Here is a 288,358-nt window from a genome sequence, read left to right as displayed (position 1 = left end):
TTCGGTCTGCCCCCTATTCGTCATCATTCAGTAAACTTTGGCCCTGTACCTCACAGTCAGCAGACACATTCCAGCCAATCAGCAGCAGACCCTCCCTCCCAGACCCTCCCACCTCCATGACGAATAGGGGGCGGACCGAACATCGCATATGTTCACCCGCCGCGGCGACCGCGAACAAGCTATGTTCGCTGGCGAACAGTTCCCGGCGAACTGTTCGGGACATCTCTAGTTTTACATTAAGAACAATAAGGATGTGGAATTCCTGTCTGAAGAGGTTAGTTTTATCAGAGTCTGTACATATGTTTAAAAAGCAACAGGATAAATACTTGCAAAAACATAGTATTCAGGGATATAATATTTAATTTGTGGAATAATAGCTTCTTGATATAGGGAGTGATCTGGCAGCCAAGCTGTGGTTAAAAAAAAAAAAAAAAATTCAGAGTTTGTTGCAGAATTGGAAATGTTTTTTTTTTTTTACTCTTCAATCAACATCAAAAACCAGATGTGAAAAAAGTTTGAATATGATGTCTCTTTTTAGCTATGTAACTATGGTTATGCCCCGGATCTTCTGTCATTTGCCTCAGTCCTTATTCGGGTAGAATGTTTTCAAATTAAAGTAAGTAAAACTCACTTTAAATACTTCAGAATTTACAAGCAAACATCCTTCTCTGAGATAATTGATAAGATTAATTATATAAAAAATATAAAATATTAGGTGTATAGTAAATGTGGAAATTGCATTGTTTTCTATGCATTGCATGTAAAATATGTATATTATAAGAAATATATGTCAGTTATATATCAGTATATGTCAGGGTCATTACTGACACATCTTTACTTTTTAATTTTAAACTAAATAGTGATTTATTCTATTGGTTTGCAAACATGTCACTGATATCCCCGTCATTATAAATGTATAAAAACATTTCTGAGCGCTCTGAAATCCCCAAAAGAGGGAAAATCCTTTATATTATTTATTTTTATTCTATATACTCCTAAAAAAATGTGATACTTCTAACAATTACCAATTTTACAACAGGACAGGAGGCTATATATTTTCATTAAACCTTCTTTACTTAACTGCAGCTGCAAACACAGTTTACACTAAAGAAAAAACAACCAATCAGAAAGGTCAGCCAGGTATATAAGGGCCTGACAACAAAAGCACCTCCTCTTTTGTTGCTGCTCCTGCTTCATCAGGTTAGAGTATTGACTCTGTCTCACATTGTTTTATGACTCATGTTTATTGATTTTATTGTGTTTTACTTGTATTTGAATTTAAATACAACATCTGAGGAAAGAGATTTAGGGGTAATTATTTCTGAGGACTTAAAGGTAGGCAGACAATGTAATAATAGAGCAGCAGGGAATGCTAACAGTATGCTTGGCTGTATAGGGAGATGTATTAGCAGTGGAAAGAGGGAAGCATGCCATTGTACAGAACACTGGTGAGACTTCACTTGGAGTATTGTACGCAGTACTGGAGACCATATCTCCAGAAGGATATTGATACTTTAGAGAGAGTTCAAATGAGGGCTACTAAACTGGTTCATGGATTGCAGGATAAAACTTACAAGGAAATGTTAAAGGAACTTAACATGTATAGCTTAGAACCAACACAGTAAAGGATGAGACTATATTTAAAAGAAGGAAAAACTACTACAACAAGAGGACATAGTCTTAAATTAGAGGGAAAATTAAATTAGAGGGAAAAAGGTTTAAAAATGATATCAGGAAGTATTACTGAGAGGGTAGTGGATGCATGGAATAGCCTTCCAGCTGAAGTGGTAGAGGTTAACACAGTAAAGGAGTTTAAGCATGCGTGGGATAGGCATAAGGCTATCCTAACTATAAGATAAGGCCAGGGACTAATGAAAGTATTTAGAATATTGGGCAGACTAGATGGGCCAAATGGTTCTTATCTGCCATCACATTCTATGTTTTATGTTTCTATTGCCTTATTTGTGCCCCGCTCCTGTCTGCCCTCTATTTTCCTCTCTTTTAAAACCTAGTTTTTTTTGGCCTTTATTCATGTCAAATATGGGCTTGCTTGAGATCTCTCCACTTACTCCTTGTACAGATACCTTGTAGTAAGTGCCAGATTAATCTTTGCTAACATTACATTCTACTCCCCACTGCATTTTGTACTGTGTTGATCACTAGAAACACATTAAAATGCCAAATAACCATACTACACAATCCTGTACTTTTGGTGATGATATAAGGGAACATACTGGCAGACTGTATGCCTCAAGGCTGTTTCTATAGTCCTGGATGATTTAAGAGGGCCATCCACCAGATTACTTGTGGGGTGCCCCCCCTTGTGTGCCCACACCACTATTGTTGGTTGATTAGAGGTGAGCACCTTACTAAGTGCCCACAGGAGGATATTGGCACCACAGGCTGGAAGTTACCTGACTGTCAAACTGCTTGTTACTCACAGAACATTGCTCTGCTGTATAACTGGGTGAGCACCCACTGAACTTTGCTCTGATTGGTTGTTTTTTCTTTATTATAAGACCTGTTTTCTGCTGGAGTTTAATAAAGAGAGTTTAATGCAAAATATAAAGCCTCCTGTCATTATAAATATTAAGATTATAGGTACACTATGTTAGCATAATCTACAATTGATGGCTACTGGATCACACTGCAGCTAGATAAACTATATCATATCACCAGATTTCCCATTTAACTGTGTTAGTTTGCTTATCTAGACTCTTGTAAGATTTTCTCTTAATGTCTTTAATGTAAAAATCCAGCTAATATTCTAAAAGGCCAGAACCAAATCAGCTTTGTTTGGAAACCTGTGTTTTTGCCACCTGTAATCGTCAGCTTGTTTCTAACTATGTGAAAATGGAGAGCTTATTTTTGAATACTCCTGAGACCAGGGAAGATAAATTGCCTCAGATTGTTTTTACAGCAGAGAGCGGCTGGTGATAAATGAATCTAAATTATTTTTTCATTATAACTGAAAAGACCTCCTAATGTTTCCACAAAGCTTCTTCATGAAGCTCCATAGGTCTAGAAAATCCTTTTAGATATTATATTACCAAACAGGTAAAACTAAGGGGGGAAAAACATATATATGTGGGATTTAGTGGCTGTATTTCTGCAGATCATTGGATTGAAATTGATCTAGAAATAAATCTGGTGTGGAAAACACAGCATCAGGTTTATGAGAGAAGAGTTCAGGTTAAGTGATTTGCTTCTGCTAATAAATCCAGTGCAATTTCTAATGTAGGATTTTCCACTTCAAGGCAACTGGTTAAAGTCTGTTTTCTCAAGCACAGAAGTTATTTAATAGAGCAAAGTAAGTGTGTGTGTGTGTGTGTACGTGTGTACGTGTGTGCGTGTGTGTGTGTGTGTGTGTATGTGTGTGTGTGCGTGTCCAATTTCAGGTGCACGGTGCACTTGCCTTTTAAGCCTTTCTTGCTACACAGCTAGGAAATATACTCACAGCAGGGCATTAAAACGTGTTCCTTTTTGTTTTAGGTTTGCAACAACGCATAATATTAGCTCATTTACTGTGTTATTTAATTTATTCAGTCAGTTATGATCAACATGTAGTGAAGCAAACAGGATAAAATGATGTAGGCCTGTACCTCTTTCTTCCAATATGCACAAGGGACTAGCTATGTTGAGGCATCTAACATGCTAAAAAAGTAGTACCTGGAGTGAATTAAGCTTTCCAGAGGTTCTCAGGGTCTATGGCTTTTGAACATTGGGCAGCTGCTCAGAATGTGACTATAATACTTATCTTGAGGATGGATAGTTAGAGTGACCTTCGGGTCTATAATGTATCACTTTTCTTAGAATCGTTTCCGTTTTCTTTGAATTTTGCTGATGACCAGTGGCGACAACCTTTATTCCATGTATATCCTTTTTTCCTAAGAGCTCTTGGCTCCAAGGTGTGCATCCTAACACCTATAGCCATACATCATATCATTACCCAGTATTCTGCTAGTAATCTAGTTTTAGTCTTGAGGTCAGCCAGATACTACATGACATATCTGTGTTAGTAAAACTACACCTTATGAGAGAGCTACTTGAGCTAGTTCTAGGACTACCCAGTGTAAAACATACTACTGCAACTATCTACAAATTCTTAAAAGGACACTATAAGCATCAAGACAACTTGAGCTTAAGGGACATTACAGTCACCAAAACAACTTCAGATTAATTAAGACATGTTGGTGTGTAGATCATGCCTCTACAATCTCACTGCTCAGTTCTCTGCCATTTAGTAGTTAAATCACTTTGTTTATGCAGCCCTTGTAACAGCTCCATGCATGTGACTTGCACAGCCACCCTAAACACGTTCTGTAAAGAGAGATCTAATGTTACACAGTTACATAGTTACATAGGCTGAAAAGAAACATGTGTCCATCAAGTTCAGCCTTCCTCACATTTGTTTTTTGCTGTTGATCCAAAAAAAGGAAAAAAAACCCAGTTTGAAGCACTTCCAATTTTGGAACAAACTAGAAAAAAAAATTCCCTCTTGACCCCAGAATGGCAGTCAGATGTATCCTTGGATCAAGAAGCAACTACCCTACAGTTGAAAAATTATAGAATTGAATATTCTTTTTTTGCAAGTATGCATCTAGTTGCTGTTTAAAACATCTGTACAGACTCTGATAAACCCATTATGCAAAATGCATTATATATTGCTATGAAAGTTTACAATAAATGTAAATCTTAAAATATTAGTCAAAGCAGTTGGAGTAGTGAATGTGAAGAAGATTGGTGAGTTGTTTGGGAAGTGTGGAAGGATGTTGTTACACTTCTTAAAATAAGTGAGTTTTTGAGTTTTCAGTACTATGTTTGAAGTCATAAAGGCTGGGTGGGGGGTCTAAAGTGCAAATAAAGAAGTTCTATGGGTACGGTGCAGCAGTAATATTACTAAAGTTCCATTGAGGAACCAGAGACACGTGCTAGGAGAGGCTTCAAGTGGGGATAACCCATAATGATTCAGTTGTACTACAAAATAGATAGATAGGCCAATAAAGGGCATATGAGCCCAGCAGTGGAAGTCTCTCCAATAAATGAAAAAATAGAAGAAAAAAAAAATCTTTATTCGAATATACGATAAATGAGAAATTACAATAGGAGACAATATAATGCATATGGTGCAGCAGTAGAGACATTCTGAAGGTAAGAAGTGGAGGTACAAGTATGAGCAGATGGCAGTTGTCAGTGTTTTGCATAGTAGATGGTATAAATGTGACATGCTTATTTAAAAGTGAGCAAGGTTGAAAGGGTGATGAAGTGATTTGTAAGAACAATGATTTTAAATTGATCCCTAAATCGTATTGGAGGCCAGTGCAAAGAATGACAGGGGAGTGAAAATCAGGTTTGAAAATCACTGAATATCAATATCATTGAAAATCAAACAAAAGCAATGAAAATAGCTCAACGCAATTAAGTGGTTTCCCCAACTTCAACTGAAAATGCAACTTACAATTACTTCTCCCCTGAGTATCATTTGAAAGTTCAAAGTTGAAGGAACAGTGTACTCACTATCTGAACAGGCCAGAAAAAGTGGGCCATTCTTTTGACTTTGCAATATTTCTAACATGCAGTCAACTGTGACACTCAACAGACACCTAGTCAGTTTATGTATTTCAAGTGTTCCAGCTCATGCACACCTAGTGCAACTAATGAAGCCCTTGATTAGTTGCATCAGCTGTGCTTGAGACAAAACTTATTTTATTCTATTTAGGAGTTGAATGATTTTGATACTGGATTAGTCATTATAAGTTGCATTTTCAGTTGAATTTGAAGGAACCACTTGAAGTATTATTTGTGCTGAGCTTTTTTAATTGCTTTTGTTTTATTTGTTCATTGCAAACAGCTGAAATTGTGACAATAAAGCTGATTTTCAATGCATTTAAATCATAATGATTACAACTGTATTTGAGGTGTGAGTGGAAAAAATGAGCATTGCTCCAGCATTTATTATGGACTGCAATGAGATAAGCTAAACATGTGTACAAAACTGAACAAGGAATAGAGCAGCGCTAAACAAACTAAGAACACTAGGATGGGAGGCAGCACACCTGATAATAGGGGAATCCCTCCAACCCCCAAGAAAATTAGAACAAGTCAAACAACAATATACAGGTAACGCCAAGAAAAATACTCCAAACACAAAAGTATATAATAATAATAATAATAATAATAATAATAATAATAATAATAATAACAATAAAATCAATAAGAGCAAAAAAAATCCCCACCAGATATAAAAAGAGTCCACAGCAAAAACTAAAAGAATAAAAAATACCAAATGGTATGGCACAGTCTCAGAGGTGGCAATAGATCTTCTATGTGACTTTCTTGGTAGCTTCACTTATTAGCAGAATATGAAAAGGAAGCAAAAATAGAGGCAAACCAATAGTGCAATATGTAAAATGGGTGTCTACATTTGAGTGCAGTGTATATTGACACCACAGGTTAACATATTATTGTCAGATAGATGAAAAGGAATGGTGGACATTTTAGGAATGGTGAAGAGGTTAGTGAAGATGAAATGTTAATATTCAAGTGTCCGATGCATTGTGCACAATATTTTGCTCTCACTATCTATCTACAGTTATGCTCAAAAGTTTGCATACCCTTGGAGAATGGGTAATATACAGTATGTACCATTTTTAAAGAAAACATGAGTGAGCAGGCAAAACACATTTCTTCTCTTTCTTATGGGATTCATATTCAACTGTAGGTTATAAGACAATGGCACAATCATAAAACAAAACATGGCAACAAAGAAAAAAGTGAAATGCCCCCTTTTCAAAAGTATGCATACCCTTAATTCTTAATACAGTGTATTGCCCCTTTCAGCATCAATGACAGCATGCAGTCTTTTGTAATAGTTGTCTATGCAGTTGTATAGCTGCCCATTTTTCCTGGCAAAATGCCTCCAGGTCATACAATGTCTTTGGTTGTCTTGCATGAACCGCATGTTTGGCTCGATGATATTAAGGTCAGGAGACTGTGATGGCCACTCCAGAACCTTCACCTTTGCCTGCTGTACCCACTGGAGGGTCGACTTGGCCTTGTGCTTATGGTCATTGTCATGCTGGAAAGCATCCCATGCGCAACCTTCGTGCAGAAGAATGCAAATTGTCTGACAGTATTTTCTGATAACATGCTGCATTCAACTTGTCATCAATTTTCACAAGATTCCCCGTGCCATTAGCGCTCACACAACTCCAAAACATCAGTGAGCCACCACCATGCATCACAGCTAGGACCTTTGGACCCCTCTCCAAACATAGCGCTTATGGTTGTGACTATGAAGCTCTATTTTGGTCTTGTCACTCCAAATTACAGTGTGCAAAAAACTGTGAGGGATGTCAAGGTGTTGCTGGGCATATTGTAACTGGGCTTTTTTTGTGGCATTGACACAAAAAAGACTTCTCTCTGGCAACTCGACCATGCAGCTCATATTTGTTCAAGTATCATCATATTGTGCTCCTTGAAACAACCATTCTGTCTTTTTCCAGAGCAGTCTGTATTTCTCCTGTGGTTACCTGTGGGTTTTTCTTTGTATCCGGAACAATTCTTCTGGCAGTTGTGGTTGAAATCTTTCTTGGTCTACCTGACCTTGGCTTGGTATCAAGAGAACTCTTAATTTTCAACTTCTTAAGTGATTGAACAGTACTGATTGCCATTTTCAAGGCTTTGGCTATCTTTTTATATACATTTCCATATTTATAAAGTTCCATTACTTTGTAACACAGGTCTTTTGACTGTTATTTTCTGCTCCCCATGGCTCAGTATTTAGCTTGCTTAGTGCATCCACGTGAGAGCTAACAAACTCATTGACTATTTATACACAGACACTAATTGCAATTTAAAAAGCCACAGGTGTAGGAAATTAACCTTTAATTGCCATTTTAGCCTGTGTGTATCACTTTGTGTGTCTGTAACAAGGCCAAACATTCAAGGGTATGTAAACTTTTGATTCGGGCCAAACTATGTGATAATAAATGGCTTCATATGATCACTTCCTTCAATATTTTTTTTTTGCATAATTAGTCATATTTTTAAAATTAATGCCAAAAGTTCTCAATTTCTGCCTCGGTATGCAAACTTTTGAGCAATACTGTATCTATTGACAGACTTCCTCGAGTCCAACTCTCTGCTAGACCCGCTTTAGTCTGGTTTCCGTGCTAAGCACTCTGTGGAAACGGCACTGACTAAAGTATCCAATGATCTACTCGCTGCAAAATCTCGTGGTCACTGCTCTATCCTAATTCTCCCTGACCTGTCTGCGGCTTTTGACACTGTTGATCATGAACAGCTTCTTCTCTTCCTCCGCAATATCGGTCTACAAGATATTGCTCTCTGCTGGTGCTCCTCCTACCACTCCCAGTGCTCTTTCGGTGTTTCTTTCTCTGGCTCTGCTTCTTCTCCCCAACTCCTCTCTGTTGGTGTCCGCCAAGGTTCAGTCCTTGGTCCCCTACTGTTCTCCATCTATACTGCCTCCCTTTGTAAACTCATTAGCTCCTTTGGCTTCCAATATAATTTCTGTGCAGATGACACGCAAATCTACCTGTCCTCTCCTGATCTCTCCTCGTCCCTCTTGACTAGTGTCTCTGACTGCCTCTTTGCTATTTCTAACTGGATGGCTGCCCACTTCCTTAAACTAAACTTGACCTAAACTGAAATTCTGGTCTTTCCTCCCTCAAGTGTTGTTACTCCTGTGTCTGTCTCCCTCCAAGTCAACGGTGCTACCATCAGCTCCACCACGCAGGCTTGCTGCCTAGGTGTTCTCTTTGACTCTGGCATCTCCTTCAAGCCTTATGTTCAATCTATCGCCAAATCCTGTCATTTCCATCTTAAAATCATTGCGCGCATCCGCTCCTACTTTACGCCAGATGTGACTAAGGTGCTGGTCCATTCCACTGTCCTTTCTCGCCTTGACTACTGTAATCCGCTCCTCAGTGGTCTTACATGCTCACAACTTGCGCCGTTACAGTCCATTATGAATGCGGCAGGGAGGCTCATCTTCCTGTCCGCCCGCACCTCCCATGCCTCACCCTTCTGTCAGTCCCTACATTGGCTTTCTATAAAATATAGAGCTCAATTTAAAATTCTGGTTCTTGCTTTCAAATTGCTACGTAATGCTGCTCCCTCCTATCTATCCTCCCTTATACACAAGTATGTCCCGTCTAGGCCCTTACGATCTGCTGAAGACTTACGTCTATCTTCTGTCCGTACTCCCACCTCTGATGCTCGCCTTCAAGATTTCTCGAGGGCTGCACCGTTCCTGTGGAACTCACTTCCCTCCTCCGTTAGATGCTCAACCAGTCTCTACTCCTTCAAAAAATCATTAAAAACCTACTTCTCCATTAAAGTGTATCAATTAAACTGTTAATAGCTCCTGACTGATTCCTCTTCTGCAACTGTCACTAGTCTTAAACTATCCTTACCTTTTTGTGTCATTTTACCCACTCCCTCTAGCATGTAAGCTCATTGAGCAGGGCCATTGAGCAGGTTCTGTTCGTCCACCCATTGTAAAGCGCTACGGAATTTGATGGCGCTATATAAATAACATAATAATAATAATATCTATCTGTCTGTCTGTCTGTCTATCTATCTATATATATATATATATATATATATATATATATATAGCTGTGCACTCTGACATGAGGTTTTTGTTTTAAGAAAATGTCTTATTAACAAAATACACATTTATTAACAAAAATAACTTTGCCTTGAAATGTGCTGTGTCCTATAAAGCAACTAGAGGAGGCATAGTTAATGGAATTTGAAGAATGTGTAGATTACCTGTTAGTATTGCATTTCCATCATTTATATGTCACTCTGATGCTTTTTAGGGAATACATCCAGCTAATGATGACCAGCATTGATTGCTTAAACTTATAATGAGGACAGAAATAGAAAATCTAAAGAGTTCTCAAGTCATAATGAGAAATATAAGAATGCATGGGATATTGAAGCCTTTATTTAACATCAATAGTCTGTCTTACGTTCTGAGCTTTGTCCGACAGACCTACAATTATTGTGGAACTATTCTGTAAGGTGAATCTTATGGTAAACCATTCCCACACTTTCCATACAGCATTTAAGTAATGTAAGCAATGCAAATGAGTGACTGAAACCAATATATGTAAAAGATAGAAAAACCACAAACCACAAACCTAGAAAGAAGCAAACATTTATATGTACACTAGAAAATTAAATGTGTTTTATAAGGAACTCAAGCAAAAGCTATTTGCATAGAGCAAAAGTATTTGCATAGAGGACCAAGGGGCCAGACAGAGGCGTAACTAGAAACCATGGGGCCCCAGTGCGAAAATTGCCCTGGGGCCCCCCATACATCTACCTCCCACCCCATATGTCCCTGCCCCCAACACGACCCCCCCACACATGCAGATAAACAGATATACACATGCAGATACACACATAGATACACACAGACGCATACATACAGACACACACATACATACAGAAACCCATACATGCAGACATACATACAGACACACATAGATACACACACAGAGACATGTAGAGACACACACACATACAGACACACAGACATACAGACACACACACACATGCATTAACAGGCACACACATAATTTATATACACACACATACAGACATATACACACTTACACTCACAGACACACACACATTCAGACACACTCACAGAGACACACAAATTATTCATATTTTTTAAACAAAAATTGTCCACCCAGCCTCCCTACCTGGAGAGCTGGCGTGGATCTGTCCCTGGGGTCCAGTGGGGCTTCAGTGCGACGGGCAGCTTTGTTCCCAGCAAAGGCGGTGAGGGAGCTGTGTTCTCCTTACTCTGCTCCCTCGCACCGCACGGGCTGTCTACAGATGCCGGGAGCCGGAACATGATGCCATATTCCGGCTCCCGGCATTAGCAAACGGCATGCAAGGGAGTAGAGCAGGGAGAACACAGTTTCCTTGCTGTCTCTGGTGGAACACAGCCACCCTCCGGGGGGGTCCATTATGTGCAGGCCACCTTTTGGGCCCCTTCATGAGAGAGGGAAAACGGGGGGCGGCATCCTGATCTGACAGGAAGTGCTCTTAGTGAACACTTCCTGACAGATCGCTCGGCCATGTTACACACAGGCAGGAAGGGAGCAGCACAGCTTTCCACTCCTGCCAGACACCCGCGGACCTGGGTCAGTGTGGCTGTGCACCGGCCCAGAAGGTATCCAGGAGGCCCACAGTCGCAGGGGTTGTGGCTGCGACCAGGCCCCCTTGAGTGAGTGGCCCGGTCGCTGCTGCGACTCCTGCGACCGTGGTAGGTATGCCACTGGGTCCAGAGGCTGTGTACACAGGCCATTTTTAATTTTTAGCTGGAGAATGAAAGAGTTGTGCTGTAAGCTGTGGTACAACTTCCATTAATACAGTTATGTGTGTGATAGTATTAAAGCATCGTACAAAGAGAGAGAAAGCAAAGAGGAGACAACTCTGCAACATAGAAAATGATTACAAGTTCCCCAACTTGAGGACCAGTAAAATGGAGACCCTGACACAAGGGCACTGGAAATGGGAGTCAAAAAGTATATGCATGCCTGTCCTACAAGCTTTTTATGTCATCTCTCCCAAATGACAGTGTATAAAATGTCTTATGATTCATTCCAAAAGTGGTTTGGTAAGAGTATCTGTCCTAATATATATATATTTGCTAAATTTATTCAGTGAGCCAAACTAATTGGTATGGCATAAACTAACTGGGTCATGTGTTTAAATGACATCTATAAATACGGCTCTCTCACTCATCTAGCATGAGAGAATGTCATCCCCATTGTATTGGGAGGCTTTTTACATGCTGGAGCATAAACATAGTTTAATTGATATATTCCATTATGCCAGGAGAGTAGAGACACAGATTAATAGAGTCTCACATACAACAAATGCAGAGCCATATATTGGGGAGATCAGTTGTAAGCCATGCCAAAAACATATGCAACATTCCTTAAAAAGATGCCAAGGGGAAAAGAGATACACTCAGAGATGCCACAATTATGGCTACTATGCCATGCTAATAGTTATGTGCCTTGACGGTATACTGTAGCCTCATAACCATTTAATCTCCTTGAATGATTATAATGCCTGGGGTCCCTAGCACTGTCACTCCATTCAGTGTTAAATCATTTTGAGCGGTTTAACACTAAATAGGGGTCCTTGGTCAGTCTTGCCCCTTCGAGAGGTGTGGCGAAAGCAGTAGAAATTACACACTCCATTCTATCCATATTAATTCATACCAGCAACGGGTTGACCAGCTATGGCTAATACTGCCCCCAGGAAGTCACCTCCCTGCAACCAATAGGTATGAAAGCAGGGGGATGATTAACAATATGTAAATTGCAATTTGTGTATGTGTAGGTATGTATGCATTTGTGTGTGTGTGTGTGTGTGTGTGTGCCAGTGTTTGTATGGTAGATATGTGTCTGTATCTGAGTGTCTGCCAGTGTGTGTATGTATAGGTATGTATCTAAGGGTTTGCCAGTGTGCATATCTGTGTGTGTCAGTGTGTTACTGTGTGTATGTGTAGGAATGTATGTGTATCAGCACCTGTGCCTGTGTGTGTTTAGGTATATATGTGTGTCAGTTTGTATCTGTGTATGTGTAGGTATATGTCTGTTTATGTGCTAGTGTGTGTATGTGCCTGTGCAGATATCAGTGTATCTGTGTGTGTGCCAGTGTATGTGTCTGTAAAGGTATATATTTGTATCTGTGCGTGTCACGATACCTTACCTGACTTCCTCGGACCCACGCAGCACAGCGCCCTCCTTCACTGAGCGGCACGGCACTTCTGACGCCGGCCGCTCGATCAGCTCGAAATTTCTAGGTTCGGCGCATGCGCGCCACTGCCATCGGCTTGAAGCCGACAAGGTCCTGACGCGGCCACGCCCCCGGACCTTTTGGGGGCGTGGTTTTAAGGCTACACACACCACACTATAAAAGGGCTGCCCTGACAGCAGTAAGACGCCCTAGTGTGGTTCTTGCTGGTTCCCCTAGTGCTAGTTTCTGTGATATTTGTATTCTACCCTGGTATTTGACTTTTGGCTTCCCTATTCGACTACTCTACTCTCTGGTTCCCTGTACTTTGGCTTGCTTATCGTTATCCCGTCTTCTGTTATCCCTTGACCTCTGGCTATCCCATTTGACTACTCTAACGTGAGTCCGGCCATTCTAAGGTCCAGTATACTTCTATAGTTAGGTTACACTCTGCGAGAAGGGGTCACTGTCGTGACAGTGCGTATGTGTCTGTGTAAGTACATGTTTGTATCTGTACCAGTGTGTGAACATGTGTGTATCTGTTAGTTTGTGTGTTTCTGTGTCACTGTGTGTGGCTGTATAGATGTATATATGCATACATCCCAGCATTCAAACATCAAAACTACATAGAAATGCACTCCTACTATCAAGTGCCAACATTACATGCAAAACCACTCCTGTATTAAAACACCAACATTATATACAAACACCAAAACTACAAACAAATACACCCCTGCATTCAAACTCCAACACTACATACAAACACACCCCTGGATTCAAACGCACTACACATGTACATTATTGTTTTTACATAGCAACAGTACATATTAACACACAACTGCATTCAGATGCATACACACATTCAAACACACAAAAACTGCCCACAAGTAAAACTGTGAATCTATATTTTTGCCACCCTTGTGATGGGGGATTTCCTGCACAGGGGCCCTCTCTGTATTAGTTCCACCACTGCCTGGTCGGCTGAGCGCCGGTGACATCACACGCCAGAGCCCAGCATTGTACTACAGTCCCTACATCCCACTAATGCCCCTATCCTCCCACGACAGCCCCCTTTTCCTCCACTGAAGCCTCTATACCTCTTCTACATCCCCTATCCCCCCACCAAAGCCCCCTAACCTATTAACTACAGCTCCAAAACCCAACTACACCCCGTAACCCCCAACACTACAGTCCTTTGTCCCCTATACAAGAGCCCTCTATCGCCATCTACAGCCCCTATAACTCCACTAAAGCCCATTATCAGAACCCCTCTTGAGATTTGGCTCTGGATCCACCCCCAAGTTATACTTTAACCCCTTAAGGACACATGACATGTGTGACATGTCATGATTCCCTTTTATTCCAGAAGTTTGGTCCTTAAGGGGTTAAGTATGTTTCAAAGATTAAAAAATAGTTGTTTTGTATTTGTATGCCATTCTTTGCTATATATGGAATGATAATTACACAAGCATGATTCACAAAGAGATGAATGTATTTAAATCCACGTAATTTCATTTTGTTTATCTCCTTTTCTGACTCATCACATGATATATTTATTAATATATTTCTGGTGAAGATTACACACAAAATATAAATATGAAGAAGAAAAAAACAACTACAGATTTCTGTTTATCTTCCTAAGCTGACAGCTCAGGCAAACATGTCTATATAGAAACTGCTCATTTTATTACATTTACAAATTCCCACTGTCATTAATTTGGAGGCTAGAAGGATGTGGGATAAGCCATTTGATACTGAATGTGTTGGCACTGTGTGGCAGATTGGGTATAAACATCCACACAACAGATCAAGCTGGCAGCAAACTGACTAAAAGAGAAAACAATAATTCATTAACTGAACAAGTGAAAGTCATTCTTAGAAAGGCTGATTGGAAACCAAGACTGCCCAAATCAGTCACCTGGAGCCACGAACTCACCTGAGATATCACGTCATGAATTAATATGCTACATTCTTTTTGCTACTGACATATACATTGTCAAATTCTTCAGCACCCCAAAGCATACTATTTTAAAAGTATTGAGATTATTTAAAAAAAACAAATACCCAATTTCTGTTGAAAACATTTTGAAATAATGTACAAACAGAACATCCAAAATGTGATGATGGCAATGCCAAAAATAATGACAGAAAAACTAAAATAAATCTAAGTTTGCTTTTTTTTTTGTTTACAACTGGATCTGAAAAACAAAATAAATAAATCATGTACATTTTAAAAAGTGTAATTTTTCATTATGTTACATGTGTCGAAATATTTAATGTAACGAAACTGTTAGTAAAACATGGTTTAACATATTAAATGTAATTATGCTTCTTCTGCCTTCACCCACCTGGATACTTAAAGATTTCTAGTATTGATATTTTGACATATTTTGCAGTGAGAAATTCTGTGTAAACATTACTGACCTGCCCATAGGCCAGTTATTACACCTTCACTTGAGCTGTTTTCTATCCTATGCTGTATTCCTTAAAATGACCATATACTCTTGAACCATTCTCACGTAGCCTTCTCAATTCATTCACAGTGAATATTGACAAGGTGGAAATTAAGTTTATTTTAACACGGAAACCCAAGTCTCAAAAGGACAAGCTGTTTTTATTATTTGAGTCTTTGAATATTTGCTGAGCACCCAATCGGTCGCAGCACCTGACCGAGCCCCAGATGTGACCTGCTGGTATGTCGAGTTAGCCCTGTGTATGAGCTTCCCATTGGCCCCTCAACACCTGTGAACCCCCACCAGTGGTATGGGCTCAATGCCGCCTTAGCGTTGCATTTGTTGTGAGGGATGGGGGGAGGGGCAATTGCTCCATTGCCCCTTCCCCTTGGACCTGCTACTGGGATCACTCCACTATTGGTAAAAACTATCCTTGATATCTATGAGAAATCTGTGTGTTCATTATTAAATAATAGAGCAGCCAATCATACAACCATGGAGGTTTATTTTCTATTTCTGTTAGCTAACCAGATCAGACTTGTCAATTTTTTTTATAAATAGATTTGTCATTTTTTAAAGTGCTTTTGACTGTTTTCAAAAATAAAGAAAAATAAAGTGCTTGCAGTGACTTGTGCAATAATAAGTGCAAATATATACTTCACATTATGCATGATTAAACAATATGCGTTCCATGTATATTAAAATAACTTTTATAAAGGATACTGGCGCTACTATTGGTGTGTTTTTTTAATTCTCAAAACAATTAATATATTGAGGGTACTGGAACTTTGATCTTAAAGCAAAGGGAACCACCCTGTTACTACAGTGTACACACTCTATATTACCACACCTATACACTACCATAATTACTTCGAAAATCTAAGTCGTATTACTTCTCAGTTAAATAGCTAAAATCAATTCCAAATTGCAGAACTAAATATATTCATCAAGGTGTTAATTATGTTTTTCACAAGAAAGAATAGTATTCATTAAGGCCTTTTGGGGATAACGTGCTAAGTTCATGAATCCAGAACGCCTCTCTGTTTAACAACATCTTGCCCCGGTAACCACCTCTTGACAGTGGTGATATGTGGTCGATGCCAATGAACTTCAGTGATGATAACGGGTGGCCAAATTGTAAGATGTGTTTTGCCGCTGGTTTATCCGATGTTCTGTCCCTGTAAGTAGGTCTGATGCTGGATCTATGACCTCTTATTCGTTCACAAAGGGCTGTTTCAGTTTTTCCTATATATGAAAGGCCACAAGGGCAAGTCAGATTGTAGACTACATGCGTTGTCCTTCATGTGATAGTGAACTTTATCGGATATTTTTTGTTGGTATGTGGGTGGTTAAATACCCGAGCAGGTAGCAAGGTAGCATGTGGCCACAGGTTACACAACCCAAACAACGTACTAAACCTCGATTTTGAATTTCAGTATCCACTGTGTAGCTTTTTAGGGGATCCGTATGTACCAAATAATCTTTGAGATTTTTATTCCTTTTATAGCAAAAGAGAGGTGTTTCTTTGAAAACTTTTGGGAGCATGTCGTCACTCGCAATCATTCTCCAATTGCGTCGGATTGTAGCCACAATCTGTGGAGTAGTTTGATTGAATTCCATCGGAAATACCAATCCATGTGGACTGTCTTCTTTCTCATGAAAGCAAGCATCTCATGCTTCTTTAATTGCTTTCTTTGAAATATGGTCCTTGTAGCCTCTCTCCGCAAAATTTTTCATCATCCTGCATCTGGAGTTTCATAGTATCCTTGTTGGAATTATTCCTAATCACACGAATATACTGTGCCCTAGGGAGGGAATTCTTCAAAGCCCTAGGATGTGCACTTTGATAGTGCAACAATGTGTTACGGTCTGTGGGCTTGGAGTAAAGGCTATACTCAATTTTGGAGTCACCAACCGAAATCAGGAGGTCAAGATAGTGAACATGTTCAGAGTGGATATTTGCCGTAAATCTGATGGGTGTAGGGAGTTGGTTCAACCATGATACCATTTTCTCTGCTTCTTCTTCGGTGACTTTCCATAAGATCAGCAGGTCATCAATAAACCAAAACTATCTCTGAATATTGTGCCCATATTTGTATAAAATGTATTGTTCTTCATATATATATATATATATATATATATATTATATATGTATTGGCATACATAGGTGCCATCGAGGTGCCTGCTACTTGGAGATACCACTTATTCTCAAATCTAAAGAAGTTGTTTAGAAGGGTCAAAGATAACAGTTCCAAGACGAACTCAACTGGGGGGCCATCATATTTCTAAGAGTGATAAGACATATTGCATTGCTTTAAACCCATCATCATGTGGGATGACAGTATAGAGGCTGGAGACATCCATGGTGATGAGGATCAGATTCTGGTCACTGATGTCAAGCCGATTCAAGGCTAATATTAATGATTGTGTATCTTTAATGCACGTATGCAGATGTTCAACTGGAGCTTGAAATAGAAAATCTAGCCACTTGGCTGTCAGTTCTAGGACTCCATCCATAGCAGACACTATGGGTCATCCTGGAGGGTTCAAAGAGTCCTTGTGGATCTTGGGTATTGTGTAAATTACCGGCGTGTGTGGATGTTCTTTAATGAAATATTGATATAACCACATGTCAATATATCCCTGGTTCAATCCCATTGTCAAAACCTCATCAATCTTGTGTTGTATCTCTCGAGTTGGGTCTTGTTGCAGCTGACGGTATGTTTGTCTATCGGCTAATGGCTTCTTCAATTCATCAAAATAGTATCTATGGTCTAAGATGACGATGCCTCCTCCTTTGTCGGCTGAACGATTCACAATGGATCAATCCTCTGATAATTCTTTTATGATATGTCTTTGGGATTTAGAGATATTTGGTCGTCCATCGGTGCTCTGTGTCATTATTCTTTTGACCTCACTTTGGGTTGTGGAAAGGAACGGCTTAATGGATGGTTTGGTTGTTTGAGGAACAAAGGTGGATTTAGGAGCAAATTTTACTCTCGATACGTCAGGAATTCCTTTTTTGATTGCCAAGGTGTTATCAAAAAATTATTTCAATCTCATACTTCTTCCGAATTTGAATATTTCGACGTCCCCTTTGAACTGATTCGGTCTAGTTGTGGGTATGAAGGATAGCCCCTTACTCAACAGGTATGTTTCTTCTTTATTTAAAGCCTGTGAGACAAATTAAATATAGGTATTCCCTGAATAGTGGTGGTTTGCCCCGAATATGCTGCTTTCCTCTTGCGTCCTCTTCCTGTGCTCTGCCTTTGATGCCTTTGACACGGGTCCATGTGTTATTGTGCCTCCCTCCGTTGTTCCTATAATAGCTTCTAATTCCTTCGGTATATCATTCTCCGAAGCTGATTCCCCAGATGTTATATCGATGGTTGTAACTTTTGGCCAAACAATGCTCCTGCGTGGGCGTCTGTAACTTTGCTTATTCTCTCCAGATAGCCATTTGTATACCATGTGCTCAATATAGTCTTGGTGGACCCTCTCATACTTTTGTTTCTTAAATCGTATAAGTTAATTTTTGTATCTTAATACAAAATTTTTGATGAATTTTCACACCTTCAGATGTTGCTAGTAATACAGCTTGTTCCATTTCAAGGGCGGTGATTTTTTTATTGGTCTCCATCAGTTCTGATTTAACATCTTTAATAATGATAAGCATGAGGTCCAATGATGCTTTGTTCAATACTCCTGTCCAATTTCTGCAGACAGTAGCCTTTGATCGGCCAATCGTGGGGACATTCTGAAGTATTCTGAAGCCCCTGAGGATATATTTTTTCTAGTCTGAGTGCAAGGACTGCTTGTAATTTAATATTATATATATGTATATATTGTAACAAACCACCTCTTTGACAGGTAGGATTTTGTCACAGATCTTTTAACCACAGCCTTCTAGGGTAATGAAAGTCACGTCCAGCTCTGTTTTTAGATTTATTTGGTGAATTATATATACAGGTGTTTCAAAAGTGAAAAACAAACAAAACAAAATTCCTTGCTCTTGCTTGAGCACTTACTATACACAGCAAATCCCTATCTGAAATTGGGTGGCTTTCCCACTTGCCAATTTACAAAAAGTATAACTACAAGACACCATTCCTCTGGCTTTTCCTCCTCACTCTACAGCATGCTGATCCCTTCTTTTTAAAAGCCTGCTAGCTAATTGATCAGATACAGGTGAGGTGCAATTAGACATAAGTGATACTACTAAGCAAAATAAAAGTTCGGGTTTGACTGTTACATAGCAGCTGGTGCTATTGGAGCACTGGCCCACCCTGCTCTCCAAGTGCTCCACCCCAGGGGCCCATACCGTGGTTTGCAGAGTACCAGTAATGCATCTTGCAAACCTAACATCTCTCCCTGGGACATTTAACTCTCAAACCTCAGGCTGCTGTTCAGTAAATCAGGCCTAATATATATGCCATCAACTACCAAACCACATTTCCTCTCACATATATATACATCGTGCTTCCCCGAAAATAAGACATCCCCCGAAAACAAGCCCACATAGATTTGTGGTATTGTATTAGCAAGTAAGCTAATCTATGTTCAGGAAAGTTTCCCCGAACATAGATTTGCAGGATTCCATGCCCTAGTTAACTGGTCTATGTTGGGGGGAAGTCCCCCATAGTTCATTTTCCGGTGGGGGGGGGGGGGGGAATTAATAGAGCCTGAGACCTGGTTTTATTTTGGAGGAAAGACAGTATATATATATATATATATATATATATATATATATATATATATATATATATATATATATATATATATATATATATATATATATATATATTTTTAATACTAACTATATTTTTATATTAATATGTAATACACAAGATCCAGTGCACTCACTCATCCACTAAACAGCAACTTCAAAGCTCACAGATTTTATTATTTTTTTTATTTTTTTCTAAAAACATTTAATCTAGGAAAAATATGGGGGTTTAGTTACAGTATATGAGTATACATTGCATAAGCCTGCCACAATATCAATGTACCCCATCTTTGGCAGGTCCTACTCTATCAGCCTAATGTCTGCTCTTATGAGTTAAACCCACTTGGGGAAAAAAAATCCATCTGGGGCTCTCTGCAGTACAAGGCTAAATAGGGCTCTGGGATGAGGCACCTGTGACAGGTAGGCGTGCAAATCCAAGGAGTTGGCTAGACTCCCAAATATATATATATATATATACACAAGGGGGCTGCACTCACCTGAACATGCATACATGGGGTGCTTCTGGGGCCAATTCAAACAAGATCCAGCACACTCACTCATCCTCTAAACAGCAACTTCAATGCTCACAGATTGTATTATTATTATTTTTTTTTTTTAACACCTAATCTAGGCATAAATAATGTGTATTTAGATAGAGTATATGATCATACAATGCATAAGTCTGCCACAACATCAATGTACCCCATCTTTTAGATTTTTTTCATATAACATTTTATTTTAAATACTATTATTTAATATGAAATTAACCCCTTAAGGACCAAACTTCTGGAATAAAAGGTAATCATGACATGTCACGCATGTCATGTGTCCTTAAGGGGTTAAAGCCCTGTTTCTTTTGAACAAAATAATATATAATAAGTGTGGGTGCACTTAAAGGGACACTATAGTCACCTGAACAATTTTAGCTTAATGAAGCAGTTTTGGTGTATAGAACATGCCCCTGCAGCCTCACTGATCAATCCTCTGCCATTTAGGAGTTATGAACCCTAGTCACACCTCCCTGCATGTGACTTGCACAGCCTTCCATAAACACTTCCTGTAAAGAGAGCCCTATTTAGGCTTTCTTTATTGCAAGTTCTGCTTAATTACAATTTTCTTATCCCCTGCTATGTTAATAGCTTGCTAGACCCTGCAAGAGCCTCCTGTATGTGATTAAAGTTCAATTTATAGATTGAGATACAATTGTTTAAGGTAAATTGCATCTGTTTGAAAGTGAAACCAGTTTTTTTTTCATGCAGGCTCTGTCAATCATAACCAGGGGAGGTGTGGCTAGGGCTGCATAAACAGAAGCAAAGTGATTTAACTCCTTAATGACACTGAATTGAGCAGTGAAATTGCAGGGAAATGATCTATACACTAAAACTGCTTTATTTAGCTAAAGTAATTTAGGTGACTATAGTGTTCCTTTAATATGCAAGAGGTGAATTATGGATGAACAGAAATATAGTCAAAATCCAGGTTTTGTTTTGATTTTGTTTTGATCAGAGCATGTACTATTTGCTCTGTTCTTAAGGGGTTAAAAGAAACAAAAGTGGTTTAACTCCTAATTGTCACAGAATTAAGCACTGAGTCTTCTGGGCAATAATATATACACAATAACTGCTTCATTAAGCTAAAGTTGTTTTGGTGACTATAGTGTCCCTTTAACAGGCTTCTCAATGATTGGTTATTTCCCCGTGATAAGACTGAAAGTCTCTTCCAGGGAAAAGGGGAGTGCTTGCAAAGGCTGCAGTTCATAAGTTCACAAATTACTACCCTCCCTTACACATACATATTTGGGGGAAGCCTCGTCAATTCTTGTACTTAGGCCCTATAGTTTCTAGTCACACCACCGGTATGTGAGACAGTCTTTTTGCACACAGTCTATTCTATCATTAGTATAGATAATGTGTATTTCTTGTAGCTGTAGTTCTTCAAATCTATTCTGTTACATATGACAAGAGACAGGTTTTTTTTTTTTTTAGACATTATAATCTTCCTACATATTGGACTGTCATAAAATGCTCTGATGCTGAGATTGTTTTCATGCAATTTAAATTATTCTTATAGATTAGTTGTGATGTGGAAGGTGTTCTAATAGAATTTCTTAGCAATGCAGTAGCACAATAGCCAACAAAAGAAATCTAATGCGATAACATTTCAGTTGTATATCTGAATGGCAGATTTATATTACTAGAATTACAATTCATTGACACATTGATATCTCAGATCTAAGGTTAATATTTGAATATATCGTACATATGATATATGTAGATAAATCATATATATATATATGATTATTATATTTATCATACTTTTTTAAGAATTACAGCACATCACAATCCAAGTTAACTAGTATAGTGAGGGCTAACGATAAGCTTATACATCTAATATTGAAGCATTGACAACTGTGAAACTGCCCTTTAACTTCTTTAAAACATAGTTCTCAATAAATAAATAATTTGCTCTCTATGTCTCCCTCTCCATCATGATAAAAATACCTATATTAATGTGATCTTTGTTCCCCTTCACTTCAGATTTAGGCAGTTTGCCAGTATGAAATGCAGAATCTTAAATTATTCTCACCATCCTCTAATGTTTTCATAAAGAATTCCCTTTAGAAAAATGTATTTTTTAATTGTTTGAGCAATGACATTTCAAAGCAGTGGATGAATAAAGATCGTCTCTAGGGCTATGGGAAATCTGTAAAGGACAGAGGGATTTAAGGAGATAAACAGCAAATATTCTTGGTGTAATATTATCTCACGGTTGCTTGTGTTAAGGAAGATAGTTTGAGTTCTGTATTTTGCAAAGGCCAAAGAACTCCATGATTTGCAAATATAAAGGTAGAATTGTATTGTATTTTTCAAGTTTTAACCATTCCATGTGCTTTGATGCATTACAGGAATATTTACATACTTCGCAAAACATAAAACTCTAACTTCCTAGGCTAAGAAAAGACTAAAGCTAAGTAGACGGTTCCACCTTCTACTGAAGAACAATTGACACCATTTTAGAAGCTGGATGCATACTTTTTGTGTGCTTGTCTGAGCATCCAACTCCATGACAGACAGGCAGACAGACAGGCACTAGCTCACTCTTCTTGCAACTTTATACTTGCAATATTTGCTGTCACTGTTATGATGTGTGCTCATAACATTGCACTGCCATGGTTTTGATAAACTGCAAAGCAGACATTGAGATTAAATTTGTTACAAACTGTAATTTGTCTACATTTTGGGCAATCAGGTGATCATCTGAATTCCACATTTCCAAACAGCCATATAGTCAAATCATGAAAAGACTGGTGCAAAGGACGAGCATGTTTGATTCGTGTATCGGAATGCCACCCATGGTGCCTAAAGAAAAAAAAGAGATTGGAAAAAAGATTATTGAAGGATAGAGGAAGCCACTAAATGTTGATTTTGTTTACGGATCAAATGAGAAGAGATCAAAAAACAATCTATATTTATATATTATATATTTAACACATATATAAAAAGATAAAGATAGATTTATTATAGCTGCTCTACATTTTCCTTCTATTACTAAGTCAGGAAAACTGTCTCTTGTCATATGTCACAGAATAGATTTGAGGAACTACAGCTACAAGAACTACACATTATCTATACTAATGATAGAATAGACTGTGTGCAAAAAGACTGTCTTATATACCGGTAGCTAGAAACTATAGGGCCTAGGTACATATTCATAATATCATGTATATATTTTCCAGTACAATAACTGGCCCATTTTTGTACCTTTTTGTTTCGTCTGATTCATTTTCACAAAAACATTTTTGGTGGACAAACCTCTGACGAGCCGGACTCATGGGAACCATTTAACAAGCTTACTTTTTGGTATACAGATTAAAAACTATATAGAAAACTATATACATTACAAAATAGCTGATCAGAAAAAATAAAAAAATCTCCAACGCAGCTTTAGGCACAGCTTGTCAATTTTTGCTTACATTTTGCAATTCAAATATCAATGTGTTACAATTCAGAGTTAAGTGAATATTATTCCTAAATATTGTGAAAGAACTGGATCAAGCAAAAGGAACAGATATAAAAAGGTTTGTCAAAGTGGAAGACCTAATGTAACAACCCCCACATACTATCTCTAATGATAGTCGAGGTGCAGAAAATATTTGTGCTTTTTTACTTTTAATGTTACATCTGGCAGCTGCTTCTCAAAGCAGTCACCTGTAATAAAAAGAAAGACCTGCAGTTTAGTGCTCTCTTAGGCTATATACAATATCTAGAGTTTGGAATATTTGATAGAAGTGCTTGCAACAAAGTTATGTTCACCAGTACCCCCTCCTGGTAGTCCTCCCTTAGTGGACTACCAGGAGGGGGTATACTGGTGAACATAACTTTGTTGCAAACACTTTTATCAAATATTCACTATAGTCTATTCTATGTATAATTGGGTACTATGGCGAAATCACATTGAATACTTAGCTGTGCAACATGTGCATTTTTTGACAATGCTTTCACTGAGATTACAGAGGACATCAGCAGAACACGGTTCTTGGATAGAAAGGAGGAAACATAACATAGAGAGGCAAGGATAGGTCATGAGCAATCTTCATCGCTCTATTAGTGTAGGGTCATTGAGTTTCCTTTGGGTGCAGGCCCCAGGTGTTAAAGATACCTAGCCCATGCCCAGGTAGGCGACAAAAGGCATGTTGCACCCATGTGTCACTGACCTTTAGCTCTCTCCTGTTGGAATATCCCATGATACATAGGCACTGAGTGAAAATAAAATACAACCTAAAATGTTCTCCAAACATTAAAAAAAAATTTAAGTTTAGCATTTTAGCAACTTATTTTCTCCCCATCTTAGCCCTATATGTGCTGCCTCTGCTCCCTTGCCAGTTCTATTGGTAAATGTTAATTATGTTTACCCCTGCCAAGTATAATGAAGTATTTACTGCATACAGCTAATTAGACACATTGCTGCACACCTCTCTGTACATGTGGGATTGCAAGAACACATTCTGATGTCACCTGTTGAATCATTTTTATTATATCTACTAAAATAAACTCCAGTCATTTTCTAAAGTATACTTAGATACATAGGGGCACTGAAAACAAATCTGTTTTTCTAAAGTTCTATAAAACAATTTATTCAAACTTTGCAGTCATAATGCTAGAAGAATTAAAGAATCATTTCTGATAGCAATATATTTGAAATAGAGGGTCTTTAATAAGATTTTGCACTTTAAAAATAAACTTGATATATGTATCTTGTCCTTTTTATTTTTATGTGCACTTATTATTATTATTATTATTATTATTATTATTATTATTATTAATAATAATATTATTGTCTTTTTATAGCTCTGGAAAACTGATTGTACTGAACTTTAATTGTGTCTTTGTAATTTAATACAGGTCAGTTTTGGTTGTAGATGGGACCATTGATAGGATTGTCATTTACTGCTGCTGGTCCTGAAACATGCTTTTGACAACTGAGTTTCAAATAAGCAGACTAAAATCAGTGTTGCATTGGGAATTTTCAATGGTTTTCAAAGTATTTTTTTCCACTTATGATACATGTGCTGATGAATAAGATTGTTAGAAAAGGATAATTAAAGAGGCATTTCAGAGTCATGTGAGTGGCTGCTCAAGGCCAATGCTTTGCAATAGCTTCAACGCAGCAACAAAGTAAACATTATCAGGGTTATATACTAAATAATTAAAAGTGAATTCAAAGTAAATTTACATTTTAAGGCCAAGTAGGAGAATGGAAATCATAACTGATAGAGAACGTTTTTCCAGTTTGACTATTTTCACCTTAAATTTTAGAGTCACTTTGAAATTTCACTTTAGCAAATAACCTTGTATGTTTATTTTTCCCCCCATTTATTTATTTTGAAAAAGAGTTTTGTCGCTATAGTGGTGCTTAACTAGTTTTGTACTAGAACAAGAATTGATTTCTAATTGATATCTAAGGCATATTGGCCCCCTTCTCTTTTCATATCTTTACTCTTTTAAGTTTGGATTCTCTGCTTAATTGTAGAAATTTCTTAACTAAAAAATATGTTTTAAAAAGTGTTTACATAGTTACAGAGACTGAAAGGAGACATCCTCTCTAGTTTTATTCCAATGGCCAATTGAATATAAGCTCACCTGCCACGTCAAGGCAAGCCCCAAAAAGTGAGTCCTACACTAGCCATTAGATTTTCTCAAAATACATAGGACAAACTTCATATACAAACACAAACACAAACTTTGTTTTTACTATATATTTTAAGCTGTTGAATACTAAGCTACTGCTGCTGTAAGCGTGGTGCTTTATCTTTGTGTTTGTATATAATGCTTGTATCGCACAGCTATGTTACATTGCTGCCAGCCACCCTATGTTTGTTTTATTAAGCATTTATACTTATGTAGGGGCAGCACCCCTTCCTGTCTCAAGAGAGAAATTTGCCTTTTAGCTGATACCGGCAAGGTGATTTGTATGTGTTAAAGCCCTATTCAGGGTTAATAAATATGTAGGGGTTTATAAAACACCCCATTCATGTCTCATTAGAGATGTTTACACTTTGTCTGATACCAGCAAAGTTTACTGTATGTGTAGAAGCCCTATAAAGGGTTAAATGTGAAAGGATTTATAAAATACCACTTCCTGTCTCATTGGGGATTCTTGGTTGATATTTGGGGCTTGCTATTTTGTTTAAATGTACATAGGGATTTAGGCCAGAGCGCAGGTAACGTTCTCTTTTATTTTACTATGTATTTTGAGCTGTTGGATACTAAGCTACTGCTGCTGTAAGTGTGGTGCTTTATCTTTGTGTTTGTATATGAAAAGAGACATGCATCCATCAAGTTCAGTCTTTCTCATATCTGTCTCATATAAAGAAGGCATAAAAAAAAAAAAAAAAACAGTTTGAAGCACTTCCAATTTTGCAACAAGTTTGGAAACAATTCATTCCTGACCCCAGAATGGTAGTCAGATTAATCATTGAGTCAAGAAGCTATTTCCCCACTAATTCAAAATTATACCCCTTTTTACTGTGTTTTTGCAAGTATTCATCCAGTTGCTGCTTAAACATCTGTACAGACTCTCTTCTATAAAATGCTACAGGTAATAATTGTTTTATAATAGAGGGGCACTATATAGTTGCACTACTCAATCCTGTAAGGGCAAGGGAATGGCCATGGATATGGTACTCGGGGAGCAAAATAAATATTAGGATTTGGAATTCATTCCTGGTAATAGTGGAAGATTAAAAAAAAAAAAAGTTACGAGCTAATGAGATTTTTTTTAATAGAATGGAAGTAAAAAAAAAGACTTGCATTACAGACTTTTTTTCATGGGAATAAATTAAATTTGGAGATTAAGGTTAAATCATACAAGGACTGTTAATATTACTGACTATAATACTTTTCTTAGAATATTAAAGTCTTCCGGGAATCATGGATTAATCATTAGAATAGGTTTATTTATAAAGGGGAATGTACTGTGTATCCAAGTACTGTATAACCTCTCCTTCGCTGAGCCCTTAAATGCATATGTAAGCATCCGTATTTGCATACAAAAGACATAAAGATGCAACAGACAGGATGACATAATCAAGGGTCACACAACTCTTACATGACCTGGGTTTACACCCATTTAACAATAATTTAAAATCACACAGTCATACTGTCTCATTTACTTTATTGAAATGATTAATAGGAGCCTGCCTAAGGACATGTATTTATTCATAAAGATATAATTCTCTTTATATCGAGTGTTAAAAAAAAAAAAAGGGAATAACGATGGGGAAGGTTTATTAGTGCCACGCTCCTCTCCGGGGTGGCCTGGTTGTTCGGTAGTTTGTTCGTTTGTCAAATGGCACAACTTCAGATGGTTCAAAGTAAATTCTTACCGAACAACCAGACTAATGACACAACAGATAGAGGGTTAACTACTTTAACAATTAGGGGCAGGGACAGCCAACAATAAAATACGGAGTAATAACACACAGTCCGCTACATCGAGCATTAATTAATTTAATGTGAGAGCCTACTTGCTTCCACTGGAAAGCTTTTCCAGACACCCACAATCATTTCTCTGAAAAGGCAGTCTTTACATTAAAAAGCTTGCAGGGACTGACTATACTCACCAGAACAACTACATTAAGTTGTAGTTGTTCTGGTGACTGACTAGTGTCCCTTTAATAAAATATCTATATTATCCAGAGTGGTTGAGCACTATTTTTTCTGCTACAGATATGTTTTTTTTTTTTTTAAGTGAGAACCTTACCCTATGTGCCAGTCAAGTGAGTGCCTATGTGTTCAATCTATTTTTTACTGCAATACACTGTGAAGCAGATATGCCTGGTTTTATCCAGGCAACCTTACATACAGGCATAATGTTTGCATTCTGCTGGCAGTATTACCAGTTAAGGGGCACTGATACCTCTAAAAATGTGTTCTGCTGTCAGTAATTCTGCAATGGACAAATTAATAAAGAAAAATGATAGTTTTGTAAATAATATATTTTTGTAGCTATGCATCCCAAATTATGCATAGTGCGTAATTTTCTTCTAACAAAACCTCAGTAGTATAGAGGGTAGATATAAGGTGAATAAAATCCTCAGAAAGGAAAATGCTGCAGCCCGATTAAAAATGTAGTGTTTTTGCTGGCACATCCATATTAGTCTGTTGAAGCCATGCCAGGATCCAGGGGCCATCCCCATCAGTCTCTTTAATAATGAGATATTCCCTTCTCAGTAACTGACTGAGATAACATTGTTCTGTTCTCAAATACCCAGATGTTCTGCAAATAGGATCAATTTCATTCCAAGTTCCCACTAAGAATCTTTTGAAAGCAGTAACAGCGCACATTCTTGTCAAATGTAAGAAAAAGAAATAGAAGCCTTATCGTATACAAGGAAAAGATTTAGAGAAAAAAAAGAGAAAATCTTCACATTGCAGATGTTGACAGACTTAATTATGGAAAGCATTGTTGCAAAGTGAATCGATTTCTTTAAAAAAAAAAAAAAATTCTAAACTCATATTGTCCTTCTGTTTCATACATTTCAAGGTATTCCTCTTGCTGTACAATGTAGTCTAAACTGGAACTTCTGCTGGAGAACACCACTGAAGCCCTGTGGAAGTGAGAAAGGTACACTTAGCTGCCGTCATGTCACATATTAGCATGGGTAGGCAACATTTGACATTTCAGATATTGTGAATTACATTTTATTTTTCATTATAACTGTTTGATTATACATGTGACATATTGTAAACCTATAACAATATACAGAGTGGGGGGTGCAGATAAAGAAAAAAGTGCACCCCCCCCGACTCTGTATATTGTTATATCACTATTGTGTAGTGTCTTTGAGTGATTTGTTGACACTGGGGGTAGTTGCTATTCTTACTACCCAGCGCCAATCCACCTACAATTTTTCTCCTTTTAGGAGACTAATTTCCTTTTTTTTTATATTGTAAACCTAACTGATGAACGTGGACTTCAAACTATCTCCCTTGCGACTACATTGCTATGAAACTCATATTGAGAATGAATACAGCATAATTGCTGACCCATACCAAACCTCCCACACCATTGCCCAATAATCACAGAGTTTTGAATATATTGGATAAAAGCAATAGCCACAGCGTTATTGAAACTTAACACACAAGCAATATCTCATAACTTGTCTGTTGTTGGGGGTATTTACCAAACAGACAGATCCATCCTTACTTTCAGAATCCCGAGCAGCATGCCTTCCGCCAGCAGCCCTTGGCAGGCTGCGACTCCCTCAACCGCCTCAGCACTTCGGTGTTACATTGACAGCACTGGCCAGAATCATCGCAAGCTGTGACAAAGGAAAACACACAAAGACCACAACAAACAGTATACATTCTGGGTGGGAAAAGAGTTAGGATCTCCCCGACTGATAAGTCCCCACCCCAGTAACCCCTTTTTAACTGTTCTCCAAACTTCAATAATGGATCTCCTTATTCCTTGTCCCTAGGTTGGGAAACAGTCATATTTCCCTTTCCTGGAAACAAAGCTATAAAACACAGTACAAAGAGTACTATGCAATGATTGTAAAGCAATGAATAAATAACAAGACCATACCACTAATAAATAGTGGGGGTTGGGGGGGGGCACCTACATATTTACATTGTGGTTGGTTTCAGACCTATTTCAAAGAATGTTCATGGAGCCTCTGATCCTTTCCCTGGCACAAGCATACATGTATTAATTGGGGGTATATTTCTTAAATCGTTTTTTTTTTTTTTTTTAATTAATTTCCAGTGAGGTGTGGTCCTTTAATAGGTTTAACCCCTTAAGGACCAAACTTCTGGAATAAAAGGGAATCGTGACATGTCACACATGTCATGTGTTCTTAAGGGGTTAAAGATGGGTCATGAAACCTCTGCAAATAACTCATGATTTACTTTACCACTTCCTGTTATCATTCATATTCAGAGGCATAATTGCAGCAATGCAGAGCAGATTTAACCAGAAAGTGTGTTATGTGCCCACTGCAATCAATACTAAGTCTAGTAGTAAAGTAAAAAAAAAAATGATAATATTGTATATAATTTTACATTTTTATTTCATTTTTACTTTTAAATAAAATCAAGCAGTCTAGATATAAACAAACATATACTACTTTGTATGGAATTAATCATGTTTATTATTTAGGTAAAGGTGTAACCTTGATAAAGGTGTAAACATTATCATCTTCTGCAAACTGATGATTTAAATAAAGCTATTTATTTGTATCTCTTACTTTCAAAATAAAAATATACAAACATCATAAAATAATTAAAAAAATTAAAATAAACTATAGATTTCGTAAAGTGAAAGAAATTTGTATTAGCAATAGTTGTAGCGTTGTTTCTTTAACTTGATATGGCAAAGGTAAGCAAGTAAACTGGATAGAAATGTAAGTAGGTAAACAAACAAAAAAAACACATTATCTAAAGGGGAGTCTTGTGAGATACTAAGTAAAAAATAGAAACAATATTCCTTCAGCAATGTCAACTAGGTCCAAGTACGCCTGAAAGTAACACAAAGTCCTTACAAAGATTCCAGTTGGATATTAGCAAAGCTATCAAAAGGCCGGAACTTAATTTCTTAACATACCCCTTAATGCAAGAAAATGAATTAATCAGCCTCCCTGTGTCACTGTGGTTGCACTATCTTCAAAGTGAAAAACACTCTAACCATTATTTTAAAGTATCACTCCCAGAGCCCTACCCCATAACAACTTCACCTCAAAAAAGTTGTTATGGAGGTACAAGTGTCTGGGCACCATCATACCTACAGAGTTTAAAGGGTTTTTCAAGTTTCAATTCTGAAGCTGGTTCCCCAGCACCTCACACTTCTCCCCCCTCATTTTCTTCCTCCGTTCCCTCAATATTCAATAAACTTTGTAAGGTGCCAGTGATTGGAAGAAAGTGTTAGCTGACACCCTCGACCTATCACTGTCTGCCCTTTGAAAAAATACTACTAAATTGTTATGTGGTGGGTGCGTTCCTGTAAACTATATTGTACATTATTATCGTTCTACAACTAAATTGCTCTCATTTCATTTTTGCAAAACATACACCTGTAAGTTGAACCAAGAGAAATTGATTTATTTGTATCCAATCTCCATTTGTCTAAATAATATTATATTTTGGCCTAATAGCTCTCTTTTCTGTGACAACATTCTATCTACGTGAGACACATTTTAACATTGTGAATACATTAAATAGAGAATATATGCTAACACGGCATTATCTGTACAAACTGCAGGTTCACCAGCATCAGATAGGTTAATATATTGACTGTTTTATAGAACAAAATAAGAGGAAAGTCAATGGCTCTTATAATAGATACCATTATCATGTAAGAGTTCGTGTAAGCTCACATTAAGAGCTGGGTTTAACTATCAACAGAGATAATGCTTTTATATTTCAAGCTGTTTGGTGCAGATGGATTTTAAACAGCAATTTGATAATCCATAATCAAATCTGTCCTTTCTATGTTTATGTCCCAGACACAGCTTTTGAACATTAAGATCCAAAACCAGCACAATTACTCTCTCTAATGGTTACAAAACTCTTGTGTAGCAAAAAAACTAAAAATAAAGTAACTCTGCTCCTACCTGGAAAAGCAACACAAATATAGACTGTATAGGTTAGAACAGTTTAAGAACAGTTTGACAACTTACCTGGGATCTGCCAGGATAGGGGCTGTAGTATGGGTTAGGGGCAGTAGTGTGTCTGAGGGGTGCAATATGTGTGTGTCTGAGGGGTGCAATATGTGTGTATGAGTGGTGGAGTGTGTGTGTGTGAGGGGTGCAGTGTACGTGTGTGTGAGGGGTGTGTGTGTGGGGTGCAGTGAGTGTACGGGGGTGCATTGTGTTTGTGAAGGATATAGTGTGTGTGTAAAGGATTCAGTATGTGTGTGAGGTGTGCAGTGTGTGTGTGAGGGGAGCAGTGTGTGTGTATGTGAGGCAGTTTGTGCGTGAGGGGTTCAGTGTGTGTGTGTGGGGGGCAGGTCAGATGAGGTGTACAGCGTGTGGGGGGGCAGGTTGTGTGAGGGGTACGGAGTGTGAAAGGGGTACTGTTTGTGTGTATGGAGGGGCAGTGTTTGAGTATGGGGCAGTGTGTGTGTGTGTGTGTGTGTGTGTGTGTATGTGGTGCAATTGAGGGTCTTTGGGGGTAGGAGGGCAGACACATATATACTTTTTTATTTTAATGAATAAAAGTTTTTAATTTAATTTTAATAAAAAAAAAAAATATTACTTACTTTTGCATTGGAGGGGGGGCAGTACTAAGCCCCAGTGGCCCGGTGTGCTGTGGCACACAGTATGGAAATGGCTGGGATAGATTATAGCTAGCTGTTTTGAATGTTTTTGTTTTTTTGTTAACAACAATTATTTTTATGCAAAAGGACCACTCTTTTTGAGCCTTCTACCAATCTCCAGTATTCCACATTATGGTTTAAAAACATGACTTAGGTTTCTGGGAGTTTTAGTTTATTAGACAGTTGAAATTTGACCCAGAAACCATTGTTTTGCCTAACAGGCACTCATTTGTAGGAAAGCTTAATATTGCAATGGAAATTTTAGTGATTGTTGCCATTCACAAATATATGAATCTAATTTTGCTCTTGGAAAAGCCTGAAAAAAGATAATGCATGATTTTTAAAACAATTGCCTATCTAGTACAAGAAAATTTTAAAATGCTAAAAGAAATTACTTTTTTGGCAAATGAACAAAATTTAACATTCTAAAAAACAGGCCATGTTATGCCCTTCCTGAAGGAATGAGCAGGAAGAATACATTAAATCCGCCCAAGCTTCCCATATTGCAGCAATTAACTTACATGACATGTACAGAGGGATATCCAACTAAGGCCTCGATTTAATATTTTTAGATAAGCATTTCAAATGTTTTTTTCAAAATATTAAAATATCAACTAACATATCATATACAAAAACCATATATAAAAAACATGAACATGTTACTAACGTAAACTTTTTTAATATTTTAAATCAATTTAAGAGTTTAGCTGAAAACATAACAAAAAATAAAAATCTTATCCAGCAATATTATATTAAAGCCTTAAAGCTGCACTGTCACTGTAAGTGGACTTTGCGTGTCACTGTACGTAGGGGTTCAGTGGCTGGGAGTGCAGGTATACTTTAGATTGTACTCATCTCTCACTATCAGCCCACTTAACCGTCATAAAGGCACATTATAAGCATTGAAAACAGGCACCTCCTACATAACAGGTGCCTACTCTGCCTATTGGGAAACATATCCCTGTGAGTAACATTGAGGTTATGGTGGTACATATATAACATATCATTCTTTTGGTTTGGAACCATGGCATAAGAGATGCAGTTTGCTTTGGTTCTACCAGTTGGCGTGATACTGTGTTCTATAGCAAACATGCTTGTAGTGTATCCAAAATCATATCTGTAATAATAATTAGCCAGTTTTTTTGTTTGTTTTTAAATTCATATGTTGATTATATATTGATATATTTCATAAGAATAAGCAAGAGGGGATACAGAAAGAAGAAGGGAGGTTAGGGGGTGTATACCTTTCGTACAAAATAGTCAGATCCATAACAGTTATAATTAACACCGTTTTTACAACACAGAACTACGCATAAGTGTCACTGTATCCCATTCCCTCTCATGTGTATTGGTATTGGGTTTTGGTGTCCCGACCACTCTATTGCATAGTCGTGCGTCATCTACCAGTGTTCTGCCTCTAGCGACGTCACTCGTGCCCGTGTAGATTAGTTATAGGATATGTCTGGTGGAATTAGTGTTCTCTTCTCTGTATGCTCATGCATCTGTATACCAGAATGTAGACATCAGCACCCCAATAGGATGTGCTGGGTTGCCACCGTGGAGGGAGTAAAGGGTAAGAAAAACTGGGGGAAAACTGGGGGTAGAACTGCATAATATGTATGTATTAAAGTTTAGTCCTAATGAACCGCATTCCTAGAGTGGGTGATCTTTTTTTTTCCAATGTATATTTTTTATTTGTCGAAATAAACACATGAAGTTCATACAAAAAGGAGACATCAACATCAGATGCAAGAATTACAGAGCATAATACAGAAATGTGAGACAAGGATTCGTAAACCAAATTTCTTCTCTTAGGCCATAACATATCAAAATAAGACATATTGGTACATCAAGAGAGTATGGAGACCATGAACTTCTAGCCCTATGCAACATTAACAAAGCGCATTAACAACCAAAGTAATATGCGTAGAACCTGCTGTGGTTTCGACCATAGTCACAATACTGGACATAACACGCAGTGGCAATTGACACTTGTTTGTACTAGAACAGCAAGAGCAGATATACAGTTGGTAACATAACAGCCTCAAGGTGAGGTGATATTGCGCCTGCTGTGTTTTGCCATACCAATTTACTGAGGAGATGTTTTGCAATCGTGATCTCATAATTTGGTACATAAATAACAACCTTTATAATGCTCTTATGAATAGGATGAACTTCGAAGGTAAAGTTACCAACTTAATTTTATAGACAGGAAGGGAGGTGGAGGGGGGGGGGGGGGGAATTTGCAAAGTTATATGTTACCAGAGTTAACAATAAGGTAATTAATGGATGTTAACTGCAATCGCATCCCAGTTGTGCCATAGTTTACAGAACGTTGGGTTGTTACCTCTGTGAGCCCACTCTTTTTCAAAGATATAGGTGTTGTGGACCCTATTTACGACCTCCTGAATATTGGGGCATGCTGGAGTTTTCCAGTGGGCAGCTATGCTTAATTTGGCAGCCACAAGGATATTGAGTGCCGCTGCTCTTGATGGGAAGCTGTGTAATATGGGAGACAGGTGGAGGAGAAAGGTAGCTGGAGAGAGCGGAAGAGTGTGGGTATTAAGTGCTGTGATTAATTTTTGGATTTGTAACCAGTAGGTGCCTAGGGCTTTACAGTCCCAAAATATATGCAACAAAGTACCGTTTGGGTCGGCACATCTCCAGCAACAACCTGTTGAGCCAACATATATCATCCTTAGTCTAGATGGGGTCATGTACCACCTCATTAGCACTTTGAAGTACGCTTCCCAATGTGTAACACATTTTGACGATTTTTTGGTGTATGCTATTGCGTCAACCCAGGTAGTCAGAGGAAAAGTTTCACCTAGGTCTCTTTCCCAGCGGAGCATATAAGGCAGTTTTACTTCGCCTCCATCATTATTCACCGCCAGTGATGCATAGCAGAGGGAGAGGGGTTTTAGGGTAGGTGACTTTATGTGGGCATTGAAGCAAATACGCCCTAGTTTACACATTTTTAAAGAGCTAACATATTGAACAGACCTAGATTGTAATATGTGTTTGACCCTCAAGTACATAAAGAGATCCCCTGAAGGTAAAGCAAAAGACTTTTGTAGAGTAGGGAAGGGGTTTAAGCCCTTGATTGAGTATAGTGAATGCACATGGGTTATGCCTTTAGAGACCCAATGCTGCATAGGTAAGTCAGGAGATATGACCGTAAGAGCCTGTATGGGAGCAATGAACAACAATTCCGGGCTTGGACATATCAGGGGGCTCCAGGCCTTCCATGATTTAAGTAAAAATTTAGATGCCGATAGCATACCTTGCGAGCTATGGAATGTGTTTGACCAAAGATTATGTGACATTTGTTGCAGGTCGCCACATTTTTCTTCTAAGTGAAGCCAAACTGGGCTGGTTTTGAGTGTTATAATATTGACACCTTGTGCTAGTACCGTTGCTATATAATAGTTTTTAATATTGGGTATATTCAGACCACCTCTTTCCATAGGGAGCCACAACGATCTAAAAGAGATTCTTGGAGGTTTTTTTTTTCCAAACATGAGCGTTTAGAAGTTTCTGAAACCGTTTTAATAGAGCATTTGGGAGAGCTATGGGCAACGTCCGAAACATGTATAATATGATGGGTATTACCATCATTTTAAGTGATGTGATCCTGCCTAGCCAGGATACATTGGCCTTATCCCACGTATCAACTTGCTTTGAAAGTTTTGAGAGGGCCACTAAATGATTTTCCAAAATTGTTTGTTTCTGGGTGTTTGCTATTTTGACTCCTAGATAGGATATCGAGGTTTTACGCCATTCAAAGGGAAATTGTGCCTTAAGATCATCGACTGTTTTGGACTCTAGATTGAACGGGAGGATTTGTGTTTTAGTGATGTTATTTTTATAATACGAAATTTTACCATATGTTTTCAGAGTGTTTACAACGTAAGGGACTGATTTGGACGGGTCCGTGAGGAATAGCATGATATCATCCGCAAAAAGTGCGATCTTTTTCTCCCCAGCTGGCGTGGGAAGACCTGGAATGAAGATGTCTTTTTTGATAAGTCTAACCAATGGTTCCAGACACAGAATAAAAATATGGGGCGATAGTGGACAGCCTTGTCTGGTACCATTTTTTATTGAGAAACTCCGTGAGGTAAATCCTGAATTGAAGACCTTAGCGGAGGGCGAGGAGTAAAGGGCCTTTATGCTTGTAATGAAACTGCTTGAGAATTTGAACGCTGAAAGTGTACGTACCATATAAGACCAATTTAGGCGGTCAAAAGCCTTTTCAGCGTCCAGGGCCATAAAGACCCCATTTATTCTATTTTTGAATGCCCATTCTAACAGATCCATGCAATATCTTGTGTTGTCCCCCACTTGTTTACCCGGTACGAAACCTGCTTGTTCTATGGAAACTAAGTCGGGCAGGAGGGGTTTCAATCTGTTGGCTATTAGTTTTGCGTATAACTTGACATCTGCGTTAGAAGGGAAATGGGGCGCAGGTTACTACAAATCGTTGGCGGTTTGTTTGGTTTGGGTAGTGTGATGATGAATGCTTCCAGCATTTCTCGTGGAAATACTCCCGATTTTTGAATGGAGTTGAATGTTTGCGTGAGATGGGGAATCAGTTGTGGTGCCATTTTAATGTAATAATAATTTGAGAGCCCATCAGGGCCCGGGGCCTTGTGTTTTGGAAGGGAACGTATTGTAGTTGCTACTTCCTCTTCTGTGAATGGTGCACTCAGTAGGTCATTTTGCTGTTGTGTAACTTGTGGAAGTTCTACCTGTGTTAAGTAACTTTCAATTTCATCTAGATTGGGCGTATGAGTGTCTGTATTTGTCTGTAAATTATAGAGATCCTCATAGTAATAGGATAATTCATCCACTATTTTGTTAGGGTTATAAATTTTTGAGTTTGTTTTAGAAGTGATGTAGGGAATTTTCGTTTGGAGGTATTTAGTCTTCAATTTGTTCGCTAACAATTTGCCTGCTTTGTTTCCCATATGGTAATAATGTTGTTGCAGTTTACGTGCATTGTTATTATATTCTTGCGCGTGCAATTTGCGGAGATCCTCTTGGGTCTTGGTAATTTGTTTAGATAGGGATTTAGAGGGAGCGGACTTATTGCTATTTTCCAAAGATGCCAGTTTCTGAGTTAAAGCAGTAAGCGTTGTTCGGAAATGTTTTTTCTGTTGGGATCCTAATTTTATAAATTCCCCTCTAATGACCGCTTTATGGGCAAGCCATACTGTTTCGATAGAAGTGTCCCCAGTGGAGTTGACTGAGAAGTAGTTTTCCAGGTCAGTGGCAATAGAGTTTCGATTTTTTGGGCACTCTAGTATGGACTCGTTAAGTCTCCATTTGCCCCGGCCTTTAGCGGGGTAAGGGACTCCAATAACGGTTTCTATAGGGGCATGGTCAGACCATGAACGTTGACCTATCGTTTGAGATTTTAGATGCGGTAATGTGGATTTATCTATCAAACAAAGGTCTATGCGAGTGTATGTAGCGTGGACGTGTGAGAGATATGTGTAATCTCTAGCTGCGGGATATAGGTTCCTCCAAGAATCATATAGGTCAGCTGAGTGAAGCAGGCGCGAGACCAGTTTACTTGTGTGAATGGATGTTTTGTTAGGGGGCTTGTTTTGAATACGTTGTGAGTCTAGCTGTGGATCTAGTGTGCAGTTAAAGTCACCACAGATTATTAAGTGGCCTTGTTTAAGGCGGGATATTTTATGAAGGGCTTTTTTTATAAATGAGTACTGAGCTACGTTCGGTGCATAGAGGGAGACAAGAGTTAGTTGAATACCATTTAACTCGCCGACTAGAACCAACAACCTGCCCGCTGGATCAATATATTGGTTTTGTAAAGTAAATGCCCAGTCTGAGTGGAAAAGGATAGCTACTCCTTTGGTTTTGTTGGGTGCTTGCGCATGGTAGCTGACAGGGTAAACCTTCGAGTAAAGTTTAGGTGAATTCGCATTTTGAAAATGAGTTTCCTGCAAACACACTACAGCTGCTTTTGAGGCGTGCATATCTTTTAGTACCTGCCGCCTTTTAGCGGGGTTATTCAGACCCTTAACATTGATGGACAGAATTTTCATATCATTTTGAGACATAATGATGTATTAGATGTAACTCTAATAATAAGGTTCTTACTAATGTGGGAGAGGTCAATGCTCCTAGCGCATGCATTTTGTTATTTTTCCAAATTAATTTTCCTGTAAGGTCTGGTAAGTGCCTAGAAAACTTTGCTGGCGATTTATGGGTAGGTGGGGAAGGGGGGATAAAAAACTGGGAATAAAACGAACTAAAGTATGTACAGCACTCTCCGTTAAGGAGGAGATAATTGACGGCCATATAGAGAACACCTGGGAGTGAACTCAAGAGGTGACCTGAAAAGGTGGGGAAACGTGGAGCTCCTACCATCCTGATAGGGTGTAACTCAGTTGTTTAGAGAAGCGTGAAAACTTGTGGACCAATAATAAAAATAAAGGATATTACCATAGGCATGGAAAACTTTGCATACAATCAGCAGTTAATAGTGAATCATAAAATAACGGCATAACTATACAGTGGTAAAGAGCTGTTACTACCAATGTTGCGCCACGACACCTCCTAAGAAGTGTAATAGCGCTTTGTACTGCGCCGGTACGTTCTCTTTCGATACCGTTAGGACCCATAAGGTGTAAGGGGGATTTTACGTAGTCACTGGGACTATTATAACTGGGTGCTTTACTAGAGAAAACAATGTAAAATTGAAACGTGTTAGGCGTCTCCCGGATCGGCCTAGAGGCTGAAACACCCCACTCAAGAGAAGAGTCGTTGAGCATAAAGAATAAAGTGAATTACAGCTATTGCTCTGGAAACGATAAATCCTATGACATTATTAAGTTGGTAGATTTAACCAGTTTGCAAATGGACATTTATACCGGCGATGCATTCAATTACATTTTGTAGCAGTCAAGTAAGCGTATAAAATCGCCGTATTAGTGATGACAGTTGCAATGGTATCTATACGTGATATTACCAACATTATAGTGGCGTACCACAAAGGGATGTATAGGGGGCTTACATTAGGGACAGAAATAACGTATGAATGTGCGGCAGACATGCATTGACGTGCCTCAAATTTTTAGAGCGGTTAGGTAGTTAGGTAGTTACCGATCTCGCTAGCGGGTCCGGTATAGGAAGGCTAACGGTGTACATAAATAACGTACTTAACACATATTGTTGACATATATTACAACATCATACCCATCCTTGCCCATCAAAATACCCATCGAAAGGCAAAAGGTAGTTCATTTCTGTGTTGAATTTGCTCCCGCCATGTGCCAGTCCGCACGAATTTTCTTCGGAGAAACTCCTCTATGTGCCATGCTCTCACCTTCCGTGTTGCGCCATAGTCCCCATTCTGAGAGGGCCTTCATACCTTCACTTGGATCAGTAAAAATCCGGGTAGAACCCTGTCTCCATACGATCAATTTCGTCGGGTATCCCCACTTATAGTTCACATTGTTGTTGCGTAGCGTCTTGGTGATGGTGACAAACTCTCTCCGTTTTGCCATGGTGGCAGCTGATAAATCCGCAAATAAGGCAATGTTTGAATGTGGGTCCGGGAGGGTCGACAATTTCCGTGCTGCTGATAACAAAGCTTCTTTGTGAGCATAATAGTGGAATTTGACTATTACGTCTCTGGGTGCCTCTGTTGACAGCCGTGATGGACGTGGAAGTCTGTGCATGCGGTCATAGGCCCATGCAGAGTCTGGCAAAGCAGGAACTAAGGCCTTGCATAGAGAAAGCACGACTTGAGGGAGAGCATCTTGGGAGACATCATCCGGGATCCCCCGAAATCTGATATTTTGCCTCCTTGATCTGTCCTCCAGGTCAGCCATTTTCAGCTTTAGGGATTCATTTTCTTCTGAGAGAGATTGAAGTTTGTCCACAACTTCATTGTGTGCGTTGCAGAGATCTCCCGTTTTGTTTTCGAGATGGCTCGTCCGGTCTCCCAGGCTCGCAATTTCCCTGCGTAGATCGCTATCTATACGGTGAAAATCTGCCGTAATCGTCGTTCTTAGCTCCTGGAGCATCTTATGCAGGCTTTTTTCAGTGATTGGAGCGTTAGAGTATTTTGAGGAGGTCGAATCTTGATCTGAGGTGCCGTCCGACATAGCCTCAGCATCATCGGCGCCATCTTGACTCATCGGGTGGCGGTCTCTTTTTTTTGTTTTAGCCATTTCTTGAATCTTAGGTTGTTTGTAGGGTGACATCCTGCTATGCTGTATGTGCCCTTACAAGTTTAGCCAGAAATTAACGTGAGTTACCGCTTTAGAAAGCTTGTTTGTAGCTGATCAGGGTGGGATTTTGCCGGAGCTCTTAGTCCATGCGACTGCTCGCGCCGGAAGTCAGACACGCCCCCTAGAGTGGGTGATCTTAATGGGACAGGTTGAGTCTGACCAAGCCCCCTGTCAGTCTTCGCTCGTCAACTGCTCAAAATATATCCCTTGTCTCTCAAGTTATTACTAGATTAGCCATTCAGTAATACTGCCGGGGGAAGAGATGTGTAATATTGGAAGTATCTTCCGTTTACCCTGGCTTGTGAACTCTAAACATCTGTCGCACCACATCTCAGAGGCATTGATACTTTTCTCCCTTGCATCTCTGTTCTTACTGTGCGCCTTGGTAGAGTGCCGGCCAACAAGACCAGGCTATTTGTAGGGATAGTGCTACCTGGTGTGTATTGGCTGACATTTTTTCGTACTGGAAGTATTGATTGATTTTAACAAACAACTCATTTTTTGAGGGGTGATATGTTGTTTTCCAATTAGGTTTCTAGTTGCCAAAATGACTATTGCCACCACCTTTCTATGTGTCTTGGACCAGGAGGGGGAAATAACAAAAGCAGTGTTAGGTAAGGAGTGAATTCAGTGTCAGGAATCTGAAGAGAGTGAAGTACTTCTCGGGTATCTTTTCATAATTGTTGTATCAGTGGGCAGTCAGCCAAATATGACTCATGTTACCCTCCAGTTGAGTGCACCTCCAGCAAGTCGATGGTACGTTTGGGTATATTTTATGTAATGGACTGGGGGGTGAGGAATAGCCAGTTTATTTTACTCAAAACGAGCTATCTACATTGCCCAACCCTTTCCTACAGCATTGTAAAAACATATGTAAAATTCAAAGCAGAACTGATACAGCCTTCCTGCTTCTAATGTCAATAAAATTGCCATTGGTAAGTTGGTAAATTTTGGCATCTATACACCAGGGTATACTTGATACCCGTAAAAAATCTCGTAGTGTTATTTCTAGTAAAATACACAGATAATATATATATATATTTTTATTATCGCTGAACCTTTCTATCACTTCTTGAAATTTCTATTGAACCAAAGCATACAATCTTAAATGCATGTAGACTTCTTGTATTATAAACATGTAATCATTTGACTTATCTATTAAAAACATTAATTAAGCAGTTAGTTATGAGCTAAGAACAGAGATTTAAGCTGAAATATCTGTGGTGAAGAAATGTGTCCACATCTGGATTATATATTGTTTCAAATTTTCCCCCAAATTATACAAATCAACTATAACTCTTTAGTAAACAAACTTACTAGTACAGTACACAATTGTTGCAATGTACACCCTTTGAAAGAAAAACGTAAGATTTGAATTAACATGGTTTTATTAATATAATACTCCACGTTAGCATATTCTTTGTTATTTTGTTATTTATGTAACTGTTTTACCTATATTAGTAGAGAGAGAGAGAGAGTGATACCGGAGAAACTGACGGAAGCCAAGCACAGAGAAGTGGACACAGGTTTCTTCAGGAAGGAAGAGATCTTTATTCGATTCCCCGACCGGGGCTCAGATGGACTAGCATCACCACAATAAACAGTCTGAGCCCAGAACTGACTGTGTAAATGCATAATATAGACATATAGCTCCTCCTATAGTTAACTCTACCCACATATACTCTTTACCCAATCAGCTGAACAAAGCCTAACTTCCCTTACCTGTTAGACCACATGGCTCACCCAGAACAATGGAGAAGGGGAAGTGTTTTCAGTTCCTGCATTCCTGCACTTGCTCAGTACACTGTTGATTGTATCTTAGCTACGTGTAACTGACTAACTGATACACCAACATACACATATGCCACGTGGAAATCTCGGCCTACTAAATTTAATTTCTACCGAGCTTCCACCACAAGAGAGCGAGAGAGCGAGAGAGAAAGAGAATAGAGGTTAAAATAGTGTAGTGCAAAATGAATTCACACATCAGAGCCCTGTTTCGCATTCTCCACACTGACCAATAATTACCTACCAAGTTAAATGGGATGGAATGGATCTTTGATAGACAAGGCAGGTAACATTTACTCCATACACACACAAACATATATATATATATATATATATATATATATATATATATATAATTGCAGTATTGCAAGGATACCTTTCTTTATTGGACTAACATAATATTTCAAAGACAAGCTTTCGAGAGTTTTCCTCTCTTCTTCAGGTCTCAAGCAATACTGATCAATCTGATAGAGTCTAATACTTAAAACAACTGATGTTAGAGAAGGGGAGAGAGGGGGGGGCGGTGAGTGGGGTGTCATAAATAGCAAAATATGTGCCTGAAAGGTGCAGGTTGGTTGAGAATAGCCAGAAAAAGTAATTAAACAGAGGAGAGTCAATAAGCTAGCTGAAGAGAAAAAAAAAACACAAAAAAAAAAAATATTAAAACAGCAGAGCACGGCATGCAAGTAAATAGCTGCATAGATGTATGTATTTAAATTGATCCAATAAAGGTAAAGCGAGAGTTAGTCCAATAAAAAAAGGTATCATTGCATACTGGTATTTTGGCATCTTGTCTACTGGACTAATACGGCTAATCCAATCTACACTATATATATAATTGCTAACACACTTCAGCAAAGCCAAATAACAGCATAATGTAACTTTTAGAGACAGCAATGTCATTCATTACAAATTCTAAGGCCCATGGCTTAACGAGAGTGCTTACTATTATATTGATGTAATTAAATAAGGACGGGGACCTGGTAATTTTCTTCTTTCTTCTTTCAGAACTGTGCACTGTATTGGTTAATTTATTAAAGTGATTGCTCAAAATCCAGGCTGTCTGATGTTATGGAAGATAACAGCTTTCTCGACTTTCATGTCACTTCAAAGCCTTAATTTCACTCATTTCAGGGCAATCCACTGTCACCTTACACATCTGATCATAAGGGATGCAGCCTTTCCAATGGGTGGTCTTTACTACTTACTAAGACCTGGATAATATTCAGTGCAGTTTGAAGCACAACTATAAATGCGAAGTGGATAAAAACTTGTATGATTTCATTTATATGGTTATTCTAATATAAAGGGCAACTATGGATTGTAAATGCACAGCATATTAGAATCACAGACAATTTTAATTGTACATGATTGGCTGTGAATCATAGAATAATACACTGTTGAAATAAGTGTCAACAACGGGAATGCTGTATCAAAGTTGTCTAAAATGGTGTAAATATGTAAAAGGGGAAGGGCCACCAATGCGAGCTACCTAGTGGTTCTGCTTGTCCATGGTGATTGCCCAACTTTAAGTACTTTAGAACACTGTTTAGAACAGAACAGTTTGATAAATCCTCCCCGCCCCACCCAGCCCCACCCCACTTAGACACCAGAACACCAGAAGTAATGGAAAGATACAAGGAGTGTCTGCATCAAGCTTATGACATCCACGTGAGGGATGGACCAGGACAGAATGTAAAGGGGGTACTTCAAGCACCATGACCAGTTATGTGTTTTGAAGTGGTGATGGTGCCATGATCCTGTGACACTGCACTGAAATATTTAATGATGCTGCTAGAGCAAGATAGAAAGAGATGAGGTTCATCCATTGTAGAATATGCATTGTGATGGTCAACCCAGGAAAACATTACAGGGAAGGACTTATTTGAAATATTTTTTTTTCCCAATAATATGAATGCATATTGTTTGTCACTACAGGATGAAACAGAACCTGGAAACTAAATCATGAAATGCAACCAACATGTATGTTTATCTATATGTAGACTCAATTTTTGAAAAATATTATATATACATATATATATTAAAAAAAAAAAATAGTCTCGCACTCCACTTACTGGTGTCTCTGCCCGGTGCTTATTGGCATAGTATAACAAATTGCATAGAGATAGCACTCCCAGGACTCCAAAGGTGTAAAAATAACATTTTACTTTTACTTTCCAATTTTAAAAGATCAATGTTTCAGTTTGTCACCCAATCGCCTGATGAAAGTAATATATAATATGTATATTTTGCATTTCATAGTGTAGTATAGAAATGTTATACTACCAATTAACAATGTTAGGACATTCCATGCTGTCCTCCAAAGAGTGTGCTTAGGATGGCACGGCATGTCCTAATGTTTTGGTCTGAACAGGAATAAATCCCTGCTCACATCATGAAGATCCAGCTATCAATAGATACCTGGGCTCCCCTCTATCAGATGGGGTCATATTTAGTGGTCCCGGAGTGACAGATGAGCTTTATGCAGTGTTCACAGTTAGAGTTAGTGTAAGCATGGGGTATGAGGTAGGGTTAGTATAGAGTTAGGGGGTTGATAGAGGGTCAATAAAATGTATTATACTTACTTAGGTATATTTTTCATTTAATAATCAGGACTGATACGTGAATCTGTTTTGAGATCTTTTTACATAGTTACATAGTTACATAGTTACATAGCTGAAAAGAGACTTGCGTTCATCAAGTTCAGCCTTCCTCACATTTGTTTTTTTGCTGTTGATCCAAAAGAAGGCAAAAAAACCCAGTTTGAAGCACAATTTTGCAACAAGCTAGGTAAAAAATCCTTCTTGACCCCAGAATGGCAGTCAGATTTATCCTTGGATCAAGCAGTTATTACCCTACATTGAAAGATTATATCCTTGAATATTCTGTTTGTGCAAGTATGCATCTAGTAGCTGTTTGAACATCTGTATGGACTCTGATAAAACCACTTCTTCAGGCAGAGAATTCCACATCCTGATTGTTCTTACAGTAAAAATACCTTTCCTTTGCCTTAGATGAAATCTTCTTTCTTCCAGTCTAAACGCATGGCTTCGTGTCCTATGTAAAGTTCGGCCTCGTGTCCTATGTAAAGTTGTGAAACGATTTGCACACAATGGTTTGTATTGGCCCCGAATATATTTGTATAATGTTATCATATCCCCTCTCAGGCGATGTTTTTCTAAACTAAATAGGTTTAAATTTGTTAAACTTTCTTCATAGCTGATATGTTCCATTCCTTTTATTAATTTTGTATCCCGCCTCTGCACTTTTTCTAGTGCCATGGATGTGTAAAATTATTATAAACAAAAATGTGTTTTGCCCATTTTTATCATTTTTGAAAGATTTTATTAATATTTAATGTTGTTGGGTATACATTTAGAATATCAAAAGACAACAATGTATAAATAAAATAAATATCAAAAAAAGAATATCAAAAGACAGCACTTTCTGTCCTTTAAAAAAACAAACAAACCCCCCCCCAAAAAAAAAACATACATACACTGAACAAAAGATACCGACTGATTTTCACCCCCCCCCCCCCCCCCCCGCGTCTCCCAATGCAGTTAAACTGCACATTTTAGAGTGGCCTTTTATTGTGGCCACCTGTGCGACAATCATGCTGTCTAATCAGCATCTTGATATGCCACACCTGTGAGGTGGATGGATTATCTCGGCAAAGGAGAAGTGCTCACTAACACATATTTAGACAGATTTGTCAACAATATTTGAGAGAAATAGGCCTTTTGTGTACATAGAAAAAGTCTTAGATCTTTGAGTTCATCTCATAAAAAATGGGGGCAAAAACAAAAGTGTTGCTTTTATAATTTTTATATATATATATATATATATATATATATATATATATATAACAAAAAAATAGGACGGAACCCAAACAAGGTCCCTAATTGGGAGAGTTGTGATGAGAAAGGAGTCCCTACCTTTAATAATCCTAGGGATATAAGGGAATAAAAATAGTCAGGTAGAGAAGACAAGGTACAGGGATAAGATGTGTAAATACACATGCAAATCCAAACAACTCTTAAACAGGGAGATAGCCAAACGAAAAAAGGAATGGTACTAATTACTCCAAAGAGTTTTCTTTTATTTATTTTGTTCAGTTGATTCACTTAGGTAGCACTTATGGATTAGTTTAAGTTAAGTTAATTTGTATTTTTAGCTACTTAGCCAGGAAGAGAGAAGGGTAATAGGTAGGCACTTGTGATTTTCACTGTGCCGAGGTATAATAGTTTTAGGGACCTCTCTTAGGAAGAAGGTCCTTATTGGGATTGGGGGCCGTTGTTTATGGGGGATTTAGCTTGCTCCTTTTTTTCCCCCTTTGGAGGTGTTCCTCCCCCCTACCCTCTACTTTTTCCCTCAATCTACCTATACTGTCACAACCTTACAGTTTGGAGTAATTAGTACCATTCCTTTTTTCGTTTGGCTATCTCCCTGTTTAAGAGTTGTTTGGATTTGCATGTGTATTTACACATCTTATCCCTGTACCTTGTCTTCTCTACCTGACTATTTTTATTCCCTTATATCCCTAGGATTATTAAAGGTAGGGACTCCTTTCTCATCACAACTCTCCCAATTAGGGACCTTGTTTGGGTTCCGTCCTATTTTTTTGTTATTTATAATTGTGGGTTATTCCCCAGCAGGGAGGAGTTAGTAGGGCTTTTCTCACTTTTTTCATACATATATATATATATATATATATATATATACACACACTGAACAAAATTATAAACGCAAAACTTTTGTTTTTGCCCCCATTTATATATATACTGCTCAAAAATATAAAGGGAACACAAAAATAACACATCCTAGATCTGAATAAATTAAAAATGATTCTGAAATACTTTGTGTTTTACATTGTTGAATGTGCTGCCAACAAAATCACACAAAAATAAAAAAATGGTAATCAAATTTTTCAACCCACGGAGGTCTGGATTTGGAGTCACACTCAAAATTAAAGTGGAAAAATACACTACAGGCTGATGCAACTTTGATGTAATGTCCTTAAAACAAGTCAAAATTAGGCTCAGTAGTGTGTGTGGCCTCCACGTGCCTGTATGACCTCCCTACAATGCCTGTGCATGCTCCTAATGAGGTGGCGAATGGTCTCCTGAGGGATTTCCTCCCAGACTTGGACTAAAGCATCTGCCAACTCCTGGACAGTCAGTGGTGCAACGTGACGTTGGTGGATGGAGCGAGACATGATGTCCCAGATGTGCTCAATTGGATTCAGGTCTGGGGAACGGGCAGGCCAGCCACATGAGGTCTAGCATTGTCTTGCATTAGGAGGAACCCAGGGCCAACCGCACCAGCATATGGTCTCACAAGGGGTCTGAGGATCTCATCACGGTACCTAATGGCAGTCAGGCTACCTGTGGCGAGCACATGGAGGGCTGTGCGGCCCCCCAAATAAATGCCACCCCACACCATTACTGACCCACTGCCAAACCGGTCATGCTGGAGGATGTTGCAGGCAGCAGAACGTTCTCCACGGCATCTCCAGAATCTGTCACGTCTGTCACATGTGCTCAGTGGGAACCTGCTTTCATCTGTGAAGAGCACAGGGTGCCAGTGGCAAATTTGGCAATCTTGGTGTTCTGTGGCAAATGCCAAATGTCCTGCACGGTGTTGGGCTGTAAGCACAACCCCCACCTGTGGACGTTGGGCCCTCATACCACCCTCATGGAGTCTGTTTCTGACCATTTGAGCTGGAGGTCATTTTGCAGGGCTCAGGGAGTGCTCCCCCTGTTCCTCCTTGCATAAAGGCGGAGGTAGCGGTCCTGCTGCTGGGTTGTTGCCCTCCTATGGCCTCCTCCATGTCTCCTGATGTACTGGCCTGTCTCCTGTTAGTGCCTCCATGCTCTGGACACTACGCTGACAGACACAGCAAACCTTCTTGCCACAGCTCGCATTGAAGTGCCATCCTGGATGAGCTGCACTACCTGAGCCACTTGTGTGGGTTGTAGACTCTATCTCATGCTACCACTAGAGTGAAAGCACTGCCAGCATTCAAAAGTGACCAAAACATCAGCCAGGAAGCATAGGAACTGAGAAGTGTTCTGTGGTCACCACCTGCAGAACCACTCCTTTATTGGGGGTGTCTTGCGAATTACCTATAATTTCCACCTGTTGTCTATCCCATTTGCACAACAGCATGTGAAATTGATTGTCACTCAGTGTTGCCTCCTAAGTGGACAGTTTGATTTCACAGAAGTGTGATTGACTTGGAGTTACATTGTGTTGTTTAAGTGTTCCCTTTATTTTTTTGAGCAGTGTATAATAATATGCGTGTGGCCCCTTAAAGAGAAGCCATTAAATTACGGTGGAACAAACACATATTATATATTTAGTTTTGGTTCAGATGTTGGACAAATGTCTCCATCCTTAAAGAGTTAACTAAAACAGGTATATGGATTAGGCCCCTTTTCTAAAACACTAACCATATAAATATAAATAGATCCCCACAAACATTTGCAGATCGATCCAGCAACATGTCCTACTTATATTTATTTATTCATTTGGGCACTTATGTAGTGCCAACATATTCCTCAACGTTTATATGATATTAAAATATCTAGCAGTTGATACATTGTGAATAAAATATAATTTAAGGGACACTATAGACACCCAGAGCACTTCACCTCATTCAAGTGGACTGGGTGCAGTGTCCCCCTTAGCCCTGCAATGTAAAACTAGAGGGCATCCTGCATCTTACGGAGGTTGACTCTATGTAACTACGCTGGACGTCCTCACCTTTTGCATGAGGACATCCAGATTCAAGCAAAACATCATTGGAAAGCATTGATTTAATGTTTCTTATAGTGAAGGCCTAACTTGCCTGCCAATCACCGCTCGTTTGGCATTTGGTCGCCCCCATCAGCTGATGTAGGTAGAATAGGAGTCCAACCCTGCGCCAGAATCAGGTAAGTGACTTAAAGTTTTTTTTTAACACTTTCATTGAGAAAAGAAAAGGGGATGGAGGGTTGGGGCAGAGGGACACAATAGTGTTAAGAATACATCTTTGTAATCTTTGTATTCCTAACACTAAAGTGTTCCTTTAAAGTAATTTGTGCCTTAACAATTTAAGCAGAATATCACGCCTAATCTCATCTGCATTTATTCTTAGTTTAACAGAATTAATTTTGGGTTCTGTGCATCAGCACATGTGTGGACTTGAGAATCCACCTTTTACAGAATGTCCTAATTTGCATTTTTCAGGCTATAGATAGAGCTGAATAAAAACAGCAAAATTCACAAAATAAAAGCAGTCAATCCATGGCTACAGTAATAGAAATTAAACTCCCTATATACCATAGAACATAAATAAAAGAACAATCCCAGCATTTGTTTTGAGGTAATGGTACTCATGACTCTTTTACCCCTCCTGCAGGTCTTTCCATAAATTATATTTGCAGGGATCTGCAAGCCCAACCATCTCTTAGATCACAGGTCAAAATAAGCTTTATTTTTTACTTACTCTATTGATATTGGCATCATTGTCAATTTTTCCTGTTGCTTTATTTTTTGCTAAAATTTACTTGCTTGTTTAATTGTGTGTTTATTAACCTCTTCACTACCAGGATTTTTAAAAACATTTATTTATTTCATTTACCTTGCAAAATCAAATTGACTCCATAAAATCTCACTCATCCGTATTTATACTCTAGGAATGTTAACCAGTCAAGTCAAGGAACACATTTTTCTGCCAGAAGCCACTGGCCAGGCATTTAATGTCTGCAAGTTTATTGAAAATGTTGCATCAGCTCTCCTTTCAAACAGCACAGAAAGGTTCAATGGGTTATACCATTCCTAATGTCAGGAAGCAGAGGAGTGAATGGGCTCACCCATTTCACTTTTAGTATTACATTAGCATTCTAGAAATTGATGCCTTCATGGTCCTTCCTAATACCTAGAAAAAGGGTGCATGACCATTTGTATTTATTGACACTTACTATATGTGAGAATTTTTTTATTTTTATGGGGTTATTTTTACTAACTTTTTAGACCCTGTGTGAAATATTGCAAGATAAAGGACACTGATTAAGCTTTTCCTTATCCCCCAAAATTATATAAATGATGACCAAATAAATAAAAAAACTAAAATCTAAATGTTGTGGATATAGATGTATATGTACTGTCTATGCATCCCTTGAACAAAATACATGTTATGCTAACATTTTTAAACAAAAAGTGCTTGATAGTAAAGGGGTTATTTTTATTTTAAATGTGTATTAATTTACAACAAAAAAAAAAAAATACAGAACAAACATGAATTATATAAAAATAATGCTATCATGTGATTAAAATAATAATGCCACACATAGATTAAATTATTTAAGAATCCAGAAAAAACAAAGCCTAGGAAAGACAGGAAATGCAATAACACAGCACATCACTGCATAGGTAAGTAGTGGTATTTTATACAACTAAATCAGGCAATTAGTTTTGAGGCTTCTAGACTGGAACAACAAAGATAAACTCCAGGGGATAGTCTGCCCTGAAATTATCAAACATTGTTCCAGCAGAGAGATGATAACTAAAATACTACCTGTGATTTTGTAAAGATAAAGGCTGACTGATTATTCATTGAATTACTTACAATGAGAGGAATTGGGATTGTAATTGTTACTCTAGATTTGAATTATATTCTTCTTAAACTCTGTAGCTATCCTATATTTTGTTGTATTTTTGAGAATGTTTTGAACAAGTTTTGTTTTTGAATTACAACATACACTCGTCTTACTTGCCAGAAACATAGATTACATGATCCCATATTCTGATGAATTAGCAGAGGAAAATGCATTTTTATGTGAAATGCTTGAAAATGTACCATAATAAAATAAATTGTGCTAATTTGTAGATCAGTCGTCCATACTTCTTGATAGAGTTTTTGGGTAGAAATTCATACATTTATTGCAAATATAACACATACACATGTTATTAACAAATATATGGTAATATGGATATTTATCAAGAGCCTAGAGTCTAGAGTTGAAAAATAGGATTCCAGCAAATCACACAATATCCAGGTACTCAGTGCATAAAAAAGCATTAGACAAGGTAACACTTTGGTCATTATCTGCGGCTTGATGAAGGTCACAGATGGGGACCGGAACGTTGCTCTGTTTAAACCTTCATTAAATTAATTAATTAGAAACAAATTTCACTTGCAATGATTGTGCTGATACCAGAGTCGGCGCCTTCAAGAGCCGGCTCGGCAGAGCTCCTTCACAGCCCCACCACACAGCACAGGCTGGTAGGGAGAGCTACCATGTGGCTGAGAGCAACACTCAGCAAATGCTTCCTCTTGAATAAAAATTTAATCTATGCGTGACTGTCTGAGATGGAGTGCCGAATAGTATGTGAAGTCCCTTCCTTCCGGATGTAGTGCTCTCCAGGTGTCCGTTAACCGCAAGTTACTGAGGGATCTCTGTATGCTCCGGATGGCCGTTTGGGGTTTGCTAGCTTGGCGAGTAGAAGAGTTCAAGATGGGGTCGAGTGGTACATTAAAGTCCACACCTAGTATTAATGCTCCTTCTGTGAAGCCCGATAGGAGCTGTAGAGCCATGCGTAGGAAGTTGTCTTGCCTGCAATTCGTTGCATTTATCGATGTGAATGTGTATATGCGCTGTGATACCTCCCCTTTCACAAAGAGCTACCTGCCCCACATTTTGAACTGTATGTTTGCTGCCAGTAAAATCCCCACTCCTGCCCTGTGGGCATCCGTATGATTACTGAAATAGTTTACCGAGTAGTGTTTGTCTTTCAGAGTCGGTGCCGCATCTTCCCTAAAGTGCGTTTCTTGAAGTAATGCTATGGAGATATGTTGTCGTTTAAGTTCCCATAGAAGATATGAGCGCTTTTCAGGGATGTTCAATCCCCATATAATTCTGAGATAGGATCCAAAGCAGAGCCGGGGCGTACGCCATGTCGTAAAGGCTGGACTCTGACTCCGGAGGGTCACCAGATGCATTATGGTGTGGCCAAGCTGTTACATGGTCTCCGCGTGGCTTGCTGGGTTGTCCCCCCGCGCACCAGCCATGAAGGCGTTAGGAGAAGAAAGAAACCGTGGTGAGCAGATAAATGGTCTCCCAGCTGCGTCCCACCAGCTGCCACAGCGGGAGGTGACCAGAAGAGCAGAGCCGGGTTAGTGATAGTCAGGTGCAATGTGCAGAGGGTCTAGGTTAGGTAAAAGGTTGAGGATCCCGAAAGCACACCCCGGGTCTGGTCACCCCACCACGTCCCACCGGTAAGTACCGATGGGAGGTAGCCGGGCGAGCAATGGTCTGGTGGTGAGAAGGTGGTAAGAAAGGAGAAAGGGTGGGGGAGGAAGGATAAAGTGAGAAAGAGAGAGGCGGGAGTAAGGGACCAGAGATTGCCCTACATTGGTTGTGTCATAGTATGGTGTATCAGTGGTGTGTTCATTGGCAAGCTCAGAAGCTACGTCTTATTTGCTCATCAAATCTAAGAGGAGGATGGGAATCGATAGTGGCCAGGTTGGGGCTGCACTGGACTGGGCATGTGTACTGGTCAATAACTGGCAAGGCCAAACACTGGAAACCAAGAACGCGACACCGTCGCAGCCCCGGACACCCAGATTCCTAGCCACTCCATTAAAAGCAAGACGGGCACATGGGATCCTCTCTTCTTGGTAAACTGCACGCAACACTGAGACCCTAAAACACCCACAGATATGGGTACAGAGGTGTATTTATCTATATTGTAGCATGTCTCCCAGACGTCTGGAGAGGAGACAGATATCATATTATCCCCCCCCCCCCTCCCCATGCCTTTCACAATTTGTCTGTTCTCTCTCCTCTGGGGCTGCCTGGGTCTTTATCTCCCCTTGTTTTTCCTTTTTTTTCCCCGCAATTTCCACCCTCCCTCCTCTTTTGGCCCCCCCTACTCCCCATTCCCCCCCATTCCCCCCATAACTTTGGCCCCCCCTTCTTGCGTCCCCCCTTGTACGTGTCCTCTCTTTGCTCCCGCTCAGTCCTCGGAGTCTGGCTGGTGCCTGGATGCTTGGTACGACCCATCTGTCACGGTTTTGTACGATGAGGCATGCTAGTAGGAGCTTCGTGGGAGAGAGCAGTAAGATCAAGCGGCCATTACAATTGGTGGCCAGAACACGCCCCCAAATGCTTCCTCTTGATCAGAGACTCAAAGGTAGCATTCTGAGGGGTCTGCTCTCAGCCAGAGGACAGATTCATCTGGCAGCCCACTGGATCACTATGGAAATTGCATCAAAATAAACAAAAGAGCACATTTCTTTTAATCAGACATGCATTTGCATTTAATTAATGTTTTCTTCCAACTACCTTGAAATATTGGTAATGGGAATCAAATAAAAATACCCCTAATAGTGTCTTTAGATATTTTTATTTTTTATCTGAAGCTGAAGGAAGCAAGGTGAATTGTTAGTGTAGGACCCACCTAAAAGATTTGCCTTGATGTGACAGGTGTGCTTATATCTAATGGCCAATGGAGTGGAACCTCCATTTATTTAAATATGCATAGGGATTTGGGCTAGTGCACAAGTAACTATTTTCTTTGTTTTTTATTACATGTATTGGCGCGTATGTGCACTATGGTCATTGCTGCTGCCCCGGTGTAGTGGGAGTCAGAGCACAGGACTTATTATTGTGTATTTAAAGTTTGGTAATGGGACTAAAATGCTAAATATATGCTGTTGCACAGCTTCAAAAAAATGAAGTAATCTTGTTTATTTTGAATCCCCTATATTTTAATCCCCTTTACTGCCTCATAAAAGACTACTTCTCCCCATCACCTTAACTTTGGGTGAGAAGTCTATAGACATTTTAGCACTCATAGATGCTGAAGCAGCTGATAATTTTATAGACCAGGGTTTTGTCAGGGCCCACTTACGGAGACACCCTTGGTCATAGATGGTAGACCTTTATATTCTCATTCATAAGACAGAACAGTTGACTACACGTTCTGGTCTGTTACACATGGAGGATTTGTGTATTCATGGGGTTAACCTCCCCTTCTTTATCAATCCCACTGTGTTACCCTTGGTTATGTCTACATAACCCCACTATTGATTGGAGACAGGGTGAGATTTGTGGGTTTCCTCTTTCCTGCGTGTTGGGGTATGACTCCCGTGACAGTATGTCTCTTACCCCCATACCTTCTGTGTGTTTCTCTTTCTTCTGCCTCAGCACCTCTGTGTGTCTCTTTCCTCACAGCCCATTTGTGTGTCTCATTCTCCCCTTGCCCAGCCCCTCTGTGAGGTTTTTCTCCTCCCAAACACCTTTGTGTGTCTCCCCCTTCCCTTCCAAATGTCTCATTTCCCTCCAGTCCCTCCATGTGTCCCATCCCCCCAAGCACCTCCATTAGTCTGATTCCTCCCAAGCCCCTCCATATGTCTTATTCCCATCCAGCCCTTCCATGTCTCATTCCCCCCTCAGCCTATCCATTTCTCATTCTCTCCCCAGCCCCTCCATGCATCTAATTCTTCCCTACAGCACCTCCATGCATCTCATCACCCCCCTGCAGCCCCTCCATGTGTCTCCAGTTTAGAGGATTGTGGTTTAGAAGCACCTAGAAAAAAATGATTAGGGATACACCAACTAACCAATCAAACTGTTGCCTCAAATTGGAAATTGTTTAGAATGTTACTGTACTGTGTAGTGCTATGATATACCTTTATTAATATTAAAGGGATACTATAGTCACCAGTGCAACTACATGTATTCCTGACCCTATAGTTTTAACACGATCATTTAGCCTCCCCCTGGGCCCCTCATGCCTCCATAAATATAGTAAAAATCTTACTGTATTCAAGCCAGAAGCTGTAAATCTGCATGCTGTTAGACTCAGGAAAAACAAGCAGTCTGCTGACATGTGATAGCCTGATCCAATCACAGTGCTTCCCCATAGGATTGGCTGAGACTGACAAGGAGGCAGATCAGGGGCAGAGCCAGCATGATTCAAACACAGCCCTAGCCAATCAGCATCTCCTCATAGAGATGAATTGAATCAATGAATCTCTATGAGGAAAGTTCAGTGTCTGCATGCAGTGGGAGGAGATACTGAATCACAGGATGCTCGTGCACAGCAGATCTGAGTGGATGGAGGCATATTATGCCTCCATCAACTCAGAAGTCTCTCTGGTACACTCTGAGTGACTGCAACTGGAGGTGTTCCTAGCTTTCAATGTAAACACTGTATTTTCTCAAAAAAAACTGTGTTTACATAAGAAAGGCTGCAGAGAGGTATAGTTCTCCCTGAACAACCTCATTAAGCTGACGTTGTTCAGGTGACTGTAGTGTCCCTTTAAGGAATTCAGGTCCAGTGTTCCTCCACAAAAATTTCAGTTGGCATTATGTGGTTAAAAATGTAGCTTTCATGTAGCATTTGCAAAATTAGGAGTTTTACATTAAACAGCTGCAAAATGTGTGAGTTCTCACTCCTCCAAAGAAAGAGTTTCCACTGCTCCTGATTCAAGTGGATGTGAACTTTAAACCAATATATACTTTGCATTACTCTTGGTGATTTAAAGCTTAAATGGACACTACAGGCACCCAGACCACTTCTGCCCATTGGAGTGTCTGGGTGCCAACTCCCACTACCCTTTTCATAAACTGCAATATTTACATTGTAGGGTTAACTCTTCCTCTAGTGGCTGTCTACTATACAGCCACTAGAGGACACTTCCTGGTTTCTAGCACAGATTTGTGATCTGTGCTATAGCTATAGTTGTGATCTGTGCTATAGCGTTGCTGGACGTCCTCACGCTGTGTGAGAACCTCCAGCGTCGCTAAAATCCCCATAGGAAAGCATTGAAAGCATTTTCAATGCTTTCCTATGGGGAGGTCTAATGCGCGTGCGCGTCATTGGCGCGCATGCGCATTAGGTCTGCACGCGCAGGCAACCGCGCATGCGCAATCGGTCTCCCCCGCCGGCTGATGTCAGCGGGGGAGGAGCATGGGCAGACCCTAAAACACCGCCAAGGGACATCGGCGGTGGTCTCAGATAAGTCACTGAAGGGGTTTTCACCCCTTCAGCAACATGGGATGGGGGGTGGGAGGGAGAGGGGACCTGCAGTGCCAGGAAAACGATTTGTTTTCCTGGAACTGGAGTGTCCCTTTAAAAATGGCTTCTTGGTCATGCAAACACAGACTCTTGCCAAACATGTTTCAGGGTGATGAGACAGAGTCTTAAGTGAGATAATGTTTACACAATTAATATAAAATGGTTTGGTGGTGCTGTTCTGTAAATTGCGTTTTAACTCTTTTGAGTTGAGCTATTACTTAGGATACCAAATTATGTCGCTGTGTAGTAGATAGCTCCCCTGATTGGTACCCTGAAGTGGGATTGCCTTACTTAAATATACCCAATTAGGGAGCTGTTTGTTAGTGCACATAGTCATAAACACTGTTATTTACTAATACGTGCACATATCTACTAAATAGTGCTTTAATTTGGTATCCTAAGTAGGGAAATGCTACATTAGGGTACCATACTTGGTGAACTATCTACTAAATAGAACCTTAATTTGGTATCCTAATGGGGCAGTCCCACATAAGTGTACTAAATTAGAGGAGCCATCCACTAAACAGCACCCTAACTTGGTATCCTAGGTAGGGAAATCCCACATGAGAGTACAACATTAGGAGAGCCATCTACTTAACAGCTCCCTAATTTGGTGTCCTACGTAGGGCAGTTCCATATCAGGGTACTAAATCTGGGGAGCTATTTACAAAACAGCACCCTAATTTGGTATCGTAAGTAGGTCAATCCAACATCATGGTACTAAATTAGTGTGTCATCTCCTACATAGCGCTCTATAGGTAATAACAGATATTCAAATTTTGGATATTTCTGAAGATTTTTGTATGAATTTCAGTTTATTTTGAATTGATAATTACTGAATTTCACTGAAACAAATTTCGAAAATGAACCAACTTGTTTCCCTGTACGCATGTCTAGTGTATAAACCTATTTGAATTCTATCTGAATTTTACCATTATTAAATAACCCTACATTTGCCATAATTTGCGTGAAGAAGCTTTTTTTTTGTCTATACTATGTCTAGAATTAACTCTTTAATGTAACAAAAGCTTAACATTCCAAGGATCAAATTCAGGAACTGAATTAAATGGTCTTAGAAGAATTGTAAGACACATTTTACATGTGTAATATTAGTGTTACATAGAAAAGATTCGCATTTCCCCTACCAATCCATGCGTAAAAACAAATCTACTCATCCTCAATTAAATCAATTAGACAGTTTATCTTTTACAGTCTTAAAGAGGGTTTTGGAAGAAGTTAATGCAATATTCATTTTATTTTCTCTGCTAAGTTTAATATATCTGTTGCTCCCAAAATTTAGCATCTTCTGCTTTTTCTCTATGTGACCGGACTATTGTTACTCCTATGCAATGCTACAATAAAAATTATAAATTGAAATATGTATGATATTACAGGTTTTCAAGACACTGAGTTATTTTGCAATGATCCATCTACATTCTAAATAATTAAAAATAGCTGTGATGATATACTAAATAACTGCAAATGATATTAGTCACAAAATGCCAAACATGTCCCCCACACACAGGATATTAAAAGGGATTTACTTCCAGCTGCTAAATAAATTGCTCAGATATGTAATATAATGTAATAAACAATATGGATATATATAGATATATATATATATATATATATATATATATATATATATATATATATATATATATATATATATATAGCGCTAATGAACAGTCAGTTATTGAATTTCATGTGATAGAAGCAGTACAAATGGGCATGCAAAAAAATCTGAATGACTTTGACAAGGGCCAAATAGTGATGGCTATATGACTTAGTCAGATTATCTCCAAAACAGCAAAAAAAAGTTTTGTGATTTGTTATTTGTATGTTAGTACCTACCAAAAGTGTTGAAAGGAAGGACAACCGGTGAACTGTTGTGAGGGTCATGCGTGCCAAAGGTTCGTCGATACATGTGGGGAGCAAAAAGTAGCTAGTCTGGCCCAATCACACAGCACAGCTACTGTAGCTCAAATTGCTGAAAGATGGAATGCTGGCCCTGACAGAAAGTTGTCAGAACACACTGTGCATCGCAATTTGCTGTGTATGAGACTGCATAGCTACAGACTGATGAGTGTGCCCATGATGACCCCTGTCCACCGCTGAAAGCGCCTTCAATGGGGACATAAGCATTAGAACTGCAAATTAAGAAGGTTGCCTAGTCTCAAGAATCATGATTTTTTTTTTCTTTTAGATCAGATGAATGGCCAAGTGTGTGTGCATAGGGAAGAGATGGTAGCAGGATGCACTATAGGAAGAAGGCAGGCCGACCGAGGCAGGATTATGCTCTGGGCAATGTTTTGTTGGGAAACCATGGGTCCTGGCATTCATGTGGATGTTACTTTGACACATACCACCTAGCTAAAGACACGTAGACCCACCCTTTACTGGCAATGGTGTTCCCCTGATGTCAGTGGCCCCTTCTAGCAGGATAACACACCCTGCCTCACTGCAAAAAGTGTTCAGTGTTCAAAAATAGTTTGAGGAACATAGCAAAGAGTTCAGTGTGTTTCCTTGGCCTCAACATTCGTCAGATCTCAATGCAATTTAGCATCTGTGAAATATGCTGGAATAGCAAATCCACAATATATTAATATTCACACACTCACATGGCTTTATGTACTAACCAAACCTTCTTCTTCAGACAAATGCCAATCATCTATCCTCCCATTTTCAAGTGACTAGAAGGATCTGATCCTTGTTTGCAATTAATTTACCTTTTAATTTACCTTTTTCCTGTCTGCAATGAGCCTAGAACAAACCCATGCATTTTAATTTTCTGCCTCCTGTGTACATTTTATTGTCCAATGATTGCCTGTGTTTGAGAATATATAACACTCCTAGCTTTATATAGAAATTGATTGATTTTTCCTCAAACCTTAAAGGTTTGATAATTTCACAGAAGAACATAAAATAAATACAAATTCATATATTTACATGAAAGCAAAACATTAAAGATATGCGTACATTTGTTTAAATGGGAAGGTTAATAGTATTACAATATAAAATAAATTTATATAGGACATACATATTTAATGTGACAAACATTAAGAAAGCGGTGATTAAAGTCTTTTTTTTTTATCTCTCACATTCTAGTGTATCCTTGTACAATGGGAACTATGTATAGCCTCATGCAATGTTTTGTTAATACATGTTTGACCAATATAAAAATACAAAATAAAGAAAGGATGCAGGAGAAAGTGCATGAAAGTAAAAATGTAAGACAATAATTAGAAGATTAAAACAACAGAGAGTACTAAAGCATTATATTAAATAGATACACACTATTTAGGAAGGATAGAAAAAACAGGAAAGATGGTGGGATATTTCTGTATGTCAACCAACATTCCAGTAGGTAAGCACTTGGGAAATAGTGATCACAATATAGTGTCCTTTGAAATAAACTAAAAAAAAAAAAAAAAAAAAAGGACCTGGGGTATACTAAAACATATAATTTTAAAAAGGCCAATTTCCACAAGTTAAGGTGAGCTTTACAATACATTGAGTGACATAAACTCTTTAGTGAAAAGAACACTGAGGATAAATGGAATATCTTCCAACAAATATAAGATTAGGTACATTTCTCAGTATGTACCATTGGGTAATAAATATAAAAGAAACTAATTGAAACCACTGTGGCTTAAGTACATCAATTCTAAAAAAAAAAAAAAAAAAAAAAAACAATGTAAGTGTAGGTACACTAAAAACTGGGATGGGGGTATCAGTTAATGAAGACCAGGAAAAGGCAGAAATTTTAAATAACAATTTCTCCTCCGTATATATTAAGGAAGAACCTATGGCAATAGATATGCAAATGATTGCTGCAAAAAATGTGCAGATAATAATTTGATAACTCAATACAAGGTCCTGCAGAAAGTAAAGAAAGTTAATTTAAACAAAGCTCCAGGGCCTGACGGTATTCATACATGAATACTTAAAGGGAAACTCCAGTGCCAGGAAAACAATCTGTTTTCCTGGCACTGGAGGGTCCCTCTCCCTCCCACCCACCAATCCCCAGTTACTGAAGGGGTGAAAACCCCTTCAGTCACTTACCTGAGGCAGCGGCGATGTCCCTCGTCGCTGCCTCCTCCTCCGCGCCGCTCCTCCCTGTGATTCCATCGGCCGGTGGGTGAGACTGATCCCGCCCACCGGCCGAGGAGACAGCCACTAGAGGTGGAGTTAACCCTGCAAGGTAATTATTGCAGTTTATAAAAAACTGCAATAATTACACTTGCAGGGTTAGGAGTACTGGGAGTTGGCACCCAGACCACTCCAATGAGCAGGAGTGGTCTGGGTTGTGGTCTGGATGCCTGGAGTGGTCCTTTAAGAGCGAGTACTTAAAGGGACACTATAGTCACCCAAACAACTTTAGCTTAATGAAGCAGTTTTGGTGTATAGAACATGCCCCTGCAGCCTCACTGCTCAATCCTCTGCCATTTAGGAGTTAAATCCCTTTGTTTATGAACCCTAGTCACACCTCCCTGCATGTGACTTGCACAGCCTTCCATAAACACTTCCTGTAAAGAGAGCCCTATTTAGGCTTTCTTTATTGCAAGTTCTGTTTAATTAAGATTTTCTTATCCCCTGCTATGTTAATAGCTTGCTAGACCCTGCAAGAGCCTCCTGTATGTGAATAAAGTTCAATTTAGAGATTGAGATACAATTATTTAAGGTAAATTACATCTGTTTGAAAGTGAAACCAGTTTTTTTTTTTTCATGCAGGCTCTGTCAATCATAGTCAGGGGAGGTGTGGCTAGGGCTGCATAAACAGAAACAAAGTGATTTAACTCCTAAATGACAGTGAATAGAGCAGTGAAATTGCAGGGGAATGATCTATACACTAAAACTGCTTTATTTAGCCAAAGTAATTTAGGTGACTATAGTGTTCCTTTAAGGAAATAAGTAAACCTCTGCTTTTAATCTTTCAAGATTATTTTCTTTCAGGAAGTGTTCCTCGAGGATTGGAGGAAGGTGGATGCGGTTCCTATATTCAAAAAGGGTTCAAAATCCATGCCTGAAAATGATAGACCTGTGAACTTAACTTCTGTGGCTGGGAATGTATTTGAAAGGTTATTAAAGGACTACTATAGGCACCCAGACCACTTCAGCTCAATGAAGTGGTCTAGGTGCCTGGTCCATCTAGGGTTAACCCTGCAGCTGTAAACATAGCAGTTTCAGAGAAACTGCTATGTTTATACTAGGGTTAATCCAGCCTCTAGTGGCTGTCTCATTGACAGCCGCTAGAGGTGCTTCCGCACTTCTCACTGTGAAAATCACAGTGAGAAAATGCTGACGTCCATAGGAAAGCATTGAGTAATGCTTTCCTATGGACTAATTGAATGCGCGCATGGTTCTTGCCGCAAATGCGCATTCAGCGCTGACGTCGGAAGAGGGAGGAGATTTCCCCAGCACTGAGGGAGCCCCGTGCTGGAGAAATGTAAGTGTTTAACCCCTTCCTCGCCCTTCAGACCAGCGGGCGGGGGACCCTGAGGGTGGGGACGGGACCTAAAGACCCTATTGTGCCAGGAAAACTAATTTGTTTTCCTGTCACTATAGTGGTCCTTTAACCCCTTACGGACCAAACTTCTGGTATAAAAGGGAATCATGACGTGTCACACACGTCATGTGTCCTTAAGGGGTTAAGGGATAATATCCAAGAATTCCTTGAGAAGAACATGGTTATCAGCACAAATCAGCATGGTTTTATGAAGCACGGGTCATGTCAAACTAACTTGATTGCATTCTACGAAGAAGAAAGTAGAAGTATAGATCAGGGTGTTGCAGTGGATGTGATCTATTTGGATTTTGACAAGGCATTTGATACTGTTCCACACAATAGATTAGTGTTCAAACTCAAAGAAACTGGTCTAGATAAAAATTCTTGTTCTTGGGTAGAACATTGGCTTAAAAATAGAGTACAGAGAGTTGATGACAAATTTTCAACTGGACAGAGGTGGCAAGTGGTGTCCCTCAAGGTTCTGTTCTGGACCCCTTCTATTTAACATGTTTATAAATTATCTTGAAAAAAGCATTGAAAGTCATGTTTCAGTGTTTGCAGATGATACAAAACCGTGTAAAGTAATACAAAGTGAGCAAGATATTACTTTTCTGCAGAGGGAAAAGATTGGGGGATTGGGCACTGAAATGGCAGATTACATTTAATGTAGAAAAATGCAAAGTTGTGTACTTTGGCGTAAAGAATGCACAAGCAACTTATACCCTTAATGGAAGCGAATTAGGGATAACAACACACAAGAAGGACTTATGAATTGTTATAGACAAGCCATGCAACAATGTGCAATGTCAATCAGCAGTGGCTAAGGTATTGTCATGCATGAGAAAGTGCATTAATCCTCAGGATGAGAATATAATGTTGCCTCTTTATAAATCGCTGGTAAGACCACATCTTGGATATGCTGTGCAATTGTGGGCACCTGTTCTAAAGAAGGATATTATGGCACTAGAAAGGGTGCAAAGGAGGGCTACAAAATTAATAAGGAATAGAATATTTTAGCTACGAAGAAATGTTGCCAAATTTAAACCTCTTTAGTTTAGGAAAACATTGCCTCAGAGGGGATATGATAGTATTTTACATATATACTCGGGCCAATACAAACCATTGTGTGGAAATCTATTCACAAACAGGACTTTACGTAGGACACAAGGTCGTGCGTTTAGACTGGAAGAAATAAGATTTAGTCTAAGGCAAAGAAAATATGTTTTCTTTACCATAAGAACATTAAAGATATGGAATTATTTGCCTGAAGAAGTGTTTTTATCATGGCCCATACAGATGTTCAAACAGCAACTAGATGCATACTTGCAAAAACAGACTATTCAAAGATATAATTTTTCAATGTAGAGTAATTGCTTCTTAATCCAAAGATAAATCTGACTGCCATTCTGGGGTCAAAATTGATTTTTTTTCCTAGTTTGTTGCAAAATTGGGAGTGCTTCAAACTGTTTTTTTTTCCTTCTTTTGGATCAGCAGCAAAAAACAAATGTGAGGAAGGTTGAACTTGATGGACACATGTCTATTTTCAGCCTATGTAACTATGCAACTATGTAATCTTGGATATGAATGGTGTTGAGCAGTTGTATAATATAATTAAAGTTAGAATGCTATCAAAACTTAAATGAATAGTAAACATAAAGGCCATCAACGTTGTATCACCATGTTAGTCAAACTGTTTTTTTGTTGTTGTTGCTTGTTATAACGTGGACTAGTCTTGCCTAGTGGAGATCAAATATATATACATCTGTGCAACTCTCTGCAGTGAGGAACAGTATAGAGGTGACCAGATATTTTACTTATTGCAAGACACACTGCCAAACTTAGAGCTACAGATACAAAATGGTGGCTTATTTCAATCTTTAATGGCGGCAAATGCCATTTTCGTTGCTTTGAGGCCTAAAATGCTCAAAGTATTACAAGTGGTCAGAAAACACTGACTTGACTGGCACTTATGTATGTCATTTGTACCTCATTTCTAGCATTCTCAAGTACCTCTTAACAGATCTCAAGAGTCTTGTTGGACACTGGTGTCTTCTCATTATGGCTGCAAAGCCCTTTGGAAAAGCAAAAACAGTGACTAACCCAGCTGCGTTCGTCTGATGAGGAATTAATGAGACACTTGAAAGCTACATTTGATTTATTCTGAATTAGATATTGGCTATATATTTGATAGCATTGATTGCATTGAGATGAATTAAGAAAACTTTTACCCCAGGTTAGTACATGTAATACAATACCCCTGATAAATATGGTGACTTATGGCAAACTATGCCCATTCTTTAATTTTCCAAGATGAAAATCATTTTACTATGGAACTTTAACTCAGAAGTTGCCATTTTGTACTATTGCAGATCTCAATGTATAAGAGTAAGCACATTAAATCTATGCACTATCATCACAAAAAAAAAAAAGCGATAACATTTAATGACCATAAAAAGATATGACAGAACTATTCCAGCAATAGGTTACAACTTAACTGACTAAATCTAACATAATTTTGTAATCACTGTTTTCTTTAGAAATGCTCCCTGTTTCCAGTTTAATCTAGACCTGGCTACTTGTGTATTAATCTTTTTAACACTGCTCAAAGCATGTGGAATACTCTAGGGAAATAAAACCAGTGCTCGCTCTGATCTCGCTAATCCCACTCACAGTTGTCGGGAAGGATTACTTTTGGACTCCCCATGCACTTGTGTTGCTGGTAAACAAAGAGATACAAGATGAGACAATGAACTAATTATACATCAAAGGACTTTAGGATCATTAGACCACACTCAGTGCCTATGAAGTTGCTTCAAGCACAGCTTCCTTCTAGATCCATGGTGCATGAGTAGCTCTTCCAAAAATGTCTACTTCCCTGATGCAAAAATATTTAACTCAGAATCATTAATCTAAATGTTGTTTTACATCTCTGTACTCAAAATAAATGTGATGAACAATTTACTCCCATTGTTAGTAAGTCTGTAATCTGATAATTCAGACGTGTCTCTACCGGAGGGCTGTAGATGTGTAGATGTGTCTCTACCGGAGGGCTTTTAGCAATATACTTACTTTATTTTTCTTAAAAAGTGTCTATTTCTTTTAATAATTTAACAGTAGTGCAAAAAAACATGAGCAAAGATAAAATATCACAAAATCTCAAAAACAGCAATATGCAACTGACAATGTTACAGGAATAAACAAAAGACAGCAGGGTCTCCAAAATCAGATTGAGTTTCACAAGCACAGTAACTTTCACAGGTAGAGTGTGACTGTAGTGAGAAGAGATTTATGAACTAAACCTTAAGATGCATCCCAAATGTTAAGCAATCTAGTTGGAATCTTCATGCAGCCCATTGTTAGCAAGTGTTAAATATGGTCAATGTAAGCAGTAATTCTAAAGTAAAGTAAAAGGTCTACTGTCAGTCAGTAGCTTTAGCTAATATACCTCTAGGCACATTGAGCACAGGGTCGAAATCTGGATTACCCTTTTGACTTAGGGAGAGCCTAGGTTAATGTGGATCCCATGGGCACTATCCCTAGAGGGGTATCAGCTACACCTTGTTGCCGAGGTCCAAAAAAATCCAAAATGATGCCTGGGTTGCTGTATCTCTTATGCAGATGGTACTTACCAGCATTTCGGATCTGGACTGCTCTTGTGGGTTGAATTGGTCTCATATGTAAATCATGTTAGGTTCTCTCTGTAATGGCACAAGCGAGAAAAGGCATTTTTAAGAACTAAGTGAGGAATAACCCTGAAGGCAAGCTTTTGAGGTGCAATATATTGAGTTTATTTAAGGTCAAAACAGCTGAACTGTAGGGGGGGCGTGGCTTGACCGCCGAGAGTGATGGCTGCTTAGGCAGAGAGCTCTGCGCCCTGGAAGATCCGAAACACCACGCAAACAGCAACTTACCCCTGCCACCGCTCCTAAACTCCTCTCACTACCAGAGGGAAGGGTCAGGCAATGGCAGCAAACAAAAAAATCCATCAAGAAGCCGAGGGAAGGTACCCCATCCGTCGCCGACCTGCTCACAACACCTAGGACGCACGCGGCTAAAGATGGCGGCGGCCATATGAGCGCGGGCTCCCTGGACTCCCCGAGCTCCAGAGATCACAGTCGCCTACCGCAACAGGCAAATAATGCTGAAATACTACAATCTCTCGCAGAGGTGAGACATTACCTGGTGGGGGAGATAGAGAGATCCGCAAGAGAAGTCAAGGCAGAGATACAAACAGTGGGCCAACGCACGGAGGCCTTGGAATGGAGGATGGATCACGTGGTGGCGGCCCACAATGAAGCAGCCTCCACTACCAACCACCTTATTACAAAAGTGGCTGAACTAGAAGCAGAAATAGAAGATGCCTCCAACAGGTCTCGCAGAAACAACCTGAGGATAAAAGGCCTGACTGAAAGAATAAAAGATTCAGAAATCCAGAGGGTGCTCATAAATTTGTTTAAAGAGCAATTACCTGCAATACCAGAACACCTGTGGACCATAGACAGGGCGCACAGGGCACCCCCCGGACGGCCCACTACGGGATGTAATCATGCGGTGGCACTTTTTCTCCACCAAAGAAGCCATCATTAAAAGCGCACGCCACCATACTTACTCATTCGAAGGCTCCACACTACACTTATATTAAGACATAGTGCCTGCCACGTTAGCCAGAAGAAGAGAATGGAAACCAATAGCTAACCTAGTCAGAGCCAAAGGCCTTAACTTCGCATGGGGACACCCCTTAAAAATGCTGGTATTCAACGGACCGAGGCCGGCCATACTCCTGCTCACAGCAGACCCCAAGGCCTTCCTACACGGCATAGAAGTCCCAGAAGATTTCCGACTCCCCCACAGAGGCACCCAGGCACTGGGCCAATTGCCTAGAGAGGAAGCTGCACAAGACAGCGGCGCTCCTTGAGGGGCCTGAAAGGACCTTCCCCCCAGCAGACTAACAGTACATAACAGACAGAAACAAACTACCAAGACCCAACCCAAACAGACCTAAACACCTGGAATACAAGTCCAATAGACAAACGAAACAATAAACAACAACAACAAAAAAGAAAAGAAAAAACAAACAAAAAAGAAAAGAAAATAAAACAATAAGAAGATGAAAGAAAAACAAGAAAAAGGAAAAAACAAACGGAAAAAACAAAGAAAAAAAACAAAAAACAAAAACAACAAAAACATCAAAACACCAAACATAGACAAGACGCTGAACCAGAGACGACGGAACAAGAAGACAAGAGAGTGAATAAGCCAAGACATGACACATGACCGGACAAACAAGGAACTAAACACAAAACAATGAACACTGACTTTACCACCTAACATGTAAAAAAGGGACAGCACCAGTGAAAAACGAGGAACGGGTCTGTGTCCCGTTGTATATACCTATGCTAATAGAAACCGAATTGGGCTACAGGGACCACCGCAAACACGACCAGACACGCAAGTGTAAACCCTCCCCCCCCCCCCCCCCATGCTGTACATTAACGTAAACACCAACTTATGGGCAGGGAAATAGCCAGGTCCCCCAAAAAGGAAAAGTAGACTTATACCTGCTAATGATTAAAAAACTAACATAAGGGTTTCAGGCCTATCACACCCAGCCAAATACGCCCCCCTCCCTACCACCAACTTACTGGACATGAGACGAGAAGGTAGGATCTCCAACAGATCGTACAATGACTGGACGACACCCCCTCTCCTTCCTCAACCCCCACCCTGGTGACCCCAAGAGATACCCAAGATACCATACGAACAGGGGGGTAACCACAAACTGTAGACAGCTTAGGTAGCCGGGCAGCCGGAACTACGGGGAAAACCGGCCCTTCCATGAAGCTTAAACCTTAATGTTAATTATAAGCATACTTGGCATGTTAGTGTTGGAAGACAGGTTATTTGGAAAAGTTAATATTTCATCTATACGGTTATTCACGGTCATGTATATAATGTATATAATATATAATGTTGTTACCTATTAATCTATGCGACTTGACGCGAGAAGACACACAGACCGACAGATTTCGCAGGGAACAGAAGTATATGTTAATGGATAAACTATTATTCGGATCGGTACCAGGGTGCTTGGCGAATGATTGTCCCCTCCGTGCACGAAAACTTTTTTTTTTTATAATTCTTTATTTTTGAAGTGCATAAGCAAAGTACAGTAGCTTGTGAGGTACCCCAAAGGCACGCCTTCAGCGTATTATAAAACATTTTAACAGGAAGGGGTAAAGATGACTTTGCACATTTTTATATATTTAAGTTATGCATTACAGTTTCGGTTGTTCTGACTTAGGCATATTCATATCATAAAATAAGCTAAACTAAAATAACATCGCTTATCTTTCCGATCATGAAATAAAAGAAAGTTAAGATGCTGTGTCATGTGTAACGGTAGCTATACCAGTAGACTAGTGTAGTCGATGTAGTATTGTGAGTCGCTTAATAGAATTGCGTTTTTTTAATTAGCTGGGTCAGGATGCTACGGAGTAAGTGTTGCCTTTCTCGTGTAAATGGTCGTGCAGGAGTAGTATTACCTAGTGCTAGCTACGTAGTAAGGCAGAGTCGTGCACTATTTTATGGTGTGTCAAAAACAAGATGAATAGCAGGTCTTGCATACCTTACGGTACAATGCAATATAAACACTACTATAAACAATGATTGTAGTGAAACATATATACAAATACTTAGCTTGATTGCTACAATGCAGCCTACTTGCATACCTTAGCCTACTCTGGGCCCAGTGACGTCAGAAGGACGCGGATTCAGATTTAAGCATAGTGCTTCATGTTATAGTGTATGCTAGACAAATTATGAGGTTAGCGTTCATATATATGAGCAGTTCAGTTAAGTCAACGTTTGTAGGGCATGCTAGGCAAGTTAACAGTGTATCATTTATATGTGTGTAGGTTGAGACAAAGCATGTTGCATGTGCGGTCATAACGAACTGGTACAATGCTAACAATCAAACATATTTACGAGTCTTTGCGTAAAAGTAAAAAGCTTTAAACTAAGAAAGAAAAGAAAAAGTCCTGGAGCCTCCCAGATGCTCCGGTCGCCATTAGAGTGCCTAGTGGCAATTGCTTAACTCAGTCTATGGTATATTTACGTGGTGTAGGTAGTTCGTATGTCAACGGCTGTTGCCCGCTGTGAACGTGCCCTCCAGATGCAAGTGTGGCATGTTCACTTGAGAGATACCAAGGCAGGTCCCTCAGCCGATGCCCAGTGCATGGACGTGTCTCTTGTCCTCAAAGGCGTACCTGCGTTGGGGCTCCGCTCCATCAGTATTCAGCAGAGTGTTCAGACGTGTAGCTCCCCGGTTTGCAGCTCTGACTTGGAGGGACAGAGATGGGCTTTGCTGGGCGCCGGTTCTCGGAGCTGGTGAGTGGCTTGTGTGGTCGGCTGGTTTGGCAGTCTTGTTCTCTTGAATGCGGGGGCCTTTGCGTTCGCCCCTGCAATATGGCGTCATCTCCCGCCCTTGGGCTCGGCAGTGTTTGCGGGGTCTGGTTGCTTTTCTAGGTGCTTGTGGTGGATGCCTGTAGTGACGCCGCCTGGTTGCTGGACGGATCCACGTGGCCACTAGTTTCGCTGCCCGACGGTAAGCCATTCCGCGTTCACTCAGCATAGTCCAGAGGCTCTCGCAGAGTTTGTCGAAGTCCCCCAGGGGGTTTGTGGGTGGCTGAGCATGGGTGCTTCGTTTTTGGGGCCTTCGCTGGGCGGCCATCTTAGCTGCTTTCCAGTGACCCAATGATCGTTAGTGCTGTTCCAGCTGTGTAGGACAGTCACTTCTGTGCTTTAGTCGCTGTGTCTCATGCTTTAGTTGCCGGGATATCCCTCTCCGGCAGGGGGGGGGGGTAGGAAGTATGCCGGGGAGACCTCCAGGCGGGTGGCTGCAGTCCCTCGCTTTGTCTGGTAGGCCTCAGGTCTATCCCCGGGTAGGAGCCTCTGATTTCGGTCGGGATGCTTGGCGCTTGGCTCTGAAATGTTAGGGCTCCCTCCTCCAGGTCGCCTGGCCGTCGATTTGGTAAGTTTTTGCCCTGATTTCAGCTGTTTGATAGCGTTCTTACCCGGAGCTCTTCTCCAGTGCGACCGCTCAGCATTGCAGCTTAGCTCCGCCCCCAACGAAAACTGTTTCGCGGAGCGGATAACCACCCCCCGATACACCCGGCATGACTTAGACCGGGGCAACTACCTACCTCCCCCCACCAAACCTTTCATTCCTCCCCTCCCATTCCCCCCATCTCAACCTCGCACAAAGAAAAGACCCAGGACTCATACGCAGGCTCACCGGGCTCCTTCAACCTTTGGAGGGGCCGCGGGGGACACGTGTCTGCGGTCCTCACTAAGGCCTAATAACTACACCCCCACCTCCCAAACTTGCGAAACCTCCCTAGGGAGGTGTCCCCCCCCCCTTTTTTTTTTTCACAACCGCACCTTGGAGGGGCGTGCGGCGGACGGATCTGACACTGACGTAAACGTAAACGGCCTTAACACGCCGACCAAAAGACGACTGTTAACGAAGGAACTCAAAAGACAAAAGACGGACATAGCCTTCGTACAAGAATCACATATGCTGCGCTCAGCCCGGATTCAGCTAACTGATCAACTGTACACTAAGTCATACTCTTCCAGAGCTCTCGTGAAGAAAAATGAAGTAGAAATACTCCTGCACAAAAAATGCCCTTTTATCACCCAAACAGCACAGACCGACACCATGGGCAGGTATGTCATCCTCACAGGGACCATATACACCACTACATACCACCTGATAAACATTTATGCACCCAAACAACCAGACCCAGACTTCTGGGAGCAATTACACAACTTAATTCACACACTGCCACACGGAATAATAGTGCTCGGGGGCGACCGTAATGCAACTCCCTGCCCAACAGTCTACCGTAGCATGCCGACGGGAGGCCAGAGGGCACCAAGAGCTGGGGGACAAGATAAGATGCTAACCCAGTTCATACAAAAGACGAAATTGCTAGACCCCTGGAGGCTTCGACACCCGGGACAGAGGGACTACACATTCTTCTCGGCGGCACACTCCACATATTCCCGCATAGAAATATTTCTGGTCAACCAGGGAGAGATCCCATGGATCCAATCTGCACGAATAAACCTCATTACTTGGTCAGACCACGCTGATATAGAGCTCATAATAAGACTCCCAGGGCCCAAACCGCCATGGAAATGGAGGTTGAACAGCACACTCATAAAAGATCCCGAGGTGGCGAAGCTAATTCAGGACGAATTGATGACCTATTTCAATACGAACGATACGCCAGACTTAACACAATCCACGATATGGGCCGCTCATAAGCCGCTCACAGCGGTAGAGGATCTCGGAAGAGATCTGGTCCGCAAAAAACGCCTCTACTACGAACGCTCTAATAAGATGGACACCCTCTTAGCTAGGGCACTAAACCCCAAACAGCAATTCAAAGCCATAACGGCGATCCAGGACAAAAAAGGACAGGTGACCCACAATCCCATGGAGATCAACCAGATCTTCACGGAGCTCCTCGCCAACATCTATAATCACTCCCCAGAACTGGACGGAAATAACAGGGTATATGCACAAGCGGTTGCAGATTCCTTGGGAGCACCTATAGAGGAGGAAGAGGTGAACGGGGCGATCACAGGCCTCAAAGGAAACAAAACCCCGGGCCCAGACGGCTACGACGCCTCCTACTACAAAATCATTAGAGACACGTTGATCCCAAGGTTGGTGAAGGTGTACACGGAATGGATGGATGGAGGACATCCTAATCCAGAAACACTCACGGCAGACATCACACTCATCCCCAAGCCAGGTAGAGACCCAACAGAAGCAGGGAATTATAGGCCCATCTCACTGATACATTTTGACGTAAAAGTGTTTGCAAAAATCTTAGCGACGCGGCTAAACCCCCTACTGGGAACACTGGTCCACCCGGATCAGGTTGGCTTGTACCATATCGGCAACTGTACAAAAACACCAGGAGGGGTAGCGGATGTCATTTGGTGGGTAGTGAGGACTCGGACGCCTTCTCTGATTCTATCCTTGGACGTGGAGAAGGCGTTTGATAGGGTCCAGTGGCACTACCTCTTCTCAATTTTGGGGCATCTACAAATGCCTAAAACATTCATTAAAGGCATAAAAGCCCTATACACAGAACCGCGGGCGCAAACCGTTGTGCCAGGAACAGCTCCGACCCCATTCAGGCCCGCTAACGGCACCAGACAGGGATGCCCCCTCTCTTTGCTATTCGTCCTATCACTAGAGCCACTCCTGCAATGGATAAGGGAGAATGGGAACATAACAGGCATACGAGCAGGAGGGGAGGAATGCAAAGTCTCTGCGTATGCAGACGATGTCATGGTCACACTTACCGATCCCCAGAGATCCCTACGCCAACTACTCTCCCTCCTAAAGGAATATGGACTTGTCTCAGGCTATAAAATTAACTTAGAAAAATTGGTGGCCATGCCATTGGAAATGGACAAGGCGGAGATTAGCAACATAAGAGCCAACCACTCCCTCAAATTCTCAAGAACTGACATTAAATATCAAACTCACTGCAGACCCAGGGAAACTGTATGAAGCGAATTACACACCCACTATGCAAGCACTCTACCGGGATCTAGAAAAATGGCAAGAAAAACCAATCTCATGACTGCATGTAATAAAAATGACTGCATGCAATAAAAATTACGTTGCTACCTCGCCTACTCTTCCTGTTCCAGGCCCTACCGATCAAAGTTATCAAGCAAGACCTCACAACACTACAAAGACACATAGATAACTTTATATGGGCACAAAGACGACACAGAGTAGCTAGACAAGTATTGTACCGACCGAAAGCAAGGGGATGACTGGGTCTCCCAAACCTGTATCAGTACTACTTGGCAGCTCAGTTATCCCAAATAGTAGCTTGGCATGCACCAGAGGGCTCACACCGGTGGGTCGACCTAGAAACAAAACTAAAGAGCACGGATCTGCCACAATTCTGGATATGGGTACTCAAACAAAACAGACCATCCCTACGAACCACTTGCCCGGCGATCCTAAATCCCATATGTATATGGGACAGGACAGCCACCAAATATGCACTTAAACACACACCCTCACCACTGACTCCGTACCTGCGAAATAAAGCGGTTGAACCCGGGCTGAGCGCACTTTCGGGGAATAGAAAGTACAGGGATACAGAGATATGAGCACATGTATGATGGGGAATCCTTCAGAACGTTTGATAATCTGAAAACCTTAGCACCCCTAACTACGAAAGACGTATTTTGATATGTACAACTGCGAGACTTCGCCAAAAACCCAGAGGTTAGAAAAGCAACTCACACCACAATGACATTCTACGAACAGCTATGTAATGCCGAAACCGTTCAAAAGGGCTTAATAACAGCCATACACACACAACTCAGCTCCCCTGACAAAGACACTAAAGACCCATGATACATTAGCCAGTGGGAGACGGACGTGGGAGGGGAACTGGAAGGTGAGGACTGGGTGGACATATGGGAAGCGACAGCTAAGCCATCGATATGTGTATTGCACCAGGAACAATCCTACAAAATGCTCATGAGGTGGTACACCACACCGGTGCAATTACACAGAATGGGGAAAACCACGACGGACACATGTTGGAAGGGTTGTGGCTGTAAAGGCACCTTCGTGCATATGTGGTGGGAATGCCCAGAAATAAACAAATATTGGACGCACATACAGACACTATTGACCGACGTACTGGGGAGATGCATAGATTTATACCCATGGTCGGTCCTGTTGTCCAAACCCATAGACGGCCTCCCCAGGAAAGAACAACAACTCTTTAATAAAATCACACTGGCAGCCAGAAGGGCTCTAGCTCAGGCATGGCTGAAGCCCACGATACCCACAGATAATGATAGTAAAGATCAAAGATACATATTTGATGGACAAACTCACAACGCAAATTAGAAACACAGAAAAAACATTCCATAAAATTTAGCAACCATGGGAAGACTATGCTGATGAATAAACCCCCACGAACTAGACAAAGACAGAGGCTCCAGAAGTGGCCTAGATCTGCCGCGCGCCCCGACGAATAGCGTAACCCCCCCCACCCCGCTACCTGGCTCTGTCCCCCACCTCCCTTCCTCCAAACAAAGGGAGAGTGGATAATGACAGTAAAAAACTTCTTATAAAACTCCTTAGAGCCACAGGCACACCAAAAAGAGGGTTCCGCATAGACGGCAGACGAAAAGGTAGTACTACGCCAAAAGCTGGCATCGAGAATTATAAGGAGGCACTACTACCACCCCAAGACCACGACCCAGCACTAGGGTCTATTTATGATAATTTCCACGGCCAGAAGAAAGAACCCAAAAGGGCACCACAACCCTCGACCAAAACAATTTCCTGAATAGGGTGGCACATAGGACGGGAAAACACTAGACGCAACTGCCAGGAACAGACCTACACGACTTTAAAGATCACTACGGCATGACTCCAACTCACATGCAGCATCGGACATAGAAGGCAGCCAACAGCACAATATTCCGAACTGCTTTACGCAGAAACACTGACCGATGTGACAAATGTGAATTTGTTAGATAGCATCTTGACTTGCATTTTGTAGTCTTATAGTTTATTGTATTTTATTGTATTGTTGTGTTCTTTTATTTTATGAGTGGGCATGACATGCCCTCCAAAGTTAAAAAAAAAAAAAGCGACACTGAGCGGCAAACCACAAATGTTATATAATCTGTAAAACCAATTATCTATTGTTACATGCAATGTAAAACTTATTGGTAATCGGCCCCTGCGTGAGCCAATGTATATCGCAATGCCGCACTCCGCGTCGACACAAAAATAAAGAATTAAAAAAAACAAAAACAGCTGAACTGTAATAATTCCATCATTTAGCTATTATTCAGTTTGGCTATTCTGGCTTTAAACTTATAATTCACTTTGAATTTACTTTGAATTTTATCTTTAGTGAATAACCCTAAAAATATAATACCATTCCTAGAGTCTGGGAAAGGGAGGAGTGAATTGTATCTTTTATATGACTTTTTTTTACTCGAAGCTTTAAAGTAGCATCACAAAGATGGCTATAAAACATTTTAAAAGCCTTTGCTTTAGAAATATATGATTTAACTGCATTTACTATATGTACATCTGCCCAAGTGCAGGCATTCTTTTTTTATACTCTTGTTGTAATTATAAGTTGCCAGTACTACTAGTTCTGCAACCGGTCCTTACAAATACTGATAAGCAGGGACCAGTTTTTGTCTTTTGCTTTTATACTAATAGCTTAGACCATATATATATATATATATATGTGTGTGTGTGTGTATGTATATTCATATCATACACATGCCTCTCATGCACAGAGAGGAAAGTGATGGGAGAAATCTGCAGATCTGCACAGGTGATAAGATGCTTACCACTTCTTCTTACCTAGACTATTACACACCACATAGAAACATAGAAACATGTCTGGGGAAATATCTTCAACTTTTCAATGATTTTCTGTCTGCAGAGCAATAGCCGTTGTTGATTTCCTCCAATCATATTCACAGGGGATCAGCGGTAAATGTTATCTTGCTGTATTAAACATAATTTCTGAAACAGGAAGAAAAAACTAGCTGCAGATTCCAGACAAATATATTAAGAAATAAATGTGATGGGGCTGATTTACCCCTTGTGTTCCAGAACAGTACAACTCACTACTAACCAACAAGAAGGACAATTTGAAAACCCCATTTAGCCTTTCTCAGACAGTGACATCATGGAGAAAGGTGGAGCAGGTTTTCACATTTGATTTACAACAAATTAACTGTTTCTGTAATACATGTTTGAGAAATGATGGCGCCGTAGAATGATGCAGGGCACATTTCTATAGGTAGTGTCAGGACACTCCTTGCCCCATAACCATTACAGTGGGCTGTAGAGTCTGTGGTGCTTTGATTGTTCCTCTAACTAAAGCTTCCCTACTATTATTATTTTTGCAGTCTTCACTAGTCCAGTTCATTCCTCTCGATCACAGTCTTTGAAGAAACTCATCTCTCTCTTTCTACCATCTCAAAGGTCAGTTTGCAACCTCTTTAGGCTCCCCCTACCATACACCATCTGATCTCTTCTAAAGAGACCTACAATTTGGTCATCTCAAGAATATCCATGATGATCTCTTGTGATCCAGTATGAGTAAGCAGACAAAGCTACAGCAACTATGAATTGCTTGTAATGAATTGACTAAGATGAGTTGGCCTGACATCATGCAATAGGTGTTATATTAAACCGTATGTACCAAACTTTCAATTTTACCATAAATGTTAGATTATGTTACAAAATAAAAATACAACTTAATTGTGTGTATTAAGATTGAATTGAAAGGACTGCAGTGCGATAACAGATTTCCCATGGATTTTTAAACAATATTTTGTTAAAAGGACACTTCTAAAATAATTGTCATGTTATAACAATTTGTAGAATAAGAAAATGATTGTCTCACTTTAAGGTAATGACATTCTGCTAGCACACACATACTTTATTCTTTTTCTATTGCTATTATTCTCAGATGTCGTTTACTGTCCTTACATCGTTGAACATATTCATTGCTCAGATAAATTCTTCATGAGGTTATGTATTTGTTCATTTCAAAGATCAACAGACGACAGTATGACAGCATAGTCTGGTTTTAGAATAACCCATTGTTCTAATTATTTGCTAACATATTCCAACTATTGTCAAATTCTAAGTCATGTTCTGACTTCTGACACATGACTTATTGGTGATTAAAGAAAGAGCCACACGTTTGCATATTGATCACTTTAGTACGGGAAAATCAATTGCTTCTTGACTACAATATGATGCTCAGACTGCTCTGAAGATTTAAAGAGACAGTTCCTTGGTCCTTCATCCTAGTAAATGCTATTTCAGTACTTATTGGCCTAAATAGAGCAGTGGAGATAAGTAAAAACGTACCTCTGCTGCACTTATTTTGGTGGGTATGCTGCCACATGCTGCCTCGGCAATAGCATGCGTGCTCAGGCCTATAAATGGCATCTAGTGGGATTTTCAACAACTCTACCAAATACATGCATGATCTGTGCATATGGTACTGCAAGGGTAAACACATTTATAAACTTTGATTTGTCTTGACTGGCAAAGTATTTAAGTTAAAAACTTGAGAAATATGATTCATTATTTACATTTTTTTTTGTAAATATATTTTTATTTGTTTGTGTAAGAAACATGTTATCAGCAAATGCACTTAAGGAAGCACAGGATCCCAAATCAAATAACATGATAAAGCTAGTCATCTGTCTCAACAGGAGACTCAAGTATCTCTGCCTTTGGGAACAACAATATACAGTAATAATGTAATAAAATAATAATGATATGCACATAACAATGCACATTGGTCTATTCATGTGGTCGTATGTGGTGTGCCAATGGATTGGATTGGATTTACTGCCTCATGTACTTTAGGAGGCCAGACACAATATTTAGAATAAGTAAAGAAAACTCAAGGACAGAGAAGTGAGAGGGGGAAGAAAAAACTGGGATGAAAAATCTAGAGAAAAAAAAGAAGGGAAAGGTGGAAAATGAAGAAAACTAACTCCCTATTTGTCCATGTAGGGGAGATATGTGCACCCCCTAACATGGCAACAACAAACTGTAAACCAGCCAATCCCCCTTCCCACCAGCACCCTATTTTCTTCTGCTCTCGAAATGCATCAAAGAGCCGTGGAGCCCAGATATACATATGCACCTGTGTACTACTCTGTGCAAAATGCCAAAGCTCATCAAGGACCTTCAGTTCCTCCATCTTGGTAATCCAGAGTGACATTGGTAGGAATTGTTTAACATTTTTAGCACTAGGTAACTTTTAGGTAACTTGTAGTTTTCTATTTGGTTGCTTTAAAAGTAAGGAAGTGACAGTTCCTCTTTAATGGGTTAATTTAATTGGAGGCGCCATTACATACCACCAGGTCAGGACTACCATATGCATTTAAGAGTGCAGAAGCATATGTTCAAGTATCAGGATATAGAAATTGAACATGCTTAGTTTTTCTTACAATTTTTACAATATTTATTTGATTAACCAGGGCTCCCTAATATGTGTGGGCCCCGGTACCACCACTTCTCCCAACTCTGGTATCCTAAGAATCAGGATGCCGGTGGGAGGGAAGAAAAGGAAGTGGTCCAGTAATACAATTTTGTCACTAGCTCCATCCCCAATAAGGGTGGACCTTCCATCATCTTATTTCTTAACCTTCTGGCGCTTCATTTACCAGGAACAACGTTAGTGCTGTATTGTTGCACATGCTCAAGGATGCAGCAATAATATTTATGGATATTTATGGTGGAAGTTTGTAGATGAATACATATATCAAGTCTCTTCAAGTCTTGCCCAAATGTGAAAAGGGCAACTTGAAAGGTGGAAAAATTCTAAGCATTAGGTCATCCTCACGTTAACCGGTTTTAGAGACCCTATTCATTTTGATTTTATCCGAAGGTCAATTGTTACTTTTGGTAGTCCTGGGAACCCTGCTCGGATGCAGCTCTGAAATGATTAATATAGCATCTCTTCCGAGAGAAAACTAAAATTCTGAATGTCTTGCTGAAATGTGAAAATGGCAACTTGAAAGGTGGAAAAATCCTACACATTAGGTCATCCTCATGTTAGCAGGTTTTAGGGACACTATTTATTTTTATTTTAGCAGAAGGTCAGTTGTTACTTTTGGTAATCCTGGCATCTCTGAAATGGTTAATATAGCATCTCTTCGAAGAATAAACATGATTGAAGTCCCTTAGTAGCCAAAGGAATGTCTAACATATTATCTTCTATGTCCCTTTACCCCATATGAGGTTGGGTGAGGGGGCATAAGCTGGACTATAACCATGAAACCTCGGTCTATATAAATGTTGTCCAAATGTGCAAAGCAGCCCCTTTTCACAACCCAAACCCTTATTTACCTTGAATTATGATACAATTATTAATAAATAATTTCTTAGCTTTCTACTTACCTACCTAACTAATTATTTCACACTTTTTAACTTAGTCATTGCAAATATAAATCTAATTAATCCCCATTTTTAATCGTTGAGTCATTAAATTACAACCACAGTTTTTTTTATTTTCAAGCATAGTAAAAATGGAGAGAGTTATATACTTTTCAATATGCTGTACATCAAATTGTATGTCAGATCATAAATTAACAAACTAGAAGATTGGTTATAGTTTAGTTTTATTTTGCGGCGAAGGAACACTTAGATGCACTCTAACTATGTCATATATTGTGTAGACATTGACACATTCGATAGATGACCATTTTATGTCACTTCCCAGAATCCTCTGTTTTATGGAATCACTACGGTCAATATTTTTGGCACTCAATGAAGTAGCTATGAGGTCTTTAGAGATTGTAATGTACGTATCAGATCAAAACGAACAATGTTTTAAAGCTAAGCCACGAGGTGTGAGAGTCTGTTATTACCAAACTGTTTCTGATGTAAACAAGAGTGGCTTGTGAGTACCCTTAGAAATACGAAGCAGCCTCTTTGGGAGCTGGCAGCCATAAGTAGGGAAATATCTCTTATCAAATGGTACTTTCTGAATTGGGGTTAATTGGAACCTGTCATGAAGCAGGCAATTACCGACATACACTGGGAAGCAGCTTTCACTGAAAAAGATTCAGTGCTTTCATGGCTGGCCTACTTCATATGAAATGGCCTGTCTCATGTAAGAAGAAATAGCAGTTTATCAGCTGAACATGCTAGTTTCCTGTATGTTTATAACCCTTCTGGACTGGAAGGAGTGTTTTTAAAGCATAACTGTAGCAGTGTGGGTTCTTGTAAAATAGCTTTTTTGTTTCTAAGCCGAAAGTCACAAGTGGTCAAGAGAGTTTACAAACCAAACAGCTTGTGGGATCTACACATTCCCTAATCTCATAAAGTCTGCTTCCCTCAGGACTGTCTCTCTCTCTCTTTCTAAGCACTGCAATGAAAACCTCTTATTGGTCTGAAGCACTGAGATGTCACTATTCAGCTGCAGGAAATCTAAGAGCGGCATATTAGTTTATCCCTGAATGAGTTATTTTAAATTCTGGCCATCACTGCTATTTTAGTATCAACGGAATATCAAAAGAGATTGGACTTTTGTGAAAAAAATATAAAAATTGAATGTTATCTCTAATATGTGTTTTAATATATTTAAACTTTTGCAAGCTTGAAGGAATAAATAGCTGTTAAGAATTATTCCTTTTGTAGTAGAGGAAATACTGACATGCATAGGGTTAGCTAAATAATAATTAGACAATGTATATACAGTCATGAGAAAGGGAACGCACACCTCTTTGAATACTATGATTTTACATATCAGGACATAATAACAATCATCTGTTCCTTAGCAGCTCTTAACATTAGGTAAATACAATTATAGATGAACAACACATTACATATTAAACAATCATTCCGATATCTAGGCATTCGAGTGTAATCTTCTACCCTTTTTTCAGATAACTATGGTATATACCCTTTATTGACAACCTAAAAAAGATATAAAGGGGTAGTAGACTCAACCTATATATTGGATATGAAGGACACACTGTATTAAAATGAACATTCTACTCAGACTTCTATTTCTATTTCAAGCATTATCTATTAGGGTCACCAAGGGGATTTAGATTGCTTATAAAGAGCAATAGACAAGTTCATATGTATTAACAAATGCCACAGACTAGCTAGAAACCTTCTCTACAGACCAAGAAATCAGTGGGATTTGGTTGTTTCAAATCTTGTCGTATACTACTATGCCGCACAACTATCCCAAATCATACCCCAAAGAGACAAACAATGGGTGGATCTGGAGACAGGCTTTTTTGGGATCCAACATACCTTCATTTTATATGTGGCGGGAACAGTCCTGATTCGAGATTTTTTTTACCTGAAATCGAAAGCAGCAAGGTGAATTGTTAGCGTAGGACTCACCCATGGCCGGCCTTAGGCCTTTAGGCACCCTGTGCACCCCAGCGCCCTCTCCCCCCTCCATCCATGTATTGTGTGTGTATGTGTATAGGGGTCTAGTGTTTGTATAGGAGACAGTCAGATACACAATGACAGTCATACACAGTTAATAACACACAAAGTTACAATCACACACACACACACACACACGCAGACAGTCACACACAAACTTACAGTCACACTCAGGGAGACAGTAACACACAGTTACAATCACACACAGTTACAGTCACACACGCACAGTTACAATCATCCACACAGTTACAGTCACACACAGGTAGACAGTCACACACAGTTGCAGTCACACACAAGCAGACAGTCATACACACAGTAACACACACAGACAGACATCAACACACACACACACACAGTTGCAGTCACACACAGTTACAGTCACACACACTGGACACAGTCACACACAGGCAGCCATTTACACACACACAGGCAGACACACACACACACACACGGGACAGTCACACACACAGTTACAGCCCCACCCCACTGCCATGTTAGCCCTACCCTTATGCTTGGTAAGCCCCACCCATACTGCCATGTATTTTTTAAGGGAATAGTGGCAAGTGGAGAATAATGAAATCCTCCACCCAGGTAGCAGGTGCACACACTTCTCACCCAGCCATGTGTGAGTTGTGTCAGCTGCATTGCGCCCCCTGCTGCCAAGGTGCCCTGTGCAGCCGCATAGCTCGCACACCCCTAAGGCTCTAGAATCACCTAAGGGATTTTCCTTGACTTTGTAGGTAAGCTTATACTTAAATGGCCATTGGAGGAATACTAAAAAATCTCCAGTTATTTAAATGTGCATAGGGATTTGGGATATATGATGTCAAACCTTGCAACTTCAAAAGCCATTATTTATCACATTTGCCACCCCTTACCAAAGAGTGCTGCTTTATTGTAAGACTATAGAACCTCCAAGATTGTTTTGCTGTCAGCGCAGAACAGGAGTTATATTTTAAAGCAACTAAACATAAAGTCTGTGTTTATAATCTATAACTATGATAAATGTATATTCCTTGCATAAGATGATATTAGCTCTAAAGTGAATCTGTTATAGCAGCTTTACTTTCAGATAAGTATATATTTTAATTTCTATGTCTTCTAGCAATCTTATTTGAACAACGTATTATGTACATGTGTTATTATCAGTAGCTAACCATAAAGCAGTAGATGATAGTAAAAAAGACATTCTTAAAGTGACATTCCACAGTCCAAATATAAAAAAAATCAGTTTTTAGTACATATACCCCAATAAAAACATGCATGCATTTAATGATGCATTTTTTCCATTAAGGCATATCTAAACACAAGGCAATGGGGCCACAGTAAAAAGAAAAAGAAAAAAGACAATAAATATATATATAAGTCCTAGCTTAGTTAAGTTGCTGTTTGATCAGAGTCCAGAAGGTAGGAACTGTGATCTTATACTGATCACTTCACCTGCGGGGTTCCGCTTCTTGCAGTGGTCAGGTATACAGGAGAGGGCGACAAGAGATGAGAGAGACTAATAGTGCGTTCCAAGAGGTGACAATATGGATAAGGTAGAACATTTGCTAGAGCTTAATCCAGTTCTGGTGTGTATAGCTTGCAGCGGTATGATCCACGCTTACGGGATATGCAGTGGGTGTCCTCTTGGTGCAGTAACGTAGATTCAGGGAGGAGACAGTAAAAATGGAAACAGTAATGGTGCAGTACGTTCCACGGTAGATAAAAATTAATAAAATATAGATATAACACTCACATTTAGTAGAGCTTATACTAGCTCTAGTTTGGTAGGCATACAGCGGTACAATCCCCGCCTCTGGGATATATGATGAGTGTTCTTCAAAGATGGTGGTAACAAGGACCCAAATGGAAATAAATAAAAACAGCAATAGTGCTCTCAATAAACTCTTTCTGGTATGGTCTTTTGCCATCTTTCCAATTATTTTTAAGGACACGTGAGGGAGTGTGTGGGTGGAGAAAAGCTAAAAGAAGAATTAACCAAATTATATATTTAAAGGGACACTATAGTCACCAAAACAAATTTAGCATAATTATGCTGTTTTGGTGAATAGATCATGCCCCTGCAGTCTCACTATTATTGTTCATAGCTTCTTGTTTATTGTTCATAGCTTTATTGTTTATAGCTTCTGTGATCCATGCATTATTGCCTACTTTCCTTAGACCCTTCCTTCACCTTTTTTTCTGCCTTAATTTTCTTATTCTTGACTTTTAGGTATGTGATCATTGCCTTGCTTTTTTCAGACTATAACCCATTGCTGCTGTAACTGTCCTATTTCTTGGAATTTTCTTTCTTACATAGTACCTCAGCTCACTAACATTCTTTATTCATGCATATGAAACTAACACACACAACCTTTGGCATTATGAAGCCTCAATCATAACATTCCATGAGTTGCAATATTATATGTTATAACAGATACTTTACATATGACATTTTTCTGTGGTGCCTGCTCTTGGAGAATATTATATGTTCTTATAAAAATACTTTACATATGACATTTTTTTATGTAATGCCCACCATTTTATAATACTTGGTATTATGGATTCATATTTGACTGTATATTCTGGTGAGTGTGCTTATAGTTTGTAATGACATTATGCATTAAAAAAAGGGGCAACCCAAAACATTTGCTTTACTTTCTATTGTGTCCTTCAGTAAACTATTATAGCACTCATGGTGCACTCAGCATCTGGTTGCATTGCCCTCATTGTCTCATAAATGTTGTATTTGCATTACTCTGCTTGAGCTACAGTTGGAGGTGCATGCAGCAAGGAAAGGAATGTACCGTATTTTTCGCTCCATAAGACGCACCACACCATAAGACGCACCTAGTTTTTAGAGGAGGAACCCCAGAAAAAAAAATATTCTGAACAAACGGTCCCATAGTGTTTCTTACTATGAGAAAGTTTGTTCAGAATATTTTTTTTTCTCCCCTGTCCCATAGTGTTCCTTACCACCCACTCCCCTCTCCTGTTCCATAATGATCTTTAACCCCCCTCCCCTGTCCCATAGTGATCTTTAAACCCCCCTCCCCTGTCCCATAGTGATTTTTAACCCCCCTTCCTCTGTCCCATAGTGATTTCAACCCCTCCTCCCCTGTCCCATAGTGTTCTTTAACCCCCTCCTCCCCTTGTCCAATAGTGTTCTCATCCCATAGTGTTCTCCCCCCTCCCCTTGTCCCATAGTGCACTTTCCCTCCCATAGTGTCCCCTCCCCTCCCCTTGTCCTTAGTGTCCCCTCCCTTCCTCCATAGTGTCCCCCTCCCCTCCCCTTGTCCCATAGTGTCCCCCTCCCCTTGCCTCATAGTGCCCCCCGCCCCTTGTCCCATAGTGTCCCCCAATTACTTACTTGTCTTGTAGCGTGGGCCGGCTTCACAGCGCGCACCGCGGTACTGGAACTTCAATTTCAGGTTCCGGTTTCCGGCGGGACTGAAAGGAGGTGTGCACACTGAGTGCGCACTTCCTTTCAGTCCCGCCGGAAACCGGAACCTGAAATTGAAGTTCCAGTACAGCGGTGCACGCTGTGAAGCCGGCCCACGCTTCAAGACAAGTAAGTAAAGCTTCACATTCGCTCCATAAGATGCACAGACATTTCCCCTCACTTTTGAGGGGGGAAAAAGTGCGTCTTATGGAGCGAAAAATACGGTATTTTTCTGATTTTTACAGATCTGTATTTTAGGTACTGCACTGCTGTAACCTTTACCTCTATCTAATTTTCTTGAGGCCACATTTGTGTATTTCTCAGATCTCTAGAGAGGTTGTTCCATATTCTACTTGAATTTGTCATTTTCTGGCATTGCATGCTTAACCAACAACAAAGCAGAAGTGTTTGCTTGTGTACATACTTTCTTTCCATTCTCCCAACCAGATCAAAACATTGTACACAACAACGGGAACATCCTATAACTAGACAGACAAGCGGGATACCTATTTAAGTAACCCCCTTTATGTGCAAATAAAAAGGGCTATAGTTAGTTAAAAAGGCCATATTTAGTTAAAACTGATAATCTGACTCAAAGTATTCAACCTTTCCTGTCCAAACCTGTATTTGGTACTTACCCTTACCTGTGGCTGCTCACTGTAAAAAAAAACCAAAAAAAACACAGTGTTCCTCCTCCCGAGCCCCCACCCGTGCCGCACGAATGGGGACTTCTAACCACCTGAAGGGGAGACCTATTGCCCCCATGGGACCCCACCCCTGAGCGGTGGGTGGGGGCCCAAAATCTGAAAAATGGGGGGGACCTATTGTCCTGTTTGCCACTGTTTAATAGACATGCCCCTACTCGTGTTATAGCGAGTAGGGGGCAGAATTTACTAATACTAAGTAATCACTAAGTAATCAATTTTGGTCTTTCAGCGTTTTAGTAGATAACTCCCTAATACCGTGGGAATTAGAGAGTTATCTACTTATTCATTCCTGTCATTCCATTGACTGGCTAAGTAACTTACATTTTATATGAATGTGATTGCTGTACGTGTTCCAAATGCTTACAGCTGAATCCTGGCTATGTTTGTATACTTTTTTTAAAACTGGTATACATTGTAACATTCTTCATTCTTCCACTGAGTATATTAGTACTTCGGCAATTCTGTGCTTTGGATCTTTGGCACTTCGGAACTTCGGCACTTTGGAAATTCGGCAATTTCGGAACTTCGGAACTTCGGCAATTTGGAACTTCGGCAATTTGTAAATTCAGCTATTCGGAAATATAGAAATTGCTATAGAAACATCAATTCTAATAAATAAAAACACACTGGTGTTCGGTGGTGCTTCACCCAACTAAGGACCTATTACCACCTATCCACCTGCAGTCTTACATGCTGCTTTGGCAATGTTTACATCAGAATTACATCCATCTTACATCCGGTTTTGGTGCAGCTTTTATGTATGTCAATGGACATGCATTTCTCATCAGGTTTCTGTCTGTCCAGCTGCACCAAAACTGCATGTAAACTGTGCCAAAGATGGTACAAGGGGGATACTCCACTTGTAATATAATTACATGCCAGACTGAAATTGTATGAAGAGCATCTCCTCCTCCTCCTCTCCCCCCAGCATCTCCTCCTCCTCCCCCCATCTGCTCCTCCTCTCCCCCAGTATCTGCTCCTCCTCTCCCCCAGCATCTCTTCCTCCAATCCCCAGCACCTCCTCCTCCTTTCCACAAGCATCTCCTCCTCCTCTCCCCCAGCATCTTTTCCTCCTCTCCCCCCAGCATCTTTTCCTCCTCTCCCCCAGCATCTTTTCCTCCTCTCCCCCAGCATCTTTTCCTCCTCTCCCCCCAGCATCTTCCCTTCTCTACCCACAGCATCTCCTCCTTGTCTCCCCCTAAAATCTCCTCCTCCTCTCCCCCAGCACCACTTCCTCCTCTCACCTCCTCCTCCTCTCCCCAGCATCACTGCCTCCTCTCCTCCAGCATCTTCCCTTCTCTGCCCACAGCATATCCTCCTCCTCTCCCCCCAGCATCCCCTCTCACCCCTTTCCCCCTAGCATCTCCTCCTACTCCTCTCCCCAAGCATCCAATTCCATTCCACTGCTGTGGGGAGGTGTGGGCACAAGGGAGCACTGACTTACCTGCTGTTCCAGCACTGCTCCCTCTGCTGATGCTGCTGGGAGGCAGGAAATTATGTCAATCTGGTCGCGCCGCCTGATAGACGTAATTTCCTATCTCGCGGTGGCATCAGCGGAGGGCACGGAGGGAGCAGTGCTGGAACAGCACATAAGTCGGTCCTCCCTCGCAGCCCTCCATCCCACCCACCAACGATTCAAAAGCAGAATAGGCGCCTGCCATTTTGGGCAGGCAGGTGCCTACTCAGCATTGGCGACAGGGGGTCTAAGGCTGCCGACCGGCACCAGCGGGGCCCCCCGGCAACTTATGGCTGCATGCCCACAGAGAGGGCTCGGCGTGCCAGCTGTGTCACACGTACAATTGGTTTACCATCGCTGGCCTAGAGGATTGATCCTGACACCATCACACCCTTTCCTCTTCATCTATATCTTAATCTTACTTTGTCTATCTCTAGTTATCCATCTTAAACACTCTATATGCTTTTTTATCTATGTTGAAGAGGCACTTATTCAGATGCAAATTTGCCATGATGCACGCCGGCTCTTAGCTGCCCAGCACTCCAGCAACGTTCTGAGAGCTGATTGTCAGCCGCATGTGGCTCTGTTTGGCCACTTACCTGATCTCTCCTGTGACTTCTGGCTCTGTTGTGTGGCACCAGGCTATGCTTGGTTGCTGCCGCGCCAAGATGGTGCCCAACACACAGACACCGGCGCAGTGTGTAGAGGGGATAAGGGAGGGCGGGAGGCTTACAAAGACAGAGGGGCGGGACTGAGGAGTAGACAAGAAGGCACTTAGTCTCCTCCTCTCCTTTATAGGTAATGATGGCTCTGCAGAAGGGGATGGAGGCCAGTCACATGGCCTCCTCTCCCTATAAATAGCTAAGCACTGCACTCAGTCAGTGCTTAGGTGTTCTGGTGCTTGCTCTAGTCTCCTGGTGTCCTGATTCTTGTTCCTGTTTCCTGATTCTTGTTCCTGATCTTGAGTTCAGGTTCCTGGCTCATGTTCCTGATTCTTGCTCCTGGTTCCTGGTCTCTGATTTCTGGTTCCTGATTCCCAGTAATACTTCTCGGCTTCAGGCTTCTGGCCTCTGGTCGTGACCCTGACCATGCTTCTTGTCTCTGACCTTCTGGCATCCTTCTCTCTATTTGTAACTTCTGACCTCTTGATTTCACTCCTCTGCTGCCACCCTTGACCATAAAACCGCCTGACACTGCTTCCTGCCTACTCTTATCTGGCTTCTTTGCTATCTTTGTAAATAAAGGCACCCATGCCCTTATAGATCTACCAGGCTCTGGTATTACTCTTAGGCATCTGAGAGGGTCATGTTTGCAATTGGCTGCCATTCCACTACAACTGAGTTTCTCAAACAAACCAACCAGTAGGTTGTCACACATTTGGAATCTCAAATATTTTCTAAAAACAGTTGAATTAAGCAAATAAAATCTCAATAAGTAGAAGCATTAGTATAATGAATCTCTATGAGAAGATGCTGATTGTGCAGTGCGTTGATAACAATGCATGCACAGTAGGACCCCGGTGTGTCTCTGTATAGAAGAAGTGGATTGGCTGAGTTTATCCTAGTGATGATTTCAAAAGAGGAGGAGTGATGGTTGTGAAAAAACAGCAGGGGGAGGACTAAAAGGTGACTATAAGTATCTCCTTAGAGATGGATTAGTGCAATGCATCACTATGAGGAGATGAGATGCTGACTGCTGCATTACGATAATTGCTGTTCATGCACAATAATGCTTTTCTGTGGAGATGCATTGGATTAGTAGAGTTTGTCCTAGCAATTATCATAGCAGAGAAAGAGTGGTGGACACCGGCAATGCAATTGCAACACCGACAGTGCTAGGGCTACAGGTGACTAATACATATTTACTTTTACTTTTAACCCCTTAAGGACACATGACATGTGTGACATGTCATGATTCCCTTTTATTCCAGAAGTTTGGTCCTTAAGGGGTTAAACATGGACACTTATATCTAAAAACATTGTGAAAAAACACTAACATTCAAAATACAGGGTTGTATATTTGAACTAGGATGAGTAAGTTGGTGGTGAATTGCATCTTCTTTGTTTTGCAGAGAATATCTACATATTTTGTCAAATACACATGCAGACAATACCAGTAATGCTTTAGGAATCAATTAAAATGTATTTTCAACCCATTTGAGCAGTGTTTAACATCTGTTATGAACGGAGCATCAAAAGACTACCTCTTACCTATAACTGGGGTAAGTCCAGTGAAAAAGGAAGTTTCAAAGAAATGTTATATTCTTTCTACATTCAAAATTTTTACAATCTGTTTTCTACCACTGAGCATAATATCATACAACAAGCGATTTAACCGTTTTCTTTAAGGTAATGTAACACTTGATAAATATGTATTTGTTTTGTGTATATTGGTGGAATATAAAGTGTAAGTAAGTGTCAGAGAGCATTTAGAAATGCCAGCAGCTCCTCTGCACTGGGCTTGTGCACCTAATTACCATAATTGAGAAGAGGTAATCACTGCAGAGAAATGTAAATTCTAGCTTGCTGGGTTTTTATTAAACATCTATTGTACGGTAAATGTCACTTTTTATATATTATTTTCTTTGGCTTTCACAAATGTTAAATTCAAGATATATTTCAGGTATAATCTGAAATAAATATATATTTTAAGCATTTGCAGCATACTGAGCATTGTGAATGCCCAATAAAGCAATATGAAAACAGCAGTATAAAAAAAAGAAATGTTTCTGTTTGAGATTCAATGTAATTGCAATATAAATTGTCACTCATCTTTTATTCTTCTCTATACATATACGGAACGGTTACAACTTTTTTTCTTTTGTATATCTACTTATGCACATGCCTTGTGAATAGCGGAAAAATTTGTTTTCGGTCGAACCACTTGGAGATGGCAGATGCTGATGCATGTGACAGTTTGGCTCGTCATCCGAAAACATTTGGACAGCCAGAATCGTTGAAAAAAAATCACCTGTTAGTGTGCAACAATAAAAAAAACTGATACAAAACTACCTACCGTATATACTCGAGTATAAGCCGACCCGAATATAAGCCGACCCGAATATAAGCCGAGGCCCCTAATTTTACCCCAAAAAACTGGGAAAACTTATTGACTCGAGTATAAGACTAGGGTGGGAAATGCAGCAGCTACTGGTAAATTTCTAAATAAAATTAGATCCTAAAAAAATTATATTACCGTATATACTCGAGTATAAGCCGAGTTTTTTAGCACATTTTTTGTGCTAAAAAACCCCAACTCGGCTTATACTCGAGTCAATAGTCTGTATAATGGCAATTTGCATTGCCATAATACAGACTGGGGCTGTGGGGGCTGCAGAGAGCGTTACTTACCTGTCCTGCAGCTCCTGTCAGCTCTCTCCTCCTCCGCGCCGTCAGTTCAGCACCTCGGTCAGCTCCCAGTGTAAACTTACACTGGGAGCTGACAGAGGGAGCTGCACGGACGGCGCGGAGGAGGAGAGAGCTGACAGGAGCTGCAGGACAGGTAAGTACAGCTCTGCCAGCCCCCCTCTCCCCCCACTGAACTGCCAATGCAGGACCACCAGGGAAGGAGAGCCCCCCTCCCTGCCATGTATCAAGCAGGGAGGGGGGACGAAAAAAAAAATTAGTAATAAAAAAATTATAATAATTAAATAATAAATAATACAATAATAATAATATTTACATTAAATAAATAAAAATAATAAATAATAATAAAAAAAATTAAAATAATAAAAAAAATTAAAATAAAAAATTGCTCACCCCCCACCAAGGCTCTGCAACACACACACACACACTGCATTCATACACACACACTGCATTCATACACACACACTGCACTCATACACACACACACACACACACATGCACACACACACATGCACACACACACATGCACACACACACTGCACTCATACACTGCACTCATACACTGCACTCATACACTGCACTCACACACGCTGCACACACACGCTGCACTCATACACTGCACTCACACACGCTGCACTCACACACACTGCACTCACACACGCTGCACTCACACACGCTGCACTCACACACGCTGCACTCACTCACGCTGCACTCATACACTCACGCTGCACTCATACACTCACGCTGCACTCATACACTCACGCTGCACTCATACACTCACGCTGCATTCATTATACACACACTGTAAATAAATATTCAATTAATATATATTTTTTAGGATCTAATTTTATTTATAAATTTACCAGTAGCTGCTGCATTTCTCACCCTAGTCTTATACTCGAGTCAATAAGTTTTCCCAGTTTTTTGGGGTAAAATTAGGGGCCTCGAGCTTATATTCGGGTCGGCTTATACTCGAGTATATACGGTAATTGAATATTTATTTCCAGTGTGTGTATATAATGAATGCAGTGTGTGTGTATGAATGCAGTGTGTGTGTATGAATGCAGTGTGTGTGTATGAATGCAGTGTGTATGAATGCAGTGTGTGTGTATGAGTGCAGCGTGTGTGTATGAGTGCAGCGTGTGTGTATGAGTGCAGCGTGTGTATGAGTGCAGCGTGTGTATGAGTGCAGCGTGTGTATGAGTGCAGCGTGTGTGTGTATGAGTGCAGCGTGTGTGTGTATGAGTGCAGTGTGTGTGTGTATGAATGCAGTGTGTGTATGAGTGCAGCGTGTGTATGAGCGCAGTGTGTGTGTATGAATGCAGTGTGTGTATGAATGAGTGCAGTGTGTGTATGAATGCAGTGTGTGTGTGTGTGTGTGTGTGTGTGTGTATGAGTGCAGTGTGTATGAATGCAGTGTGTATGAATGCAGTGTGTATGAGTGCAGTGTGTGTATGAATGCAGTGTGTGTATGAATGCAGTGTGTGTATGAGTGCAGTGTGTGTATGAATGCAGTGTGTGTATGAATGCAGTGTGTGTATGAATGCAGTGTGTGTGTGTGTGTGTATGAGTGCAGTGTGTATGAATGCAGTGTGTATGAATGCAGTGTGTGTGTGTGTATGAGTGCAGTGTGTATGAGTGCAGTGTGTATGAGTGCAGTGTGTGTGTGGATGAGTGCAGTGTGTGGATGAGTGCAGTGTGTGGATGAGTGCAGTGTGTGCATGAATGCAGTGTGTGTGTGTGTATGAGTGCAGTGTGTGTATGAGTGCAGTGTGTGTGTGTATGTGTGTGTCTGTATGTGTGTGTTGCAGAGCCTTGGGGGGGGGGCAATTTTATTATTTTTTTTTACATTATTTTAATATTTTTTTTTCATTCTTTTTTTTTATTTACTTATTCTTTTTTTAATTATTTTCATATTTTTTATTATTATTTATTATTTGTAATGTTATTTTTTTTTAATTATTATTTTATTATTAATTTATTTTAGTTTCGTCCCCCCTCCCTGCTTGCTAGCTGGCCAGGGAGGGGGGCTCCTTCCCTGGTGGTCCAGTGGGGTTGGTAGTTCAGTGGGGGGGCTGCGGGGGCTGCAGAGATGTTACTTACCTGTCCTGCAGCTAGTGTCAGCTCTCTCCTCCTCCGCGCCGTCCGGTCAGCTCCCTCTGTCAGCTCACACTGTAAGTCTTGCGAGAGCCGCGGCTCTCGCGAGATTTACACTGGGAGCTGACCGAGGTGCTGAACGGACAGCGTGGAGGAGGAGAGAGCTGACAGGAGCTGCAGGACAGGTAAGTAACATCTCTGCAGCCCCCAGTCTGTATTATGGCAATTAAAATTGCCATAATACAGACAATTGACTCGAGTATAAGCCGAGTTGGGGTTTTTCAGCAGAAAAAATGTGCTGAAAAACTCGGCTTATACTCGAGTATATACGGTAAATTACATGTCCGGATTCCCATTAGGCAGAGCAGGGATTGGAAAAACAAAAGATCGACTCTCCCAGGCCATTTAAAGTAAGTATAAAGTGTAGCATTTATTTAAAATTTAAAAGCACTTAGAAACACAGCATAGACCACACACAATGCAGAAATTTGTGGTACTAGAGTACCTTTTTGGAGCTTCTTGGTGCAGGTGGGAGATCTAAGTTCCAGGGATTAGTCCTAAATAGTCGAATCGGTCTATGCTCAATAGCAGAGCTGCAGGCACAGTTGTAGAGGAGGTAAACGTCCCAGCTGCTCTAGTGTCTGAGTGTGAGACTCGACAGGAAGTGGAAGTGATAACTTCCCATTTGTCCACTAACAGCATCTCACACAGGAAATGCCCTTCAGGCATTGTATAAAAGATTCTGTAGCTCTATTATCAATCATACGAGGGTGACTGGACTAAAGAAGACATAGGAGGGTGAGTACTTGGCAAATAGTGCTTACAACTCCATATGTCCTAAACACATCTTTTCCATAACAATGAATTTAATCCGTGCAAAAAATGTATATATAATACACTGTGTCTTAGGGCCAAAACCAAACAGTATTACAGTATTACAGTGTACAGTGTGAATATTTTCTAAATGCCAAACATTGGTATATAGGGGAATATTCACTAAATGCCAAACATTGGTATATAGGGGAATATTCACTAAATGCCAAACATTGTTATATAGGGGGATATTCACTAAATGCAAAACATTGTTATATAGGGGAATTTTTACTAAATGCCAAACATTGTTATATAGGGGAATATTCACTAAATGCTAAACATTGTTATATAGGGGAATATTCACTAAATGCAAAACATTGTTATATAGGGGAATTTTTACTAAATGCCAAACATTGTTATATAGGGGAATATTCACTAAATGCAAAACATTGTTATACCTACTGTCCTCCCCCCACCCCCACCCCTGCGCGGTGGGTGGGGACCATAAAAATAATGAGGGGGGACCTACTGTACTCCCCCCCGCCCCCACCCCTGCGCCGTGGGTGGGGGCCATAAATCACAATGGGGAAGGACCTACTGTCCCCCCCAGCCCCCACCCTTGAGCAATGGGTGGAGGCCCAAAAAAAAATAAGGGGGGGGACCTACTGTCCCCCCCCAGCCCCCACCCCTGAGCGGTGGGTGGGGGCCATAAAAATAATGAGGGGGGGACCTACTGTCCTCCCCCCGGCTCTCACCCCTGCGCGGTGGGTGGGGGCCTTAAATCACAATGGGGGGACCTACTGTCCCCCCCGGCCCCCACCCCTGAGCGGTGGGTGTGGGCCCTAAAAAAACAATAAGGGGGGGACCTAATGTCCTCCCCCCTGTCCCCCACCCCTGAGCGGCGGGTGGGGGCCCTAAATACAAAGGGGGAGATAATCATAGAGATTAAACAACTATTTAGACATTGAAATATATAAAAAAAATCCTTATGCAAATACATCTATTTAATATCTGTTTCATTTATGCAAAATAGTTTTTTACCGAAACTCATTATGTATGGATAAATATATGCCCTTTATATACACTAAACATATAGCTTGCTTATATTAAATGAATCACCATTAAAAACAGTAAAGAAAATAACACATTTTTTTCTTCTAATATGCATTTTATTTGGAGGCAATACCATGTAGAGACTCTAATTTTCGGAAAGGAATTCATTTTTCCACCGCAAAACGGACTAACCCGGAAGTTACAAGTGAAACCTAGAGCATTATGGCACTTGAAGTTCATCGAAACAGGAAATGACGCCACGTCACCAAAACGCCGGAAAAGAAGAGAGCTGATTGGATGATTGACGAATAGGCGGGGTTTTCGATCGCATATAAACCGGAACTGGCAGAGTACAATCCATGGCCAACTGAGGAAGCTGTTCACAGCGAAACGCGTCTTGGCGGAGGAGAGACACACTACTGCACTTTATCAACTATTATTATTTTTTCTTTTCTAGCATTGTGTTATTTATACCCTTTTAATTACAGCTAATAATACATTTTCTTATATTTTATTACTGCATCCTGCACTTTGTTCCGGTAAGGGGAGGTGTTACCCCAATTTGACACTAGGCCTACAAACTTAGAGCCGAGGACTAATAGGATCTAAATAAGGTGAGCACATTTGCCTATATTTGGACATCATTTAAAGGGATCTCATGTTGAAATACTACACCCAGAATTCCGTTTTCTCTTTCTTTTCTCTCTGCACCTATATGGTGGTGAGATAAATAGGAGAAAGAATCCAAAGAAAAAAAGAGGGGTTGCGCTGTCTACCTTAAAGACACAGGAGCCTGGAAGTTTAGAGCCTAATAACTAAAAAGGCTCTAAATAATGTGAGTAATTTTGTACTCACAACAATATATAATACACTTTATACAGACAATATTGCACCATTATTCTGTATTTTTCTCTTTTGTTTTTCATATATACCCCCTCAAGTTATTAATACTGGGGTAAGTTATGTATACCATATATTAAGCGCTGCACTCCAATTTTGAGACCTGGTGAGTGGAAACACTAACCAGATCCCAAGTTATTTGTTTACTTTGGTGTTATTTTATGGTGGGATATTGGGAATACCCACAGAGTGTTCACAGCAGTTAAAACTATTGTAACTAAAAAAATCTCTTACTAAGCGCCATACATCTCCACACCTCTTTTGTTGTTTATATCCAATCAGAGTGCTCTGTGTCATTTTACACAGCGTGGGAAAGTTCTTTGGAATTTTCCCACGCTGTGTACAATGACAAGAGCACTCTGATTGGCTTAAACCAGCCAATCAGAGTGTTCTTAGCCTAATTGCAGGGCGTGGCAAGGCTTTATAAACCTTCCCCCGCCCTGCAGAGCTCAGTCTTTGCGGAGCCCTCCATGGGTGAAGATGGATTTTTTTTTTTTGCGCTCGTTTTTTTTTTTTTTTTTAATTGCGTCGGTTATTATGTTTTTTTATTTGCCCTTTTTGGGGCTGAAAAAAGAAGATTTTAGAAGAAAGAAAACATCGAATGGTAAGATGTTTTTTTCTAATTTTTTTTACAGGTTCTTAGTTAAAGGTCCCCCCCTCATTATTTTTAGGGTGGGGGGGTAGGTGGATATTTTTTTTTGGGGGGGCGAGGGGGTGACTAGGGTCCCCCCCATTTGTATTTAGGGCCCCCACCCGCCGCTCAGGAGTGGGGGCCAGACGGGAGGACTTTAGGTCCCCCCCTTATTAGTATTTAGGGCCCCCACCCACAGCTCAGGGGTGGGGGCCAGGAGGGACAGTAGTTCCCCCCCTTATTGTATTTTTTAGGGCCCCCACCCACCGCTCAGGGGTGGGGGCCGGGGGGGGACAGTAGGTCCCCCCTTATTGTTTTTTAAGGCCCCCACCCACCGCTCAGGGGTGGGGGCCGGGGGGCAGTAGGTCTCCCCCTTATTGTTTTTTTTAGGGCCCCCACCCACCGCTCAGGGGTGGGGGCTGGAGAGGGGGAGGACAGTAGGTCCCCCCTCATTATCTTTATGGCCCCCACCAGCCGCCCAGGGGTGGGGGCCGGAGGGGGGAGGACAGTAGGTCCCCCATTATCATTATGGCCCCCACCTGCCGCACAGGGGTGGGGGCCTGGGGGGAGGACAGTAGGTCCCCCCCCTCATTATCTTTATGGCCCCCACCCGCCACCCCGGGGTGGGGGCCGGGGGGAAGGAGAGTAGGTCTCCCCCCCTCTTCAATCACTATTGTAGCCAGAAAGAGTCCCTGTGGGTTTTAAAATTCACCTGCCTATTGAACTCTATGGCGGTTCGCCCGGTTCGCTCGTTCGCGAACATTTGCGGAAATTCACGTTCGCGACTTGCGAACCGAAAATTTTATGTTCGTGACATCACTACTTATACTACAACTATAGTATTAAAGCATTTCAATCCTCTTAACCACTTTGAACATTATCTGAAACCCTTATGCATTTACACAGCTAAATAACCTCACTATACTCAAAGATTCAACCACAATACATTATAAGCAGAAATATGCACATAGATATATAATGATGCAGTTTTCAAGCTTTTAGATATTTTTATGCTTGCAATGTACAGTTAATAAATTAATTTATCTCACTTTATCTGTCTTTCTGGGGCTTGAAAAATTGCAGAAGTTTAACAGTTTCCCTTGTGCCCACACCATGGGCATTCAGTGGTGTACTTTAAAATAGTAAAAGAAAAGTGATTTGTCCACTCCCTGTCTCCACCCATGGTGAGTAGGTGGGGGCATTAATTAAAGAAAATGGATCGACATCCTAATGTCCCTCTTTACCTCCACCATTGGATGGTGGCTACTTATCATTAAATGAAGGGTCTAGTGTCCCCACCCAGCCCCCACCAATGAGTGGCGGGTGGGAGCACTAATGATACATTTTTAAAAAATGTTTTAAATATTGACCCCTCCAGCTCACTATGGGTGGAAGCAGGCTACATTCTTAATGATGGATAAAATGAAAGAGGCCCAGCAGAGGCAATTCCTTCCAAAAGAAGGGGTGAATATAAGTTCTCACAGAAGAGTAGAAACCATTCCTACCCCGGGATTCCCAACAAGGCAGCAAAGGACTCCTTTTGAGTTCCATACGTCCTGTTTGGTCAGTGACACATTGGGCCACATTCTGTTCTATCGCAATGGCTGGCTATCTCTAGACTCGGTCTTATAAATCCACTTGTTCTTGTGAGCAGCTGACCACCTTAGAGACGCTCAACCACACCCAAGGGACATTGTAGTACGTATGTCGGACTTGGTTCGATGACCAACCCTAGAGGTTAATCTATTTATCTGATGTCAACTTCTACACCTCGTTATCACCATACAGAACATAACTATTGTTGAAGAATGTCTTGCGTTAACATTTTTCAATGTTGCTTCACAACTGTCATCAACAATACTTGACTATCTGATGCATCTACATTTGTGATTACACATTGTACTATGTATTGCCTACAAAATAAAAAAAATATAGAAACCAGTGGTAATAAAACTGCAATATCTCTTAAAGACAAAGTGTACAGTTTGAGAAATACAATATAAACAGTTAAAGGGGAAAAAAGGCTTTGGAAACGTATTTTTCATATTTAATAATGCTGTACCTTTCATGCAACACTACTGCTGTCACTCTTAGTGCAGGCAGGGTTCACTTGTACGGTAAACTACTAGTGGAAGTTGTCTGAATTCTAGCTTGTATACTATCACTTGATTTATTAATTCTAATGGAAATGATGATGATGGTGATATTGGTTATGTTAAATAATGATGGTATTGCTGATTATGGTGGCATTGGTGGTAGAAGGGATGTTGGTAACATTGACAGTTAGTTGAGTAGCTCCTGGACCAGAGGTACAAGTACTATGTCTGCAGTGGTGGGGGAGAATTAGTGAAACAGAGGAGGAAAATAGAATGATCAATAAACAGACAATGTAAATTCACCTGTGTGTAGATAGCAGACACACTTAGTGGGTATTAGGTGAAACAAAAACACACAAATTACCCTTAGTTAACTGTATCGTAGATAAAGGATTCCTCTTATATCCTCAAGACAATAACAACAAAGCACCAAAAAGATGGCAATCTACAATACAGAAATAATAGAGACGGACATAGCGCAATACTGTTGCAAAATAATTATAATCGTAGTTATAAATAATTGCACTCACAAAACCAATTTGATTGAAGGCATATCAAAATATGATGGTGTGGATAATTCAGGACTTGTGGAGCATCAGAATCATGTATAGGAGGAAAAAGACAAATAATAGTGCAGAGTATCCAAGTAAAAAATGACACACTTTATTCACAGGTACACTTACAAAATTGCAGTGTCAAATAGGCACATCAAGGTTCAGATGGAGTCACACATCCCAATGGAGAAATCCAGTGGAGCAGAGGAACCAGATGCATAAAAATTAAATAAATAAATAAAACCGATAATGAAAGTAAAAATGCTAATACTCTAGCACTAAAAACAAAGCCCTACGCGTTTCATTCAGAGATGAACTTCATCAGGGGCATCGAGCATACAATCATCCATATGCAAGCATTGGTGGGGGAGACAGTATTATTATGACCAGATTCATCAGCGCAACTATCACCACTAAGCACGGACATTGGGGACAACTACCTTGGTACTCTGCATCTTCACTAAAGAGTGACTCTGTTGCCTCCCACGAAGCATACCCTGCCTTAATTGCTTTTTGGGGGACTAGCAAGAGCAATAGCAAGCGTTATAGATAGATCTGTGTCCTGAGGATAATTCACTTGATGAACCAAATTGTCAATTATTTTTGAAGAGATATGTTACAAAAAAAATAGAATTTTCTGTAAAGACCCTGAGTGCTGGAATGACTAATATTTTTATGTGATTTTTTTCGAGCAGTGGGTATCGTATGCTGAATGTAAGGTTGGAGTGCAGGACTGTTTATATAGTACTACGAAAGTAGTGTAAGCATAATACCATCCCGCATTATCTCAGTCAGAGCAATTTGTGATATGGTTCTGATGACCCATGTATCAGTGTATTACTATAAATAAAACATGTGTGATACGTGTCTCTGAGCACTCATGGAAGAAAGGAAAGACCACATAGCTGCTCTCTGAATGTGACACAGCCATTTATATAAGTGTCCAAATGAGACCAAGATTCATGTATATTTGTGTAGTGATGTAAAAAAAAAAACACAAATTAAGGTGTAGAAGTGAATGTGTTAAATTGAATACTTAGCATAGAGAGGAATACACCTTTTCACCTACTTATATCTAACTACTGAAATAATGCCATTGTCCTATTAAAAGGCTTGCTGTGCTCACAACAACTTATCAGTGAATACAGCCTTTTGAAGTGGTGCAGGCAGAATTATATCTTTATCTGCTAGCTGAGTCATTTCCAGCCAGATTTAGAAAAAATAAATCACTTTAAAATGTGTGAATTGCCTGAAGCCAATATGAGAGCATCCTGCTCATTCCTAAAATATATTCCTGTATATTTGGGTAGCTCACCCCTCCCTTAGTTTAGAATGACATTAAATGAACTCATGGGATTAAATGTGTAAGATATTAGTTTAAAAAAAAAAAAAAAGGGCGTAGAAATTAGAACAATATGAAAACAAAATAGACAAAGTAATGTCAAGATTTTTGTCAACAAAATAAATAAAAAATAAAGCAATATTGTAATGCTATCAAGATTATTCACCAAACAAAAAATTTGCTAATTGTAAATGGTAAATATTTTTAATGAACAACTTGGAATCGGCAGTATTGCTGTTGAGAATATGTCGACAGGCACAAAACCCAACCAGCATGGACTTAGGGCTAGATTTACATGACAGGTGCCTATAGGCACAGAATCCAAAGGCGCACCTGCACCCCTCCAAAAAAGAAAAGAAGCAGATTGATGTGTTAAACAGACATTACAGGCATAAAAAAATCTAAAACTTTGAGTGGCTTAAATGGGGAAAGACGGATTGGGTTTGTTTAGGTTTTGTCATAGGTTAAATTTAGAGTTAGTGGAATTTGAAGTGTTAAATGCAAAGTACTCATTACTCTATGTCTTCTGTATTCCGGTTGCCCTTCTATGATTGATAATCGAGCTACAGTAGCTGATATACAATATGCATCATTCAGTGCTGACCTTGTTCCTCCTGAAAGGCACTTCCTGTGTGAGACGCCATTAGTGGGCAGGTGAGAAGTGACCCTTACCACTTTCTGTCCTGCCTCACACACAGACATTGAGCACACAGATACTGAATAAGCTAGGATAGAACTGAATTTTGCACTCCTGGTTCTTATCTCCCCATCAGCCCACTTACAGTTGTGCACATAAGTTGGCATACCCTGGCAGAAATTGTGAAATTTTGGCATTGATTTTGAAAATATTAAGTTAAAAGTGTACAGAAGGATCAGCGCTTAAAAACTTAAATAAAGGCAGCACACCTAAAGGATAGGGCTCCCTCACAGGCCCTATAGGTATATAGGTGCAAGGAAGTAGAAAAAGGTGGTGCCACAGAAATAATATGCACAATTAAATATAAGCAAGAAGTAATATAGAAATAAACAATGATATATATATATATAAAATCCAAGGTGTTCCTGCACTCACACTTAAAGTATCCCAAAAATCCGGGTGCTAGCATGCCATGGCTAGTGTTGTATTTACATCCCAAATAGGCAGGTGCACTCACTTGTTAAAAATTTATAATAAATTTATTATAACATCTTTAAAAAACGATCAACGTTTCAGTCCTACACAGAGGACTTTCATCAGGATCAAAGATAAACGAAATACAAACAATTATTACTTACACAGAAATATATACACAGAAATATCAAGCTAAATGACTTACCCCCAAGTGAAGTGCTGTGTGTGATCGGCGTTCTGCCGTTCCCAGTGCGCATGCGCGATAAGCTCCGCCCCCAAAATGACACAATTACGTATTGACGTCCAAACCGTCTCCATGGTGACGCGAATAGCTATTTGTTTCACCATGGAGACAAACACAATACCGGGGAATCTTTAACAACAATAGTGCTCACTTTGATAAAACCAGGAGAGTATATACAAATACCAAATGGTTACTCACATTTAATTGGGCAGACACACTGCTCAATGATAGGGCGTAAGTGGTATAATCCCCACCAAGGATGCTTTGGAGTAGTATCTCTCTGGAACAAGTAAAACTCAGATGCCAGATAGTAAACTAATAAAAATGGTAAAAAAGATAAAATGGCTAACTCACAACAAAGAAAGTGACCAAAATACCTTTAATAAAATACAGTTAGTTAACATTTCCACAACGCATTTCTCCCCTTAGGGCTTTCTCAAGTGGATAAAAAAGATGACCAAAGACCTTGCATGACCTGGAGGCATTTTGCCAAGACGAATGGGCAGCTATATCACCTGCAAGAATTAGTGGCCTCATAGACAACTATAACAAAGTGGACAATACACAGTATTAAGAGCTAGTTGTATGCAGACTTTTGAACAGGGGTCATTTCATTTTTTTTTCTTTGTTGCCATGTTTTGTTTTATGATTGTGCCATTCTGTTAAAACCTACAGATGAATATAAATCCCATAAGAAATAAAATAAATGTGTTTTGACTGCTCACTCATGTTTACTTTAAACATGGTTCATATATAACCAATTCTCCAAGGGTATGCAAACTTTTGGGCACAACTGTAAGCTCCCAAAAAGGCACATTATAAGTGCCAAAAAAAAAAAGCCCTTTACTGTATATCCACATGCCCCTAATGGGAAATCTATCCTTGCAATAAACTGTTTCTCATCTTTCTTGCTTATATAAGGTTCTTATGATTATTTTATTTTTGGAATTTTTTTGCAAGAATTTTTTTGGAATTGGGAACAAGATTATGTCCAGACCTGGAGGTCCCGCATAGTTCTATATGGATTGCAAACCCGAAGCCAGAGTGCTAATTTAAAAAAAGGCATAAAACAACAACATGTCCATAAAATAGATTTCATGCTGAGTTTAAAACAATGTGTCCATAAAGTTGATTTCATGCTGTGTTTCAAATAATAGTAGGACTGTGACAAAATCAAGGCTCAATGAATTCTGTCTACGTTTCTTTCACAATTATATAATGGGGTGATGATGGTGAAGAGAATGACCCAGAATATGTATCATCGATAAAAAAGCAATGTGATGCAAAATGAAACTCATGTTGCTGTCATTGAAAGAGTCAAACGACCTTCCCTTACCACATACTGTATACAGTGATATGATTAAAAACAGACTTTCTGAAAAAAATATCAGTTCGTTTGGTTTCTCAAAAAGTATCCAGGGATAATTTAGTGTATTTTCAGCAACAAATTTTGCCATTATTAGATGAAATGATAAAAAAAAAGTAATCTTAGCATAACTAAAAAAAAAATATTGGGTGTATACAAAAATATATAAATATAAACCAGATACAAGTTTCACCTGCAAGGATACAAGAAAATAATAATTTAATACTAATTGGTAACAACAACCAACTTTTATAAATGTATCTAATAGGCTACAGAATGAATGTGAGTCTATTGATAAACCACAATATATTTCACTCATATGCTCTATATGATTCAACAGTGGAATACAAGGTCAATAATGGTCTTCAGCCCACTTTTTTTCCTGGTTAACTTAACAACTAGTCAGAAAACGTTGTGTCTTTATTTACCAATACGCACTCAAAAGTAAATACACGTTACAATGTGCAAAATTTGAAATCAAATATTCAGGCAAACAAATTATTTCTAATACACAGGATACTGCATGTTGAGCGGTTGCTTCCAACAGAGAAGCATTGAAACCAACGAATCTCAAGTTGAGTTTCCACTTTGTGTTGGGGCACTAATTTAATGAGAATGAGCATCCACTCTGCTCTCTGATTGACACCCGGGAGGATGCAACCCAGACACATAATACAAATGCCAATTTCTCTTGAATTCGATACTATTTTATAAAAGGTGTCAGATAGGACACTCTGTTAACCTCTACAATGTTTCAGTAAGATTAAGCTTAGAGTGTTTATTTAACCTCATTTTAGACATTATGTTATTTGCAAAAACATACACAAAGAGTACTCTCTATACTGTATAATATTATCCAAAGCTGTATTCAATTTATTTACTGCATTCCTGTGGGCTTTGTCTACAATAGTAAGCCTTTCAATATTCCAAGATAATTGGAGAACAGTTTTAACACAAAAGATAACTCCAAGTTAGTATTGCCCAACAGGATTCCTACTTTGACAACTGATAGAAGCACATGGAAGCTTTTGCACTCTTTATAGGCGTCCTATAGTGATCTATTCTGGTGATGCATGAAGTAAACTGGCTAGCTAGAATACATTTGGTGGCAATGCACTAATATAAAGCCCCGGGATACAATGTTACATTATATCTATAGGATCCTAAACCGTACCTCATCATCTCGCTCTCTCTATTAGTACACCTACTAAGTGTTGCTTACTCTCATATTCTCTTCCAGACATCATAGCATTTGCTTCACTGCTCAGTGTAAACTTTCTATGGTTAGAACTTATAGAAGGACAGACAGATTCATTTTAAGCTATTTTGGATGAGACATGCAATTAGTCTGTCACCCCCTATCCTACTCTATGTTTCCTTCCCTACACTCAGTTCCTATTGTTATAATTTATTATGTGATGTACTTACTGTTTTGTGATTTTGTAGTTACATGTTACAGTATTATCATTATCAAGTGGACATGGACTTCATAAAGTGGACCTATAACGAGCTAAAGAAAATCCCTTTGTCAAATGCATATGTATTGAACTAATGAGTACCACACGATACATACAAGGCTTCCCAGCAGTATCATACCATATCACAGTATCCTTTAATTCCTTGACTTCCATGCACTTGCATTTTTCTATCAGTAAAAAAACAATTAAAATCAATCTTCCTGGGCTTTATACTGAAGCACAATTCCAGAAGAAGAAGGTCAAATTCAAAAGAAGATGGTTGGAGCCAAGTTGTGTAGAAGAATGATATAGGGTCAAGGGTGGAATGCTTTGAAAGTGAAGGGGCAGGAACACCATATAAACTAAATTCTTATTGGAGGCATCTATAAACTTACAAAAAGGGGAGCTATAGTTTTAAATTTTCTTTACAATAATTCCGCCACGCCACTAATGAGCATTTCTTATAATCTAAAAGATATAATAAAAGGTTAATGTTGACATTAAACATATATTTAAAGAGTTGTTTTTTTTTTGTTCACCAAAGTAAATGGACACTTTCTTTGTATATTGTAAAGACAAAATTTGCTTGCTAGCTAGAGATGTCAAGACAGTGCTACAACTGTGGGATGAGCTTTTGGCCAAATATAATGTTATCTTTCTTTTATAACATTTTTCTTTTTAGATTTCTAGAGGCCTTGATGTCTCTACCATTAAAGATCACTATAAGCAGGGCTGGACTGGGAAAAAAATTCAGCCCAGGCATTTTTTAATCACCGCCCACTGAAAAGAGGGCAGGTCCAGATAGGGTGTGTTTTCTCACCCCCGATGACAAGCACGCCCCATCTCAAAGTGAGCATGTTGGTTCAATGCTCTTCCAAGGCAGACCATGCGCAGAGCTCTGCTGAAGAGCTCCAGCATGAGAAAAAAGCCCAGTATTTGTTCTACGGAGCAAAAGCAAATGTAATAACATGCTTGCATTGTGTTTGCTTGAAAATTGTCTCTGGTGTCTCCATAAATGGGATACCAGAAGACAAAAATGCCAGGAAAGAGTACTGTGCATTAGTGATGCCCCGAACTATTCGCTGGCGAATAGTTCCTGGCGAACATAGCAGGTTCGCGTTCGCCACCGCGGGCGAACACATGCGATGTTCGGTCCGCCCCCTATTCGTCATCATTGAGTAAACTTTGACCCTGTACCTCACAGTCAGCAGACACATTAGAGCCAATCAGCAGCAGACCCTCCCTAGCAGACCCTCCCACCTACTGGACAGCATACAATTTAGATTCATTCGGAAGCTGCAATTATTATTTTTTTTTTTGTGTAAAAAATTTTTGTGCTCGTTTTTTTCGTTTGATTTATGGCCCCCACCCACTGCGCAGGGTGGGGGCCGGGGGGAGGACAGTAGGACCCCCCCCTCATTATTGTTATGGCCCCCACCCACCGCTCATGGGTGTTGGCCGGGGGGGGCAGTAGGTCCCCCCCTCATTATCTTCATGGCCCCCACCCGCCGCCCAGGCATGGGGGCCGGAGAGGGGGAGGACAGTAGGTCTCCCCTCATTATTATTATGGCCCCCACCCGCCGCACAGTGGTGGGGGTCTGGGGTGGGGGGACAGTAGGCCTATTGAAGTCTATGGAGGTTCGCCCGGTTCGCCCCGGTTCGCGAACATTTGCGGAAATTCTCATTCGCAGTTCGCAAACCGAAAATTTTATGTTTGCGACATCACTACTGTACATGTGTTTTGAGTCTACTTATGGGATTGCATGTGTGTAGAGTGAGTTGATTGTGGTGTGGTTTTGTGTTAATATGTTGGTTTCAGTCATGTTGTGTTTGTGGTGTAATGTAATGTATGTGTGACTTGGTGCTGTAGAGAGTGTATAATAATAAAAAAAATTAGGCATTGTATCCCCCCCCCTTCTTACTTTTAGCTTGGGAGCGGGGACCGTGCTGCTATCCCTGGTGGTCCTAGTGGTGAGTGAACCCTAGCCTGTGGCAATGCTCTGGATCTCACAAGAAGAACCCGGCGGAGCTGCAAGATAGAGCTCCTCCGGGTCCTCTCCTTTTGCCCTCATTCCCTAGCCGGCGTCCGCATGTAACTGCCTTTGGGCCGCTGAGGAAAATCTTTGATCTCCCCACTGGCCCGTCATGGAGCACAGTGGGGCCGGCGCTCAGAAAGCGGGGCCCTGCATGGACCGGCCGGGGCGATCCTGTGACCTCCCCTGCCGGCCTCGGACCATGGCCATCGCTGACTATAAGCAATAACACAAGGAGAGGTATGTATGCTAAAATAATAATTTGTTTAGGAAAACATGTCCCCTCTTTAATTTACTTTACTAAGCAAAGGACTCAAGATTCCAGGTGTAATAAAAAGTAAGGCCTACTTTAAGACATAGGACAGTATCTAATACATGAGTTAGGGACACATTATTAAATTAAATTAAAAACATATATTACAAATAAGTGTAATATGAATTAAAAAAAAGAAAAACATTTTGTGTAAGAGCTCTTGCTATATTCTTATATTTCCTATCACTATCATGGAAAAAAATATTTTACCTTATAGTATGTAATACAATCATTTAACATATATATATATATATATATAGTATTTATTCTATATTGTTTATTTTAGATATTATTGCAAAAAATATATGATTTCATTATCCTGTTAGTACATGTACATGATAGCATAAACGTTAGTGATAGATAGATAGATAGATAGATAGATAGATAGATAGATAGATAGATAGATAGATAGATAGATAGATAGATGGACAGACAGACAGACAGACGTACGTACGTCTGTCTGGGGGACAGATCGATTTTGTACAAAGAACCTTTAGATGTACAGAAAGACCAAAAAATCACATTTCTGCAATCCAAGCTTTCAAATGGGATCTCTTAACTGTCTGTTAGGTTATGACATAGTGTAACCCTTTCATGGCATAACGTGTCTCTCAAAAATTAATTTTGACTCTGGTTTCCATTGAATTGTTCTGAAGTAAACGACCACACTCTATTTTATTTTTTTAATCATTTTAGCTTGCCCCTGTGGTGAGCATAAGCAGAGCATCAATCAGGGAGAAGGAAACACTGCTAGATTTGCTTTATCTATTGATCGGCTATTGCCTCTGATCTCTGCAATTTCCTCTCTACTCTTCTTGTTCGAGCAGCTGTATCTTAAGACAGGTAACATCTCTATGCAGACGCTTCATCATTCTTAGATATCTAACTCGACAGACAGTTAAGAGGTCCCATTTGGAAGCTTGGAAATCACAAATGGAATTTGTTCCTCAATTGTGCATCTAAAAGGTGAATGTAAGATGTTGTTTGCGAACAGTGAAATCTACCTTGTAAAAAAAAAAAAAAAGTACTTTATGCTTTAATGTCTCAGTCTTCCTTCCATTCTATCAAGAAAATATTGATTTTGGATCTGCAACATGTTTTACCTACTGTGGATCAATACAAATGCAACAATATTATTCTGATAGATTAAAAGTTCAAATAAAGAAACTTTCTGATTTGTTTGTTTGTTTTTGTCTGAAGTTTAGATGTTTTTTTAAGTTATTGCTTTCAGTCTAATTCATTATTAGATTTGGATTTTCAAAGACAATTTCTTAAAGCATGAATTATTAAACCTGGTACCAAGTCACATAAACTTTTTTTTTAAGAGTGCTATCTCTTTTTTTTTTACTTACAAATGCAAAACACTTCACATTTCTGGTCTATCCTGCACAGTCTGTGCATAATGATATAGTGTGATATATCTTAGGCTGGAACTATATATACAGTCATGGGAAGAAGAAAGTAAACCACACTTCATTTTCCTGCTCTAACTTGAAATTATAATTTTCTATATGACTTTACCAGTCTCTCACATCGTTGTAGAGGAATTTTATAACATGACAGGAGGCTTCGTATTTGCTTAAGTCTCTCTTTACTAGAACTCCACAGCAGCACAGAAAACAACCAATCAGAAAAAAGTTAGGTACTATAAAACTCCCCTCCCCATGCATCATTTCCTCTTTCTTTGCTGCTCCGCATCAGTACAGGTCAGAGTACCACTGCCTCCTGCTAATATTAGTTGGGGGCTTTGGGATTGATTCATTTATTTATGTTCAGTATTTATATTTTATCTGTGGGGGAATTTTCTGTAGTTTATGCCTTGATGGTTTCTGTGTTTATGCATTTGGTTTAGGGGTTTTTGGGACTTTTCTGCCCTTACTATCCCCTTATTTTTCTTTCCCCCTCTGCCCATCTGTCAGAGTAGCTACATCTGCTCCCATTAGAATTTCCCACTGAAATGGCCTGATTTGTCTGTGCCCTCTTACATGGCCTGCTATGTCTGTGCCCACTGAAATGGCCTGCTATGTCTGTACCCACTTAAATGGCCTGCTGTGTCTACTAAACGGCCTGCTGTGTCTGTGCCCATAAGAATGGCCTGCTATGTCTGTGCCCATAAGATTGGCCTGCTGTGTCTGTGCCCATAAGATTGGCCTGCTGTGTCTGTGCCCATAAGATTGGCCTGCTGTGTCTGTGCCCATAAGATTGGCCTGCTGTGTCTGTGCCCATAAGATTGGCCTGCTGTGTCTGTGCCCATAAGATTGGCCTGCTGTGTCTGTGCCCATAAGATTGGCCTGCTATGTCTGTGCCCATAAGATTGGCCTGCTATGTCTGTGCCCATAATAATGGCCTGCTATGCCCGTGCCCATAAGAACGGCCTGTGCCCATTAAAACGGCCTGCTATGTCTGTGCCCCATTGATTGGCCTGCTATGTCTGTGCCCCATTGATTGGCCTGCTATGTCTATGCCTATTTGATTGGCCAAATATTCTGTGTCCATTCGTTTGGCCTGCTGGGCCTGTGCCCTTCTGGAGGTATACCACTGAGGAAAACCCAGTGCCCACCAGTCACATGGAGAAAGGCAGGTGCCCAGGCAAGCACCATTGCCATACTATCCAAGAGGACTCCAGTATACAGCCATCTGAGTACGGTGGGAAGGGTGAAGGCCCTAAACCTCATGCCTGGAGGGCAAGGTTTCTTATGTAGACCCCGGGCACACATCCACGATTTACACCAGACCGGCGACGGCACATCTCTAAGGAGAACTTCTCACAGGCAAGGACCGGTACTCAGACACCTACAGGAGGACGCGGTGTTTCCCTGTCTTTAGCATCTAACCCTCTATCTGCCTCACGGTGTCCATATAGATATCGGTGGTTGTTCCTGCGTAAGGTTAGCTCCTGGCCCTGTTCAGTGGGGCTTACTTGCCTTGTTCTTCCGGCCTGCTATTTGCCTTCTGTCCGAGATAGAATTTACGTATTTACTCTTATCTACGTTTATTATTGTTTTTGTTTTCGTGCCTTCCTTTTAATTTCACTCGGGTCGTCGAGAGGCCTGACTTGACCTCCTCCGATCTCCCGAGTGCTCGTGGATTGCGGAGAACGTCTCCAGCTTTCCTCAGGCTATCAACGGTCATCCTGGACCCCGCGCGCGCGCACGGGATCCGGGCGGTCAGTTGGTAGTTTTTCATCTTTGTTCCGAAGGTTGCATTTTCGCACCATTCCTTTCTGTTGTTAAGGATGGACACGGCCCTAGGTTGTATTCTATACCATCGGTCTGGTTTACTGCCAGTTAATTCTTTCTCAGGTGAGCGATTCAGAGAGGAGTCGCGTGGTCGGGGAGAGACCCACCTAAGGACCTCAGTCTTATGCTGATATTGGAAGTTGGTGTACCCCTGCAGTTGGTCTCCCTGAATCTCTAAGGGACTTTAGTTTGGATCACAGGAGGGTGCAGCCCTCCATCACCTCGATCCAAGAATATCTTATTTTCAGAAACAGAGAGCGTACCCCTCTCATATACAGGACCGGACACTGATTTGCTATTAGAGGACGCAGCCCTCCCTCAACCTCAGCCAGATACTGAGCTGGATACAGAGGACATGTTAGGAATGACACATTCTCAGAGAGAAACGGTCACAGATGTAGACTCTCTACTGTTTGGTTATTAACGGGTGCGGTCCGCTCAGACTATCAGCTGGACGCTGTCACGGAATTCGATCACATTATTAGAGAGTGCGGCTCTCTCATACACTCGACACTCTACGGTGCCGTCCATTTGTTCATCACACATGCTTGTACCTGTGCAAGACGTTGATGACTGCATAGAGGGGCGTCCCTCCTGCATCCAATTAGATCTGAAGACCGCGCTACTGATCTCGTTATAGAGGACTGCCTGGTCATGCATGATATACATATTTAGACTGGATCCCCTATTTTATCTCCTGTAATGGATCTACTGGATCCGGACCACTGTACCACGCGCGAGAAATACTCACAGGGGCATAACGGGGGGAGTCTCCCACTTATTTACGCACACTCCTGGAGATGGTACGGCTAACGGATGAGCATCAGGTATTCATCAGGTCTGAAGGTAAACCGTACGCATGGATCGCATGGTAAGACCGGACACCCCGGTTGTCTTGAATTCCCCGGTCATTACGATCTTGGGATAAGATGACAGGAATGCCCCATCTCCTCAGAGCACGTACCTGGTGCACAGGGTTTGGAGATGGTGGGCCCTCCGTCTATACTCTATAGATCCCTCACGGGAGCCGTGTTGTTTTGGATTCGCACTATCCCACCTTTTCATCTACTGTCAAGGAGACTTACGAGACTCTAGGGAGGTACCTGGTGTGCCTCGACTCCCACATCAATGTCGGGTCACATCCTGCTGCTTGAGTAGAGCTCAGGATGGTAGCAGACTCAGATAGGGCTGCCGACTTTCTCTAACAGGACACCACATGTTTGGACGGCTGAAGCTAGACCCTTCCTTTTTTCGCTATATCTGCTCTCTGGAGTCACCTGTCATGAACTAAGGTACTTTACGCCTTGCCTGCGCATTGGAGAACGCAATGTTGTATGCGGGACTCCAAGATAAGAAGGGAGGTATCCCTCTATAGGGAGACTTTGGCTTCAATTATCAAACTCACATTCCTGGGTCCCTTGACCTAGGGTCTACTCTGGGAGTTACGTGCCTGGACAGTCAGGGGTACAGGGACCTAAGGGTCTCACTATATTTTACCCTATCTTGTAGGTGGCGTGTATACCAGGAACCCCTACACAAATTTTGACAGGTCGGGCATGGAACAGGATCGTACTATGGGTAATCGGATTATCTCACTCACTCACTACAGCTTCGTGGTTTACAGGTCCCAATCACCATTGGATCCGTACATCTTTCATTCCTAGCCGAGGACATATCTGGATGGAAATCTCCACTCCGCTTTACGCTTCCCATCCCTTTTGAATATTTCTGGAATTCACTACTCCCTGAATAGTCGACCACCGTTTCTCCACACAAGTTCAGTTCGGAACCTGAATAGACGCCTTTTTGGAGTCTTTTCTCTATCTCGAATGAGACATCTCACCGGGTAGACCAGGAGGGAACGAAAGATCCTACTCGATTCTATTGCGATATTGGTGGTGGACTTAGACGCATTCCTTGAGATTGGAGATCTATCTGCAAGGCCACATCACAGGATGATCCTGGCACGAGCGGAGGAACCTCCTTGCAGATCAAGAGTTGAGACATGGTGGCAGTTTTTTCTCGCGTCCCTAAGTCCGCAAATGACCTTCGATTTTTACTGCTAGAGGAAAATGGCTGATAGGTCAGCTTGCCAGCTCGTGGACCGACTGATAGGAAATAGGTCGCAACGCCACGTACAATGGATCTTTCAGCGGATGGTGTTTTTTACCGTGTTTGAGATGCTTCGTCGGCTGGCATCTTCTTTGATCAGTCTACTGTCGTTTATCGCAGTTGGAAAGTCCAATTAGGATTACTCTGATATCTCCTGGAATAGGTACCAGCGACACAATCAGCGTTGGATTGGTGGACTGAGCGTTGAAACAGCAAATACGAAGCCTCCTGTCATGTTATAAAATTGTAGATTATGCTAGCTTTAGTGTACCTATAATCTTAATTTTATTAATGACAGGAGGCGAGTATTTCCCACCCATTCTTATCCCTCCCTTGTTTAATTTCATAGTTTAGATTATCAGGTACGTATGCAACTCTGCTTGTTGTCTCTGCTACCTGTCAATTGTTTCTATTTCTGTTTTTCATAAGTAGGGCTGGGATATCTGCACATTTAGGTAATTTTGGTTGCTACATTGGGTACCTGCATGTTCGTTCAGAGTACATTTAATTGGATAATCAACCTGTTCGATTCTGTTTTTCTCTCGTTTCAGTTTACAGTCCATCAACACTATCTGATGTGGCAGTTCTTCTCGGAGGATGGACTTCATTGTATCAAGGACTTCGTTTCTCCCCATTATGCTTTTCTGCCTTTTGTTCTGTTTTGTCGCAGCTTGAAAGAGGAAATGATGCATGGGGAGGGGAGTTTTATAGTACCTAACTTTTTTCTGATTGGTTGTTTTCTGTGCTGCTGTGGAGTTCTAGTAAAGAGAGACTTAAGCAAATACTCGCCTCCTGTCATTAATAAAATTAAGATTATAGGTACACTAAAGCTAGCATAATCTACAATTTTGCCCCGCTCTTCTTTACAATGTTGCTTCAGTTCATTTAGGTTTGCTGGCATTTGTTTATGAATGTCTCTCTTAAGGTCCATCCAGAGCATTTCAATCTGATTGAAATCTGGACTTTGACTAGGCCATTGCAACACCTTTTAGCCATTCTGTTGTAGATTTGAAGGTGTGCATGGGATCATGACCCAGTTTAGGACAAGCTTTAGCTGTCAGACAGATGGCCTCACATTTGACTAAAATACTTTGGTATACAGAGGAGTTCATGGTTGACTAAATTACTGCAAGGTTCATGGGTCCTGTGGCTGCAAAACAAGCCCGAGCCATCATCCCTCCACCACCGTGCTTGACAGTTGGTATGAGATTTTTCTGATGATATGCTGTGTTTGGTTTTCACTAAACGAGGGACTGTGCATTATGGCCAAGCATCTACACTTTGGTCTTGTCTGTAGAAAGGACATTGTTCCAGAATTCTTGTGGTTTGTTCAGATTCAACTTTGCAAACTTAAGCCATGCTGCCATGTTCTTTTTAGAGAGAAGAGGCTCTCTCCTGGCAACCATTCCAAACAAACTATACTTGTTCAGTTTTTTTTTCCGAATTGTACTGTCATGAGCTTTAATACTTAACATGCTAACTGTTACACTGTGGTCATGCTTGCTGATGATTAATTAATAAAGGACATTTGATTAGTAGCGCATGCCAGCTAGTGAGCCTCTTAATTCATATGGAAGCACTATTTTTGTTAATTATATAATAACACAATGTAATATGTCAAGTGTTGTTGTTCATCTGTGGTTGAACTGTATATTACATAGTTACATAGTTACATAGCTGAAAAGAGACTTGCGTCCATCAAGTTCAGCCTTCCTCACATATGTTTTTGCTGTTGATCCAAAAGAAGGCAAAAAACCCAGTCTGAAGCGCTTCCAATTTTGCAACAAACTAGGAGAAAATTCCTTCTTGACCCCAAAATAGCAGTCAGATGTCTCCTTGGATCAAGCAGCTATTACCCCACTAATTAGAAATTATATCCCTGTACGTTATGTTTTTGCAAGTATTTATCCAATTGCAGTTTAAACATCTGTATAGACTCTGACAAAACCACCTCTTCAGGCAATGAATTCCATATCCTTATTGCTCTTACTGTAAAAAACTTTTCTTTGCCTTAGATGAAATCTCCTTTCTTCAAGCCTAAATGTGTGACCTCGAGTCCTATGTATAGCCCTGTTTATGAATAGATTTACAGATAATGATTTGTACTGGCCCCGAATATATTTGTATAATGTTATCATATCCCCTCTCAGGCGCCGTTTTTCCAAACTGAAGAGATTTACATTTTTTAACCTTTCTTCATAACTAAAATGTTCCATTCCTTTTATCAATTTTGTAGCTCGTCTTTGCACTTTTTCGAGTGCCATATGCCATATATGTCACATGCCATATATGTCACAGGAAGTACAACAAATAATGTGTGTAGTGTTCTCTTCTCATAAAGAGCAGCAGTCCACCTACAAGGAGTTCTCACACCTTGTGAAAAACAAGCAGATAAATACAAACAAATTGTGAGCTGCGCTTAGTAATTAAAAAAGGATTATACAGTACATAAAATCAACGAAGGGGGATAATTGTGAGACGCATCTTTAACAAAGAATAGTGTAATTCTGTAAGAAATGCAGTAGCTATAAAGACAGTGCCAATAGAACACTCACACTTTCCAGAGCTTTAATTAGCTCTTATATTGCACGCCAGGATGGAACAATCCCCGTCCAAGGATATGATGTCAGATATCTTGAGCAGCAGTCAGTAATATATATGGAGGGAAGCACAGATAGGAAAACCAATAGTGTAGTCCAATTGAAAAATGAACATAATATACAAGTAAGTATTCTACTTACATTTTTCAGAGTGTGAACCGCCTATAGAGTTGATGGCTATCCAGGGAGCCAAGGCTGGATACTTACTTAATAAAGCACTCTATTTAAAACCTTAAAAATGATACCAAAAAATACTATTTAAAGTAAAAAAAAAAAAACTTAAAAAACCTTAAATGTATACCAGTCCACAGTGGAATTTCTTACAGTATTACACTATTGTACATTTCTTTGTTAAAGATACATCTCACAATTGTCCTCCTCTGTTGATTGTATGTATAATCTTTTTTAATTACTAAGCACGGCTCACCACTTGTTTCTATTTATGTACTGTATATGTACATATATACACTGATCAATCACAACATTAAAACCACAGACAGGTGAAGTGAATAACATTGATTATATCATTACAATGGCACCTGCCAAGTGCTGAGATATATTAGGCAGCAAGTGAACAGTCAGTTCTTGCATTTCATGTGATGGAGGCAGGAAAAATGAAAAGATCTGAGTGACACTGTCAAGGGCCAAATAGTGGTGGCTAGATGACTGGGTCAGAGCATTTCCAAAATGACAAGTCTTGTGCGTTGTTCCTGGTATGTAGTGGAACATACTACAAGGAAGGACAACAGGTGAAATAATGTTAGCGTCATGTGCACCTAAGGCTCATTGGAGCACCTGGGGAGTGAAGACTACCCGTCTGGTCAGATCACACAGAAGAGCTACTGTAGCTCAAATTGCTGAAATATGTACTGATGGACATGACAGAAAGTTGTCAGAACACACTGTGCAGTTTGCTGTGCATGGGATTGCATAGCTGCAGACCAGTGAGTGTGCCCATTGATTACCCGTGTCCACCGCTGAAAGCGCATTTAACCCCTTAAGGACACATGACATGTGTGACATGTCATGATTCCCTTTTATTCCAGAAGTTTGGTCTTTAAGGGGTTAAAGAGTATATGAATGTCAGAACTGGACTATGGAGAAATGGAAGAAGGTTGCTTGGTCTGAAGAATCACATTTTCTTTTAGATCAGGTGGATTGCCAGGTGTATGTGCGTCATTTACCTGGGAAAGAGATGGCAGGAGGATGCACGATAGGAAGAAGGCAGGCTGGTAGATGCAATGTTATGCTCTTGGCAATGTTCTGCTTTTAAACCTTGGGTCCATTCATGAGGCAAGTACCAGCTTCCTAGAGTGTTGTTGCAGACCACATACACCCTTTTCATGGCAATGCTGTTCCTTATGACAGTGACCTCTGTCAGCATGATAATGCACTGCAAAACTTGTTTAGGAATGGTTTGATGAATATGACAAATAATTCATGATATGGGTTTGCCGCCAGATTCCCCAGATCTCAATCTAATTGAGAATCTTTGGGAACTGCTGTAAAAACAAATGTAATTCATGGAGGCTCCACCTCGTAACTTGCAGGACTTATAGGATCTGCTTCTAATGTCTTGGTGCCAGATACCACAGCACACATTCATGCATCACCGCTGTTTTGCAGCATGAGGGGAACTTGCATAATATTAGGCAGGTGCTTTTAATGTTGTAGCTGATCAGTGTTTACGTACATACAGCCATATTTAATTGTCAGCTGCATATAGACACATAATTCTAAGATGCCCCTTTCTTCAAAAAATGAAGAAGAAGCAGATACATTTCTTAACTGGACAGTGCAGGCAAAAAAATCCCCAAAAAACATCTATAGCTTTGAGTGCTTATATGTGGGAATAAGTAAAGAGTATAAATAATACATACAATAGGTGGAGCACACATCTGTAGGTTAAGCCTAGAGCCAATATTACATATGGCTCTTATGTGCAGCACGGTGGGACTCTTAAAAGGATGTCCCCATCCTTCTTGGTATTCCTCCTTGAATGATTGGAAGGCAGTAGTAGAAAATGGCAATATTCCAATATGTTGATCCAATAAGGAGACTTTATTATAAATGGAAATAAATCTTCCCGATTCAAATTCAAAATATAAAAGCAAAAACAAAGAAATCTGTAATAGACAATGTTGTCCAAATAAAAGTTCAAGATGTAGACTGTATATGTCCAATGTCATATGGACTCTAGGCTTAACCTACAGATGTGTGCTCCACCTATTGTATGTATTATTTGTATTTCTATGTAAGTGGTAGAAGGGGTTTCCACTTAGGTGGTTTAGCTACCACACATTTTTTTCTCACTGTACATCTATTATTTTTCACTTTACATTGTAAGTAAAGAGTATGTTTAGGTTTTGGGAAGAGTTACATTTATGGCTAGTGGAAAGGGTGTTTAGAGCATATGGTGTTTGAAGAGGTATTTGGAATGTACACAACATACAGCATAAGTCTTCTGTAGTTCAGTCAGCCTACTATAATTGGTAGCAGTACTGCAGAAGCTGTTATATAGTGTGCATCACTCAATGCTGTCCCTGCTCCTCCTGCAAGGCACTTCCTGTGTTAGAGATTTTTAGTGAGCAAATGAGAAATGTCTTGCACTTTATGTCCAATCTCACACACAGACATTGGATGCACAGATAATGGAAAAGCTGGGACAGAACCATGCCCCCCAAGTTTCCCTACTTATAAGGACAGCTGTCATTGTGGTCCCAAATGCCTCTATGCCTCTTTTATTATTATTATCATTTTATTATTTATATGGCACCAGCAAATTCCGCAGCGCTGTACAATGGGTGGACTAACAGACAGGTAATTGTAACCAGGCAAATGGAGGTTCCTGCTCAATGAGCTTACATGCTAGAGGGAGTGGGGTATAGTGACATAAAGGGTATAAGTAGGGGTAATGAAATGGGTTACTAGAAAAGTAGTCACTTTTCTATTTTAATGTCCTTATTTACTAGGAGCTCCATATTGTTGGTGCCTACAAGTGTATAACAAAGCTCCACAGCAATAAATGTGTATAGAAATCTGCTTGTGTAAAAAATACAAAAACATAACTTTTGTTCTACATTACCTTTTGGTTGCAAGCATTTATATAAGTAAGTCACTTAAAATTCCCAGAACAGCACTGCCACTCTCTACACCTCCACTCAAAATCCTCAAATGAAAGTATCCCTCTTTGATAATTTCAAATGTTGGGAGATGTACATAACTTATTTATATCCTCTAAAACTGTTCCTGCAGTTCTGCTACCAGGCACAGAAGAACGGCTGCATTACACAGAACACTGGCCAGGTGGAATAGTGTTTGCTTGCTGTTTTAAAAGTGATACATGTCCCTATAACACTTTGATTGCCATAGATCAGGCCTGCACAACCTGTGCTCCATCCCCAGATGGTTTGAACTACAACTCCCATGATCCAATGGCTATCAGCCATGTTACCCTGACTATCTATTTTATTTTTGTTTTTAAATGAATGTTGGCTGTCTGTTTCATTAAAGGGACACTCGAGGCACCCAGACCACTTCTGCCCATTGGAGTGGTCTGGGTGCCAACTTCCACTACCCTTAACCCTGCAAGTGTAATTATTGCAGTTTTCATAAATATATTTACATTGCAGGGTTAAGTCTCCTCTAGTGGCTGTCTACTAGACAGTCACTAGAGGAGACTTCCGTGTTCATAGAAGCACTGGAATCCGGTAAGTCACTGAAGGGGTTTTAACCCCTTCAGCAACTTGGGATGGGGGGTGGGAGGTAGAGGGGCACTAGAGGATCCTGCAGTGCCAGGAAACGAATATGTTTTCCTGGCACTGGAGAATGCCTTTAAATAAATCAACTATCTGTTTTATTGAAAGAATCATGGATATTGGAGTTCAAAAACATCTGGGGGTCCACATGTTGTGCAAGCCTGTCATAGATGTTTACATGTTATTGAGAATTGAGCTCTCAAAGTCTTTAACAGACTAAAAATGATAGATAAAATTAGCAATTTTTTTAAATTGGTGACGTATCTACTGGAACTTTAACTACGTTATCTAATATTATAGATATAGTCCTTGAAATGTTTTCTGGTGCATACATTTAACGATAATTGTCTCAAAACAATTAATTGAGGACAGTACAATGATTAATTACATAATTGCAATACCTGAACAGTTGAAGGATTCTTCACAATACATTACATGGTTTAGTTTAGTTCAATTGCCAAACAAGACACTCCTAGGTGATATCAGAAATAAAGGGATCATATAAAATGTCAGCTAGAGTAAGGTTATAGACCTCTGTTGTGCAGGCTATAAATTATTATGTATTACATATCGATGAAGAACCGCTACTGCCCGATTGTCTCCTTGCATTAAATTTATGAGTAACCTTTTTTTTTTTCTACTTTACTCAGATACTCTAGTTTCCTACAATGAAGTTGCAAAGAAGGTGACATACCATGAAAGCTTACATGAAATATAACTAATAGATAAACAAGGGGTTGGGCCCCGATTTCACAAATGTGTTTTCCAGGTGACATCTGGTGTTTTTTGTGTAGCTGAAATAGTGGCCTTAGTTTCAAATTATAAACAAGAACATCACAATATATGCTAAAGCTGAAAAGATGCAGTAACCAAGTCAAGATCGTACATTTTCCAAAGAAGGAATACAGGCTGTTGTTAAATCCTTGTCAGTACTTTAAAAAAATGTATACAAAAATAAATATATTTTATAAAGTATTACATCTTGTAGCAGGGATGTTGATAGGTGGGAAAAATACCAGGGACTTAGTCAAAAAGTACATTTTATGGCTAATTTCACCCTATGTTGTTTTGCTATTCAAAGCTATGCCTCTTACATGTTGAAGGGTTACTCCAAGCAACATAATGATTTGGAGTGGTGATGGTGCCCGGAGTGTGTATGTGCGGTGTTTTGTTATAAAATGCTGCACATATGGAGTATAACTTCTCTGCTGCTAGAGGTATAACCCCACCTACAGCAGTGTCATGGTGGTATCATTAGCCAGCCCTGAACAAGAGTACTGGGCTGGCAAATATAATTGTATGCATAGTGTATGTCTGTTGTAAGCACGTTTGTGACAGGTGTCTATTGGCAGCACCTATTCCCCCACTTTGCTACACCAATATCCTCTCCTTAGCCTTAGATCCCCCACTCCAGCAAGAGCGAGTGACCTCAGCAGCGGAGGATCAGGGTGTGGAGAGAATTTGTGAGGGAGGGGGATAAATACTTTTACCAAAAACAGCTTTTTCTTAAAACAACAGTTTTTGGTTGGAGTAATCATTTAAATCATTAAATGATTATTTAATTTGTTATAACATAACTGGGTAAAAATCTTACTATATAACTGCTGTGTCTCTATTGTGTTTTGTCCAGATAACCTGCCTTGCAAATACTGCTCATTGAACTGCACTAGAAAGTCTGTGATTGAACAGCCACTGAAAGAATGGGTAGTGTTAGAAAGGGAGGGGAAGGGGAAGCCACAGACAAGAGAAATATAGATGTTGCATGAGATTTTTAGATATAACTCGAATGGAAAAATACATCATTAAAAGCATGCATGCTGTCATTTCAGGTATGTGGCAGACCGCTTGGTACACTTACTGGATACCTCCGCCAAACACGCTTAATAGCTATCGCCGGGACACCATAAGCAATTCAACCCCTTAGCCACTGCAGCTTGACTGGGGTCACTCTGTCTCTTCCCACCCTGGACCAGGGTCCTGCATCCAGTGATCAAAGCTCTCCCACAGAGACTATAGCTGTTTAGTCGATAATTATAGGCAGTATAGCATTCCCCCCACACATTAGCCAAGACTTAATGCTGGGAGTAGTTCTATTTTATTCAGGCAAGCACCCTCAATTTATACACACAGTTCCTGAGAGATAATTGAGTCAGGAACTGTACAAACTCAATTATCTCCATGTACAGAAAAACACACAATTTCACAACTTTCCAAAAGTACCCCCAAAATCCATGAAAACCCCTCAAAGAGTCAAAAAGAGTCACATACCCGGAAAGCCCTGATCTGAGTTACCATCACATCCACAAAATCACTCAGATTAGGTCGTTGGTTCGGATTTTCCATGGAAGTCAACTTTTGACCGAACGCACACGTGGCTTCTGCCCAAAATAGTTCCATAAGGAAAGTGGTAGTGATCGGTCAATTTCGGGACTCCAAAACCAGACAAAATACCAAACTGATCCTCTGGCTCCTAGGTAGTGATTGTTCACCTAGTTCATGTGAACAATCCTACTGGATATGTTGAGCGCTCAGATCCAAGCCATCTGGGGATGGGTTGAATGTGGGGGTTCTGTTTAGTATAACAGGAGTTATGTATTTTTATGTCTTTTGGTGGTTGCTGGTAACATGTGCTTAATGGAGGCTGTGTTTGTCCCTGGATATAATTTAATCAGCTTCTCCATTGTCTCCAGGATAGAGGATTCTGTGGAACTAGTTTGAGCTGGAAAAACCATGCTTCCAGAAGGTCAAATGCACATTTGTACTAACTTTTGAACCCCTGGTCCAATTCGTATGCTTTTTGAGTATGTTGTTCCCCCGAATGGATTGATTGTGAATATGCATTTTTATTTATTTATTTATTATTTATTATTGCCATTTATATAGCGCCAACAGATTCCGTAGCGCTTTACAATATTATGAGAGGGGGATTTAACTATAAATAGGACAATTACAAATAAACTTACAGGAACAATAGGTTGAAGAGGACCCTGCTCAAACGAGCTTACATTCTATAGGAGGTGGGGTGTAAAACACATTAGGACAGGAATTTACAATCAAATAAGGTGGGCTGCCCTTTAGGAGAGGGCAAGAGACAGGTATGTGAGGTAATGGTTAGTCTTGGAGGCCATAAGCTTTCCTAAAGAGATGGGTTTTAAGGCACTTCTTAAAAGATGCAAGACTAGGGGAGAGTCTGATGGCGGTAGGCAGGCTATTCCATAGGAAGGGAGCCGCCCGCGAGAAGTCCTGCAAGCGTGAGTTGGCCGTACGAATGCGGACAACGGACAGGAGGTGGTCACGGGCAGAACGGAGAGACCGAGAAGGGACATACCCTTTGATAATTTCAAATGTTGGGAGATGTACATAACTTATTTATATCCTCTAAAACTGTTCCTGCAGTTCTGCTACCAGGCACAGAAGAACGGCTGCATTACACAGAACACTGGCCAGGTGGAATAGTGTTTGCTTGCTGTTTTAAAAGTGATACATGTCCCTATAACACTTTGATTGCCATAGATCAGGCCTGCACAACCTGTGCTCCATCCCCAGATGGTTTGAACTACAACTCCCATGATCCAATGGCTATCAGCCATGTTACCCTGACTATCTATTTTATTTTTGTTTTTAAATGAATGTTGGCTGTCTGTTTCATTAAAGGGACACTCGAGGCACCCAGACCACTTCTGCCCATTGGAGTGGTCTGGGTGCCAACTTCCACTACCCTTAACCCTGCAAGTGTAATTATTGCAGTTTTCATAAATATATTTACATTGCAGGGTTAAGTCTCCTCTAGTGGCTGTCTACTAGACAGTCACTAGAGGAGACTTCCGTGTTCATAGAAGCACTGGAATCCGGTAAGTCACTGAAGGGGTTTTAACCCCTTCAGCAACTTGGGATGGGGGGTGGGAGGTAGAGGGGCACTAGAGGATCCTGCAGTGCCAGGAAACGAATATGTTTTCCTGGCACTGGAGAATGCCTTTAAATAAATCAACTATCTGTTTTATTGAAAGAATCATGGATATTGGAGTTCAAAAACATCTGGGGGTCCACATGTTGTGCAAGCCTGTCATAGATGTTTACATGTTATTGAGAATTGAGCTCTCAAAGTCTTTAACAGACTAAAAATGATAGATAAAATTAGCAATTTTTTTAAATTGGTGACGTATCTACTGGAACTTTAACTACGTTATCTAATATTATAGATATAGTCCTTGAAATGTTTTCTGGTGCATACATTTAACGATAATTGTCTCAAAACAATTAATTGAGGACAGTACAATGATTAATTACATAATTGCAATACCTGAACAGTTGAAGGATTCTTCACAATACATTACATGGTTTAGTTTAGTTCAATTGCCAAACAAGACACTCCTAGGTGATATCAGAAATAAAGGGATCATATAAAATGTCAGCTAGAGTAAGGTTATAGACCTCTGTTGTGCAGGCTATAAATTATTATGTATTACATATCGATGAAGAACCGCTACTGCCCGATTGTCTCCTTGCATTAAATTTATGAGTAACCTTTTTTTTTTTCTACTTTACTCAGATACTCTAGTTTCCTACAATGAAGTTGCAAAGAAGGTGACATACCATGAAAGCTTACATGAAATATAACTAATAGATAAACAAGGGGTTGGGCCCCGATTTCACAAATGTGTTTTCCAGGTGACATCTGGTGTTTTTTGTGTAGCTGAAATAGTGGCCTTAGTTTCAAATTATAAACAAGAACATCACAATATATGCTAAAGCTGAAAAGATGCAGTAACCAAGTCAAGATCGTACATTTTCCAAAGAAGGAATACAGGCTGTTGTTAAATCCTTGTCAGTACTTTAAAAAAATGTATACAAAAATAAATATATTTTATAAAGTATTACATCTTGTAGCAGGGATGTTGATAGGTGGGAAAAATACCAGGGACTTAGTCAAAAAGTACATTTTATGGCTAATTTCACCCTATGTTGTTTTGCTATTCAAAGCTATGCCTCTTACATGTTGAAGGGTTACTCCAAGCAACATAATGATTTGGAGTGGTGATGGTGCCCGGAGTGTGTATGTGCGGTGTTTTGTTATAAAATGCTGCACATATGGAGTATAACTTCTCTGCTGCTAGAGGTATAACCCCACCTACAGCAGTGTCATGGTGGTATCATTAGCCAGCCCTGAACAAGAGTACTGGGCTGGCAAATATAATTGTATGCATAGTGTATGTCTGTTGTAAGCACGTTTGTGACAGGTGTCTATTGGCAGCACCTATTCCCCCACTTTGCTACACCAATATCCTCTCCTTAGCCTTAGATCCCCCACTCCAGCAAGAGCGAGTGACCTCAGCAGCGGAGGATCAGGGTGTGGAGAGAATTTGTGAGGGAGGGGGATAAATACTTTTACCAAAAACAGCTTTTTCTTAAAACAACAGTTTTTGGTTGGAGTAATCATTTAAATCATTAAATGATTATTTAATTTGTTATAACATAACTGGGTAAAAATCTTACTATATAACTGCTGTGTCTCTATTGTGTTTTGTCCAGATAACCTGCCTTGCAAATACTGCTCATTGAACTGCACTAGAAAGTCTGTGATTGAACAGCCACTGAAAGAATGGGTAGTGTTAGAAAGGGAGGGGAAGGGGAAGCCACAGACAAGAGAAATATAGATGTTGCATGAGATTTTTAGATATAACTCGAATGGAAAAATACATCATTAAAAGCATGCATGCTGTCATTTCAGGTATGTGGCAGACCGCTTGGTACCCTTACTGGATACCTCCGCCAAACACGCTTAATAGCTATCGCCGGGACACCATAAGCAATTCAACCCCTTAGCCACTGCAGCTTGACTGGGGTCACTCTGTCTCTTCCCACCCTGGACCAGGGTCCTGCATCCAGTGATCAAAGCTCTCCCACAGAGACTATAGCTGTTTAGTCGATAATTATAGGCAGTATAGCATTCCCCCCACACATTAGCCAAGACTTAATGCTGGGAGTAGTTCTATTTTATTCAGGCAAGCACCCTCAATTTATACACACAGTTCCTGAGAGATAATTGAGTCAGGAACTGTACAAACTCAATTATCTCCATGTACAGAAAAACACACAATTTCACAACTTTCCAAAAGTACCCCCAAAATCCATGAAAACCCCTCAAAGAGTCAAAAAGAGTCACATACCCGGAAAGCCCTGATCTGAGTTACCATCACATCCACAAAATCACTCAGATTAGGTCGTTGGTTCGGATTTTCCATGGAAGTCAACTTTTGACCGAACGCACACGTGGCTTCTGCCCAAAATAGTTCCATAAGGAAAGTGGTAGTGATCGGTCAATTTCGGGACTCCAAAACCAGACAAAATACCAAACTGATCCTCTGGCTCCTAGGTAGTGATTGTTCACCTAGTTCATGTGAACAATCCTACTGGATATGTTGAGCGCTCAGATCCAAGCCATCTGGGGATGGGTTGAATGTGGGGGTTCTGTTTAGTATAACAGGAGTTATGTATTTTTATGTCTTTTGGTGGTTGCTGGTAACATGTGCTTAATGGAGGCTGTGTTTGTCCCTGGATATAATTTAATCAGCTTCTCCATTGTCTCCAGGATAGAGGATTCTGTGGAACTAGTTTGAGCTGGAAAAACCATGCTTCCAGAAGGTCAAATGCACATTTGTACTAACTTTTGAACCCCTGGTCCAATTCGTATGCTTTTTGAGTATGTTGTTCCCCCGAATGGATTGATTGTGAATATGCATTTTTATTTATTTATTTATTATTTATTATTGCCATTTATATAGCGCCAACAGATTCCGTAGCGCTTTACAATATTATGAGAGGGGGATTTAACTATAAATAGGACAATTACAAATAAACTTACAGGAACAATAGGTTGAAGAGGACCCTGCTCAAACGAGCTTACATTCTATAGGAGGTGGGGTGTAAAACACATTAGGACAGGAATTTACAATCAAATAAGGTGGGCTGCCCTTTAGGAGAGGGCAAGAGACAGGTATGTGAGGTAATGGTTAGTCTTGGAGGCCATAAGCTTTCCTAAAGAGATGGGTTTTAAGGCACTTCTTAAAAGATGCAAGACTAGGGGAGAGTCTGATGGCGGTAGGCAGGCTATTCCATAGGAAGGGAGCCGCCCGCGAGAAGTCCTGCAAGCGTGAGTTGGCCGTACGAATGCGGACAACGGACAGGAGGTGGTCACGGGCAGAACGGAGAGACCGAGAAGGGACATACCTATGGATCTGTGAGGAGATATAAGAGGGGCTAGAGTTGTTCAGTGCTTTATAGGTGTGAGTTAGTACCTTGAATTGACTCCTATAGCATACAGGAAGCCAATGTAAGGACTGGCAGAGGGGTGAGGTGTGAGAGAAACGACTAGAGAGGAAAATCAATCTAGCAGCAGCATTCATTACGGACTGTAAGGGTGCAGTACGGCTATTGGGGAGACCAATCAGGAGAGGGTTACAATAATCCATGCGGGAAATTACTAGAGCATGGACAAGCTCCTTGGTAGTATCTGGTGCAAGAAAGGGGCGGATGCGGGCTATGTTTTTAAGATGGAATCTACAGGATTTGGCAACATGCTGGATGTGAGGCTCAAAGGTGAGACCAGAGTCAAGTATGACGCCAAGACAGCGCGCTTGCAAGGATGGACTGATGTTGGTACCACAAACTTGGAGGGAGAGCGAAAGAGGAGGATCAGTATTAGGAGGAGGAAAGACAAGGAGCTCAGTTTTTGAGAGATTGAGTTTCAGAAAGCGGGAGGACATCCAGTCAGAGATGGAAGAAAGGCAAGCAGTGACACGTTGCAGGACGGCAGGGGAGAGGTCCGGGGAGGAGAGATATAGCTGGGTGTCATCAGCGTACAGGTGGTAGTGAAATCCAAAAGAGGTAATAAGTTTGCCAAGAGAGGCAGTATAAAGAGAAAATAGAAGGGGACCAAGGACGGAGCCTTGGGGAACTCCAACTGAGACAGGGCAAGGGGAGGAGGTATCATTAGAAAAGGAGACACTGAATGAGCGTTGGGAGAGATAAGAGGAAAACCATGAGAGGACAGAGTCACAGAGACCAAGCGATTGAAGAGTTTGAAGAAGGAGAGCATGATCAACGGTGTCAAAGGCCGCTGATAGGTCAAGAAGAATTAGTATGGAGTAGTGGCCTTTGGATTTAGCTGCGATTAGGTCGTTAGTAACTTTGATAAGGGCAGTCTCTGTAGAGTGGAGAGGGCGGAAGCCAGATTGAAGAGGGTCAAGGAGAGAGTTGGAATTGAGGAAATGAGACACACGGGTATGGACAAGTCTTTCCAGAAGCTTTGAGGAAAAAGGGAGCAGGGATATGGGACGGTAGTTAGAGGGGGTGGATGGGTCGAGGGATGGTTTTTTTAGTATAGGTACTACAGTGGCATGTTTAAGGTCAGCAGGGACGATGCCAGAGGAGAGCGAGCAGTTGAAGCAGAGGCGGCTCTAGACTTTATGAGGCCTTAGGCGAAACGCAAACATGAGGCCCCACTAACAAAAAAGTGTCACATATACACATTGACGCACTGTCTACCTGTGTATGTGCCTGAGAGTGTGTCTGACAGAGAGTATCCTTGTGTGTGCGAATGTATGTCTCTGTGAGCATGTTTGTGTTTTTGTCTGAGACCCTATGTGTATGGGGTAGCTGATGGTGAGAGGGAGCGGGGGGTGTGATGGTGAGAGGGAGTGGACGGTGATGGTGAAAGGGAGCGGGGGGTTGATGGTAATGTGAGAGGGAGCAGGGGGTGATAGTAATGTGAGAGTGAGAGGGGGTAATGTGAGAGTGAGGGGGTTAATGTGAGAGTGAGGGGGTTAATGTGAGAGTGAGAGGGGGTAATGTGAGAGTGAGAGGGGGTAATGTGAGAGTGAGAGGGGGGTAATGTGAGAGTGAGAGGGGGGTAATGTGAGAGTGAGAGGGGGGTAATGTGAGAGTGGGGCGCGTAATGTGAGAGTGGGGGGTAATGTGAGAGTGGGGGGGTAATGTGAGAGTGAGAGGGGGTAATGTGAGAGTGAGAAGGGGGTGATGTGAGAAGGAGGGGGTGATGGTGAGTGGGGGGAAGCAGAGGGTGGTGACGGAGGGTTATGCTGAGGGTGGTGATGCTGAGGGTGGTGGGGGGTAATGCTGAGGGTGGTGAGGGGTGATGCTGAGGGTGGTGATGCTGAGGGGGGTGATGCTGAAGGTGGTGGGGGGAGTGATGCTGAGGGGTGGTGAAGCTGAGGGTGGGGTGAGGCTGAGGGTGGTGGGGGGTGAGGCTGAGGGTGAAGGGGTAATGGTGAGGGTGGTGGGGGTGAGGCTGAGGGTGGGCAGGGGTGAAGCTGAGGGTGGTGGGGGGTGATGGTGGTGGGGTGATGGTGACGGTGGTGGTGGGTGTAGCTGAGGGTGGTGGGGGTGAGGCTGAGGGTGGTGGGGGTGATGGTGGGGAGGGGTGATGGTGAGGGTGGTGAGGGGTGATGGTGGTGGGGGGTGATGGTGGTGGGGGTTAAGCTGAGGGTGGTGGGGGGTGAGGCTGAGGGTGGTGATGGTGGTGGGGAATGAGGCTGAGGTTGGTGGGGGGTGATGGTGACGGTGGTGGGGGGGTGAAGCTGATGGTGGTGGTGGGTGTAGCTGAGGGTGGTGGGGGTGAGGCTGAGGGTGGTGGGGGTGATGGTAGGGAGGGGTGATGGTGAGGGTGGTGGGGGTGATGGTGGTGGGTGGTGAGGCCGAGGGTGGTGGGGGGTGAGGCTGAGGGTGGGGAGATGGTGGTGGGGGTGTGGCTGAGGGTGGGGTGATGGTGGTGGGGTGAGGCTGAGGGTGGTGATGGTGGGTGATGGTGGTGGGGAATGAGGCTGAGGTTGGTGGGGGTGATGGTGGTGGGGGGGGTGAAGCTGATGGTGGTGGTGGGTGTACCTGAGGGTGGTGGGGGTGATGGTGGTGGGGGTGAGGCTGAGGGTGGTGGGGTTGATGGTGGTGGGGGGTGAAGCTGAGGGTGGTGGGGGGTGATGGTGGTGGGGGGTGAAGCTGAGGGTGGTGGGGGTGATGGTGGTGGGGGGTGAGGCTGAGGGTGGTGGGGGGTGATGGTGAGGGTGGGGGTGAGGCTGATGGTGGTGGGGGGTGAAGCTGAGGGTGGTGGGGGTGATGGTGGTGGGGGTGAGGCTGAGGGTGGTGGGGGGTGATGGTGAGGGTGGGGGTGAGGCTGATGGTGGTGGTGGGGGTGATGGTGGTGGGGGTGATGGTGGTGGTGAGGCTGAGGGTGGGGTGGTGGGGGTGAGGCTGAGGGTGGTGGGGTTGATGGTGGTGGGGTTGATGGTGGTGGGGGGTGAAGCTGAGGGTGGTGGGGGGTGATGGTGGTGGGGGGTGAGGCTGAGGGTGGTGGGGGGTGATGGTGAGGGTGGGGGTGAGGCTGATGGTGGTGGGGGGTGAAGCTGAGGGTGGTGGGGGTGATGGTGGTGGGGGGTGAGGCTGAGGGTGGTGGGGGGTGATGGTGAGGGTGGGGGTGAGGCTGATGGTGGTGGGGGGTGAAGCTGAGGGTGGTGGGGGTGATGGTGGTGGGGGTGAGGCTGAGGGTGGTGAGGGTGATGGTGGTGAGGCTGAGGGTGGGGTGGTGGGGGTGAGGCTGAGGGTGGTGGGGGTGATGGTGGTGGGGGTTGAAGCTGAGGTTGGTGGGGGGTGATGGTGATGGTGGGGGGTGAAGCTGAGGGTGGTGGGGGTGATGGTGGTGGTGGGGGGGTGAAGCTGAGGGTAGTGGGGGTGATGGTGGTGGGGGTGAGGCTGAGGGTGTTGGGGGTGATGGTGGTGGTGGGGGGTGAAGCTGAGGGTGGTGGGGGGTGATGGTGGTGGTGGGGGGGTGAAGCTGAGGGTGGTGGGGGTGATGGTGGTGGGGGTGAGGCTGAGGGTGGGGTGGTGGGGGTGAGGCTGAGGGTGGTGGGGTTGATGGTGGTGGGGTTGATGGTGGTGGGGGGTGAAGCTGAGGGTGGTGGGGGGTGATGGTGGTGGGGGGTGAGGCTGAGGGTGGTGGGGGGTGATGGTGAGGGTGGGGGTGAGGCTGATGGTGGTGGGGGGTGAAGCTGAGGGTGGTGGGGGTGATGGTGGTGGGGGGTGAGGCTGAGGGTGGTGGGGGGTGATGGTGAGGGTGGGGGTGAGGCTGATGGTGGTGGGGGGTGAAGCTGAGGGTGGTGGGGGTGATGGTGGTGGGGGTGAGGCTGAGGGTGGTGAGGGTGATGGTGGTGAGGCTGAGGGTGGGGTGGTGGGGGTGAGGCTGAGGGTGGTGGGGGTGATGGTGGTGGGGGTTGAAGCTGAGGTTGGTGGGGGGTGATGGTGATGGTGGGGGGTGAAGCTGAGGGTGGTGGGGGGTGATGGTGGTGGTGGGGGGGTGAAGCTGAGGGTAATGGGGGTGATGGTGGTGGGGGTGAGGCTGAGGGTGTTGGGGGTGATGGTGGTGGTGGGGGGGGGGTGAAGCTGAGGGTGGTGGGGGTGATGGTGGTGGGGGTGAGGCTGAGGGTGTTGGGGGTGATGGTGGTGGGGGGTGAAGCTAAGGGTGGTGGGGGTGATGGTGGTGGGGGGTGAAGCTAAGGGTGGTGGGGGTGATGGTGGTGGGTGAGCCTACCTTTCCCTGGTGGTCCAGTGGGCTCCCTGGTGGTCCGGTGGCCCCTGCTCCCGGTCTGCAGCTCCACAGAGCTGCAGACCGTGTAATCTCGCGAGATTCAGAGCGTTGCCGTGGTAACCCGCGGCAACGCTCTGATTGGCCAATTCTCGCGAGTCACATGGTCTGCAGCTCTGCACACTGCGGAGCTGCAGACCAGTGTCTGCGGTGGCCGGCCTGGCAGCAAGGAGGGGCCTCGCACCCGGCGGCATACTGGGCAAGCCGCCGGGCCCCCTCCTGGTGTCAGGTCCTCGGTCACTGACCGAGGACCTGACACACTCTGCTAACAGGCGGTTTAGGCGGCCGCGAGGCCCCCGCCAGCGCGAGGCCTTAGGCGGCCGCCTAAACCGCCTAATTAGAGAGCCGCCTCTGAGTTGAAGATGTGTGTTAGAGAAGGCACGAGACAAGTGGAGAGAGATCTAATAAGGTGAGATGAGACAGGATCGAGCGGGCAAGTGGTGGGGCGAGAGGAGCAAAGAAGAGCAGCCACCTCTTGGTCAGTAGCTGGGGAGAATGTCTGAAGGGTAGGAAAGGCATGATCTATGTGTGATTGAGAAACAGAAAGGCAAGGAGGGGAGAATTCTTTCCTTAGCTGTTCAATCTTGTCAGTGAAGTAACATGCGAAGTTATCAGCAGTAAGGTTAGTTTTGGGGGTGGCCACAGCAGGGCGAAGAAGAGAATTAAAGGTGTGAAAGAGACGCCTGGGGTTGCGGGAACATGAACTAATGAGAGCGGAAAAATAGGACTGTTTGGCAAGGGCAAGGGCTGCACTGTATGAACACAATATGAATCTATAATGGAGAAAGTCTGATTGTGTACGAGACTTCCTCCAGGAGCGTTCAGCACAACGGGAGCATCTTTGCAGGTAGCGCGTTGATTTAGTATGCAATGGTTGGGGGCGGGTCCTCCTCGAGGTGCTTGTTTGGAGTGGCGCTGCAGTGTTCAAGGCAGATGTTAGAGTAGAGTTATATATGGAGATGGCCTGTGAAGGACAGGAGAGGGATGGGATGGACAGCAGTTGTGAATCAATGTCAGCTGACAACTGTTGGAGATCAAGAGAATTAAGGTCCCTCCTGAGTTGAGGGGGGTTAGGCTGAGGTTTTTGGGTGAGGGGGTATGTGAGAGCAAATGATAAGAGGTGGTGATCAGAGAGTGGATATGGAGTGTTGCAGATATTAGATACTGTACATGCATAAGTGAAGATTAGGTCAAGGGTATTGCCAGCTACATGGGTGGGAGAATCTGCCCACTGCGATAGCCCGAGGGAGGAAGTCATGGAAAGTAGTTTGGTGGCTGCAGAGGTCAAAGGTGGGTTTATAGGAATATTGAAGTCCCCGAGAATTAGGGATGGAATGTTAGAAGAGAGGAAATGTGTATGTGATGTATATTTTGGGAGTTATGAATGTTGTGTAAAAACTGTATTTTCCCTACCTATGATAATTGTATTTTCCTGTGTGTACAGATAATTAGTTTACAGGTAGAGGGGAGGGCTATGTGTGGGATGTAACTATTGTGTGATTGGTTAATGTACGTTATGGGAGCACGTTATTAGGGAGCACCTGATAAAAAGGGCTGCAAGCTAGCAGCCAGAGAGTTCTATTTTTACCCTCAACTTGAGTCCTGTCTCTTATTGGGGGAATCTGCTACAAGGGATTGCTATGCTAGGCATATTCCCTTGCTATAATCACTGAGCTCTTGTAAGAGCTTGTTCCTGCTTCGTTCTGAAGGGAGATAGCTGCAGCCTGCGGTGCTTATGGTGTCTGGTGGAGTGCTTGGAGTCCTCTGGAAGCGCTAGGAGCATCTTTCAACGGACGTACCCAGTCGGGGTGCCAGTGGATCCGTTACACCTGCGTTCCTGCGAACAAGATGGCGGCCAACTCAGTTCCCACGTGTTTGTGCATACGAACGGCGGCCACCTAGCCGAACACTTATAATCCATAGTGTGAAACGATGATGTCAGGAGAGGTCAATAGGGGTTAACAAGCAGAGAGGCGGTCCGCAGTTCGTGGGTTTGTTCGGTTTCCGAACAATAAAAGGAAAGCACACGTACCAAGTCTTTTAAAAGTTATTTTACATGGCCAATATTCCTTGGGTAGGAGGCCTAGCCAGTAGGCTCCCCCATGAGCTTGTGGCAGAGGCATCCTTGCCACAAGGTAAATATACTAAATAGTGATGTTTCATTTTATTTTGGACTTGGGCAGTGGGATGTCCATTTAAACTACTTGAGAAGATTGTGTGGATCAGCTTATGAGGTCCAAAGTATAGATTCAATAAAATCGAATTTCCAATGAAAGCCCAACAGAACCTTTATTTGAAATTTTATGACCTCAAGGGTAGCATTTTTTCATTTGCCAGGGGCCACACAGGTGCCATTAATACACTAGCTTACATTTTATCTTTCTCCATGAACACTTCGATTTCCTAAAACTTAAAAGCTGCGCAGAATAAAAAAGCTCCAACGGCAATGAATCCAAAGGAAAACATATTTGCAAATTCATTATTGTTTATGTCAGGAAAGCAACAGCATGTGATAAATTTGAACAATGCAAGATTAATATTGGCATAGAAACAATATTGCAATGCCACAAACTAATACATTCTGAAAATGTTCTGCTATCCGGCATGCGGATATTAATAGACTATCCTAAATCATTTTAAACTTGGTGCTAACAAGCAAGAGAATTGTAGATGTTGAGAACTTTGTTACAGAACTTTATAATTTCTCTTTCTTAGCGATTCTTTTGAACAAGATCACTTAGAGGCTGAATTCCCCTACGGTGTTTCCTAAAAGAATGCAAATTCAGAGCCCTTTGTAACAGCATACAGTGGACAACTGAAAGCAGAACAGTGTTAGCCTTTATTATATTCATATCTGAGTATAACATTATTTTAAGGTGGCTCGAGGTGCTGATTTTTTTCAGGGGCAATAGTTATCTGAAATGTTTGTTCCTTCATAGTGCTTTCTGGACATATCCACACTGATATGCTCAGTCAAACTATATGGAATTTTATTACATTTTTGCTATTAAATATTAAGCATTTTATTAAATAAATAATACACCCAGAGCCACTTGTAACCTCACCAAACTGAATAATTTTGATGAAAACTAGCCATAAGTAAATTTAATAATTTGATTTTTAAAGCATATAATAATAATAATAATAATAATAATAATATTAATAATAATAATTTGTGATTTTTATAGCGCTTTTCTCCCTGTGGGACTCAAAGCACTTTACAAATATACAAACATAAAGACATAAAAGTTAGGAGTTTATAAAGATCAGATGAGCGGACTGAATGCCTAATGGCTCAGATGAGCTTTATTTTAAAAGTGCCTCTCTGATTGCACACAGTAAAGGGGTCCAGAAGGTAGGGACAGCGTGGCTGAATGCCCTGTAACCGGAGTCTGTCTTTATTCTTGGCACTGACAGGAGGGTTTGCTGGCTGATCAAAGTGAACGGGATGGAATATTGGGTGTCAGGAACTCTTTCAGGTACTGTGGGTCTTGATTGTTTAAGGCTTTGAAGGTTAGCAGGCCAATTTTAAAATATGTTCACCATTTAGAATGGAGAACAGGTGTCATATGGCAGGAGCTTGATTGATTGTTCAGTAGTCTGGTTGCTGCATTTTGTACAGTCTGAAGGTGATGGAGTTATTTTTCTGGGAGGCCCACGTAAAGTACATTGCAGTAATCTAGCCGAGAGGATACAAATGCATTGATTAATGTTAGCATATCATTCGGTGGAATTAAGTGTATCCACTGTTTTTCAGATGAAAAGTAGGCAGATTTTATTACGGAGGAAATCTGCTGTTTAAATGATAGTCCAGAGTCAATCAGCACTCCGAGGTTTTGTACCTTTGATAAACTAATGAGTTTATGTTTCCCAGCGTCCCCTCACCAAGAGAAACTCTGTTTTGACCGGGTTCACTTTAAGCCAACTAGCATTCATCCATTCTATGAGGTCTGCTAAGCAACTGTTGATGCGGCATGTTGGGTCTGTGGTTTGCTAATACAGTCTAAATAAATAACTTCATTATTTAATATATAAGATATATATATATATATATATATATATATATATATATATATATATATATATATATATATATATATATATATATATATATAATAACCTCAGGTACCTTGGCATTTCACATAGTACTCCCAGCATCTCTCCCACTGTTCAAAACACTCTGCAAAATATTTTTGTTGGAATCACCATCAGCTTCTAGTTAGTTCTTTCTCTGTCATTCGTTGATCTTTGATGATTGCAGCCCATCAAACATTCAACATTCTCAGGTCTTCTGCTTGTTGCAGGCCTTCCAGAACATGGGTCACTTTCAACAGATTATGGACCATCTTTGAAGCATTTGTGCCACACTTTTATTTGTTCTGCACTCATTGTACCATCCACGAAAGCCTTCTGAATCATCGGAATAGTTTCCGCATAGGGATGTTCTAGTTTAACGCAAATCTTGATGTAGATTTGTTGTTCTACTTGCTCAGTCATTTTGGATGCAACGGCCACACACAGTGCACATGCTCACTCAACTGTATTTATCACCCCTATTGACTAATACAGTGAAGGTGTCATTGTTCACGCATGCACATTCCAGTCCACTCTCCAGGTTACATTGATGTTGCACAAACCATTCTCATTATATTAAGAATGGCAGAACTTTTTCCAGACAGACCTTGTGTATATATATATATATTTATTTGGACTGTATCTGCTGAAAAAGAGCGATACAACAAACGATCCTGTGGGACTTTCAGATCCAGAAAGACAAGCAAGTAGGCAAGTACTATCAAACCAACCTGACATCTGACATAGTGGTGGTAGACAAGGAAAGAAAGACTGCAGTGGTGGTGGATGTGGAAATATCCAGTGACAATAACATCAGGAAGAAGGAACATGAGAATGTGGACAATTACCAAGGACTGAAAGAACAGCTAGAAAGGATGAGGAAAGTTAATGCAGTAGTAGTCCCAGTTGAGTGAGTTACTGCAGCAGATTCCAGATGGGACATCTGAGATCACTGTCCAGAAGTGTGAAATTCTAGGAACAGCTAAGATACTGTGCAGAGCCCTGAGACTCCCTCTACTACTCTGGTAGAGTACCCAAGAATTAGGAATACACAAAAATATACCACCTGGAGGGGTGGTAAATTAAATATATATACTCTGTTTAGTCTTTGATCACACTGGGACACATTAGGCAGTAGTAATTAATAGTGATAGATGATGATAGATAGATAGATAGATAGATAGATATTTTTTCATTTGCTTTATTTGTTTATTTTATTTATTTATCGTTGATCCATGTCTGGAGATTTAGAGGATTTTATTAAGGTTCTTAATTGATTTAGCAGGAAATGCAGTTCTGGAGCATATAGTTTATTCTAACCACCACCAAGGGACAGCCCTTCCACCTTGGATGAGATTAAAGACATAGAGATGTGATGAGGAGCCATTGAAAACTATATGTAGGATTTGAGTCTGGAGACCAAAAAGAATGTACATCACCTCCAACTTGCCCTTGTAATTTCAATCAACTAAGGATTCTAAAACACCTGATCCAGATGGCATACACCTGAGGGCACACTTGGAGGTTAGTTCAGTAATTGCAAGGCCACTATTTATAAACTTCAATGACTCAGTTTACTCTGCCACACTGCTATATAAATGGACGGAGACGTTTGAGGAAATCAGATTACACGGGATTTAAATAAATGTATGTCTAGCATTATAGTGGAATGTAGGAGAATTACTGGAGGATATAACTCAGGCATGAAGTTTTAACATGATTAAATGTTATATACATGTGTGTATGCTTGTTCATATATGATTATGTACACATATAGATGAATGTCAAAGTGACCTAGTATTGCACTGTTGATAGATTATGTCCCCAGAGCTTCGGATATCATTTAAAGTATACAGACTAGGGAAAACATTTCAAACTGGTTGAAAACAATTGAAATTGAAAGTGCTTAAGAAAGTTGTACAAATTTGTATTTACGTAGAAGTAGATAGCATGACAATTTCTGAATAATCCATCATGCATTTTGTGTTCATTTATAACCTTTAAGTGCCTCAATATAGCATATTGCATTAGATGATCCAAGGTATAGTAATGTTTATCTTTTGCCTGTGTATTGGGGACAGTTAAAAACACAAACAAATCTCAAACTTATACAAAATTAGTATTAGAATGTTATGTTAATAATTGGTGGAGAATAAGTATATGTGATGGCAATTAATCATTTGGCAGTCAACAGAGATGTATTTAGGTTTAGTTTGATCATTCCTTTGCATCTGGCACTCATAAGGTTAAATTTGCATTATCTACTCCCCTTTCCCATAATCCAACAATGTAGGCATATTACCTACATAGTAGGGTTATTCACTAAATACCGGATTTTGTCCAATGAAAATAACCAAATTCCAAACACAATGGCAATAGTCATGATTACTAAAGCCAGTTACGGTTGAAAATTAGTCAGCCGAAGCATATCTGCAGCCATTGCCTGGATGCATTTAGAGTCCAAATTAAATTCAGTGCTCTTGCTACTGAGTCCCATACAAAATATAGGATTTGAATATTCTCATAGCACAGGTTTTATTAAAATTTGGAGTTTGCTAATTATATAACAACGTTGTGAATGACATCTTTGCCTTAAAAAAATGGCAAATTAAATTCCATAATTCCCAAAGTAACTGATAAAAATAAAACTCAAAAACCCACCTGATTCACAAAAAATAAAATAAATAAAAGAAAAAAGAAAACAAAAAGTGACACTAAATTTCCTATGGTATGCAATATCAGTAAAATCTCTCTGATTCGTTGGCTGTATCAAAGTATGTGAATGTAGTAAATGTGAATCTGAACATATTTTTGTTCTTCCTGGTCTCTGATGCCTTTATCTCTTCCCTACTAGAGTGTCTCTCTCCATCTGGCCATCACTCTGGACATCACTGTCCTACCTTTGTTTTTCCCACTCCTACTATACTCCACTTGTGTGTATCTTTGTCCCCTATCTTCCCCACTTTTCTCTTTTTCTTATCTCTCTAACTACTTATGTGTCTTTCTATTACCCATGTCTCTTATGTCTGTTTGCTTTCATTTCCCTCTTGACTCCATGTATGTTTTGCAACTATCTTCTACTTTTTTGTGTTTCTTTGGCAACTATTTCTTTATTTGATTGGTTAGAGAAGCTTCTCTATCTGGTCTTCAAGTGTACACAATGCAAGAGGGAGAGGGAGATATTGTCATGAAATGCATATAACATGGTGAGCTGGTTTCAACATGTCTTTATTGCAGAGCTTAACTTGAGGCCAGGGAGGGGGGTAATAATGGTGATGGCGTGAGGGAGGGGGGGACTACATACCTTCTGTCATTCCTTGGTGGTCCGACCGAGGACCCAACACTGTCTGCCCTAAGGCACTCTAGGTGGACCTCCTGGAATCTGTTGAAGCCACTCCCCCAACCTAGGAGTCACAGACCCGAGTGCTCCTATCACAACTGGAACTACTACTGCCTTCACTTTCCACATCCTTTCTAGTTCTTCTTTCAGTCCTAGGTATTTATCTACCTTCTCATGTTCCTTCTTCCTGATGTTATAGTCACTGGGTATTGCAACACCCACCATGACTGCAGTCTTCCGTTCCTTGTCTTCCACTACGATGTTGGGTTGGTTGGCCAGCACTTGCTTGTCTGTCTGGATCTTGAAGTCCCACAGGATCCTAGCACTGCCATTCTCAACTACCCTTTGTGTTATCTCCCATCTGGACTTAGGCCGTCCAAACCATATTCTGTGCAGATGTTTCAGTACACAATCCCAGCAACTTGGTTGTGTCTCTCTGTGTATGCTGTTCCTACTAACATCTTGCATCTGACTATTAGGTTCTGGACTGTCTCAAAGGCGACACCTCGAGACTTGCCTGGTGTGGTAGACTCCAGCTTCTATTGATCTGGTGCTGAGTGCTTGTTCCTGTGCTGCTAGGATTAGTTCCTCAGTGCTGTCTTCCAGTCCTGCCTTTTCCAACCACAGGTAGGATTTTGAGCAAAATCCACTATCTGCCGGTGGTACACCCCATTGAGAGGTTTGTCTTGCCAAGGAACCTCCTCTTTTTTTCATCCTCTATCTGTTGAAGTCTCAGGCATTCCCTTAGCAATTCATCTTTGGGAGCCATCTTCGTGTTGTACTTGTGGATGCTCTGTGTTTCATCCAAAACTGTGGCCCCATCCTTCTTCCTTCTGGCTGGTAAACATATGTATATAGCTAAACATAAATAAAATAATATTTATTAATAATAATAATAATAATAATAATAATATATAATTAAAAAAAATTATATATACATACATATTTAAATTCTATGTATTTATTTCTAAGATATTTCTACATAATTAAGTAATTCTAACTATAGTGCTAATCTCGGTAGCTCATTGGAATCTTCACAATTTTACCACTTGAAGTAATTTAATGTGAGATTGGTGTGACTCCACTGGAGGCAGCGCTGTATCCACACCAGATTCTAGTCTCAAGGAAGTTACACTTCTCATGACCAGGGATTCCACCAGCTGTCGTCCCAAATTCTCAGCACCTAACATTTTGGTGCCTTTTATTCTGGTGGGCAACAGCCCTGCCTTCTGTGCAGACCACATAGGTCCTTGTCGTTGGAAAATGAAAATGGTCTAATACAGTAGCCCGTGTCTTCAATCTCTTTTTGTCATCCAACTTGACTCAGACACTTTGACCGGGTACTGCTCAGGCAATGGGCATGCAGAGTGTTTTCTATTGTAAAATAATCTGTAATTCCACTTTACCTCCTCAACCCTACTCCGAATTCCCTCTGGAAGAATAGTGCAATTAGGCTGGAATGCCCCCACAGCAGGTATGAATATGTTGTCCTAACATCAGCTGTTTAGGGCTATATCCTGTGGCTTTTTTTGGGGGGGGGGGGGGGGCAGGAGGGGTTGCCACGTAGGCTACTAGTTCCAAGTAAGGTTTTGGTTGCTTCAAAACAAACTTTGTGGTTTGAACCACTCTCTCAGCCATCCTATTGGCTTGCGAGTAATGGGGACTGGACGTAGAGTGAAGGAAATAATACTTTCTACTAAAAGATCTGAACTCCATGGAAGTTAACTGAATCCCATTGTCATTCATCAACTCTAAAGGTATACCCCACCTGGTAAATATGCTTTTAAAACGGGTGATGACAGCCATGCTGGTTGCCTCACCTAAAGGTGTAATTTTTGAGATACATGGAGTAGTATTCTACAACAACCAGATATTTAATTCTGTTGAGTTCACACAAATCTGGAGCTATCTTCTGCCAGGGGCCCACAGGTAGATATTAGATAGCAGGTAGATATTAGAGGTTCTTTCCTCTATGTAGGCCAACATTTATGGCAAAAGGCACATCTTGATATGTATTCTACAATGTCAGTGCTGATTTCAGTCTACCACACTGTCGTGACTGCTCTTTCTCTACACTTAGAAATCCCCAAATAGTCATCATGAATTTGACTTAACATTTCCTGCCCGCATACTGGCAGATATTGATATGGTCTTAAAACAACACTCAACCATTTTGTTCTGTGAAATGTGCCAGTGTGTTCTGGAAAGCACCAAGCAGCATCCTCACTGCTTGACTCTCTGGCCAGCCACTCTTTATTTAGCTAATAACTTTCTGGAGATTAGTATCCAGATGTGTCTCACTTTTAATCTGTTCCAATTTCCCAGACGAGATAGAATTGGATGTTAATATTGAATCCACATATACCTTAACATCTGATTTTGTTGACAACTCTACAGCAGCAGCCAAGGGGAGCCTGGAGAGTGTATCTGCCACCAACAGTTTCTTCCCCAGCAAATACACTGCCTGTACATGGAGTCTTAGTAGTCTCATCAAAAGTCTCTGGCATTTCTGAGGAGCCATGTCAATGTCATTAGTGTTTATCAATGGAACCAGTGGTTTGTGGTCAGTCTCCAGTCTCCAGCAAGACATTCCTTTTCAACCTGGTCCTATGTTGTTTCTGCCACTGTCAGTGTACGAAATCAGTAGGCAATGGGCTCTAGTTTGCCTTAATTAAGTTGGAACAGGGCTGCTCCTAGGCCACAACTGCTAGGAACTACGCACATAGAATGTAACAGCAGATAAGAACCATTTGACCAAATTTCAAATTACTTTCATTAGTCCCTGGCCTTATCTTAAGTCTAGGATAGTCTTATTCCTATCTCACGCATGCTTTCACTCCCTGACTGTATTAACCTCTACCACTGCTGGCTGTGTTCTGATTACACATGCCCACAGAATGTTTTATTTTTTTTTCGTATTCACTGTTTGCAAGAAAGCACCTGATAAATCAATGCGACCTCTAGGGCTGTGAACTTTTATTGCAACATCCTCGAGCTGTGGTCATCGTGCCAGTTTAATGAATGTCGCAAGAGCTATAACGGTAATGTCTGCTTCAGTGTCAATCTTAATAACAATCCTTACATCCATCACTTTGAGAGTAACTTGCTAATCTTCATCAGGCCTGAACTGTTAAATCACAGAATCTACAAAGGGCACCTCTTGTGTCTCTTGGTCACTGTCCAGATGCATTTCCTTAACGGACACTGATTTGCCAACAACCTCAAAATGGCCAATTCAGTTGTACTTCTTGCACCTCTTGTTTTTTTTACAGGGCATAACAGCTTTGTTCTATTAGTGAGGTTACATCACGTGCAACAAGCCTGTTGTACCTAAACACCTCTTAACCTGCAGTAGGCTACTCACATCCTGCCACTTGCAGCTCTCGTGGACTGCTGCACTTCTTGTACCATGTTTTCAGATCTCATCTCTGCACTTTGTTTCTTCACCAGTTCTCTGGCGGGACATTCGTATAACCTCATCAAGTGTTGACTCAGACTCCAGCTGCAGTTTCAGTGAGTCTTCTGAGTCTGCAATTCCTATGACAATTATGTTTCTGATCTGCTCCTCTTTGGCAGCACCAAACTCAAAGAACTCGGGCAATTCATAAAGGCTGTGCACAAATGATTCCACTGATTTGTTCACCATGCTGGGCATGCTTGTAAAATCAGTCCCTCTCATGAGTTAGATTCCTCCTGGGCACAAAGTGGGTACTGAGCCTATTCATAATTATCTCAAAGGCAAATTCTTCCCCCTCATGGAATGTAAATGTATTGTAGCAGTGGCGTACATACCAGGGTCGCAGGGGTCGCGGCTGCAACCGGGCCCGGCCCACCAGGGGGCCCGGCCGCCCTGCGACCCAGGTATGTATGTCACTGGGCCAGCCTCTTCACTTGGGGGGCCCAGGAGCCGGCCACCTCCGGGCCCCCCGAGGCTGGCCCTGCTGTCACCCGGCTGGCCGGTCCTGCGGGCGCGCGAGGGAGCACTGTCTCTTGAGTGCTTCCTCTTCAGCTCCCTCGCGCACCGCACTGATACCGGAGCCGGAAGATGACGTCATCTTCCGGCTCCGGTATCAGTACGCGGCGCGCGAGGGAGCTGAAGAGGGAGCACCCAGGGGAGAGTGCTCCCTCGCGCGTCCGCCAGCCGGGTGACAGCAGGGCCAGCAACACCACTGGACCCCAGGGAATCCCCTCAGCTCTCCCAGAGGTAAGGAGGCTGGGGGGATTAAATTAAAAAAAAATGTTAGTGTGTGAGTGTGTGTTAGAGTGTTAGTGTGTGAGTGTGTGTGTTAGTGTTAGAGTGTGTGTTAGTGTGTGTGAGTGTGTGTGTTAGTGTTAGAGTGTGAGTGTGTGTTAGAGTGTGTGTAAGTTTGTGTTAGTGAGTGTGTTAGTGTTAGAGTCTGTGTGTTAGTGTGTGTGTCTGTTACTGAGTATGTTTGTGTGCGTTTGTTAGTGAGTGTGTATGTATGTCTGTCACTGAGTGTGTGTCTGTCAGTAAATGTGTGCGTCTGTTCATGAGAGTGTGTGTGTGTGTCTTAAGCACTTACCTTTCTCCAGCGCTGGACTCCCTTGGCGCTGGGAATCTCTCCGCCCCGATCCGCCTCTCAGGTTCGAATGCGCATGCGTGGCAAGAGCCGTGCGCGCATTCAAACCGCCCATAGGAAAGCATTGCTCAATGCTTTCCTATGGATGTTCAGCGTCTTCTCACTGTGATTTTCACAGTGAGAATCGCAGAAAATCCTCTAGCGGCTGTCAATGAGATAGCCACTAGAGGTTGGATTAACCCTCAGTGAAACATAGCAGTTTCTCTGAAACTGCTATGTTTTCAGCTGCAGGGTTAAAGGGACACTCCAGGCACCCAGTCCACTTATGCTCATTGGAGTGGTCTGGGTGCCAACTCCCACTACCCTTAACCCTGCAAGTGTAATTATTGCAGTTTTTTTTTTTTTAAACTGCAATAATTACCTTGCAGCGTTAAGTCCTCCCCTAGTGGCTGTCTAATAGACAGCCACTAGAGGGAACTTCCTGGTCCCTAGCACAGATTATCTGTGCTAGAGCGTCGGTGGACGTCCTCACGCTGTGTGAGGACCTCCAGCGTCGCTCTATTCCCCATAGGGAAGCATTGAAATTCATTTTCAATGCTTTCCTATGGGGTACGCTAATGTGCATGCGCGGCATTACCGTGCATGCGCATTAGGTCTCCTCGGCCGGTGGGCGGGATCAGTCTCGCCCACCGGCCGACAGAGGAAGAAGGTGGAGCGGCGGGGGAGGAGCGGGCAGCGACATGGGACATGTCGCTGCCTGAGGTAAGTCACTGAAGGGGTTTTCACCCCTTCAGCAACTGGGGATTGGGGGGTGGGAGGAAGAGGGACCCTCCAGTGCCAGGAAAACTGATCGTTTTCCTGGCACTGGAGTTTCCCTTTAAAACTAGAGACCTGGCACCCAGACCATTTCATTGAGCTGATGTGATCTGGGTGGCTGTAGTGGTCCTTTAAGTGTATGTGTTTATGCATGCACTCAGGGACGGACTGACAGCCTTCTGGGCCCCCGGGCAAAATCATATCATGGGCCCTACAAAGAACAAATATTAAGTATTAAAAGGGACCTATAATCACCAGAAAAACTACAGCTTAATGTAGTTGTTCTGGTGTCCACAGCCAATCCTTGCTGGCTTTTCAGAGAAAAGGCATTGTTTACATTACTACCTAGGAACACCTCTAGTGGTAGGCACTGATGTTCAACGTCCCTACACACTGCATGGAGACTTAAACGCTTCCCACAGAGTTGCATTGATCCAATGCATCTCTATGAGGAGATGCTGATTAGTGCAGCAGGCCTTTTGCCGCGCATGTGCAATTGCCTCCCAATGCTTTTCTATGAGAAAGCATTGGATTGGCTGAGATCATCACATCTGACAAAACCGGCGCAGCACAGGAATAAAGTTGAGTTAAAACCCTTTTTACTCCTCTGACAGGGGGCTGGCCTTTTAAACTATGCTTTCAAAAATAAAGTGTAAGAAATACACATTTGTATTCCTTTAAAGGGAAACTCCAGTGCCAGAAAAACTATCAGTTTTTCTGGCACTGGAGGGTCCCTCTCCCTCCCACCCACCAATCCCCGGTTACTGAAGGGGTGAAAACCCCTTCAGTCACTTACCTGGGACAGCGGCGATGTCCCTCGCCGCTGTCTCCGCCTCCGCGACGCTCCTCCTAGTGATTACGTCGGCCGGTGGGCGAGACTAATCTCGCTCACCGGCCGAGGAGACCTAATGCGCATGCGCGGAAATGCCGCGCATGCGCATTACGTCTCCCCATAGGAAAGCATTGAAAAATCATTTCAATGCTTTCCTATGGGGTTTTGAGCGACGCTGGAGGTCCTCACACAGCGTGAGGACGTCCAGCGACGCTCTAGCACAGGAAACCTGTGCTAGAACCCAGGAAGTGACCTCTAGTGGCTGTCTAATAGACAGCCACTAGAGGTGGAGTTAACCCTGCAATGTAAATATTGCAGTTTATGAAAAACTGCAATATTTACAGTTGCAGGGTTAAGGGTAGTGGGAGTTGGCACCCAGACCACTCCAATGAGCAGAAGTGGTCTGGGTGCCTGGAGTGTCCCTTTAAGTAAATGTTCCTTTAAGTAAATGTTAAATATATCTTTCAAAAAAACCCGGTCAGGTTTATTCTCTCAAGCAAGAATTGCTGGGGAAAGTGAATTTTAAATTATAGGCCTAAATAGTTGTATTAGAAAAAATCTCCAGGCCAATTTTGTTGTTCACTTTGATTATTTAGGCATTCAATTTGAAATTCAGTTTGAATTTCAGAAAATTCTTGCTTTAATAAATAACCATGTGTCCTTTTACAATTTAATATTATTATTCTATGTGTCAAAGCAGGAGTACATGTGTGTGTGTGTGTGTAAATCCTACAGCATAATTTGTGTAGTACCAGAGATTATGAAATGCCGACGTTTACTTGCATGTAGTAAATGTGTAAATGCATTGTTCTATGAGTGAGTAGAGCAGATGTTTGTAAAAGCAGGAGTGTGTTTGAATGGAATGTTAAATGTGAATGCAGGGGTGTATTTTGTGGAGTACGTGTGTGTGTAATGCTAATGTGCGTAAATCCTACAGCATAATTTGTGTAGTACCAGAGATTATGAAATGCCGATGTTTACTTGCATGTAGTAAATGTGTAAATGCATTGTTCTATGAGTAAGTATAGCAGATGTTTGTAAAAGCAGGAGTGTGTTTGTATGGAACGTTGAATGTGAATGCAAGGGTGTATTTTGTGGAGGACTTGTGTGCGAACACAGGGGAATGTTGGTGTATGAATGCCAGTGTGTATTAGTGTGGAAAGCCTGCATATGAATGCCAGTATAGATTTGTATGGATTGTCAGTGCGTGAATGCAGTATGCTTGAACAGTGTGTATGTGAATGCTGTACTGTATTTGTATGTGTGCAGAGTGCAAGAGTGTGAATGAGGGTATGTATCAGACATCTGTCTGTGTATGTGTGAATGAGGGGTGCATCTAAAACCTGGGTCAGAGTGTGTGAATGAGAGGTGTATTTGTGTGTATGTGAATCATATTAAGTCAGTGTCAGCATGTGTAATGAGGCATATTTATATGCTGCAAGCATTTTTGTTGTTGTTTTTTGACTCTCCACCTTCTTATAAGTTTCTATCTCTCTCAATCTTCACCAATCTGTATGTGTGTCTTCCCATTAACGTCTTCTTGTGACTCTCTAACAACACTTTTCACCCATTTCTGTCCCCCTCTGCACCTCTTACTTCTCCTTTCCAAATTACCCACATTTGTCTTTCATCTCACTTAAAGGGACACTATAGTCACCCAGACCACTACAGCTCATTGAAGTGGTCTGGGTGCACTGTCCCAGGTCCCTTAACCTTGCAATGGTAATTATTGCAGTTTTTAATAAACTGTAATAATTACCTTTGAGGGTTAACTCCACCTCTGAAACAAAAAATAAAGTATATACACTAAGAGAAAACACGTATACTGAGGTAGTTCCAGGTGAACTTCACAACCACCTGTGGAAATATGTTACAAAGAGACAAAAGTGGAGACCACCCAGAATACGTATAATGAATAAAATACAAAGGGACAACCTGATAAGGATCCAATTCCCTAGAATGGGATCTGTGTGAAAATGAGAAACACTTTCATAGCGTAAAAAAGTAAATATAAATGGTGTTTAAAGTGAGATTAGAAATGCACTCACAAACAAACGATTATTCAGGCCTTTCACCCTCTCAGGGGTAATAAGATGAGCACAGAGGTCCTCAAATTTTCAGCATAAAAAAGGCATCTCTCCATAAACATATGGAACTCCTGGTGATGGTAATCGAGTGTCCACAGTCCAGAATCAGGAAGAAGATACAGCATACAAATAAAATAGAATAAAAACAATAGTACATAAGTAAATGAGAAGTATAGTGATGTCCAACGCGTTTCGTCCTATTAGATGACGGACTTCTTCAGGGATAGAGGTAGATCCACTTCTGAGGGTTTTTGTACCCTTCAACATCATTATCTTCATCCGGTACAGCTGTTTTCGGGCATGCGATTCACTGTGGAACGCAGAAATCCGGCGCGAATACAGGAGGTTTCTCTAACAGTTCCGGGTAGTAGTGCGCATGCGCGTAATGTCCGCGCATGCGTCTATTGAAAAGACCACTGCCTGTGAGGGACAAAAAGCATAGAAAGGCGAAAAACGCCTGAGAAACAAACCGAACCCCTATAATTACAAATTCTAATGAAGTAAAGGAGTATACCGAAATTATTACATCATACAAATTAATTATACATATTTACAATATCTCTCCTAACAAAGTATATGTACACATATGTACATGTAGACACAGAATGAAATGTATAATATAGATAGTACATATATATGCATGCAGCCATATGTAAATATAAATTAATATAAATTGGTACATGAAAATGGATTTAAATCCAATTGATATAAATTTATTAGGGGGGACATATAACCCCATAATGAATTAATTGGTATACACCATACTAGATGTGATTGTTATTATAGAATTATTATGTGAAAAATAAAAATAAAAAGTAAAGCTCAATTAAAGGGCCATGTATACCCATCATACATTGTTGATATACAAGGAAAAGGTATAGATTAAATTGATTGAAGCTTAAATTGATCTAAGAGCTTCTTAATACGTGGATTAAAGAATGTAATGTTATTATATTCATGGTGGGAAATAAATATACTTAAAGAATATAAAAGAATATTCTATATATTTACATATAGGCTAGTATATATATATAGACGTATCAACAACGAAATTAGAGAAAATTGATGACATCTGGTTATAGATATTTAGACAACAAAGAGAACCCTTAAGAAAATGATTAGATGAGACCCTGTAAATCTATTTCTTGGTTAAGTCCCATATTCAAGGTTTTTAAATTAAAAATCCACCAAGCTTCCTTCCTGATTAGTTCCTGTAATTTATCTCCCCCTCTCCATCCTGATTGAACCGAGTCTATTCCATAGACTTGCAGAGTATTCCAAGAGAATAAGGGGCAGGAATTGCAGTGTCTTGGCACACTGTGGTCAGTTTTATTTTTGCGAATGTTGTTATAGTGTTCCAATATTCTGATGTGTAACTTTCTGGAAGTACGTCCGACATATTGAGCACCACAACTGCATTGCAGTAAATAGATTACAAAATTAGAGGAACAATGAATATAGTTTTTTATTTTGTATGTTTTTTTAGTGTATGTGCCAGTGAAATCTTGAATTTTTCTTTTGAGGTGTGTACAGGTAGAACAGTGGCCACAGCTGTAAAACCCTTGTACTTGGGTCTTAAAAAAAGGATTACAGGGAGGAGTGGTGGGTAATAGACTGGGTGCCAATTTGTTCTTTAGATTGCTAGATTTTTTATAGATTACTGTGGGTAAGTTTGGTAATATATCTTTTAGGATCTCATCTCTCTTTAAGATGTACCAATGCTTCTTAAGGATTTTTTCTACCTGTCTAGCTTGAGAATTGTATTGTGTGATGAACGCAAATTCGAATTTGCTTATAGTATCATTTTTGTTACTTTTACTTTTTCTTATATCTGTACTGTCACTTAACTCCTTATTTCTGTTTTTCCATTTGAACCTATTTTTTATTTTTTGCTCAGCTGTTAGTAATTCCAGACCCTCTTCATTTTTGTTAGTCAATAGTATTGATCTGTCAGAATTTAATACTTCGGATTTAGAAATCTCCATTTTTTTCACATTGTATCCTTTATCAGTATATCTTTGTTGTACAATCTTAGACTGTTCTAGGAACATATGGTTGTCTGTACAATTCCTTCTGAGCCGGGTAAATTGGCTCTTAGGAATGTTTGAGAGCCAGGGAGGATAATGAGTACTGGAGTACTCGATAGCTGTATTGCAGTCTGTGGGCTTAAAATACGTCTTGGTTTTTAGTTTGTTTTGTTCTACATATATAGTTAGATCCAAGAAATTAATAGTGGAGTCACTAGATGTGGAAGTAAATTTTAAATTATAATCATTCTCGTTGACTTGACCCAAAAATAAATCAAGGTCTTCTATAGAACCATCCCAGATGATTAAGACATCATCAATGAAGCGCCGCCACAGGACCAAACCACCCCCACCTTGCTCCGCCAACTCAATGTGCCGCCGCTCCCAATGGGACACATACAAGTTGGCAAAACTGGGGGCGAATTTGGTTCCCATGGCGACGCCGCACCGCTGGAGAAAAAACTGGCCATTAAACCAGAAGAAGTTTTTGGCGAGTACAAATTGGATGCAACTCACCAGAAACTCGATCTGGGCATCCTCTAAAACTTGTGGTGATCTAAGGGTATCTTGGATACAAGCAATACCTTTCGTATGGGGTATGTTAGAATAAAGGGCTGTTATATCTGCTGTTGCTAGAATATACGAAGATTTCCACTCTATGGATTGTAAATCTTGCAAAATATGTCTGGTGTCTTTAATGAAAGTATGATGTAATGGAACATACGGCTGTAAAAATAAATCCACATATTCTGATAATTTGCATGACAGGGAATTGATTCCACTGATAATGGGACGTCCTGGTGGTTTTTGAATGTTCTTGTGAATTTTTGGCAAAAAATAAAAAACTGCCACTTTGCAATTTGGGTTAAAAATGTATTTAAACTCCTCCTGGTTTATGATATTATTGTTTAGACCAGTGGACAGTAGTGTGTGTAGTTCTGCCAAAAATTCAGAAGAAGGATTTTTATCCAAAATTTGGTATGTGGTGACGTCATGCAAAATATTATAGGCTTCCTGTAAATAATAAGTTTTATTCATAATAACAATCCCACCTCCCTTGTCAGCTTCTTTTATAACCAAATTGTGATTTTCTGTAAGTGTAGTAAGAGCTAGTTTTTCTTTTTTGGTGAGATTAGGTTTAAATTTTTTGTCAACCATTTTGTTTAAATCTTCCTGTACCAGGTCATTAAATACCTCCAAGAATTTTCCCTTGGCTGCCCATGGGAAAAAATTGGATTTGGGTTTTAAAGAGGTATGAAAAATTTTAGATTCTATATCTAGTGCCTTGTTCTCTATATTTGGGTCTAAAGGAGTATTACTTAGACCAGGTTCTGAATTTATCAAATTCATTTCTTTACTTCTGAAGAATCTTTTTAATGTTAATTTTCTTAGAAATTTTTGGTTATCTAAATACAGGTTAAAGGGATTACAGTTGGAAGACGGGGCAAAATTCAAGCCTTTCTTTAATAATGACATTTCTTGTGGTGAAAGGGGTATGTCAGAGAGATTAAAAATGCCTGCAAACTGGTCTAATTCTGTCTGTATGAGAGGTGGAGTGGGGGGTCCTCCTCCTCCACCTCCAAGTGTGGTCTTTTCTTTGTAGGAGATTTTAGATGTTGAAATCTGTTTTGAGTGTGTATGGAAAAATGGTTTGTATATGGTTTTTGGTTTGGCTCCTTGCCTAAAAAAACTTCCTGATTGTTTTTAGAATATCTAGAATGATTGGGAGAATGGTTACCTGTTGTTCGTGTGGGGTATTTTTTATACTGTGTGGGATTGACATTGCCATGTGAATTTTTTCTGAATAGAGGTTTGGAGAATGAGTTAGAATTAGAGTTGGAAAAACGTCTTATGTCTGGTCTTTTTTGATGGGGCTCTTGGGATCTAGAATTAAATTGATTTTTGTACGGGTATCTAGATTGCCCATGTTCAGGTTTTTGTCTAGGCCAGTTTCTTTGATTGCCTTTTTGGTAATCATCCTGATCCCTCCTAAACTTGGTGGACTTAGTATTTGAGATTTTATCGTCAACGGCTTTAATTTTCTCTTTTAAAATTGCATAGTTGTTTTCTACTGCTTTTATTTCTCCATGCACAGAGAGTTCGTTTTCTATTTTGTTGATTTCCTCCTCTAGTGCTTTCAGAGATCTTTTTTGATAATTAATTAGACCCGTCATGTATTTTTTTGAGCATTCATCATTGGCACTGTGCCAGTCCTGCATTAGTAATTCATCCTCTAGGCCAAAAGCAGGCATTTTAAGTATTCTTAGGCCCCGTGGGATGATATCGTAGGCTAAATATTGTTCTAAAGATGTGATTTCCCACCATTTCCGAGTTTCTTTCTCTAATAGACGTTCTAATTGTATAAATTTGTGATTTAGGGAACTGTCTATAGATTTGTTCTCCCCTCTAAATAAGGTATCAATCCTTAATTTTCTATCATGTCTCATCTCATCATAAACATTTTGTGCGGCCATAACAATAGTGATATACAATAGTGAAGTGATCAAATAATGAAACAAAAAATAAAGTATATACACTAAGAGAAAACACGTATACTGAGGTAGTTCCAGGTGAACTTCACAACCACCTGTGGAAATATGTTACAAAGAGACAAAAGTGGAGACCACCCAGAATACGTATAATGAATAAAATACAAAGGGACAACCTGATAAGGATCCAATTCCCTAGAATGGGATCTGTGTGAAAATGAGAAACACTTTCATAGCGTAAAAAAGTAAATATAAATGGTGTTTAAAGTGAGATTAGAAATGCACTCACAAACAAACGATTATTCAGGCCTTTCACCCTCTCAGGGGTAATAAGATGAGCACAGAGGTCCTCAAATTTTCAGCATAAAAAAGGCATCTCTCCATAAACATATGGAACTCCTGGTGATGGTAATCGAGTGTCCACAGTCCAGAATCAGGAAGAAGATACAGCATACAAATAAAATAGAATAAAAACAATAGTACATAAGTAAATGAGAAGTATAGTGATGTCCAACGCGTTTCGTCCTATTAGATGACGGACAAGACATCCACTTGAGTGACTTCCAGGTGATTAGCCAAATTTTGATCACCTAACTCAGGGGTTCTCAACCCGTGGTACGCATACGCTCACATTAGTACTTCCCCTAAAGGAATTACTATCCTGTTTAGCCACAAGGCCAGACAGAATTTTGGATACTTTTTTTTCTCACATTCGCTACAGCTGGGTGCCCAAAAGGTAGATGCTTTCCTATGAGGTTTGACATGACGCTGGATGTCATTTATGAGGTTTTACATGACGCTGGGTGTCATGTATGGGGTTTTACATGATGCTGGGTGTCCTCATGCATAGCGTGAGGACGTCCAGCATCAGTTAGGTTAGTGGTTCCCAAACTTTTTTCATTTGAGTACTCTCGGCAGCCCATCCCTGCCTGCACCGCCGCCATTGTCTTTTTTCTTTATTTGCATACCCCCAGGGGCACTAGATTGTAGCCCTGGGTACGCAAATAAAAAAAAATAGGTAATAGCGGCGGTGCAGGCAGGGAGACCCTGGGTCAGAGTAGAAGCAGAGGGAGTCTGGGGCAGAAAGCAGAGGAGTCTGAGGCAGAGAAAAACATGAATTTGAACTAACAGCAACTATATTAATAACAAACATTTCACTAATTTGAGGGGTACAATTTATGGAAATGGGCTACCAAGGGGAACTCAAGTGAAAAAGGTTGTGAACCACTGATCTAACTGATGCTGGACGTCCTCACGTTATGCATGAGGACGTTCAGTGTCAAGCATTATGCATGCTTTCCTATGGGGGGGGGGGGGAGTACTAATGTAAACACTGCCATTGCTGTGCATGCGCATTAGGTCTTGAAGGAGCGGAGGTGGAGCCTGTACCACCACAGAGGGGCAACGGAACTGGAATCAGTTTTTAACCCCTTCTGCACTACAGGAGGGAGGAATGCGGGGAGGGCAATACAGGGAGCTATAGTGCCAGGAAAACAACTTTGCTTTCCTGGCACTATAGTTTCCCTTTAATTTTTTTAAACAATTTGATAATTATTATTTTTATTTTTTTTATTTAATCTTTCTTAAATTTTGGACACATTTACATATTCCTAGCATAGGGAACTCGCTTAAACAGCAAAATAAGTAATATATAGGGAGTTGTACAAAATAAATGATGTAAGCAGGCAAGCAATATGGTAATGGCACATTAGTTAAACTAAAAACTATTTTTAAAAAATCCCATGAGTTCTCAATTGAAGATAAAAACACACACATCAATAAATATTAGACAAAAATATGAAGAAATTAAAACAAATAAAAAGTGAACCAACCAAAATATGTTAAAACAATAAATAAACAAAAACCAAATCATTGAGGTGTCTCACCACATCTATCCCTCATCTCTACCAAACCCCTTTGTGCCCTAGCCCTGTGTAACCACTTCACCCATAGCCTGCTTACCTGTACCAGCCTGAGTATTTTTCCTGCTTCCAGCTTGGGAGGATCTGCCGTTCTCACCCTCCATCCATGCTGTGAGTGCTCCGTGTGAGAGGGGAGCAGGGGATGTGATGTCACTTCCTGCCCCCTCACACGGAGCTCTGAGCACCAGCTACAGGGAGAGAGAGAGGGGAGACCTGGCAGTGAGAGCAGGTAAGCTGCCAGGTCTCATGCTGAATGGGGGGATGGGAGTGCAGGGTGACAGGTCGCTGGGGCCCCCTGTATTACCATGGGCCCCTGCAACCTTCCTTCTGACTGTGGAGATCTCTGATCTCCACAGCAGAAGCTTGGCTTTGCTGCCGGGCCCCCTGACTGCCTCGGGCCCTCGGTCCATGACCGATCTGCCCGACCTGTCAGTCCGCCCCTGCATGCACTGGCGTACATACCATGTGTTGCGGCCCCAGCCCGCGCAGAGTAATCGCGCACGTGGGGGGGCCCACGGATCAGTTTTCGCACCGGGGCCCCATGGGTTGTGTGTACGCCACTGTATTGTAGACAGGATCCACAATAAAAATAAAAGAGAATTAACTTGTACTTCACCACTCTCCTTATCCAGCTTGGATACAATCCTGAAACGTGCAAACTGATGGCGCAGGCTGAGAAAGATAGGCCATGACGCAGGCTGAGAAAAACCAAATGCCTCAGGTAGAGTACATTTAGACATCCTCGTGGATTAACAAACAGATGCACAGGTTAGTACTTCTGACACCATGTCATGTGCACTGCAGGGATTAGAATCTAACACAATACTGAATAAAACCTTATACATATACATATAATAAACCACACCTACACAGATATGAGCATGACAAGTCTGTGGTCTTTTATCTAGTTTACATATTGCAGCAGTAACTTTATTCACTTTAAAAATGACATATCTTGTAACCAAACATCTCAGTTCTTTAAACCATCCAAGGATTTAACTCTTGACTTACCAGAGTTCAGAGTTTATTACAAATACCAGCTAGTCCTCAACCCCCTTTGAATAGGCAGGTTACCTAAACCCCAATAAAAGCAAACATCATTAAATAAATGAATAAAATAGGAAGGAAGGGCAGCTCAATTTGTTTTATTTTTTTGGTGCCAAGCCATTACTTCAGAACGGCTTATATATGAGAATTTCCCGCCAAATTTGTCATCATGGACAAATGCTGACAATCAGCGAGCTGCAAAGGCATCATGCAGACAGCTGCTGATGCTCTTGCACCACTTTGCAAAAACGCTTGAAGCATGCGTCACAATTGACCCTCCCAACCTCACAAAGCACCTGTGTACACGGTCAATTGACCATGTACAGAAAAAAGGAGATAGGGTCGCACTCAATCACATCAATTTAAACACAGGGTGCTACTGGGCAAGGGTCAGCAAAAAAAACCCAAGAAATGTATGCATATAGAAAGAATCCCAGGCACTCACTGTGATTGTTCTTCAAGCAGATTTATTGCAACGTTTCGACCTCAATGAGGTATTTTTCAAGCTAACACCACTGTGACAAACTTGAGCTTATATACACACACAAATTAATGAACAGATAATCCATCAATTAGATGATCAATTACAAGATTTCATTAAACAAACATATGTTACAAATAATTCAATTAATATATCAATTTAATACATAGAAGTAAACAAAGACATGTTGTGGAATAAATAAATGCATGGCTGTAAACAAATAGCTGAAAGTAAAGAGAAAAATCCCGGTTTTGGAGGTAACCACATATACATTAGTTCATGCACAGATCCTTCAAATCAAGCTTAATTATTAAACTTAAATTGTATGATTAATAATAGAGAGTTGTACCTGGGAGGCAATCAAACCTATCACACAAACCGGAAGAGACCGGGACGCCTAACCCACGTGACTTGATGCAGCAGCGTCATCCGCTACGTTACAGAGTACGGTGGCCGCAGAGGGTATACAGCGTCTGGCACTCACGGCGCATGCGCGACAAGAAGCCCAATCGCGCATGTGCAGGAAAAGACTCAGTCACGCATGCGCGCGAGACACAGCATGTATAACCACGGCGGCAAACAGTACAATCTACAATCATATGTGAAACCTATAAGGATCCCTAGGTTAAACGAGCAGTTGAATATCATAAGTAATTGGCACCAGGAAAAAAAAAATAAAAGGAAGAAAGAGAGAGTATAAAGTAACACAATAAGAGTAAAAGAAAAAATAGAATATAGAAGACAATAAATAATACAAGACAGAAAATAATAAAAAATAAATAATAAATAAAAATTAATGAAAAATAAAGTAAAGTGAAAAAAATAAATAAAAATAAAAATAAATAGAAAAATAAAAAATAAAAAATAATAAATAATAAATGAAAAATAAATAATAAAATATGAAAAATAATAAATAATAAATAAATAGAAAATAAAAAATAAAAAATAACAAATAAAAAATAAAAAATAAATAAAAAATAAAAAATGAATAATAAATAATACAAAAAATAAAAAAAAAAAATAAATAAAAAATAATAGAAATAGAAGAAAAAAAATAAAAAATAAATTAAAATAAATTAAACAAATAATGAAAAAATAAAAATAGAAGACTAAATAAAAAAATAAAAAATTAAATTAAATAAAAGTAATAATAATAAAAATAGAAATAATAATAATAGTAATACAAATGAAAATAAGAAAACATAAAAGAAGGAGAAAAAGAAATGGAAATACAACATAACTAAAAATCAGCCAAATATTACAGCGTATACCAAAGACGAAAGAGGAATAAACATCCTAACACTCAATTTAAGATACATATATATATATAAATATACACGCAAAAACATATATGTGTATATGTCCGCAGAAAGATACACATAGGTTTTTTAGCATGTAGTATAAGTAAAAATAAAGCATAGTGTATATCACAAAAGAATGAAGGTTAAAATTAAGAGACCTAGAATACCTAAGTCCAATCTGATCTAACTGTAATAAGGGGTCCAAAAAGAAAACCCTTTTGTTTGGACAGTTCACTATTTCCTCCACCAGTACAGAGGAACATATTAATCGTTATACCACTCAAAAGTAATAGAGAAAGGCTATACACTTGTATACATGTGTATACACATGCACACATATGTACAACACAAAAAATGTAAAGCTAAGTGTTAAAGAACATGCAAAAAGTTAATCAACAGTGTAAATTATTTAATAAAGTGCATCAATAGTTGATATAATACACTAAGGAGAAAAGTGCTTAAGTGACTAATAAAGTGCATATAGTAGCTAAATGCCATATTTCAATAAAGTGTACAAAACACATGCAAAAAAAATAACTAAATGGGTACAGTAAAAGTACTCTCAGTGATCAATTCGTTTATATAGACCATAGAAATTGTGATTAATATGACATATAATACGTATCCTATCCGTGAGGGAGTGTGTGATATTGACAAAGTCCCAATAGCAAAATTAGTTGATCAGCAGATGTATAACTTCTTGTAGACCAACGGGATATCAGAAGAAGGTCTCTTAAGAGGGTGAAAAGAAAAAAGAAGAACCCAAACGAGCAAGGCCATAGAGGAGCCTGTAAAAACAAAAAATTGATAATTTAGTATAATACATGAAAGCAAGTCAATTGAAGAGAAATCTTCAAATCAAAGGTAACAAGTCATATTCTAGGTTCAGCCCTCTAGGTGATATTGTGTCCAGTTCCCTAATCCAAAACGCTTCCCTCATTAATAGCCTTTTAATCCTATCTCCCCTTCTGGGAGTTTCAGGGACATAATCAATAATTTGAAATTGGAGCTGAGAGATGTTATGAAGCGCTTCAGAGAAATGGAACGGTATGGGCAGATCAATCATTTTGGTACGGATTGTGGATTTGTGTTTGGAGAACCTCTCTTTCATCTTTTGTGAGGTCTGACCCACATACAACAAACCACAAGGACATTTGAGAATGTAGACTACATATGAAGAGTTACATGTCCAAAAGTGTTGTAATACATACTTCTTGCCACTACGTGGATGATAAAGCCATTGGCCTTGTATCATAGAGTGGCAAGACACACAATTATAGCATGGAAAATTACCCTTCCTGGTCGTTTCAGGTTTGATTAATGGTAATTCCGCTCTCACTAATTTATCTTTTAATGAAGGACATTTCTTGTAAGCTATCATAGGTTTTGAATTAAATTCGGGAATATCGGGGTGGCAATCAGACAAAACGTGCCAGTGTTTAAAGATGATTTTGTTTAGGGAAGATGAACATCTCCCAAATTTAGAGATGAACTTAAGTCTTACATTTTTATTATCTTTCCGCCTTGGGTGTAGACACTCATCTCTGCTTTTATTTTGAACTTCGTCTAATTGCTCTTTCAAAAGAGCCCTAGGGTAGCCCCGTTTCAGAAATCTATCAACCATGTTGTTCAATTGAATATCAATCTTATCAGTATCTGAGACCAGCCTTTGACTCTCATGAACTGGCTTTTGGGTAAAGCTTTAAAGACAGAAGAGGGATGGTAACTCTTAAAGTGCAAAAGAGTGTTTCTATCAAGTGGCTTACGAAAGACATTAGTCTCAAATCCCTTAGATCCCTTGGTAATTAATATATCCAAAAAAGGAAGTTCGCTGTTACTATGAGTCATAGTGAATTTGATGGTCTGGGAACACGAATTGAGAAAGGAAAAGAACTGCTCTAAGGGCTCCAACGTGCCAGTCCACAACACCAGTATATCATCGATGTACCTGATCCATTTGTCCACATGTCTCTTAAACAGTACATTATCATAGATACATTTTTCTTCGATCTCGGACATGTATATACCGGCGTATGTGGGTGCCACATTGGAGCCCATAGATGTTCCTCTAAGCTGCAGATAGATATCCTCCTGAAAAAGAAAATAGTTATCTCTCATCACCATTTCCAACAGTTGAACAAGAGAAAGTAAAGTATCACCTTCAAAACCCAATGTCGCAAATGCATTTTTTGCTGCCGACAGACCCAAATCATGTTCTATGGAGGTATAGAGACTAGTTACATCAAAGGAAACCAGAGTATAATTCTCAACATTCCTCACTTTCTCTAATATTTTTAATACCTCAGTCGTATCCTTCACGTATGACTTGATGTTTAAGAGGAAGGGTCTTAACAGGCAGTCCAAAAATTGTGCAAGGGGTGACAGTACCAAGCCTATCCCTGCTACAATTGGCCTACCCGGAGGGCATATTAGACTTTTATGGAGTTTGGGTAACATATAGATTACTGGCACTATTGGTGTTTTTTCATATAGGAACCCATAGGTATCTTGATCAATGATTAATTTGTCTAAGGCAGACTTAAGTAATGTATCAATTTTAATTTGCAGCATATTAGTGGGGTCAGAGTCAAGTTTTTTATATGTCTCAACATCTCGTAATTGTCGCAGTACTTCTTGTACATAGTCACTTTTATTCTGAACCACAATGGCACCACCCTTGTCCGCTGGCTTAATAACCAGATCCTTATTATTTTTCAATGAGTTCAAGGATCTCAATTCTATTTTAGTAAGATTTAAAGGGCCAGGGTGGTGTTTGTGGCCAGATCTCGAGTGAAAAAGGGAATCAACATCTCTTTGAACCAAGTTGACAAATGTTTCAACCGCATGATCATTACATGGAGGACTAAACGAGCTCTTCTTCTTGAGCCCAGTATCACTTAACTTAATATCTGTACCTCTTATAGGTTCCTCGGTCAAAACAGGGAAAACATTTTTAGAAAAGAATGCCTTCAACCTAACATTGCGAAAAAAACGAGTTAGATCTAAATCAACATCTAATCGATTAGGGGTATAGGTAGAGCAAAAAGTCAAACCTTTAGATAGTAGAGACACTTCTTCAGTAGATAATTCAACAGAAGAAAGATTAATCACTATATTTTCTTCCGTTTGGATCCCACTTGTTTCTGTCTCCATAATGATGGTAGAGTTTTGCTTCTTGTGTTGACCATGTACAGTCTTGAAATGCATATAAAATGGAGAGCTCATTTCTACATGTCTTTATTGCAGAGCTTAACTTGAGGCAAGACACCATCTTCAGACATCATCTTCACATTTGAAAAATGACAGTTAGTTGCCCCAGCCATCTCCGGCAACGCCCCTTTCTGTGATGTCACTCAGGCTCTCATCACAGATGTGATGTCAAGACACATAGCCTCCCTTTATCATTCCTTTTGGAAATAGATAGAGGTTATTTCAGAATAAATGGTGTGTAGGTTTAGGGAATGTTCCATTTTAGTGAACTGTAATATTCATATTTTTTTTGTAAAACCAAGCCAAATCTTAACCTGATGGTAGCAGTAGTTAATGGCAATAGCTCTCCTCTAATAAATGCATAGACTGTGACAGCATAATTAGTAGCCCTGACACTTAAAAAAAAAACATGTCTAATTTAAAACAATGACGCCTACACTTAAAAAGACAGTGCTACATTTAACAATGATGATGTGAAAACCTGAAAAATAGCGACCCACTAATTGCTATGTGGTTAGCCTTCCTAAACAGCAATCTTATTTTTCTTTTTTTCATATTGTAGGGTATCTTAATGTCCATAATTATAATAATACTCTGCACAGAATACTAGGATTGCCATATGGACAATAATCCTAGACAAATTGGCATAATAAGCAAATATGCCCTCCTTCCGTACCTTTGTGCCTTCAACTATAGCTCATGATGCATGAAATCCACGTTGTTCTTCTAAATAAGTTTACATAGTTCTGTAACATTCCAGGAGCTGAGATCAGTCCTCAGAGGCTCTCAGTTCTGCCATATATCCCAAGCTGTTTTCAGCAGCATAGAAAGCGGTGGACAATTTTCACTTCTGCTTGTTTCAAGCATCTTGAACATTAAATGCTGGTTTAAGATGCTAATGAGTTGGCCCATGTCCTCTACAAACATTGATTTGCTTGGCATTGAAAATATATTGATCATTCCGTGATTGCAGGTTAAAGAGTCAGTCTCCCTGGAAGGCAATGTTATACCAGTGAGCGGCAGAGAAGCAGGACGGACTATATTGTTTACAACTTTCCGAGAAATGCTTTAACCTCAACAATGTCACCAGAGCAAGGACCTCATTTAGCGGTTGCCATTTAGCATTTGTAAAGTAATCTGTTAGCAGTGGTTTCTGTCTATCTAGATTGTCCGTCTCATAACAAATAGCTTGAGGAAATGTCTAGCTGTGAGCAGAACTGCCCTTTTGTGCTGCAGTGCCCTTGTTATACGACTGCATTACATTAGGTACTGTAGAATAATCCAGTGATGGGCATTCTATGAGTATATGGCAATCACATGCAGTCATGCTACAAAGACTCTTCCTGTATCCCATCTAAATCTTCTTATGTTAAGAAAGGCAACCAAAAACGTTTCTGACAACTTGTTGTAGTGCCCAAACAGGCAACATCCCTCTATCCCTTGTCCGTTTTCACTATAACATAGAAAGCGAAAACTAACACAGATAGTAGACGGCAAATAAATGCAAGTAAATATTTTCAATGTTCTTATAAGGAATTGGTGAATTTAAAAATTTACATTTTTCTTCATTGCAATCAGTCACAAATAGAAATGTATCTTTCTTTTGCATGTAGACTCAATGGGACACTCCAAGCACAAAAAACATTTTCTCTTTTCTCTGTGTAAAAGAATGTAATTTTTTAGAAAAGGTAATTCTGTCATTTGGCCAAAACCCATCTCTCGTGGCTGTCAGACGGAAAGTAGCAGGGTGACATATCACTTTATTGCTGTTCCTTTTTCAAGATCTCCGGTTTTAAAGGTCGTTGTGTTTAGCATTAGTGATGTCGCAAACATAAAATTTTCGGTTCGCGAATGGCGAACGCGAACTTCCGCAAATGTTCGCGAACCGGGCGAACCGCCACAGGGACTCTTTCTGGCCACAATAGTGATGGAAAAGTTGTTTCCAGGGGACTAACACCTGGACTGTGGCATGCCGGAGGGGGATCCATGGCAAAACTCCCATGGAAAATTACACAGTTGATGCAGAGTCTGGTTTTAATCCATAAAGGGCATAAATCACCTAACATTCCTAAATCACAATGGATATGGATTGACACCTGACATATGACATATTGACACCTTGACATATGGATTGACACCTGTCCTCAGAGACTCTAATACACACTGACACAGAGCAGAATAGGGACTGTTCCCCCTACATAGGGTCACTTGGCAGATATAGATTGACACCTGTCCTCAGGGACCCTGATACACACTGACACAGAGCAGAATAGGGACTGTTCCCCCTACATAGGGTCACTTGGCAGATATGTATTGACACCTGTACTCAGAGACCCTGATACACACTGACACAGAGCAGAATAGGGACTGTTCCCCCTACATAGGGTCACTTGGCAGATATGTATTGACACCTGTCCTCAGAGACCCTGATACACACTGACACAGAGCAGAATAGGGACTGTTCCCCCTACATAGGGTCACTTGGCAGATATGGATTGACACCTGTCCTCAGAGACCCTGATACACACTGACACAGAGCAGAATAGGGAATATTCACTAAATGCCAATAAGTACAAAAGTGAATAATACACTATAAAACCAGTCCTGTATAAAAGTCCAAAATTCTTCCTCACTTGACGCGTTTCGCCGAAGCTTTCTCAAAAGTGAATTCACTTTTTACTTATTGTATTAAAGTATATATAATTTTTAAACCATCCAGTCATTTTTTTTTTTTGTCCTCCTTCCTATTTAATACTGCTTTGCTGCTATACCTGGGTCCACTATATCCCGAGGTGGGGATTATTCCACCTGAAATTCTCCAAACTAGAGCAGGTCGTTGCTCTAGTATATGTAAGTAGGATCATCTACTCTTACTACAATATTTTATATTTACGTACTAGACCATGTGGCGTATTTTACTCTTGTCTTTCATATAACGAATACTTACTCACCAACGATCTGGAACCTCAAGAAATCCATAGATGGGGATTATTCCGTCCAAGCTCTTAACACCGAGCTGATATAGCTCCTCAAAGTGTGAGTGTGAATATAACACCTTTGTTCTTGTGGAATTATATCGTTCATACATACTGTACCATTATTTGCATCTTTGTTTTCTCCTTTTTTTAAGTTACTCCGCTGGCCAGTATTTCTACTAAACGTATGTACAAATTCAGATTTTTAGCGCTGTTCACCTTTCTATTTTATCTGTCCATTTATCACAAGGTAGAGGGAACACCTTGTTGGTGAACTGCTGCTCACCCTTGAGAAGAGAGCGCTTATTACCCTTTTGCATATATATATATGGAGAGTGCTACTCATAAGAGGGATACATTTTTCAAGTGGTAGTAACATTTTCTCAAAAACAAAATAGTTGCATAGTTTGTAGATGGTAAAATAAATTTCTCTGATGGTGGAGTTCAAACTGAGCACCCTGAGGCAGGCTTTAGGTGCATAATGTGTTAGGTTATCTTTGTGGTTTAACAAAAAACCATAATATGTTCTAATATATATATATATATATATATATATATATATATATATATATATATATACATTGTAGTAGCTTGCACTCCAAGAAGACTTTTGTAGTGCCTGGTGCTGGTTGTGGCAAAGGTAGATATGGGTGTAGAAACAATCGCACTCCTGGGACTTGGTTGAAGTAGTAAAATTTTGCTTTTATTTATTCCATATAAAATATCAACGTTTCAGCTCACATGTTACCTGTCCTGATGAAAGCTCCATGTTGGAGCTGAAACGTTGATATTTTATATGGAATAAATAAAAGCTAAATTTTACTACTTCACCCAAGTCCCAGGAGTGCGATTGTTTCTACACCCATATATATATATATATATATATATATATATATATATATATATATATATATGTAAAGGTGGTGATTTTTTGAAATACATAAAAAATGTATTTCAAAAAATCACCACCTCTACATCAACGTTTCGACCCTGATAAAGACCCTGAAGGGTCGAAACGTTGATGTAGAAGTGCTGATTTTTTTAAATAAGTTTTTTTGAAATCCAAGAGAGTGCTCCTGTTTCCTGTTTTGTTTATATAATTGCTGGGAAGCACCCGGGTACATGTTACTGGTTTGTGAACACGTGTTTTAGGTTGAGTGCCAGAGGTTGGACATTTTTTTATATATATATATATATATATATATATAAATATATATATATATATATATATATATATATATATATATATATATATATATATATATAATGGCATCAAGGCATTTTGAAGCTTCATATTCTTTGTGGATAACAGTAAAATACTATACTGTATCTTGGGAAACAGTGCTCTCAAGAGTTCTTTAGTATAAGTAATTATTGTTATTGTTTTGTTACCCTGAGGAAAGTCCCGAGCTGGGACTGAAACGTTGGTCTCTCTTTTAATTATTTTTCAATAAAATTTTGGACTTTTACAAGACCGGTGAGCGGCAGTTTTTTGGCAATTATATATATATATATATATATATATATATAATGGCATCAAGGCATTTTGAAGCTTCATATTCTTTGTGGATAACAGTAAAATACTATACTGTATCTTGGGAAACAGTGCTCTCAAGAGTTCTTTAGTATAAGTAAAGAGTTCTTAAGTGTGCGTAAAACGCACATTTTTAATCTATGCTTTATAATAAAAGGAGCTTATCTGTTGGCTTAGTAGTAATACATTACACTGCCAGAAACAAACAAATATTAATTATATTTTAAGCTGTTCATTAATGCCATTGATATATCTTATTCACTGGTTTTGGGGGACAACACCTCAGTCCTTCCCTGATAGAATGGTGGCTGTCTCTTTTCCTACTTTGCAAGCTAGTTTGTATAATAAACACATGATTTATTAATCTAAGTAGATACATATTTATTAAAGAGACACTATAGGCATCCAGACCATCTCATTGAAGTGGTCTAGATGCAGTGTCCTTGTCCCCTTAACCCTGCAATATAAAACATTGCAGTTTTAGAGAAACTGCATAGTTTATATTGCAGGATTAAGACTTCCTCTAATGGCTGTCTTCCAGACAGTTTCCTGCTGTTTCACGAAGTTTGACTCCATGAAACGACGCTGGATGCCCTCATACTGTGCATTAGGACATCCAGCATCTTCAAATCCTCCATTGTGAAGTATTGATTCAATGTTTTCCAATAGGAAAACCTAATGCTTGCCACTCATGCGCTTTAGGTTTGCCATTGGCACATCGGAGGAGATGGACTGGAAGCCAGTGCCGAGGCTCTGGAATAAGGCGAGTGTATTCAAGAATTATTAAACCCTTTGAGTGCCTGTGGACGGGTGGTGGGAGGAAGGTGTGGGGGGGAAAGAGTATCACTTCAGTGTTAAGAGTACAGCTTTGTATTCCTAACACTAAAGTGTTCCTTTAGCATCTAATTATCTTTGCATCATACATATTAATTAGAAACTAAAGGGCCATTAAATGTGCAGAGCTTGTTAACCAGTAATCACAGGAGATGCAACCCCATTCTAAAACGTATCAATTTATCTTAAACACTATAATTCAAGATGGCCTTAAGCACTAGACCCAACCCATGAAGTATACAAATGCTCACTTAGCTTGTCTTTTTAAGTTCTTAGATGAATTAATTCTGAAAGGGTCAATCAATAAAGCAGACCCCTTGACCTCAATACTATGTGATTACGGATGGCTTTCTATTTACCATGTCCTATTGGGAATACCTCCCACATAAATACGACCATTTGTCTTTAGTACAGTGTGATTACATTAGGATATTTACCATATTACGTGTCCCACATAGAGCAAAACAACGGACCTTGGAACTTATTGGTATCAGAAATCATTATTATTTACATCACATATCTACTGGTGAAAGGCTTGTATCTTTATATTCCAGATTGAAGGTGTTTACCTCATTCTAAGTATTGTGGAAAGCTTTTCCTTACTTTAAAATGTAGGAGTTCAGTTTTAGTGGATTCCTGCCTGTCCTAAATTAATGTAGTTGGTGCTGAGATAGAAAAGTCTGGAAAAATCATTCAACATCAATTAATGGATCAATGCCTGTAAATTCAGAATGTCCAGGGCAGTAACAGATACACAAAGGTGCACAAATCTACTGAGCATCAGAATACATGCAACAAAAATCAACGTATTAACTTTAAGATTATGCATGTTGGATTGCAGTGATTGAACATGTACAGCAATATATGAGTAAGTTCTACAACAAAAACACCTTACCATTAAATTATTAGTAAACAGGTTGTGGATAGCACAGAGGCGTACTTAGGTTATCTGGCACCAGGAAGAACAGAAAACAGGATGCAAGAGAATACTGAGAACAGACAAGAGCTCAAGTAGCTTGCCCTGCGATTGGTCCTCACACAGATCTAAAACTGACTGGCACAGGGGGCAGAAATGTATAATGGCAACCGCCCACTGAACTGTAGACAAATTCATGCACTTACATTTATAAAGACAGGCATATTTACACACATTCACATTAATATACACACACAACTTATTATCCTGATACATACTCACATTTATATACACACATACGCACACACACTAACATATACGTCAGATGTCCAATATGCAAAGAATTGATAGTAGGAGCTCTTGCTATACCTTGATACACATCCAAAAGCAAAGGGGTTAAACTAATCACTGAGGTGTTCATGGTGCTTGGAGTAACCCTTTCCTTTCTATTTAATCAACATATCAAATGCTCTTTTCTTACAACTATGGCACATTGACAGCTATTTAGGTCCTTCATAAAACAAGTTTAAGAAACTTTATTCCAAGCAGAGTATGTTTTGTGCATCTACAATTCTTTGTTAAAACTTTTAACTATTAGTGTAAAAGATAACTTCGAAAATAGGATTGCGAAAGCATTACAAATAATTTTATTCTAAATCTTTCACTTGAATCCAGTTAAATTTAGCTGAAGATTAACACTCATTTGTCTCAACATTCATTTAATTTAATTTTTCATCTACATACATATTAATGCAACCATTATTCCATTAAACCCTCTTCCTTCTATTATAGCTAGTGTTAGGAGTTGTGAATTGAAGACATTTCAAAGGAAGAAAGCATTTCACAGAATTAACATATGCTTAATATGGAAGTGCCATATGTTCTTAGAGGATTCATAACAAAACAATATTGTTAAATAAATATTACTCCGTGTTATTTCAGCTGAAAATCCTTAATAACTATTTATGAGGGATACTGACTCCTTCCCAGAGCACAGTTGTTTCTTTAAGTATATGTGGTATATCACACATTTTGAACCTATGCTATGGTAAATAGGCAAGCTTAATTTGTCTAATAAATCAAATGACACTCTTCTGCTATTAGAGGCAAGCCAGTATCTAACTGAAGTATGTAATATAATAGGCACATTAAATATGTTTAATCCTCCCAGTCATCCATTCTGGTTTCCAGTCTGCCCACCCAACTGAAACAGCGCTCCTGTCTATTCCACCCACAAGCACAACATTCTAAACTCTTGCCATCCTCATTTTTCATTGTCTATATATTACTTTCAACACTGTTGACCATCCAACTCTTCTCTTCTTCTTGGTCACCCTTGGTGTTACTGGTACTGCCTTCACATGTCTCCCATCCTACTTTTCCGATCGATCATATCAAGTTTCCTTCAACAATACATCCACATCTTCTAGTTGGTGTTCAGTTCACATACATCTCCTTTTCCCTCACTATATGACTTCTTTGTCTGACCTCATCTTTTCACTTGGCTTCACTGTCCATTTCTTTGCAGATGAAATCTAGATATACCCTCTCTACTTTTACACCTGATTTTTTTACTCCTGCATCTATTTCTTTGACATTGCCCAATTGATGTCATTAGATTTTCTTCAAATTAGCCCAACCAAAACAGAATTAAGTGCTCTTCTTCTTTTCACCCTCCCCTTTACCTCCCATTCCAACCCCACTCTCCACTTCCCACCTCTGATTATCTATCATGTGTCAACAGCTTGCAATGTTAGTGTCATCAGATGTTCCACTTCTGACATTCTCTTGAACACGTATTTTATTGCAAAACTTCTTATCCACTCTCTCATCATCACAAGGCTGTATTACTGCAACTCCCTTATACTGGCACAGTACTCTTGCTCCACTTCAACAAATCCAAAATGCTTGTTCAAATTAAACTGGCTTCTGGTACACCAGAGATCTCTCTTCAAATTACTCCTTGTTCCTTCCTACCTCTCCTCATCCTCACTCATCTCCCACACTCCAAACCATCATCTTTGCTCCTTCAACTATACCTCTCTCACCCAGCCCTCACTCACACCCACATGCTCTCTCACATCTCCTCTCATTTTACCTCTAACCCCCCTACCACTTCTGCCATCAATCTTCTTTTTTCCAACAACATCTTGTTATGGTGTTATAGGTAGAATTAGGAATCACAAATCAAAATGAGCATGCCTGTCTGTTGTGCTTTGTGGTTGGTTGGTGATTGGCTACATTTCAGCTTGAAATATGGTGATTCAAAAATCACCTGATCAGGCCAAATTCTAAAGAATTGTTGTTCAGAACAAAACACATATCCAAGTCTTATAATGCCACACTGACAAGTACTAGACAGAGAGTCACAAAGTGCAACACTTTCCACAATACATTTGCATGTCTATTTCTAAAGAAGAACAAACCATCTTTCTATGCTGGCTGTGTCAACATTCCCCAATAAAGAATAACTGAAAATGGGAAACATAAACAAAATACCAACCATCCAAAAAAGCTGTGGTTCATTGATCTTTGAAAGAAAGGAGGAATGTCAAAGGAAAATGACATTACTTGTCAATCCTCTGCCTCTGTGCCCTCAGTGCTGCTGAATTTGTTGGTGCTTTATAAATGGCAGTAATAAATAATGAATAAAATACTATGATAACACTCGCAATTAAGCCAGAGTCTTCTCGCAGGTAAGTAGGTTAGTGCGGAGATTCCCTCTGTAGATTAGTAGGTAGGTTAGTGTGGAGATTCAGGGCAGGGGTTCATTTTGCTTATTATTGTTTTGCTACATCAGTCTAATTGTTTTTTGTTTTTTTTTTTACATATTTATAGTTTTTGTATAAATTATTACAATTATTTATAATTTGCTAAAATATGCATAGCTTAATTTCAAATAATTTTAGGCAGAGAATGTCATATTTATTGTGCTCATATTGGAAAAAAAAAAGCTTAATCCGGCTAAAAAAATATTCTTTCCTCAGGTTCCAATGTATGACCGTATGTGTTTGTAAGCTTGAGTATCTTGAAATCATATATTAATAGACAAAGCCTGACAGAAAAGAGATACAGAGAAGGACCAGTACTGCATTATACCTGGACATCAGAAACACACATTTTTCTGTTATAGCAATTTCCTTTACTGTGTGAAAAACAGGTAAATGAACAGCTGTCTAAGTTCCTTAGGGTTTGTGAGCACAGAAGCTGCAGGAGGGATTGTGATGCACACATGACCAATAAGGATGAAACCAGGGGCACGGAATACAGGAGAGGTCAGAGAAAAGGAACGAGTAAAGAGAGAGAATATCAAGTAAACCCACCAATATTTTGTTCTACATGAAATGTGTTATTTTGTTTATATCTGGCCTCAGTATTGCATACTGTCATGTTCTGATCAATCAATGACTACATCATTAGAATTAAGTACAATAGGCAATACATCAACTAGGCATAATATCTCAGACAGTCTTGGATTAAGTAGCACTACCTGCAGTGATGAAGGACCACAGATATGTCTAAAGCATATGTAATATAATACAATATAATATAATATAATATAATATATTTTACTTTGAAATATTTTATTGCATATATTGTTCAATTAAATATTCCAATATCTTAGTGCCACTATTGACATGCTACTCAACTTTAAACATATACATGCAAGCATTAAATACAAACTGATTGAAATGTCATTTAGTAAAATCTAAATGTAACTCTTTATTTTATTTTATTTAAAATTTTCTAAAATAATATTTTCTATTATTTAAAATGATTGAGTTGCATCTCATAACAGGGGCTGTTATTGTTCCTCCAGAGAACAATCACTGATTAGAGGCACTATTTGTTGAAGAATTAAACATGAAAGTGTCTTAATCTCTCATGCTAAGCTGAGGTTCAAACTCTTCTGAGGTGCCACATAGTTCCTGACCCTTGCACTGTGTCTCCAGTATGCCATGAAAAAGAGTTACATATGGTACCCAGTTCTACCAGTTACCCAGATAGATGACAGACTGATATAACAGGCTGATATGTTAGTAATATATTTTTCCATTCAACTTTACAATATAAAAAATACCTGGTTGCTAACAACCTAATTACCTATCCTATCAGCTCTGACATATATTTCCTTCAAGATAACCTAGTGCATATCACAAAGTACAATGGTTTCAGGCACCTAATTTTAGAATTTCAATCTATAGGCAAGAAAGGTAAAATTTATTAATGCAAGACTTGCATGCTTGCTAAGTAGAACCTTCAATAACCAAAATAATGTGTCAACAGGAATCCAGAAAAGCATCTCCTTTCTTTTAACAATGGACAATTATAATCTAACACCTGAATCTGAGCAACCTGACCTCTGTTCAAATGTATTTCCTTTTACTTTACTGCAAGTGAGACTTGAATATGAGTGATTTAGATCAGATGTTCTCTCAGTCTTGCCACTCCATTGTAACACTCGTGTAATCAACATTGTACAATAATTATACATTGTCCATCTGTAGATATAGGTTAAAAATTTATTCTCTTTATTTTCCATTAAAGGACCACTCTAGTGCCAGGAAAACATGCTCGTTTTCCTGGCACTATAGTGCCCCGAGGGTGCCCCCACCCTCAGGGTCCCCCTCCCGCCCGGCTCTGGAAAGGGGAAAAGGGGTAAAATGTACCTTTTTCCAGCGCTGGGAATGGAGCTCTCTGCCTCCGATCCTCCTCCGTTCTGCCCCGTCGGCTGAATGCGCACGCGCGGCAAGAGCTGCGCGCGCATTCAGACGGTCGCATAGGAAAGGATTTACAATGCTTTCCTATGGACGCTTGCGTGCTCTCACTGTGATTTTCACAGTGAGAATCACGCAAGCGCCTCTAGCGGCTGTCAATGAGACAGCCATTAGAGGATTTGGGGGAAGGCTTAACCCATTTATAAACATAGCAGTTTCTCTGCTAAAAAAAATGGGTTAACCCTAGCTGGAACTGGCACCCAGACCACTTCATTAAGCTGAAGTGGTCTGGGTGCCTAGAGTGGTCCTTTAATAGTTATTGGGCAACTAGTTCAGTATTTTGGCTTAAAGGGACACCGTAGGCACTGTGTCCGCTTTATCTCATTAAACTGGTTATAGTGTCTGGAGTCCCCTGGTACCATCATTTCTTTCCGCAACAGTTTTTAAGATTTTAATGCTAAACAAGAATCCCCGGCAGTCCATCTCCTCTGTGCTGCTTTGTCTAATAAGGAAGTATTAGCCTGAGCAGCAATTGGCAGCTGTGATTGGCTGAGAGTGTCAGCTGACTGCTTTTAGACTGTCAGAACTCCAACTGATGGTATGAATGGGTATGAAAACAAGTGTGAAATATTTGCCTTTGCATCACATACAGAAAGGGCTGGACTCTGGGTGGCCAGGACTCTTATTTTGTATCATATGGCACGAACATGGTGCAACACTAAATGGAGGGACAGTGCCAGGGCACTCCAGGCACTGTAACCAGTTCAAAGAGATGAAATTATTATAGTGATTACAGTATCCCTTTAAAGCCTTCTGTTTTGGATGACATCCTTTGGTAGTTTATCCACAGTAGTGTTATCTGTAAAACTAGGTGACCTCTCTCTGATTTCAATCAATTAAATTTTATACTGCAACTAATTTTACTGGGGAAGAATGAATCACTGTTGATTGACTACTGGAATGTCTATTGGGTTATGTAATTCACTTAATATTTGAAAAGTGTTGTTCTTTAATCTTACTGAGTTTGATTCCACTTTTATTTTGAAGGTACTACTTTAACTTCATCAGTATAAAGTTCTGTTTTCTAAGCTTTCCTCGTGTCTGTTTTCATTGGGCAGTATATATTTTCTTCTGTCAATTTTCTAATCCAGCGGTATGCAACCTTTGGCACTCTAATATCTATGTCTCCCTGATGCTTTGCCAGCATTATGGCTGGGAGATGTAGTCCACAACTTCATAAGTATCGTAGGTTGCCTACTCCTGGAATTGTCAAATGTCATTTGGCCTCTGTCCTAATATTCCTAAGATATGACATCCTCAGTCAATGAACAGAAGTATAATATCCTCCAACTGAAATATAAAATTAGTGAGTGTAATCCAGAGAGTAGAAGAAGGGGGGATAGACTAAATAAACTCATTTTCCCCAATGCCTTTTGAATTAGGGAATTTGACTTGAGTAGGTCCGACCTTTCATTGTTTTTATCCTTTTTTAAAAGTAAGATTTCATATTAATTTGCACTGTCACTTTAATTGAGTATATGTTCTATTAAGGTATCTTTATAAACATTTTTTCTATGAATTCCATATGTAATTATTGCACACGTCACTTTTATTAATATTTTATTAGTTATGTATAAGACACTTGACTTGTCAGTGATCCTACATCTAATAAAACTTACCTAGTCTATAAACTGTTTAACTGCACTTTATTTTAAATGTTGCACTTGGCCTTTAATTATTTCACAGTACATTGTGTTCACTAGTATGGGATTTGCATCTCTTTAGAAAAATTCTCATGTGATTTTAGTACAATACAGTTTATAGTAGCAGGTAATAAAACTTGAATACACGTTTCAGGGATCTTTCCTCTTCACTATACATATATTTATTTTGTGATAAGTATGTGTATATTCCTGTTATGTATGTATTATGGATACAATACAATATTTTTATGCACATTACTTTCCCATTCATATGGGGTAGATTTCTAGTTTGTGTTTAGAGATATGTATTTTTAGTTTAGCGTATTATGTTTTAGTGGCTGACTTTATATGAGTTCACTCATATGTGCTCTTTGTGTTTAAACTTTGATCTCATTTCAGTTGTACTATATATTTTTTCCTCTGATTTGTTTCTCCTGCTGCCTGGTTGGACGCGTATGGAGACTTTCTTATTCTCCGTGCGCTGCACATCTGTTTATATCATGTAACAGCGTTTGCCTACATCACTTCTGTTTCTTTGACACCAGGTAAAATGCAGGTAAATTGTCGATTTGTTAATTTCACTCGTTCTATATATACTTTTTGTTTTACTGTGTGTGGTCAACTTGAAAATGGTTTGATAAGGCCGGAGCATTATTCTACTCATTGACTGAATAAAGCTGCTTAATGCCAGGGGTTGAGTGTCCAGACTTTTCCTTATTTCCATTTACAGTCACTGACATGTCTTAGCCAGAATTCTTAAATGTATGATTTATTGAATTATTACACCTCAGCATGGGGCCTGGTCATGTTCCATCAAGCTCTTGGTGTGATTTGGAGGATCTTCTCTTTCATGAGCATGTGTTGCATGACTTCGCAGTATGCTCCCTTACTCTCTTTCAGATGAGTTCACCATACATTTTTAGTTGCAGTGTGTCTGCTATACCCTGTATGTGCAAACTAAGCTTTTTAACTGTTCCTAAGTTTGCTTTGAATTTTTTTGTTTCCCAATTTGTTTTATACACTGTGTGCAGAATTATTAGGCAAATGAGTATTTTGACCACATCATCCTCTTTATGCATGTTGTCTTACTCCAAGCTGTATAGGCTCGAAAGCCTACTACCAATTAAGCATATTAGGTGATGTGCATCTCTGTAATGAGAAGGGGTGTGGTCTAATGACATCAACACCCTATATCAGGTGTGCATAATTATTAGGCAACTTCCTTTCCTTTGGCAAAATGGGTCAAAAGAAGGACTTGACAGGCTCAGAAAAGTCAAAAATAGTGAGATATCTTGCAGAGGGATGCAGCACTCTTAAAATTGCAAAGCTTCTGAAGCGTGATCATCGAACAATCAAGCGTTTCATTCAAAATAGTCAACAGGGTCGCAAGAAGCGTGTGGAGAAACCAAGGCGCAAAATAACTGCCCATGAACTGAGAAAAGTCAAGCGTGCAGCTGCCAAGATGCCACTTGCCACCAGTTTGGCCATATTTCAGAGCTGCAACATCACTGGAGTGCCCGAAAGCACAAGGTGTGCAATACTCAGAGACATGGCCAAGGTAAGAAAGGCTGAAAGACGACCACCACTGAACAACACACAAGCTGAAACGTCAAGACTGGGCCAAGAAATATCTCAAGACTGATTTTTCTAAGGTTTTATGGACTGATGAAATGAGAGTGAGTCTTGATGGGCCAGATGGATGGATTGGTAAAGGGCAGAGAGCTCCAGTCCGACTCAGACGCCAGCAAGGTGGAGGTGGAGTACTGGTTTGGGCTGGTATCATCAAAGATGAGCTTGTGGGGCCTTTTCGGGTTGAGGATGGAGTCAAGCTCAACTCCCAGTTTCTGGAAGACACCTTCTTCAAGCAGTGGTACAGGAAGAAGTCTGCATCCTTCAAGAAAAACATGATTTTCATGCAGGACAATGCTCCATCACACGCATCCAAGTACTCCACAGCGTGGCTGGCAAGAAAGGGTATAAAAGAAGAAAATCTAATGATATGGCCTCCTTGTTCACCTGATCTGAACCCCATTGAGAACCTGTGGTCCATCATCAAATGTGAGATTTACAAGGAGGGAAAACAGTACACCTCTCTGAACAGTGTCTGGGAGGCTGTGGTTGCTGCTGCACGCAATGTTGATGGTGAACAGATCAAAACACTGACAGAATCCATGGATGGCAGGCTTTTGAGTGTCCTTGCAAAGAAAGGTGGCTATATTGGTCACTGATTTGTTTTTGTTATGTTTTTGAACGTCAGAAATGTATATTTGTGAATGTTGAGATGTTATATTGGTTTCACTGGTAAAAATAAATAATTGAAATGGGTATATATTTGTTTTTTGTTAAGTTGCCTAATAATTATGCACAGTAATAGTCACCTGCACACACAGATATCCCCCTAAAATAGCTATAACTAAAAACAAACTAAAAACTACTTCCAAAAATATTCAGCTTTGATATTAATGAGTTTTTTGGGTTCATTGAGAACATGGTTGTTGTTCAATAATAAAATTAATCCTCAAAAATACAACTTGCCTAATAATTCTGCACTCCCTGTAGTTTGTTCAGGCATTTCCAGTAGAAGCTAGTTGTATAGTCTTACCAGGTTAATTCAATAGATTTATTTTCTCTATCAAACTAGTAAACCTACTTGGCCATGGCTATCCCAGTCTTCTGTGCTTTGATTTAAAGGACCACTATAGTGCCAGGAAAACATACTCGTTTTCCTGGCACTATAGTGCCCTGAGGGTGCCCCCACCCTCAGGGACCCCCTCCCGCCGGGCTGGATGGAGTGGAAGGGGTTAAACTAACCTTTTTTTACAGCGCCGGGCAGGGAGCTCTCCTCCTGCTCTCCTCCTCTTCTCCGCCTCCTCGGCTGAATGTGAATGCGCGGCAGGAGCCGCGCGCGCATTCAGCCGGTCTCATAGGAAAGCATTTACAATGCTTTCCTATGGACGCTGGCATCTTCTCACTGTGATTTTCACAGTGAGAAGCACGCAAGCCCTCTAGCGGCTGTCAATGAGACAGCAACTAGAGGCTGGATTAACCCTAATATAAACATAGCAGTTTCTCTGAAACTGCTATGTTTATAGAAAAAAAGGGTTAATCCTAGCTGGACCTGGCACCCAGACCACTTCATTAATCTGAAGTGGTCTGGGTGCCTATAGTGGTCCTTTAACACATGCTCCATATGTTTTTGATGTTAAAATATTTCCAGTCTCTGAAGTCACTCTCCCTGTATTATACATGATTTCTCTGTATTTTGCTTTCCCTGACCTCTGTAGAACCGGGTAACCGGGTCAGTGAAATCAGTAGACTAAGCAATCCGTGGCAGATGGTTGTTCTGGAAGACACATTCCTACTTGCAATGGCTTGTATCTTCTGCATACCCGCTAGTAGGGTGCTGTACAATGACTTTAACTGGTAGTAGGTTTTTTACAGAAATATAAAAGTAAAATCTCCACTATTTTTGTAGTGTTTATCTTAGAATGATATCAGTCCCTAGAATGCTTTTTTCAAATAATGCATTTGTGTTAATTTTGGTGCCCTATGGGTTGGACTCTCTGAGTAGAGTAAGGGCTTACTCTGCTTAATTACTCTTGTATAGTTATTGAGCATTCAGCGTGAACCCTTCCTCTGCTAAGGGAAGCTAACCCTATGGATTTGCTTCCTGTACTATCCAAAGAATTTATCTCAATTGAGTGAACAGTGAACTGTGAACAGCTCTTGATGTTTTGCACACATTAAAATTCTATAATTCTTTTTTGTCATTTAATGTAGCTGTAGTTTTGCAGTTTGTATTATGGGAGGTAGCATATCTAACAAAGTGATTGTTAAAGTATTTGTCATGGATATGGGACAGTTAGTGTTTTACTGTTCATTTTATGCCTTTGCTGTAGGCTTTAATTAATTCTTTGTTATGTAAACGCTTTGTGTATTTGAAATGCGATCCTTAAGGCTCTTAGTGTTTGCGCTATAATAGGTTCTACTTAAACTATAGGATATTTTTCCTATGTATCCTATTAAAAATCTGATTAGGCATATTCTTACCTGCACAAAGAAAAAAATGTGAAAGCCTATGGGGTTATGTCAAGCAAAGAGATCCCATGAAAGTTAAAATGAAAATGTGATTTCCAGAGTAATATTTCTACTGGCTATTTCTGAAAATGGCAACAGAATTATTTTTAAAATATGACTTTCTTTAACTTTTTAAACAGAGTAAGAAAACTTGATGCTGTAATAATTCTGCATGAACATTTCTACATTAAAAATGAACCTTGTGGAACTTCAACCATCAAATGTAATTATAAGAGTGAAGCGTCAGTTTAAAATGTCCATGGGGCATCTGTCAGTCAACCTCCTGTAATTGCATAGATTGTATATTACGTCATTTTTATAATGACTTCTTAACGTCCCGTCAGTGAAATCTTTCTGACTGACAGATGTTCTGTGCAGGCAAGATATAGGTTTGGTTTTAATTGTGTATCTGCTGGGGATGTTAGAATTGCAAGCATTGTAGATCAAAGACATTTAAACATAAATTGAGAAGCTTGCTGGGATCAAAAACGTCATATTAAAGATTTTCTGAAAGTCATAGGAAATTGAGTTTGGTTTCTAAATGGTGAGGAACCCGTAAGATTTAGAGATGATTTAAAGAAATAATGTAAGTTAAAGATTCAATCCAGTGCAAGCTCATCGGAGCAAGGATTACATTCAAAATGGCAATTTGAAAGGAATCAACATCCCTGGACCTTTCAAGGATATACTCTATCACATGATTTAAAAAAAAAAAAAAACAGAGCAACTCTGTATTTTAAAGTGGAAATAGAAATGTCTCATTTATTTAGTGCTCTGGCTTTGTTTTTTTTAGCTTAATAGAGCGGTCCGGGCTCCTCAATGCAGTTGTTGTAGTGCCAGGAGGTTATGGGCATCGTCTTACTTTAGGGGGTAAACTGTTTACAAATGGTTTAACGCTAAAGTTGCAAAGGCGATGGTTTGGGCTTCAATCAGGAAGCCTTGGACTGGGCGCTCAGTTGACTGTTAGTGAATCACTAGCTCACCATTCATGAAACTATGTGAAAAAAGTACATACCTGTTAAGGCTCTGATCATATCAATGACACACAGTCCAAGGCTACCTAAATCTGAGGAGAGGGGCAGAGCAGACAGACACTATTTTTGTAACTTTAAGGTTGAACTGGAAAGTTAATGTTCCATGTTGCAAGTATATTTTACAGTAAATAATGCTATGGATATTCTTACAAAAAAAAAATGCTTGAAAAAATACAATACTGCAGTTAATCTTTTTTGTCATTGGAATTAATAGAATAATTAATTACGTAAAAACTAATAATTAGTATAAGTCTGTTATTTATAACAAAAGTTATTTTAAGTTAAAAAAAACAGAAGTCAGTCTCTCCAAACATACAGTAAGTAGACTTTACGTTTTATTTCAATTGTGAACATTAAAAGTAAATGTGTACTGCACTATGTATTACAAGGTGAGTAATCTTAGTCATGATTATATTACTAAACTATGTTAGACAATGTTTGTTCTGTTACTACATTATGTAGAAGTTCTACTACTAAACTATATCATTTTACAATGAATTTAGTTAAGTTAAGCAGATGCTTTTTTCGGCTTTCAGGTCCTTCAATATAGGTCACTATGGCTACCTTCACGTATCACTCCATAAAGTACACTCCATAAAAAAAAACACTCGGTAAAAAAAACCTTAATATATTCGCAGTGGCAATTGTCATAATAAATATGAGACTAGAATATATGAGGGAAAAAAAAGGGGGAAGTAAAAAAGTAATATTAAAAATATGTACTAATAGATATATTAATTAAATTTATTAAAAAATGAAATAAGAGGGCGATAAAAGAGGGGGGTGGAGAACAATCAAGGCCAAGCCGGAGAGAGAGGAATCATAAGAAACAATTAGATCAAAATCAACATTAAGCTCTTTGGGCTGTAATGTTTGGAGTTTATGAATCCAGAATCCCTCTCTTCTCCTTAACTTCCTCATGATATCTCCGCCTCTCTCATCTAAAAATGCCTGATCGATGATAGTAAAACCTAACTTATTTGGCTTAAAAAACAAGCATTGATTGCAATGATTTGGCACTGAATGTGTAGTTATTTTCTTTTGAATGTTATTCAAATATTCCAAAAAATGGGTCTTAGCTTTTCTTCTCGTTCTTCCCATGTACTGTGCACCACATCCACACGTGAGGAGGTACACAACATGTGTGGAAGAACTGGAAACCCTGCCTTTTATCTTAAAATCTTCCTTTGAGAACTCTTAAAATACATAGTTTTAGATGGTAAAACACTACAAACTTTGCAGTGGCCTCATGTATAAAAGCCCTGCTTAATATGTATTTTATACCTATTTTTTTATTTTGCATCCTAAAAGTACTAGGGGCCAAATAGTTCATAAAACATTTACTAGTTCATAAAACATTTACCTTTTCTAAAAATTACATTTGGTCTATCAGGCAATTGTGATCCTAAGAACTCATCCTGGAGTATTGGCCACTAAAGTGCCTGGGAGGAGCCTCCACAAGGTAAAACATAAACATATAGAAATAAAAGCTCAAGTAAAGTAAAATAAACATTATATTTTGTCATAAGTACATATAAGGGCTAAAATAATTGGAGGAAGTGTTAGCCCTGTAACATAGGGTTTTGCTGTTCTGTTTCAGACTAGGGTTCGGAATGTTGGGGAGTATGTTCACGGTTTTGGCTTTGCTGGCCACTTGCAAAGTGTCTTATTAAGCTATTAATCTATACATTAACGTTAGTTTAAAATCTAGTATAGTTCTCCAAATCAAATGTGTTTTCTAGCGTGACTGTTTTGGCCTAGACAATGCACTTGAGTTCTTAATTAACCACAATTCTTGATTTAATAAATAGTCTATGAAATGATCTTCTTCTCCTTTCACTGCCTTTAACCACAACCATTATTTCTCCCTCATTATTTAGCGCAATAATATGTATTTATTTATAACCTAAAGAAAACACATGGTTGACAAAGTAATTGCAAAACAAGTTCTGTACAAATGATCATTACATTTTAATCAATAGTTTTATGGTCTGCATCAATTCAGAATTGTAAGAAAGAAATTGTCTTTTTTTCCCCGTAGAAAACATGTACAGTAACCGTGCTCATTTATTAAACTATTAAGACATAACGTACCATTACTGCGTAGTTTTTATCTGATCTGTTCTGAGGAAGATTACATTTTTTTCCTTCCTGTTGACTGTTTTATTTTGTCTTGGTTAGAGCCATTTTTGCTCTCTGATTCACTGCTGCTTGCTTTATAAAAATGACAATTTTCTCTAAAGATTTGTCAGTTTGAGAAGATTATAGCTTTGTCAATAACAGACACAGTAGGCTTGGCTTGAGGTATCAAACAATGCGGATTGTCAGAACAGTGCACAAAGCCTCTCTATGAAGAGTCACAACTACCCCGCTCCCAGAATATACAACACTATATTTAGTATATTTTATCGGTAAACACATTTTGATATAAAACTGTACAGTATTATTTTGGAAATCTGACTCATAGCATGTGATTCTAAGTCCCTGAAATAGTCAGAAAAGTATGTTCTTATTGCTAAAATTTTTACTCATTTAATATATTTTTTTTATATCTCTGTTAAATTTGCGTAAAAAAAAGAAAGTAAAGTGGTTGCTTTTTATACCCACACATTATCTTATAGTCAAGGTAAGAAAACCAAACCGTTGTCTCTATCGCATGCTGCTTTTATACAATTTATTTTATACTACCAATGTATAGATTTACCTGTCCCATTCAATTTATTAATTTTTATTGTATACATATGTTGTATTCTTTTCCCATGAATTCAGTTGCTTACTCATATCTCAATCTTAAGTATCCCTTCCTAGCATTTTTTTTTCAGGTTCTCTCTTTTATGTTCTCTGCTTGCAAACATTCTTTCCTGATTTGGAGAAAAGTCTTCAATGTCATTTGTCGATGAACTTGGCTCAGAATAAAACAGCTTGGAGATCACACCCCCAGTTCACAGCCAGGCGATATTGTAATGTTTGCAGAAACTAATTATCTTCAGAACGTGTGCCCCGAAGACAGACTGAGAAGAGAGGAAGCGAGTAATACAATTATAGGCTAAAAATGAATATAACATTTATTTACTAAAACCATTTTGTGAAATGTAAACTTCTCCCGAGGGGAATAATTCTCTATTTACACAGCATGTTCACCCTTTCTCTGCTGGAACGACATGCAGAGGTTATATTACGCAGCTGGGTTCGTACATACTGTAAGGGTTACAAATACTAATGCATTGTGTGATAGGCATTGGTCTCACAGTGCAAGTAGTAACATGAAACAATTGCAAATAGAATGAGGGTTCATTTAGCAGGGTAGGTGGAATAATATAGACCAGTGGTTCCCAACCCAGTCCTCAATTACTCTCTACCAGTCCAGGATTTAGGGATTACCCTGTTGTGTCTAAAGTGTTTTTTTTTTCTTTCTAAAAACACCTTAGACACAACTGGGTAATCCCTGAATCCTGGACTGTTAGGGGGTACTTGAGGACTGGTTTGGGAGCCACTGCTAAAGACCATTAAAAAAAAATAAAGAAGGGGGGGGCAGAGCTAGCCGGGGAGCCGACAAGACACATGGTGCTGGAGATCTCCACCAGGTGCGAACAACTGAACACACGAGTCGGACAAATAGAGGACTCAGCATGCCAACGTAATCTAAAGGTAAGGGGGATCGCTGAAACAATATCTGCGGATGAACTGAATTCTGGTTAATTGACTTTGGCATTGTTTTTGACTTCCCTGTTTTCTGGCATCCCTTGATTTTCCTTATTGTTGTGTCTCTTTCTGTATCCCTTGACCTCGGCTATTCCTGACTATTCTTTGGTACGTTAGTCCGGCCATTCTAAGGTCCGGTATACGTTACCTATCAGTCCTCTGTGTTACACAATTATACGTGCTGGATCATACTGTAATCCTGACACACAATATAACTCTCCCCCCCATTTGAACCTCGGAGTTATGGAGTTCTTACAGCATGTAGTCTTTCTCACATACATAGGACCTCGCTTATGTGATATGGTTTAAGTGCCAAATCCACTCACAACCACCTACCACTATCCCACGGGCCCCAGACCTAACCACCCTTACCCAATAGACCACCTATTCCCACCTTAGAACCTTAGGCGATGAGCCCTGTATGCACCTATGTCTACTTACTGTTTTAGCAGTGTGATACGTACCGCTCAGACCTTGGGTGTGTTTTTTATGTTTCTCTTGCATACTACAATATAAAAATGCGCAGCCTACCTGAATGCCACAGCATTGAGTTAAAAATTCTGTTATGCCTGTACTCTACACTGCATGGAAAACTGTGCAGTACACTCGCATGCCATGTAAATACTATGCCTTGTCTAATTAATTTTTCTTGCCAATGCTGTTGTGGCATTGTAAAAAGGTCTGTTAATCTTATGCACACAAAAATAAAGAATTATAAAAAAAGAGATAAAGAGACGTGTAATACTTTTGTTTTTAAAGTCACAGCCCACTTAGTGATAAATTCCCAATATATGAACCTCTGTCATGAAATAATTAATGTTACCACAATTTAATTTACATCATTCAAAACAAGAGACTTGCAAATGTCTACAGATATCCTAAAAGGTCAATCACTCTGCCATCTGTTAATGAACCCTAATATCACCATTATGTAATAGACCAATAGGCATAGTATACATCATATGTAACATGAGACTTATAGCAAATATCAGCTGGGTTCTTTAATATCATGTCTGGCATTTAAAGGGAAACTGTCATTTCTCTTAAATTCAGATTGACAGGGAGCTAAGATGGAGGTGCCTATTTGTAGGAGAAAGAGTGGTTGATTTTTACATATAGTAATAAGCAAAGATAATATTAATAGTCATATGAAGTAACAGTTCCCTTTTAATACACACTTTCAAAGTATTTTTTGTTTCCGACCCACCACAGACATTGTGTGTGTATCTATGACTGACAAGTCTGTTCTGGCAACAAAAAAATGTGTCCGTCTAATCTGTCCAATATGAAATTGCAAGATTGTTTTAATTAGTTTTTTTCTTTGGGATATCTCCAGATACATCCCATTTAATAATTCAATGCATTAGTCTTGAGTTCTATCACAAGTCAATTCATGATGTCTATTATCTTTTCAGTAAAACAATATTATTTCACATTATTTCTTAGTCTTCCATCAACCCGCTTCATATCATTTTGACAACTGCAGAGTCATAGGGAATTTTACAACTAAGTGTAAAACTGGGAAATTCATAAATCAGACACATACACGGTGGTCTATTAAGAATTGTGAATATGAATGATGACATCAAAAACTTGATGCAAATAAATGCAAAAGGTCATAGAGTCACGCTTGCTGCTAACAATTCTCTAGATATCTTGATATTAATAGAAAGTATGTGCTCTTTTAAAAGTTGATTGAATGTGTTATTGTTTTATGAATCATGATCATTAAAATTGCATCAAAGCTCCTCAAGAGAAGTGTTAACACATTTAGTGTTTATTCATTAACCAGTATTGTTGGATAAGCTTCTCAAACTATTTATTATTTTTGGATAAATCTTTAAAATTACTTTTAAATATTAAAATGCCAAATATATGTCATATATAAAAAATGTGAATACAACAAACATTATCAAAATATTACAATATTTAAATATATTTTACAATATTAAATTGTTAATATCCAAAAATATTAAATCATTTGAAAAGCTTATATAATATTAAATAGGGGCCTGAGATTGTCCAATAATATTGAACCAAGGCCTATGTTGGAATAAAAATCTCCAACTCAGGACTTTTGTTTCTAAATTTGCTAACAATTTACAGATCTCATGTTAACTGATGGTGGCTTTTAATGAATAAACAAGATAATGCAGAGTTGAGGAGGTCAGTCAGCATCTATTTTCAGAGAACGTTCTCTTCATTCTATATATCTCAACATTGAATAGTATGAAACAGGGGAATTAGTATGGGCGGCCAGAGCCGATCCTGGGTAGATGCCCTGTAGATAGGTGGGGTATACGGTTCCAGGCTCTGCCTTCTACAGAAGATCTACTCCTCTCATTAGTCCCCACCCCTCTGCTACCCACTGCCAATTGCAATGGGTGAGGCCTAATGAGAAAGGATGAGGTCTCCATGGGGGCAGAGCATGGCACTGAACACCTATCTACAGAGCACCTAGGTGATCTGCACCTACCGAGGATCGGCTCTGTGAGTTGTAGTATGTCAGGGGTTGGCAACATTTTAGTAGCACTGGGCCAAAAAAAGATCTTGAAATACCTTGATGTGACAATCCTATTTTTTTAAAATTAAGGTGTGTATGTTGCTGTATAGGGTGCTGCAGTTGCTTTGTAATGTGTTGGAGTGTATATGGGCTGTTATATTGTATATGTTCATGAGTAGTTTGTGGTATTTTGCATGAAACCTATGAATGTAGGCAGTGTATGGGGGCTGCTTGTAGAATTGTTTGTCTGGATGATATTTTACATTGTGTGGCATAACTCTTTTCGCCCCATGCAGCTCTAATCCTGCTATCTTAGTAGGCGCTGGCTCTCCTCTCCTGCAATGTCACAACATTTACTGGTCATCACGGATGCACTCAAATACAAGCTTGAGGGCCTGCGCCTTGTCTGCCTCTTTTGCACCTTAAAGGGACAGTAGCTCATGTTACTTCTGGGCTAAGGGCACCTATTATACTTGTGTACTAATTACTCTAATAGACTCTCTAGCTCTCAGTCCACACCTAGGCCTATTTATAACTCCCACTGACATCACGTCCTTGCCCTGTCATGGTCTTTGTAGCCTGAGAGTGGCCTTCTATTGCTTTGATTTTTCTGGTATCTCAATTGTCCATACTTCTAGTATCCTTGACCCTTGGCTTTTTTACTACGTTTATTCTTCAGTCTCCATTCCTGACCTTGGTCTGTCTGACTATTTTCAAAATTTGTTGTACAACTATATACTTTAAATCTGGCCATTCTAATTCCCGGTAATACGTTTCTTTGTTTCTGTATAGGGAAATTACTCCATAACTTACGTGTTAGGGTATAAGACCTTGACAGTTTGTTGGTGTGTGTAAGTGTGGGGTTGCTTGTGGTGTTGCATGAGTGGTGTTGACCTTGACAGTTTGTTGGTGTGTGTATGTGTGGGGCTGCTTGTGTTGTTGTGTGCATGTATGTGAGTTGTCAGTTGTTTTGTGTTTGTGGGGACTGTGTGTGTTTGTGTGTTTTTGTTTGTTGGCTGTTTGTGTTGGCTGTTTGCCTTTTATGCAGCTCTATAGTAGTATAAATAGAAGCTATGGAGACCAGTGGGAACCAGGCTGGCCAGATACAGGTCAAGGGCATGAGCTGCATTGGTTACTGTGGGTTCTAGGCTGATTCCTGTTCACAAATGCTTGGAGGAAGTGATCTTAGATCACATCCTCTAAGGCCTGCAATGCATTAGATTAGTGTTGTGCCTTACCACCTTCAATCTCTGCATTGTCATGCTCCTTAAAAACTCTTAATTTAGGTACATGCGGCACCCTTTATGTTGGACTTTTCTCTGATGACGTGGAATTGTTTCATAAGATTCAGATTTGTTGGTAACAGTATCATATGTTACATTTTTACCCCATACATAAGCAACTGTATATTAGCTGCAAAATTCTGAACCACTGATGTAATAAACAGATGTAATTTGACCTTATTGCTTTCGAAAAGCCCTACTGCTGTTGATCTGTACCTACAATTTTTTGTTTAGTTGCTTTTTATAAACCTGTGTTCCAGAAAATGACATTGCACGTAATTTCTGTACCGCTTAATTTCTATTAAAGAATAAGAATTAGCGTAAATCCTCTTCTCCTTTGTAATACAATATTGTAGGCAATTATCTCAGTCATGTTTAGATTAGCAATCCAACAGCTTTCAGTATGTTCCAACAAAAGACAAAATGAAGCATTGATCCACATTTATGAGATAGAATAAAAGGTTAAATAATCATGTGGTAGAGGAATATCGCCAATTTCAAAACAAGTGTGATACTTCATCCAATTAGCTCTCTTTTATAAGAATAAACAATATTAACGTAATTATGAAATAAACTATTTCAAATCAAAGAAAACATAATCTTACTCCCCAGGTAGAATGAAGTGATTAACGATTATGGTATAATTGTTTTTTGTAAAGATAGTGGTATATTTTTATTATAGTGTAAAACTCAAGAAATTCCCTCAGTTAATACTGATACATAGAGATGTTGCGGACATAAAATTTTCCGTTCGCGAACGGCGAACGCGAATTTCCGCAAATGTTCGCGAACGGGCGAACCGGGCGAACCGCCATAGACTTCAATAGGCAGGCGAATTTTAAAACCCACAGGGACACTTTCTGGCCACAATAGTGATGGAAAAGTTGTTTCAAGGGGACTAACACCTGGACTGTGGCATGCCGGAGGGGGATCCATGGCAAAACTCCCATGGAAAATTACCGTATATACTCGAGTATAAGACGAGTTTTTCAGCACATTTTTTGTGCTGAAAAACACTAACTCGTCTTATACTCGAGTCAGTTGTCTGTATTATGGCAATTTACATTGCCATAATACAGACATGGGCTGTCAGGAAGCTGTTACTTACCTTCACAGCAGCTCCTGTCAGCTCCCTTCTCTCTTCTCCGTCCGTGCAGCTCCCAGGTCAGCTCCCTCTGCAACTCTCGCGAGAGCCGCGGGGTCAGAGCGTTGCCACGGGTTACCGTGGCAACGCTCCGCGCGGCCGCGAGAGTTGCAGAGGGAGCTGACCTGGGAGCTGCACGGACGGAGAAGAGAGAAGGGAGCTGACAGGAGCTGCTGTGAAGGTAAGTAACAGCTTCCTGACAGCCCCCTCCTACAGCCCATCCACTGGACCACCAGGGAGTGAGAGCCCCCCTCCCTGGCCAGCTAACAGGCAGGGAGGGGGGACGAAAAAATAAAAATATTAATAATAAAACAAAAAATAATTAAAAAATTAACATAAAAATAATAATACAAATAATAATAAAATAAAAAAAAATAACATTTAAAAAAAATCTTAAAATAATAATTAAATAATAATTAATAAAATGCCCACCCCCCACCAATGCTCTGCACTCATACACACACACTGCACATACACACACTGCACATACACACACTGCACATACACACACTGCACTGCATTCATTATAAACACACTGCACTCACACACACTGCACTCATATACACACACTGCACTGCATTCATTATACACACACTGCATACACACTGCACTCATACACACACACACTGCACTCATACACACACTGCACTGCATTCATTATATGCACACTGCATTCATACACACACACACTACACTCATATACACACTGCACTCATATACACACACTGCACTGCATTCATTATACACACACTGCATACACACTGCACTCATACATACACACTGCACTCATATACACACTGCACTGCATTCATTATACACACACTGCACTCATACACACACACACACTGCACTCATACACACACACACTGCACTCATACACACACACACTGCACTCATACACATACACACTGCATTCATACACACTGCATTCATACACACACACACTGCATTCATACACACACACACACTGCATTCATACACACTGCACTCATACACACACACACTGCACTCATACACACCCACTGCACTCATACACACACACTGCACTCATGCACACACACTGCACTCATGCACACACTGCACTCATGCACACACACTGCACTCATACATACACACTGCACTGCATTCATTATACACACACTGCACTCATACACACACACACTGCACTCCATTCATTATATACACACTGCACTCATACACACTGCACTCATACACACACACTGCATACACACACACAGCACTCACACACACACACTGCATTAATTATATACACACACTGTAAATAAATATTCAGTTAATATAATTTTTTTAGGATCTAATTTTATTTAGAAATTTACCAGTAGCTGCTGCATTTCCCACCCTAGTCTTATACTCGAGTCAATAAGTTTTCCCAGTTTTTTGGGGTAAAATTAGGGGCCTCGGCTTATATTCGGGTCGGCTTATACTCGAGTATATACGGTACATAGTTAATGCAGAGTCTGGTTTTAATCCATAAAGGGCATAAATCATTTAACATTCCTAAATTGTTTGGAATAACGTGCTTTAAAACATCAGGTATGATGTTGTATCGATCAGGTAGTGTAAGGGTTACGCCCGTTTCACAGTGACAGACCAAACTCCCCGTTTAACGCACCGGAAACAACCGCAAACAGTCCATTTGCACAACCGCAAACTCCCCATTAGCACAAGGTTGGATACCAAGCTAGCCATGTCCCGTTCCTTGTCCTCACTGATGTCAGTGTCTCTTCCTCCACCCAGCCACGTACAACACCAAGGGTCCCCGAAAGGTGACAACAAGCCCCCTGGGACGCCTGCTGTGTTTGGTCTTCCACCTCCTCAAAGCCACCTTCCTCCTCTGACTCCTCTTCTTCATACTCCTCTCTCTGCGTTGCCTCTCTCTGCGTTATTATAAGGTGTGTTATGTAGTACTATTCCTATCAGTTTAATACCTGTTACGTCCCCTATCAGGGGACGTGTATATGGCATCGATTTTAGGAACCGGGAGATGGAAAAAGATGCTTGGTCGGTCCTCCTACTTCAAATTTGGGGCACTGCGCATGCAATCTAATGTGCCACCAGATAGGAGTGGTGTGTTAAGTAGTACTATTCTTATCAGTTTAATCCCTGTTACGTCCCCTATCAGGGGACGTGTATATGGCATCGATTTTAGGAACCGGGAGATGGAAAAAGATGCTTGGTTGGTCCTCCTACTTCAAATTTGGGGCATTGCGCATGTAATCTAATGGGCCACCAGATAGGAGTGGTGTGTTAAGTAGTACTATTCTTATCAGTTTAATCCCTGTTACGTCCCCCTCATCAAGCCTTTTTAGTCGAATGTATTGCCCACTGTCAGTCCCTTCGGGATCCATCCCTCATTCATCTTAATAAAGGTGAGGTAATCTAGATTTTTTTTGACCTAGGCAACTTCTCTTCTCAGTGACAATACCTCCTGCTGCACTGAAGGTCCTTTCTGACAGGACACTTGAAGCGGGGCAGGCCAGAAGTTCTATTGCAAATTGGGATAGCTCAGGCCACAGGTCAAGCCTGCACACCCAGTAGTCATGGGGTTCATCGCTCCTCAGAGTGTCGATATCTGCAGTTAAGGCGAGGTAGTCTGCTACCTGTCGGTCGAGTCGTTCTCTGAGGGTGGACCCTGAAGGGCTGTGGCGATGCATAGGACTTAAAAAGCTCTGCATGTCCTCCATCAACAACACATCTGTAAAGCGTCCTGTCATTGCCGGCGTGGTCGTGGGAGGAGGAGGATTACTTTCCCCTGTTAGATTCCCGTTGTGCTGTGACATCACCCTTATACGCTGTGTAAAGCATACTTTTTAATTGATTTTGGAACTGCTGCATCCTTTCCAACTTGCGGTAATTCAGTAACATTTCAGGCACTTCCTGCTTATACCGGGGGTCCAGTAGCGTGGACACGCAGTACAGGTCGTTCTCCTTCAGCCTTTTTATACGAGGGTCCCTCAACAGGCACGACAGCTTGAAAGACCCCATTTGCACAAGGTTGGATGCCGAGCTACTCATGCCCCGTTCTTCCTCCTCAGTGATCTCTCTGAAGGTATGTTCTTCCCCCCAGCCACGTACAACACCACGGGTCCCAGATAGGTGACAACGAGCACCCTGGGATGCCTGTTGTGGTTGGTCTTCCTCCTCCTCCTCAAAGCCACATTCCTCCTCTGACTCCTCTTCCTCACAATCCTCTTCCAGCGTTGCCGCAGGTCCAGCAAGCGATGCTGATAAGGCTGTTTCTGGTGGTGATGGTGACCACAACTCTTCCTCTTCACGCTCATCTACAGCCTGATCCAGCACTCTTCGCAGGGCACGCTCCAGGAAGAAAACAAATGGTATGATGTCGCTGATGGTGCCTTCGGTGCAATTGACTAGGTTTGTCACCTCCTCAAAAGGACGCATGAGCCTACAGGCATTGTGCATGAGCGTCCAGTAACGTGGCAAAAAAATTCCCAGCTCCGCAGAGGCTGTCCTAGCACCCCAGTCATACAAATAGTCGTTAACGGCTTTTTCTTGTTGGAGCAGGCGGTCGAACATTAGGATTGTTGAATTCCAACGTGTCGGGCTGTCGCAAATCAAGCGCCTCACTGGCATGTTGTTTCGCCGCTGGATATCTAAAAAGTGCGCCATGGCCGTGTACGAACGCCTGAAATGGCCACAGACCTTCCTGGCCTGCTTCAGGACATCCTATAAGCCTGGGTACTTATGCACAAAGCGTTGTACGATCAGATTACACACATGTGCCATGCACGGCACATGTGTCAACTTGCCCAAATTCAATGCCGCCAACAAATTTCTTCCGTTGTCACAAACCACTTTGCCGATATCCAGTTGGTGCGGAGTCAGCCACTGATCCACCTGTGCGTTTAGGGCGGACAGGAGTGCTGTGACTCTCTGCTTTCAGGCAAGTTAACCCCAAGACGGCGTGACACTGACGTATCCAGGATGTGGAATAGTACCTGGGAGCTGAGGGGGTGCCGTTGATGTGGAGCAAGACGCAGCAGCAGAAGAGGACTCAGCTGAAGAGGTTATGGAAGAGGATGGAGTAGGAGGAGTAGAGGAGGTGGCAGCAGGCCTGCCTGCAAGTCGTGGCGGTGTCACCAACTCCTCTGCAGAGCCACGCATTCCATGCTTGGCAGCCGTCAGCAGGTTTACCCAATGCGCAGTGTAGGTGATATACCTGCCCTGACCATGCTTTTCAGACCAGGTATCAGTGGTCAGATGGACCCTTGACCCAACACTGTGTGCTAGACATGCCATTACTTCCTTTTGCACAATCGAGTACAGGTTGGGGATTTCCTTTTGTGCAAAGAAATTTCGGCCGGGTACCTTCCACTGCGGTGTCCCAATAGCTACAAATTTTTGGAACGCCTCAGACTCCACCAGCTTGTATGGTAAAAGCTGGCGGGCTAAGAGTGGAGACAAGCCAGCTGTCAGATGCCGGGCAAGGGGGTGACTTTGTGACATTGGCTTCTTACGCACCCACATGACATCCACGGACGCATCGTCATCATCAACCGCTTCACTTGTATCTGACAACTCAGCAAAGGAAGCAGCAGCGGTACAACATCATCATCATCACTCCGTACGTCCATGTGTGTAATGCTGCCTGACTGAGACATATCCCTGTTATCTACATCCTCTGGCAAGAATGGTTGCGCATCACAAATTTCTTTCAACTGATGTGTAAATAACTCCTCTGACAGATCAAGTGAAGCAGCTGTGGTGCTAGTGTTGGTGGTGGTGGCAGGCGGGTGAGTGGTAACTTGAGAGGTGCCCGAAGCTAAGCTGGAAGAGGATGGTGCGTCAAGGTTCTGAGCGGAAGCTGTAGAAGATTGGGTGTCCTGTGTTAGCCAGTCAACTATGTCCTCAGAACTTTTAGAGTTCAGGGTACGTGGCCTCTGAACACTGAGCATTATTCTAGGGCCAAAGGGAATCACAGCACCACGACCACGACAGCCCCTGCGGGGTGGCCTGCCTCTGCCTGTAATTTTTTTTCAATTAGTGGTACTATGCGTGCAAGCTACTGTGACAACAGATATGAGTGGCACTGTGCACTGGCAGAAGTTGGCAGAGTAGACGCTGTAGGCCTGACACACACGCTTGCAGACAACTAACTGCTATTCAATCTATTACAGTCAAAAATTGTTTTTTTTTTTTTTAAATGTACACTACTGTTACACCAGATATGAATTGCACTGGTATGACACTGTGCCCTGGCAGGCCCTAAAATGCACACGTGTGAAGGAAACTGACTGCTATTATATTACAGTCAAAACAGTTTTTGTTTTTTTTATTTGCAAGCTATTGTGACACCAGATATGAGTGGTGGCACTGGGCAAGTGGGCACAGTATATAGTCTAATGTTCTAGCCCTAAAAAGGGCTTTCTGGGGTGCTGTCCTTACAGCAGAGATCAGATGAGTCCTTCAGGACTGTAGTGGACACTGAATACACTAGCCTAGCTATCGATTTCCCTATTAAATCAGCAGCACCTACACTGTCCCTCCTCTCACTAAGAATGCAGCTTCCGGGGGGGCGGGGCCTGGCCAGCATGGCGGACGGACGTGCATGAAGTGAGCTCCCTGCATACAGCCCAGCCTCCCACAGAGGGAATAATACCGTTGGAGGTTGCTCACTGAACACTTACCTGTTCCTGAACACCAGGGAGCTTACCCGATCAAGTTTGAAGCAGCCTATGACTACGCACTGTCCTGCGGCCTATCTGCTCTGGGGCTTCTGTGGCAGGGAGAAGCGGACGATCTCCCGGCCTGGAGCTCTCATCGTGTCTGCACCACATATCTACAGCCCCATTCCCCACCCCTCTGGACCGGTGGGGGTTATCCCGGTCCCCACCAGGGAAAGGCTAAAGTAACCCACAAGGCTAAATGGCCACTACTCACCCTGACAAAACGAGCCATCGTGTCACAGCTAAGATGACCGCCACTCCGACAGAGCAATCAAGCCCACACTGGGAAGCTAAGTTCCATGCAGCCTTTGATGCTCTCTGTGCAGCCTTCTGGAATCGGATTGAATCACGGCAGAAGGCTTTGCTACTCACTTCACCTAGGATGGAAGAGATCTCCAGAGGTGCCCCAGCATTGTGCTCTCCTTCGGAACAGAGAGCCAGGGGGGATGGCACGCCAACCAGCCGCCCGCGACTGAACAGGACTGATCCCAGAACCTCACAGGTTACTTATACTGAAGCTGGAGGGCTGGGGGGCGATCAGGCATCTTCTTCCACAGTGGGCTGGGCTCGGGGAGCAAGGGTGCTGATGCGCCGACCTGCTGACCCTCGTGGTCTGAGCGATCCTCTGGTGCACCCGGCAGGCAGTGGAAGCACTACTAAGCAGCACATGGATGTGAGTAGAGACGACCACTCTCTGAAGCATGTCAGAGGAATTGGCTAAAACATCTCTGCTGCTGAGAATCTAAAATGCCCTTGTTATGAGGTGTAGTCAGTTGTCTAGCATTTAACAGCACTCACTAAGAGGTTATTTAGTCTACTTATTTCTAGTTTTGATATTCTGATTCACACATGTTGATCTATAACTAGTGGTGTTAATCCCCTTACCCCTCTTCAGTTCAAGCATGTGTATTCAAACTTACGAACACTCTCAACATGTCTGACGATTTCCCTATGCCATGCTTTTCACTTATATCAAGGCAAGTTTACCTAGCATGATTGTTTTATATTTTAAAAATGTGCAGTTCCTCTTGACATTTTGTTTCATAACTCTAAGTCTGTATTCCAATGTTTTGCATTGCACCATATGTCATTGTCACTACGTGTATGTTCACTGCACTTAAAAAATAAAGAATTAAAAAAAAAAAAAAGAATGCAGCTTCCGAATGAATATAAAATGGATGCTGTCCAGGAGGGGGGAGGGTCAGGGAGGGAGGGTCTGCTGCTGATTGGCTGGAATGTGTCTGCTGACTGTGAGGTACAGGGTCAAAGTTTGCTCAATGATGACAAATAGGGGGGCGGACCGAATATCGCATATGTTCGCCCACCATGGCGAACGCGAACAAGCTATGTTCGCCAGGAACTATTCGCCAGTGAACTATTCGGGACATCTCTACTGATACATAGAATCAATGTCACAGTAATGCTAGGTCTTGATGGAATGCAGACTTGTTAGCCCCCTAAGGCATGAAAAATTATTTCAACCACTATAGGAATATAAAAAGATAAAATCTTAGTAATGGAATCTATGTGTAGAGAATCTTTTAATTGCCTATTTAGACTTTTGAATTATATTTATTGCAGATAGAATATTGTATATAATGTAAATTGACCACATGACAAAATGTTGCTTTTCAGGACACGTCAGCAAATTACTAAAAAGAAGCCAAAATAAACCACACTGGTCTTGCTGATCTGTGATGAAATAAATCGGACATTCAATACAATATAACCTATCAATAACATCAAGTCAGCATTTGAAATGTGCTCTCTTTTGACATACTATTGATTATGACATTTCAGATATGCCAATGTAAACTATCAGTGAAGAATATGTGGTCTATCTGCTAATGACAGAGTTGCAGAGGTTGAATAGCTGTCACAGCGAAAAATCTTCAAGTCAGTTATTAAGTAAAGTCATCTGTTTTAGTTGATTTAACCATACCTAGGACACTTACAGTTTAGTACATCTACAAAACATTGTGATACCTGTCTGCTTTGTGTCTGATGTTTGTCAGTGAGCTGATTGGTTGTTATGTTTGGAGATATGAGGATATTATGTCTATAACCGAATAATTGTGGAATAGTAAAATCTGCAGGAAATCCATTATTTTTTAGAAGACTATTTCAAATGACAGAAAATGAGGATTAATGGGCACTGGTGACTGAAGTAATTTTACTTAAAAGTCTTGTCCAAGTCCTGTATTATTAGCCAGAACTAAAGTTTTCCACTTGGGCTGCTTGGTCTTTGTCAGACTACTGTACTTGTTGTATGTGAGAATTATGCTGATTTTTTTGTTTTTTAAATTTTGGTTAAAATTTTGAAATTTTCACTCTTAGTTTCAAGTGGAGTCCTGTTCCTATTTTAAAATTTTACCTGGGAAATAGAACATAATAAAACATTAAAGAATACATGAAAACAACAGGGATAATTTGTGTGTGAAGAGTTTGCTGACCAGAATGCACTCTAAACATGACACTTCCATCTGCCTCTCTGCTTCATGCTCCTAGGTAATTATTGAAGCCTAGTTGGTACATTACCCCTGAGCTAGCATAAAGTCCAGAGGGGTCACGCCATGAAAAAAATGTTCGTAGGCCTCTTAAGGGACTTGCAGTCGAGACCAGTGACCTCTGGTCAAGGCATACTTTCCTTATAGGTGTGGCATCTGTTACCCTATCCAGTAGTCTCCTACTGGTGCAGAGGGATCACTCATTTTAGTCCAAGGGTAGTAAGCTTTTCAGGAGTGGGAGAGTTAAACATATTGCATGCCGCTGGCTGGAACACCAACAGAAAAGATAAACAAGTGCCTCAGCACAGCAACAAACAAACTTTATTTGTATCCAACTATAACTATAATTTTTTGGTAGTAAGGAGAGGGAGTTGAAGGGACAACTTTCTAGGGCAGGGTCAGCAACTTTGAACAGCACTCAAGGCTGCCAAAGCTAAACAGGCTGTGGCCAATTGTCACGTCCTGTTCCTGCTGCAGATCATTTCTGGCTATGGCTTTGGGTATCCAATACTCTTTTTACAATTCTTGTTTAGTTTTTCTTGGTTTTCTGGTTCTCTATTCCATGTCTGGTTTTCTTTATGCTGGGTTTTCTGGGTTCATTCCTGTATTCTGTTCCTGGAATTCCCAGTCTCTTGGATTCCTTTAAATGTTTGTTTTTTTGTTGCCACACTTGTTCCTTTCCCATTAATCCTTTTTGTATCAGTTTGGCCCTGCAGGCAGTGGTTTCATTCCTCTGCTCATTCCTTTGCAGGTAAGTGCTGTGTGTTTTTTTTATTGTTTATTTGGTCATGCATATCTAGGCAGATAAGACCCACCGTAATTGGAGTACTTTGGCTCAGTGGTGGGCTGCATACATCTTGGCCATTTATGTATGTCTAAATCTCCAATTTTTTTACATATATAGTACTAAGTTATGTCTCCTCTTGTTTTGCCTTGTATCTCTTGTCTTGTTTTATTTTGTATTGTATTCCCAGTTCATGTACAGTCCTGTCCTGCCCTGTTCATGTTTCCCTCATGCCTTGTGTACATGTTCTGGGTTCTGCTTCCTGTCCTGCTCCGGTTCTGGGTTTGTCTAGTCTACACTTGTCTTGTCTTGTTTGGTGCCTGTTCTAGTCTTGCCTTGTTTCTAGTACTGGATACATATCTGCTGCAGAGCCTGCCTATTCAGATCAGGGAGATCTGCATATTTTCTTCTATTTCCTGGGATCCACAGAAGCTGCATCAGGGCCCTGGTATGTGGCCGCGCTAACCCTAGTGCTCAACGAGGTTGTGTGGTTACCCTGCACCAGGCCCTGATTGTTTCATTTCCACAATGTTGACTCTGATCATCATCAGGCACACAGGGGTCCCAGTCTCCATACCATCACCCATGACACCAATCAGGTGTCCCTAGTAAAAACTGAATGGTGTTTGCAGGTGGTGACGCATGGCAGCAATTAGAGGAAGTGATCTCAGTCCACTTCCTCCCAGGACTTGTGAACAGAAATCCGCACTGGAGTAGAGCAGCCCACAGCAGCTATTGCAGCTTGTGCCCTTGACCTGTACCGGGCCAGCCCTTTCCCCACTGGACCCCAGGGAAGCCCCCAACACTGCTAGATATACACAGAGTTGCAGAAAAAGCCTCTCCCTCATAGAAATAATGCAAAAAGCCCACACACAGTCCACACAAGCACTGACAATCCACATACATGCACACAACTCCACAAGCAACCTCTCATTTGCAAAAAACAAGCAGTCCCACACATACACATACCAAACACAATGTGACACATCATCCACACAAACAATTACACAAGCAGCCCCCATACATAAACCAAATTCATAGATATACACAATTCCATAAATTACTCATGAATGTATACTGAACAATATAACACACATACATGTTCACATACAATAACAGACACACACAAGCACAGACATACACACACAAATACATAATCACACATAATCACAAACATATACAAACACAATAATAGACCCACACACATACATTCACAAACACACAATCACATACACACATCATTACTAGCATACACACACATAAATGACATTCATACACATACATTTAGTAAATGTATGTGGCCAGTGGTTACCGCTGTAATAGGATCACTGTGCTTTTTCTGCACAGGTTCCTTGCATGCTCAGTAGTGATGCTGATGCCAGGATTACGTCATATCCCAGCTGCTGGCTCACTGCACGGTGCACGAGGGAGCTGTGGAGAAAGAGCATAGTAAGTAATGGGCTCCCTCGCACCCGGCAGCCCAGATTGCAAATGGGTCTCACAGGGGCAGACTGACCACATGGTAAGATAGGTCATGGACCGAAGGGCCTGAAGCAGTCTGGGGCCTGGCTGCATGCACCTTTCTGAAGTGGAGATCTGAGATCTCCACAGTCAGAAGGAAGGTTGCAGGGACCCAGGATGAAACAGAGGGCCCCTGAAACATATCTCCCTGCAAATGCATTTCCCCGTTAATTGTGAGACCTAGCAGCAGTGGCGTACATACCAGGGTCGCAGGGGTCGCGGCTGCGACCGGGCCCGGCCCACCAGGGGGCCCGGCCGCCCTGCGACCCAGGTATGTAGGTCACTGGGCCAGCCTCTTCTGCTGGGGGGACCAGGAGCCGGCCACCTCCGGGCCCCCCGAGGCTGGCCCTGCTGTCACCCGGCTGGCTGGCGGGCGCGCGAGGGAGCACTGTCCCCTGGGTGCTCCCTCTTCAGCTCCCTCGCGCACCGCACTGAAACCGGAGCCGGAAGATGACGTCATCTTCCGGCTCCGGCATCAGTACGCGGCGCGCGAGGGAGCTGAAGAGGGAGCACCCAGGGGACACTGCTCCCTCGCGCGCCCGCCAGCCAGCCGGGTGACAGCCTGGCCAGCAACACCACTGGACCCCAGGGAATCCCCCCAGCTCTCCCACAGGTAAGGAGGCTGGGGGGATTAAAAAAAAAAAGTTTGAGTGTGTTAGTGAGTGTGTGTGTTAGTGTGTGTGTGTTAGTGTTAGTGAGTGTGTTAGTGTTAGTGAGTGTGTGTGTGTTAGTGAGTGTGTGTGTGTTAGTGAGTGTGTGTGTGTTAGTGAGTGTGTGTGTGTTAGTGAGTGTGTGTGTGTTAGTGAGTGTGTGTGTGTTAGTGTTAGTGAGTGTGTGTGTTAGTGAGTGTGTGTGTGTTAGTGAGTGTGTGTGTGTTAGTGAGTGTGTGTGTGTTAGTGTTAGTGAGTGTGTGTGTTAGTGTTAGTGAGTGTGTGTGTTAGTGAGTGTGTGTGTTAGTGTTAGAGAGTGTGTGTGTTAGTGTTAGAGTGTGTGTGCGTGTTAGTGTTAGAGTGTGTGTGTTAGTGAGTGTGTTAGTGTTAGTGAGTGTGTTAGTGTTAGTGAGTGTGTGTGTGTTAGTGTTAGAGTGTGTGTGTTAGTGTTAGTGAGTGTGTGTGTTAGTGTTAGTGAGTGTGTGTGTGTGTGTTAGTGTTAGTGGGTGTGTGTGTTAGTGTGTGTGTGTTACTGAGTATGTTTGTGTGTGTCTGTCAGTAAATGTGTGCGTCTGTTCATGAGAGTGTGTGTGTGTGTGTCTTAAGCACTTGCCTTTCTCCAGCGCCGGACTCCCTTAACGCTGGGGATCTCTCCGTCCCCATCCGCCTCTCAGCTCCGAATGCACATGCGTGGCAAGAGCCACGCGCGCATTCAAACCGCCCATAGGAAAGCATTACTCAATGCTTTCCTATAGACGTTCAGCGTCTTCTCACTGTGATTTTCACAGTGAGAATCGCAGAAAATCCTCTAGCGGCTGTCAATGAGACAGCCACTAGAGGCTGGATTAACCCTCAGTGAAACATAGCAGTTTCTCTGAAACTGCTATGTTTTCAGCTGCAGGGTTAAAACTAGAGAGACCTGGCACCCAGACCACTTCATTGAGCTGATGTGATCTGGGTGTCTGTAGTGGTCCTTTAAGTGTATGTGTTTATGCATGCACTGGCATACATACCACGGTCGCACGGGTCGCAGCCCTGCGACCAGGTGCCCGCCGCCATGTGTTGCGGCCCCAGCCTGCGCAGAGTAAGCGCTCGCGCGGGGGGAGGGGGGGGGGCCCGGATCAGTTTTCGCACCGGGGCCCCATGGGTTGTGTGTACGCCACTGCCTAGCAGCATACCTACTTTCACTGCCAGGTCTCCCCTTTCCCCCTGCAGCTAGTACACAGTGCTCCGGGTGAGGATGGGAGTGGGCAAGAAGTGACATCACACCCCCTGCTCCCCTCTCACATGGAGCACTCAGCATGGGTAGAGGGTGAGAAGCAGCAGCCACAGCAGATCCATCCCAAGCTGGAGGGAGGAAACAAAAATAAGGCTGGTACAGGTAAGCAGGCTATGGGTGTAAAGAGCAGATAAATATGTGGGATGAAGACTGAGACAGGGGAGAGACACACAAGGGATTGTAGAGATGTGGGGAAGATGTCGTCAGACACCTTAGGGGTTTGTTTTTGTTTATTTTTGTATTGGTTTTCTTTTGTTTTTCTTTCTTAATGTTTTTGTCTATTTTTTGTGATGCGTGTGTTTTTATCATTACTTGGGAACTCATGAGTTTTCCACTTATAGTGGAATTTTTTTTGATTATTAGTTTAACTAAGATGTCATTACCTAATATTTATTGCTTGCCTGCTTACAGATTTAGTTTTTGTACAGTCCCCTAAATATTACTTATTTTGCTGTTTAAGTGTGTTCCCTATGCTTATGAATATTTAAATGTATCATGTCCCCCCACTCCCCAACCCTGTGATTTCCTGATTTGAGTGCATATGTCCTTTGATGCTGGAACAGGCTCCGCCTCCACTCCATAGACCTAGGGTGCATGTGCGGCAATGGCTGCACTTGCATTAGTACTTTCCCCATAGGGAAGCATGTATAATACTTTTTTACATGATGCTGGATGTCCTCATGCATAGTGTGAGGACGTCCAGTGTCAGGCGACCAAAAGTCGCCTAACAACCCAAAAGTCCATCTAGTGGCTGTCTGGTAGACAGCCACTAGAGGTGAAGTTAACCCTCAAAGGTTATTATTGCAGTTTCTTAAATACTGCAATAATTACCTTTGCAGGGCTAGTGGACATGGGACAGTGCACCAAAACCACTCTAATGAGCTGATGTGGTATGGGTGCCTATAATGTCCCTTTAAGTGAGATGGAAAACAAGTGTGGGTTATTTGGGAAGGAGAAGTTTGAGGTGCAGCACAGGCACAACTGAGTGGCTTGTGAGGGGGATAGAAATTGGTCAGATGGGTGACAAGTGGTGGTAGAGAGTAAAAAAGGGGAGGCAAGGAGTGACATATTAAAGAGAGAGTTAATGGGAAGACACACATACAGATTGGTGAAGATCGAGAGAGACTGAAACTCAGAAGAAGATGGAGAGCCACAAAATAACAGAAACACATGCAGCATATAAATGTACCTCATTACACACATGCTAAAACTGATTTCACACTGATACAGGTTTCAAATACAATTCTAATTCACACATGCTCTGACACAGCTTTTAGATACACCCCTCATTCACAAACACACACACACACACACACACACTGATGTCTGATTCATCCCCTCATTCACACACGCTTACACTCCGCACACATACAAATAAACTCCCACATTCACATACACACTGCTCAAGCATACTGCATTCACACATTGACAATCCAAATAAATCAATCTTGGCATTCATACATAGACTTTCCACACTAATACATACTGGCATTTATAAAATGTTACTGTAATTTCCAAATATGAAAAAACTATTTAGGGAATTTATTATTTATAAGGAGTACATGACCATCTGTTTCTTTTAAGAGCTAAATTATGATAACTTACCAGAAGAAGGAGTGCTTAAATGTGCTTGATGGTCCTCAGAAAGTTAAGACATGAGATAAAATAGTACCCAGAGTTTTACAACAATAACATAAAAAACATAACAATAATAATAATAAATAACATTAAAAAAGATGCATTAGAACAAAGAAAAAAAAATGGGTAAAAAAAAAAGATAAAACATAACAGACAATATTAAAGGTGTTGAATATCCCCCCAAAAGAGATTTGAAAAGGTAACTTTGGCAGGCAGCTGAGGTTTACCTGTTTTTGATAATGAAGATCTTTTTTTTCTTAAATATATAACTGTTAAGCCTATTATGTTTCAATGTTAAAGGCACAGTCACCCCCCCATGAAATATTATAGATCTTTATGAAATTTATAGAATCTTAGAATCTTTAAGAAATACTCATTAACACAGTGTATCACTGAAATTCCAACTCAGTCAAGAGATATGCAGAGACAATGTTTGGACTACTTTGTCTCTGTATTTCTCCTCTGCTGGACTTTTCTTGACAGCCAGATCGGTCTTGCGGGATCCCCCATAGACCTCAATGGTACTGTCTCTCATGTCAGCGCTGATGAGGACCACACCGGAGCGAAAGGTTCATGTATATAAACTCATCTTAACCTGCCATTCTCTGCCTCCGTACCTCAAGCAGTGATGTCACCATCACTGCATTGCAAATTTAAGGGCCATCATATTAAATTAAATATGGACAGCACTAGTAAATTTCTGTTTCACAGGTGAGGTTATATGTTTAAGAATTTAGATATTTTGTATGTTTATCTTTCTTAACAACGTAAAAGCAAAATTCTACTTTTGCACTTTTGGAGATTACGTTTGCCATTACTGAGTTAGTTGAATATTGACTAGTATATCCTCACTTTAGAATAAGCCTTGAATTGATTTTTGATGGATTTATAAAAGAGAACTCTGCTGCTTTAAGGGTATTATTTGCTTTTCAGACCTTTGAAGAAAGTGAAATATTATGAGATTTTTTTTTTTCATGTGCAGCCTTGGTAATCTGATTTTCTTCAGACACTAGAGGAGTTTGATATATGGGTATCTCTTTCTGAAATTGGTTTACATGGGTAAAAAAAGGAGATTTTTTTTTCCCACAAAATATAATAATGTTTTGGTATCAGAGGCCTGACACTGAAACATTTAAGGATTATATGCAAACGTGGGCTGTCAGCTCTGATCATTCCTTCTGCAGATCCCGACAGAAATTGTCTGCTTATTTCTTCCTGGGATATAAAAATAAAGATAATGCACAGGGATCAGATCCCCATGTGGAAATAGCTCTTTGAGCAATATGGATAATAAAACATTCTGCTACATTTGTCCTGAGATAGAAATATTATCCTAGCCTTGTTCTCAAATTACAGAGAGAGATTTACTCCATAAGATTAACAATGTGTGTCTGTATATATGTATTTTCTTCCTCTGTGTGAGTTTATCTGTTACTAAATCCCTATACCTACGTTCTATGTTTATCTACCTATTATTTTTTATCATTGTCAAAGCTCGTTCTTCCGGTGTATATAGATCGGCGGCACTACCACACAAATAGCTGGAGTGGGGAGTCCTTTGTTAATGAGACATTCTATAGATAAATCTCAACTTTACATCACAATAGTACATTTTTTAAACTAACTAAAATAGTAACATTGAAGTGGGGTTAAAAAAACAACAGGGTTAGTGGGACCCGTGGCAATCCTAAGCAAGTCATCCCACCTCAACACCTTCAATCATCTTCCTGTTCCCCAGCCTCCCAGAGGTGACACACTATTTAAAGCAACGGAAATACTAAACTCATTCATGAATACAGGTAACACAATTTTTTATCAGATGATAATATTTTTTTAATTCAAGCAGATGATGATGTTTACACTTTCTAACATTCACTATTGTTTCAGGGGATTAAATATAAGATATCCTTTCACATCTTGGAAGTCAACAAGGAATTGACAATTTTAGGCAGTATTAGAAAATTTTAACTAATTCACCTGAACAATCCTTGTTAACAGAAACTCCCTAGACTCGACTCTTTGGTGGCAATGGCAATCCTCTTCAAACATGAAATATTTAAAATCTCCCCACCTGTCCAAGATGGATGTAAGACGTGCACATTTGTCATAAACCTTTGCAAAGATTAGTTAAAAAAAAAAAAATCTTAAAGAAGCCATGTACATATACAACCCATATGCTTTTGTTTTTTGATTAAGTGAAAATAAATAATGGCTTCCATTCATTTGCACACAAAATTTTGACTATTTTTTTAAGTATTCATGAACACAACTGCATTCCTCATGTGTGCGGTTTATGTTCCATATAAAACGTTTTTTGTTTACTGCAATCTATACTCTTTGCAGAAGAAGGCGAGTGAATGGAGTAAAACTGTAAGTAGAATTTGCTAACATCCCGCATTTGCATCATGCAAAAAAACATTACATTTATCACAATGCTCTCTATGATATGCATTTTGCATCAATGTTCTATGATATGCATTTTGCATCTATGATATGCAGTTTGCATCAATGTAACATCTTCTGCCCACATCTGTCCTCCCTACTCGCAATTTAACCTATTTGGCACTCAGCTAACCTTTTTCTCGGTGCTAGTCTTCTGTCACTATGTTTAGTGCCAGTGTTCTTTAGGATCCCTGAATTTCCTTTTATGCCTCCAGGGATTCTGGTAACCAAGTCACTGCTACAAGATTCCTATTTTGTCTTTTATCACTTGAGAAGCTCACTGCCAGAGGATTGCTGGTCTCCTAAATTATTTGCTAACTCTTTGATAAGCCCTTCTTTGACAAGGAACTATTTTAGACAGTCATGTTCATCCTTCTGGTTATGAGTATGTCTGAAGAAATGGGGTGTCATTGAGATTGTTTGCAGGATTAAGGCTGGGTATATACACACATATACACATATACTTTTCTCATACATGAATGCACACACACTCATGATATACATACTTTTCTCAGTTGGTCAGTAAAAAGCAGACACCACCCACTCATAAAAAGCAGATATTACACTGATAATATATAATTCATTGCCTGAAGAGGTGGTTTTGTCAGAGTCTATACAGATGTTTAAACTGGAATTGGATAAATACTTTCAAAAACATAACATACAGGGATATAATTTCTAATTAGTGGGGTAATAGCTGCTTGATCCAAGGAGACATCTGACTGCTATTTTGGGGTCAAGAAGGAATTTTTTCCTAGTTTGTTGCAAAATTGGAAGCGCTTCAGACTAGGTTTTTTGCCTTCTTTTGGATCAATAGCAAAAGCATATGTGAGGAAGGCTGGGCTTGATAGACACAAGTCTCTTTTCAGCTATGTAACTATGTAACTATGTAACTATGTAACTATGTAATATTTGGAAACAGTGATGTACATTCACAAAGACAACACAAAAATAGCTCAACATCATACTGGAATGACAAAGACTGTTAGTTTGTACTGCAGCCAATAAGATGATGCCACATTTGTACATATTTTGTAAAGACCAGTCAGTAGTATTTTACCTCAATTCTAACTCGTGAAAGGGTAGCCTGCAAGACCTCTAAATTGGGAATAGTGCCTTTTTTTGTTGGAAATGTCCATTTGCACACAGCAGCAACTATGCACTTATCAATTGTGATTGTTTTTTCTAACTGCTTGCTACTGACAGAAATGCTGTTTTATGTATTTCCAAATAAATGCTACTTTTGCCAAAGCCACATGTAGGTAATCTTCATTATCTTGGCACAAATGTAAATGCACCTGCCAAACCTCCCGCTCTGTGGGCAGAAGATAAGAATTATTTTTTGGTTTGACAAAGTCAAGTCATTAAAGTCATGTAAGTAGTTCGATAGATGCTAGTTAATCATTTTAATGACATGTGTTTATAAGATGAGAAAGACTTAACTAAGGAAGTTATATAATAATAATTGTAATGGAGGTGATAACACACAGGCCAGTAAAAGACAAAATTAAGCTGAATTCTGAATAATAACAAGATATTGAAGTAAAGAAATGCACCAATAAAGAAACAGAATAACGGAAATAAGTTACGACATTAAGTGAAATACAGTGTCAGTAAAATCCCCATAGGAAAGCAGTGAGGCATTGCTTTCCTATGGGGAGGGCCTAATGAGCTTGCAGCACTTACTGCGCATACACCAAAGGTCTCCTGTCTGATGATGCCAGAGGAGGTGGAGTGTGACCCAGCGCCAAGGGACATCGGCGCGGGAATTGGGTGAGTAAATAAAGTTTTATTTTAACCTTTGTCTGCTATGGTGGGGATGAAGGGCACAAAGGAAGAGGGGACCAGAGGGCAATTTAGTGTTAGGAATACAGATTTGTGTTCCTAACACTCTAAAATCCCTTTAACTGTTCTGATACAGTTTGTTGGTTTATGTTATTCGCCTATCTTTTTCTTTTAATCAATAAGTTAATAAGCTAGTTAAAAAGAAAAAAGAGAATAAACAAGAAAACAGCATGTATAAAAACTGATCAAATAAAGGTGAAACGAGAATATTGAAAAAGAACTATATAAGACATTAAGATGTGTGTTTATGAAAAGTGTTGGTAGTGTGTGCGAAAGCCAGAGTCTACATTAAGTCCTTAATTTCTGGTGTTGAAATGTGTGATCAATTTTATATCAAATGTCTTTCGTTCATACAAGTCTTTGAAATTACCTTTAAGAACTTTAATCCTGAGGTTTTAGATGGAGTGACCAGTTTGGGTGAAGTGATGACCAACAGGGGTACAATATCCATTTTCCTTGATTTAGTGTCTGTGTAGATTCATTCTGAGATGCAGCTTAAGGCCAGTTTCTCCAATGTAGCAACCTTTGTCACACAATGTACAATGCATCATGTACACCACATTCGCAGATGTGCACAAATATAAGCCCTTAATGTTGTATGATTTGTTATTATTGTCTGGATGTGTCATTGCCACATATGCCACCCAGGCAAACACAAGACCGTGAGAGTGAGTGCTGGACCCACATGGATATATATATATATATATATATAATATATAATTAATTGTGGAATTTTTATTGTGGATATATCTAAAAACAGCTTGTAAAAGCTTCAGGTCTTTTGGCTGAAACCTTTGAAAGCCTGCCCCTTCTAACCCACCCCAGACTTTCTGTGACTGTCCATTCAGAGACTTTTCAATGCAGCTCAATGAGAAGTATTTGCAAAGCAGATGCTCTTGACAAATGCTTCATCGAGCTGTAGTGCTTTAGGGGCCTGGAGTGGCCTTTAAACTAAACTAAAATGAAAGAATAATATAATATAATATAATATAAATGAAACATAGCAGAAAAATATTGACGGCAATAGAACAAGAATGAGTGAGATGTATGCTAGTGTGACAAATTATGATCTTGCTTATCTCTTCACTTCTTGTATAAAACAAATGAAATAATCTTCAGTCCAAATGGATCTGAAAGAAGAGTGTATTCAATCATAAAATTGACCTAGTAATTTTTCAACCTCAGAAAGATCCCTCCCAGAGTTCAAACCATTGACACGTCAGTTTTATGGCTGAATAAACTCTACTTCAGCTCAATATGGACTGAGGATTGTTTAATTTATGCAAATTGGGTATGTAAAGGTGAAGTCATCTTCTTGGCAGTCCATGGTTAGTAAGTGCACCTTATGTGATGTCTTGCCTTGTATGTGTTCAAATATTTTGTTTCACTGCAAGTAAAAGAAAAAACTATGCCTACACACAGACACTTAAGACATTTGAAGGTCAACAGAATGAAAATGTAAGGTTCACTATAGCTCATGTTTTTTCATGTTTAGTTTTTACAAAACTAGACTAGTATCAAGATTGTATATCTCACCAAATAACCAGGTATGTTTCTGGCACTGAAAGATGTATCCATCAAAGATGTATCAACCTTCTTACCTTACATGCTTGTTGTCATTATAGTGGAGACACTTTCGCATTGCCTGAACAAGTTGACATTTACACATCTACATGTTGTGTATATAGAGGTCAGTGCTGCACATCATGGTTTATATAGAGGTCAGCACTGCACAACTGACAAATGATAACAAACTCGCTTTATGAAAATCTAGAGTACCTTGCTGTCTTATGTACCCTGTCTTTCAAACCAGTAACGAATTACAAAGTTCAAAACAACAATCCAGCTGTGTCCTTTTATAAGCCCCAAATGTCACAACAGGACTGGTATAACAGAAAGAGCTTGTGGGTCACATGAGGGCCATTCCCCAGGTCCTGTTAAAATATAAAGTGGTAATGTCAAATGTACATGGTTCATAGCTGACCAATAACATAAAAGGCAAACTGTGTTTTAAGATGCTATAGTTTAAGCAGCTTCCATTAGAAAGATGAGCAAATTGCATAAATCAGCTGCCAGATGCCTCCTGTCTCTGATATACAAAGTCTTGCTTTTATGTTACCTCTGAATATTCAGAGCACAGGGTTAGTGAGTGATACAAACACTCTCTTACTTTTGTGGCCACTAATTTGCCAGCTGGGAATTCTTCTTTTAAAGCTGGTTTTCTGAAGCTCACACCACAAGATTCCTTCCTGCCGCTTGCTCCTAAAACCTCAGCGTAGTGGGTTTGAGTTATGGTGGAGGTTTTATTAGCAGCACACTGGGGGCCTCTTGCTCAGTGGTTGAAGTTTTATTGACTGTGACTGGAGCAGATATTACACCTCCATCCGGCAACCTGTTAATTATTAATAAGATACAATGCATCAAGATGCAAAACAGGGTTTAAAGTTGTAGCTCTGGTATTTTCACAAGAGCATCGTGTACAATTTAACAAATCACTGCCTGAAGTGGTCTGTTTTGCTTTCCAGAACAATGGGATAAGCTTTTAGTACACTCAATTTATTAAGTGTAATAAAAAGAGACAGGTACCGTATATACTCGAGTATAAGCCGACCCGAATATAAGCCGAGGCCCCTAAATTTACCCCAAAAAACTGGGAAAACGTATTGACTCGAGTATAAGACTAGGGTGAGAAATGCAGCAGCTACTGGTAAATTTCTAAATAAAATTAGATCCTAAAAAAAATATATTAATTGAATATTTATTTACAGTGTGTGTATAATGAATGCAGTGTGTGTGTGTGTATGAATGCAGTGTGAGTGTATGAGTGCAGCGTGTGTATGAGTGCAGCGTGAGTGTATGAGTGCAGCGTGAGTGTATGAGTGTGAGTGTGTATGAGTGTGTGAGTGTGAGTGTGTGAGTGAGTGTGTGAGTGAGTGTGTGAGTGTGATTGTGTGAGTGTGAGTGTGTGAGTGTGTGAGTGTGAGAGTGTGTGAGTGTGAGAGTGTGTGAGTGTGAGAGTTGCAGAGCCTTGGTGGGGGTGGGTGGTTTTTTTTATTATTTAAATTTGTATTATTTAAAAAATTTTGTTATTATTATTAATTATTATTTTTATTTATTTAATTATTATTATTATTATTGTATTATTTTTTTTATTTTTTTTTTTTATTATTCATAATTTTATTTTCGTCCCCCCTCCCTGCTTGATATATGGCAGGGAGGGGGGCTCCTTCCCTGGTGGTCCAGCATTGGTAGTTCAGTGGGGGGAGAGGGGGGCTGGCAGAGCTGTACTTACCTCTCCTGCAGCTCCTGTCAGCTCTCCCCTCTTCCGCGCCGTCCGTGCAGCTCCCTCTGTCAGCTCACAGTGTAAGTCTCGCGAGAGCCGCGGCTCTCGCGAGATTTACACTGGGAGCTGACCGAGGTGCTGAACGGACGGCGCAGAGGAGGAGAGAGCTGACAGGAGCTGCAGGAGAGGTAAGTACAGCTCTGCCAGCCCCCCTCTCCCCCAGTCTGTATTATGGCAATGCAAATTGCCATAATACAGACAATTGACTCGAGTATAAGCCGAGTTGGGGTTTTTTAGCACAAAAAATGTGCTAAAAAACTCGGCTTATACTCGAGTATATACGGTAAGTGCTTTTTTTTTCTTTTTTTTTTTAAGCATCAATATATTTAGTGTTTTTTATTTTCTTGTCTAAGCTTCTCTTCTGTATATGAGCAGGAATACTATAATAATCTGCAAATTTATTCCTAAAATCAGGGCCCTGTAGGATTTTAATCATTTTCCAAAGATTTGAAATAATTCTACTTGAATACCCCAATTAATAAAAGATAATGTGAAAGACCTCTAATGATGGCTCAATTTAACTTTTAGAAAATTATGCTTGGGACCACTGAAACTGGATGTTACGACATGATTCATACTATTATACATATCATACTATTTGTCAGTAAAGTTTATAACTGTGAAAATATAATCAGGGATTTTAACTATTTTAACAAACTCACTGACCACACATTTAAATGGCGCTGTAATGTGTTCTTTTAATGTGCTATCTTCAAGAGATATTTACGGAGTGCTATTTTCACAAATAATAAAAAATAAGATGGAACAATCATGATTGCATTTATTTCCTTCCACAGCATTATTCCTTATGATTGTTTTCAGTTTCATCTGGATAATACACCCAAACGTCTGTATCTTGGGTACACTAACTGTTCTGATCAAACCATTTCATGTGTTTATTTTTCATATTGATCTTTGTAGAAGCATCCTGATATAATAAATGAGCCTTCAAGTGCAACTTGTAGATAGTATTTTAAATATCTTGTCAGTCTTACAAGTGTCTCACAAGTGTTGGATTTCCTATCATAAAACCATATTTAAAGGAACACTATAGTGCCCTAAGGGTGCCCTCACCGTCAGGGTCCCCCTTCCTTGGCGCTGAAGGGGTTAAAGCTGCTTACCTTAATCCAGCACCGGCGCTTGTGACCTCTCCTCCCCCGCTGACGTGAGCTCCCGAGTGGAGCGGAATGCGCATGCGCGGTGTGGCGAAACCGACCTCGCCACGTGTCCTTGGAGGGCCCGCCTCTTGCCTGCTGACTATGGCCCCTGGCTGTACTATGTTTGTGGATTGGGAATAAAAGAGACTGTATTTGCCAGTACAGTCAGATTCTGCTTGACCCTCAAAACGAAGTGTCGTCTCGTTATTGAGGGAATTGGATTGTATGCTGACTGCCAGGAGTGTAAACCTTTCGTATGGTTTTTCCTGTTCGGCTGTTTCCAGGATTCGTGTAGTTTGCAGTTCAGGAGATTGGTACTTACAGTAGCTGCCTGTGCATCTGGAAAGGGGAATATCGCCTAAACGGTTTTTAACCTCTGGTGAGCAAAACGGTCCGTTACACGCAGCAAGTGCCGCGCGTTCATTCAAACAGTCCATAGGAAAGCATTTCTCAATGCTTACCTATGGACGCTTTGCACGCTGTATGCGAAAATCGCATCCAGCGTTCAAGAAGCACCTCTAGCGGCTGTCAGGAAGACAGCCACTAGAGGTTGGATTAACCCTGCTATGTAAACATAGCAGTTTCTCTGAAACTTCTATGTTTACATCTGAAGGGTTAAACCTGAGGGACCTGGCATCCAGACCACTTCACTGAGCTGAAGTGGTCTGGATGACTACAGTGTCCCTTTAATCATCACTAAATAATTAAATGGACACTGTAGTCACTATAACCATTTAATCTCTTTGAATTGGTTAAAGTGTTTGGAGTCCCCTGGCGCTGTCACTGCATTCAGTAATTAATAATTTTAGAGCAGTTTAACACTAAATACGGGTCCCTGGTCACCCACAGTCTGGCCCCTTCTGGAGGTGTCTCAAAGGCAAATATTTCACACTTCCTTGTAGTCAAACCTGTTCATACCAGCAGTTGGAGCTTTGATAGGCTAAAAGCAATCAGCTGACACTCTCAGCCAATCGCTGCTTCCCATTGCTGTGGAGGCTCATAATAGCTCATTAGTCAAACCACAACAGAGGAGATGGGCTGCTAGGATCTCTCGTTTAGCATTAAAACACAAAAACATTAAAAACTGTTTCATGTTGAAGGAAATTATGGTACCAGGGAGCTTCAGACACTATAACCAGTTTAATGAGATGAAGCAGACACAGTGCCTATAGTGTACCTTTAAGACATATTATTCTTGTCTCTGTTATCACATTTAAAGAAACTATGGCCAGATTACTTGAGAAATAAAAGAAAAAAAAAACACTACAAATAAGTCTATTATTACAGCCTAACAAGGAAGTAAAATGGTGGGAGGCTATACTTACCAGTGTTAGAACGAGCGCATGTACTGCACCAGCCCTTTTGGTAGAGGAGAGAAGAAACTTTGGGTAAATATGATTTGAATCTATTTTGTTTCAAGGGATTTTTTTTTTTTTTTAATTGTTTTTATTGTGCAAGTATCAACATTCAAGCTTTATATGCCACAACAGTATTATCCAACATAGTATAACAAATAAAGGGTATTTTTAGTATGGCGTCAATAGAAGTTGCACATTTTTATATTATAATGATAACGCGGAACAATAACATAACAAATGTCAGTTAGTGAGGTAAACGGTCTGGTGTCAGCGCGTTTTGTGGTTATGGTATGAGAGAGCTATGGCGCCTTCTGGCGGTGTCAGTTAAATCTGTGTGTGCCTGCCTATGTGTCTGCGATTAATGATAGGTTGATACTGATGCAGTACGTGAGAGCATGTGTGCATCAGTTGCTCAGTGTTTGTTTTGCTCGTGTTATCTTTTTTTTTTTATTCTTTAGCTTTTCTCGTGCAGAGAATGACAGAAGATCCTGCGTTGCCACAACAGCAAACGACAGGATTTGTAATACATTGAATGACACATGTGTGGTAACATTGAGGACCGTTAGAAACAGTACTTTGCATCATTGAGGAAATCAGCACGACTTTTTATAGTTAAAGTATTGTAGCTAGTTAAACATAACATCGTGAAACCGTGTAAAATGAGTATCCCTGTTGCAAAGGGAACATGGGTTAGACATAACAATGTTCTTAATTACCATAAGGAAAACTGGTGATGTGGTATCCCTGACGGCCAACACATCAAGGAGCACTATCTAGCATGATACATTAAGTAAGGCTTCATCTAGAAGGTGTATGGTCTATGTGGTCTATGTGGACAGTCAGCGCAATGAACAATATTAGCAGTGGTTACATGGCATACCTCGATGTGTACCGGGTGGAATGATGGGCTACGGTAATGAGTTACTGCGTTATGCTGCACGGGTCGAGTGTAGGTGGGTTAAAGATCCATAATTATTAGTAAAATAAAATAAAAATTTAAAAGGGAGACATAGTTAACCGTGAGGCAAGTGGTCCTTTTGCCTGCTCCTGTGGTTCATTAGTATTGGATGCCCTACAGGAACTGTGGTGTCATATGGGCATCCTGATATACTTTGTGTAGTCATACCGCGATAGTTTTAGGTGACATATATTGTGATTGCGCTGCATGGTAAGTAATCGTGGCCCGTAAGCTCTGCCTTTCTGGAGGGGGGGGGCGACCCGGAGGCCTGTTAGCTAAGGTTCATGGCTATAGGTAGTATGGCTTACTTGGCAGGTCCCTACCAAGGTGAGGGCTGTCTTAGTGTCATATGGGTTGCCGTAGCACTCATATACCCCCGAGTGCTGGGGGGCGCTGGTGTACTGTGTTAGTGCTATAAGCAGGGCTCGAGTCCTGCAGGAACGCGTGGGAACGGCGTTCCTGCACTTTTTCTAGTGCAGGTACGCCGTTCCCGTTTATGGTCCTGCAGGCACTCAGGGGGCGGCAACAAATGCTGCCCCCAAATGTTCCCGTGTTCCCCCTGTCATGGGGGGCCCAAGAGGTGGCCTAATGGCCACCTGAAGGATCCCCCCTGGCCGGCTCTTGTCTCGCTGTCAGACGTGGTGAGGGAGCTGTGTCCTCTCTGCTCCCTCTCGTCGCGCCGTTTGCTGATGCTGGGAGCCGGAATATGACGTCATTTCCGGCTCCCGGCATCAGCAGACAGCCCGCGCGGTGAGAGGGAGCAGAGAGGACACAGCTCCCTCACCGCGTCTGACAGCGAGACAAGAGCCGGCCGCACTGAAGCCCCACTGGACCCCAGGGACAGTTCCACACCAGCTCTCCAGGTAGGGAGGCTGGGTGGACATTTTTAAATTTAAAAAAATATATACAAATAATTTTTGTGTATGAGAGTCTGTGTCTGTGAGTGTATGTGTGTGTCTGTGTGTCTTTGAGTGTATGTGTGTCTGTGAGTGTGTGTATGTGTGTGTATGTGTGTGTGTCTGTGTATGTGTCTGGGAGTGTGTCTGTGTGTATGTGTATGTATGTGAGTGTATGTGTGTATGTGTGTGTGTCAGGGAGAGTGTGTGTGTGTCTGTGAGTGTATGTGTGTGTGTGTCTGGGAGTGTGTGTGTGTATGTGAGTGTGTGTGTCTGTGTATGTGTCTGGGAGTGTGTCTGTGTGTATGTGTGTGTGTGTCTGTGAGTGTATGTGTGTATGTCTGTGAGTGTGTGTGTGTGTGTGTGTGTGAGTGGATGTGTGTCTGTGAGTGTGTGTGTATGTGTCTGTAAGTGGATGTGTGTGTGTGTCTGTGTATGTGTCTGGGAGTGTGTGTGTGTCTGGGAGTGTGTGTGTGTATGTGTCTGGGAGTGTGTGTGTGTGTGTGTGTGTGTGCGTATGTGTCTGGGAGTGTGTGTGTGTCTGGGAGTGTGTGTCTGTGAGTATGTGTATGTGTGTGTACGTGTGTGTCTGTGAGTATGTGTGTGTCTGTGAGTATGTGTGTGTCTGTGAGTGTATGTGTGCACCTGAGTGTGTGTGTACGTGTTTATATATGCATGCAAGTTTTGTTTTTTTCTGGTGGTGGGGTGAGGGTGGAACTCGAGTGAGTTCCCACACTTTATTCCCCAGGACTTGACCCCTGGCTATAAGGGTAAGGTTGCAGGGGGTTAACCTAGTGTGTGGGCTAATGGAAACAACCATTAAGAGTCACTGAGGCATAACTTTCAATTCTTAACAGAAGAAAAGAGAGAAGCAACAAACAATAAAAAAAAAGGGGGGGCGTGGCCTGACTGCTCAACCGGACGGTAGCATGAGCTGTTAGCTCCTCCATGAACTGACCCTCCACAGCTAATAGATAGAGCTTATTTTGCCCAAATTCATGAACTAAACCTGCAACAGGTTTCCCACAAGAATGGCATCCAAATCTGCCAAAAAAACTAAACAGAAGCAATCCGTGCTGCAAATACAAGCGCTGACGACGCCACGTTTGCAGGCCCAAGATGGCGCCGACCTGCAGCGCTCACCAGCGGCCTACTCTGACGGCAGCGACACCACCCCAGTCTCGGAACCGTCGATGGCTCCAGCTACGGACCTCTCGGTCCACAAAATGTTACAAACCATGCAGACCTCCTTACAAGCCGACCTGTCTAGAATGGCAAGAGACATCAGGGCCGATATCCAGGCGCTCGGAGATCACACGTCGCGCCTAGAGGACAAAGCAGAGGAAATCATCTCCGCTCACAACACCCTGGTGGATGCCTATGCAGACATGCAAATCCAGCTAAGCCGCCTGATGGAAAAAGTCGCTGACCACGAAGATAGAGACCGGCGCAGCAATATCCGCCTCCGCGGCATATCAGAGGAGGTTCTCCCCCAAGACCTCCAGGCCTATGCTACTGACCTTTTCCAGCACCTGGTCCCCGATCTCGCCCAGTCAGATTTCCTCATTGACCGGATCCACAGGCTGCCAAAACCGAAAGCCCTGCCAGCATCAACACCAAGAGATGCAATTGCCAAACTGCATTATTACACAACAAAAGAAAAGATCATGAGAGCATCCAGGCAAGCACAAATCTTACCGGAGAAATTCAAAGGGGTTCAATTATATACTGACCTTTCTGCATCCACTCTCCTGAAGAGGAAAGAACTCTCCCTGATAACAAGAGCCCTGCGCGAAGCTAATGTGCTCTACAGATGGGGCTTCCCAGCTGGGCTGATTGTCAGGCGCAACGGCACAGACCGGCACATCACCAACGAAGACGACGGCAAAAAGATCCTCGCTGAACGGGACATTGCTCTGCCGCGACAACACCCACAGGGAGAGCGCAAAGAGCAACGCAGACCACCGCAGAAGGTCCAAAACGTCTGGAACGCAGTCGCTACAGCTAAGTGACACTGTCAATACTAGCACCTGTTTACACGATAACGGGCACGATAACCCAACTTTCTCTTTTACGAGAACCACTCTTAGTTCTACCTCTTATATGTTTTATAATTATATTTAACAAAATGTTTGTTTAATGCATGTATATATTCACGACCCACTCTGAGTCACTCCCGCTCGCCTACTAGGCCTCGCCGAAGTGCCGGGGCCCCGGTAACTGAGGCGACGCTGACGAGGCTACCGCCCACGCTCCCAGAGAAAATCGGCTGCGGCCTAAGACCATTACACACTAAGCCCACTAAGTGGCTTGTGACAAGCGTCCACCCTACCCCACAATACAAGCAAAGCACCAATAACGAACTAGTATATATAAAAAATAAAAGAAATTAAAAAAAAAAAAAAATAATAATAAATAAATAAATAAATAAATAAAAAATACCAAATAAAAAAAATAAAAAATAAAATAAAAAATATAAATAAATCCATAAATAAATAAAAGAAGGGGGAACTACATGTACATATGGGTGAATCACCTTCCAAGGCAGCTTACTGAAACTGCAACATGGACTTGGGCTATCCAAAGCTAGAGAGATGGAGAAACCCAGGGCAAATCCGATTATGCCCAGACATAGAGGGTCAAATGTCTCGATACTTGCTAACCCCCCCCCCCAGGCTCAAAAGAGCCGTGTTATTGCCGAGATGGACACCTGTACATAGTTCTCCCCACCCAGTTACCCCACTATACCCGATGTATTTGTTACCCATCCCTGGTTACACACCTACCCAACTGCATAAAGCACATACTACCACATGCGGCTCAGCTTAAGAGCGCGCACGGCTATGGAGTCGCAACCGGAAAACCAAACACAGGGTCGTTTAGGAGTACAAACCCTCATAGATCACGGAGATATTTTAAGACAAACACAAATCTGCAAATTAAGAGGCTCAAACCAGGTTATCCCGCCCCACAAATAGCTATCTGGCCCCACCAATATAAATGACACTCACGATATTATCTTTGAACACCAAAGGCCTTAACTCCCCACACAAAAGGAGATTGGCATTAGAAGAAGCGAAAAAACACAAATCCCACATCGCTTTCTTCCAAGAAACCCACTTTCAGTGGGGAAACCGCCCCAAATTCCACTCCGCAACGTTCCCCCACGACTATCACTCCTGCTACAAGAAAAAGAAACGAGGTGTTTCCATCCTCATCAGCAAAGCTGTGGCATTCTCATTAGTCAAAAAAGTGGGAGATAAACGAGGGAGATTCCTCTTGATACAATGCTACATTAATAATGAGCCTTATACTCTCCTTAACTTTTATGGCCCACACACAAACCAAACGGAATATATGGACAATATTTTTGCCTTAACCAACAGATATAAATTTGGGGAACTCATTTTAGGAGGCGACACCAATTTCCTTTTAGACTGCTCATTAGATACAACATCAACCCACAAACTCACCTCTGCGTCAGCCCGCAAGCAAAATAAAACCACAACAGCACTATGTAACCATATACTACAAAACAACTTTCTAGATCCCTGGAGAATCCTACATCCATTAGAACGAGACTACACCTTTCACTCCCCAGCACACAATACCTATACAAGAATTGACAGATTTCTTCTACCGGCCTTGACTATGCATAAGGTCCTCTCAGCCCAAATAGGCCTGATCACTTGGTCGGACCATGCACCGATCACGATCTCTTTAGAAGAACACTTCCCCTCTACAGGGAAAGGGTCATGGCGGCTGAATAACTGTCTCCTAACGGACCCCAAAATTAATGATCAAATAAAAGCGGACCTGATCTCATACTTCCAAACAAACATGACCCCCGAAGTGAACATTTCCACTGTATGGCAAGCGCACAAAGCGGTCATTAGAGGCCTGCTCATTAGAGCAGGTAGCTTCGCCAAAAAAGAACGACTTAGAGAATATACTCTAATCTCAGACCTAACAAGCCTTACTCACAAAAATAAAACGGCCCCAACACAATCCCTCCAACGCCAAATTCTGACACTACAGACCAAACTCCGCGACCTGGAACTACAAAAAACGACTTTTATGCTCAGACGCTATAAACATAACTTTTTCGTGCAAGGCAACAAAGCAGGGGCGCTCCTAGCAGTGCAAATAAAAACACGTGTCGCACACTCAAAGATAGCCTACCTATGTACGAGCTCCAAGCGAAAACTTACTGACCCACAGGATATAGTAGAGGCATTCGCCTCGTACTATAGTACCCTTTATAACCTTAAGGATGACCCTGGGATCACCCCACCCCAATCCCCCGCTATTCAGGCCTTTTTAGCCAAAGCAAACCTGCCCAAACTCACTCCTGCAGACATTAAGCCCCTATCTGCACCATTCACCATACAAGAAATAGAAAAAACTATCGCACAACTACCCAAACACAAAGCACCGGGCCCAGACGGATACACAAATCTCTATTACCAATCTTTTGCACCGATTCTCTACCCACATATAGCTACACTGTTTAACCACTGCTTCTCTGAGGGATCACTGCCACCTGAGATGTTGACAGCTCACATATCTACACTCCCAAAACCGGGAAAAGCGCCCACACACTGCCCTAATTGTCGGCCGATCTCCTTACTCAACACAGACACCAAACTCTATGCCAAGTTAATAGCGAACAGACTATCCGAAATCCTCCCTACACTAACCCATAACGACCAATTTGGCTTTGTTAAAACAAGACAGGGCTCGGACAACACCAGGAAAATTTTGAATATTCTTGCCCATGCGAACATCCACCAAACCAAGGGTCTTCTCCTGGCACTAGACGCCGAGAAGGCCTTTGATAGGCTCAACTGGGATTATATGCAACATGTCCTGCAATCGTTTGGTTTCACCCTACCAATCATATCGGGCATAATGGCTCTGTACAATAACCCCACAGCACGGGTGGCAAACGCCGGGTTCATATCCACGCCTCTTAACATCACCAATGGAACTAGGCAGGGCTGCCCCCTCTCTCCCCTGTTGTTCGTCCTCTCCCTGGAACCCCTGGCACACATCATCAGACACCACCCAAATATTAAAGGAATGTCAATAGGTTCCACCGAATACAAACTCTCCATGTTTGCGGACGATATTCTCCTAACACTAAGTGATGTACCAACATCCCTACCAACACTAATACAACTATTAGACACATATGGCACACTCGCATACTACAAACTAAACCAATCTAAAACCCAAGCCCTACCTATAGGTCTACCACACTCTTTGATCCGAGACCTCACTCAAACATATACCTTCGACTGGAGAAAGGATCACATTACCTACTTAGGGATCAAAATAGCGCCCACAACGAATGACATGTTCCGCTACAACTACCAACCACTGCTCCCTCTTTGTAAGTCGATATGCCTCCAATGGAAGCCAGTCAAACTGTCTTGGTTAGGTAGAATAAAATGACCCTACTCCCAAAACTGCTCTACGTATTCCGCCTCTTGCAACTGAAGGCTCCACTCGCATTCTTTAAAAAGCTCCAACAGACCCTATCCTCATACATCTGGGAATCTTGTAAACCCAGACTAGCCCGCCGCCTCCTACAACAACGCACTGCAGATGGAGGTGTAGGCCTACCGGACTTATACAGTTACTATAAAGCGGCTATCTTAGAAACCGCAGTTAAATTACACACACCCAAAGGTATATTCCAATGGGTAGATATGGAAACAAACCAAGCAGGCTCAACACCTATAACAGATATCTTATGGACTCCTAAGTCGCTTCGCCCCACAAACGGGAACCTTTTCCCGACCACATTGCTCACCATCTCTCAGTGGGACATGTTACGGCGCACACAGAATGCCACACACAAATTCCACCCCCGCACTCCTTTGACAGCCTTGAGAGCAATATCACCCTGGCTCTCAATGAAGTCCTGGACGAAACTGGGTATCACCTCAATGGACCAAATTTTACAGAACAGCACTATCAAACCCCCCTTCCCCCCTTCCTTCTGTACCCGTCCCCATCACCCATGTTTATGCACATACAACAAAATAAACAAAACTTAAATCTGAAAAAAAAAAAAGGGGTCCGCATGTAATGGAGGGTACTACAGTGCGCAGGACTGTTTGTTTCCCCTGACTCAGCCGGTGTCAGCTGCAGCCCTTACCACAAACGATACCACTCTGTCCATGTCCCATGTGCCATTCTGTCCGCCTCCGGTTTCAACCTGTGTAGTGAGGCCCATCTTTTGAAAAAACGCTTCTGAATCCTCTGCCGAGGTGAGTTGATGGATGTGTCCGTCCTTGGTGGGGATGTGGGGCTGGATCCACCTATAGGGGATTCCCTTTGAGCGTAGGGTCTGTGTGACCGTCTGGAGGGACTTTCTCCAAGCCAGCATGGATCTACATAACTCCTGCATGAACTGGAGTTGCATTTGTTCAAATAGGTAAGGCGTTTTATTCTGCACTGCCTTCTAGACTGCCATTTTGTCCCGGTTCAGCATGGTTCAGACCGTTTTGTCCCGGTCCCGGACCAGCACGTCGCGGGTGGTCCCTGCAGGGGCCCTGTTAGATTTTTGGAGGCAGAAGCAGCCATCTAGGCCATCTAGTTGTATCCCTTTAGCCGAGCGTTGAGGCAGCAGGGACGTCAGCAGACGACGTAGAAACTGAGGTAATTCCCCGTCATCCACAGCCTCAGCTATGCCCCCTATTTTCAGATTGTTGCACCTTCTTGTATCCTCCATGCAGTCCAGTTTAATCTGGATCTCTGTGTGGGCCGCTTGCAGTTGGTGCAACTGTGTATTGTTGCTGGCTTGTTGGTGAGCCACAGATGTGATGCGGTCCTCCGTGGCCTTTGCTGGGGCCGAGATCCCCACGACCTCTTCTCTAATTATGTCGAGGTCGGTGGTGAAGTAGGCCCGAAGATTCTTCATGAGGGCCTGGATGTCTCCTTTCGTGGCCGGAGCCTGTAAGTCCTCAGGCGGTAGTTCGGCTGCAGTCCCACCTGCATATGTGAATTTGTCCAGGGCATCCATGCAGTCTTCCTCGGAGGAGGAGTAAGGGGAATCGGGTGGCGGCGCCATTTTGGTTTTAGGCCGCTGTAGTAGCAGTTCGCTGATATTGCGGGAGCCTTCCCCAGCGAGGGTTTTCATTTTTTTGGCTTTCTTCCCCATCTCTAGTAGGAGGTGTTGGGTGCTTTCGCTGCCGAAATCGGGTGTTCAGACGCCTTAAAGCTGGTGTCTGTGTGCTTTTTCGCCGGAGCTCAGCCGCCATGCGTCTGCTACCCTCAGAGTCGAAGCCACCTACCTTCAGAGTCAAAGCCACCTATTTCAAGGGATTTTGCAAGCATAATGAACAGATTACATTTTATAGTTTTGTCATCCACACAATTTTAAAAACACCTTTATATTCTTTAAAGCTTTTTATTCATTCCAGTGTAATCTATCATTTAAAAAACTATCTATTTATTCCAATAATACAATATTATTCTCTTCTGTACAGTCAAACGGTTGTCCCTGTGATTGTTCGTAATGGGTTAATAAGCTGAGAATTGAAGAGTGTTGTAATGTACTGTGAAAATTTTATTTACGCACGGTTAAATAAAATCCTAATCTTATTACCTCCTAATGTAATTTTCTGGCTATTATGTCATAAACACTTGTATCATCCCTGTAATGTTTATATACCGTCAGTTGCTTTTACGAGCTCTGTAAAATTCCATTTGTTCCAACGGTGTGAGCCCGTTTGAGGAGACACTTAAAAGCTGACAGAGAACACATCCGCTGAAAGGGCCAAGCTTGTTCTCTGCTCAGATAATCAACTTATCAACATGTTTGTGGCATTTGTGTTACAATGTACAGGCACAGTTTGCAAATACATTTTCAAAGAAGCAGATGTTACAGATACAGAAATCCATTGGAATTGTTGTAAAGGAAGGTTCAAACATTTTATTCACTGCTTACTTTTATAAAAGTGCATTAGGAAATCAAAAAGACATGCAGGAGAACTGGAACTTGTTGTCTGTATGGGAAAACTGGAACTTTTTGTGGTTTGTGTGAGGGGTTTTAAAAATAGTTTTGCTGTTTTGGGTGTGATAGCTTATATTTCTTTGCAAAATAAAAAATCTTTGCAAAACTCATACCGTTTCTCTGTAAAAATAACATCTTTTGTATTGACTACAACCAACTAAGGGCATTTTTGCAATAAAAATACAAACTAAAGACGTCAAAATCTATCTAGATAAAAAAAAAATGTGAATTTCCCCATCTCAAATGGGATAAAACCAGCTGCATTGGAAGCCTCAATGGTAAACTGGATGGCACCTCCCATGTATATTGATTTAATCACACCTATACAAAACTCTATGTCCAATCTTAAACATTAGCATTCGTTATAAATCACATTATTGCAATAAATCACTGAATGAATTATTTTATTTTTATAAACTCCAGTCTTCTGAGTTAAACCTACATTCGCTGTAGTAACACAGCACCCACAACATTAACTTCAAAATTACATCAATAACCCCACACTGTGCTGTATAATTACCTCCAAATGTGGACACTGTCACAAATGATTTTATTGAGGGTGTTATTTCTCTCACAGTTTTAATGGGGAGTCAGGAATAACAATGAAAGGCTTCCAAAATTAGGCCTGGGGCTTTACGGGACCCTCCTCAATGCTCCCGCCACAGTCAATCCTCCCTAGAAAATCCTGTGGATATAACATATTATCGAAATAAAACATTCCTTTTTAGAGGTTTCTATTTCTTAATAATAGAAATAGGAATGTGTATTGTTATTTTGGCATTCTAATTGTGTTTATTTTTTAGTCATCCAAATTCTAACCGTGCATTTTCAGTCATTCAAGTAACTGAAACACAACTGACCTCCATGGATTTGTATGAACTAAATTCTGAAGAAATGTAAGAATGATGGTATCAAAACATCCAGAAAGTGAATCATTCCTACGTGAAAAAGCCTTGTTAATTAGAGAGGTCAGAGGAGAATAACCGGGTTCGATCCAGTTGACACAAATAAACAACTTTCTCAAGCTTTAAATTAGGCTTCCAGCTTTGATGGCCTTTGTTTAATTTTTTTCCAAAATAAAAGTCATGAAATGAAGCAGGATTATAGATTCAACAGAGGGAAATAAGATACAATGACATCATTAGTTAAAAGTCAAGAATAGAGGATATGTGTATCATGATCAAAACTAAGAGTATTTTTTTTGCTACACTAAACTACTCTGTTTATATTGTGTTTAACCCCTTAACACCATTCTATGCCGTCCCCATTCTAATGGGCTTTAAAGCCGTTGCGGTGGCATAGAACGCCGTAACGGCTTTCTACCCCAGGAGCTCCAGTGGACTTACCTCTACTGCGATCCTCTTTGGGAGGACTGCCTGACAGCCCAGGCAGCCCTCCCTTGGCAAACCAGGCCCCCAGGGGCCATGTGATTGCTCTCAAAGGGCGATCACATGGCCCCCTATAGCTGGCTGTGGATCTGCCAGCAGGGAGACTGTCTGGGCTGACAGACAGTCCCCCTGTTGGTGGGTAGTGTAAAAATATATATATATATATATATATTAAACATGTTTAAAATGAATTAAATGTGTGTATATATATATATAAATATATATATATGTGTGTGTAATGTCATACGTAGTGTATTTTAATAGTAATATAAGTATGTATATTAGTATTAAAATACACTTAGAATGAAGTTATATATATATATATATATATATATATATATATATATATATATATATTATATGTCTATATATATACAGGGAGTGCAGAATTATTAGGCAAGTTGTATTTTTGAGGATTAATTTTATTATTGAACAACAACCATGTTCTCAATGAACCCAAAAAACTCATTAATATCAAAGCTGAATATTTTTGGAAGTAGTTTTTAGTTTGTTTTTAGTTTTAGCTATTTTAGGGGGATATCTGTGTGTGCAGGTGACTATTACTGTGCATAATTATTAGGCAACTTAACAAAAAACAAATATATACCCATTTCAATTATTTATTTTTACCAGTGAAACCAATATAACATCTCAACATTCACAAATATACATTTCTGACATTCAAAAACATAACAAAAACAAATCAGTGACCAATATAGCCACCTTTCTTTGCAAGGACACTCAAAAGCCTGCCATCCATGGATTCTGTCAGTGTTTTGATCTGTTCACCATCAACATTGCGTGCAGCAGCAACCACAGCCTCCCAGACACTGTTCAGAGAGGTGTACTGTTTTCCCTCCTTGTAAATCTCACATTTGATGATGGACCACAGGTTCTCAATGGAGTTCAGATCAGGTGAACAAGGAGGCCATGTCATTAGATTTTCTTCTTTTATACCCTTTCTTGCCAGCCACGCTGTGGAGTACTGGACGCGTGTGATGGAGCATTGTCCTGCATGAAAATCATGTTTTTCTTGAAGGATGCAAACTTCTTCCTGTACCACTGCTTGAAGAAGGTGTCTTCCAGAAACTGGCAGTAGGACTGGGAGTTGAGCTTGACTCCATCCTCAACCCAAAAAGGCCCCACAAGCTCATCTTTGATGATACCAGCCCAAACCAGTACTCCACCTCCACCTTGCTGGCGCCTGAGTCGGACTGGAGCTCTCTGCCCTTTACCAATCCAGCCATGGGCCCATTCATCTGGCCCATCAAGACTCACTCTCATTTCATCAGTCCATAAAATCTTAGAAAAATCAGTCTTGAGATATTTCTTGGCCCAGTCTTGACGTTTCAGCTTGTGTGTCTTGTTCAGTGGTGGTCGTCTTTCAGCCTTTCTTACCTTGGCCATGTCTCTGAGTATTGCACACCTTGTGCTTTTGGGCACTCCAGTGATCTTACAGCTCTGAAATATGGCCAAACTGGTGGCAAGTGGCATCTTGGCAGCTGCACGCTTGACTTTTCTCAGTTCATGGGCAGTTATTTTGCGCCTTGATCTTTCCACACACTTCTTGAGACCCTGTTGACTATTTTGAATGAAACGCTTGATTGTTCGATGATCACGCTTCAGAAGCTTTGCAATTTTAAGAGTGCTGCATCCCTCTGCAAGATATCTCACTATTTTTGACTTTTCTGAGCCTGTCAAGCCCTTCTTTTGACCCATTTTGCCAAAGGAAAGGAAGTTGCCTAATAATTATGCACACCTGATATAGGGTGTTGATGTCATTAGACCACACCCCTTCTCATTACAGAGATGCACATCACCTAATATGCTTAATTGGTAGTAGGCTTTCGAGCCTATACAGCTTGGAGTAAGACAACATGCATAAAGAGGATGATGTGGTCAAAATACTAATTTGCCTAATATTTCTGTACTCCCTGTATATATATATTGGTAACAAAATACACTTAGAATGACATTCTATATATATCTATATATAAAATACAAATAACCACATATATATATATATATATATATATATATATATATATATAAGTGTCAATCAATGAAATTTGAAATAATAATATTATGTACAATGGAAACCTAACCTATAACCAAATGAATGAACACTCATCATCAACAATAGCAAAAAAGTCACATCAATTAATAGTCACTTTGGGTAAACGATTGGTTAGCCTATCCCCCAGGGTGGGATCACAATAACACCTTTAACGTGACAACATACAACTATAAAGAACTTGAAATAATGTAGTGGAATAATCTAAAAACGCATGCCTATCCCCCAGGGTGGGCATCACATTTCATCCACACATTATAAAAATGCTGACAGAGTGTATTTCTCATTGAGACCGTTTGGATACACGGTTCTCAAAGCTCTGATCCAATAAAGTTCTCGTTGTAGTAAGATTTTCTTCCTGTCCCCTCCTCTTCGTGGGTCTGGAATGTGATCAATGGCCATTAGTTTCAAGGTTGGTAGCGTATGTCCTTGTTCCAAAAAATGTTTAGCCACAGGAAGGTCTGACTTCTGGTCTCTATATGCCACTCGTATACTCGATCTGTGATTCCGAATGCGTTCTCGTAAGGGTAAGTCAGTTTTGCCAATGTATGTTAGCCCACAGGGACAGCTTAATTTGTATACTAAGTGCAAAAAATATCAAGTAAGTGAAGGCGCTAGTGAATAATTACAAGTGAAAATATAAAAAGGCAAGCAGCACTAATTAAGTGTAAAATAGCTCAAGAAAACACTATATATACCAATAAAAAAGAAAAAAAGTGTTCTGTGCCTATAAGTGATTAGTGCATACATTGATGTGCATATACTCATACAAAATAGTTTTACAAATGTAAAAACTTCATACACTATATAGTGTATTAAAAAAGTGACCAAGTGATATAATAAAGTGCAAGAAATACAAAGCACTTATATAGACAACTTTTGAAAAAGGGGGGACATTTATCTTCCCAGATGTAGTATGACTCAGGAGATAAAACAGGGGAGATAAAAAGAGAAAGAAAAATACATAGTGTAAAACTATAGTGTCAAAAAAGCAAACAAAATGGTATAGCAAACAAAATGGTAAGCAAACAAAATGGTATAAAAAATAAACCAATCAACTCACAAAAGTGGAGCAGTGATGGTCTGCTCTCACTGTAATAGCCCAGAAAATATCAGAATGCAGGACCACGATATTATAGGCAGGACGACAGCTGGATATTTTTCAAACCTTTATTAGCAGCATACAATAAAAATCACGTTGGCTCCGTCCTTATATGGCCAGTCCTCAAACCCTTGTTGAACGTCTGCAGTATGTTCGGGCACTGGGACACTGCAAACAACTTCCAAAGGATGCGGGCTCACTCGGTGCGTCCTGATGTTGTACGTCGTGTGTCTGACAACGTGATGATGCATTTCGCCTGGGTGGCTTCTTCGGATCACGTTTCTGGGTCTACTCTCTATGTGGATTTATATCCATTCAGTTGATTTGTAATTAGTAGCATTTGTGGCGATTTTGATTCCAAAAGTCATTAAATGAATCTTATTATAAAAACTTTACAAAACATGTCGCCTAAAGGACTTTCTTGGATACATATCAAATATTTACACACACATTTCTGCACAATTCAATATGGTTCAAAATTAAATCAGTAAGAAAATAACAATATTAAAAATGACACAACATAATTATATAATGAACAAACAAAGGAGCATATTATTTTCTTAAACCTCAGAGGTATATACTGGGTCTATAAATGAGGATTGGAAAGACTATGTAGTTAAAATACAATCCATTAAACATCAAAATATATTTTTAAAAACATATAATATTAAAATTTATAATATTAAGAGAATATCTCTATAAAAAAAAAACATACTTATACAGAACTATACATGACACCTACTTGAAAGAAAAGGAAGGGGGGGGAGAGAAGAAGAAATCGTTATACAAATATATAAAAAAAAAATCAAATTCAATATTTAATCCTTTGGGTTGTAAAGTAATCTGTATACTACATAGTCAGTAGTGCAGGTTAGTCGATGTTTAATGTTATATCTTTTCCCTGTATGTGGGTAGGTAAAGAATTTCCCTGAGAGCATGTGTCCACAGGTAACACATCCTAAACACCTATAGCAGCCTAGATTTGTAGTTCTTTCTTCCTGTAGATAACAATGTGTAGGGTCCGTCTTGACCAATAAGTCCTTGAGACTCTTATTTCTCTTATAACACATCATTGGCGGATGACTAAACTGGTCCGGTAATGTAACATCATGTCTCAAAATTCTCCAGTTTTTATCAACAATCTCTTTAAATTGTAAAGAAGCTGTTGAGTAAGTTGTTGGAAATACCAATCTCTCCATAGATGACTTACCTGGTGTAATGCAAATTTGTTGGCATTTATCCAATGCTTTCTGTAATGTGTAGTTACTGTAACCACATTGTTGAAATTTATCCCACATATCTCTTAATTGAACTTCAGCCTTCTCCTTATTCGAATTATTCCTCAGAACCCTGAGGAATTGTGAGTAAGGTAAGGATTATTTTAATGCCTTGGGATGAAAGCAATTGGCTTGTAAGAGAGTGTTCCTATCGGTCGGTTTTGAGTACAATGTATAGGCTAACTTGTTGCCTTCTCTCAAGATTCATACATCCAGAAAGTCTACCGTCAACGGATCCACGGTCATTGTCAAATCCACATTTGGAGTACATAAATTGATATTCTGCACCATAGCCTCTGCAGTACTGGTGTCACCTTTGATAATCGTAAAGATATCATCGATATACCGTCCGTATATCATGATGATATCCTTAAAGGGCTCCAATATATGTTGTGATTCGAATCCAAACATGTAGCCATTGGCATACATTGGAGCCATAGATGCTCCCATAGATGTACCAGCTATTTGTCTATACCAACTTGATTCAAAACGGAAATAATTCTGTGTAAGGACCAATTCCAGGATTTCCATCACATAGTCAATGGAAGGTCCTTCATATTTTTTTGAATCGCAAAGTATCTGTCTCATGGCTTGTACCCCTCCTGCATGGGGTATGATAGTATAGAGATTCTTCACGTCGCAGGTAACCAGGGATATTGGTTTCATTGGTAAATCCACAGTGGAGATAAGCTGAATAAGATTCGGAGTATCCTTAATGTATGTAGGTAGACTCTCAATTGTTTCCTTAAACAGAAAATCTAACCATCTTGCCAAAGGTTCCCAGATGCCCCCAACTGCCGAGACAATTGGCCTTCCTGGGGGGTTCTTGGAGATTCTTATGGATGTAAAAATTCCCAAAGGTCTCTGTCAATGAACTCATTTTCCAAGCCTCTCTGTAGAACATTTTCAATCAACATATTAACTTGGATGGTAGGATCTCCGTGCAATTCCAGATAAGTATTGGAATCAGATAATTGGTGTAGGATTTCCAATCTATAATTGCTGTAATCTTGGATGACAATGCCGCCACCTTTATCAGCCGGCCTAATAACGATATTTTTATCCATGGCCAATGATTTAATAATCTCCCTGTCTTGTTTTGAACAGTTGGAATGATGTGGATGTATAGTTCCTAGATGGTCAGTAGTTTCCTTACATACTGATCTTAAAAAGGTTTTGATAGTAGCTTGATTGGGCATTGGATCGAAAGTACTTTTTTTCTTAAATGGTACAATTCGTTTCTCTAATGGAGCAGGGTTGTTCTTAAAAAAATCTTTAAGCCATAATGTTCTTCCAAACTTGTACAGTTCAACCTCCCAGTCCAATGCATTAGGTCTGGCTGTGGGTACAAAAGACGGACCCTTACTAAGAAGTTTTGTTTCTGCTGCTGTCAAAATTCGAGAGGATAAATTGAAAATCGGTATCATCTCTTCTGGTGTGGAGGTTTCCCTCTTGCCCCAGAAGGTTCGCCCCTTCTGTTCACGTCTGGTAATCGTCTGTCTTCTGAATTTGTAGTTCTGTTCCGATACCGAGTTTGTATTCCCAAATGGTCTCGACCTGTACCTTCTGAAAAAGGTTGCACCTGTGGAGTTCTTGCAGTCGTATCCTCTCCAATCTCCCTGTTGTGATCAGATTCAGAGCTAGATTCACCGGATGTTTTATCTATAGTAAATTGCCTGGGTTTCTGTATTGGTCTTCTCTTTCTTGCAACTCTGGGACGGTCACTAGTGCCACTTAGCCACTTATAGACTCTGTGCTCCTTGTAATCAGCTGCCACTTTCTCCTGTTTGTCTCTCTTGAAACGGATAAGATCAGTTTTGTATATCTTCACAATGTTTTCAAATTTTAATAATGTTGGGGTTGCCTCAGGTGTAGCTAGTAATATAGCTTGCCGAGTTTCCAGTTCTGTAATTCGTCTTCTTATATGAATTAAATCCTCCCTAACATCTTCTATAATGATCAACATTAGATCTAATGAGCACTTATTTAAAACAGAAGTCCACTTTTTGCAGACACCAGGTTTTAATCTCCCAATAGTGGTGTAACGGAGCTCCGTGTACTCCGACCGAGTACCCTCCGTTGATGGACGCTTCCTAGCTTGCGCCGAGGACCACAAGCACCGCACTGGACACCACAACCACCGCAGACTCCACAACTGCCGTAGCTTAACTGGAGCCGCGCCGTCTTCCTTCCACCCTGGATCAGTTTCTGTCCTCCAGGACCGTGTGGGGAATACATCTCCTCCAGGAGAGCGTATCCGGAACAAGCTCTTAAAAGAGCTAAGTGATTAAAGCTCAGGGGAATATGCAGAGCATAGCAATCCCCAGTGTGATACAGCAATTCCCTCCAATAACGAGACGAGGCTACATTTTGAAGGGTCAAGAAGAACTGAGGACTGGAACACCCAGCCTGCTTTTTATTACAGTCAGGTACAAACAGAACACACCCAGGGGGAGGTATAAAACAACCAATAACATAATAGTACAGCCCACAGTTTCCCTCCCCTCTGCTTGGGAGATAATTGAGTTTCCTACTATATCTACTCAATTATCTCCAAGCTAAAACTTACACATTTTTATAACTTTATGATTTGACATAGTACATGAATAAAACTTACATTTTTTTATAATCAATCCATTCAGGGGAACAACATATTAAAAAAAATGGCACGAATCAGACCAGGGGTTCAAAAGATAAGGGAAAGTCCTTTGTGACTAAATGAAGCATGGCTTTCTGGCTCAGACCGGTTTTACAGAGCCCTCTCTCCCTCAGACTCCATTGAGCACATGGTTGCAAAAAGACATAAAACACTTTAAAATACATAAAGTCCCCTTTTACACATAACACACAGACATTTCACATATCCCCAGATAGCTGGGATCTGAGCGCACAAAACTACCGAATAGCGCTTCAGATCCTATTCACACAGTTCAATTGCCATGGAGCCGAAGTCTTTAACTACACGAATGGGCTCCATGGCATAGCTATCTGCGTTAACACATTCCCATAAAGTCTGGTCCATAGTCCAAAGGCAAAAGGCGGGCAATCAGCCCCCTCCAAGGACACGTGGCAAGGTCGGTTTCGCCACACCCAAATGTAAGTTTTACAGGGCAATACAGTCCAGGGCCATAGTCGCAGGGGAGGAGGCAGGCAAGCAGGCCTCTCCAGGACAAAGTGGCGAAGGGCACTTCGTCACAAGTGGGTATATTTCTTACCCTAAAAAAAAAAAAAATTTGGACCCATGGAGGTCCAAATCGGTCTAGGACATACGTTATCAACCTTGAACTAATGGCCATTGATCACATTCCAGTCCCACGAAGAGGAGGGGACAGGAAGAAAATGTTACTAAGACGAGAACTTTATTGGATCAGAACTTTGAGAACGGTCTCAATGAGAAATACACTCTGTCAGTATTTTTATAATGTGTGGATGAAATGTGATGCCCACCCTGGGGGATAGGCATGCATTTTTAGATTATTTCACTACATTATTTCAAGTTCTTTATAGTTGTATGTTGTCACGTTAAAGGTGTTATTGTGATCCCACCCTGGGGATAGGCTAACCAATCGTTTACCCAAAGTGACTATTAATTGATGAGACTTTTTTGCTATTGTTGATGATGAGTGTTCATTCATTTGGTTATCGGTTAGGTTTCTATTGTACATAATATTAGAGGAAGCTTTTTTCTGCTAGCACTTTTTATGGGATTCTTGTTATTGGGATCCATAATTTGATATGGACATCATTTCTTGACAATTGAGTTACACTAGCAATATTTCTTTTTATAAAAGAATATGATGTACAGTACTTGACATCTTTGTAATATCTAGGATATCTATTTGTCCATTTTCTCTTTTGGTGGTAGCTATAATTGCCTTTTTTGATTAGATTGCTAAGTGGGATCAGCTCCAAGCATTGTGAGAGTAGCACTCCATTACTTTAGTGGAGTGACTATAGGATGGAGAGTGAAGGTCCAGGAGAATTCTTTTTATGTAGATGTACTATTCATATTTTTCAATTTGGTCCATATTTAGGGTCAGGACATGATCGTAATTGGTGTGGACTTGAGGATACTGAAATATGATATCAAATATTCCAGCGTTTTTTTGAGAAGTGCAGGATGTGAAAAATGGGAGTGAGAGTCCTCTCCACTGGTGTGGAGTAGCTCTACCATAATGGTTATTATTAAGTGTTTTTTTTCAGGATCAGATCGTGGTTAAGCTTATGTAGACCATATTATTGTTATTTAAGTTTATTTCGAATTTCATTGATTGACACTTTAAAAATATATCTCTGTGCGGTATTCTAATGAACAATACGTTTGCAGCTATCATCCCCGCATCGTGATATAACTTATAGGGTTGTTTTTATGTTGTTTTAATTATTTGTATATTTAGGTCACGTCATTGAGCGCGACACCACGTGGTTGCGGACTTACGTCAAACAGCCCGCGGCAGTCTCGGTCCGTTGTCCTGGGAGTCGGATACTACACAGGTGGGGGTAAGTAAGTGTTATGTTTTATGCTTTATATGCTGGGATATTGTTTGTGTACAGTGTGTCCTGAGGAAAGCTTGAGAAGATCAAGCTGAAACGTTGACCATTTTTATTTTTGGAACTAAATAAAAGTAAAATTTTATATGAAGTCCTTGGAGTGCTATCCATCTATATATATATATATATATATATATATATATATATACATATATATATATATATATATATATATATATATATATATATATGTTAAAATTCTACGTATATTTAAGTAATCTTTTAACATAAGTATGTGATTTAAATAATTAAAATTTGATTGACGTGCCTGACAACCCAGGCAGAAAGTGCAGAGAATTTAATTTGCAAGCACTATATTTAACCCTGTAACTTTCCAAGACACCATAAAACCTGTACACGGGGGGTACTGTTTAACTCGGGAGACTTCGCTGAATACAAATATTAGTGATTTAAAATGATAAATTGTATTACAATGATGTTATTTTCAGTAAAAGTGAAATTGTTTACATTTTTCACACACGAACTGCACTTTTACTGATGATATTATTGTTGTAATATGTTTTACTGTTTTGAAACACTATGGTGTAAGTTTTACACAGCCTCCCTACAAACTTCCTGTAAAGAGAGCTATAATTTTTAAACTTCCTTTATTGCACAGTGCATTTTAAAGTAAACTCTAAGCGCCAAAACAATGTTAGCTTGAAGGAGTAGGTTTGTTGTAAAAACCCTGCAGTCTCAGTAGCCAATTATCCGCCATTTAGGAGTTAAATCACGTTGTCTTAGCCACACCATCCCAGCTTTAATGCACATAGCCAAAATGAAAAGGTTGTTTAATTTTCAATCAGATCTTACAAATCTTATAGTGTTTAGTTTAGAAGATCTTATCTACTTCCCTGCTAATTTAACTTTAATCCCTTCAATTAGGTTGTTGCAGGTTTTAACAGGTAATTAAAAGAGCAGGAGCTAAGACATTCTAAATTAAACATACTATGCTGTAAGGGGAGTTAAAATCAATTTTTCAGGAAGTGTACAGAGAGATCTGTATGACTCACGGCAGGGACAATGTGGAAAGGGCTGTATAAGAAAAGTGAATTGACGTGACTTAATATTTAATGGCAGAGAACTGAGCAATGTGACTATTGGGTATGATCTAGAAATGAAAACCACTTCATTAAGCTAAAGTTGTTTTGGTGCGTACAAATTTAAACGTTCATGTCTCCTTCTTTGTTAATAGCCTGCAGGCACCTAGCGTGTGTGATTAAAATATATTTAAAATAGCAGGAAATAAGAACTTCTAAAATTAACACACTGTGCTATAGGATCATATTGAACATGTAATTTTTTTTATATTGGCTGTGTGGCATAGAAGGCATAAACAGAAGCAAAACCAATTTAACTCCTAAATACAGATAATTGAGCGGTTAGAATGCAGGGGCATGATACAGCAAAATTGATTTATTAAGCTAAATGTTTGCAGTTTTGCAGTTAGAACATCTCATTAACTTATATATTACCATCCTGATTGTGATATTGACCACTTCTTCAATGTTAAATCTTTTGAAAATGAAGGCAAGATGGTGCAAGGGACTCTTTGCCCCATAACCACTTAATTAAGATGAAGTGATTGCATTGACCGAGTCATCTAGCCATCTATATTTGTTCTTGTAAAAGTCACTCTGGTCTTTTTGCTTTCCCATATTACCTACTTCCAAGAATGAAATTCAAGAACTGACAGTTCACTTCCTCAGATATCCTACACCTTGACAGGGGCAATTGTAACGAAATATATTGCACTGATATAACCATTGTTATTCACTTAACCTGTTAGTGGTTTGTGGCTGATCTCTCCCTCTCTCCCTCTATATATATATATACATACATACAATGCCACATGTCCTGCACTAACAGCTCCTGGTCTCGTTAGTGCCTTGGTGCAGTCTCCGGCCTTCGTATATAATACCTTGATGGAGAGCACTCACAGGACTCGATATGTTTCAACAAAGTGCTTTTTATTTCAGCAACACACAATCACATCCAAAGTGTCAGTGTCAATGTTTCAGTCCACTTTGATAAAAGTCCGGTACGACTGAAACGTTGACACTGACACTTTGGATGTGATTGTCTGTTGCTGAAATAAAAAGCACTTTGTTGAAACATATCGAGCCCTGTGAGTGCTCTCCATCAAGGTATTCTATATATACTGACCACAATTTGTAGAATTGTGGGTCCACCAGTTGCAAGCCAAGCATCCATGTCCATTACTCATCACACTACCATGTAAGAGAAGGTAAAAGCATGGCAATGGGCGTAGAGATCCTCTAAGTCATACAAATAAATATTTTAGGAGGTTCATGTTGTACTTGACCTATGAAACGACTAAGTCTGAGCAACGTAATATGGAAGTATGGCTACGTAATTACTTTAAAAATGTTGCAGTGTGTAACTTCAAAAAGACAAAGCAAATTCCCAACTCTGTACAATCAGTACAGTACTCAAACATGGGCCAGAGACAGACAGAATGATGAGCCTTGATCTCTCACATTTACAATGCGCTGTCTTCCTAACTATCACACAGAGGGATAATAGGCAATGTACATTCATTCGCTTTTTATCAAAATAGATTTCTTTGAAACACATAGAGCAATTGCTTGTGTCTCTGAATACACAAATACAGCAACATAATGATTTGTAAATGGAGCAATCTGCAAGATGCATTGATACTTTTGGATCTGTATTATCTTTATGGATCAGTAAATCTGCTGGAGACGTAGACAGGTTTTTTTTTCTTCTCTTTAATAAGAGCAACCAAGTGCATTAAATTTTCCCTTTCCCGCTCTGGTGCCTCAGGCCTGTGTTTAAGACAAATTTATAAGGGACGTCTGTTTTGTTTCATATGGTTAGTGGAAAGGAACAGAGCAAATTGATACTCTGAACATCTCAGCAAGTATGGCTTTCCTATGCTGCCACTCTACTGTGAACAATGTTATAACCTGTAAATGCATTGAATAGATACTATCAATGTGCTGTAATGGAAAAACATATTGTTACCCTTTTAAGCTGCATGGGTTACAAGTGTATATAATTCTACTGTCATTAAGATTACCTCTGAAAATGCACAGTTTACCTTAAATAGACATTTGGGTATTTACTGAAGCACTCCCCTTTTACTCTTAATTTTAAAGCAATGCAATATTAAGATCTATTAAACCCTACAATCAAATGTTGACCTGTCCCTATTCCACCCTTTACAATTTACACCATTCCCATTCTCAGCAGAAGCCTTTGAAGGTCAAACTTTATGCATGCATTAGAGCAGCAACTCTGAGAGGGTAGCTCTAAGAACTTTGAATTACTACGACGGGTGTTTGCAGTTGACTACATTGTACAGATTTGCGGTGTAACTGTATGCACTGTATAAAGATTGGTGTTAAAAATACAATCATTGTGTGACAAATATCGGATATATGAAAATCTCAAAAAAAGTTGAAAAAAAGAAATAAAATACAAGCATTATTTTCACATTCTACTGATATTCTTAGAAACACCTGCATGTTACCCACAAACACCCAAATGCCCTTGTTTAAGTGACTAACCAATACTGTCCATTTGTATGTAATGTTTAAAACCTGTCAGCTGGGTTAATTGTGTTACATTTTGTATGAGCAAATTGTTTTATGTGTACCCTTTAGGATCCATTACAAACTAACACTAACCTACAAAGCCACCAATGACTTCACTCCTCACTATCAGGGTGACTCACTAAAGTGCAAATTCAAAGTGAAATTTAAGGCCAAATACTGATATACTCGGGAGACTTCGCTGAACACAAATATTAGTGTTTCAAAACAGTAAAACGTATTTCAACAATGATAACATCAGTGAAAGTGCCGCTTGTGTGTGAAAAATGCAAAAAACGTCACTTTCACTGACAATATCATCGATGTGATATGTTTTACTGTTTCGAAACACAGGGTTAAACTGTTTGGAAAGTTACAGGGTTAATAAAGTGCTAGCAAATTAAATTCTCTAGACTTTCAGGCAGGTCCCCCAAATTGCAATCAATAAAATTACTTAATTATGTAAAAATATTACACAAATATGCATGTAGAATTTAAATATATATATATATATATATATATGTATATATACACACTTATTTATATATATGAAGTCTACGTGTATATTTATGAAATTATTTATGTAATTATGTATATGCACATATGTGTATTTCGTATTATTTTTATTTATTTATTTATATATAAATATTATATATCAAAATACAGTTAGAATAACATTATATATATATATATATATATATATATATAAATATATATAATTTAAAAACATGTTTGAATTAATTTTTAATTAATTCTTTTTTATAATGACATATATTATATATATAGTTATTACATATTATATATATATATGTGTAATTTTACTCTAAGTGTATTTTTATAACATGTATATATTATGACGTTATATATAATATATATATATATATATATATATATATATATATATATATATATAATTTTTTTTATTTTTATTTTATTTATAAACATTTTTTTCTTTTATTTTTTTCACTTTTTCTACCAGACTGTCAGTTCGGCAGCCCCCCTGCAGCAGTACTATGGACGCCTATTGTGGCCATGTGACAGGTCTTTCAGAGCAGTCACATGGCCTGCGGGGTCCTAATTTGTTGAGGGGGGACTGTCTGTGCTGTCAGACTGTCCCTTTCTCCCCCCCCCCCTCGCTCCCCAGACGGAGAGGAACACCAATTGCTGGCGGGGGAACGGCGTCGATCAGGTAAGTAAGTAGGGATTCCGTGCTAGGTATGTCCGAGGTCCGTTTTTGTCGGACGTACCTAGTAAGCCCGAGGTCGGGAAGGGGTTAAGAAGTCACTGAAAATATGCCTCTATAGGAAATCCAACAATCTAGAAGAGCTCCTCCAATTACAGTTGCCTTCATCAGTTCCTTCCCCTCCATAGATTAGCTCACTCTCCCTCCTTCCACTATTTGGTTCTTTCACACACCACTTTTGCAAGCTTATTTCAACACAGGCATCTTATCCATCAGTCCCTCCTCCCCTCTGACATGCTGTTATTTCATGTGTTTGTTTATACCCTTTCCTCATAGACTGTAAGCTAATTTTAGCAGGGCCTTTTGCACCTCTTGTCTCTGTTAATATTTTTTTATGTCAACTGCTTGTTTAAATTTTGCCAATTCTATAACTTTAAAGTGTTGTGAGAGATGTTAAAGGGACACTGTAGGCACTCAGACCACTTCAGCTAATTGAAGTGGTCTGGGTACAGTGTCCCTATTGCCCTTAGTGCTCTTTACACTGCAGCACTAAGCCAACCTCTAGTGTCTGTCCACCAGACAGCCACTAGAGGGCTTCCTGGTTTAAAGCGGACTGTTGGTCCAGTATCTGATGCTGGATGTCATCACGCTCTGCATGAGGACATCCTGCATCAGATTTTTCCCCATAAGAAAGTATTGATTCAATGCATTCCTATCGGGAGGTCTAATGCGCACTGCATTTGCTTCGCATATGCATTAGAGCCCACACGTCGCGGAATGGATGAGGAAGAAGAGCTTTGACACAGCGCTGAGGGACATCAATGCTGGGATCAGATAAGTAAATAAAGGGTTGTAACCCTTTATTTACTGGGGAGGGGAGGCAGAGGGAGCAATAATAATGTTAATAATTAATATTACATTAATAATAACTTGGGGATATTTATCTTTTCTAAAATAGTCTGAAATACTTAAAGTGGACTGGAAATCGCCAAGAAACTAATGGAACTGGGAGGGACATTCCAGTGGTACCTCCTTACCTTTTACATTTTTTAACTACTTTTTAGAAAGACCACGTTAAGTCCGCATAAATCTCTCTGTTTGTTTCTGCTGCTAGTTCTAGTAAGTCTCCTCCTACAAGATAAATTAAAGTTGCATTAAGTAATTATATGCAAAGCCGGATACAGGATAATGTTGGGTCCTTTGGTTGCTGAAATCCCCTAACGCAAGACCTGTATACCGACAGCATGTGATGTTAATGACATCTGCTGTCAAGTGACTCTACTTGCCCAGGAAGCTGAGTCTTATCTGGTGCTATCACTGATTGGCTGCAGCCTGCAGTTGGTGAGGCCACCAAACTGAATCTGTAAAATAATTATGTAAGTGCCTTCAAAATAAGAAGAATTGTTCTGAAGTACAAATTTTAATCTAGTGATGTGGAAAATGAATTGGAAAAAATATCATTGCGATGAACTGGGGCAAATGCCATGGAGTCAATATGGGGTAAATATCATTAGGTTGGAAATAAGGAAATAGTTGGAAAGTTGCTACTGTAAGGTTGGTGCTTCATGTGGGTGACTTTTGAAGGTTTGGCCTTTTTTGCGCAGTTGCAAGGAAGCAGTGTTTTGACTTTACTTTCAGAAAGCGTAGTAACATGGGCCATCCCCAATTATTTGGTAGCAAACATTTACATTAGATTATGTAAGGTCCTTTAAGAAAAAACATGCACACATCAAGTTAAGTAGTGCGAGAGTTGCTTACAGTCAGGCCACGTAATCACTAAGCAAAGCAGTAGTGGCTATGAGTGCATCTGTAATCCATTTTTCCATGTTTTACATTTTAAAAATCATCAAAAAAATCATCGTCTAGTCCGTAAAGACCGTACGCAAGAATTGATAGCCCTTCTAAATGTCAGTTATCTGAAGTAACTAATTGAGTGTGTCATTCCATTTTGGAACAGGGTTTTTTAAATAATAAATTGTAATGATGACATAGTCCCTCATTGGTGCTTAAAGGACCACTCTAGGCTCTTGCCGCGCGTGCACATTCAGCCGACTGGGAGGAGAAGAGGAGGATCGGAGGAGGATCGCTCTCCGCCCACCGCTGGAAAAAGGTAAGTTTTAACCCTTTTCCCCTTTCCAGAGCCGGGCGGGAGTGAGACCCTGAGGGTGGGGGCACCCTCAGGGCACTCTAGTGCCAGGAAAACGAGTATGTTTTCCTGGCACTAGAGTGGTCCTTTAAGGGGTTATTCTGTTGAGTTTGAATAAAATAAAATTTGTGGTTAGTATAGATTCTTATTTTTTATTTGCTTAGGACAAATCATACATAATTAAATGTAGGAAATGTATTCAGAACTAAAAGTACATTAGAACTTTGAATTGCCCTGAATGGCAACTACATCATACAATTTTGAGGCTATATATGTAGCCTTCAGTAAGTAATCTTCCATGTGTAAGTTTACATCTATTCATAGTTATAGAGCAGTCCTCATGAAACTTTCACACACACACTTGTGCATATAAATATAGATATATATATATTTTTTATTTATATATAGATTAAGTAGCATATTTAAATTGTTATTTAAATGGCAATCCCTACGTCTTTTTCTATTACACAGCCATCTGTATTTCCCTATAGATTCCTTTATACTACATTTTCGATATTTATTCTCACAAGGAAACTTTGTCCTTATGAATTTCAAAGTAAGTCTGCATTATTTTTCGAATGAAACTTCCCTTTTTTCAGAAGTTTGTTCAAAGAAACTCTAGAATCAATAGTAAGGGACTTTCTTCCGAAGACAAAAGTAACCTCATCTTGGCTGCTACAGATTCTGCCAGAGCGGACTGGTTCAGACCAAGCTTTACTTTGAAGTCAAGGTTACCTTCCACAGCCGAACACTGTGCAAATTCCTGGTAGAACGGTGATTCATTTCCATAGCTCTGATGTTCTAGAGGGCTATATTGCCATTAAAGAAAGAAGATTCAGTGACGCCGTGCTGTGAGCGGAGGGGGAGAAAAACACTCCTCCCTTCCTACACACATTAAACTGAATCTTGCAACAACATAACATTGTATCCTCTATTGTCCTCCATGGTGTTTAGATACCAGGGGGTCATTTATTGCATCTCTATTAGTGCTGACTGCACATTACAATATGAAACCTCCCATGACAGTTAAAATGAATGTCTGTGGGATATTAATGTCATTATTATTAATATAAATTATTTATAAAGTACCAAAATATCATACAGTAGTGAGCAATAGGGAGACGGAACATTCTATTTTTAATCATTTTAAAACATACAGAAACAGCTTAGTCTTCATCTAGGATGGCAATAATCCTATCAATTACCCATCCTTATTTTAATGTGTGCATACAGAGTTAGGTTCAGTGACAGCCACATAAATGTACTTTTTTTCATGGAATGTGAAAAACAGTTTGTAAGACAATAAAGCATATGAGTTTATATCATGTGTTTTTTATGTACTTTGTGTTCTTATGTATTATGTGTTTTTTAATATTCTTTTTGTGCTTACTAATATCACTGTAACTCTGCCTTGACGTATGGTAACCTATGACATGTGAGCCTCTTGTCTCTATATCAGATCAAATTAACTAAGGGTCAAACTGACCCCTTTTCCCTGGCACTTTTTTTTAGGGCACTTTTTTTTTTTTTGGGGGGGGGGGGGTATTCCATCCCCTGCTTTCAGGCTGAAACAGTTCCTGGAATTAATATAAATTCGGCCCCCAATAACACTCCCTGCTCTCTGACTTATAAAGTTCACCAGTTTTTCAATCCCAAGCTGCCTATTTTTGATGGACACTTATCTGTATATTCATGTCCCTGTCATCTAACACACAAGACCATGAGGAGCCAGCCAAAGCTAGCCGGATAAAGGAGCATGTGTGAGTGTGTGTGGGGGGTGGGGGAGGAGTGTAAGAAAGAGTGATGGGGTGGGGCTGGGTGTGGTCAGCAATAAGTGATTGGCAGGATGGGGGTATAAATAGGAGACATGTTCTGTACTTCCCCCCTGCCATTTTATAATCAACTAGGAATTGTTCCCTCCCTCCCTTTAGTTAGGTTGTTGCTTTGTTTATGTTTCACTGTTTTCTCACTTGCCTTTCGTCACAGCAGGCGGGTGGTTGTCCTTGCCAATTATGGGTTGGACTGGGGGAGTCAAATGGGTGTGAAGGAATGTGGGGCCAATCCCTCCCCTAGCCTTGGTGAAGTTAAGGTATGGTTTATTACAGAGGTGCCCACTGAGCCGAAGGTCGGCTAGTATTTAGCATGGTGTTGAATGAAGGCCAGGTTTTGTGGCCAGTGTTGGTTGGGGCAAGGGGGAGGGCAAGTGCCCACGTGAGTTCCAAGGTTACGGATGATTGATTGGCAAGGTGTCAGGATTACAAGTTGATCCAGCACGCAGAACTGTGTCACACCTAGGACTAAGGATAACGTATAACCGGACCTTAGAACCGGACCTTAGAACGTATCCAAGAATAGTCAAAATACTTGCCGAGGTCAGGAACACAGAATAAAACACAACGATGAGGGAAAGCCAAAAGTCAATGAAACCAGAATTCAGGGGAGTCAAAATGAAGCCAAAGTCAAATACCAGAAAATCAAGATCAGAAACAGTGCGTTATACCATCAGGATGAAACCACGACAGGGCAATGAGCAAAAGGAGAATTGGGTTTAAATACCCCTCCTGTGGATCCGATTGGCCGTAACCAGCCTCTGACCCCAAAAGCAATTACCAGGTTTCCATGTGCATGATTGCTGCTCAGCACAAACCCTCCTGTGGATCTGATTGGCCGTAACTGGCCTTTGACCCCAATAGCAATTACCAAGTTTCCATGTGCATGATTGCTGCTCGGCACAACTTTTCCTGTCAGGATGGTAATGTTGCTCAGCACAACTTTTCCTGTCAGGACAGTAAATGCCATTAAGCACATTTTTATGTGCGGATGAATACGTGACACAAGGACAGGTAGGTTTATGGAACATTGTTAAGTTATATTCTTAAGTTATATTGTTTGATGTTCAAATTATTAAAAACTTTTTATATATTTGATACAAATTATTGGTAATGTCGTTTGTTGAAATAGTTTAAGAAAATAGCTGTGGACTATTTTCACAAACTATTTCTCATGTCCCATTATTGGGATGTAAAGAGGGTGTAAGAAAAGGGGCACTACACACAACTCCCCACTACTTCCACACATGCAATCTATGACTATGACTTACTGTCTGTATCACAACTACCTCACTCTCTACAGAACTCTGTAAAGTGTTACTTTAATGCTTCCTGCTATTATTCCTCTCCCCAAGTCATATGGAATATCCCTATCAAATAATCTAACTTTCATTCAGAACATGTATCCTTCACAGCCCAAACTTACCTCATCCATGTTAATCTTATTTCATTCATGTCCACAGGTCTTGTCAGAACCTGTCTGAAATACTTCAAGTAAGATATTATCTTAACCTTCTGTTTCTTAACCTGCTGACTTATGTGCAGTTTGAATACTTGCTTGTGTCAGGTTTTTGTATTCTAATATTGCCTATTTATACCTTGATTTTGCCTTGCTTAATTGCTCATTTATTGAGTCCCCTGGCTTGCCTTGCTATGTGTAACCTTGTTCTTTTATAGCCTCAGTTACATCTCTCAATATTGACGATAGACCTCAGTTCACATTCCTGAATACTCTTGCAAATTGTCCTTGTCCTCCATTGTTGGCTCTTTACCCTACCTCTTGTTCCTGACTACTCTTCTGGATCAGCCCTGTTTGCATGCTGCCCCTTCATGGCTTCTGATCTTGGCCATCGTTACCTGATTACTCTGAGGGATTGTTCTTGTGCCTTGTTACAACACAAGTATCAGACCTCAGCTTACAAGTCACGACAAAACTCTTGGGTATTTCCTTCCAACCATCGCTGCATTCAAAAGGACTTTCCTTACAAATGCTCAACTCACAGTAAAGTCCATAATTGCCTTATATCTATACTTACTTACAAACTTTACCTCAAGTGCTTATTCCTTGTTAAGCTTCCCCATTGCCCTGTAACTGTTCCTCCTGCTAAAGACTCCTGTTTCATGAAAGTATCCACTGTTAGAAGCATCACTTCACAGCTCACTGTTATTTCTTCTCTGATCTTCCACCCTGTGTTAGTCTGCCCCTACATGACTCCCTCTTACTTTGTAGTTCTTCTGGCACCTCTAACTAAAAAGTTTAATATTTGTCCAGCAAGCAAATCTAGCTTATTACAAGGAGATTCTACATTACCGGGCTTCTACCAATACTGTGCACCATACATCCTAAACCCTCAACATTGCAATGTTGCTTTTATTATAATAACAATGGCAGAGCCATACAGAGGCATGTTGGCCAATCCATCAGCAGAACAACAGAAAACCAAACCAGGATGGTAGCGAAGGAGTCTAGGATTGTCCTGTCCAATTCCGGACAGCTGAGAGGTATGTCTTAGGTTCCCATTATCTGTCTGTAATTCTACTTACTACTGGCTCAATCCAATTCACTGTAATCAACTCTATAATGAAAAAAAGTGTGATTTCTTGTTAGATCGCATAACCCTCCAACTCTAAAATGTATCCTTCAGAAAAATCATGACTTTTATTCCTGTTTAAGAAGGAAATAAGAAAAAAAGTATCTTGACAAATGTGCTTTTCTTCTCAAAAAGTGTGTATATAGCTTTACATAAATTCAATTTTTTACTGCAAGAGATTTCCTTTAATAAAAAATACTCTAAGGAAGCAAAGAGACAGAGGATCATTGATTTATCACAATATTAATCTTTCTGAAACCCTTTGTCATTTCGTTTTTAACCTGCCCTTAACGATCCAGGTTTGATTTGTGATTCCAGCACTGAGCTTAGAGTAATTATTACAGGATAAACCTTTATTGCTAATCTATACCTTTTCTAAAGTCTTGTTGATTTTAAGTGAACAACATCAACTAAAAAAGATATTAGTTTCACTCAACTGAACGTGTGCAATAAAGATCCAGGGATAGCAGACGGATTACCTGCTAATGAGTCCAAAATATATGACTGGGAAATACTTCTGGAATGTTAAATCTGAAGGAGCCATCCAGTCAAAATTAAACCATGTATAGATGATCTAAATGCATGTAAATTATATGCCTAAATTATATAAAAACATGTTTTCATTGTTAATTACTGTACATATTGATTAGTTAATATATCTGCCAAAATTAATGGCAGTTATTTTTCATTTTAAGTACTCTGATTATTTGGTGGTTAATGGCTGTCTTCCTCGGTTTCTGTTATAGGTTAAAAAGATACATCCTTGTTTTATATCTCAAATTTTTCTTTTATAGCTTATGAGAGAATGTGATAATAAATCTATTGACATGTTTATCGCAGGTAGTAGATTCGAGTTCAGGTTGAGAGCACAGAATTCTAAATATCATATACAGAACTATCAACTCACCCTTGATTCTAAAGAATTATAGAAGAACTATGCATTCAGTTCAGTGAATTCAGCTTTTAATAGCTTTTTATAGTGCTAGTGTCTTTGCTAAAGAGTTGTGTGCCTACGAATATTCAGGAATTTTTTGAACATTACAAACAACCTGACCAGGAGAGGCTCTATCAGGAGCTCCTAGCAATTAGAAGAATACATATGGGACCATTATCTTTATCATTATCAAGTCTGCAGGTGTAGTTTGGGCTGCAAGTTCCAATTAAAACCTTGTCTTTTAGCTGCAGAGCAATAAGGCCAATATCTACATATATGGAATGGTATGTGTATAGTTATGAACTCCATTTATACTATCTGTAAATTCTCCCAGTCACCCACTTGTTCAGCAACTTCCTGAATTATGGTCCTTCTATAATGACTCACACTTGTCATTCAGACTTCATGTAACCCAACAGGCCATCTTAGTCTATCTTCCTTTGCATTACCTATATGCAGGGCTGAAATCAGAGTGTGGACCCCCTTACATAGCTCAAGGCAAGGACACCTGGGGCCCACTTGAGTTTGCCCATAAGACTGGCCTTGAGTCTGTTTACAGGGCTGCCAACCCATTCCACCACAATCTTGCAGGCACTTAGAGCTGTGGTAGGTGATGAAGTTTATAGGGGATGTAATGTGTGTGTTTAGAGAATGTAGTGTGTGTGCATAGAGAATTCAGTTTGTGTATGGGAATTAATGCATGTGCATAGTGTATTCTGTGTCTGTGTGTGTCAGGGAGAATGCAGTGTGTGTACAGAAGATTAGATGTGCAATTTGTTTCGCATTTTCGTGAAATGTACAATTTCGTGCAATTTGGACATCAGGATGCTTACGAATGTTTGAATTTCCAAATTACAGAAGTGCCAAATTTCCGAAGTGCCGAATTGCCAAAGTTCTGAAGTAGGTTAGGGTTAGGAGTAGTGTTAGGGGTTAGGGTTTAGGACTAGGGGTTATGGTTAGGGTTTACGGGTTAGGGATTAGGGTCCGTATTGCCGAAGTTCCGAATTGCCGAAGTACCAAACCAAATGCCATTGGTCCGAATTGCCGAAGCATACTAATTTTTTTACTTACCCGAACCGAACCAAATTTGTTGCCAATGCACATCCCTACAGAGGACGCAGTGTGTATAGTGAATACAGTGTATATGTAGTAGTGTGTGTAGTGGATGCTGTGTTTTTGTTTGTATAGTGGATGATGTACGTGTGTTTGTGTGTGTGTAAGGAATGCAGTGTGTGTGTAGTCTAGGCAGTGCATGTGTATGAGATAGGGGCTGTAGAGGGGGATTAAAGGAGCAGTTTCTTCTTTTATTTATTTTATATTTCTCCCCCTTCCTGCTTCTTTCCTCTGGCCAGGAAGGGTGGACACTGCTTGCTCCTGCCGGGGGCCCAGACTCTTCTTCTCAGGCCCAATTCCCAAATTAAGAGAGTAATGCACACACCTTTATATTGGGAATATCTCACCAGAGTGCTTCCAAGAGGGAGGGCCAGGCTCCCAAGAAAGTCCAATGGGAACAAATGTGAAAGTCTGGTCACATCCAATAGCTTCTTTCAGAAGGCAATCTTTTATTAGGAGTATAAAAGTAAAGAATTTCGGCACCTATCCGGACCTTTGTCAAGTCTTCTTCCCAGGCTCGGGAGAGTGTATCATTTGAATGTTGCCATGGCAACATGCAGCAATAATATAACAGCTGGGATTCAGAGAGGGAGGGTCTAGCAGAAAAGAAGACACAGTCTATTGGGCTTCCTCTGTGAAAGCATGCAGTGGCACAGGGAGAGAGATCTCTGACTGAGCCCTGCCTATATGCCTATATATCAGGAAGAGCACATTTATATTTGGAATCCAACAATATCCCATTAACACAGGGTTATTCAATCATGACAAAGGACATACAGGATACAGTACATACCCCTTAAAGTAAGCCTATGAGAACGTACGGTTTAAGAATCTTAGAGTTAAGGATAGGGGAATTAGGGTTACGGAGGATTAAGGGAAAAAGATTACCTGCTTTTAATGTGTCATGAACTGTGACCCCTATCCCTCTCAGCCGGGCAAAAACACCCCTTGACCATAAAACTATTTAATGCTACAACAACCACCATAAACGCTATCTTACCCTAAACCCCTTAAACCCCTTAAACCTTATTTTGTCATTATCCTTTTCAATGCAACATAATGTTTCCACTTTCTTAAGGGCACACTAATCCTAGGACTAGAATATTAGTATTGTATCTCCCTATGTAAAAGCAAACATTTTAAATGTCACCAATACAGATGAGCTTTTCAATGCTTTTGTATGAAAAGATGCTTTTTTTTCTAAGGAGGTCATTATGTAAGAGTTAATACAAGCACCATGACTACTTTAGTGTTTTGAAGTGGTCAAACCGCCATTGGCCATCTGCTGGTGACAGACAGCCAATGGTGGTATGCCTCACTTCATGCCAATTAAGTCCTCCACTCAGTCCATCATCTTTGACACCCTCCTCTCCAGTAAGGGGGAGGGATGTCACCAGGAGTGGATTGGGCTGTAGGGAAAATGTAGCCCTTTGGAACTTAACTGGGAACTGACAGTCCATTAGAAATTAATGAGCTTACTGGGGTGTGTTATTTGAGAGTATTTTCTCCCTAGCTTTTCTTAATCCGTCAATTTAAAATATCAATTTAAAATGGTATTTTATTTTTTCTTTCATATACAATGTATACTATTTTAAACTAGTCTTCAAACACTCCTAATTGCTGAGACAGATATTTCTATATGCTACCCTGAAAAAAAAATTATTCTGTTTAAATGCATGCATATGTTTAATAGTACTAAGTATATAATTTTAAGTTTTGCTTCCTAAGCCATGTTTTGCTGCACTAGTTTAATGTATTAATGCTGCAAACATAAGATTAATTATGTTTATTGAAATTGATTTATATTTAGACGGGAAGAGTTTACCCTGAGGAATCCGCTTCCTCTCCTCTTCCCCGTAGCGTGTAATTATGAAAATGTGTTGAGTTAATGAGAGTGATTGATCAGAGTGTATTGCCCAGAAATTAATACATTGGCTATTTTTTTATTTTCCCGCAAAGCATGTTAACCTGACTCGCTTTGAGTGTTGTACAATTACGTATAATTGGTGAGAGTATCACATTCTACGCACATTAGACCATAAAACAGATACATTAATATATGTGTTTTGCTGATGAAAATTCAGACTATTTACCACTTCCGCCAACACTCCTTCCCAGTGCTTAAATCATTTTTCATCTGTGTGGCAAGAAAATAAAATAATGCAAAAAAACGAACAAGGCATATAGATCAGCAGTGCAAAGTAGTGGATAGTGAATAAAATAAAATGCAAGGAGGTAAAAACAGGAACCCACCATACATTTTCAATAGTATACTTGGACCATACAGCTTAGAAGCTGGAAAAAAAACCATTGTTGGTTAATAATTGGTTAATCATTCTCTGTAATCCATACACATAGGATGAGGAATGGTATAGTTGACTATTGTTCACTCCACTATAGGAATAGGACTTTTCTTTTTTAATACATTATTTTTAACTGTTTGATTCCTCACCCACAACAATAAAAATATAGGTTATTGGCTTTGAACAAGTGCATTTTTGTGCACCCAATACCTGGTCATTTGAGCCACAAACACCAAAAAACTTGTTTTCCTACAACACATTTTGGAAGTATCAGAACTATTTGTTCTTAGTATTTTCTAGCAATCGCTTACATCATAGTATAAATATTAGCAATTATTATTTAAGACAATGCAGCAATATACTGCAGGTATGTGACTTCTAATCTGTGTGCCCATAGAACGATTACCAAACACCATGTCAATTCTGGCAAAGAACAGTGTGTCATATGGTGCAATAACATAGTATTTATCGTTATGGCCGAACTACACCCTAAGGTGGCATTTTGTTTTTTGGTCAACATTAAATAATTACTTCTCACACAAATGCAAGCTGTGCATTTTATTTGACTTCCATTAATATACTATAAATGCTATAATTGGAAAAATAATTAATTCTTCCAATGTAGCATTAGTAAGATAGAGTTGTTCCTTTGTTCCTCCTCTAATAACATAAAATATTCGAACATTATTCTGAAAAATGTTTTGTCTATGTGCATAACATAGATGCAAAATATCAAAATGGTCCTATGTTCTTATTGCTATATATCCACGTTAATGGATTTCAATATGACCTCCTAATCTTGGCAGTAGTTATCCACTACATCACATTCTACAGCAGCTTTTAGTCTCTAGTAAATCTGCTCCGTAGATCTTTCAAAAGAGATAGAGAAAACGAAAGAGCATTACATGAGCTACAGGTTCCCCTGTAATGGACAGAAATTGCAAACTCGTCGTTCTTCAGCCTGAGCATTCATGCTACGTTACATTTTCAAATTCTTTTAATTTAGCTATTGTTATGAGTTACACAATAATTTAAAATGGACAGACACAAAAAAATAGACAGACAGAAAGAAGGAAAGAGCTTGCATTGAGAAAAATAGAAAATAGCTTCATATAAAATATAAAAATGTACAAATGTACAAATTCTTTCAGACAATTACCCCTCTGTCAACGTGTGGCACATGAGATGACAAAAGCGGTGTTTCAGCTGAACTGTTTGTGCCTATTGATCTGTTTCTTGACAAACAAAGCACTTTGGTTGCATTTTGTTCAACATGTTAACTCTGCATGCCTGCAGCTGTCCTATTTTTTTGCAACTTCTTTTATTGTTCATCTTTAACAAAATGGAAAGCAGTTTAATTAAGGATTTGGTTCTTATTACTTGATACATGCCGATCTCAGTGTTTCATATACAGAGAGTCCAGAAAAGAAAATGGAAAGAAATGGAAGATTGAAAGAATATTTACTAAGCTGGGAATGTTATAGAATTTTCTGCGGAGTTAAACAATTATGAAAGTTGAACTCCTTTTTTCTATTTCCAATTTTAGTCCAAAAGTTGTATTGTCCATGCTCCACTTCACATAGTAATGATTAAACCCTCAGTTAATTTTCTTTATATAGTGCAGGTGTAGGCAACCTTCAAAATTCCAGAAGTTGCACACTTCATCTCCAACAATGCTCTTACAGACATGATGCTGGCAAAGAGAGTAGTCTTCAACATCTCAAGTGTCGAAGTTGCCCAGCCCTAACGTGGTGCATATAAGTATATTTTTGACCTAAGCACTCTTTCTTTTTATCTATCACAATTAGGCATATTAATGATAATTTTAAAGTAAAATGCAAAAGGGGTATTGAGAGATAGTTCACATTAATTCCATTACATTGAGTAGCAAGACTCTAGTAATTACTATGCTGAAATGTAACACAATACTTAACCGATCATTTCTCAGAAATGAAACAGAATATTTAACCAACTAAAAAAATAAATAAAAAAGATGAGGTTGCACATAATAATGCATATTATATTCAGAAGCCTTGGGGGGAGAATCTGAAAAAAATATATGGTTTGAGGCGGTTCATGCAAATTAATTTAGGTGATAACATCATACCCCCCGTGGTGGAGAGAGTTTTCTCCAGAAGGTGAGATACGATCTAGATAACATTTTAAACTCTCGGTATTTGTTACACATTTGTGTTTTTCTTGCCACAGTAGACATTTCTGTGTAATATTATGATATTATTAATTGTATTATTATTTATTTGTAACCTTAGATTGAAAAACAGAAATCTAAAATGCTTGGTCCAAATTTGTTATATGGTTAAAATACCAAACTCAGCTAGAAAAAAATTGGGGGAGGTATCAGAATTGTTCTATAGATAGCTGGATTTAAAATGTCCCCCAGTCAGTTTTTCTACCATTTCATATCTTAATAGCACCAATATATATTAGAATATTCTTAACAATATTTTGGATTATACGCAATACCAGGGGTCGAAGGATGTTGTAAAAGTGCAGCTGTCATGATGCTTTGTCATTCAAAACCATCTGCTTTGCCAACCAACTACCAATTGGGAACCCATACTATATATTCTGTTCACTTACGCCCAGCCCCCACAACAAAAAAAAGAGTTTTGAAAGGAACCCTACGCTTTCAGTCCTATGAGTTTCCTAATGGGTCTTGTTAAAGGGACACTATAGGCACCCATACCACTTCAGCCCATTAAAGTGGTCTGGTTGAGAACTCCCATCACCTTTAACCCTAAACATGTAATTATTGCAGCTTTTATAAACTGCAATAGTTACCTGCTAGGGTTAACTCTTCCTCTAGTGGCTGTCTAGGAGTGTGGGCAGAGCTGAGTCTGCGCAGAGGGACATCGGCGCTGGAGCCAGGTAAGTGACAGATTATTAAGCCCTTCTGAACCATGAGGCGGGGGCCTTGACAAAGGTGGAAGCTATAGCTTCCCTTTAAGCAGTTTATTTATACAGTCTGCTGTAAGCATAGTTTGAACAAAATTTAATTAAATTAGATCAGCGATAGAACACTTATTTCTTATGTTTTCTTTTCCTTTCTATCAATTTTTTTTATATACTGCCACTAAAAACCACTAAAGAGTTAAGCAAAATAAAAAAAAATAAAAAAACGGTTTTATTCCAGGCAGAACCTTAACGAGTCACAATGATTTCCATAATTTCGTAGAAAATAAAGAATAAAAACATAACCTTGTTAGTATTTTAACAGAGCAATTAAGGTTTCCTTCGCAGACTGCTAGCAGTTAAACATATTTATGATCCCACTTTAAACACTTAGCATAAAGCACAAATACAGGTCATTATCCTCAAGTATCTTAATTAGGAACATATGCAGTTCCCTTTTTACTTTTAATTTAAACCAGCAGGTTCATCACAACATTGTGAATAGGCTTGGATTTGAGAAAAAGGGTATTATAGCAAGAAATTACAGAGTCTTATAATCATTGTAGTCAATCTTTTCTTAATTTGGTTGAATAAAACAGAATCCTTACATATAGAACATTTTCTGGATTTGAAGGTGATGTAATGATGGTGATGCCAGAGCAATTTGCCTAAACACTGAAGACAAATGAGGCTATTCATTTAGCCAGGAACTTTAGAGAATCACCATATGTAGGTAATTATGGTATTCCAAGATTTAATTTGCAATGTACCCATATGGTGTGTTTTTGAATGGCAAAATACAAAAAAACAAATGCCACCTAGCTGATTAGAATGACCTGGTTATATTACCAGATGCAAATACATATAACTTATATGCATTGATTGGAGTAACAAGTACTGTACCCAGTCATTGACAGTATGTAGAAAACAATTGCTCCAAGAGAGAAATAATGTGATTAATCATTGGAGAATAATAAGAATTCTGCCTACTGTAGCGAATAACTTCCATGTGCTTCCCATGGGCATGAAACAGTGATATGTGTGCAGAAAAACAATGGTTGATATGGAACCCTAGTGAAGATACTTAGGGTTGTAAGGATCAGATCCGTTTTAAGCTCTCTCTATAGACCATGGCTAGGCAATCTTTGGCACTGCAGTTGCTGTGGAGTACATCTCCATTAATGCTCTTACAGTCATAAGGCTGACAAAGATATAGTCCACAACATCTGGAGTGCTGAAGGTTGCCTGCCCCTACAACAGGTACTCTGTGTATTTGGTAAAAATACAAATAAAAAAAAAAAATAACCATTGTGTACTCGTCAGATTAATTTTTGATAACTATATGCTGTGGAACTGCCTTATAACAGTGCTGTTTGGTTTGATTTGTCTTTTGGACTTACATTTGCCAGCCAGCTCTTAGCCAGCAATTTTTTTTATATCAAAGATCAACCCAGATGCAGGTTACTGAGCATGAAGCTTTAAAGCTAAACCTCTTGGTTTTCAAAATCAATCCCATCAATCACATCCTACTAATTTATTATTTCCAGTTTCATAACTCTTGCACATGCATCTTGCTAGATGTTTTATTCCCTAAATAGTGAGCTCCCAAGTTTTTTCCACATGACTGCTGACCCATATCCAACCCCCACCGTTCCCCCAATAACACACTGGACACCTTTTAATTAGATAAGGGCAACGGTCACAGCTTTATTAAACCATAACATAACATTGTTAAACCTGTCAGCTGTTGGGTGAGAGCCCAACAGACAGTTCTCCATTATACTCTCCAAGAGCCCAACACAGCCATCACTATCCATCCACCCTGTGTACGACTGTAGTCTCCCTAAGGTGCCACTGCGTCATACTCCTTCCTTCGACTGCACTGTCCAGGGAACCCGCCAGCTGTGACAATAAAGAAAAAATAAAGATATACAACACAAACACACAAAAAAATCAGGGAGGGAGGGTGGGAATGTTCCACATAAAACTCATCCATTTTCTGCAACATTGTTTCAACCTTTAATACCAGCCCACAATCCTTGGGCAGCAGTCATGCTCCCCCTTCCCAAACTTGTAGTGCCAGGTCGCTGTGCAATGAATAATCCCTTCTTTTCTTTGTCATTCAGATATTGTTAAACATGTTGTCAGGCTAAGATAAATGTACCAGAAAAGGATTTTATGGGGTATAACTTAAGCATTAGAGCACTGTGATTGGTGTCATATATATAAACATATAAACATATATATATATATATATACTTTTCTTCGGTTCCCTGCACACACACTTTAAATTTTATATAGGTGCCTGGTGCATATCAGCCATAGCCAAAAAATAATAAAGAGAATAATATAAACAAAGGCTTGCACTCACGGTCTTATGTAAAAGTTTTTTCTTCCTTTATTCTATAACTTTGTTAAAAAATCAACAATTATACATTTACTAACAAATACACTTATATAGCTAAACTAACTAATTACATAATCATAAAATCACTCACCACCTGTACCGCTACTTTGCCGACATCTATCCTTCGTTTCCACACATGTGTGGAAACCTCGCAACCCGGGCGGGGCTTGATGACGTCATTAGCCGCAACCCGGAAGTAGCGTGTTTCTTTCACCGATCGTTGCCAGGGTTACTCAGTATGTATACCGGCTCCCTGGCAGCCGGGTGAATCAATTTCTAACAAAATATTACATCAATGGTGCAAAAAAATAGACGAACAAATTAAAATCAATAATTTAAAAACTACCACCATACTTGTACTTTCTTTATAACATACATGGTAATAATACCTTTCTTCCTTCATTATATTTACATATACTTGAATATATCTTAATCTTTATGACAATATTATCTTATGATCAACAGGCTTAATTTTACTATTTGGGTTTTATTAATGTGCGAAACGAAGGATAGACGCCCTGTGCCCAAAATATGCTCTTTCCCAAGCAGTCACTATCTCCAGTGATCTTTTGTCAAATCACCCCCTCAATACATTTAGTTGAGTTTCTGTGCACTGGGTTTTCAGAATGGTTCCACATAGGTTTGGTTTCTCTCCCTACAGGTATATTGGAATGTCTCAATTTACAATCTGCCTTGGAAAATCATCTTACAGTATCTTCACTGTTAAACAAAGAAATAAAGAATGATTTTGTGATTGGCCTCTTTTTGAATCCCCCATTTTCCTGCTGGAGAACCAGTTTTTTGTTTTTTTTGGCTCCTCATTCATCCACAACACCTAGTCTTAATTCCCTTATACCATCTGCTGACTTTTCCCTATGATATGCTACACTAGACGATGCCATCAAAGCCATACTCTACCTAGGTCCTAATGTTTGGATGAGCAAAACTAATATTTCTAACGATTTTAAACTTCTTCATATACATGAATCACTTTGGCATCTGCACAGAATTAAGTGGAACAATATGTTCTATTTTACCACTAAACCTTTGGTTCCAAAAGCAGTCCAAAACTTGTTGATGTTTTTGCGGAAACTTTGTGCTAGCTCTTATTGAATTGGTGCAAATGTCCTATGGTGATACATTATTTGGACGATTTCCTTATTTTGGAAAAACAATCTATTACTCCCATTGGTTTACAGGTCACTACAGGTATTGGATAGCTTGGGTATCCCGGTAGCATTAGAAAACAGAAGGCCAGAGTCATTGCATCACCTATTTAGGGATACAGCTTAATTCTGAAACGTTGGTTGCTAGTTTACCTTTGGTAAAAGTTGGCAGAATAGTGGAGTATGTCAATGCTTGTCCTACACAAGGTTCTTGTACTAGGAAGGAAATACAGTAATTGATAGGTTCACTTAATTTCGCAATGAGGTTCATTCCCCAAGGACGGTCCTATATTTTAAGGTTACTCTACTTGTTACACGGTCTCCCAGATGACAGTAAACAATTTCCCTAGATGTACATGCCAGGGCTGACTTACATATGTGGGAGACATTTATTTTTTCGTGGAATAGGAAATCATTGTTGATTCCTCCTCTTTCGGACAGTTCCCCAGTGGTTTGGACTGATCTGGCTGCTTCGGTAGGCTATGCAGCAAGTTTTGGTAATGAGTGAGTTCAGTTATGCTGACCTACTGAGGTATCGCAATTGGAGAATTGGAGAATTTTCTGAAATCTTCGGCTCTGTTCGAAATATTACCTATTGTTGTGGCAGCCCTTGTCTGGGGCTATAAATGGGAAGGACAAGCTGTTAGATGCCTTACAGACAGTCAGTCTGCAGTTCATATCGTGAACAAAAGCAAGTCTCAGTCTCTCACAATCATGAGACTTGTACGGAAAATAATATGGTTAGCAGCCTCTGGTCAGTTTCACATAGAATGTATACACGTTCCTGGGGTTTGCTTATGCTCTATCACAATCTAAATATCAGGAGTTTTTTCTAATCCACCTGCCTGCAGACCCACGCTCCAAGAATCCTCCAATTTCCCATGATCTGATTATGGACTAGAATTACTGTTGTCACAGAGTAAAATGCTGACCCAGAGCCTGAAGAGGAGTAAAACAAAGGGTTTTATGAAATCAGAGCACATAAACTTTGTCAGGCAATCAATGTTGATGGAAGGGTTTGTAGACAGAAGAAAAGTAAAAAGTGTTTAATTTGCCTGTCCTGCCACCATCTAATCAGTCCCACGTACCAGATCTTGGACCCATAAGATATGTTTTCCCAGATGCTGGTGTTCAGTTACGAAGCTCACCAAGGGTGTCCAGAATATGAAAGGTTGTATTAAGAAGCAGTGAGAGCTGGCTTTTTAGTTGGCAGAGAGGCAGTGGGGATGGTGAGAGACACGTTCAGGCCACAATGCAAGCAAGATGACATCTGTGGCAAACATGCCTATGCCACAAGCTCCTGGAGTAACCTGCTTGCTAGCCTCCTGCCCAAGGACTATGGGCCGTATCCAAAGACCCTGTTTGGGAGTTAATCAACTTTCCCTGGGTGCCCCTGGTTTGGCATTTTCCCTTCATGCGAATGCAACCAAACACTAGCTCCCTGGTGGCCATTCGCATGAAGAAACCCACAAATTGTACTCAGCGGTACTTAGCCATGATCGTTATGGAACTAAATTCGGCATGAGAACTTTGTGGGTCCCCGGTCACCTCAGCGGTACTTAGCCACGAATGTTATGAAACTGTTTTCGGCATGAGGTGACCGTGTGGCTCCCAGACAACTTCGTCTGGGATTTTTAAATGACTTTGCAACCCGCCAGGAGAGCGCTTTTTGGAGGGAAGGTGCCTGAGACTAAGATGCACAAATGCTGCCTAAGAGCCAACCAGAGCACCCTATATTTCAGACGCCGTAGCTCCCAAATGTTGACCGGCCAAAGAACCAAATGTTCTGGAACTTTTTTGGGCATAGGACCACGTGTGCAGCCGGTCAGAACTTTAACACGGTTGCATTTCCCATACACTGCATGGATCTAAGCGCAATTTGGAGAACTTGGGTGCTCAGATCACGGCTATTTGGGGATGTATTATTTGTGGGGTTATTATATGTTTCTATAATGTTTTGGGGTGTTTTTGTGTTTTATATTTTTATCTTTGCCTCTCTGTTCCTGGGAGATAATTAGGTTACATGTCTTTAACACAATTATCTCCCAGGCACAGATTTATGGGAGGGGCTTGTCTTACATAAATGGAGATCCCGTGCTGGGGACTGTGTATAAAAGCAGGCAACCTGGCCATAATAAGCCAGTTGCTTTACACCCTTCACTCAGTCTCGACTAGTGTTTGGGTGTACCAGCTATACAGCTATACTCTCTGCAGGAGAGTTTTAATCAATAGAAACTGGATCCAGGACACTGTTCCAGGGTGGGAAGTGATGGCGAGAATGCGGCTAAGCTGTGCGGCTTGGTGCTAAAGTGCTGATGGTGTCCCGGTGATAGCTAGGAAGCGTGTTTGGTAGAGGTACCCAGGCGGTGCACCAGGCAGTCCACCACAACCACCATTTGCCTTGGCCATGTAGGCTTGAAATTCTGGGATGGAAAAGAGTTCCAAACAGCACTTATATAGGCAACAATACAGCGGAGGGAGAGTGTTAAAAAGCAAGAGCAAATGTAGCCTAGAAAATATAACAGATTACTGTGTGTGACGAAGTGCCCTTCACCACTTGTGCCTGGAGAGGACTAATTGCCAGCCTCCTGCCCTGTGACTATGGCCCCTGGAAGATTTTGCCCTTTTAGATACTTTATTTGGGCATAGTGAATTTTATTAGACTGATTCTGGCCCTTTAAATGCTCTGCAGTTTTGCTATGCACTTCGGATGCAGAGTCTGAAGAAAACCCCTGTTTTATGGACTTAGTTAAAAGGGTCAGACAGAGTTTGAAAATATGACAGTTATTAAGGGTTTTAACTGGTGTTCTAAGAGGGGGGAATAAAACAGTCAAACGGTCATTTTTTTGTTTTCCTCGGAGGAGGAGTTGTTTTGCTGCATGAGTGCTGTTGCTTTTGTGTGCTCATTAAACAGACCTGCTTGACCCTTTCTTGAAGCCTTGGCTCATGTTTGGGGGATGGGATAGGTCTGCAGTGCTGATGGTGTCTGTTGGAGTGCTTGGAATCCTCGGCAAGCACTAGGAGCATCGATTGGCGGAGGTAGTCGGTCGGAGTGCCAGTGGGTCCGTCACACTGTGATATCTTTCAAATAAGAGGTTGAGAAAAAAATGCTAGCCAGCCAGTAGTCAATGAGCCCGAAGAGGAGTAAGACAAAGAGATTAATTAAATCAGAGGACATTAACTTTGTTAGGCAATCAAGATCGATGGGATGGTTTGTAGACACAAAGAAAAATACAAAGCCTCTAATTTGCCTGTCCTGCCACCATCTAGTCAGTCCCAAGTACAAGGTCTTGGACTCATGTGATACTGTGTAGACCAAGGTTTTCCTAGATGCTGGTGTTCAGTTAAGAAGCTCACCAAGGGTGTCTAGAATATGAAAGGCTGTATTAAGAAGCAGTGAGAGCTGGCTTCTTAGTTGGCAGAGAGGCAGTGGGGATAGTGAAAGCCATGTTCAGGCCACAATGCAAGCAAGATGACCAAAATGTTTCCTTGGCCACATAGGATTGATATTCTGGGATGGAAAAGCAGAACTTTTATTGGCAACAATGCAGCGGAGGGAGAGTGTTAATAAACAAGAGCAAATGTAGCCCAGAAAGTATTACAGATTACTGTGATATCTTTTCAGTAAGAGGTTTGAAGTCACAGAGCTCTATCTATATTTTATGGCGAAGATCCTGGATGTGCATTCTGGATGTTAGTAATTATGAAAAATCTGAACCATATAAACTCCACTTTCCCTGTCACAAATACAACTTCATATAAAGTTTACTATTTTGAAATTATCAGGCAAGACATGTTTTATTCCTTCAGTTTACAAAATGTGTTTTAATCAAGCGCGTGTTGTGTTCAGGGTGTAATTGCTGGTTTAAATTCAAAAGATAATCCCCTGATAGGCGATTATAAAAACAATTTTCATGCTTAGGGGAAAACTGCTTATACTATTTTGTTAAAAAAAAAAAAAAAAGAGATGGAGAGATAGAAAACAAGATCATAGAATGAATTCCCACAGTTAAAGTAGAATGGCACAATCATAAAACAAAACATGACAAAGAAAAAATGAAATGACCCCTGTTCAAAAGTCTGCATACCCCTAGCTCTTAATATTGTGTATTACCCCCTTTAACATCAATGACAGTGTGCAGTCTTTTGTAATAGTTGCTGCCTCTTGGCAAAATGCCTCCAGGTCATGCAAAGTCTTTAGTAGTCTTGCATGAACTGCACATTTGAGATCTCCCCAGAGTAGCTTGATGGTACTAATGTCAGGAGACTGTGATGGCTACTCCAGAACCTTCACCTTTTTCTGCTGTAACCACTGAAGGTTCAACTTGGCCTTGTGCTTAGGTTTATTGTTATGCTGGAAAGTCCAAGAGCATTCCATGTGTAGCCTTCATGTAGAAGAATGCAAATTATTATTTATTTATAAAATATTTTACCAGTAAAGATACATTGAGATTTCTCTTGTTTTCAAGTATGCCCTGGGTTGTCTGCATTCATCTTGCCATCACACCCTCCAAAACATCATTAAGCCACCACCATGCTTCCCAGTAGGGATGGTATTCTTTTAACGATAGGCCTTGTTGACCCCTCTCCGAACATAGGACTTATGTTTTTTCTTTGTATCCAGAACAATTCTTCTGGCAATTGGCGCTGAAATCTTTCTTGGTCTACCTGACCTTGGCTTGGTATCAAGAGATCCTCAAATTTTCAACTTCTTAATAAGTGATTGAACAGTACTGACTTGCATTTTCAGGGCTTTAGATATCTTTTTATATCCTTTTCCATCTTTATAAAGTTCCATTACCCTTGTTAGGCTGGACCTTTGACAGTTGTTTTTTGTTCCCCAAGGCTCAGTATCTAGCCTGCTCAGTGCACCCACGTGTGAGCTAACAAACTCATAATTATACACAGACACTAATTGAAATTTAAAAAGCCACATGTGTGGTAAATTAACCTTGAATTGATATTTTAACCTTTAAGTGTGTGTAACCTTGTGCGTCTGTAACAGTTTCTGTGTGTCCAAGATTATTGAATTACTGGCTACTGACCATTTGCTATTATACTACTGACTGTGCTGCTCTGACCTATGATTCTGTTCCTGACTTTGTTTCTGCTTCTTCCCTTTGATACCATTTTGATATTTGATTTAGCACTTCTTGCTTATTGTTTTGGAGTCTGTTCCCATCTTCAGATATTTCAGGGAGTATTTATTCATTCTTTATTCAGCTGGGTGCTCATTTGCTCTATCTGATAAAAATATATATATATATCATTTTGGGGCACTGTAGAACACGTTATACTTTACCCTCCATCCCAAAGCACATAGGTGAAAGAAGCAGTAGCATTCATTTGCCTAGTGAATGATTGCCTTCCACATCCATGCAAGTGACAAGGAAAACAGAGAAATCATTGAGTCCTCTCTGGCCTTAACAGCTCCTGAAGACGACATTCTTTTCTCCTTAGTGGGTGGATCATAAATTAGCTCATGTACACTCATGTTCCCTGGACTAAAACTCAGCCAGTATTGGATTGATGCTCAAGCTTGATACCATTTAATCAAAGTTGAAGCTGGTTTTCATACTCATCTTATCCCTGTCAATTTTGTAATACCAGCCCCACATTACTAATGGGAGTAACAACCTACACTCATATTTTGTCTAGAGAGAGTCCTGTTATTCTTCCAGCTGTCTGCATTTTAGTGGAATGCAGTATACAAATCACAGTCTTTCATTTCCCACTTGATACTGTGTACAGAGCAGTCCTTTTGCAAGGTCTTAGCGAAACGTTTAGCAGAAATAAAATACAATATTTCTTGCACAGTATAAGTGAGAGGTTATTGCAAGTATCATTTTCAGCTGTCTACAAAAAAATCAGGAAGAGACAAGGATTTAATAAGTCATCAGTCAGCAGGGCAGCCGGAATACAGGCAACAAGGTTTATATATCAAGCGGCTGCATTAATAGCACGCAGAGCAATGCTGATTTACTGACACATCCTTCAGATTCCACGTCAAACAAAAGGAGCATGCTGTGATATGTGACACGCAAAGAATGAGGAAAAGACAGCAAGACTATCCTAATATCATGTGCATATCGAGAGTAATAACGTCATACTGAAGATTTGTGTATGCTCTCATATTTATCATTATCAGACATGTTTTAATTCCATTCAAAAGTTCCAGGTAGCCTTCAATATTTTGCTCACTATTCAACCCTCCCCTTTTGACTATTACATTTTATCAACTCTCACTATCGGCCTGCAGGCTGTTGGTTTCTTTTTACCAGGCCTGGTTTTATAGACATATATTAACATTACTTAGAGGACATCTAATGTAATGTCAATATGGGACTCATTATATGACCTCGCATAGCCCCACAATGACAGTATGTGCATTAAGAACCTTCTCCCTGCGTTGGGTACTGGTGATAACAGTAATAGTAATTTGCTGTCAATGCATATCCCACAAACAATAGAAAGAGCCACAACCAAGGTGATCATTTGGATTGGTCTTCAAGGCAGAGCGATAGTCACGCACCAAAAAGATAAACATAGCTCCTTTTATCTGGTTATTTCTTTTTCAATGTTCCTTCATGTCAGCCTTTTACTATTCACATACTTAATTGGCATGCTTTCATCACAACATAATGGCTTTCATTAATTCAGATAACTAACATAGATTGTCTGCATTTATTGTGATTTTTTTTTTTTTTAGTGTTTCTCCTTGTGATTAATGGGTTTAATTGATTCACCAAAATACTTTTTATTGCCAATTAATAACTATATGATGATTGTACATGAAAAAAAAAAAAACATGATTACCGGCACTCAGGACATCATAGCATTTAGTGATCATTGCATAGCCTGAGCAGGGAGTAACCGAACGGTTAGCTTTTGAGATTTCTCTGATCTTTTGCCCGTTCTCAGAGTTCTCAGAGACTCTGTCTTTGTTGCAATGAATTTACTTAGTCTCTCCCTAAGTTTAAAGGTTAATCCAAAGGTAGACCCTGTGTTCACTGCGTCCAGAGTGGTACCAGCTACACCTCACTGACGAGGCTTAAAGAAGGCCAAAAAGATCACCCAGGATTGCTCTATCACCTGTGAAGTGTGAACTTGCCAGCATGTCAGATCTCGATTGTTTTTATGAGTGTAATAAGTCTGATAAGCAAATGCTATAGGATCTCTCTGTAAAGTCACAAGTGGGAGAAAAACATTTTTGAGACCTAAACAGTGACTAACCGAAAGGCAAGCTATTGAGTTTTCTCTGAACCGTTACCCATACTTAGAATTCTCTTATACATATATTCTTGCATAGGCTGTAGTGTAGTTCATGAAAGGGGACAGTAATTTGATTCTACAAAAGTTTCAATTATTGCAGTTGTAAGCACACCCTGTGTACATTTGTATTTGTACAAATTTTGATTGATTTTTTTGTAACCTTTTCTTCTTTATAAAACACTAATATGGGGCTCAGCTGCAGCCTGAAGAGATTTCTATGATACTTTCTTATCCTGTACCCTCGTCCATGCTATTCCTGTAATAGGTTAAGGGGAGTTTTACAATATATTGATTGGCATAAACTCTTTAGTGAAAAGAACACTGAGGATAAATGTAATATCTTCAAACAAATATTAGAAAAGTACATTTCTCAGTACGTGCAACTGGGTAATAAATATAAAAGAAACAAATTGAAATCAATGTGGCTTAGTGGGAAAGTAAATCAAGAAATTAAAAATAATAAAAGGGCATTCAAAGTCTTTCAATCGGATAAACAGTGTTATCCTATAAAAGATATAAGCAAGCCAATAATGTGTGATTAAATTCACTATACTTCAAAATGAAAAAATGATAGTCAAAGAGAGCAAAACCAACGACAAAGCATTTTTAAGTACATAAATTCTAAAAAAAAAAAAAAAAAATGAAAGTGTAGATACACTAAAAACTGGGATGGGGGTGTTAGTTAATGAAGACCAGGAAAAGCCAGACATTTTAAATGACTATTTCTCCTCTGTATATTTTAAGGAAGAACCAATGGCAATAGATATGCAAATGATTGATGCAAAAAAATGTGCTGAAAATTGCAATTGGCTAACTCAAGACAAGGTGCTGCAGCAACTAAAGAAAGTTAATATAATCAAAGCTCTGGGACCTGATGGTATACATCCACGAGGAACTAAGTGTAGAAAAAAGTGAACCTGTTTTTAATCTTTCAAGATTCTTTACTTTAAGGAAGTGTTCTAGAGGATTGTAGGAAGGAGGATGTGGTTCCTATAATTAAAAAAGGTTTAAAATCCTTGCCTGGGAATTATAGACCTGTGAGTTTAACTTATGTGGCTGGTAAAGTATTTGAAGGGTATTAAGGGATAATATTCAAGGAAAAAATGTGGTTATGAGCAAAAATGGTTTTATGAAGCATAGGTCATGTCAAACTAACTTGATGACCTCACATCACACTGAACTTAGTGAAATACTGCATTTAACATCCTGCAGTGAAACACCTACCACCCTCAGGCCTCACATCACACTGAACTCAGTGAAAAGCTGCATTTAACATCCTGCAGTGAAACACCTACCACCCTCAGGTACTGACTGAAGCTTGGAAGATACTCCACCTCATATATTCCTGGATTGCTAACATATTCCCATGTGTTACTATAGATTTGTTACCATTTATACCACTGTATACCATTTTTCACTGTAATATTTCTGAGCATGCAGTTTGTACTATAGTCATTTAATGTTTCTGACCAATATTTCATGTAGACAGTTATTAATATTTTGGGTGATAGAATTTGGTTTCTAAACTTTTCAGTAGTATAGAACACATGGCTACTCTAATGTAATGTAGAAAAATGCAAAGTTATGCACTTCAGCGTAAAGAATGCACAAGCAACCTATACCCTTAATGGAAGCAAATTAGGAATAACAATACATGAGAAGGACTTGGGAATTGTTAGAGACAACAAACTATATAACAATGTGAAATATCAACCAGCAGTGGTTCAGGTCTGAAAGGTATTGTCATGCATGGAAAAGGGTATTAATTCTCAGAATGAGAATATCACTTTGCTTCTTTATAAATCACTGGTAAGACCACATCTTGTATATGCTTTGCAATTTGGGGCACCTGTTCTAAAAAAAGACATTATGGCACTAGAAATAGTGCAGAGGCGGGCTACAAAATTAATAAAAGAAATGGAACATTTTAGCTATAAAGGAAGATTAACAAATTTAAACTTTAATTTATAAAAATGTTACCTCAGAGGGGATATGATAACATTATACAAATATATCTGTGGCCAATAGAAACCATTTGTGTGAAATCTATTCACAAATCGGACTTTACATAAGACACGAGGTCATGCGTTTAGACTGGAAAAAAAAAAGAAGATTTAGTCTAAGGCAAAGGAAAGGGTTTTTTTTTTTTACCATAAGAACAATCAGGATGTGGAATTCTCTGCCTTAAGAAGTGGTTTTATCAGAGTCGGTACACATGTTTAAACAGCAACTAGATGCATATATGCAAAAACAGAATATTCAATTGTTAAAACAGAATTAATTAATTGTTCAATGTAGGTTAATAGCTTCTTTATCCACGGATAAATCTGACTGCCATTCTGGGGTCAAAAGTTTTGTTGCAAAATTGGTTTTGTTCTTCAAACTTGTTTTTTTTTTTTTTAACCCTCTTTTGGATCAACTGCAAAAAACAAATGTGAGGAAGGCTGAACTTGATGGACACATGACTCCTTTCAGCCTATGTAACTATGTAACTATGTAATGTATCACTTCATTATGAATGACTTGTATTCTATACATTTAGTTTAAATATTTTAATCCAGTTTAGTCTTTTAGTCACATGTCTGAACTTTGTTACATTTCCTGTCTGTCTACATTTCCTTGTCTGTCTACTAAAATCCTACAGCATATGACAATAAATATATAGTTCAGCCATATACGTAAAATTGCCAAGATGACGATCATCTGGGCCACTCTGCGCAGTTTCATTCCAGATATGAAAAAAAGAGACATTAATATGATTATACAAGATTATATAAACATTAGCCACAATTTTCAGCCTGCAGAACTGCAAAAATATCTGAAGCAGAGCTATAATAAGCACAATTTCATTTTCCTCAATCAGTAATTTTAAATGAAATCAATTTTGCTCTAGTTTGCCTTAAATCATTTTGTGAAAATGGAAATATTGTCTGACTTAATAAATGTACCATTGTCTGTTTTCTGATAATAATGCTAAAATGTTTACATAACTAAAATCAGGGACAGAGAGATGTGCAACAACATATTGAAAAGTAATGTGCATCATTCTTTTTGACATTTAAAGTATAAAGTAGGTACATATGTAATTGGACCATCATTTTCTATTTGTTAAAATTTTGCAGCTTATCTTGTGATCCAGACCTCTGACAAACAATTGCTAATGCTTGTAAAGCTAAATTCCTAATGTTAAAAAAGAAACGTAATGGGGCATCACAGGAGAAACCATGGGAGAGCAGACCGGATCCAAGAATGGGTCTTTAACCTCACTACCCTTAGTTTGAGAAGTAAAGGATTAATACACCAAGCAGCCCATGGTGTGTGGGATAAAACTAATGATGGAGTGGTGGACCAGAGGTTTCCTCACCAAAACATTCATGACCAAGATGCTGAAATGTTGCCCAGATAAGTTTAACCAATTTGTCACACTCCCCTGCCAACCTGTAGCATAATTCCATGACCATGTAAAATATTAAAACAAAATAATGAGCACTATTGATCTCTTCCATCACTTGTTTTACAAAAATATATAAATATAAAATAAAATAATAATACTGCTTTCCTAAAATAAGTTTAGCCTATCTTTTTTTGCTTGTTTACACTGGAGCTGTGACGTTTTGTTCTGAATTATGAGATTTAGTTTTCTGTTGGGTCATAACAAACTGTTGCCATTTACCTTGGGATCCATATTTTCAAGATTATCCATGTCCACATAGTGTCTGTTGCTAACAGGATTGTGAAGTTCCGTGTAGATGATATTCAAGACATGCCAAGTGTCCCAATGTAACTGTTTTGTACTAATAATTCACATACCAGTACTGTTTGTTTTCCTTAGTTATTTCAATAATACCTCAAATAAGACAGACAGGCATTGGAAAATAGAGACAGACAGATATAATTAGATTCAAAAAACAGTATGATAATTCTTGGGCCAGACACTTCATGATCCAATGTAAAGTACCTTAAAACTGATCTGATGATACCAAAGAAATTAGACAATCAAGAACTAGACAATCAGCAAACATGTGTGTGTAAATTGATAAAAGGACTTTTTTGACAACCCATAAGGGTATCAGCAGTGCTCTGTGCATGGGTAGCCTTAGTTGATTGTCTTGCTGGACAGGCTTTTTACACATCCTAGTGATTGCTGAGTATGGAGCTGTGTAACCACAAACCAGACAGTGCCCATGACGACCCATGTCCACCACCGAAAGCACCTTCAATGTGGATGTGAGAGTCAGAACTGGACCATGAAGCAATAGCATAAGGTTGCCTGGTCTCGTGAATCATGTTTTCTTTTAGATCAGATGGTGGCTGTGTGCATGTGCGTTGTTTACCTGGGGAAGAGATGGCAGCAGAATGCACTATGGGTAGATGGCAGGCTGGTGGTGGCAGTGTTATGCTCTGGGCAATATTATACTGGAAAACCTTGGCTCCTGGCATTCATGTGGATGTTATTTTGACATCTGCCACCTACCTAGAGATTGTTGCAGATCATCATGCAGTACACACCAACAATAATGTTCTGTAATGGCAGTGGCCTCTTACAGTAGGATATTGCACACTGCCACACTGCAAAACACGTCCAGGAATGGTTTGTAGAACATGCAATGAGTTCAAAGTGTTCCCTAGGCCTCCAAATTCCCAAGATCTAAATCTGATTGTACTGCTAATGTCTTGGTGCCAGATACAATAGGACGCATTCATAGATCTTGTGGAGTCCATGCCTTGATACACCAGAGCTGTTTTGACAGCACAAGACTGCCTGCATGGATCATTGAGTATGTTTGAGAATCATTGGGTCTTCATAAAAGCCAAAGTTTTCAACACTTTTAAATTGTGGGGGACTTATGTATGTGCAAAAATATATATTAGTATACATATATTATTATATATTATTATTAGTATATATATATATATATATATATATATATATATATATATATATATATATATATATATTATAGTATATATTAGTATATATATATATATATATATATATATATATATATATATATATTATAAGCAAAATATATATTAGTATATATATATATATATATATATATATATATATTATAAGTAAAATATAAGATTACTACAGCATACATGCATTAATATATATGTATAAGCAGGGGTCATATTGAGGAGCTGGCCTTGGGTCAGCAAGGAGGGGAAATCCGGCCCTGTATCTGTAATTTCATTTCTTTTTATTTTTTTATTTTAAAAGCATATCTATTCTAAAAGGCATGCTGCTTTTAAATATTTCTACCTGTTTTCATTGTCCTTTTCTAAACAAATAAAAAGAAAATAAGCATTCTTATAGCTGAATCTTGTTCTAATTGCAGGCTTTTAACTGCTCCCCGCCGAGAACACAGCTCTGATTTAAGCGCTGATAGTGAAGGAAAGCTTAGTGTGACCACAGGTACAGTTTAATAACGTAAAGTTTTCTCTTAAAACTGAATTATTCAGTACAGCTGGATAGATTAGTAAGAAACAGCAGGCAGGGAGAAATAGATTTTGCTAGCTAAATTAAACTTTCAGATTAAAGGATTTGCCCCGAAATATTCTCAGCAAAGGTGAGGCGAGCACTTAAGGGTATTGAAGGTTTTATGTGACTCTGGAGATCTGCTGGGGAGCAACACAACAAACCGGAACATTTTATTGATTAAAAGTCCTCAGATTAATGCTGGGTGCAGCTGTCAAGCAGGCAGATTTAACAGAGAGGAAGATTCAGGTATTTAAGAGCATTAAAATAATAATATTGGTATTACTTGTATTTAATATGCAGGAAGTCTCTTTCTCTTGCTGAAGAATAGACTTCCCCCCCCCCCCCCCCACCCACACTCCTGATTTGGATGAGACAATAATGCAAAAATAAATTAAATCAAGAAAGGAGAAAATACACACACACTCACAGACACTATATAAACACTGAACAAAATTGTAAACGCAGCACTTTTGTTTTTTGCCCCCATTTTTCATGAGCTGAACTCAAACATCTAAGACTTTTTCTATGTACACAAAAGGCCTATTTCTCTCAAATATTGTTCATAAATCTGTCTAAATCTGTGTTAGTGAGCACTTCTCCTTTGCCGAGATAATCCATCCACCTCACAGGTGTGGCATATCAAGATGCTGATTAGACAGCATGATTATAGCAATGGTGTGCCTTAGGTTGGCCACAATAAAAGGCTACTCATGAAAAATGGGGGCAAAAACCCAAATGTTGCGTTTATAATTTTGTTCAGTGTTTATATATATATATATATATATATATATATATATATATACTCTTCTCTCTTTCTCTCTCTTCCTTTCTCTCTCTCTCTCTTCCTTTCTCTCTCTCTTTCTTCTGCTCCCCCCCCCCCCATTGGTGACTTGCTTCAGAAAAAAAAATGCTCCTTTCTTGATTTAAATTATAGGACTGTTAGGGGGCCTATGAGTCCAATTGAATTTAATTATGACTTATATACACTGATCATCCACAACATTAAAACCACTGACAAGTGAAGTGAATAACTGATTATATTGTTACAATGGAGTGGAATATATTACGCAGCGTGAACAGTCAGTTCTTGAATTCCATGTGGTAGAAGCATAAAAATATGTAAATATGTAAACGTGAAAAGATCTGGGTGACTTTGGCAAGGACCAAATAGTGATGGATAGACAACTGGGTCAGAGCATCTGTAAACTGGTAAGTTTGTGGGGTGTTCCTGGTATGCAGTGGTTATTGCCTACCAAAAGTGGTGCAAGGAAGGACAACTGGTGAACTGGCATCAATGTCACGGGTGCCGAGGCTCATTGATGCACATGAAGAGCGAAGGCTAGTCTGTCAAGAGCTACTATAGCTCAATTTGCTGAAAAACATAATGCTGGCCATGGTAGATCATTCTAGAATGGGAAGTAAAAAACTAGTGAATCATAAGGTGTATTTAGTTTTTCACACATGGCTTCTCCATTTTAACTTTATTTTTGTTGAATAAATCATAACACAGTGTAATATTTTATGTGTTGTTGTTCATCTATGTTTGTATTTACCTTATTTTAAAGGGACACTCTAGGCAGCCATTTTTACTCACCTCGTTCCAGCGCCGGGAGCCTCGTGAAGCAGCGCCCCCTATTTCATCAAGATGACGAAATAGGCGGGCGCGAGCAGGGAGCAATCAGACACTTCCATTTGGAAGCTTCGCCACACATGCGCACATACTTCATAGGGTGGCATTCATGCCACCCTATGAAGTCCTGAGCACGGTGTGCGCGGCCGCGAGCTGAGCTTACTGACAGCTCAGCTCGCGGTCTTTGCCCGCCCCCTCTCCTCTGCTCACAGGCAGGAGAGAGAAGGCGCGCACATACTGTGCCTTTTCTCTCCTGCACACATCAGACATTTTTTAAAACGTCTGACGTGTACATGGCCTTTTTAGTGCCATACATGATAGGAAGTCCCTCTGGTGGCCATCATTAGATTGCCTGCAGGGAACTATAGATCTCACCTGAACAACTACATTAAGCTGTAGTTGTTCAGGTGACTATAGTGTCCCTTTAAGACCTGCTAAGGAACAGATAATTTTATTTTATTTATAAATGATTTTACCAGGAAGGATACATTGAGATTTCTCTCGTTTTCAAGTACATCCTTGGTCCACAAAACATTGCATTGATACAAAAGGGTACAATAAAATACAAAAACAATATTATTACACAACATATACAAATATAAAATTAAATTAAATTAAATTAAAATGTAACATAGAACAGGTAGTTAATATATAATCAACCATCACCGGTGCATTCTGTTTTGAGATATGTAGAGAGGGATTCATAAAGGATTTAGGCCTGGGGAAGATTTGAAAGTGTGTAGGAGATCGTTCCATAATTGAGGTTGCTCTGTAGGAAAAGGAGGATCGGGCTGCTTTCTTTTTGTATTGAGATAGACTAAATAAAGTGCTGGTACTGGATCAGAGGTTATAGGAGGTGGGAACAGCCGAGGAGAGCATTCTGCTCAGGTAGGGTGGGAGCTTCCCAGAAAAGCTCTTAAACACAAGGCTGCAAAGATGAAGGGTGCGCCTGGATTCCAGCGATAGCCAGTTTAGCTCTTTTAGCATGTCCCAATGGTGGGTCATGTAATTACATTGTAGCACAAAACGGCAGAATGCGTTATACAATGTATTGAGTTTATTATTGGGGGATTGCGGTGCAGAGGCATATACTACATCCCCATAATTAATGATTATCATAAGCATTTGCTGTACAATCTTTTTCTTTACTGTAGGGCTTAGGCAGGATTTGTTTCTGTACAGGGCACCTAGTTTTGGATCAAATTTAGATGCATTTTTTTATATGTGGAGGCCAAAAGATAGATTGGGGTCTAACAACATATCCAAGTATTTGAAATAGTGGACTGCGGTCAGTGTGTTATTTGATTTTGTTTTGATGGATAGGTGGGAATTGTGTAATATGTGTAATTTAGGTACTGTTCCAAAGATCATTATTACAGTTTTGTTAGTGTTTAGGTAGAATTTGTTTTTAGTGATCCACTTTTCTACCTCTGTGAATTGGTCTTGGAGCACAGTCTCAAACTGTGGTAGATCGGATTTGTTTGCAAAGATTACTGTGTCATCTGCGTTCATGTGTACATTTGAAGATTTGCAGACATTAGGCAGATTATTTATAAATAATGTGAATAGTAGAGGTCCGAGATGGAACCTTGGGGAACATCATAAGTGACTGGGAGAGGGAGGGAGTTGCTCTCAGAAATGGATACATATTGTGAACGATACTATACATATGATCGAAACCAGGTTAGCGGACGATGATTGTTACTATGTCCTGATATGTAAAACTATTGAATTCAAAGAGGGTGTACTTTATTTTTACTATGACTACTTTATCACAACACTATATATCACAATATTGCATTCTGGGAAGGGCTATTGTAGAAATACAATGTTCCTGAACTGATGTACACAATTTACACCAGTACCTGTGAGAATTTTCGATAACAAATGGGAGGTTTTATGGCTCGTTTTCTTACTGCTTCTAAAAGTGCAGGTAAAGGACATTCTTTTGTCAGTACTATACATATTGTGATGGCAGCATCTCCCTGCCTGACCATCAGTCAGTACTGTGTGATCAGGTGCTCAAAAGCCATATAAAAAAAAAACTCTGTCATATGTCCTCAAATCCCATACAAACCTGATGTATGATTCTGTAACATGGTGGCAGTGGTAAATGGTTAAAATACAGAAATAGCATCCAAAAATCAGCACACAAAAAGGTTCTGCAGTGAATAAACCCTACAAGTCACAAGAAAACAGACTGAGACAAAACTGGGACGTATAGAACCTGTATAAGATCAGTTTATTTTGGGAGTACCTCTGCACGGCAGTCCATCATTTTACACTTGTGTTTTCATGTCATTGGGAAAGATAGACTGAGAGTCTGTGACTTCACTTACAGAGATCTCTTTCTCTCCCAGGACAATAAATCAATGTGACTTAGACTTCATGTGTCCACTAGAGAAGATGTACGCCAAATCCTGAAGATGTTTTTGTATAAGAGGCTTCAAACCCTGTAAAAAACCTGAAGGACCTGCATAAAATAAGGCAAATATAGATATGAATCACCATGCATTGTTCAGATAGAGCTGCTCATGTGTACACTGTGTTTTGTGGACAGCTCAGATATAAAAAAAACGTATCTAATGAAGAATACAAGCACACGGCTCTTTATTTCACACAGCATATATATTAAAAAACATTGTCCAGTGTATCATTCAAATAATATGTTTTGCATAAAATGCCAATGTTCTCATTGATCTTTGTGTAACGCACCAGAGGCAATCTGGCTCTGAAAGTTTAACAGCCTTAGGCATTTTGCTAGGAGATGCCCAGTCTCTGGGCCCTCTTATTATCTCCAAAGTGGTTAACATCATAAGAGGTTAACCCCTTAATAAAGATTGTTCTAAAGAATAAAAATAATAATAATAAATAAATAAATACACACACACACACAAAAGCACACACACACACACACACACACACATATATATATATATATATATATATATTTATTTTTTATTTTTTGTGGTCGGATACCATAGCTGACCGTAAACTGATATACTAATATATAATAAAGTCAGTAGTGGTGTGCTGGAACCGACGACATTAGGCCTGTAATAAAGAGGGCCCACCTGTTTAAATGTGATAAAATTTTAAAAGGGGCAAGGAGGGAGGGCAATGCTGGAACTCAACTACAGGTAAGGGGAGATGATCTGGAGTTAGATAGGCCAGACAACTCCTCCCACAACTACACTCTGTCGCCTTTACATTTGTGGTCAGAAACCAAACACGATCGTAAACTGGTTTGATACTAATATATAAAAAAAAGTCAATAGTGGTGTGCCGGAACCGACGAGTGGTTAGGCTTGTAATAAAGAGGGCAAAAAGTTATGATGCAGTACTTTATTAAACCAGCAAATCAATACTTACAATGCCATGGTATTAAATGCATTCATAATTTCCTGTTCTGGAATGAGTATATACCTGCAATAAGTGGATGATTTCCAACGGCCCATTCTCTTTATTATGTGAGGGGGAACGTTGGGGCTGGATGCAACATGGAACGAATGACCGGAGTAAGAGTTGGACTAAGGCCTAGTCTAGGTAATAGGGTTCGAAGATACAGAACAAACTCGTTAGAGGGTTTCTATGTAATTCGAGTAGTGGTGATGTATTTGACAAGTCTATAAGCGTACTAGAGAGTGAGTCTAGAACCTTGACCGGGCACCATGGCGAATGTGTTGGATATTAAGGAATCTCTACTGTGGAACCCATTTGACTAGTTTGCTATTGTCCTTGTGTCAGAATGTAATGGTTATTAGATTTGACAAGGTCGGATATTTTTAGGTAATTGGTGTCAAAGAACTTTGTGAAATTAAATTCTCTGGGCCTAAGGAAAACGTAAAAAGCAAAGTATATAGCTGCTTCAATGATGAGATTAGTTTGTTGCTCAAATGGTGCATTGTCAAGAAGGTTTGATTTGTCTTGGAATTTGGGGCTTTTGATTGGTAATCTTTGTGGAACTCCTGGAAACCCCTGGAGGATCTAGAGGTTATTAAAAGAGCAGGAGATAAAAGATTCTAAAATAAACATAATATGCAATAAAGAAAGTTTTAACATTTGATCTCTCTTTACAGGAAGTTTTTAGGGAGGCTTTGCAAGTCACATGAAGGGAGGCGTGACTAGGATTGGATAAACAAAGTGATTTAACTCATAAATGGCATATAACTGAGCAGTGACACTGCAGGGCATGAGCTATGCACCAACACTACCTTTTTATGCAAAAGTTGTCTTGGTGCCTAAAGTAATCATATTAAAGCTGCAAAACAGTCAAATAAAAGCTATAGAAATAGACAAATACAAAGTATATAAAAAAATACAATATACAAAAAAATTCTGAAAATGAGTTACAAAACCAAAACCACATTCTTCATTTATAATGTTTTATACTTTTGATATCATTATTGACACTTAATAGCCTTTCACTAAGTGTTGTCCCCTTTTTTATTGAATGCATTCTGCTTACTGTCTGTCTAACCTGGCCCTCCCAGTTTAGAGACCCGCTGGTGGCATAATTCCCAAGTTAATAGCGTATGCATCACCCCTCTACTCTGAAAATGCTAACTGACTGACTTGGCACTGATCTTATCTTTATAATATATACTAAACCATGGGTAATCAACCTGGTCCCTACAGCCCACTCATGGGAGGTTTGGGATTTCAGGTGGGCGGTGGTGTGTTCTGCAGAAAACGACCGGTGGGCCTTGATGGGCCTTGATGCCCATGCAGAGCCAGCCTTGCTGTAAGCCCTCTTGGGCTTAGTTCCAGTAGTGGGAGGGAAGGGCCTGGGAACTGGTTCCACCCGCGAGAGCAGGCTGGTTGGAGTGTTGCCGTGTATTACCGTGGCAATGCTCCGATACAGTGCTGTGCTTGCAGGAGGACAGGAGAGTCAGCCTGCAGCCAGAGGAGTTGCAGTCTACAGTGAACATGCCACCACTGGACAACCAAACACACACGCCACCCTTCACACACACTGCACCATTCACACACTCACACACTACACCTCTCACACCCACACACACACTACACCCTTCAAACACACACAGCACCCCTAACCAACACACAGCACCCCTCATACCCTCACACCACCCCCACACACTCACACACACACAGAGAACCTCTCTCACACACACACACACACATCACCTCTAACACACACACTGCCTACTCACACATATACTGTCCCCCTCACACACACACACTGCATCCCACACACACACTGGACCTCTCTCACGCAATTACCACCCTCCACACACACAGCACCCTCCACACACACAGCACCCACCACACACACACAGCAACCCTCACACACAGCACTCTTCAAACACATAAAGCACCCTTCACACACACAGCACCTTTTACACACCCACTGCACCCCACACTGCACCCCACACACATAAAGCACCGCTCACACACCGCCCTTCACACACACACTGCACCACACACACACACAAAAACACACACACACTACACCCTTCAAACACACACTGCACCCCTTACCAACACACATCAACCCCACACACACACACACACACACTCTGCTTCCTCACACACACTCTGCCCCCTCACACACACTGCACCTCTCAGACACACACACACAGCACCCTTCACACACACACACACACACATAGAAAAAAAGGAAAAATAAATAGATACATTTAATTACATATCTTTAAGTGAACTAATGTGTGTTAACCCTGGTTATATAAGTTAAATAATAAATATGATTTTATAAGTCATGACCACCTGTATGGCAATTATTTTAACTATGTAACAATAGCTGTAATTTCAAAATATATATTATTTTGTTAAGAAGTATTATTATTATATTATAATAAAAAAAATAGATAACATACATAAACTGACATAAAGTTAATATACAATTTAAAATAGTGTCCAGTGTCTCTGGTGTCACTAACACTGAATCCTAGGTGTCTGGTTGGTAAGTGGGGGTGTGAATTTTCTTGTTCAAGTTTTAGAAATGATTTAATTATTTCCATCCTAAGCAGTTAGCATTTAATTTTCTGTATGATAATAATTAGTCATTCCACTAAATGAATTAACAATTATCCCCTGAAATTGAGATGACTAACCTCCGTAGGAATCTCACCCTAATTCATGCCCTGCAGAGTTGTTGAGAAGCCTGCTTATTTTGATATGTGATATTAAATATAAAAAAAATCACTTTATACCATTACATCTCCTACTCTGGGGCCAATGATCTAGAGAATTCTACATATATGATTCTACACTATCCCAAAAGAAAGAATTCTCATTGCAGCAAAATAATTTATTTATATATGTATATATATGTATATATATATATATATATATATATATATATATATATATACAGAGAGAGATAATATTCCTTTTTTAACCCGCAAAATCCTATTTACAAAAATATTTTTGCTTAATCCAAATGTGACACAACAACAAATGTTTTGAATTCAAGATTCACTACGTTTGTGGAAATTAAAAATGTACACTGTTTCACATAGAAGGCTTATCAATAAACTGCAATCTTTAAGTTTGGATTCCAATATTGTTGAATGGGTAAGGCAGTGGCTGAGTGACAGGCAACAGAGGGTTGTAGTCAATGCAGAATAATCATAGCACGTCTTGTTATCAGTGGGGCACCTCTGAGATCTGTATTTGGACCCATTCTCTTTAATATTTTAATTAGTGATATTGCAGAATGTCTTGATTTTAAGGTATGTCTTTTTGTTGATGATACTAAGATTTGCAACAGGGTTGATGTTCCAGGAGAGATAAGCCAAATGGCAAGTGATTTAGGTAAACAAGAAAAATGGTCAGAGCTGTGGCAACTGACATTTAATGTGGATAAGTGCACGATTACCCAAGGGTTATTGAATATTTGATACACTATTAACCCTTTAAAATCTGAAGAAATGGATTTAGGAGTAATTATTTCAGAGTACTTAAAGGTAGGCAGACAATGTAATAGAACAGCAGAAAATGCTAGCAGAATGCTTGGTTGGATAGGGAGAGGTATTAGCAGTAGAAAGACAGAAGTGTTCATACTATTTTGCAGAACACTGGTGAGACCTCATTTGGAGTATTGAACGCAGTACTGGGGACTGTATCTCCAGAAGGATATTGATACTTTGGAAAGAGGTCAGAGAAACATAGAAACATAGAATGTGACGGCAGATAAGAACCATTCGGCCCATCTAGACTGCCCAGTTTTTAAATACTTTCATTAGTCCCTGGCCTTATCTTATAGTTAGGATAGCCTTATGCATATCCCACACATGCTTAAACTCCTTTACTGTGTTAACCTCTACCACTTCAGCTGGAAGGCTATTTCATGCATCCACTACCCTCTCAGTAAAGTAAAACTTCCGGATATTATTTTTAAAGGTTTACTAAACTAGTTCATGGATTGCAGCATAAAACTTACAAGGAAAGGTTAAAGGAACTTAAAATGTATAGCTTGGAGGAAAGACGAGACAGGGGGATATGATAGAAACATTTAAATACATAAAGGGAATCAACACAGTAAAGGAGGAGACTATATTTAAAAGAAGAAACACTACCACAGTAAGAGGACATAGTCTTAAATTAGAGGGGCAAAGGTTTAAAAATAATATCAGGAAGTATTACTTAACTGAGAGGGTAGTGGATGCATGGAATAGCCGTCCAGCTGAATTGGTAGAGGTTAACACAGTGAGGGAGTTTAAGCATGCATGTGATAGGCATAAGGCTATTCTAGCTGTAAGATAAGGCCAGGGAGTAATGAAAGTATTTAGAAAATTGGGCAGACTAGATGGGCCAAACAGTCTGTTACATTCTATGTTACTATGTTTCTAAGTGCATGAAACAAAAGAAAGTTGTAATACCCTCTCAACAGTAGTGATGTACCGAACTGTTCGCCGGCGAATAGTTCATGGCGAAAGTTCAGATGGGGAGACAGAGAGGAGGAGGAGGAGACGAGTTGGAAGCAGTGGGAGGTCGTTGCAAGGACCTAGTGGCAGAGTCAGACAGCATGCATCGGCACCCGGGGTCAGCCCGACAACACGCCAATCTACGCATGCTGTGTCCACCACCAGAATGCCGTCATTGCAGAGCTCAGCAGTGTGCCATTTTTTTTGTGTGTCTGCCTATGACAACAGCGATGCCATTTGCAACCTGTGCCAAAAGAAACTGAGTCGTGGGAAGTCTAACACCCACCTAGGTACAACTGCTTTGCGTAGGCACATGATCGCACATCACAAACGCCTATGGGATCAACACATGAGTACAAGCAGCACACAAACTCAAAGCCGCCATCCTCCTCCTGGTCCAGCATCTTCAGCCTTGTCAACCACTGCTGTCCTCCTTGCCCCCTCAAAACCATCCGCCACTCCGTCTCTCGCCTTGAGCAGTTCCCGCTCCTCTGCCCACAGTCAGGTGTCTGTCAAGGACATGTTTGAGCGTAAGAAGCCAATGTCAGAAAGTCACCCCCTTGCCCAGCGTCTGACAGCTGGCTTGTCTGAACTATTAGCCCGCCAGCTTTTACCATACAAGCTGGTGGAGTCTGAGGCGATCAAAAAATGTGTGGCTATTGGGATACCGCAGTGGAAGGTACCCGGACGAAATTTCTTTGCACAAAAGGCAATCCCCAACCTGTACTCGATTGTGCAAAAGGAAGTAATGGCATGTCTGGCACACAGTGTTGGGGCAAGGGTCCATCTGACCACTGATACCTGGTCTGCAAAGCATGGTCAGGGCAGGTATATCACCTACGCATTGGGTAAACCTGCTGACGGCTGCCAAGCATGGAATGTGTGGCTCTGCAGAGGAGTTGGTGACACCGCCACGACTTGCAAGCAGGCCTGCTGCCACCTCCTCTACTCCTCCTACTCCATCGTCTTCCATAACCTCCTCGGCTGAGTCCTCTTCTGCTGCTGCGTCTTGCTCCACATCAACGGCACCCCCCCAGCTTTCCAGGTACTATTCCACATCCCGGATACGGCAGTGTCACGCCGTCTTGGGTTTGACTTGCTTGAAAGCAAAGAGACACACCGGACACGCACTCCTGTCCGCCCTGAATGCACAGGTGGAAAAGTGGCTGACTCCGCAGCAACTGGATATCGGCAAAGTGGTTTGTGACAATGGAACAAATTTGTTAGCGGCATTGAAGTTGGGCAAGTTGACACATGTGCCGTGCATGGCACATGTGTGTAATCTGATCGTACAACACTTTGTGCATAAGTGTCACGTTTAAACACTTGCCATGAAGGAACACAACTGCAGACCTCGTATAGTTGAACATTCACTAAAGAAAGTAAAAGGTAAAAACTTTAATTCCAATTCACAGGCACTGTAGCTTAAGTAGTAAACGATAACTGAAGTCCACAATTACAGGCACTGTAGCTTTAAGGAGTAAACGATAGAAAATTGCAGACACTGAATCAATAAAGAGTCTCTTAATAGAGTTAACGGTTTAGGTGAGAAGTAATTACAATAGCTGTTCCATACTTTAACTTAAGCAAGCCAGATGCAGATAACTGATATGAAGTATGAGTTGAAGTTAGCTGTAACAGGATTGTTTTTTCCGAAGGACTTTTGGAGACAGGTAATAACAGCTTTTAGATGCAACTCTTATCACATTGGTTTTACTTAGCTTCCTGCACATAGAACACTGGTTCCCGAGATTCCTCAGAGGTGGATTATCCTGCATGGATAGAGTTCAGCTTTAGCCGTGGATGAGGAAAGGTGAAGGGAACTTGAAGTCTTCCAGTCCGGTCCGGTAACAGCAGGCTTTCACAACGATGTTGCAGCCGGTTCGTGAGTACGGAACGTAGTTCATTAATCCAGCGTCGATCAGCTGGTGCGGTCAGATTAAATAGGGAGACTGGGTCATGAAGAGGTGTGGCTAAGCTCCGTGGAACCAGGAAGTAAGGGGATAATATAATTAAGGCATGACAGTATCCCCTCCTTAATGAGCAACCTCTGGGTGCTATTGACTTGGCTTAGAAGGGTAGCGTTTGTGAAACTTGGAAACTAATTTGTCAGCATGAACGTCAGAGGAGTTTTCCCATGTATCTTCATCAATTCCATATCCTTTCCATCTGATGAGGTATTGTAAGGAGCCACGATGGATCCTTGAATCCAGTATACTTTGAATTTCGTATTCTTCTTCACCCTGGAAGAGAAGAGAAGATAAGATTCCAATGACTTTAGGCAAAGGAGGTTCTTGAGGAGTTTTGTGTTGAGAAAGGACAGCTCCAATTGCAAATTCCGAAGCATCCGTTTCAAGGACATAAGGATATGAAGGATTTGGAAGTTGAAGGATAGGAGCTGTTGTAAACTTTCTCTTTAATTCACCAATGACTGTAGGAGGAGGAGACTCCAGTTCGGTGTCAGAACAACATGAGGTTGTAGCTGGTTCTTTCGTAGACTGAAGAATTGGAATTTGCTGTAAACATGTTTTTTTACAATAATGTGAGTTAAAGGTGAGAGAGAAAGGAAACCATGAGATTTGAGGGTTGTGGTTCCTTAACCAGTTGATCCCTAATATAATAGGAAAAAATGGTGATGAGATAACATCAAATATAAGACTTTCCGTATGAGTATGATTGATGGTTACTTTTAGAGGGACGGATTCATGAAGTATTGGTCCCGATGAGATGAGGGACCCGTCAATCACTTTAACAGGTACAGAAGTTCTTTTACGAACACAAGGAATTTTATTCTTTGTTACAAAGGCTGAGTCGATGAATACTCCATTTGCACCGGAATCGATAACAGCCTTGGTTATGATTCTTTTATTGTCCCACTGTAATACAAGAACGATAGGGGACATTTGAGTATTTGCTGTAGAGGGAAGTACACTTAGGATGGAAGAGGCATGAGACTGCCTTCTGCCTTTTATCCGTTTTAATGAAGGACAATCAGAGACTAAATGAACTTGAGAGGCACAATACATGCAGAGGTTTAATATACGTCTTCGATTTTTCTCTTCAGGAGTGAGGGGACTTCTTATTATCCCTATTTCCATAGGTTCACTTGGTATGGAATTCTTATCTGGAGCTTTTGAGGGAGTGAAAGGTTTGCGGTCTTTTGAATGTGAAAGGGCTTTTTCGGCCTTTCTTTCTCTTAATCTTCTGTCAATGCTGATTGATAGGCGAATTAGAGCGTTCAAATTAGTAGGGAGTTCTGTTCTAGATAATTCATCTTTTACAGCTTCCGATAAACCAATTCGAAACTGGTTGCGCAATGTGATGTCATTCCATTGCGTTTCTATAGCCCATCTTTTGAATTCAGCAATGTAATCTTCAACGGGTCTATTTCTTTGCTGTAGTGTTCTGATTGTTAAATCAGCTGTAGCTTGTTTGTTAGGATCTTCATAGAGAAGTGACATGGCTTCAAAAAATTCATCTAGTGAATCTAAAATGGGGTCATCGTTTTCCAGAAAGGAATGAGCCCATGACATAGGTTCACCTCTTAGAAAGGAAATAACCGAACAAACTTTAGTTCTTTCTGTAGGATAGGATCTAGGTTTCAAAGCAATTAAAAGTTTGCAAGAGTTGAGGAACTCCCTGTATCTGGAACGATCTCCATAGAACTTTTCAGGGTTACACACAGCAGGATCACTAGCCGAGTGCAGAGTAGTATGAGGAGTATGAGTTTGTAAATCTCTGATATAAGTGAGAAGTCTTTCATTAGTAACTTGCAGGTCTTGCACACTTTGGGCTAGTGCATTAACTCTTTGATTCAGCGTAGTTATAGTAGAATCGAAATCTGCTGGATCCATTACAATGGCTGGATTATTCTGTCACGTTTAAACACTTGCCATGAAGGAACACAACTGCAGACCTCGTATAGTTGAACATTCACTAAAGAAAGTAAAAGGTAAAAACTTTAATTCCAATTCACAGGCACTGTAGCTTAAGTAGTAAACGATAACTGAAGTCCACAATTACAGGCACTGTAGCTTTAAGGAGTAAACGATAGAAAATTGCAGACACTGAATCAATAAAGAGTCTCTTAATAGAGTTAACGGTTTAGGTGAGAAGTAATTACAATAGCTGTTCCATACTTTAACTTAAGCAAGCCAGATGCAGATAACTGATATGAAGTATGAGTTGAAGTTAGCTGTAACAGGATTGTTTTTTCCGAAGGACTTTTGGAGACAGGTAATAACAGCTTTTAGATGCAACTCTTATCACATTGGTTTTACTTAGCTTCCTGCACATAGAACACTGGTTCCCGAGATTCCTCAGAGGTGGATTATCCTGCATGGATAGAGTTCAGCTTTAGCCGTGGATGAGGAAAGGTGAAGGGAACTTGAAGTCTTCCAGTCCGGTCCGGTAACAGCAGGCTTTCACAACGATGTTGCAGCCGGTTTGTGAGTACGGAACGTAGTTCATTAATCCAGCGTCGATCAGCTGGTGCGGTCAGATTAAATAGGGAGACTGGGTCATGAAGAGGTGTGGCTAAGCTCCGTGGAACCAGGAAGTAAGGGGATAATATAATTAAGGCATGACAATAAGTACCCAGGCTTACAGGACGTCCTGAAGCAGGCCAGGAAGGTGTGTGCCATTTCAGGCGTTCCTACACAGCCATGGCACACTTTGCAGATATCCAGCGGCGAAACAACATGCCAGTGAGGCACTTGATTTGCGACAGCCCGACACGTTGGAATTCAACACTGCTAATGTTCGACCGCCTGCTCCAACAAGAAAAAGCCGTTAATGAATATTTGTATGACCGGAGTGCTAGGACAGCCTCTGGGGAGCTGGGAATTTTTTTGCCACGTTACTGGACGCTCATGCGCAATGCCTGTAGGCTCATGCGTCCTTTTGAGGAAGTGACAAACCTAGTCAGTCGCACCGAAGGCACCATCAGCAACATCATACCATCTGTTTTCTTCCTGGAGTGTGCCCTGCGAAGAGTGCTGGATCAGGCCGTAGATGAGCGTGAAGAGGAAGAGTTGTGGTCACCATCACCACCAGAAACAGCCTTATCAGCATCGCTTGCTGGACCTGTGGCAATGCTGGAAGAGGATTGTGAGGAAGAGGAGTCAGAGGAGGAATGTGGCTTTGAGGAGGAGGAGGAAGACCAACCACAACAGGCATCCCAGGGTGCTCGTTGTCACCTATCTGGTACCCGTGGTGTTGTACGTGGCTGGGGGGAAGAACATACCTTCATTGAGATCACTGAGGAGGAGGAACGGGAAATGAGTAGCTCGGCATCCAACCTTGTGCAAATGGGGTCTTTAATGCTGTCGTGCCTGTTGAGGGACCCTGGTATAAAAAGGCTGAAGGAGAACGACCTGTACTGGGTGTCCACGCTACTAGACCCCCGGTATAAGCAGAAAGTGGCTGAAATGTTACCAAATTACAACAAGTCGGAAAGGATGCAGCATTTGCAAAATAAAGTAAAAAGTATGCTTTACACAGCGTATAAGGGTGATGTCACAGCACAACGGGAATCTAACAGGGGGAGAGGTGGAAGTCATCCTCCTCCCACGACCACGCCGGCAAGGACAGGACGCTTTAAAGACGTGTTGTTGATGGAGGACATGCGGAGCTTTTTAAGTCCTACGCATCGCCACAGCCCTTCGGGATCCACCCTCAGAGAATGACTCTACCGACAGGTAGCAGACTACCTCGCCTTAACTGCAGATATCGACACTCTGAGGAGCGATGAACCCCTTGACTACTGGGTGTGCAGGCTTGACCTGTGGCCTGAGCTATCCCAATTTGCGATAGAACTTCTAGCCTGCCCCGCTTCAAGTGTCCTGTCAGAAAGGACCTTCAGTGCAGCAGGAGGTATTGTCACTGAGAAGAGAAGTCGCCTAGGTCAAAAAAGTCTAGATTACCTCACTTTTTTTTGAAGTTGAATGAGGGATGAATCCCGAAGGGACTGACAGTGGGCGATACATTCAACTAAAAAAGGACTGATGAGATGAGCTGCCTTGGGCTAAAAATGGTCCACACGCTGCTGTATTTTAGCTCTAAATGCCGGTTGACTTGCGTGACTTATCCGCCACCAATTAGGGTTCAAGCCGCAATGTTTTAGGGCACTTTCTGCCTGGGAAACAAACATCAATTTGTATGGCCGCTGCTACAGCAGCGGCTGCAACAATACCTAATTTTTCAGGCATGCGTACATGCCTAATTTTTCAGCCCTCTGGTGCTGCACTGTGGCTTCAAAAAACAAACCAAAAAAAAGGCACATAACAGGGATTAAACTGATAGGAATAGTACTACTTAACACACCACTCCTATCTGGTGGCACATTAGATTGCACGCGCAGTGCCCCAAATTTGAAGTAGGAGGACCGACCAAGCATCTTTTTCCATCTCCCGGATCCTAAAATCAATGCCATATACACGTCCCCTGATAGGGCGCCAGCTCATTATTCTCTTGGGCGCCAGCTCGTTATTCTCTTTTTCACTTCACTAGGGACACTTTACTGCACTATGGGCACTTAGACCCACTCTTTGTCTTGCACACTGTTATTCCTAGATGTCAAATCGCCATGAAGCTGTAAATGTGTTAATTGTGCATTTGGCAGAAAGCATGAGCTCCATCAGTCTAGCTATCTGGGACAGTTCCGTTCATGGATTGTCAATATAACGAATGGCACGGCGTCCGTATGAACCAGAACGAAGAGATGGATGGTTGGTGATCTCAGCAGTGTTTGTGGGAAACAGTGTCCGAAATCAGTTCCATGTATTTGTCGACGAACACCGCTGGGTATTCGACTGTCCAAGATGGCCGCCGCCACGTGTTCATTCATACGAACGGCGACCACACAGCCGACCGTTCGGGAGTTGGAAGTGGCTGCGATTAACCACAATGTTAATAAGGTGAGAAATGTTAAGGAGCAACACTTCTCTGCTGGTTGGCCCGCCATCCGGTAGTTCATTTGTCTCTTAGGGAATATAATCAGGAAACACACGAACAATCGGGGACTGACAAACAAACAGACAAAATAGTTTATTATAACACTCTAGAGGTCTGCCACAACCTACATGTCCTACGTCCTCCTAATTATTGGACAAGGTCCGGCAATACTATATTTATAAATCCATGTCTTTAGATTCCACATGTAGGAAACAACAATTTGATCAGATTTGGGCAACATGGTTAGATACCTACAACCAGCAAAGACACAGCAATTCGTCCTAACTTGCCCGACTGTTGCCTAAACACTACATTCAGAGCTGTATGCAAGGTCTTATATTTCTGTTGACTGTTTTTCCAGTTTATGTTTAAGTTTTAATTCTACTTATAACTCTTATGTGGAAGATGCAATGATTGCAAAGCATATCATTATATCACTGTTGCTACATGACTCTGCCACAGCCCAGAACCCCTCAAATGTCAGATACAATAATTGATTGCTTGATTATTCTACAGTTCTGTAAACCTTAAATACACTTTTATTTTCTGACAAAATGTAAACTGGATAATAACTGTGCCTAAACCTGAGCTTTAAATATGCCTTATTGCTTTTTCATATGTAACTATGTATGAAATTTTGCTAACCATTGTAAAAACATATTAAAATACGAATACAAAACGAAATACACATAAAGGGACTGGTCCACACACAAAAAATGTACAGTTTCAAATCTTACAACCTGTCTCAAGCAAAAATCAAGAGAGCGATTTATATAAAACAGTCAATAATGAAACAGCAAACATAAAAAAGTAAATTTAAGTAAATAGAGACCACAATGCATGAATTTACCTGTTTGGAATTTTTGTTAATCATCCTCCGTGATGTTTCCACATTTACAGTTATTTTACCCATTGGGGTGTTTACACTATGTTTAATAAAAAACGTATTATTATTATTATTATTATTATTATTATTAAGCCCTCAATATTTGTGGGGCTTTACAAAGAGTAAAAAATGAACAACTACAACAAGACAAGTTAGATGTAAGTTACAAGAAGAAAATGTGTCGAGTGCTTGCTCAAGCAAGCTATCACTCTAAATAAATTTAATTTTCCAAGTGTGGGGTATAATTCTCACTGTTGTTAAAGTAAAGTTTATTCTATTAAAAATAAAAATGAATGCTGATAAATTATGCACAACATGAGTTTTTCTATCAACATTATAGGAAATATTTTGCATTATATGACAAATCAAGCATGTTGAGACTATGAGTGGTCCACTGGCTTTGCATCTCTTCCTGAGTTTTGTTTCAAGGCTGTTGTATACAGCAAACATAAAATGGAAATTAGGCAAAAAATGTGATTCTTTGTTTAATTCATTTGTATGCCAACCCAGAATCCCTTGCAGTAGTAACATCAACAACTATCCATCGTCTTAAGGTGGAAGGAGTTAAAAGAATCACCTTTTCCCTCCATAACTCACTTGGTTTGTGCTCTGCAAGAGAAGCCAAGTATCAATGCAAGCAAGCCAGTAAGAAACCTAAAGCTGAAAGCTGATGAATCGACGAAACAGCTGTACATGAGTGGTTCACTTGCTTTACATCTCTTCATAAGTTGTGTTTTAGATCTTCTGTATACAGCAAACAAACTCCAAGGAATCCAGGTTTAAAATGGAATAATGAGGCAAAAAGAATTCTTTGTTAAACCCATTTGCACATACCCACCCAGAATCCCTTGCACTTGTAACATCACTGGAAATGGGGGTAATTCTGTGGGAATAACAAATCTTGTGGCTTGACTGGTGTGTGCAGATATGTGTTTAACAATGTATTGACTATGCGGTGTAAAGAAATGCATTTTAGTGTATGCTAGCAAATTGAAAAAGCAGAAGTTATTAACTATTTAATTGCTATTTTTTCAGTGTTTAAAGAAAATGAGCTTATGGGAGTACCTAAAGGGATGTTAATTGGGCCAGGACTGTACATATTTATTGGTTAGGATATCTATTTTGCGGGAGCATTTAGAATAGATCAATAGGTAAGCACTAGGATTTTAAATTGCTCCTTAAAAATCGGAGAGATGTGTGAAAGAGGGGTAAAGTGTAGGAGACTGGAACCTCAGAAAGATGAGTTTACAGCTGCATCCGTTATGAATTGTTAAGGTACAATATGTGTACAATTGGTGCATGAGAGAAACAAGAAAGTGATGAATGGGTTGCAATAGTTAATGTGGGAGCTAACTGTAGAATAGATAAGCACTTTAGTTGCATCTATACAATAAGTTGTGATGAATTAAATATGGACTAAAATGATGCAGGCCAAAATAGCAGTAAACTCAACGCCAATTAATGTTTAATGAATAAACAGATTATTCCCTTACTTAGATGGGAACAAATTGCATTTCTTTGCAACTGTTTCTGCTTCATTTATCTACTTGCATTACTAGCATCAATTACAGCGATTATTAGTATATCTCTTTGATTCCAGAGGAGTCAACAATTTATATATTTGTTTTCTTTAGTTGAACGTTTTATTTAATCAGAAAGTATTCACTGGGAAGATGCATTGCATTTCTGTAGTACCGTTCTGGAAAATACAATTACAAGGTTACATACATAAAACAATATGCAAAACTAATGTAAATGAACCTATTACAATTGCATTTTTTGTAGATAAAAAAAGGCAGATATTTTCTGTGATTTTTCTGATGTAAATAATTGACACATATATTGTCAGACATAATGTAACAAACTAGCCCAACTTATAGAAACATAGAAACATAGAATGTGACGGCAGATAAGAACCATTCGGCCCATCTAGTCTGCCCAGTTTTCTAAATACTTTCATTAGTCCCTGGCCTTATCTTATAGTTAGGATAGCCTTATGCCTATCCCACGCATGCTTAAACTCCTTTACTGTGTTAACCTCTACCACTTCAGCTGGAAGGCTATTCCATGCATCCACTACCCTCTCAGTAAAGTAATACTTCCTGATATTATTTTTAAACCTTTGTCCCTCTAATTTAAGACTATGTCCTCTTGTTGTGGTAGTTTTTCTTCTTTTAAATATAGTCTCCTCCTTTACTGTGTTGATTCCCTTTATGTATTTAAATGTTTCTATCATATCCCCCCTGTCTCGTCTTTCCTCCATGCTATACATGTTAAGATCCTTTAACCTTTCCTGGTAAGTTTTATCCTGCAATCCATGAACCAGTTTAGTAGCCCTTCTTTGAACTCTCTCTAAGGTATCAATATCCTTCTGAAGATAGGGTCTCCAGTACTGTGTACAGTACTCCAAGTGAGGTCTCACCAGTGTTCTGTACAATGGCATGAGCACTTCCCTCTTTCTACTGCTAATACCTCTCCCTATACAACCAAGCATTGTGCTAGCATTTCCTGCTGCTCTATTACATTGTCTGCCTACCTTTAAGTCATCAGAAATAATTACCCCTAAATCCCTTTCCTCAGATGTTGAGGTTAGGACTCTATCAAATATTCTGTACTCTGCCCTTGGGTTTTTACGTCCAAGATGCATTATCTTGCACTTATCCACATTAAATGTCAGTTGCCACAACTCTGACCATTTTTCTAGTCTACCTAAATCATTTTCCATTTGGCTTATCCCTCCTGGAACATCAACCCTGTTACATATCTTAGTATCATCCGCAAAAAGACACACCTTACCATCAAGACCTTCTGCAATATCACTAATAAAAATATTAAAGAGAATGGGTCCAAGTACAGATCCCTGAGGTACCCCACTGGTGACAAGCCCAAGCTTCGAATATACTCCATTGACTACAACCCTCTGTTGCCTGTCACTCAGCCACTGCCTTACCCATTCAACAATATTGGAATCCAAACTCAAAGATTGTAGTTTGTTGATAAGCCTTCTATGTGCAACAGTGTCAAAAGCCTTACTGAAATCGAGGTAAGCAATGTCTACTGCACCACCCTGATCTATAATTTTAGTTACCCAATCAAAAAAATCAATAAGATTAGTTTGGCATGATCTCCCTGAAGTAAAACCATGTTGTCTCTGATCTTGAAATCCATGTGTTTTTAGATGTTCAACAATCCTATCCTTTAACATGGTTTCCATCACTTTCCCCACTACTGAAGTTAGGCTTACTGGCCTATAGTTGCCCGACTCCTCCCTATTACCTTTCTTGTGAATGGGCACAACATTCGCTAACTTCCAATCTTCTGGGACTACTCCTGTTATCAATGATTGGTTAAATAAATCTGTTAATGGTTTTGCTAGTACACCACTAAGCTCTTTTAATAGCTTTGGGTGTATTCCATCAGGTCCCATTGACTTATTTGTCTTTACTTTTGACAGTTGAAATAGAACCTCTTCCTCTGTAAACTCACGTGTAATAAATGACTCATTTATCCTTTTTCTTAACTGAGGTCCCTTTCCTTCATTTTCATCTGTAAATACAGAACAAAAATATTCATTGAGGCAGTCAGCTAGACCTTTATCCTCTTCTACATACCTTCCTTCTTTTGTTTTTAATCTAACTAATCCTTGTTTTACTTTTCTTTTCTCATTTATGTATCTAAAAAAGGTTTTGTCCCCCTTTTTTACTGACTGTGCTATTTTCTCTTCTGTGTGTGATTTGGAAGCTCTTATAACTTGCTTAGCCTCTTTCTGCCGAATCTTATAGGTAATTCTATCTTCCTCACTCTGGGTTTTTTTATAATTACTAAATGCTAACTTTTTGTTTTTTACTATTTTGGCTACATCTGTGGAGTACCACAGTGGTTTCTTGAATTTTTTGCTTTTACTGACAAGCCTAATGCAATTTTCTGTTGCCTTCAGTAGTGCAACTTTTAAATAATCCCATTTCTTTTGGACTCCATTTAAATTGCTCCAGTCTGATAATGACTCCTTTACACATATTCTAATTTTAGAGAAGTCTGTTTTTCTAAAGTCTAAAACTTTTGTTTTTGTGTGGTGTGACTCAGTCACTGTTCTTATATTAAACCACACTGACTGATGATCACTGGATCCTAAACTTTCACCTACAGTAATATCTGATACCAAATCTCCATTTGTTAACACTAAATCTAGTATGGCCTCTTTACGAGTTGGCTCCTCAACGACTTGTTTTAGAGACAATCCCAGTAGGGAGTTTAGAATATGTGTGCTCCTGGCACAAGTAGCTATTTTTGTTTTCCAATTTATATCAGGAAGATTAAAGTCACCCATGATGATAACTTCCCCCTTCATTGTCATTTTAGCTATTTCTTCAACTAGTAGATTATCTAACTCTTCAATTTGTCCTGGGGGCCTATAAATCACACCTACACGAGTTACTGTGTGATTACCAAATTCTAACGTAACCCAAACTGACTCTATGTTCGCCTCACTAACCTTTATTAGGCTAGATTTTATGCTATTCTTTACATACAGGGCCACCCCTCCCCCTTTCTTGCCTTCCCTGTCTTTTCTATATAAAGAGTACCCTGGTATTGCTATGTCCCAGTCATTTTTCTCATTATACCATGTCTCAGTAACAGCGACTAAATCTACACTATCAGTTGCCATTATTGCCACAAGTTCATGGATCTTATTCCCTAAACTGCGAGCATTTGTAGACATGACTCTAAGCTTATCATTTTTGAACACACTTGCTACAGGCACCTTCTGTCCTTGTTTTGGGGGACAATTGGATTGATGTTTTATCACCCTTTTGCCCCCCCCTACTAGTTTAAATACATCCTAGCAAAACCTCTGAACTGCTCACTGAGAACATTTGTTCCCTTTTGAGAAAGATGCAAACCATCTTTTTTGTACAGTTTATTTCCATTCCAAACAGAGCTACCATGAGCAATAAAGCCAAATCCTTGCTCCCGACACCATTCACCAAGCCACAAGTTAAAGTCCCTAATACGCATCCGCCTGTCATTCTGAGTGTTATGCACAGGCAGAACTTCAGAGAATGACAGTGTGGAAGCAACCTGCCGTATATCATTGGCAAAAACACTAAAAACTTCCTTAACCTCTGAAACCTCATTGCAAGCCAAGTCATTTGTCCCTAAATGGACAAGTACATCCAATTCCCCTTCCTGCTTTGCTTGCTTAACAATATTACCGATACGTCTCCTGTCTCTGTGAGCAGTAGCTCCGGGAAGACACCTCACAAGACCACCATTGTCCATCTCCACACCTCTTATGATGGAATCCCCCACCAACAACTGCTTTCTATTAGGCCTCACCAAGCCTCTCTGCACAACACCACTAGCCTCAGTGCCTCTCTGCACAACACCACTAGCCTCAGTGCCTCTCTGCACAACACCACTAGCCTCAGTGCCTCTCTGCACAACACCACTAGCCTCAGTGCCTCTCTTCACAACACCACTAGCCTCAGTGCCTCTCTTCACAACACCACTAGCCTCAGTGCCTCTCTTCACAACACCACTAGCCTCAGTGCCTCTCTTCACAACACCACTAGCCTCAGTGCCTCTCTGCACAACACCACTAGCCTCAGTGCCTCTCTGCACAACACCACTAGCCTCAGTGCCTCTCTGCACAACACCACTAGCCTCAGTGCCTCTCTGCACAACACCACTAGCCTCAGTGCCTCTCTGCACAACACCACTAGCCTCAGTGCCTCTCTGCACAACACCACTAGCCTCAGTGCCTCTCTGCACAACACCACTAGCCTCAGTGCCTCTCTGCACAACACCACTAGCCTCAGTGCCTCTCTGCACAACACCACTAGCCTCAGTGCCTCTCTGCACAACACCACTAGCCTCAGTGCCTCTCTGCACAACACCACTAGCCTCAGTGCCTCTCTGCACAACACCACTAGCCTCAGTGCCTCTCTGCACAACACCACTAGCCTCAGTGCCTCTCTCCATGACACCACTACACTCTGAAAGTGCAGAAAATGAATTATGTAGAGCAACAGACTGTGCAATATGCCTTTTATCCACAACTCCAAGTCTACCAGATCCTACAGTAATCCATCTGCCATTCCTAGTATGTCTCTGTGGCAGTGGCTTTGCAGCAGTTCCAGCCTGAGTTTGTTTACCAGATAATTTACAAATCTCAGACTTCAAAAATACAATCTCCTGCCGCAAAATAGAGAACTGTCTACAGATTAGACAACAACCAAACCTCCAAAAAGTGGAACGTGAAACAAATGCAAAGCAACTATTACACTGAACTAAGTCTGCCATTCCAATGAGGTGAATAATTTAAATCAAACAAACCTTAACTTTTTATTTATCCTCCTGAATACCTCCAGAATATCTCCAACCACACACACACTTAGAAGCAACACTTAGATGAAGCAACCAAGCTATATTAGCCAAGCTAATGACAACTACCCTTATATACTCCTAAAATCACCTCCCACTAGGAATGTTTAACACCTGGGTAGGCCTCTGCTTATTAGCAAACAATAGCTAATTTAAATAGCAATCAATAGCAAGTAGCTACCTAATCCAATCAAATGCCTTATAATTACCAACAGGAAATCAAACCTTGTGCAGTCAGTAACCTTTTCCTACAGATGAATCTTACCTGTAACAGTAAAAAAGAACTCTTAGCACAACTCTTAGACAGTTGAAGCTTCTGTAAAACTCTCCAGAATATCTCCAACCACACACACTTAGAAGCAACACTTAGATGAAGCAACCGAGCTCTATTAGCCAAGCTAATGACAACTACCCTTATATACTCCTAAAATCACCTCCCACTAGGAATGTTTAACACCTGGGTAGGCCTCTGCTTATTAGCAAACAATAGCTAATTAAAATAGCAATCAATAGCAAGTAGCTACCTAATCCAATCAAATGCCTTATAATTACCAACAGGAAATCAAACCTTGTGCAGTCAGTAACCTTTTCCTACAGATGAATCTTACCTGTAACAGTAAAAAAGAACTCTTAGCACAGCTCTTAGACAGTTGAAGCTTCTGTAAAACTCTCCAGAATATCTCCAACCACACACACACTTAGAAGCAACACTTAGATGAAGCAACCAAGCTATATATAATGTTTGGCCAACAAAAACAAACCATGTCTAGCTGAGGAAAGTTTTACATGTTTTGATTAA

This window comes from Pelobates fuscus, chromosome 7, assembly GCF_036172605.1.
Source record: "Pelobates fuscus isolate aPelFus1 chromosome 7, aPelFus1.pri, whole genome shotgun sequence".
Classification (NCBI taxonomy): domain Eukaryota; kingdom Metazoa; phylum Chordata; class Amphibia; order Anura; family Pelobatidae; genus Pelobates; species Pelobates fuscus.
The sequence above is the reverse complement of the archived record's forward strand: the minus strand, read 5'-3'. Positions refer to the sequence as shown.